The 288,358-nt window shown below is 42.4% G+C and overlaps 1 protein-coding gene and 2 long non-coding RNA genes across 3 annotated transcripts in view; 1 reads left to right on the forward strand and 2 right to left on the reverse strand.

Annotated features, from left to right (window-relative positions):
* Positions 1-7,535: 7,535 nt before the first annotated feature.
* Positions 7,536-179,373, reverse strand: LOC145875433 (neurexin-1a-like). Its single transcript, XM_082971483.1, has 4 exons — positions 177,937-179,373; positions 118,040-118,057; positions 115,027-115,132; positions 7,536-7,647 (listed from the first exon to the last, which is right to left on the reverse strand). The coding sequence occupies exons 1-4, from the start codon at positions 178,649-178,651 to the stop codon at positions 7,536-7,538; spliced, it is 951 nt and encodes a 316-aa protein (XP_082827609.1). The 5' UTR covers positions 178,652-179,373.
* Positions 179,374-235,957: 56,584 nt separating this feature from the next.
* LOC106611190 (uncharacterized) lies at positions 235,958-236,873 on the reverse strand. Its single transcript, XR_001330071.3, has 2 exons — positions 236,531-236,873; positions 235,958-236,260 (listed from the first exon to the last, which is right to left on the reverse strand). It is a non-coding gene; the product is annotated as an uncharacterized LOC106611190 (long non-coding RNA).
* Positions 236,874-264,615: 27,742 nt separating this feature from the next.
* LOC145881528 (uncharacterized) overlaps positions 264,616-288,358 on the forward strand; it is a 24,896-nt gene continuing 1,153 nt past the window's right edge. Inside the window, exons 1-3 of the long non-coding RNA XR_014393076.1 lie at positions 264,616-264,738; positions 275,599-275,675; positions 275,897-275,926. This is a non-coding gene — a long non-coding RNA (uncharacterized LOC145881528). The remainder of the gene's footprint in view (positions 264,739-275,598; positions 275,676-275,896; positions 275,927-288,358) is intronic.

Here is a 288,358-nt window from a genome sequence, read left to right on the forward strand (position 1 = left end):
TAAGGATAGGGAACAGACACACACACAGTAAGGATAGGGAACAGACACACACACTGTAAGGATAGGGGACAGACACACACTGTAAGGATAGGAAACAGACACAAACAGTAAGGATATGGAACAGACACACACAGTAAGGATAGGGAACAGACACACACAGTAAGGATAGGAACAGACACACACAGTAAGGATATGGAACAGACACACACACTGTAAGGATAGGGAACAGACACACACACTGTAAGGATATGGAACAGACACACACTGTAAGGATAGGGAACAGACACACACAGTAAGGATAGGGAACAGACACACACAGTAAGGATAGGAACAGACACACACAGTAAGGATATGGAACAGACACACACAGTAAGGATAGGGAACAGACACACACAGTAAGGATAGGAACAGACACACACAGTAAGGATATGGAACAGACACACACACTGTAAGGATAGGGAACAGACACACACACTGTAAGGATATGGAACAGACACACACTGTAAGGATAGGGAACAGACACACACAGTAAGGATAGGGAACAGACACACACACAGTAAGGATAGGGAACAGACACACACACAGTAAGGATAGGGAACAGAGACACACTGTAAGGATATGGAACAGACACACACAGTAAGGATAGGGAACAGACACACACAGTAAGGATAGGGAACAGACACACACAGTAAGGATAGGGAACAGACACACACAGTAAGGATAGGGAACATACACACACTGTAAGGATAGGGAACAGACACACACAGTTAGGATAGGGAACAGACACACACACTGTAAGGATAGGGAACAGACACACACTGTAAGGATAGGGAACAGACACACCCAGTAAGGATATGGAACAGACACACCCAGTAAGGATAGGGAACAGACACACACACTGTAAGGATATGGAACAGACACACACACTGTAAGGATAGGGAACAGACACACACACAGTAAGGATAGGGAACAGACACACACACAGTAAGGATAGGGAACAGACACACACACTGTAAGGATAGGGAACAGACACATACAGTAAGGATAGGGAACAGACACACACACTGTAAGGATAGGGAACAGACACACACAGTAAGGATAGGGAACAGACACACACACTGTAAGGATATGGAACAGACACACACACTGTAAGGATAGGGAACAGACACACACACTGTAAGGATAGGGAACAGACACACACACAGTAAGGATAGGGAACAGACACACACACAGTAAGGATAGGGAAAAGACACACACACTGTAAGGATAGGGAACAGACACATACAGTAAGGATAGGGAACAGACACACACACAGTAAGGATAGGGAAAAGACACACACACAGTAAGGATAGGGAACAGACACACACAGTAAGGATAGGGAACAGACACACACACTGTAAGGATATGGAACAGACACACACACTGTAAGGATAGGGAACAGACACACACACAGTAAGGATAGGGAACAGACACACACACAGTAAGGATAGGGAACAGACACACACACTGTAAGGATAGGGAACAGACACATACAGTAAGGATAGGGAACAGACACACACACTGTAAGGATAGGGAACAGAATCACACAGTAAGGATATGGAACAGACACACACTGTAAGGATAGGGAACAGACACACACACTGTAAGGATAGGGAACAGACACACACTATAAGGATAGGGAACAGACAAACACTGTCAGGATATGGAACATACACAAACTGTAAGGATAGGGAACAGACACACACAGTAAGGATAGGGAACAGACACACACACTGTAAGGATATGGAACAGACACACACAGTAAGGATATGGAACAGACACACACAGTAAGGATAGGGAACAGACACACACACTGTAAGGATATGGAACAGACACACACTGTAAGGATATGGAACAGACACACACACTGTAAGGATATGGAACAGACACACACACAGTAAGGATAGGGAACAGACACACCCTGTAAGGATATAGAACAGACACACACACTGTAAGGATAGGGAACAGTCACACACTATAAGGATAGGGAACAGACACACACTTTAAGGATATGGAACAGACACACACACTGTAAGGATAGGGAACAGTCACACACTATAAGGATATGGAACAGTCACACACTGTAAGGATAGGGAACAGACACACACCCTGTAAGGATAGGGAACAGACACACACTATAAGGATATGGAACAGTCACACACTGTAAGGATAGGGAACAGACACACACCCTGTAAGGATAGGGAACAGACACTCACAGTAAGGATATGGAACAGACACTCACAGTAAGGATATGGAACAGACAAACACACAGTAAGGATAGGGAACAGATACACACAGTAAGGATAGGGAACAGACACACACACAGTAAGGATAGGGAACAGACACACACACTGTAAGGATAGGGGACAGACACACACACAGTAAAGATAGGTAACAGACACACACTGTAAGGATAGGGAACAGACACACACAGTAAGGATAGGGAACAGACACACACTGTAAGGATATGGAACAGACACACACACACACACTGTAAGGATATGGTTCAGACACACACACACTGTAAGGATATGGAACAGACACACACTGTAAGGATATGGAACAGACACACTGTAAGGATAGGGAACAGACACACACTGTAAGGATAGGGAACAGACACACACTGTAAGGATAGGGAACAGACACACACTATAAGGATAGGGAACAGACAAACACTGTAAGGATATGGAACAGACACACTGTAAGGATATGGAACAGACACACACAGTAAGGATATGGAACAGACACACACTGTAAGGATAGGGAACAGACACACACACTGTAAGGATATGGAACAGACACACACACTGTAAGGATAGGGGACAGACACACACACAGTAAGGATAGGGAACAGACACACACTGTAAGGATATGGAACAGACACACACAGTAAGGATAGGGAACAGACACACACAGTAAGGATAGGAACAGACACACACAGTAAGGATATGGAACAGACACACACACTGTAAGGATAGGGAACAGACACACACACAGTAAGGATAGGGAACAGACACACACAGTAAGGATAGGGAACAGACACACACAGTAAGGATAGGAACAGACACACACAGTAAGTATATGGAACAGACACACACACTGTAAGGATAGGGAACAGACACACACACTGTAAGGATATGGAACAGACACACACTGTAAGGATAGGGAACAGACACACACAGTAAGGATAGGGAACAGAATCACACAGTAAGGATTGGGAACAGACACACACAGTAAGGATAGGGAACAGACACACACAGTAAGGATAGGGAACAGACAAACACACAGTAAGGATAGGGAACAGATACACACAGTAAGGATAGGGAACATACACACACTATAAGGATAGGGAACAGACACACACAGTAAGGATAGGGAACAGACACACACAGTAAGGATAGGGAACAGACAAACACTGTAAGGATGGGAACAGACACACACAGTAAGGATAGGGAACAGACAAACACACTGTAAGGATATGGAACAGACACACACAGTAAGGATATGGAACAGACACACACACTGTAAGGATAGGGAACAGATACACACAGTAAGGATAGGGAACATACACACACTATAAGGATAGGGAACAGACACACACAGTAAGGATAGGGAACAGATACACACAGTAAGGATAGGGAACATACACACACTATAAGGATAGGGAACATACACACACTATAAGGATAGGGAACAGACAAACACACTGTAAGGATATGGAACAGACACACACACAGTAAGGATAGGGAACAGACACACACAGTAAGGATAGGGAACAGACACACACAGTAAGGATATGGAACAGACACACACAGTAAGGATAGGGAACAGACACAGCAGTAAGGATAGGGAACAGACACACGCAGTAAGGATAGGGAACAGACACACACTTTAAGGATATGGAACAGACACACACACTGTAAGGATAGGGAACAGTCACACACTATCAGGATATGGAACAGTCACACACTATAAGGATAGGGAACAGACACACACCCTGTAAGGATAGGGAACAGACACTCACAGTAAGGATAGGGAACAGACACTCACAGTAAGGATATGGAACAGACAAACACACAGTAAGGATAGGGAACAGATACACACAGTAAGGATAGGGAACAGACACACACAGTAAGGATAGGGAACAGACACTCACAGTAAGGATATGGAACAGACAAACACACAGTAAGGATAGGGAACAGATACACACAGTAAGGATAGGGAACAGACACACACACAGTAAGGATAGGGAACAGACACACACACTGTAAGGATAGGGGACAGACACACACACAGTAAGGATAGGTAACAGACACACACTGTAAGGATAGGGAACAGACACACACAGTAAGGATAGGGAACAGACACACACTGTAAGGATATGGAACAGACACACACACACACTGTAAGGATATGGTTCAGACACACACACACTGTAAGGATATGGAACAGACACACACTGTAAGGATATGGAACAGACACACTGTAAGGATAGGGAACAGACACACACTGTAAGGATAGGGAACAGACACACACTGTAAGGATAGGGAACAGACACACACTATAAGGATAGGGAACAGACAAACACTGTAAGGATATGGAACAGACACACTGTAAGGATATGGAACAGACACACACAGTAAGGATATGGAACAGACACACACTGTAAGGATAGGGAACAGACACACACACTGTAAGGATATGGAACAGACACACACACTGTAAGGATAGGGGACAGACACACACACAGTAAGGATAGGGAACAGACACACACTGTAAGGATATGGAACAGACACACACAGTAAGGATAGGGAACAGACACACACAGTAAGGATAGGAACAGACACACACAGTAAGGATATGGAACAGACACACACACTGTAAGGATAGGGAACAGACACACACACAGTAAGGATAGGGAACAGACACACACAGTAAGGATAGGGAACAGACACACACAGTAAGGATAGGAACAGACACACACAGTAAGTATATGGAACAGACACACACACTGTAAGGATAGGGAACAGACACACACACTGTAAGGATATGGAACAGACACACAATGTAAGGATAGGGAACAGACACACACAGTAAGGATAGGGAACAGACACACACAGTAAGGATAGGGAACAGAATCACACAGTAAGGATTGGGAACAGACACACACAGTAAGGATAGGGAACAGACACACACAGTAAGGATAGGGAACAGACAAACACACAGTAAGGATAGGGAACAGATACACACAGTAAGGATAGGGAACATACACACACTGTAAGGATAGGGAACAGACACACACAGTTAGGATAGGGAACAGACACACACACAGTAAGGATAGGGAACAGACACACACTGTAAGGATAGGGAACAGACACACACAGTAAGGATAGGGAACAGACACACACTGTAAGGATAGGGAACAGACACACACTGTAAGGATAAGGAACAGACACACACAGTAAGGATATGGAACAGACACACACAGTAAGGATAGGGAACAGACACACACTGTAAGGATATGGAACAGACACACACTGTAAGGATATGGAACAGACACACACACTGTAAGGATAGGGAACAGACACACACAAGAAGGATAAGGAACAGACACACACAGTAAGGATATGGAACAGACACACACACTGTAAGGATAGGGAACAGACACACACTGTAAGGATAGGGAACAGACACACACAGTAAGTATAGGGAACATACACACACTGTAAGGATAGGGAACAGACACACAGTTAGGATAGGGAACAGACACACACACAGTAAGGATAGGGAACAGACACACACTGTAAGGATAGGGAACAGACACACACAGTAAGGATAGGGAACAGACACACACTGTAAGGATATGGAACAGACACAGACAGTAAGGATAGGGAACAGACACACACTGTAAGGATAGGGAACAGACACACACAGTAAGGATATGGAACAGACACACACTGTAAGGATATGGAACAGACACACACAGTAAGGATATGGAACAGACACACACTGTAAGGATATGGAACAGACACACACAGTAAGGATAGGGAACAGACATCTTGCCATGTGACTGTGTCGGTGGCTGAAAAATGGACAGAAGAAGTAGAGCTTCAGGGATGAAACTGAAGAGCTGTGCTGCCTTCCTGCCTTCTCTACCAGATGTTACCAGCCAGCTACCGTACAACCCACCACCACCACCCTCTGACATTCTGCCTCGCTCTCCTCTCCCTCTCTCTGTAGTTTATCCTATACTGATTTGTTTTTAGGCACAGTAATATGGTTTTAGCTTCCTACCTTTGTTTTATTCTCCCTTCCTCCCCCCTGCCCCTCTGTCAATCTGTACCCTATGCTGCAGTGTGAGGAGAGTTCAACCTGACTACACTTTAATCTGATATTCACTCAGACACCCCTTTTCAGTCAACCATCGACCCGGGGCCAGCCAGCCAGCAAGCCACTCAGAGCAGATCCAGTCGGTCACCCAGAGCAGAGTCAGTCAACCATCCACCCAGCCAGTCAGCCACCCAGAGCAGAGTAAACTAGTCAGTCAGCCAGTCAGTCACCCACCCAGAGCAGAACAAGTCAGCCAGAGCAGAGCCACCCAGCCATGCATCACACTGGCTTAACTCTGAAACCCTGGCACCATCTCAAAATGGGATTAACTCCCAAACCCTGGAACCATCTCAAAAAACTGGATTAACTCCCAAACCCTGGCACCATCTCAAAAAACTGGATTAACTCCCAAACCCTGGCACCATCTCAAAAAACGGGATTAACTCCCAAACCCTGGCACCATCTCAAAAAACGTGATTAACTTCCAAACCCTGGCACCATCTCAAAAAACGGGATTAACTTCCAAACCCTGGCACCATCTCAAAAAACGGGATTAACTCCCAAACCCTGGCACCATCTCAAAAAACGGGATTAACTCCCAAACCCTGGCACCATCTCAAAAAACGGGATTAACTCCCAAACCCTGGCACCATCTCAAAACACTGGATTAACTCCCAAACCCTGGCACCATCTGAAAACACTGGATTAACTCCCAAACCCTGGCACCATCTCAAAACACTGGATTAACTCCTAAACCGTGGCAACATCTCAAAGGACCAGAGCCCTGCTGACTGGCCCTGGAAGCTATATGTGGCTTTCCCTGGCTGGGCTGGGGATGGAACGGGAGCCCTACTAACTGCCCCTGGAGGCTCTCTGTGGCTTTCTCTGGTTGGGCTGGGGATGGAAGGGGAGCCCTACTGACTGGCCCTGGAGTTTCTCTATGGCTGAGCTGGGGATAGGCCCCATCTAGGCCCTGGAACCATCTCACATCAAAGCCCCACACAATCCCTGGCCCTCCAGGTCCTCCAGGATCTCCTGGACCTACAGTACAGGCTCACTCTGCCTTTTGCTTTTCCCTGACTAGACTGGTTATTGGAAGGGGAGCCCTGCTTGGAGCCCTTCTTTTAGCCCTGCCTGGAGCCCTTCTTGGTGCCCTACTTGCAGCCCTACTTGGATCCCTGCTTGCAGCCCTTCTTGGAGCCCTGCTTGGAGCCCTTCTTGGAGCCCTGCTTGCAGCCCTTCTTGGAGCCCTGCTTGGAGCCCTTCTTGGAGCCCTGCCTGGTTTGGTTCAGCTTAGGTACAACTCAGACTAAATGACATGAGAAGTAAAGGAGGAGCAATAATCATTTGACCCAGATAGAGGTCAGTGATCTGAATGATACTGTATTCAGTCTGTCCAGTCATCCACCTGCCTATCATAACATTCTGATCTCTATCTCTCTATCAATCTAGATCACGCTATCATGCTATCTCTTCCTCTCCCTCTTCCCCTCCCTCGCTCTCTCAGACTGAATTCAATGCCTGATAGTTATTGTATTTAGTGCCTGGAGAATAGAGGAGAGGAGAGGAAAGAAGGAGTTCTGAACAGCCATTGATCTATACTCAATTGTCAGTGAGAGATGGGATGTGACAAAATGGCATTCGATCAATACATCTAGCTATTCACTGAGCTAAATTTTCAGTATGGCACCCTATTCCTACATAGCGCACTACTTTGACCAGGGCCCATAGAGAATGTATAGGGAACAGTGTTCCATTTGGGACACAGCCACTACGTCTTAGACAAGCCTGCAGTTCTCAGGAAGAGAAATGCCAGGAGAGAAAAGATACAAAGAGAAGAAAACGTATTATATTTTTCTAGAACAATCCAGCAGGATGACACCTCTCTTTCTAGAACAATCCAGCAGGATAACGCCTATCTTTCTAGAACAATCCAGCAGGATGACTCCTCTCTTTCTAGAACAATCCAGCAGGAAGATGCCTATCTTTCTAGAACAATCCAGCAGGAAGATGCCTATCTTTCTAGAACAATCCAGCAGGATGACGCCTATCTTTCTAGAACAATCCAGCAGGAAGATGCCTATCTTTCTAGAACAATCCAGCAGGATGATGCTTATCTTTGCAAATGTATGACATTCACAGCTACCATGGTAGAGCTCAGTTTGTAGCTCCTCTATTACAATGTTATGTTGCAAGACAACACACCACAACACAACACAACATCACACCACAACACAACATCACATCACAACATTACATCACACCTCAACACACCACAACATCAAACCACACCACACCACACCACAACATCAAACCCTACCACACCACAACACCACACCACAACACAACATCACACCACAATATCACACCACAACATTACACCATTCCATAACACCACAACACAACATCACATCATACAACACCACAACACAACACAACATCACATCATACAACACCACAACACAACACACATCACATCACACAATACCACAACACAACACAACATGCCACACCACAACATTACAACACACCTCAACACACCACAGCATCACACCACAACACAACACACCACACCACAACACAACATCACATCATACAACACCACAACACAACACACCATCACAACACACCACACCACAACATTACAACACACCTCAACACACCACAACACAACACAATATCCCACCACAACATTACAACATTACATGACACCACACCACAACACAACATCACACCACAACACAACATCACACCACAACATCACACCACACCACACCACATCATACCACACCACACCACAACATCACACCACAACACTACAACATACCACTCCACAACACACCACAGCGGCAGGTAGCCTAGTGGTTAGAGCATTAGGCCAGTAACCAAAAGGTTGCTAGATTGAATCCCTGAGCTGACAAGGTAAAAATCTGTTGTTCTGCCGGGAGTTAACGGCAGTTAACCCACTGTTCCTAGGCCGTCATTGTAAAAAAATAAAACATCTTAACTGACTTGCCTAGTTAAATAAAGGTAAAAAAAGCACTACACGCTACTCATCACATCACAGCACCACAACATCACTACACAACACACCATAGCAGACCATAGCAACATAACACTACAACACTGTCTAACAATCTCAATGGGACTACCAAGTATCAATAAATATTCCATGAAAATAAATGTAAAATCTAGGCCCTGTTTTTTCTGCAATGCAGAGAGAATCACATAAACCAAAATGGCATCAAATGGAGTTAGCCTGCTACTAAAATTAGGGAGAAAACGATGCAATTTGAAAGCCTGTATTGTAGCATGCGGCACATTTCATCAAGTTGCTTGGGGCTGTTTTAATACAGTGCTAGTCAATATGGAGGCTTATCATTTAATATACTTTATATTCCATGTACTGCATAGTGAGTTAAGGTGTGTGAGTGAGTGAGTGAGTGAGTGTGTGTGTGTATGTGTGTGTGTGAATGCCTGCCTGCGTGCGTGCGTGTGTGTGTGCCTGCGGTTGTGCGTGTGTGTGTGTGTGACTGGGTTTGCGAGGTAATGGCAAATAGCATGTGGAAATCCTTGACAGATGTCACTAATGCAGCAGTAGCTGTAAACACAGAAGGGCTACAGCACAGGGCACAGGCACCACCAAGGGCATCAGTCATTCTACCCACACACACACACGGATGCATGCACACACACACGGATGCATACACACACACAGCCACCACTAACAGCCACAGAGAGAAGCACTCCTCTGAGAAACCCTCATTTAGTCTTATTATGCTAGGCTTTTCCTGCAAAGACCAATGTGTTAAAACAATATCTAAGCCATTCATAATGCCTTCATAGGGGCCCAGAGGTACTTAGCTGGAGGTACTGGACCATTTGGCTCAGAGAGTACTCTGAGAACACACACACACATTCACTCTCTTTAGAGGAATTTGTTCTGCAGTGTCCAAAAGTGTCCTTCCTTGGCGACCCCAGGGTGGCAGTCAGTCAGTGTGAGGGAGAGGAGTGACACCTAACCAATACGTAATGGCTCTTCAAGCCATAAATATGAGCCCTGAGACGACTGCACAGATCTATGGGGCCCATTAGCTTGATTCATTCCACTACAAAAGGAGGGCCTTCTGCTGGGTGAAGTCTGGGAGAGACAGAGAGGGGTTGAGAGGAGTTTGTCAGAGGGTTGGAGTTGTGCCCTCGTGTCCTGCAGACTGGCTGGCCTGAAACCATGTATTTGTGATTAACATACCTAGGTTCAAATACTATTTGAAAAATGTCCATTGGTTCTATTGCACTGGGCAAGTTCAATCAAAGCCGGCTGATATCTTTCTTATGATTTCAAAAAGTATTTGAAGACAGTTTTGGTGCCTCATGTCCAGCAGTATGGCAGACTTGCCCGACCCCTCTCTGTGATTAACTTGAACAGGTCTGGCCCAGAACAGGCCATTAAGACTGGGAGTGGTGCTGGCTACTCTTTAACATTGACCTAGCTAATTTAAAGTGCATTCCCGTACTTATCAAACATTCATAGCTGCTTCCCTTAAACACAGCTGTCCTGATTTTCTTTTCACGGAGAAGAGTATGTTCACCCTGAGGACACATGTCTGCAGGAGGAGAGTATGTTCACCCTGAGGAGACACGTCTGCAGGAGGAGAGTATGTTCACCCTGAGGAGACATGTCTGCAGGAGGAAGGTATGTTCACCCTGAGGACACACGTCTGCAGGAGAGTATGTTCACCCTGAGGACACACGTCTGCAGGAGGAGAGTATGTTCACCCTGAGGACACATGTCTGCAGGAGGAAGGTATGTTCACCCTGAGGACACACGTCTGCAGGAGAGTATGTTCACCCTGAGGACACACGTCTGCAGGAGGAGAGTATGTTCACCCTGAGGACACAAGTCTGCAGGAGGAGAGTATGTTCACCCTGAGGACACACGTCTGCAGGAGGAGAGTATGTTCACCCTGAGGACACAAGTCTGCAGGAGGAGAGTATGTTCACCCTGAGGACACACGTCTGCAGGAGGAGAATATGTTCACCCTGAGGACACACGTCTGCAGGAGGAAGGTATGTTAACCCTGAGGACACATGTCTGCAGGAGGAAGGTATGTTCACCCTGAGGACACATCTGCAGGAGGAAGGTATGTTCACCCTGAGGACACATCTGCAGGAGGAAGATATGTTCACCCTAAAGACACATGTCTGCAGGAGGAGAGTGTGTTCACCCTGAGGACACGTCTGCAGGAGGAAGGTATGTTCACCCTAACGACATACGTCAGCAGGAGGAGAGTATGTTCACCCTGAGGACACACATCTGCAGGAGGAAGGTATGTTCACCCTAAGGACACATGTCTGCAGGAGGAGAGTATGTTCACCCTGAGGACACATGTCTGCAGGAGGAAGGTATGTTCACCCTGAGGACACATCTGCAGGAGGAGGGTATGTTTACCCTAAGGACACATGTCTGCAGGAGGAGAGTCTGTTCACCCTGAGGACACGTCTGCAGGAGGAAGGTATGTTCACCCTAAGGACACACGTCTGCAGGAGGAGAGTATGTTCACCCTGAGGACACACGTCTGCAGGACAAGGGGACGAGAGCGGAGACAGTGAGGGCAATACACAGGTGCTGCTTGGTTAGGCTTGTGCAGAGGAAGAGGAGAGGAAGCTGATGTATCTTCGCTACATCACACATGCACACGGGGAGACACACACACCAATGGTGTGGCGGTCAATAAATATTTCACTGTCTCTCCCCAGACACTCACTCAAATAACACATTTTGGCAGTTACGGCATTAGGACACTCATACAGTGCAGTATGCAACTCTCTGCTCCCTATAGACAGTGCAGTATGTCCCTCTCTGCTCCCTGTAGACACAGTGCAGCATGTCCCTCTTTGCTCCCTGTAGACACAGTGCAGTATGTCCATCTCTGCTCCCTGTAGACACAGTGCAGCATGTCCCTCTCTGCTCCCTGTAGACACACTGCAGCATGTCCCTCTCTGCTCCCTGTAGACACAGTGCAGCATGTCCCTCTCTGCTCCCTGTAGACAAAGTGCAGTATGTCCCTCTCTGCTCCCTGTAGACAAAATGCAGTATGTTCCTCTCTGCTAACTGTGGACAGAGATGACCTAGCCTTATATTGAACCTCGACACCCCTCCTCACCTATCTGTCACGTGTGCTCCCTCTTCGGCCTCTAGGTCACCAGGCTGCTTGTTATGGAGCACACCTGTCACCAGCGTTATGCGCATAATGACAGTAACCTGGGCTCCATCACCTCCTTGATTACCTGCCCTTTATATGTCACTCCCTTTGGTTTCTTCCCCAGTCGTCATTGTTGCCTGTATCTGTTTCATGTCGGTGAGCTGTTCATGTTTCTCGTTTTGTTCATTTATTTATTAAATGTATTCACTCCCTGAACTTGCTTCCCGACTCTCAGCGTACATCGCTACACTATCATTCTATTGCCACCCTCATCCACCCCCCTTGATTCATTACCATGGTGATGTCATAGGTTTACACAATTGAACGTGCAAGAGCGTTTCCGAATTAATCTCTTCCATTGTTGGCTTTGCTTGTGAAACATGGATCCACTACTGCTGCGGCACTGCGGTCGGTTCTGTGGCACACAGACAGTAGCGGCCAATTACACTGTGGATCAATGTTGTTGACAGAGCACTCATTCATACAAAAGGTAGCAACTGCCCAAGCTCTCTTTCCGTAGGCCATCAGGAGAAGAGATGCTCTTTCTCTGATGGCGTGCCAAGGAAATACATAATGTCCATATACTGCAGGGAAAGAGGGAGAGTGATCACGGGTGTGAAAGAGAGTAGAGGAGTGAAAAAGAGAGAGAGGAGAAGAGAGGAAAGAGAGAGACAAGAGGAGGATGAGAGTTAGGAGAGAGAGAGAATAGAGAGTGAGGAGAGAGGACTAGAAGAGTGAGGACTAGAGGAGAGAGAGGACTAGAGGAGAGAGGACAAGAAGAGAGAGGACTAGAGGAGAGAGGACTAGAGGAGGGATTACTAGAGGAGAGAGGACTAGAGGAGGGATTACTAGAGGAGAGAGGACTAGAGGAGAGAGGACTAGAGGAGAGAGGACTAGAGGAGGGATTACTAGAGGAGAGAGGACTAGAGGAGAGAGGACTACGGGAGGGAGTCCAAACCAGTCCTTGTTAGTCTTCTACAGGCATAGTAAGCAATCTCTTCTCAGTGTTAAATATTGATACGTCATACAGGGCTGACAAAAGGGAGACAATGGTTTCAATACTCCTACCCCTTCTTTCGGCATGCTGTCTGTGTATTCCTCCATCCATTCCTCCCTACCTCCCACCCTTCCATTTCTACTTTTCTCCTTCCCTCCCTCCAGACCCAAGGTCACCCGCATCAGCCCCGGCCCTGGCTCCCTCCATCCCTCCCTCTATTCCTCTATGCCTTAACATGCAGCTCAAGCCAGCCTACCGGCCCCACGGACCACAGCTCACTGTCAGCACAGGGGATAGGGTAGAGAGGGGGAGGGAGAGAGGGAGAGGAGAAGGGGACAGAGAATGAAGGAAAGAGAGAGAAATGAGAGAGCGAGAGAGTCGGGGGAGACAATGATGGAGAGATAGAGATAATTACTTATCGGAAAGAATTTACAAAAAAACAGAGCAAACAAGAGTACACAGAGAGTACACAGTGGCAGAATACCTGACCTCTGTGACTGACTCAAAAATAAGGAAAGCTTTGATTATGTACAGACTCAGTGAGCACAGGCTTGATATTGAGAAAGACCGCCGTAGGCAGACCTGGCTCTGTGCACACTGCCCACAAAATGAAGTGGAAACTGAGCTGCACGTCCTAACCTCCTGCCATATGACCATATGAGAGACACATATTTCCCTTAGATTACACAGACCTACAAAGAATTCAAAAACAAAACTGACTTTGATAAACTCCCATATCAATTGGGTGAAATACCACAGTGTGCCATCACAGCAGCAAGATTTGTGATCTGTTTTCACAAGAAAAGGGCAACCAGTGAAGAACAACACCATTGTAAATACAACCCATATTTATGTTTATTTATTTTCCCTGTTGTACTTTAACTATTTGCACATAATATGACATTTGAAATCAAATCAAATCAAAATCGATATCCAATTGTATTGGTCACATACACATATTTATCAAATGTTATTGTGGGTGTAGTGAAATGCTTGTGTTCCTAGCTCAAACAGTGCAGAAGTATCTAACAATTCACAACGATACACAAATCTAAAAGTAAAAGAATGGAATTAATAAATATATAAATATTAGGATGAGCAATGTCGGAGTGGCAATGACTAAAATACAGTAGAATAGAATACAGTATATACATATTAAATGAGTTAAGCAGTACGTAAACATTATTAAAGTGACTAGAGTTCGTATTATTAAAGTGTCCAGTGATTGTCTATATACAGTACCAGTCAAAAGTTTGGACACACCAACGAATTCAAGGTTTTTTCTTTATTTTACTATTTTCTACATTGTAGAATAATAGTGAAGACATTCACACTATCAAATAACATATATAGAATCATGTAGTAACCAAAAAAGTATTAAACAAATCAAAACCCTTTGCCTTCATGACATCGTTGCACACTCTTGGCATTCTCTCAACCAGCTTCATGAGGTAGTCACCTGGAATGTATTTCAATTAACAGGTGTGCCTTGTTAAAAGTTAATTTGTGGAATTTCTTTCCTTCTTAATTTCTTTGGGATAGGGGACGGTATTTTGACATCCGGATGAAAAGCGTGCACAAAGTAAACTGCCTGCTACTCAGGCCCAGATGCATATAATTGGTAGATTTGGATAGAAAACACTCTAAAGTTTCTTAAACTGTTAAAATAATGTCTGTGAGTATAACATAACTGAAATGGCAGGCAAAACCCAGAGGACAATCCATCCCCAAAAATAAAAATGAATCCTACCACTGATTTCAATGGCTGGCACATTTATAATAGGGCAAAATCGTGCCCGATTGCAGTTCCTAGGGCTTCCACTAGATGTCAACAGTCTTTAGAAAGAGTTTCAGGCTGGTTTTTGGAAAAATGAGCCAGAAATTGTAGTTTTTCTAGGTGGCTCCCATTTTGGCTGTAGTGTTTCCAAGCTCGTGACTGAGAGCGCGTTCTTTGGTATTTTTCTCCGGTAAAGACAATAACGATTCTCTGTCTTCAATTTTATTGTTTATTTTATTGGGGTACCGATTGTTTGATTATAAACGTTGATTGACTTGTCTGGATAAGTTTATTGGTAACGTTTGGGATTCATTTTGTATGCATTTTCAAGGAGGGAAACCGAGTGGATTATTGACTGAAGCGTGCCAGCTAAACTGAGTTTTATTGGATATAAAGAAGGACATTATCGAACAAAAGGACAATTTGGACCATTTGTAATGTAACTGAGACCTTTTGGAGTGCCAACAGAAGAAGATCTTCAAAGGTAAGGCATTTTTTATATCGCTATTTCTGACTTTCGTGTCGCAACTCCCTGGTTGAAAATGATTTGTTATGCATTTGTGTGCTGGGTGCTGTCCTCAGATAATCGCATGGTTTGCTTTCGAAGTTTTGAAATCTGACACCTTGGCTGGATTAACAACAAGTTAAGCTTTATTTTGCACTTGTGATTTCATGAAAGTTTAATATTTATAGTAATTTAATTTGAATTTGGCACTCTGCTATTTCACCGGAAATTGTTGAAATGGGACAGTAGCATCCCACTAATCCACAAGAAGTTAATGGGTTTGAGCCAATCAGTTGTGTTGTGGCAAGGTAGGGTTGGTATACAGAAGATAGCCATATTTGGTAAAAGATCAAGTCCATATTATGGCAAGAACAGCTCAAATAACCAAAGAGAAATGACAATCCTTCATAAATTTAAGATATGAAGATCAGTTAATACGGAAAATTTCAAGAACTTTTAAAGGTTCTTCAAGTGCAGTCGCAAAAACCTTCAGGCGCTATGATGAAACTGGCTCTCACGAGGACCGCCACAGGAAAGGAAAACCCAGACTCACCTCTGCTGTAGAGGATAAGTTCATTAGTGTTACCAGTCCCAGAAATTGCAGACACCAATAATAAGAAGAGACTTGCTTGGGCCAAGAAACATGAGCAATGGACATTAGACTGGTGGAAATCTGTCCTTTGGTCTGATGAGACCAAATTTGAGATTCTTGGTTCCAAACAACATGTCTTTGTGAGACGCAGAGTAGGTGAACGGATGATCTCTGCGTGTGTGGTTCCTACCATGAGGCATGGAGGAAGAGGTGTGATGGTGTGGGGGTGCTTTGCTGGTGAGACTGCCAGTGATTTATTTATAATTCAAGGCAGACTTAACCAGCATGGCTACCGCAGCATTCTGCAGCGATACGCCATCCCATCATGTTTGCGCTTAGTGGGACTATCATTTGTTTTTCAATCAGACAATGACCCAACACACCTCCATGCTGTGCAAGTGCTATTTGGCCAATAAGGAGAGTGCTAGAGCGCTGCATCAGATGACCTGGCCTCCACAATCACCCGACCTCAACCCAATTGAGATGGTCTAGGATGAGTTGGACTGCAGAGTGAAGGTAAAGCAGCCAACAAGTGCTCAGCATATGTGGGAAGTCCTTCAAGACTGTTGGAAAAACATTCCAGTTGAAGCTGGTTGAGAGAATACCAAGAGTGTGCTAAGCTGTCATCAAGGCAAAGGGTAGCTACTTTGATAATCTAATTTAACAAATATATTTTGATTTGTTTAACACTTTTTTGGTTACTACATGATTCCATATGTGCTATTTCATAGCTTTGATGTCTTCACTAATGTTCTACAATGTAGAAAATAGTAAAAATAAAGAAAAACCCTTGAATGAGTAAGTGTGTCCACACTTTTGACTGGTACTGTATATAGGGCAGCAGCCTCTAAGGTGAAGGGTTGAGTAACCCGGTGGTAGCCGGCTAGTGATGGCAATTTAACAGTCTGATGGCCTTGAGATTGAAAAACAGCTTATGTCACTCGGTCCCAGCTTTGATGCACCTGTACTGACCTCACTTTCTGAATGATAGCAGGGTGAACAAGCCGTGGCTTGGGTTGTTGACATCCTTGATGATCTTTTTGGCCTTCCTGTGACATCGGGTGCTGTAGGTGTCCTGGAGGGAAAGCAGTGTGCCCCCGCTGATGCGTTGGGCAGACCGCCACACCCTCTGTGGAACCCTAAGGTTACGGATGGTGTAGTTGTCGTACCATGCGGTGATAAAGCCCGACAAGATGCTTTCAATTATGCATCTGTTAAAGTTCCTGAGGGTCTTAGGTTGAAGGAGCGCTGTTGCGCCTGATTCACCACACTGTCTGTGTGGGTGGACCATTTCAGTTTGTCAGTGAGGTTTATGCCAAGGAACTTGAAGCTTTCCACGTTCTCCACTGTGGTGGATATGATTCCTTAACTAGCCTCTCAAAGTACTTCATGATGACAGTTTCTTGGGTACAGGAACAATGGTGGACATCTTGAAGCAAGTGGGAACAGCAGACTGGGATAGGAAGAGATTCAATAAATATCTTAAATGTCTTACTCAAATCAGCCATGGAGAACGAGAGCCCACTGTCCTTGGGAGCGGGTGCGTCGGTGGCACTGTGTTATCTTCAAAGTGGGAGAAGAAGGTGTTTAACTTGTTTGGGAACAAGAAGTATGTGTCCGCGATGTGGCTGGTTTTCCCTTTGTAATCCGTGATTGTCTGTTGACCCTGCCACATATGTATTGTGTCTGAGCCGTTGAATTGCGACTCCACTTTGTCTCTGTACTGATGTTTTGCCTGTTTGATTGCCTTGTGGAGGGAATAACTACACTGTTTGTATTCAACCACATTCCCAGTCACCTTGACATGGTTAAATGCGGTGGTGGTTTTTGCTTTCAGTTTTGCGTGAACGCTGCCATCTATACACATTTTCTGATTTGAGTAGGTTTTAATAGTCCCTGTACGAACAACATCCCCTATGCACTTCCTGATGAACTCAGTCACCGTGTCCATGTAAACATCAATGTTATTCTCAGAGGCTAACCGGAACATATTCCAGTCTGCTTGATCAAAACAATCTTGATGCATGGATTCCGATTTGTCAGACCAGCGTTGAATAGACCTTAGCACAGGTACTTCCTGTTTGAGTTTCTGCCTATAGGAATGGAGGAGCAAAATTGAGTCGTGATCTGATTTGCTGAAGGGAGGGTGGGGGAGAGCCTTGTAGGCAGGAGAGTAGCAGTGGTGTAGTTTTTTTCCTAAGCGAGTACCGCAGTCAATGTGTTGATATAACTTTGGTAGTGTTTTCCTTAAATGTGCTTTGTTAAAATCCCCAGCTACAATAAATGTGGCCTCAGGATATGTGGTTTCAAGTTTGCATAAAGTGCAGTGTAAAGACTTGAGGGCCGTCGTGGTATCGGCTTGAGGGGGAATATACACGGCTGTGACTATAACTGGAGATAATTCTCTTGGGAGGTAGTAAGGTCGGCATTTGATTGTGAGGTATTCCAGGTCGGGTGAACAAAAGGACTTGAGTTTCTGTATGTTATCACAGTCACACCATGAGTAGTTAACTTCACTAGGGTAGGGGGCACTATTTTCACCTCCGGATGAAAAGCATGCTCAAAGTGTACTGCCTGCTACTCCGGCCCAGAAGCTAGGATATGCACATAATTGGTAGATTTGGATAGAACACACTCTAAATGTATGTGAGTATAACAGAGCTGATATGGCAGGCAAAAACCTGAGAAGTGGGATCCATCCAGGAAGTGGGATGTTTTTTATTTTGTTGTTTTCTATTGAATGCCATTATAGTATCCATTGATTTAGGACTCAAATTGCACTTCCTATGGCTTCCACTAGATGTCAACGGTCTTTAGAAATTGTTTCAGGCTTGTATTTGAAAAATGAGGGAGTAAGACCACTTTGAATAAGTGGACCATTCAGTGTCCCAGAGGTTTTTCATCCTCGTGACCGAGAGCACGCCTTTCTTGTTTTCCTTTTATATTGACAAAGCTTTTGTCCAGTTGAAATGTTATTGATTATTATGACTAAAAACAACCTGAGGATTGATTATAAATATCGTTTGACATGTTTCTACGAACTTTACTGATACTTTTCGGATTTTTCATCTGTCTGTTGTGACTGCCTTTGAGCCTGTGGATTACTGAACAAAATGTGCGAACAAAATTGAGGTTTTTGAATATAAAGAGGGACTTTATTGAACAAAACAAAGTCTTGTGAGTGTAACCATACAAAGATCATCAAAGGTAAGTGATTAATTTTATCACTATTTCTGACTTGTGTAACTCCTCTACATGGCTAGTAACTGTTTGTAATGATTTGTCTGCTGGGCGCTGTTCTCAGATAATCGCATGGTATGCTTTAGCCGTAAAGCCTTTTTGAAATCTGACACCGTGATTGGATTAACAAGACGTTAATCTTTAAACCGATGTATAATACTTGTATGTTTTATGAATTTTTATAATGAGTATTTCTGTTTTTGAATTTGGCGCTTTGCAATTTCACTGGATGTTGGCCAGGTCGGACGGTAGCGTCCCACACCCTCTAAAGAGGTTAATCATGAAACTTACACCTCCACCTTTCTTCTCCCCTATAGTTCTTTATTCCTGTCTGCATGATGAACTGAGAACCCAGCTGGCTTTATGGACGGGGACAGTATATCCCGAGAGAGCCATGATTCCGTGAAACAGAGTATGTTACAGTCCCTGATGTCTCTCTGGAAGGAGATCCTCGCCCTAAGCTTGTCTACTTTATTGTCCAGAGACTGAACATTAGCGAGTAATATCCTCACATGCAGTGGATGGTGTGCTCGCCTCCTGAGTCTGACTAGAAGTTCACTCAGAATACCTCTTCTCCGGGTACGAACAAAGGATCCAATTCGGGATAGTAATATTCCTGCTCATAATGCTATGAGTTACCGCCGCTCTGATATCCAAAAGTTAATTCCGTCTGTATGTAATAACACAAAAAATGTTCTGGGCTAATAATGTAAGAAATAACACAAAAAAATATATATACTAACAAGTTGCTTAGGAGCTAGAAGCAGAGCTGCCCTATCAGCTTCCCTATCAGCTGCCCTTTCAGCCTCCCTATCAGCTGCTCTTTCAACTTCCCTATCAGCAGCCCTTTCAGCTTCCCTATCAGCTTCCCTATCAGCTTCCATTTCAGCTACCCTATCAGCTGCCCTGTCAGCTGCCCTATCAGCCTTTCTATCAGCTGTCCTATCAGCTGCCCTATCAGCTTCCCTATCAGCTGCCCTATCTGAGCTTCGTTATCAGCTGGCCTATTTGAGCTGCCATATCTGAGCTGCCATATGTGAGCCTCCCTATCAGCCTGCCTATCAGCTGCCCTATCAGCTGTCCCATCCGCTTCCCTATCAGCTGCCGTCTGAGCCTCCCTATCAGCTGCCCTATCTGAGCTGCCCTATCTGAGCTGCCCTATCTGAGCTGCCCTATCTGAGCTGCCATGTCTGTCAGCGCCACTTTTATTATCTTTAATGTATTTAATGCCTTTATTATTTTGGAACTATTGTGAGTGTAATATTTACTGTCAGTTTTTGGATTGTTTATTTCACTTTGGTTTAATATCTATTTCACTGGCTTTGACAATGTGAACATACATTTCCCATGCCAATAAAGACATTAAATTGAAATTGAGAGAGAGAGAGGGAGGGAGAGAGAGAGAGAGAGAGACATGGACTGGTGCCAACAAGAGTGCAAAGTGAGTGCAAAGTGACAAACTGACATCAACAGACAACTCCAGAGAGAGGGCTGTGATAGGATAAAGATATATACCCTGTTGCCTGACAGGCTGTTGTCTGCCTGAGCCAAGGGTCTGGGCAACCCGCAGGCAGCTAAAACACTCCCTGTCCACTGAAATACTGATACAACACTCATAAATATGTCATTCCAGACACTCTAGACACAACTCTTTCTAAACACTCCAGACACAACTCATTCTAGACACTCCAGACACAACTCATTCTAGACACTCCAGACAGAACACATTCTAGACACTCCAGACAGAACACATTCTAGACACTCCAGACAGAACACATTCTAGGCACTCCAGACAGAACTCATTCTAGACACAACTCTGTAATATATACATTTTATTTTAATTCTGGAAGCCCCTTTTATCCCCCTACCTTCCCTCTCTCCCCATTCTGTAAATTTGTTAAAACCCATATTCTAATTCAGAAAGACTCTCTCTCTCTCTTTTTCTCCCTGCCTTACTCTGTCTCTCCCTCCCTGCCTACTAGCTGGAAAATTCTATCCAAAAGCTCATCTTGTCACGGCCCACAATTGCAGATATTTAGTGAAGATATACATAAGATGTAGGCCTATATACAGGACCTATAAATTGGCAGGTTGTTTCTCCCTCTGCTGTTGAATGATGATTGGGAGGCAAAGATGCTTTTACATTTGACTTGCAATTTGATATTTGCTTGAGCGTGCAAACACACACACACACACACACACACACACACACACACACACACACACACACGCACACACACACACACACACACTAACAGACAGACACACACGCACAGAGGCACAGACACACAGAGACACAGACAAACAGACAAACAGACACGTGCACATAGGGGAACACAGACATACATGCACAGAAACACACACACACACACTCAGATGGGAAGGAGGGAGATTCCTCTGCTGTATTTAGTAATCTATTTCCTCATATGTCATCTGTCGCTATCGCAAAAAAATGTATTGTATGAAATGTATGCATTCACTACTGTAAGTCACTCTGGATAAGAGCGTCTGCTAAATGACTAAAATGTAAAAATGTAAAATGATCTGCCCAAGACAGACAATATTTTTTGGAGAACGTACGTCATGAAAGGAGATGCAATCTGATATCTGATACTTGATCGGGCTTAAAATGTGTTGTGTTTTAGTCTGTGTTCGGTCAATGTATAAGGCTGTTTGTTTGTGTGTCGAATGGTGCTGTCAAGCTTCAGAGATGCTCGTAGATTGAACAAAATCATTCCAATTAATAAAAAGTGAATGGGATTTATAAGTAAGAGCAGATAGGCAGAATTTTATTTAATCAGGCAGAATTTTATTTAATCAGGCAAGTCAGTTAAGAACAAATTCTTCTTTTCTAGGACAGCCTACCACGGCCAAACCCCAACCCAGACGACGCTGGGCCAATTATGTTCCCTACGGGACTCCCAATGACAGCCGGTTGGAATACAGCCTGGAATCAAACCAGGTTCTGTAGTGACACCTCTAGCACTGAGATGCAGTGCCTTAGACTGCTGTGCCACTCGGGAGGGATAGAGAGTGGGATTGACAGAGGCACAGATAGAGGGATACACAGAGGGATAGAGCGATGGACAGATAGATGAAATCTCGCCAGAGGAAGACAGGGAGCTGATTTGCACTTTGAATCCCTTCAATCCCTTCTGTCTCTCTCTGTATGTCTGCTGCTTGGGGGAAAGCGCTTTGTCAGCATGATGATGGAGGGGAGGAGGAGGAGGAGGAGGAGGAGGAGGAGGAATATATGGCTGTTCACACTTAGTCTCTCTCTCCCCTTCTCCTCCACCCCCACTATATGCTCCTCTCTCTATCACTCTCTCTTTCACTCACTCTCCTCCTCTCTGTTTAACTCCATCTCTCTTTTGCTCCCTCTCCTACTCGGTGTTTATCTCTCTCTCTCTCTTTCCCTCCCTTTCCTCTACTCTCTTGTCTCTCAGTGACAAAGCAGCAACGAGCCAAACCATGCAGTTACTCAACAGGAGGAGTTAACAACCAACCCTAACACAGTCCCACTTTAACTAATAGCAGTAAACTAACTACAAACCCTAACACAGTCCCATTTTAACTCATAGCACTTCACGAACTACCAACCCTAACACAGACCCACTCTAACACCAAGCAATTAACTACCAACCCTAACACAGTCCCACTTTAACTCCTAGCAGTTAACTACCAACCCTAACACAGTAACACTCTAGCAGTTCACTAACTACCAACCCTTACAAAGTCCCACTCTAACTCCTAGCAGTTAACTACCAACCCTAACACAGTACCACTATAACTCCTAGCAGTAACTACCAACCCAAACACAGTCCCACTAACTCCTGGCAGTTAACTAACTACCAACTCTAACACAGTCCCACTCTAGTCTCTCACCGTTGCCGCCTGCTATAGACCACCCTCTGCCCCCAGCTGTGCTCTGGACACCATATGTGAACTGATTGCCCCCCATCTAACTTCAGAGCTCGTGCTACTAGGTGACCTAAACTGGGACATGCTTAAAACCCCAGCCATCCTACAATCTAAGCTTGATGCCCTCAATCTCACACAAATTATCAATGAACCTACCAGGTACCACCCCAAAGCCGTAAACACGGGCACCCTCATAGATATCATCCTAACCAACTTGCCCTCTAAATACACCTCTGCTGTTTTCAAACAAGATCTCAGAGATCACTGCCTCATTGCCTGCATCCGTAATAGGTCAGCGGTCAAACGACCTCCACTCATCACTGTCAAATGCTCCTTGAAACATTTCAGTGAGCAAGCCTTTCTAATCGACCTGGCCCGGGTATCCTGGAAGGATATTGACCTCATCTCGTCAGTAGAGGATGCCTGGTTATTTTTTTTTAAATGCCTTCCTCGCCATCTTAAATAAGCATGCCCCATTTAAGAAATTTAGAACCAGGAACAGATATAGCCCTTGGTTCTCTCCAGACCTGACTGCCCTTAACCAACACAAAAACATCCTGTGGTGTTCTGCATTAGCATCGAACAGCCCCTGTGATATGCAACTCTTCAGGGAAATTAGAAACCAATATACACAGGCAGTTAGAAAAGCCAAGGCTAGCTTTTTCAAGCAGAAATTTGCTTCCTGCAACACAAACTCAAAAAAGTTCTGGGACACTGTAAAATCCATGGAGAATAAGAAAACCTCCTCCCAGCTGTCCACTGCACTGAGGATAGGAAACTCTGTCACCTCTGATAAATCCACTATAATTGAGAATTTCAATAAGCATTTTTCTACGGCTTGCCACGCCTTCAACCTGGCTACCCCTACCGCGGTCAACAGCACTGCACCCCCCACAGCTACTCGCCCAAGCCTTCCCCATTTCTCCTTCTCCCAAATCCAGTCAGCTGATGTTCTGAAAGAGCTGCAAAATCTGGACCCCTACAAATCAGCCGGGCTGGACAATCTGGACCCTTTCTTTCTAAAATTATTTGCCGAAATTGTTGCAACCCCAATTACTAGCCTGTTCAACCTCTCTTTCGTGTCATCTGAGATTCCAAAAGATTGGAAAGCAGCTGCTGTCATCCCCCTCTTCAAAGGAAGGGACACTCTTGACCCAAACTGCTACAAACCTATATCTATCCTACCCTGCCTTTCTAAGGTCTTCGAAAGCCAAGTCAACAAACAGATTACCGATCATTTCGAATCCCACCGCACCTTCTCCGCTATGCAATCTGGTTTCAGAGCTGGTCGTGGGTGCACCTCAGCCACGCTCAAGGTCCTAAACGATATCGTAACCGCCATCGATAAGAAACAATACTGTGCTGCCATATTCATTGACCTGGCCAAGGCTTTCGACTCTGTCAATCATCACATCCTCATCGGCAGACTCAATAGCCTTGGTTTCTCAAATGATTGCCTCGCCTGCTTCACCAACTACTTCTCTGATAGATTTCAATGTGTCAAATCGGATGGCCTGTTGTCCGGGCCTCTGGCAGTCTCTATGGGGGTGCCACAGGGTTCAATTCTTGGGCCAACTCTTTTCTCTGTATACATCAATGATGTCGCTCTTGCTGCTGGTGAGTCTCTCATCCACCTCTATGCAGACGACACCATTCTGTATACTTCTGGCCCTTCTTTGGACACTGTGTTAACAACCCTCCAGACGAGCTTCAATGCCATACACCTCTCCTTCCGTGGCCTCCAACTGCTCTTAAATACAAGTAAAACTAAATGCATGCTCTTCAACCGATCGCTGCCTGCACCTGCCCGCCCGTCCAGCATCACTACTCTGGACGGTTCTGACTTAGAATATGTGGACAACTACAAATACCTAGGTGTCTGGTTAGACTGTAAGCTGTCCTTTCAGACTCACATCAAACATCTCCAATCCAAAGTTAAATCAAGAATTGGCTTCCTATTTCGCAACAAAGCATCCTTCACTCATGCTGCCAAACATACCCTCGTAAAACTGACCATGCTACTGATCCTCGACTTCGGCGATGTTATTTACAAAATAGCCTCCAATACCATACTCAATAAACTGGATGTAGTCTATCACAGTGCCATCCGTTTTGTCACCAAAGCCCCATATACTACCCAACACTGCGACATTTACGCTCTCGTTGGCTGGCCCTCTCTTCATACTCGTCGCCAAACCCACTGGCTCCAGGTCATCTACAAGACCCTGCTAGGTAAAGTCCCCCTTTATCTCCGCTCACTGGTCACCATAGCAGCACCCACCTGTAGCACGTGCTCCAGCAGGTATATCTCTCTGGTCACCCCCAAAGCCAATTCCTCCTTTGGCCGTCTCTCCTTCCAGTTCTCTGCTGCCAATGACTGGAACTAACTACAAACATCTCTGAAACTGGAAACGCATATCTCCCTCACTAAATTTAAGCACCAGCTGTCAGAGCAGCTCACAGATCACTGCACCTGTACATAGCCCATCTAAAATGTAGCCCATACAACTACCTCTTCCCCTACTGTATTTATTTATTTAGCTCCTTTTACCCCATTATTGCTATTTCTACTTTGCACTTTCTTCCACTGCAAATCTACCATTCCAGTGTCTTACTTGCTATATTGTATTTACTTTGCCACCATGGCCTTGTTTGCCTTTACCTACCTTATCTCACCTCATTTGCTCACATTGTATGTAGACTTATTTTTCTACTGTATTATTGACTGTATGTTTGTTTTACTCCATGTGTAACTCTGTGTTGTTGTATGTGTCGAACTGCTTTGCTTTATCTTGGCCAGGTCGCAATTGTAAATGAGAACTTGTTCTCAACTTGCCTACCTGGTTAAATAAAGGTGAAATAAATAAATAATATAACTCCTGGCGGTTAAATAACTACCAATGCTAACACAGTCCACTCTAGCAGTTAACTAACTACCAACCCTAACACAGTCCACTCTAGCAGTTAACTAACTACCATCCTGATCACAGACCGACTCTAACTCCTTGCGGTTAACTAACTACCAACCCTAACACAGTCCACTCTAACTCCTAGTTGTTAACTACCAAACCTAACACAGAACCAATATAACTCCTAGCAGTTAACTACCAATCCTAAAATAGTACCACTCTAACTCCTACCAATTTCATAACTACCAACCCTAAAACCGTCACACCATAACTCCTAGCAGTAAACGAAATACCAAACCTAACACAGTCCCACTATAACTCCTAGCAGTTTACCGAATACCAACCCTAACACAGACCCACCGCAACACCTAGGAGATTACTAACTACCAACCCTAAAACAGTCCAACCATAACTCCTAACAGTTTACTAACTACAAACCCTAACACAGTCCCACTATAACTCCTAGCAGTTTACCGAATACCAACCCTAACACAGACCCACCGCAACACCTAGGAGATTACTAACTACCAACCCTAAAACAGTCCAACCATAACTCCTAACAGTTTACTAACTACAAACCCTAACACAGTCCCACTATAACTCCTAGCAGTTGACTAACTACCAACCGTAACACAGTCCCACTCTAGCAGTTCACGAACTACAAACCCTAACACAGTACCAATACAACTCCTAGCAATTTCATAACTACCAACCCGAACAAAGTCCCATTTGAACTCCTAGCAGTTTACTATCTACCAACACTAACACAGTACCACTATAACTCCTAGCAGTTAACTACCAACCCTAACACAGTGCCACTCCAATCCTTAGCAATTAATGACCAACCCTAACACAGTCCCACTAACTCCTGGCTGTTAACTAACTACCAATCCTAACACATTCACACTCTAGTAGTTAACAAACTACCAACCCTAACACAGTACCACTCTAACTCCAGCTGTTAACTAACTACAAACCCTAACACAGTCCACTCTAACAGTTAACTAACTACCAACCAAAACACATACCCACTCCAACTTCTAACAGTTTAACTACCAACCCTAAAACAGACACGCTCTAACTCCTAGTAGTTAACTAACTACCAACCCTAACACAGTATGACTCCAACTCCTAGAAGTTTACTAACCAACAACCCTAACAGACTCCCACTCTAACTCCTACCAGTTCACTAACTACCAACCCTAATACAGTCCACTCTAAGTCCTAGCCGCTTACTAACTACCAACACTAACACAGTCCCACTATAACTCCTAGCAGTTTACTAACTACCAACCCTAAAACCGTCACACCATAACACCTAGCAGTAAACTAACCACCAAACCTAACGCAATCCCAATACAACTCCTAGCAATGTCTTAAATACCAACCCTAACACAGTCCCACTCTAACTCCTAGCAGTTAACTACCAACCCTAACACAGTACCACTCTAACTCATATCAGTTAACTACCAACCCTAAAACTTTACCACTCTAACTCCTAGCAGTTAACTACCAACCCTAACACAGTACCACTCTAACTCATATCAGTTAACTACCAACCCTAAAACTTTACCACTCTAACTCCTAGCAGTTAACTACCAACCCTAACACAGTAACACTTTAACTCCTATCAGTTAACTACCAACACTAACACAGTACAAATATAACTCCTAGCAGTTATCTACCAACCCTAACACAGCCCAACTAACTACCAATCCTAACACAGTCCACTGTAGCAGTTAACTAACTACCAACCCTAACACAGTACGACTCCAACTCCTAGAAGTTTACTAACTATCAACACTAACACAGTACCACTATAACTCCTAGCAGTAACTACCAACCCAAACACAGTCCCACTAACTCCTGGCAGTTAACTAACTACCAACTCTAACACAGTCCCACTCTAGTCTCTCACCGTTGCCGCCTGCTATAGACCACCCTCTGCCCCCAGCTGTGCTCTGGACACCATATGTGAACTGATTGCCCCCCATCTAACTTCAGAGCTCGTGCTACTAGGTGACCTAAACTGGGACATGCTTAAAACCCCAGCCATCCTACAATCTAAGCTTGATGCCCTCAATCTCACACAAATTATCAATGAACCTACCAGGTACCACCCCAAAGCCGTAAACACGGGCACCCTCATAGATATCATCCTAACCAACTTGCCCTCTAAATACACCTCTGCTGTTTTCAAACAAGATCTCAGAGATCACTGCCTCATTGCCTGCATCCGTAATAGGTCAGCGGTCAAACGACCTCCACTCATCACTGTCAAATGCTCCCTGAAACATTTCAGTGAGCAAGCCTTTCTAATCGACCTGGCCCGGGTATCCTGGAAGGATATTGACCTCATCTCGTCAGTAGAGGATGCCTGGTTATTTTTTTTTAAATGCCTTCCTCGCCATCTTAAATAAGCATGCCCCATTTAAGAAATTTAGAACCAGGAACAGATATAGCCCTTGGTTCTCTCCAGACCTGACTGCCCTTAACCAACACAAAAACATCCTGTGGTGTTCTGCATTAGCATCGAACAGCCCCTGTGATATGCAACTCTTCAGGGAAATTAGAAACCAATATACACAGGCAGTTAGAAAAGCCAAGGCTAGCTTTTTCAAGCAGAAATTTGCTTCCTGCAACACAAACTCAAAAAAGTTCTGGGACACTGTAAAATCCATGGAGAATAAGAAAACCTCCTCCCAGCTGTCCACTGCACTGAGGATAGGAAACTCTGTCACCTCTGATAAATCCACTATAATTGAGAATTTCAATAAGCATTTTTCTACGGCTTGCCACGCCTTCAACCTGGCTACCCCTACCGCGGTCAACAGCACTGCACCCCCCACAGCTACTCGCCCAAGCCTTCCCCATTTCTCCTTCTCCCAAATCCAGTCAGCTGATGTTCTGAAAGAGCTGCAAAATCTGGACCCCTACAAATCAGCCGGGCTAGACAATCTGGACCCTTTCTTTCTAAAATTATTTGCCGAAATTGTTGCAACCCCAATTACTAGCCTGTTCAACCTCTCTTTCGTGTCATCTGAGATTCCAAAAGATTGGAAAGCAGCTGCTGTCATCCCCCTCTTCAAAGGAAGGGACACTCTTGACCCAAACTGCTACAAACCTATATCTATCCTACCCTGCCTTTCTAAGGTCTTCGAAAGCCAAGTCAACAAACAGATTACCGATCATTTCGAATCCCACCGCACCTTCTCCGCTATGCAATCTGGTTTCAGAGCTGGTCGTGGGTGCACCTCAGCCACGCTCAAGGTCCTAAACGATATCGTAACCGCCATCGATAAGAAACAATACTGTGCTGCCATATTCATTGACCTGGCCAAGGCTTTCGACTCTGTCAATCATCACATCCTCATCGGCAGACTCAATAGCCTTGGTTTCTCAAATGATTGCCTCGCCTGCTTCACCAACTACTTCTCTGATAGATTTCAATGTGTCAAATCGGATGGCCTGTTGTCCGGGCCTCTGGCAGTCTCTATGGGGGTGCCACAGGGTTCAATTCTTGGGCCAACTCTTTTCTCTGTATACATCAATGATGTCGCTCTTGCTGCTGGTGAGTCTCTCATCCACCTCTATGCAGACGACACCATTCTGTATACTTCTGGCCCTTCTTTGGACACTGTGTTAACAACCCTCCAGACGAGCTTCAATGCCATACACCTCTCCTTCCGTGGCCTCCAACTGCTCTTAAATACAAGTAAAACTAAATGCATGCTCTTCAACCGATCGCTGCCTGCACCTGCCCGCCCGTCCAGCATCACTACTCTGGACGGTTCTGACTTAGAATATGTGGACAACTACAAATACCTAGGTGTCTGGTTAGACTGTAAGCTGTCCTTTCAGACTCACATCAAACATCTCCAATCCAAAGTTAAATCAAGAATTGGCTTCCTATTTCGCAACAAAGCATCCTTCACTCATGCTGCCAAACATACCCTCGTAAAACTGACCATGCTACTGATCCTCGACTTCGGCGATGTTATTTACAAAATAGCCTCCAATACCATACTCAATAAACTGGATGTAGTCTATCACAGTGCCATCCGTTTTGTCACCAAAGCCCCATATACTACCCAACACTGCGACATTTACGCTCTCGTTGGCTGGCCCTCTCTTCATACTCGTCGCCAAACCCACTGGCTCCAGGTCATCTACAAGACCCTGCTAGGTAAAGTCCCCCTTTATCTCCGCTCACTGGTCACCATAGCAGCACCCACCTGTAGCACGTGCTCCAGCAGGTATATCTCTCTGGTCACCCCCAAAGCCAATTCCTCCTTTGGCCGTCTCTCCTTCCAGTTCTCTGCTGCCAATGACTGGAACTAACTACAAACATCTCTGAAACTGGAAACGCATATCTCCCTCACTAAATTTAAGCACCAGCTGTCAGAGCAGCTCACAGATCACTGCACCTGTACATAGCCCATCTAAAATGTAGCCCATACAACTACCTCTTCCCCTACTGTATTTATTTATTTAGCTCCTTTTACCCCATTATTGCTATTTCTACTTTGCACTTTCTTCCACTGCAAATCTACCATTCCAGTGTCTTACTTGCTATATTGTATTTACTTTGCCACCATGGCCTTGTTTGCCTTTACCTACCTTATCTCACCTCATTTGCTCACATTGTATGTAGACTTATTTTTCTACTGTATTATTGACTGTATGTTTGTTTTACTCCATGTGTAACTCTGTGTTGTTGTATGTGTCGAACTGCTTTGCTTTATCTTGGCCAGGTCGCAATTGTAAATGAGAACTTGTTCTCAACTTGCCTACCTGGTTAAATAAAGGTGAAATAAATAAATAATATAACTCCTGGCGGTTAAATAACTACCAATGCTAACACAGTCCACTCTAGCAGTTAACTAACTACCAACCCTAACACAGTCCACTCTAGCAGTTAACTAACTACCATCCTGATCACAGACCGACTCTAACTCCTTGCGGTTAACTAACTACCAACCCTAACACAGTCCACTCTAACTCCTAGTTGTTAACTACCAAACCTAACACAGAACCAATATAACTCCTAGCAGTTAACTACCAATCCTAAAATAGTACCACTCTAACTCCTACCAATTTCATAACTACCAACCCTAAAACCGTCACACCATAACTCCTAGCAGTAAACGAAATACCAAACCTAACACAGTCCCACTATAACTCCTAGCAGTTTACCGAATACCAACCCTAACACAGACCCACCGCAACACCTAGGAGATTACTAACTACCAACCCTAAAACAGTCCAACCATAACTCCTAACAGTTTACTAACTACAAACCCTAACACAGTCCCACTATAACTCCTAGCAGTTGACTAACTACCAACCGTAACACAGTCCCACTCTAGCAGTTCACGAACTACAAACCCTAACACAGTACCAATACAACTCCTAGCAATTTCATAACTACCAACCCGAACAAAGTCCCATTTGAACTCCTAGCAGTTTACTATCTACCAACACTAACACAGTACCACTATAACTCCTAGCAGTTAACTACCAACCCTAACACAGTGCCACTCCAATCCTTAGCAATTAATGACCAACCCTAACACAGTCCCACTAACTCCTGGCTGTTAACTAACTACCAATCCTAACACATTCACACTCTAGTAGTTAACAAACTACCAACCCTAACACAGTACCACTCTAACTCCAGCTGTTAACTAACTACAAACCCTAACACAGTCCACTCTAACAGTTAACTAACTACCAACCAAAACACATACCCACTCCAACTTCTAACAGTTTAACTACCAACCCTAAAACAGACACGCTCTAACTCCTAGTAGTTAACTAACTACCAACCCTAACACAGTATGACTCCAACTCCTAGAAGTTTACTAACCAACAACCCTAACAGACTCCCACTCTAACTCCTACCAGTTCACTAACTACCAACCCTAATACAGTCCACTCTAAGTCCTAGCCGCTTACTAACTACCAACACTAACACAGTCCCACTATAACTCCTAGCAGTTTACTAACTACCAACCCTAAAACCGTCACACCATAACACCTAGCAGTAAACTAACCACCAAACCTAACGCAATCCCAATACAACTCCTAGCAATGTCTTAAATACCAACCCTAACACAGTACCACTCTAACTCATATCAGTTAACTACCAACCCTAAAACTTTACCACTCTAACTCCTAGCAGTTAACTACCAACCCTAACACAGTAACACTTTAACTCCTATCAGTTAACTACCAACACTAACACAGTACAAATATAACTCCTAGCAGTTATCTACCAACCCTAACACAGCCCAACTAACTACCAATCCTAACACAGTCCACTGTAGCAGTTAACTAACTACCAACCCTAACACAGTACGACTCCAACTCCTAGAAGTTTACTAACTATCAACACTAACACAGTCCCACTATAACTCCTAGCAGATTACTAACTACCAACCCTAACACAGTCTAACCATAACTCCTAGCAGTTTCCTAACTACCAACCCAAACACAGTACCAATACAATTCCTAGCAATTTTGTAACTACCAACCCTAACACAGTACCAATACAATTCCAAGCAATTTCGCAACTACCAACCCTAACACTGTCCCACTCTAACTCCTAGCAGTAACTACCAACCCTAACAAAGTCCCACTATAACTCCTAGCAGTTAACTACCAACCCTAACACAGTCCCACTATAACTCCTAGCAGTTAACTAACTACAAACCATAACACAGTCCCACGCTAGCAGTTAACTAACTACCAAACCTGACACATTCACACTCTACCACTTAACTAACTACCAACACTAACACTGTCCCACTCTATCAGTTAACTAACTAACCAACTACCAACCCTAACACAGTAACGACTCTAACTCCTAGCAGTTAACTAACTACCAACCCTAACACAGTACCACTCTAACTCCTAGCAGTTATCTACCAACCCAAACACAACTCCAAGCTAGCTCCTAATTGTAAATACCAAGCCTAACACAGTACTACTCTATCAACTAGCAGTTAACTACCAACCCTAACACAGTACCACTATAACTCCTAGCAGTTAAGTACCAACCCTAACACAGTACCACTATAACTCCTAGCAGTTAAGTACCAACCCTAACACAGTACCACTATAACTCCTAGCAGTTAAGTACCAACCCTAACACAGTCCCACTATAACTCCAAGCAGTTAACTACCAACCCTAACACAGTACCGACTCTAACTCCTAGCAGTAAACTAACTACCAACCCAAACACAGTCCCTCTATAACTCCCACCAGTTAACTAACTACAAACCCTAACACTGTCCCACTCTAGCAGTTAACTAACTACCAACCCAAACACAGTCCCTCAATAAATCCTACCAGTTAAGAAACTACCAACCCAAACACAGTCCCAATCTAACTCCTAATTGTAAATACCAACCCTAACACAGTACTACTCTATCAACTAGCAGTTAACTACCAACACTAACACAGAACCACTCTAACTCCTAGCAGTTAACTACCAACCCTAACACAGTACTACTCTATCAACTAGCAGTTAAGTACCAACACTAACACAGTACCACTCTAACTCCTAGCTGTGAACTACCAACCCTAACACATTCCCACTCTACCACTTAACTAACTACCAACCCTAACACTGTCCCACTCTACCATTTAACTAACTACCAACCCTAACACTGTCCCACTCTAGCAGTTTACTAACTACCAACCCAAACACAGTCCCTCAATAAATTCTACCAGTTAACTACCAACCCAAACACAGTCCCACTCTACCACTTAACTAACTACCAACCCAAACACAGTCCCACTCTACCATTTAACTAACTACCAACCCTAACACTGTCCCACTCTACCAGTTAACTACCAACCCAAACACAGTCCCACTCTACCACTTAACTAACTACCAACCCTAACACTGTCCCAGTCTACCATTTAACTAACTACCAACCCTAACACTGTCCCACTCTACCATTTAACTAACTACCAACCCTAACACTGTCCCACTCTACCATTTAACTAACTACCAACCCTAACACTGTCCCACTCTAGCAGTTAACTACCAACCCTAACACAGTCCCAATCTAGCAGTTAACTAACTACCAATCCTAACACAGTACCACTGACTATTACTGTAAATACTCTCTAACCCCCACCAACCCTAACACAATCACACTGATTATTGAACATATTCAGAGAGTGAAAGTAATTACAAAAGGTAATCCTACTGCAGTGCAGCTGGAGTGTCATCAGAGCACTGGGAGGCACAGGAAATGGTTAACTAATAGCAGAGGGTTCTGAAGCCACAAGGACAGCTAAATCAATTAATTACAGCCAGTAGGGCGCTGTGTTTAAAGGGAGTGTATGTGTGTGTGTGTATGTGTGTGTGTGTGTGTGCTGTGTTAAAGGGGAATGTGTGTTTGACAATTCTCTTAGCATAGACTATGCTCTAAGCACCACTCCTGTTGCCATAACTGCGTCAGCATCTCCTGGAGAACATCTCCTGGAGAACATCTCCTGGAGAACATCTCCCGAGTGGCGCAGTGGACTAAGGCACTGTGTGTCAGTGCTAGAGGTGTCAGTACAGACCCTGGTTCGATTCCAGGCTGTATCACAACTGGCCGGTGTTTGGACTCCCATAGGGCGGCGCACAATTAGCCCAGTGTCGTCCGGGTTAGGGTTTTGCCGGGGTAGGCCGTCATTGTAAATAACAATTAGTTCTTCACTAACAGGCCAAGTTAAATAAAGGTTAAATATAAAAAATACAAATATAATTATCTTCTCCACTCCGTATATACATAGCCACTTTCCCACACAGTCTCTCTTTAACCCTCACTCCGTCCCACCCTCCCTCCATCCCTTCATCCCTCTATCTATCATTTCTGCATTCTCATAGTGATGGAGAAAAAAAACAGACTTGGTAAGAAAGTTTGTTTACTGTATAATTGGTCCCAGTATCTTTTCTAAGACTTCTTCTGTTGGCTCCATATTTACTTTCCTAAATGCTCTCTATTCTCTTACCGGGGGTCATCCTGTCTCACCATCTTGTCTCACCATCCTGTCTCACCACCGAACCCCACAGAGGTAGTGAGTCCTGGGGATTATGCCATCCTGTCTCACTGCTGAACCCCACAGAGGTAGTGAGTCCTGGGGATTATGCCATCCTGTCTCAACACCGAACCAAACAGAGGAAGTGAGTACTGGGGATTATGCCATCCTGTCTCACCACCGAACCCCACAGAGGTAGTGAGTCCTGGGGATTATGCCATCCTGTCTCACCACTGAACCCCACAGAGGTAGTGAGTCCTGGGGATTATGCCATCCTGTCTCACCACCGAACCCCACAGAGGTAGTGAGTCCTGGGGATTATGCCATCCTGTCTCACCACAGAACCCCACAGAGGTAATGAGCCACTCTGTAGTTAGTCTAAAGAGACCAGGCAGAGAGAGTACAGAGGGAGTACAGTACAGTAGCCAGGATCACGGAAGGATCTGATCCTCTCAGGACATAGCTCTTCTGCCAAACAGTGAAGACAATTATACACTAGCTCTTCCAACCATCTTCTTTTTTCTATCGCTCTCACTTTTCCCTCGTCCTCCCTTGTTCTCACAGCTCCCAGGTAGGGAGATGTGGGGTGAAGATGATACTGCACACACACAAACACTCACACACTCACACACACTGCATTTGGGGAAATTAATTTGGGTCACCCTTCGAAGGAGCCTTGTTCCTATGGCAACCACATGCAATAATGAACGTAGGCTCATCGTTTTGATGAACGCAGTTAGTCCCTGTCGCAAGGGGAGTAGAAGAAGGAGGAGGAGGAAGAGGTCTCCAATATTTGAGAAACAACACAGTCCAACCACAGGTGCTTTTGTTACTCGACTGTGTTGAGTTAATTTCCGTTAACGCTCTCAGAGTGAAAAATACATGGGAGGGGCCTCATTATCACATTATCACACCAGCATACTATGTTGCAGGTTTATTTTTAGACTATTTTGCTTTCATATCTATATTTCATTGATTGTTTGATCTTATACTATACAAAGATAAATACATGACATTTTTCTAAATTAATCCAATCTGTAAGGGATTGGATTTATTGCACCTGTAACTGAGATGGTTGTTTCAGTTTAGATGGTTATTAAGGTAATATTGGTAATATTGTTTGTCTCCTTCACCATAGCAGTCATTCTGAGCGCAGGTTGTGGGTGATAAAATATTCCAAGTGTTGGATATCCTCCCTCTGGCTGGATTCTGATAGGAATTACTCATCACTTCACAAACCAGCATATTATGACTTGCAGGTCTGATGTGGCCCATGAGCCAGGATTTTCAGACAATAACTAGGCCCTAACTAAAGGATAACTAGGCCATAGCTAAAGACTGATGATAACTAGGGCATAACTAAAGGCTGACAATAACCAGGCCCTAACTAAAGGCTGAGAATAACTAGGCCATAGCTAAAGTCTGAAGATAACTAGGCCCTAACTAAAGGCTGAAAATAACTAGGCCATAGCTAAAGTCTGAAGATAACTAGGCCCTAACTAAAGGCTGAAAATAACTGGGCCATAACTAAAGGCCTTATGACATGTAAAAAAATGTGCTAATGAAGGATTAACTTTTAATTGAAACACATTTAGGCAGTCACTTCGTGAAGGTTTCAGGATTCGAAGTTATCGAATACAACAGCCATGTCTCTGTCACTAACAAACACAGGCATGATGGGTGGGTATATCTTACATTAACTCCAAAGCCATACTGGGAAATATGGTTTTACACCCTACAGTGTTAAAACAACACCCACAGTGTTTAGTGTTTAAAGCCTAAATTCCTTGTGCTGAATAAATGTGTTCATGTGTTCAAAAAGCGTTACAGCAAATAAACATGTTCTGGTGTTTACAATCTAAACCAGGGGTCTCTACCAGTAGCTCACAGCCCACGTATGAGTAGCTCGCCAAACAATTCTGAAAGTATATGCAATTTTAATGTGTTCCACCGCACACTGTCATAAACAAATCTCACCAATATCAGACACCACAAGCACCCAGCTACTATCTAATCAACACAACATTGACATTATCACATTGTGCCTAGTTCAATAAAGGTTCAATTAAACATACCAATAAATAAAATTATCCCACCCCTGGCTGGGCACTATTGGCTTAAAAAGCCAAACCTAACACAATATCTGCCAATTAATTTCCTGTAATGTTGCCCGTCTGTCTTTGTGGTGAGCGGTAGTCTATCACTCTGTGTTTAGCCAGTGATAACCATCTTGTAGGTTGACAGAAATACATTCCCCAAAACCTTCTCAATTAAATGTTAACTGCAAAGTACGCTTACCTGGCAGAAGTGTATCATGGGGAGGTATATAATTTGTATCTATTATTTGTTTTTTGCAAACTTTGCCATGAAATGAGCAGTAGCAGTACAGAACCATCACATTAGACAGCACATTAGATGGCACATCCCTCACTCGATAGATGTGCAATTAAAGGGCCAGATGTGTAATTAAAGGGTAATTACACAAACAATTAAAAATGTATTCATTTTCTTCCAGACCAAAACAAAATGGTGTTCAGATGTGATTTAAGCATTGACATGGACTCAGAACATCCTGTTTTGTTGTTTCTCTATGAACAACTGTAATTTTGAGAGTGAAAAACAAACAAAATCTAAAACCAGGATAAATAAAATGGCAAAAATATAATTTGGGAAAATATTTTAAAATATATATTTTATAGGGCCCCCTTTAGAGTTGTTTTTGCAAGCTAGAAAAAAATGTGTAGCTCACCATGTTTAATTTTTTAGAAAAGATTGGGGATCCATAATCTAAACACTATGACGCATTTTCATTGATATTCTAAATAGCGTGACGTGTTTAGAAAGTGTTACAGAAAGATATTTATTTATGTGTTTAGATCAGCGGTCTAAGGCACTGCATAGAGGTGTCACTACAGACATCCTGGTTCGATTCCAGGCTGTATCACAACCGGCAGTGATTGGGAGTCCCATTGGGCGGCGCACAATTGGCCCAGCGTCGTCCGGGTTTGGCCGGTGTAGGGCGTCATTGTAAATACGAATGTGTTCTTAACTGACTTGCCTTGGAGGAGGAGGTCCGGGCAGGGACCTTTGGATCCTCTCATCCAATTCGCTTTGAAAGCAGGAAATAAGGATTAAGGAAGAAAGCGAGTTTGACAGCTAGTAATGTTTTTAGACACAACCAGACAGCCAGACTGCCTGAGACATGGGACTCAGAGTGCTAATTGGGCTTGCTGACAACATACAATTCAAGCTGTGGCCAACAGAGAAGGAATGATAGTTTTGTGGATACTGTGGATCGATAAGGAACTACACACACACACACACACACACACACACACACACACACACACACACACACACACACACACACACACACACACACATAGGTATATACAAATACACACACAAGCACACACACACAGAGGTACATACAAATACACACACAAGCACACACATGCATTCAAGCACACCAACACACACACACACACACACACACACACATGCCACAGCAGGTTGGTGGCACCTTAAATTGTTTGATTTCATTCCATTTGCTTATTATTAACCATTATTATGAGATGTCCTCCCCTCAGCCGGCTCCACTGACAAACACACTTATGTATACCGTAGTACTCTGTGAGCTGGTTTTATTAGGTAGTAACCCCTGGAGTATACAGTGTAGTAACTGTACTGTAGTGCTCCGTGAGCTGGTTTTATTAGGTAATAACCCCTGGAGTATCCAGTGTAGTAACTGGATATACATTTTCCCCAGGGCTCTTATTAAAAAGCTGGCTGCCATGTTACTGACCAAATCCCCTGACACACACACCCAGAGAGAGAGAGAGAGAGAGAGAGAGAGAGAGAGAGAGAGAGAGAGAGAGAGAGAGAGAGAGAGAGAGAGAGAGAGAGAGAGAGAGAGAGAGAGAGAGAGAGAGAGAGAGAGAGAGAGAGAGAGAGAGAGAGAGAGAGAGAGAGAGAGAGAGAGAGAGAGAGAGAGAGAGAGAGAGAGAGAGAGAGAGAGAGAGAGAGAGAGAGAGAGAGAGAGAGAGAGAGAGAGAGAGATCTACTTCACTTGCTTTGGCAATGTTAACATACGTTTCCCATGTCAGTAAAGCCCTTAAATTGTAATTGAATTGTTAGAGAGAGAGAGAGCGATATGCATGTTCTGTACATTCCCCCAATGAAAACTAAATGTTTCTTTGACTGGTCTGATATTTGTAATACAGTAAGACAAAAATGAAAGAGTACAAAGTACTAATAGAGTACCCAAAGATGTGGGATGGAAGAGGGAGAGAGAGAGAGGGAGAGACAGAAAGGGAGAGAGAAAGAGAGAGGGAGGGAGAGCGGGAGAGACAGAGAGGGAGAGTGAGAGACAGAGAGGGAGAGACAGAGGTAGAGACAGAGAGGGAGAGACAGAGGTAGAGACAGAGGTAGAGACAGAGGGAGAGACAGACAGAGAGAGAGAGACAGACAGACAGACAGAGAGGGAGAGAGAGAGGGAGAGAGAGAGCGGGAGAGACAGAGAGGGAGAGTGAGAGACAGAGAGGGAGAGACAGAGGGAGAGACAGAGGGAGAGACAGAGGGAGAGACAGAGGGAGAGACAGAGGGAGAGAGAGAGAGAGAGAGAGAGAGAGGAGAGAGAGAGAGAGAGAGAGAGAGAGAGAGATATACTCTGCACAGATTCTGCCAGACCTGGGCCCTGACAGTAAATCACAGTAAGACCAAAATAATGGTGTTCCAAAAAAGGTCCAGTCGCCAGGACCACAAATACAAGTTCCATCTAGACACCGTTGCCCTAGAGCACACAAAATACTATACATAACTTGGCCTAAACATCAGCACCACAGGTAACTTCCACAAAAATATCCTCAGTGTACAATGTAGAACACCAATTAATGCGTGCAGAGCCGAATTAGGCCGATACCCGCTAATAATCAAAATCCAGAAAAGAGCCGTTAAATTCTACAACCACCTAAAAGGAAGCGATTCCCAAACCTTCCATGACAAAGCCATCACCTACAGAGAGATGAACCTGGAGAAGAGTCCCCTAAGCAAGCTAGTCTTGGGGCTCGGTTCACAAACACAAACCGACCCCACAGAGCCCCAGGATAGCAACACAATTAGACCCAACCAAATCATGAGAAAACAAAAAGATAATTACTTGACACATTGGAAAGAATTAACAAAAAACTGAGCAAACTAGAATGCTATTTGGCCCTAAACAGAGAGTACACAGTGGCAGAATACCTGACCACTGTGACTGACCCAAACTTATGGAAAGCTTTGACTATGTACAGACTCAGTGAGCATAGCCTTGCTATTGAGAAAGGCTGCCATAGGCAGACATGGCTCTCAAGAGAAGACAGGCTACAGTATGTGCACACTGCCCACAAAATGAGGTGGAAACTGAGTTGCACTTCCTAACCTCCTGCCCAATCTATGACCATATTAGAGACACATACTTCCCTCAGATTACACAGATCCACAAAGAATTCGATAACAAACCCGATTTTGATAAACTCCCATATCTACTGGGTGAAATACCACAGTGTGCCATCACCACAGCAAGATTTGTGACCTGTTGCCACAAGAAAAGGTCAACCAGTGAAGAACAAACACCATTGTAAATACAACCCATATTTATGCTTATTTATTTTCCCTTTTGTACATTAACCATTTGTACATCGTTACAACACTGTATATATACATAATATGACATTTGTAATGTCTTTATTCTTTTGAAACATCTGTACGTGTAATTTTTACTGTTCATTTTTATTGTTTATTTCACTTTTGTATATTATCTACCTCACTTGCTTTGGCAATGTTAACATATGTTTCCCATGCCAATAAAGTCCCTTGAATTGAATTGAATTGAATTGAGAGAGTGATAGGGAGAGACAGAGAGGGAGAGACCGAGGGAGAGAGAAAGGGAGAGGGAGTGGGAGAGAGAGAGAGAGAGAGGGAGAGAGAAAGGGAGAGGGAGTGGGAGAGAGGGAGAGAGAGACAGAAGAGAGAGAGAGAGACAGAGACAGAGAGAGAGGGAGAGACAGAGATAGGAAGAGGGAGTGGGAGAGAGGGAGAGACAGAGGGAGAGGGAGAGAGGGAGAGAGGGAGAGGGAGAGAGGGAGAGAGGGAGAGAGAAAGAGAAGGAGAGTGGGTGAGTGGGTTTGTGTGGAATAAGGACACAGATCTAAGACAAACTGACTCAATTGTGGAAACTGCTGCTCTCTTTCTTCTTCAATGATTAAGAAATGATCTCTGGACCGATTTGTTATTATATATTCCTACCAATGAAGAAATTAATGTCTCCTTGTGTAGGGAGTTGCCATGGAGCAGAATGCTCCTCCATTTCCTAGCCAAAGAACATTGATAGGACAACATGGTATCAAGTGAAACGTAAGCCAAGTTGACAGCCTCAACGGATCTTGTCTCATTCTTAGAGAAATACTTCAGAAAGACTAACCAAAACATTAGAACAACTTGAAAGCCTTCAAGATGTATGTGTCCATCTGAAATATCCATCCTCCAGGTAGAAATACTACATTGTAGTCAGACTGATCAGAATCACTCACTGTGATCAGGATTAGCTACACTGTGCCTCGTCTTGCTCAAACAAATCCCTTCAGACACTGAGAGCTGATTGACATTCGGATCAGTTGCATACCTCATACCTGTGCTGTCAGCAACACATGCCAGGAGTGCCCTTCCTTTTTGGGGTGGAATTGAACCATGAACCAAGGGTTATGAGTCAGAATTAGTCATTACTCCACAACAAGAGGCCATGCATCCCCTCGCTGCCCTGTGGTGCTGCTCTGGCAGCATCCTCAATGGCACCCTATTCCCTAGAGCACATAGGCCTCTGATCAAATGTAGTGTACTCTGTAGGGAATTGGGTGCAATTTTGGACGCAGCCTCTGTCCCACAGTAATGCATTCTAATCTGTCTGGTCAGTCTGTAGGGAGCCTAGACTACTTTACAGATAGTAGGATCGGCCTGAAAGATATCTGGTCGGTCTGTAGGGAGCCTAGACTACATTACAGATAGTAGGATCAGCAAGGACATCTGGCAACATATCAAATCGATCAGGCACTGAGCTGAGCTGCATGCTCTGTGCATCACACAGGGAAGTCAGGGGCTGTATCCCCAAATTGCGCTTTATTCCCCTAGATAGTGCACCACTTTTGAACAGTTCCCTATGGGCCACCCTATGGGCACTGGTCAAAAAGTAGTGCACTATAAAGGGAATAAAGTGCCATTTGGGATGTAGTCAAGGATCTTATGCTGTTAAGGTCAAACAACCACCCGTCCTAGCAGGCCTATGCTGGTAGAACTACTGAAGTACTGGTACTCCCTGAATATAGCTTCATTCTCTTGTACTTTATAGATGGGTTGGCTGACAATGTCATGAAAACAATGTGTGCGCGTCGATGGGGCAGAAGGCAGTGTGTTGTTGTGAATCTGGATGACCAGATAGCTAGCAACAATAACAAGACGCTGAAATGTGGGGAATCACAGCTGGCTCGTTTCAGCTACTTTCATGCCATCTGTTTTGCCCCATAGTCGTGCACACGTCAGATATGTTAATAAACAACCAACCTGTCTATTCCTCCTGTTACCATTTGTATTGTTATTTTTTAGCTCTGCATCATTGGGAAGGGCTTGTAAGAAAGAATTTCACACTAAAGTATACACCTGCTGTAATCTGCGCATGTAACAAATAATGAAATTTGATTTGATTTGAAATATTGTCATTACAACCAGATCACAACATGTTCTGGACCAGTTCAAGTCCAACCAGATCACAACATGTTCTGGACCAGTTCAAATCCAACCAGATCACAACATGTTCTGGACCAGTTCAAATCCAACCAGATCACAACATGTTCTGGACCAGTTCAAATCCAACCAGATCACAACAGGTTCTGGACCAGTTCAAATCTAACCAGACCACAACATGTTCTGGAACAGTTCAAATCCAACCAGATCACAACATGTTCTGGAGCAGTTCAAATCTAACCAGATCACAACATGTTCTGGACCAGTTCAAATCCAACCAGATCACAACAGGTTCTGGACCAGTTCAAATTCAAGCAGATCACAACAGGTTCTGGACCAGTTCAACTCCAACCAGATCACAGCATGTTCTAGAACACTTAAAATCCAACCAGATCACAACATGTTCTGGAGCAGTTCAAATTCAACCAGATCACAACATGTTCTGGACCAGTTCAAGTCCAACCAAATCACAACAGGTTTTGGACCAGTTCAAGTCCAACTAGATCACAACAGGTTTTGGACCAGTTCAAGTCCAAGTAGATCCCAACAGGTTCTGGACCAGTTCAAATCCAACCAGATCACAACAGGTTCTGGACCAGTTCAAATCCAACCAGATCACAACAGGTTCTGGACCAGTTCAAGTCCAACTAGATCACAACAGGTTCTGGACCAGTTCAAATCCAACCAGATCACAACATGTTCTGGACCAGTTCAAATCCAACCAGATCACAACATGTTCTGGACCAGTTCAAATCCAACCAGATCACAACAGGTTCTGGACCAGTTCAAGTCCAACCAGATCACAACAGGTTCTGGAAAAGTTCAAGTCCAAGCAGGTCACAACATGTTCTGGAGCAGTTCAAATCTAACCAGATCACATAATATTCTGGACCAGTTGATATCCAACCAGATCAAAACAGGTTCTGGACCAGTTCAAATTCAAGCAGATCACAACAGGTTCTGGACCAGTTCAAATCCAACCAGATCACAACATGTTCTGGACCAGTTCAAATCCAACCAGATCACAACAGGTTCTGGACCAGTTCAAATTCAAGCAGATCACAACAAGTTCTGGACCAGTTCAAGTCCAACCAGATCACAACATGTTCTAGACCAGTTCAAATCCAACCAGATCACAACATGTTCTAGACTATTTCAAATCCAACCAGATCACAACATGTTCTGGACCAGTTCAAATCCAACCAGATCACAACAGGTTCTGGACCAGTTCAAATTCAAGCAGATCACAACAGGTTCTGGACCAGTTCAAGTCCAACCAGATCACAACATGTTCTAGACCAGTTCAAATCCAACCAGATCACAACATGTTCTAGACCAGTTCAAATCCAACCAGATCACAACATGTTCTGGACCAGTTCAAATCCAACCAGATCACAACAGGTTCTGGACCAGTTCAAGTCCAAGCAGATCACAACATGTTCTGGACCAGTTCAAATCCAAGCAGATCACAACAGGTTCTGGACCAGTTCAAATCCAACCAGATCACAACATGTTCTGGACCAGTTCAAATCCAACCAGATCACAACATGTTCTGGACCAGTTCAAGTCCAAGCAGATCACAACATGTTCTGGACCAGTTCAATTCCAAGAAGATCACAACAGGTTCTGGACCAGTTCAAGTCCAAGCAGATCACAACATGTTCTGGACCAGTTCAAGCCCAAGCAGATCACAACAGGTTCTGGACCAGTTCAATTCCAAGAAGATCACAACAGCTTCTGGACCAGTTCAAGTCCAAGTAGATCACAACAAGTTCTGGACCAGTTCAAATCCAAGCAAATCACAACAGGTTGTGGACCAGTTCAAGTCCAAGCAGATCACAACAGGTTCTGGACCAGTTCAAGTCCAACCAGATCACAACAGGTTCTGGACCAGTTCAAGTCCAAGCAGGTCACAACAGGTTCTGGACCAGTTCAAGTCCAAGCAGATCAGAACAGGATCTGGACCAGTTCAAGTCCAAGCAGATCACAACAAGTTCAGGACCAGTTCAAGTCCAAGCAGATCACAACAGGGTCTGGACCAGCTCAAGTCCAAGCAGGGTGTCATGTCCAAATCTTCCCAACGAGAAGTAGTTCCCAATCATTCTAATTGAGGTATGATTGCTAAGTTATGTTGTAAAATTTCTCCCAGCGTGAAAATGTTCCCTGTTCAATAATTGTACATGCTTCTCTGTGTGTGGATGGCTGAGCTCGTGCAGATGTTTCTGTCACCCTCTCACCCTCCCGGATGTTTCCCTCACCCTTTGCAATCACAAAAACTTCCGTCACATCAACCCTCAGCACTTTGATGTGCGAGTCAGGGCGTTTATATGCTGACCTCAAGCCTCAACAAGCTTCTGATTGGTCAGTGTCAATACTCCTGGCCACCATTGTTTTTCGAGGTCGAGGGATGTTGTGAGAAACATCTGCACGAGCTCAGCCATTCACATAAAGAGATGTGTGTGCAATTATTGAACTGGGAACAATTTCATGCTGGGAAGATTATTACATGACACAGGGCACAACCTTGTGGAACGTTCAGATGGAAATATATTATGTTAAACAAGCATGCCTCTGACATTTAGAATAAGGAGTAATGTCAGCTCTACTCATTAAATTTATATCGGAAAGGTTCCACAACATTTGCCTAGTGAACGTTTATTTTGTTACGTAGTTCTAGTCCAGTGCTCTGTCCATCAATGTCTCCTTATATTGTCTTTCTTCTTGTTAACACTATGAACAACATTTCACGTGGGAAAGACATTTAAGCATGGCAACCCTAGCAAGACTGCCGGCCCAAACGGCATCCCTAGTTGCGTCCTCAGAGTATGTGCAGACATATTCAATCTCTCCCTATCTCAGCCCGTTGTTCCTATGCTTCAAGATGTCCACCATTGTTAATGTACCCAAAAAACTGAAAGTAACTGAACTGAATGACTATCGCCCCATAGCACTCTCTTCTGTCATCATGAAGTGCTTTGAGAGGCTAGGTAGCCCTTTCTTGAAGTCTAATTACCAACTCGCCCTCTAGTGGCCTCATGGGTGGAATGTTCTAACCTGTTAGGGCTAGGGGGCAGCATTTGCACGTCTGGATAAATTTTTTTTACCCGATTTAATCTGGTTACTAATCCTACCCAGTAACTAGAATATGCATATACTTATTATATATGGATAGAAAACACTCTAAAGTTTCTAAAACTGTTTGAATGGTGTCTGTGAGTATAACAGAACTCATTTGGCAGGCAAAACCCTGAGACATTTTCTGACAGGAAGTGGATACCTGATGTGTTGTATTACCTTTAAACCTATCCCATTGAAAAACACAGGGGCTGAGGAATATTTTGGCACTTCCTATTGCTTCCACTAGATGTCACCAGCCTTTACAAAGTGTTTTGAGTCTTCTGGAGGGAGATCTGACCGAACAAGAGCCATGGAACGATGATGTCCCATTAGACACCTGGCGCGCGAGTTCATGTTGGGTACCCTCGTTCCAATACGTTATAAAAGAGTATGCATTCGTCCACCTTGAATATTATTCATGTTCTGGTTAAAAAAGGCCCTAATGATTTATGCTATACAAAGTTTGACATGTTTGAACGAACGTAAATATATTTTTTCCCCTCGTTTATGACGAGAAGTCCGGCTGGCTTAGATCATGTGCTAACAAGACGGAGATTTTTGGACATAAATGATGAGCTTTTTTGAACAAAACTACATTCGTTATGGACCTGTGATACCTGGAAGTGACATCTGATGAAGAGAATCAAAGGTAATGGATTATTTACATAGTATTTTCGATTTTAGATCTCCCCAACATGACGTCTAGTCTGTATCGCAACGCGTATTTTTCTGGGCGCAGTGCTCAGATTTTTGCAAAGTGTGATTTCCCAGTAAGGTTATTTTTAAATCTGGCAAGTTGATTGCGTTCAAGAGATGTAAATCTATAATTCTTTAAATGACAATATAATATTTTACCAATGTTTTCTATTTTTAATTATTTAATTTCTGACGCTGACTTGACTGCCGGTTATTGGAGGGAAACGATTTCCTCAACATCAATGCCATAGTAAAACGCTGTTTTTGGATATAAATATGAACTTGATAGAACTAAAAATGCATGCATTGTCTAACATAATGTCCTAGGAGTGTCATCTGATGGAGATTGTAAAAGGTTAGTGCATCATTTTAGCTGGTTTTATGGTTTTGGTGACCCTGTCTTTGAATTGACAAAACATTACACACAACTCTTGTAAATGTACTGTCCTAACATACTCTAAATTTATGCTTTCGCCGTAAAACCTTTTTGAAATCGTAAAACATGGTTAGATTAAGGAGATGTTTATCTTTGAAAGGGTGTAAAATAGTTGTATGTTTGAAAAATTTGAATTTTGACATTTATTTGGATCCAAATTTGCCGCTCTTGAAATGCACCTGCTGTTGATGGAGTGCACCACGGTTGGCACGCTAGCGTCCCACCTAGCCCATAGAGGTTAATATTACCCGACACCCTAGACCCATTACAATTTGCATATCGCACAAACAGATCCACGATAACGCAATTGCCATTGCAATTGCGTTATCCCATCTGGACAAGAAGAATACCTGTATAACAATGTTGTTCATAGACTACACTTCAGCTTTCAATACGCTAGTACCCTCCAAGCTCATCACAAAGCTCGGAGCCCTGGTGCTGAACCCCACCCTGTCCAACTGGGTCCTGGACTTCCTGAAAGGCAACAACACCTCCGCTAAGCTGATCCTCAACACCTCCACAGGGTGCGTGCTCAGATCCCTGCTGTACTCCCTGTTCACCCATGACTGCGTGGCCACGTACGTCCCCAACGCAATCATCCATTTTCTAAACAGCTTCTACCCCCAAGCCATAAGACTCCGAAAGGTCTAACCAAATGGCTACTCAGACTATTTGCCCCCCCCCCCCCTTTTACACCGCTGCTACTCTCTGTTGTTATCATCAATGCGAAGTCACTTTAATAATTCTACCTACATACACATGTTACCTCGACTAACCGGTGACCCCGCACTTTGACTCTGTACAGTGCATAGTGCACCTGTGCATAGTCTCACTCATGTTATTTTACTGCTGCTCTTTAAGTACTTGCTACTTTTATTGTTATTTGTATTATTTATTTTAATTTTAACCTGTTAGGGCTAGGGGGCAGTATTGACACGGCCGGATAAAAAACGTACCCGATCTAATCTGGTTACTACTCCTGCCCAGTAACTAGAATATGCATATAATTATTGGCTTTGGATAGAAAGCACCCTAAAGTTTCTAAAACTGTTTGAATGGTGTCTGTGAGTATAACAGAACTCATATGGCAGGCCAAAACCTGAGAAGATTCTATGCAGGAAGTGGCCTGTCTGACAAGTTGTGTTTCATCTTGGCTCTTTTTATTGAAGACTGAGGAACTTTGCTATAACGTGACACTTCCTACGGCTCCCATAGGCTCTCAGAGCCCGGGAAAAAGCTGAACGATATCAAGGCAGCCTCTGGCTGAAACACTTTATCGCGTTTGGCAAGTGGCCGATCAGAGTACTATGGGCTTAGGCGCGTGCCCGAGTCGACCCCATGCTTTATTTTCTTTCGTCTGTTTACCTAAACGCAGATTCCCGGTCGGAATATTATCGCTTTTTTATGAGAAAAATGGCATAAAAATTGATTTTAAACAGCGGTTGACATGCTTCGAAGTACGGTAATGGAATATTTAGATTTTTTTTGTCATGAATTGCGCCATGCTCGTCACCCTTCTTTACCCTTTCAGATAGTGTCTTGAACGCACGAACAAAACGCCGCTATTTGGATATAACAATGGATTATTTTGAACCAAACCAACATTTGTTATTGAAGTAGAAGTCCTGGGAGTGCATTCTGACGAAGACAGCAAAGGTAATAACATTTTTCTTATAGTAAATATGACTTTGGTGAGTGCTAAACTTGCTGGGTGTCTAAATAGCTAGCCCTGTGATGCCGGGCTATATACTGAGAATATTGCAAAATGTGCTTTCACCGAAAAGCTATTTTAAAATCGGACATATCGAGTGCATAGAGGAGTTCTGTATCTATAATTCTTAAAATAATTGTTGTGCTTTTTGTGAACGTTTATCGTGAGTAATTTAGTAAATTCACCGGCAGTGTTCGGTGGGAATGCTAGTCACATGCTAGTCACATGCTAATGTAAAAAGCTGTTTTTTGATATAAATATGAACTTGATTGAACAAAACATGCATGTATTGTATAACATAATGTCCTAGGGTTGTCATCTGATGAAGATCATCAAAGGTTAGTGCTACATTTAGCTGTGGTTTGGGTTTATGTGACATTATATGCTAGCTTGAAAAATGGGTGTCTGATTATTTCTGGCTGGGTACTCTGCTGACATAATCTAATGTTTTGCTTTCGTTGTAAAGCCTTTTTGAAATCGGACAATGTGGTTAGATAAAGGAGAGTCTTGTCTTTAAAATGGTGTAAAATAGTCATATGTTTGAAAAATTGAAGTTTTTGCATTTTTGAGGAATTTGAATAACGCGCCACGGGATTACACTGGCTGTAGAGGTTAAACTGCATTGTTGGTTAGGGGCTCGTAAGTAAGCATTTCCCTGTAAGTACTGTTGTACTTGGCGCATGTGGCTAATATATATATATATATTTATATATATATATATATATATATTTGATTTGATTTGATTACCAACAATGACAAGATAGCCTACAGGGAGGAGGTAAAGGTCGTGGCAGAGTGGTGCCTGGAAAATAACCTATCCCTCAACGTCATCAATCGAAGGAGCTGGTCCACATCGACGGGGCCACAGGGGAGAGGGTGAAAAGCTTCAAGCTCCACTGACAACCTGAAAAGGTTCATCCACACAAATAGCGTGGTGAAGAAAGCACAAATCAAATCAAAGTTTATTTGTCACGTGCGCCGAATACAACAGTGAAATGCTTATTTACACGCTCCAACCAATAGTGCAAAAAAGGTATTAGGTGAACAATAGGAAATAAAACAACAGTAAAAAGAAAGGCTATATACAGTAGTGAGGCTATATAAGTAGCGAGGCTACATACAGACACCGCTTAGTCAGGTTGATTGAGGTAGTATGTACATGTAAATATGGTTAAAGTGTCTATGCATATATGATAAACAGAGAGTAGCAGTAGCGTAAAAGAGGGGTTGATGGGTGGTGGGTGGAGAGACACAATGCAGATAGCCCGGTTAGCCAATGTGCAGGAGCACTGGTTGGTCGGCCCAATTGAGGTAATATGTACATGAATGTATAGTTAAAGTGACTTTGCATATATGATAAAAAGAGAGTAGCAGCAGCATAAAAGAGGGGTTGGGGGGGCACACAATGCAAATAGTCCGGGTAGCCATTTGATTACCTGTTCAGGAGTCTTATGGCTTGGGGGTAAAAACTGTTGAGAAGCCTTTTTGTCAAAGACTTGGCACTCCGGTACCGCTTGCCATGTAGAGAGAACAGTCTATGACTGGGGTGGCTGGGGTTATTGACAATTTTTAGGGCCTTCCTCTGACACCGCCTGGTGCAGAGGTCCTGGATGGCAGGCACCTTAGCCCCAATGATGTACTGGGCCGTACACACTACCCTCTGAAATGCCTTGTGGTTGGAGGCCGAGCATTGCCGTACCAGGCAGTGATGCAACCAGTCAGGATGCTCTTGATGTTGCAGCTGTAGAACCTTTTGAGGATCTCAGGACCAATGCCAAATCTTTTTAGTTTCCTGAGAGGGAATAGGCTTTGTCGTGCCCTCTTCACGACTGTCTTGGTGTGTTTGAACCATTCTAGTTTGTTGTTGATGTGGACAGCAAGGAACTTGAAGCTCTCAACCTGCTCCACTACAGCCCCGTCGATGAGAATTGCAGCGTGCTCGGTCCTCCTTTTCGTGTAGTCCACAATCATCTCCTTAGTCTTGGTTACGTTGAGGGAAAGGTTGTTATTCTGACACCACCCGGCCAGGTCTCTGACGTCCTCCCTATAGGCTGTCGCGTCGTTGTCGGTGATCAGGCCTACCACTGTTGTGTCATCTGCAAATGTAATGATGGTGTTGGAGTGTGCCTGGCCATGCAGTCGTGGGTGAACAGGAAGTACAGGAGGTGACTGATTACGCACCCCTGGGGAGCTCCAGTGTTGAGGATCAGCGTGGCAGATGTGTTGCTACCTACCCTCACCACCTGGGGGCGGCCCGTCAGGAAGTCTAGGATCCAGTTGCAGAGGGAGGTGTTTAGTCCCAAGATCCTTAGCTTGGTAATGAGGTGTGAGGGTACTATGGTTTTGAATGTTGAGCTATAGTCAATGAATAGCATTCTCACATAAGTGTTCCTTTTGTCCAGGTGGGAAAGGGCAGTGTGGAGTGCAATAGGTATTGCATCATCTGTTGATCTGTTTGGGCGGTATGCAAATTGGAGTGGGTCTAGGGTTTCTGGGATAATGGTGTTGATGTGAACCATTACCAGCCTTTCAAAGCACTTCATTGCAACGGACATATGTGCTACGGGTCTGTAGTCATTTAGGCAGGTTGCCTTTGTGTTCTTGGGCGCAGGGACTATGGTGGTCTGCTTGAAACAGACTCAATCAGGGACATGTTGAAAATGAAGACACCTGCCAGTTGGTCAGCACATGCCAAAAGCACATGTCCTGGTAATCCGTCTGGCCCCGCAGCCTTGTGTATGTTGACCTGTTGAAAGGTCTTACTCACGTTGACTATGCAGAGCATGATCACACAGTCATCCGGAACAGCTGATGCTCTCATGCATGCCTCAGTGTTGCTTGCCTCAAAGCGAGCATAGAAGTGATTTAGCTCGTCTGGTAGGCTCGTGTCACTGGGCAGCTCACGGCTCTGCTTCCCTTTGTAGTCTGTAATCGTTTGCAAGCCCTGCCACATAAGACAAGCACCGGAGCCAGTGTAGTATGATTGAATCTTAGCCTTGTATTGACGCTTTGCCTGTTTGATGGTTATCGCAGGGCATAGCAGGATTTCTTGTAAGCTTCCGGGTTAGAGTCCCACACCTTGAAAACGGCAGCTCTACCCTTTAGCTCAATGCAAATGTTGCCTGTAATCCATGGCTTCTGGTTGGGGTATGTACGTACAGTCACTGCGGGGACGACATCCTCAATACACTTATTGATAAAGCCAGTGACTGATGTGGTGTACTCCTCAATGCCATCTGAAGAATCCCGGAACATGTTCCAGTCTGTGAGAGCAAAACAGTCCTGTAGTTTAGCATCTGCTTCATCTGACCACTTTTTATAGACCGAGTCACTGGTGCTTCCTACTTAAATTTTTGCATGTAAGCAGGAATTAGGAGGATAGAGTTGTGGTCGGATTTACCAAATGGAGGGAGAGGGAGAGCTTTGTACGCATCTCTGTGTGTGGAGTACAGGTGATCTTGAATGTTTTCCCCTCTGGTTGCACATATAACATGTTGATAGAAATTTGGTAGAACTGATTTAAGTTTCCCTGCATTAAAGTCTCCGGCCACTAGCAGCGCCGCCTCTGGGTGAGTGGTTTCCTGTTTGCTTATTTCCTTATACAGCTGACTGAGTGCGGTCTTAGTGCCAGCATCTGTCTGTGGTGGTAAATAAACAGCCACGAAAAATATAGGTGAAAGCTCTCTAGGCAAGTAGTGAGGCCTGCAATTTATCACAATATACTCTACTTCAGGTGTGCAAAATCTAGAGACTTCCTTAAATTTCGTGCACCAGCTGTTGTTTACAAATATGCACACATCATAACACCCTGGATTGGCTAGTGGATGAGGAGAGGAAGTGCCTGTGGTATTTTATTAAAACTAACAGTGTTGTACTGAAATTCCAGATTCAAATAAAAGAAGGTAGAGGGACAGGGGAGGAGGAGAAACGATGTGAGAGAGAAGGTTTATTTTGGTCTTCTATCCATTACATTATTCAGAGATCTCATAGCAGGACGTCAGAGAGATTTCAGTGTACAGCCACGTCCCTCTCTTCTCCTCTCCTCTCCTGTCCTCTTCCTCTCCTCCTCTCTCTTCTCCTCTCCACTCTCTCCTCCTCTCCTATCCTCTCCCCTCTCATCCCGCTCTCCTCTACTCCCCTCTCCTCTGTCATCCCTCTCTCACACTAAATACAGAAATATTACTGCACTTTAGGCGTAATTAAGTGTTGTGACCTTTGGCTATTAGTATAAATTTCAACATGAAAAAATCACAGTCTCAATGGGCATGACTGCTGACTGATGAAGGAATCGGCTGTGGACTCGAGACCCACCAATTCTTGCAACTCATTCACTCCCATTACAGAAAAAACACCTGATTTCACATGTGGAAAATGACATGATTTCTCATGAAATTTCACATAAAGTCATGTGATCACATCTCCACATGTGTAGTTTCCTGTTATCACAATTTTCTTTACATGTTGTCACCTGCCATCACATGAACTTCACAGACGATCACACGTGATCACATGAAACATTCGTTTTTTACTAACACTTTTCATGTATTGACGTGAAATTCATGTGGTTTTGCCGTAAGGGTCAACATTACAGTAAAAACATTTTTCAAACTGTGGTGTGCCGCATTCACCACACACACACACACACACACACAAAGTGTTTTCAGTGTCACTGCACTTGGTCCTCTCTGTTCAGTCGTTATAATCTCTGACAGGATATAGTCAGAATCTCCCTGGGACCCTAGCTAAAAGCCTCCACCTAGCATCTCCCTGTTAGCTTCCTAAGGAGCTAGATATCACACCTGGGGGTCTTCATCCTTCACTGAGTTTTGGTGTGTGTGTGTGTACAGAGGTCTTTATCCCAAGGTCTACATCCTGGCCTGAGTCTATGTGGGATATTAGTCTGCCTGTCTGTCTGAAGGGAGGTATCTGGTCGAGACCAGATAAGAGGTTCACACACTAGCACAACGCTACAGGAGAATATGGTGAGAATATACCATGCATGGTCTCAGGACAATGCAAACACACACACACACACTCAACGACTCTCCGTCAACAACTCTCTGTCAACAACTCTCCGTCAATAACTCTCTGTGAACAACTCTCCGTCAACAATTATCTGTGAACAACTCTCCATCAACAACTCTCCGTCAACAACTCTCCGTCAACAACTCTCCATCAACAACTCTCCATCAACAACTATTCGTCAACAACTCTCCAATAACTACTATCCGTCAACAACTCTCTGTGAACAACTCTCTGTGAACAACTCTACGTCAACAACTCTACGTCAACAACTCTACGTCAACAACTCTCCAACAACAACTCTCTGTCAACAACTCTCCATTAACAACTCTCCGTAAATAACTCTCAACAATTCTCCGTCAACAACTCTCCATCAACAACTCTCCGGCAACAACTCTCCGTCAACAACTCTCAGTCAACAACTGTCAGTCAACAACTCTCCGTCAACAACTCTCCGTCAACAACTCTCCGTCAACAACTCTCAGTCAACAACTGTCAGTCAAAAACTCTCAATCAACAACTCTCAGTCAAAAACTCTCCGTCAACAACTATCCGTCAACAACTCTCCATCAACAACTTTCCATCAACAACTATTCGTCAACAACTCTCCAATAACTACTATCCGTCAACAACTCTCTGTCAACAACTCTCTCTCTCAACTCTCTCTCTCTCTGTCAACAACTCTCCATTAACAACTCTCCGTAAATAACTCTCCATCAACAATTCTTCATCAACAACTCTCCATCAACAACTCTCCGGCAACACCCTCCGTCAACAACTCTCAGTCAACAACTGTCAGTCAACAACTCTCCATCAACAACTCTCCGTCAACAACTGTCAGTCAACAACTCTCAATCAACAACTCTGTCAACAACTCTCCGTCAACAAATCTCCATCAACAACCTTCCATCAACAACTATTCGTCAACAACTCTCCAATAACTACTATCCGTCAACAACCCTCTGTGAACAACTCTCCATCAACAACTCTCCGTCAACAACTCTCCGTCAACAACTCTCCGTCAACAACTCACTGTCAACAACACTCTGTCAACAACACTCTGTCAACAACTCTCCATCAACAACTCTCCATTAACAACTCTCCGTAAATAACTCTCTGTGAACAACTTTCCATCAACAATTCTCTGTCAACAACTCTCCATCAACAACTTTCAGTCAACAACTCTCAGTCAAGAACTGTCAGTCAACAACTCTCCGTCAACAACTCTCCATCAACAACTGTCAGTCAACAACTCTCAATCAACAAACTCAATCAACAACCCTCCATCAACAACTCACTGTCAAGAAATCTTTGTTAAACAACTCTCTGTTAATAACTCTCCATAAACATCTTTCCGTGAACAACTCTCCATCAACAACCCTCTGTGAACAACTCTCCATCAACAACTATCCATCAACAACACTCCATCAACAACTCTCCGTCAACAACTCTCTGTCAACAACTCTCTGTCAACAACTCTCAATAAACTGCTTTCTGTGAACAACTCTCCATCAACAACTCAACATCAAAAACTCTCCGTCAACAACTCTCTGTCAACAACTGCTGATTGCGTTTCCTGGTGGTGAGGGATAGTAAAATGTATTGCTTCTACAGTAGGTTGGGTAATGTACAACGCATTTCCTTCAGTAAGCAACAACAGTAGTCTGAGTGTCTCCAATCTCCTCTCCCTGAGACCAGGTACACCTGAAACAGCTGGAGCAGCAGTTTCTAGAGACGTGTAAAGAGAAACGGGAGTTGACAACACACTGTGCTCGGTACCTCACTGTGCTAACCTCACCTACCTCAGGCGAGCAGCATTTATCTCTCTGTGCTACCATACTCTACCTCAGACGTGCAGTATTCACCTCAATTATTCTTAAATAAGCCTGTGCTCTGTCAATAAAAATATTATTGAATAAGGCTGTGCTCTGTCATTAAAATTATAATTGAATAAGGCTGTGCTCTGTCATTAAAATTATAATTGAAGAAGGCTGTGCTCTGTCATTAAAATTCCACTGTAGTGTGAATGAAGCCTCTGTATGGAAGATATTCAACTTGTGCAGAAAGAAAATGAATGAGCAAAATAATAGTATTTCATATAATATTGGAACACTGAAAATTATAGCATTTGCTTTAAAATTGGAACACTGAAAATGATAGTATTTGCTATAATATTGGAACACTGAACCAAATTGTGCTCCGAAAGCTGGCTGCTATTAGTCTAGGAGACAATATATATGTTACCTACATGCTTCTACCAGCTATATCCACAAACAAAATCACCTTTATTCATCACGAGCATTTAGTCAGACTTTAACTTGGTGATATGGTGCTGCTAGTGATATTCAACAGTTAGACACAGAACACAGACAGCGGAGTTTAAACAAAGTTTACATACATGATATACAACTATAAGGAAATGTGTAAAGTTGAAGTCGGAAGTTTACATACACTTAGGTTGGAGTCATTATAACAAATTTTTTAACCACTCCACAAAATGTCTTCTTAACAAACTATAGTTTTGGCAAGTCAGTTAGGACATCTACTTTGTGCATGACACAAGTAATTTTTCCAACAATTGTTTACAGACAGATTATTTCACTTAGAATTCACTGTATCACAATTCCAGTGGGTCAGAAGTTTACATACACTAAGTTGACTGTGCCTTTAAACAGCTTGGAAAATCCAGAAAATTATGTCATGGCTTTAGGAGCTTCTGATAGACTAATTGACATCCTTTGAGTCAATTGGACGTGTACCTGTGGATGTATTTCAAGGCCAACCTTCAAACTCAGTGCCTCTTTGCTTGACATCAATAGAAGAAAAAAAATCTGCCAAGACCTCAGAAAAAAATTGTAGACCTCCACAAGTCTGGTTCATTCTTGGGAGCAATTTCCAAATGCCTGAAGGTACCACGTTCATCTGTACAAACAATAGTATGCCAGTATAAATACCATGGGGCCACGCAACCGTCATCCCGCTCAGGAAGGAGACACGTTCTGTCTCCTAGAGATGAACGTACTTTGGTGCGAAAAGTGCAAATCAATCCCGGAACAACTGCAAAGGACCCTGTGAAGATGCCGGAGGAAAAAGGTACAAAAGTATCTATATCCACAGTAAAACAAGTCCTAAATCGACATAACCTGAAAGGCCGCTCAGCAAGGAAGAAGCCACTGCCACAAAACCGCCATAAAAAAGCTAGACTACGGTTCGCAACTGCACATGTGGACAAAGATCATTAATTTTGGAGAAATGTCCTCTAGTCTGATGAAACAAAAATAGAACTGTTTGGCCATAATGACCATCGTTATGTTTGGAGGAAAAAGGGGGAGGCTTGCAAGCCGAAGAACACTATCCCAACCGTGAAGAACGGAGGTGGCAGCATCATGTTGTGGGAGTGCTTTGCTGCAGGAGGGAACAGTGCACTTCACAAAATAGATGGCATCATGAGGCAGGAAAATTATGTGGATATATTGAAGCAACATCTCAAGACATCAGTCAGGAAGTTATAGTTTGGTTGCAAATTCATCTTCCAAATGGACAATGACCCCAAGCATACTTCCAAAGTTGTGGCAAAATGGCTTAAGGACAACAAAGTCAAGGTATTGGAGTGGCCATCACAAAGCCCTGACCTCAATCCTATAGAAAATGTGTGGGCAGAACTGAAAAAGGATGTGCGAGCAAGGAAGCCTACTAACCTGACTCAGTTAAAAATTAACCCAACTCATTCTGGGAAGCTTTTGGAAGGCTACCCGAAATGTTTGACCCAAGTGAAACAATTTAAAGGCAATGTTACCAAATACTAATTGAGTGTATGTAAACTTCTGACCCACTGGGAATGTGATGAAAGAAGTAAAAGCTGAAATAAATCATTCTCTCTACTATTGTTCTGACATTTCACATTCTTAAAATAAAGTGGTGATCCTAACTGACCTAAGACAGGGCATATTTACGTGGAATAAATGTCAGGAATTGTGAAAAACTGAGTTTAAATGTATTTGGCTAAGGTGTATGTAAACTTCCGTCTTCAACTATATTTATAGAGGTCAATGTTCTACACTACATACAAGACATTGCCTCCTGGCCATATGAGCAGTATAGCCCCCACAGTATCCACACATGCATAATTCATTCTTGCTCTATACATGTCTAATAGTGGTAGGATGTTTGACAGTAATGCACATCAGCTGTAGATCCAATTCTGTAGTGTCCCTTAGGCACATGGTGTGTTGAGCTCGATGCATAATATATAATAAGGTAATATAAGGATGATTTTTATGTCTGAAAACAACAGTGATATGGTGTGTACTCTGAATGAACAGGAATTAGCTCCCAAATACACTCCTTGGCTCTGTTCTCTCTCTGTGCTCCCCTTCTCTCTCTGTGCTCCTCTCTCCTCAGTGGTTAAGACTATATGTAAAGAAAAAATGTGAACAGATTTAATTGTATAATAGTATAGTATAAAAATATCATGTAAAAAGTAAGGTTCAATGTGGAAATGAATATGTAATGAGAAACATGTAGCCTGTAGTGTTAATACTGACAACAGCTAAAAGTAAAACATCTGAAGTTGCTGTCTACATTCACTATAGTATCTGCAATATAATTAAATATATCTACAGTATAAAAATAAATATAGACCTTTCCGTTCTACTCTTGTGAGATATGTACCCATATGTATTTTTATTCTACATCATTTATCGTGTCATTATAGTGTTATATTTTCTAAGCCAGTCACTTTGCCACCCATTCACAGGTAATATCTCAGAAGGTTATTTCAGCAGCTGCCCTGCCGAAGTAAAACACAGTTTCTTCATTTCCCATGTAACATGTGTGAGGTACTTTTGGTCCACCAGCGAATTGGTTCGGTGAAAATCTAATTAAAAACTCTCCATGTTCTAATGTGATTTCCATAGCTAAAGAACAGATCTTTCAGAGTGTTTTTGTTGTTCTTCAAATCACTGTAGAAGTTCACTGTGTCTACCAGTGATATACAAACTTGATATACAACTCTACTCTATGTGAAGTCACTTGATTAATAGTTGAATGTCCAAATAATATACAGAAATTGCATCCACAATTTTCCTTAAAAATGTTAATTCACAATTTACATTCCATATCAATTCCAGTATTTTATATACATTTGAAATATATTTACCCAAAGTTCACGGCTCGCTATCTGGCAATATTTGGAAATATAAGATATTGATTACTTATGCTAATCAATACGATTAAAAATGAAAGCCACTTAAAAATCACACGTCCCTCCGCTGTGACTCGACCTCCATGACACTCCATGGCACATTAATACATTTCAGCCCTATTTTCAGCACTTACATTTTTCATGGCCTGCCTATCGATCCCCTGATTGATCACCCTGAACAGATACTGCATGAAAGAAAATGCAATGTGGCAAGGTGTGAAGAACACGAACACATACACACACGAACAACATACACACACACACACAACGCTTAATGGCAGCTAGAACTACTCAGGGTCAGCCTTTATTAAGACTTGGCCCACATAGATATCCACTCCATATGGATAACTCATTGTCAATGTACTCAAAAAGGCCTTAACTCAGACTGGTGTCAAGAGAGAGCGAGACACACAAGCAGATACACGCACACACACACACACACACACACACACACACACACATACTGGCGGGCATCATAGACAGACGTGGCTGTCGGAATTCAGAAGAGTGAGACGTTTTTAAAAAGAGGAAGAGGAAAGGAGGAGAATAAGAGCAGTGTCCAGCAAGGCTCTGAAATAACGAGAGAGCCAGGGATGTCTAAAATAACGAGAGAGCCAGGGATGCCTGAAATAACGAGTGTGGTCTTCAGCTTATCATGAGATACTCTATCTCAGGTGAGCAAAACCTTGAGACTTAGATATTGTGCACCAGCTGTTGTTTGCAAATATACAAAGACTGCCACCCCTTGTCTTACCAGAGGCTTCTGTTCTATCCTGCAACTACAGTATATAACCCTCCAGCTCTATATTATTAATGTCGTTGTTTAGCCACGACACGGTGAAAAATAAGATATTACAGTTTTAATGTCCCTTTGGTAGGATATACATTCATGTAGTTTGTCCATTTTATTATCCAATGATTACACGTTGGTTTATAGGGCCGATGGTAAAAGCAGATTCTCTACTCGCCACTGGATCCTTACAAGGCACCACGACATTCTTCCCTGAAATCTCTATCTTTGTCTCCTGCGAATGACGGGGATGAGGGCCTTGTCGGATGACTGGAGTAAATCCCTCACGTCCGACTTGTTAAAAAAAATGTGTCTTTCTATACGAGGTGAGTAATCACTGTCCTGATTTCTAGAAGCTCTTGTAGGTCATAAGAGACAGTGGCAGAAACATTATGTACAAAATAACGTAAAAAAACACACACAATAGCACAATTGGTTAGGAAACTGTAAAACGGCAGCCATTCTATCCGGCACCATCATAGATCCATCATAGGCAGCAACACTTCCTCTGTGATGTGGGATTCCAGGCAGCAAAACTTCCTCCGTTATGTGTGATTCCAGGCAGCAACACTTCCTCCATTATGTGGGATTCCAGGCAGCAACACTTCCTCTGTGATGTGGGATTCCAGGCAGCAACACTTCCTCTGTGATGTGGGATTCCAGGCAGCAACACTTCCTCTGTGATGTGGGTCAAAGTTCCTACCATGTTGACTGTCATACTAAGATCTAATGCTCACAGACATTTAGAAAAACATTTTACATTTTAGTCATTTAGCAGACGCTCTTATCCAGAGCGACTTACAGTAGTGAATGCATACTTTCATTTCATACATTTTTGTTTCTGTGCTGGCCCCCCGTGGGAATCGAACCCACAACCCTGGCATTGCAAACACCATGCGTTGCAAACACCATGCTCTACCAACTGAGCTACAGTTTAATGTATCTACAAGTTTAATGTATCTTAAAATAGACCACAATAGAGCAGAATCAATGTGGGTTTCTGTCACTGTGAAGGCCACATGATGGGTTACTGTCACTGTAAAAACACCTGATGGGTTACTGTCACTATTAAGACCACATGATACGTTATTGTCACTGTGAAGGCCACCTGATGGGTTACTGTCACTGTGAAGAACACATGATGGGTTACTGTCACTGTGAAAGCCACATGATGGGTTACTGTCACCGTGAATACTATACAAGCCACATGATGGGTTACTGTAACTGTGAATACTATACAAGCCACATGATGGGTTACTGTAACTGTGAATACTATACAATCCACATGATGGATTACTGTCACAGTGAATACTATAAAGTCCACATTATGGGTTACTGTAACTGTGAATACTATACAAGCCACATGATGGGTTACTGTCACAGTGAATACTATAAAGTCCACATGATGGGTTACTGTAACTGTGAATACTATACAAGCCACATGATAGGTTACTGTCACAGTGAAAACCACATGATGGGTTACTGTTACTGTGAAGGCCACCTGATGGGTTGCTGTAACTGTGAAAACCACATGATGGGTTACTGCCACTGTGAATACTATAAAGTCCACATGATGATTTAATGTAGTGTGAAAAAAACACAGACAATAACCAACACATTCTGAGAGGACATCGTGCTGGATGGGTACTTTCACCTGTTATGCCTGCTTCATAGCCTCTGGTAAAAAGAAGTGCACTATATAGGGAATATGGTGCCATTTGGGACACTTTCCCCCCATTTTCTATCTACATGACTGGAAAGGACCAGGTTTACGAGGTGAATCTGTTTTATAGTGGTAATACTTATCTGGGGTTGCTCGGGGTTATGAGAGTTCAGTGACCTCCCAATACCATATGGTGGTTTTTATGGGTCGTTGGTTGTGAATTACTACACATCAAGCACATACACATCAAGCACATGTCTGTGTCTGTGTGTGTGCCTTTTGTATATCTGTATATCTGTATATTTGTATATCTGTGTGTGTCTGTGTTTATGTGTCTGTGTTTGTGTCTGTTTGTTGGCATTTATCTGTGTATGGGTGTGTGTGTGTGTGTGTGTGTGTGTGTATATGTGTGTGTGCCTGTGTGTGTCTGTGCTTGTTTGTATGGGTGAGTGTGTGTTTGTGTGTGTGTGTGTGTATCTCTGCTTGCGTCTGTGCATGTGTCTGTGGGTTTGTCTGTGTGTGTGTGTATATGTGTGTGTGTCGGTGTGTGTGTGTGTGTGTGTCTGTGTGTGTGTGTGTGTGTGTATGTGTCTGTCTGTGTATGGCTGTGTGTGTCTGTGTATGTCGGTGTCTGTGTGTGTGCCTGTGTGTGTCTGTTTGTGTGTCTGTGGCTGTGTGTGTGGCTGTGTGTGTCTCTGTGTGTGTATGTGTGTGTCTCTGTGTGTGTGTCTTTTTGTGTCTGTGTCTGTGTGCATGCCTTTTGTATGTCTGTGTTTGTGTGTGTCTGTGTGTGGGCATGTGTCTGTGTATGTGTGTGTCTTTATGTGTGTCTGTGTATGTGTGTGTGTGTATGGGTCTGTGTCTGTGTGTGTGTGTGTGTGTGTGTGTGTGTGTGTGTGTGTGTGTGTGTGTGTGTGTGTGTGTGTGTGTGTGTGTGTATGTGTTTGTGTGTTTGTATGTGTGTGTGTGTGTCTGTCTGTGTCTGTTTGTGTGTCTGTTGCTGTGTGGGTCTGTGTATGTGTGTGTGGCTGTGTGTGTCTCTGTGTTTGTCTGTGTGTATCTCTGTGTGACTGTCTTTTTTGTGTCTGTGTCTGTGTGTGTGCCTTTTGTATGTCTTTGTGTGACTGTGTTTATGTGTCTGTGTTTGGGTGTGTGTGTGTGTGAGTGCCTGTGTCTGTGGGTGTGCCTCTTTGCGTGTCTGTGAATGTGTTTGTGTGTGTTTCTGTGTGTATGTATGTGTGTATTTCTGTGTGTGCGTGTGTGTGTATGTCTGTGTGTGTGTGTATGTGTCTGTCTTTGTGTGTCTTTGTGTGTGTTTATGTGTCTATGTTTGTGTCTGTGTGTGGGCATGTGTCAGTGTTGTGTGTGTGTGTGTGTGTGTCTGTGTCTTTGTGTGTCTGTGTATGTATCTGTGAGTGGGTGTGTGTATGTGTCTGTGTGTGTGTCTGTGTGTGTGTGTGTGTGTGTGTGTGTGTGTGTGTGTGTGTGTGTGTGTGTCTATGTGTGTCTATGTGTGTGTCTGTTTGTTTGTCTGTGGCTGTGTGTGTCTGTCTGTGTATGTATGTGTGGCTGTGTGTATGGCTGTGTGTGTCTCTGTGTGTGTGTCATTTTATGTCTGTGTCTGCGTGCGTGCCTTTTGTATGTTGTGTTTGTCTGTGTTTTTGTGTCTGTTTGTGTCTGTGTGTGGTTCATGTGTCTGTCTCTGTCTGTGTGTGTGTGTGTGTGTGTGTCTGTATCTTTATGTGTGTCTGTGTATGTGTCTGTTAGTGCGTGTGTGTCTGTGTCTGTGTGTGTCTGTGTATGTGCTTGTGCCTGTGTGTGTCTGTTTGTGTGTGTGTGTGTCTGTGTATGTGTCTCTGTGTGTGTGTACGTGTGTTTATGTCTGTCTGTCTGTCTGTCTGTCTGTCTGTCTGTCTGTCTGTCTGTCTGTCTGTCTGTCTGTCTGTCTGTCTGTCTGTCTGTCTGTCTGTCTGTCTGTCTGTCTGTCTGTCTGTCTGTCTGTCTGTGATAGCCTTCAGATCTCATATCACGGATGACATTTGAACGGCGTATCACAGTGAACGGGGAACCACAGATCAACTCCGACTTTATTTTTTTTTCTTTCGGAGCGGTTGCCATTTTGCTCCATTATGAAACATGAGATTGGCCCCTTGCTCAATGTAAGGTTATAAGATACAGTACATTACCAAATGTATGTGGACACCTGTCGTCGAACATCTCATTCCAAACTCATGGGCAATAATATAGAGTTGGCCCCCCTTTTGCTGCTATAACAGCCTCCACTCTTCTGGGAAGGCTTTCCACCAGAAGTTGAAACATTGCTGTGAGGACTTGCTTCCATTGATAAGAGCATTAGTGAGGTCGGGCACTGATGTTGGGTGATTAGGCCTGGCTCGCACTCGGCGTTCGTTTTCATCCCAAAGGTGTTCCATGGAGTTGAGGTCAAGGCTTTGTGCAGGCCAGTCAAGTTCTTCCATACTGATCTCGACAAGCCATTTCTATATGGACCTTGCTTTCTGCACAAGGGCATTGTCATGCTGAAACTGTTGCCACAAAGTTGGAAGCACATAACCATCTAGAATGTCATTGTATGCTGTAGTGTTATGATTTCCCTTCACTGGAACTAAGGGGCATGCCCGAACCATGAAAAACAGCCACAGACCAATATTCCTCCTCCAACAATGTTGGCACTATGAATTGGGGCAGGTAGCATTCTCCTGGCATCCGCCAAAGCCAGATTCGTCCTTAGGACTGCCAGATGGTAAAGCGTGATTCATCACCTCAGAGAACACATTTCCACTGCTCCAGAGTCGAATGGCGGTGAGCTTTACACTATTCCAGTCAACACTTGTCATTCAGCACGGTGATCGTAGGCTTGTTTACAGCAATTTTGCATCCAGAGGAAATTTGGAACTCGGTAGTGAATGTTGCAACTGAGGACAGACAATTTCCTCTGCAAAAAAGAAGTGGCAAATCAAACCCTTGTATTTATTCCCTCAACAGACAATTTTGCTCGACACCACCAGACTCACAGATTTACATTAGCCTGGTTAGTTTGGTTAGTCCACCAGACAATGACCATAGGAGTTGGCAAGACAGACTGGGTTTTACTGCTGAACTGACCCATGAATGCATCAATACATGGACTTCTGGGCCAATCAATAACCCACTATAGAATTAAAAAGTGCACTGAGTGTACAAATCATTAAGAACACCTGCTCTTTCCATGACATAGACTGACCAGGTGAATCCAGGTGAAAGCTATGATTCCTTATATATGTTAAATCCACTTCAATCAGTGTAGATGAAGGGGAGGAGACAGGTTAACCTGCTTACATCCCACCTAGTCAATAGCCAGTGGAATCGCGTGGCGCGAAATATAAATACCTCAAAAATGCTATAACTTCAATTTCTCAAACATATGACTATTTTACACCATTTTAAAGACAAGACTCTCGTTAATCTAACCACATTGTCCGATTTCAAAAAAGGCTTTACAGCGAAAGCAAAACATTAGATTATGTCAGGAGAGTACCCTGCCAAAAATAATCACACAGCCATTTTCAAAGCAAGCATATATGTCACAAAAACCAAAACCACAACTAAATGCAGCACTAACCTTTGATGATCTTCATCCGATGACACTCCTAGGACATTATGTTATACAATGCATGCATGTTTTGTTCAATCAAGTTCATATTTATATCAAAAACTAGCTTTTTACTTTAGCATGTGATGTTCAGAACTAGCATACCCACCGCAAACTTCAGGTGAATTTACTAAATTACTCATGATAAACGTTTACAAAATATATAACAATTATTTTAAGAATTATAGATACAGAACTCCTTTATGCAATCACGGTGTCAGATTTTAAAATAGCTTTTCGGCAAAAGCACATTTTGCAATATTCTGAGTACATAGCCCAGCCATCACGGCTAGCTATTTTGACACCCACCAAGTTTGGGGCTCACCAAACTCAGAATTACTATTAGAAAAATTGGATTACCTTTGCTGTTCTTCGTCAGAATGCACTCCCAGGACTTCTACTTCACAACAAATGTTGTTTTGGTTCCAAATATTCCATAGTTATATTCAAATAGCTCCATTTTGTTCGTGCGTTCAGGTCACTATCCGAAGGGTGACGCACGAGCGCATTTCGTGACAAAATATTTCAAAATATTCCATTACCGTACTTCGAAGCATGTCAAACGCTGTTTAAAATACATTTTTATGCTATTTTTCTCGTAAAATAGCGATAATATTCCAACCGGGCGACGTTGTATTTATTCAAAGGCTGAAAGAAAAAAATTGAGAATTCTCATGAACGCGCATCTCCAGTGTCACTGTCCCCAGGCTGACCACTCACAAATTCTCCTGCTGTTCTTCGCCCAGAGACAGCAGACACCCCATTCCACTTGCTGGCGCCTTCTGAGAGCCAATAGAAGCCTTAGAAAATGTCACGTTACAGCAGAGATGCTGTATTTTCGATAGAGATGCAACAGAAGGACAACAAATTGTCAGACAGGGTACTTCCTGTATGGAATCTTCTCAGGTTTTGGCCTGCCATATGAGTTCTGTTATACTCACAGACACCATTCAAACAGTTTTAGAAACTTTAGAGTGTTTTCTATCCAAATCTACTAATTACATGCATATTCTCGTTTCTGGGCAAGAGTAGTAACCAGTTTAAATCGGGTACGTTTTTTATCCGGCCGTGCAAATACTGGATTTTCAAGCCTTGAGACAATTGAGACATTGATTGTACGTATGCCACTCAGAGGCCTCTCCGCTTGTCTCGCTCCTCTTATCCCTGACCTCTTGTCCCTCTCATCATGTCTCCATTTCTCCTCTTGTCTCTCTCTTCTTGACTCTCTCTCTCCTCTTCTCCTTCTCCTCTTGTCTCTCTACTCTTGTCCCTCTCCTCTTGTCTCTCTCCTCTTGTCCCTTTCCTCTTATCCCTCTCCTCTTTTCCCTCTCCTCTTGTCTCTCTCTTTCCTCTTGTCTCTCTCTCTCCGCTTGTCGCTCCCCCATGTCCCTCTCCTCATGTCTCTCTCTCTTCTTGTCCCGCTCCTTTTGTCTCTCTCCTTTTGTCCCTCTCCTCTTGTCCCTCTCCTCATGTCTCTCTCTCTCTTCTTGACCCTCTCCGCTTGTCTCTCTCCTCTTGTCCCTCTCCTCTTGTCCCTCTCCTTATGTCTCTATTTCTCCCCTTGTCCCTCTTCTTGACTCTCTCTCTCTTCTTCTCCCTTTCCTATTGGCCTGCTCCTCTTGTCTATCTCCTCTTGTCCCTCTCCTCTTGTCTCTCCCCTCTTGTCTCTCCCCTCCTGTCCCTCTCCTCATGTCTCCCTCTCTCTTCTTCTCCCTCTCCTCTTGACCCTCTCTTCTTGTCCCTCTCTTTTTGGCCCTCTCCTCTTGTCTTTCTCCTCATGTCTCTATTTCTCCTCTTGTCCCTCTATTCTTGACTCTGTCTCTCCTCTTCTCATTTTCCTCTTGGCCTGCTAATCTTGTCACTCTACTCTTGTCTCTCTCCACTTTTCCCTTTCTTCTTTTCTCTCTCTCTCTCCTCTTGTCCCTCCCCTCTTGTCTCTCTCTTTTTGTCCCTCTCCTCTTGTCCCTCTCCTCTTGTCCCTCTCCTCATGTCTCTCTCTCTCTTCTTGACCCTCTCCGCTTGTCTCTCTCCTCTTGTCCCTCTCCTCTTATCCCTCTCCTCATGCCCCTCTTTCTCCTCTTGTACCTCTCTTCTTGACTCTCTCTCTCCTCTTCTCCCTTTCCTCTTGGCCTGCTCCTCTTGTCAATCTTCTCTTTTCCCTCTCCTCTTGTCTCTCTCTCTCTTCTTGTCCCTCTCCTCATGTCTCTCTTTCTCCTCTTGTCCCTCTCTTCTTGACTCTCTCTCTCCTCTTCTCCCTTTCATCTTGGCCTGCTCTACTTGTCCTTCTCCTCTTGTGTCTCTCCTCTTGTCTCTCCCCTCCTGTCCCTCTCCTCATCTCTCCCTCTCTCTTCTTCTCCCTCTCCTCTTGTCCCTCTCCTCTTGTCCCTCTCCTCTTGTCACTCCCCTCCTGTCCCTCTCCTCATGTCTCCCTCTCTCTCCTTCTCCCTCTCCTCTTGTCCCTCTCCTCATGTCTCTCTTTCTCCTCTTGTCCCTCTCTGCTTGACTCTCCCCTTCTCCTCTTCTCTATTGCCTCTTGGCCTGCTCCTCTTGTCTATCTATTCTTGCCCCTCTCCTCTTGTCACTCTCCTCTTATCCCTCTCCTCTTGTCTATCTCTCTCCTCTTGTCCCTCTCCAGTTGTCCCTCTCCTCTTGTCCCTCTCCTCTTGTCTCTCTCCTCTTGTCTCTCTCCTCTTGTCTCTCTCTCTCTCTTCTTGGCCCTCTCCTCTTGTATCTTTCCTCTTGTCTCTCTCCTCTTGTCCCTCCCCTCATGTCCCTCTCCTCATGTCTCTCTCTCTTCTTGTACCTCTCCTCTCGTCCCTCTCCTCTTGTCCCTCTCTCCTCTTTTCCCTCTCCTCTTGTCTCTCTCCTCTCCTATTGTCCCTCCCCGTATGTCCCTCTCCTCATGTCTCTCTCTCGCTCCTCTTGTCCCTGTCCTCTTGTCCCTCTCTTCTTGACTCTCTCTCTCCTCTTCTCCTTCTCCTCTTGTCTCTCTACTCTTGTCCCTCTCCTCTTGTCTCTCTACTCTTGTCCCTCTCCTCTTGTCTCTCTCCTCTTGTCCCTTCCTCTTATCCCTCTCCTCTTTTCCCTCTCCTCTTGTTTCTCTTTCCTCTTGTCTCTCTCTCTCCGCTTGTCCCTCCCCTCATGTCCCTCTCCTCATGTCTCTCTCTCTTCTTGTCCCTCTCCTTTTGTCTCTCTCCTTTTGTCCCTCTCCTCTTGTCTCTCTCCTTTTGTCCCTCTCCTCTTGTCCCTCTCCTCATGTCTCTCTCTCTCTTCTTGACCCTCTCCGCTTGTCTCTCTCCTCTTGTCCCTCTCCCCTTGTCCCTCTCTTCTTGACTCTCTCTCTTCTTCTCCCTTTCCTCTTGGCTTGCTCCTCTTGCCTATCTCCTCTTGTCCCTCTCCTCTTGTCTCTCCCCTCCTGTCCCTCTCCTCATGTCTCCCTCTCTCTTCTTCTCCCTCTCCTCTTGTCCCTCTCTTCTTGTCCCTCTCTTTTTGGCTCTCTTTCTCCTCATGTCTCTATTTCTCCTCTTGTCCCTCTATTCTTGACTGTCTCTCCTCTTCTCATTTTCGTCTTGGCCTGCTCATCTTGTCACTCTACTCTTGTCTCTCTCCACTTTTCCCTCTCTTCTTTTCTCTCTCTCTCCCCTCATGTCCCTCTTCTCATGTCTCTCTCTCTCTTCTTGTCCCTCTCCTCTTGTCCCTCTCCTCTTGTCCCTCTCCTCTTGTCCCTCTCCTCATGTCTCTCTCTCTCCGCTTGTCTCTCTCCTCTTGTCCCTCTCCTCTTATCCCTCTCCTCATGCCCCTCTTTCTACTCTTGTCCCTCTCTTCTTGACTCTCTCTCTCCTCTGCTACCTTTCCTCTTGGCCTGCTCCTCTTGTCTATCTTCTCTTTTCCCTCTCCTCTTGTCTCTCTCTCTCTTCTTGTCCCTCCCCTCATGTCCCTCTCCTCATCTCTCTCTCTCTCTCTCTCCTCTTGTCCCTCTCCTCTTGTCCCTCTCCTCTTGTCCCTCTCCTTTTGTCCCTAACCCTCTTGTACCTCTCCTCTTGTCCCTCTCCTCATGTCTCTCTTTCTCCTCTTGTCCCTCTGTTCTTGACTCTCTCTCTCCTCTTCTCCCTTTCATCTTGGCCTACTCCTCTTGTCCTTCTCCTCTTGTGTCTCTCCTCTTGTCTCTCCCCTCCTGTCCCTCTCCTCTTGTCCCTCTCCTCTTGTCTCTCTCCTCTTGTCTCTCTCCTCTTGTCTCTCTCCTCTTGTCCCTCTCCTCTTGTCTCTCTCCTCTTGTCTCTCTCTCTCTTCTTGGCCCTCTCCTCTTGTATCTTTCCTCTTGTCCCTCTCCTCTTGTCTCTCTCCTATTTTCCCTCTCCTCTTGTCTCTCTCCACTTGTCTCTCTCTCTCCTCTTGTCCCTCCCCTCATGTCCCTCTCCTCATGTCTCTCTCTCTCTTTTTGTCCCTCTCTTCTTGTCTCTCTCCTCTTGTCACTGTCCTCTTGCCCCTCTCCTTTTGTCCCTCTCCTATTGTCCCTCTCCTCTTGTCCCTCTCCTCTTGTCCCTCTCTCTCCTCTTGACCCTCTCCGCTTGTCCCTCTCCTCTTGTCCTTCTCCTCTTGTGCCTCTCCTCTTGTCCCTCTCCTCATGTTTCTCTTTCTCCTATTGTCCCTCTATTCTTGACTCTCTCTCTCCTCTTCTCCTTTTCCTCTTGGCCTGCTCCTCTTGTCCATCTCCTCTTGTCTCTTTCCTCTTGTCTCTCTCCTCTTGTCTCTCCACTCTTGTCTCTCTCCTCCTGTCCTCTCCTCTTGTCTCCCTCTCTCTTCTTCTCCCTCTCCTTTTGTCCCTCTCCTCTTGTCCCTCTCCTCTTGTCCCTCTCCTCTTATCCCTCTCCTCTTGTCACTCTCCTTTTATCCCTCTCCTCTTGTCTCTCCTTTCCTGTCTCTCCCCTCCTGTCCCTCTCCTCATGTGTCCCTATCTCTTCTTGTCCCTTCCTCTTGTCTCTCTCATCTTTTCTCTCTCTCTCTCTCCTCTTGTCTCTCTCCTCTTGTCTCTCCCCTCCTGTCCTCTCCTCTTGTCTCCCTCTCTCTTCTTCTCCCTCTCCTTTTGTCCCTCTCCTCTTGCCCCTCTCCTCTTGTCCCTCTCCTCTTGTCTCTCCTTTCCTGTCTCTCCCCTCCTGTCCCTCTCCTCATGTGTCCCTCTCTCTTCTTGTCCCTTTCCTCTTGTCTCTCTCCTCTTTTCTCTCTCTCTCTCTCTCTCCTCTTGTCTCTCTCCTCATGTCTCTCTCTCTCTTCTTGACCCTCTCTGCTTGACTCTCTCCTCTTCTCTCTCCCCTCCTGTCCCTCTCCTCATGTCTCCCTCTCTCTTCTACTCCCTCTCCTCTTGTGCCACTCCGCTTGTCCCTCTCTTCTTGTCCCGCTCCTCCTTTCCCTCTCCTCTTTTCCCTCACTTATCCCTCTCCTCTTGTCCCTCTCCTCTTGTCCCTCTCCTCATGTCTCTCTCTCTCTCTTCTTGTCCCTCTCCTCTTTTCCCTCTCCTCTTTTCCCTCTCCTCTTGTCCCTCTCTTCTTGACTCTCTCTCTCCTCTTCTCCCTTTCCTCTTGGCCTGCTCCTCTTGTTCATCTCCTCTTGTCTCTCTCCTCTTGTCTCTCTCCTCTTGTCTCTCTCCTCTTGTCTCTCCTCTTGTCTCTCCCCTCCTGTCCCTCTCCTCTTGTCTCCCTCTCTTCTTGTCCCTCTCCTCTTGTCCCTCTCCTCTTGTCACTCTCCTTTTATCCCTCTCCTCTTGTCTCTCCCCTCTTGTCCCTCTCCTCTTGTCCCTCTCCTCTTGTCCCTCTCCTCTTGTCCCTCTCCTCATGTCTCTCTCTCTCTTCTTGTCCCTCTTCTCTTTTCCCTCTCCTCTTTTCCCTCTCCTCTTGTCTCTCTCCTCTTGTCTCTCTCTCTCCTCTTGTCTCTCTCCTCTTGTCCCTCTCCTCTTGTCTCTCGCCTCTTGTCTCTCTCTCTCCTCTTGTCCCTCTCTCCTCTTGTCCCTCTCTCTTCTTGTCCCTCTCTCTTCTTGTCCCTCTCTCTTCTTGTCCTTCTCCTCTTGTCTCCCTCCTCTTGTCTCCCTCCTCTTGTCTCCCTCCTCTTGTCTCTCTCTATCCTCTTGTCCCTCTCTCTCCTCTTGTCCCTCTCCTCATGTCTCTCTCTCTTCTTTACCCTCTCTGCTTGTCTCTCTCCTCTTGTCCCTCTCCTCTTGTCCCTCTCCTCATGTCTCTCTCTCTCCTCTTGTCCCTCTCCTCTTGTCTCTCTCGCTCTTCTTGTCCCTCTCCTCATTTCTCTCTCTTCTTGTCCCTGGTCCCTGGTATTTTACCCAGTTAGATATGGGAGTTTATCAAATTTGGATTTGTTTTGGAATTCTTTGTATTTCTCTCTCTCTCTCTCTCTCTCTCTCTCTCTCTCTCTCTCTCTCTCCTCTCTCTCTCTCTCTCTCTCTCTCTCTCTCTCTCTCTCTCTCTCTCTCTCTCTCTCTCTCCTCTCTCTCTCTCTCCTCTCTCTCTCTCTCTCTCTCTCTCTCTCTCTCTCTCTCTCTCCTCTCTCTCTCTCTCTCTCTCTCTCTCTCTCTCTCTCTCTCTCTCTCTCTCTCTCTCTCTCAATGATTCAGAATGTGGAAAATAGATAGTAATGAATATTTTTAAATTGGTTCGTAGCATATTTAAGTAATTATAATATAATTTTTGTATGTTGTGTTCCCATCAGAAACACATGCAGTGTATTGTTCATCACAGCATAACTTCTGGGATAATGAAAATGGGTTATGTTATGGCCATGGTATGGACTATATTGAGGAATAGACAGGAAAGACAGCATTTAATTAAATACAACACTGATAATCCAATGTGTCTCTATGACAGACAGTCTGTGGGGGCGTAGTTTGGCTCTCTTTCTAACCTGGCAGGATCAGCAGGCGGAGTGATGCATTCCAACCTGGCCGGATCAGAAGGCGGAGTGATGCATTCCAACCTGGCAGGATCAGAAACCCCACCTCTTCAAGGAATACCTGGGATAGGATAAAGTAATCCTTCTAACCCCCCCTTAAAAGATTTAGATGCACTATTGTAAAGTGGTTGTCCCACTGGATATCATAAGGTGAATGCACCAATTTGTAAGTCGCTCTGGATAAGAGCGTCTGCTAAATGACTTAAATGTAAATGTAAATGTAAATGATACATTCCAACCTGGCCAGATCAGAAGGCGGAGTGATACATTCCAACCTGACCAGATCAGAAGGCGGAGTGATACATTCCAACCTGAAAGGATCAGCTGCCGGAGTGATACATTCCAACCTGACAGGATCAGCAGGCTAACTAATACATTCCAACCTGGCAGGATCAGCAGGGAGGGAGGAGGCAGGCAGGCGGAGTGATCTGACTGAAGGGGCTACTTCTCGGAGCTAATTACAGCACATGGTTGCCAGGCAACAGCAGTAATCTAGGCCCTAGAGGTCTAGAGGTGGCCAGAGTGAAAGAGTCCAGTCTGAGCCAGCCAGTCAGTCAGCCAGCCAGCCACTCAGTCAGTCGGTCGGTCAGCAAGCAACCCCCACACCCACCACCCACCACCTTCAATGTATCAGTCTGAAACTTTGCATACACAGTACTGTCATATTGTGGACATATAAATTACACCTAGAATCCTACATGACTTCCTGGCCTTTCTCTTGCATTTCAAAGATGATGCAACACAAACATACATTTAAAATGCATGTTTTTTTGTTTGTATTATCTTTTACCAGATCTAATGTGTTATATTCTCCTACATTGATTTCACATTTCCACAAACTTCAGTGTTTCCTTTCAAACAGTATGAAGAATATGCATATCATTGCTTCAGGTCTTGAGCTACAGGCAGTTAGATTTGGGTATGTCATTTTAGGCAGAAATTGAAAAAATGGTCTGATCCTTAAGAGTATATATATACATACACACACACACATATATATACAATGCATTTGTAAACTGAGTAAAGGGTCTGAATACTTCTGTGAACAAGGTATTTCTGTTTTTTTATTTTAATACATTTGCAACATTTTATAAAAACCTGTTTTCGTTTGGTCATTATGGGATATTGTGTGTAGATTCTTGAGGAAACATTTTTACTTAATCCATTTTAGAATAAGGCTGTAACGTAACAAAATGCGGAAAAAGTCAAGGGTTCTGAAAACTTTCCAAATGCACTGTAAATAGTGGGGTACGAAATGATTGACACCCTTGATAACGATGAACATAAATGACTAATGTGTAGAGCAGGGTACTGGGTGGAGGCCGGCTAGTGATGACTGTTTAACAGTCTGATGGCGATAGAAGCTGTTTTTCAGTCTCTTGGTCCCAGCTTTGATGCACCTGTACTCACTTCACCTTTTAGAGGGTAGTGAGAAATATAGGACCACCGTTCCGCCATCATGCTAAATATGTCTAGGGCCACAATCTATTTAAAATTGGACCAAGGTTATGTTATCATGCTAAATATGTCTAGGGCCACAATCTATTTAAAATCAGACCAAGGTTATGTTATCATGCTAAATATGTCTAGGGCCACAATCTATTTAAAATCAGACCAAGGTTATGTTATCACGCTAAGTATGTCTAGGGCCAAAATCAATTTAAAATCAGACCAAGGTTATGTTATCATGCTAAGTATGTCTAGGGCCAAAATCAATTTAAAATCAGACCAAGGTTATGTTATCATGCTAAGTATGTCTAGGGCCAAAATCAATTTAAAATCAGACCAAGGTTATGTTATCATGCTAAGTATGTCTATGGCAATGATCTATTTAGAATAAGACCAACAGTACGTCGTCATGATACCAAGATGGCACCAGAGAACAAGGCTGACGTTTAACGTGTTCTAAACCAATAGCGTTTTTTGGTTTGTTTCTTTGCATTGTTTGTAACGTATTTTTTTTCTCAATTTGTACTTAATGTTGCTGCTACCGTCTCTTATGACCGAAAATAACTTCAGGACATCAGGACTGCGATTCCTCACCACAGACTGGCAGAATCCTTTTTTTTCCTTTAACGAATGCGACGAGCCCGACGTGAATGATATACTGCTTACCCGGGAACCGGCCCAGATCCCTATGATTTGCGTGAAGAGAAGGCGGAGAAAAAGGGGGCGAAGGGTGGGTTGCCTTCTTGCGATCAAATAAACCGCCACTTCCTTCCATTCTGATAGCATACTTTGGAGAAAAAAAAATGTATGATCTACGCGGAAGATAAAACTACCACGGGACATTCAAAGCTGTAATATCTTCACAGAGTCGTGGCTGAACAACGAGATTATCAACATACAGCTGGCTGGTAACATGATGTATCGGCAGGACAGAACAGCAGCGTCTGGAAAGACAAGGGCGCCATCCCTTAATGTAATGATGTTTTTTGTAATGATGTATTTTTGTAAATAACAGCTGGTACACAATATCTAAGGAAGTCTGGAGGTTTTGCTCGCCTGAGGTAGAGTATCTCATGATAAGCTGTCAACCACACCATCTACCTAGAGAGTTTTCATCTGTATGTTTCGTAGCTGTCTACACACAACCACAGACTGATGATGGCACTAAGACCGCACACAATGAGCTGTATTCCGCCATAAGCAAACAGGAAAACACTCACCCAGAGGTGGCGCTCCTAATAGCCGGGTACTTTGATGCAGGGAAACTTAAATCTGTCTTACCAAATTTCTATCAGCATGTTAACCTCTATGGGCTAGGCGGGACGAATTCGTCCCACCTACGTAACAGCCACTTGCAGCCTGTGGCGCGATTTTCAAAACCTTAAAAATCCTATTACTTCAATTTCTCAAACATATGACTATTTTACAGCTATTTAAATATGCAACCAGAGGGGAAAAAACTCTGGACCACCTTTACTCCACACACGCTCACCCGCGCCCTCCATTAGGCAAATCTGACCATAATTATATCCTCCTGATTCCTGCTTACAAGCAAAACTTTAAGCAGTAAGCACCATTTACTCGATCAATAAAAAAGTGGTCAGATGAAGCAGATGCTAGCACAGACTGGAAAATATTCCGGGATTCCTCTGATGGCATTGAGGAGTACACCACATCAGTCATTGGCTTCATCAATAAGTGCATCGATGACATCCTCCCCACAGTGACTGTACGTACATACCCAAAACAGAAGCCATGAACTACAGGCAACATTCGCACTTAGCTAAAGGCTAGAGCTGCCGCTTTCAAGGAGTGGGACTCTAACCCGGAAGCTTTAAGAAATAAGATAAGATCGAATCATACTACACCAGTTCTGACGCTTGTCGGATGTGACAGGGCTTGCAAACCATTACAGACTACAAAGGGAAGCACAGCCGAGAGCTGCCCAGTGACATGAGCCTACCAGACGAGCTAAACTACTTCTATGCTTGCTTCGAGGCAAATAACACTGAAACATACATGAGAGCACCAGCTGTTCCGGAAGACTGTGTGATCACACTCACCGCAGCTGATGTGATTAAGACCTTTAAATAGGTCAACATTCACAGCTCCACAGGCCCAGACGGATTACCAGGACGTGTACTGCGAGCATGCGCTGACCAACTGGCAAGTGTCTTCACTGACATTTTCAACCTCTCCCTGTCTGAGTCTGTAATACAAGCATGTTTTAAGCAGACAACCAAGAACCAAGAACACTAAGGTAACCTGCCTAAATGACGATTGACCCATAGCACTCACGTCTGTAACCATTAAGTGCTTTGAAAGGCAGGTCATGATTCACATTAACACAATTATCCCAGAAACCCTAGACCCACTCCAATTGGCAAACCACCCTAACAGATACACAGATGATGCAATCTCTATTGCACTTCACACTGCCCTTTCCCACCTGGACAAAAGGAACCCCTATGTGAGAATGCTATTCATTGACTACAGCTCAGTGTTCAACACCAAAGTGCCCTCAAAGCTCATTAATAAGCTAAGGACCCTAGGACTAAACACCTCCCTCTGTAACTGGATCCTGGACTTCCTGACGGAGTCGTGCCTGGCCACTGTGACGGACCGCCCCCAGGTGGTAAGTGTAGGTAACAATACATCCGCCACGCTGATCCTCAACACAGTGGCCCCTCAGGGGTGAGTGCTCAATCCCCTCCTGTACTCCCTGTTCACTCATGACTGCATGGCCAGGCACAACTCCAACACCCTAAATAAGTTTGCTGATGACACAACAGTGGTAGGCCTCATCACCGACAATGATGATACAGCCTATAGGGAGGAGGTCAGAGTCCTGGCCATGTGATGCCAGGACAACCTCTCCCTCATTGTGATCAAGACAAAGGAGATGATTGTGGACTACAGGAAAAAGAGGACCGGGCACACCCCCAATCTCATCAACAGGGCTGTAGTGGAGCAGGTTGAGAGCTTCAAGTTCCTTGGTGTCCACATTCACCAACAAACTCACATTGTCTAAGCACACCAAGACAGTCGTGAAGCGGGCACGACTAAACCTATTCCCCCTCAGGAGACTGAAAATATTTGTCTCAATCCTCAAAAGGTTCTACAGCTGCACCATCGAGAGCATTCTCACTGGTTGCTCAAATAACTATATATAGCATCACTGCCTGGTATGACAACTGCTCGGCCTCCGACCGCAAGGCACTACAGAAGGTAGTGTGTATGGCCCAGTACATCACTGGGGCCAAGGTTCCTGCCATCCAGGACCACTAAACCAGGCGGTGTCAGAGGAAGGCCCTAAAAATTGTCAAAGACTCCAGCCACCCTAGTCGTAGACTGTTTTTTCTGCTACCGCACGGCAAGCAGTAAAGGTGCGCCAAGTCTAGGTCCAAGAGGGTTCTAAACAGCTTCTACCCCAACAAGCCATGAGACTCCTGAACATCTAATCAAATGGATATTTGCATTAAACCCCTGCCCCCCAACTCCCATTTAACCACTCTGCCACTCTCTGTTGTTATCATCTATGCATGGCCACTTTAATAACTCTCAACTAACCAGTGCCCCCGCACATTGACTCTGTACTTGTAACCCCATGTATAGTCTTGCTATTGTTATTTTACTGCTGCTCTTACTTGCTACTTTTATTTCTTATTCTTACACATATTATTTTAACTGCATTGTTGGTTAGGGGCTCGTAAATAAACATTTCACTGTATGGTCTACACATGTTGTATTCGGCACATGTAACTAACAAAATGTGATTTGATTTGATAAACATGTCTGTGGCCAGGATTTATATTAGGATCAGGCCAAGGTTATGTCATCATACTCAGTGTGTCTGGCTATGGGCAATTCACTTCTTGAATTCAAACTATGTTTGACAATGGGTCTTTCCTTGAACAAATAAAGACAAATAATACTGTTATCCTAACACAACTAGAGGACTGGATAAGATGATAAAGCTTACCTAACACAACTAGAGGACTAGATAAGATGATATAGCTTACCTAACACAACTAGAGGACTAGATAAGATCATATAGCTTACCTAACACAACTAGAGGACTAGATAAGATGATAAAGATTACCTAACACAACTAGAGGTCTAGATAAGATGATATAGCTTACCTAACACAACTAGATGACTAGACAAGATGATATAGCTTAACTAACAGATCACACTGTAAATTAGCAACAATCAACACAAAATGCTTTATAAAAAAATTATTAATGCCTCGGCAGCTAGGCTGACACAGATCTGTTTTTTACTTGTATTTACTGAAACCCGTGGGACAAAGGGCATTAAATCCCAGTTCATAAGAACCTGTGTAACAAATAAATACATGAATATACTACAGTATGCGTCATTAAAAACTAGCGGATGTCATATAACCCATAGATTAAAAACTATATGAATTTATTTGTTCTTAATCTGTGATAGAACCCTTATACAACTGTCAAGTCAGAGATGGAGCCTCTCTCTTGAAAACATTCAACATTGTAGACACCCACATGATATAATTGCCTGACGTGCTGATCGGTATTTCCTTATTAAACTGAACACTCCACTCTCCCAATGCCATCTCAAAGACACCCACCATCCGGGTGACAGGGGACGTAGAGGAGTGAGTGCTTCCTCAGTTTAATTCCACCTCACCTCGTCTCCATCTCCTTCTCTCTCTATCTCTATCTCTCCATCTCTCTCTCTCTCGCTCTCTCTTTTCTCTCTCTTTATCGCTTGTCTCTCTCTCTTTCTCTCTCTCCTCTCTCTCTTTCTCTCTCTCTCTCCATATCTCTCTGTGTATCTCGCTCTCTCTTTCCTTTGCTCCATCTCTCTCTCTCTCTCTCTTTGTCTCGTTTCAGATGCCTCTGAGTCCCTGCTGTTGTTTCTTCTTACGGACCCACCCAACATGTTTTCCTTCCTTTCCCCCACTATCCCTCCTTCCCTTGCTCCCTCTCTTTGCCCCCCCATCACGTTCACCCATAAACCCCCTCAACACACAAACATGAATGTATGCACACACACGCATACATGTAACCAGTGTGAAATGGCTAGCTAGTTAGCGGGGTGCACGCTAATAGCGTTTCAATCGGTGACATCACTCGCTCTGAGACTTTGAAGTAGTTGTTCCCCTTGCTCTGCAAGGGCCGCGGCTTTGTGGAGCGATGGGTAATGATGCTTCGTGGGAGGCAGTTGTTGATGTGTGCAGAGGGTACCTGGTTTGAGCCCAGGTAGGGGCAAGGAGAGGGAAGGAAGCTATACACACACACACAAATCAAATCATATGAAATGTTGGTCACATGCGCCGAATACAACAGGTGTAGAATTGATATCCCATGAAATGCTTACTTACGAGCCTATTCACAACAATGCAGAGTTAAAATGTAAGACAAATATTTGCTAAATAAAAAAGGAAATAGTAACACAAAAGCAATAACAAGGCTATGTTGAAGGAGTACCAGGACTGAGTCAATGTGCAGGGGTACAAGGTCATTGAGGTAATGCAGTATGTACATGTGGGTAAGGATAAAAGTGACTAGGCAATCAGGATAGATAATAAACAGACTTGCAGCAGCGTATGTGAAGTGTGAAAGTGTGTCTATGTGGGAGTGTTTTTGATGTGCCAATATGCATATGTCACACCCTGATCTGTTTTACCTGTCTTTGTGCTTGTTTCCACCCCCCTCCAGGTGTCGCCCATCTTCCCCATTATCCCCAGTGTATTTATACCTGTGTTTGTCTGTAGCCAGTTTGTTTTGTTTCGTCAAGCCTACCAGCGATTTACCCGTGCTCCTGCCTTTCTCTAGTTCCAGTTTTCTAGCTTTCCCGGTTTTTGACCATTCTGCCTGCCCTGAGCCTGCCTGCCATTCTGTACCTTGTCACACCACCCTGGATTACTGACCTCTGCCTGCCCTGACCCTGAGCCTGCCTAGCATTCTGTACCTTTTGGACTCTGCTCTGGACTACAGACCTCTGCCTGCCCTTGATCTGTCGTTTGCCTGCCCCCTGTTTCTGTAATAAACTTTTGTTACTACGAAACTGTCTGCATTGGGGTCTTCTGCTGTGCGTTGATAGCATGTGTGTGTGTGTGTTTTGTGTGTGTAAGCATATGTACTGCGTGTGTGTGTGTTGGAGAATCAGCGTAGTATGTGTGAGTGTGTGGGTAGAGTGTAGTGTGTGCATTGGGCCAGTGCAAAACAATTAAGATGATTACATAAATAAATAATAAAGGGGTCAATATAAATAGTCTGGGTAGCCATTTGATTAACCGTTCAGCAGTCTTATGGCCTAGGGGTATCAGCTGTTCAGGTGCCTTTAGGTCGCAGACTTGGCGCTCCGGTGCCGCTTGACGTGTGGTAGCAAAGAGAGCAGTCTATGAGTTTTTGACAACTTTTAGGGCCTTCTGGCACTGCCTGGTATAGAGGACCTGGATGGCGGGGAGTTCGGTCCCAGGGATGTACTGGGCCATACGCACTACCCTCTGCAGCTCCTTGTGTTCAGATGCCGAGCAGTTGCCATACCAAGTGGTGATGCAGCCAGTCCAGATGCTCTCAATGGTGCAGCTGTAGAACTTTTGGAGGATCTGAGAGCCTCATGAGGGGAAAGAGGCATTGTCGTGCTGTCTTCACAACTGTGTTAGTGTGTTTGGAACATGATAGGTCCTTAGTGGACACAGAGGAACTTGAAGCTCTCAACCCGCTCCACTACAGCCCCATCGACTTGAATGGGGGCGTGCTCTGCCCTTTGTTTCCTGTAGTCCACGATCAGCTCTTTTGTCTTGCTGACCTTGAGGGAGAGGTTGTTGTCCTGGCATCACACTGCCAGGTCTCTAACCTCCTCCCTATAGACTGTTCTCATCGTCGGCAGTGATCAGGCCTACCACTGGTGTGTCGTCGGTAAACTTAATGATGGTGTTGGGAGTCGTGCGTGGCCACACAGTCATGAGTGAACAGGGAGTACAGAAGGAGACTGATCAGGCACCCCTGAGGGGCCCCTATGTTGAGGGTAAGAATTGCGGATGTGTTGTTGCCTACCCTCACCACCTGGGGGTGGCCCGTCAGGAAGTCCAGGATCCAGTTGCATAAGGAGATGTTCAGGCCCAGGCTCCAATGCTTAGTGATGAGCTTTGAGGGCACTAAAGAAAAGGGACGTGTGGAGTGCAATTGAGATTGCGTCGTCTGTGGATCTGTTGGGGCTGTATGCGAATTTGAATGGGTCCAAGAATAGCCTTTCAAAGCATTTCATGGTGACAGATGTGCTATGGAGCGGTAGTCATTTAGATAGGTTACTTTGGCGTTCTTAGGCACAGGGACTTGGTTAGCTGGTCAGCGCTTTGTTGACTCTAGCTGCAAAGGTGACATGCTGGTAAAAATTAGGTAAAAATGAATTTAAGTTTCCCTGCATTAAAATCACCGGCCATGAGAAACGTTGCCTCTGCATGTGCATTTTCTTTTTGCAGTGTAGGATAATTCGATCTTAGTCCTGTATTGATGCTTTGCTAGTTTGATGGCTCGACGGAGGGCATAGCAGGATTTTGTCTGGGTTAGTGTCCCGCTCCTTGAAAGTGTCAGCTCTAGCCTTTAGCTCATTTTGGATGTTGCCTTTAATCCATGGCTTCTGGTTGGGATATGTACGTATGGTCACTTTGGGGACAACGTTGTTGATGCGCTTAATGAAGGCGGTGACTGATGTGGTAAACTCCTGAATGCCATTGGATAAATCCCAGAACATATTCCAGTCTGTTCTAGTGAAACAGTCCTGTGGCTTAGTATCCGCTTCATCAGATCACTTCCGTATTGAGCGCATCACTGGTACTTCCTGTTTTGAGTTTTTGCTTTTAAGCAGGAATCAGTAGGATAGAGTTTTGGTCCGATTTGCCAAATGGAGGGTGTCTCTGTATGTGGATTAAAGGTGATCTACAGTTTTTATCCTTCTCATTGCACAGGTGACATCCTGGTAGAAATGAAGTAAGACGGATTTCAGTTTTCCTGCATTAAAATCACCGCCACTAGGAGCACCGCCTCTGGATGAGCATTTTCTTGTTTGCTTATGGCCCTACACAGCTTATTGAGTGTGGTGTTGGTTTTTGTTGGTAAATAGAATGCTACGAAAAATACGGATGAAAACTTACTTGATAAATTATATGGTCTACAGCTTATCATGAGGTATTCTAACTCAGGCGAGCAGACCTCAAGACTTCCTTAATATTAGAAATTGTGCACCAGTTGTTGTTAATAAAGAGACACACACCACCACCCCTGATCTTCCCGGACTCAGCCATTCTGTCCTGCCGATGCATAGAAATACCAGCTAGATGTATATAATCCGTGTCCTTGTTCAGCCATGAAGTATAGTATATTACAGTTCTTAATGTTGATAGGATAGTCTCGAACGAAGCTCATCTAGATTGTTCTCCAGCGATGGCATATTCGCCAAGAAAACAGGGTGTAGAGGCGATTTATCCCTTCACCGCCGTAGTCTCATTAGGGTGCCCTTGCGCCGGCTAATCAATATGTCTTTCGCCTCCGACTCATTGAAGCAAAAGTTCTCCTCCAAATGTAACTTAGTGATAGCTGTTCTGATGTCCAGAAGCTCTTTTCGATCATAGGAAACGATGGCGGAAACATTATGTGCAAACAAAGTTAAGATGGAAAGAAAATACAATGAATTTCTTAATTGGTCAGAAGCCGTAAAACTGCTGCCATTCCCTCTGCCGTCATTCTCTCACTCACACATATTGTCTGGTCCCAGGGTGAATTATGTCCCTGGTAGAGCTGAAGAATTACATCCCCAGGCTTTCCCTCTTCATAATTACTGATAGACTCATGCGCACACACACACACACACACACACACACACACACACACACACACACACACACACACACACACACACACACACACACACACACACACACACACACACACACACACACACACACACACACACACACACACACACACACACACACACACACACACACACACGTCCTCTTCATAATTACCAGCCCTGTTGGTAACCGCAGGGACGCCATGGGGCTAATTACCCAGAAATAATCCCATGTTTGTCAAGCGCCCTGTAATTTTGAGTATGTAAACCAGCACCGCCTGTCACTGAGAGAGACTGTGTGTGTAAACCACCATCCTGTCACTGAGAGAGACTGTGTGTGTAAACCACCATCCTGTCACTGAGAGAGACTGTGTGTGTAAACCACCATCCGGTCACTGAGAGAAACTGTGTGTGTAAACCACCATCCTGTCACTGAGAGAGACTGTGTGTGTAAACCACCATCCTGTCACTGAGAGAGACTGTGTGTGTAAACCACCATCCTGTCACTGTCGAGCAGCAACACAATGCCCTCCTCACTCCCTATCTACCTACATGCATCAATCAACAGTGTGTTCTACAGCAGTGAAGAGGGAAAGGGTGGGGTGGTTGAGTAATGAGGAGAAAAGCAAAATCAATGACAGATCAAATACAGCAGACCTCATTCTATTTACCAGTGGTGTAAAGCACTTAAGTAAAAATACTTTAAAGCACTGCTTAAGTATTTTGGGGGGGTATCTGTACTTTACTTTACTATTTATATTTTTGACAACTTATACTTTTACTTCACTACATTCCTAAATAAAATAATGTACTTTTTAATCCATACATTTTCCCTGACAATCAAAAGAACTCGTTAGATTTCAAACTGTTGAGGTTCCGGGGGCATTTTGTTGAATGACTGTGAGAAGTTGACTTCTGGTGACGTTTTATAAAGGACATCAGACCTGGGATAACTTTGGTTTTAACTATGTGGAAAATAACATTTTTATATATATATATATATATTATTTTATTTTTGTTCACCTTTCTATAACCATGTAGGCCAGTTGACAACAAGTTCTAATTTACAACTGCGATTTGGCCAAGATAAAGCAAAGCAGTGTGACAAAAACAACACAGAGTTACACATGGGATAAACAAACGTACAGTCAATAACACAATAGAAAATCTGTATACAGTGTGCGCAAATGAAGTAAGGACGTAAGGCAATAAATAGGTCATAGTGGCGAAGTAATTACAATTAAGCAATTAACACTGGAGTGATAGATGTGCAGATGATGATGTGCAAGTAGAAATACTGGTGTGCAAAAGAGCAGCAAAAAACAAAAAACTAATATGGGAATGAGGTAGGTAGTTGGTTGGATGGGCTATTTACAGCTGCAGCGATCAGTAAGCTGCTCTGACAGCCGATGCTTGAAGTTAGTGAGGGAGATATAATTCTCCAACTTCAGTGATTTTTGCAATTCGTTCCAGTCATTGGCAGCAGAGAACTAAAAGGAAAGGTGGCCAAAGGGGGTGTTGGCTTTGGGGATGACCAGTGAGATATACCTACTGGAGCACGTGCTATGGGTGGGTGTTTCTATGGTGACCAGTGAGCTGAGATAAGGCGGAACTTTACCTTGCAAAGACTTATAGATGACCTGGAGCCAGTGGGTAGCGACAAATATGTAGCGAGGACCAGCCAACAAGAGCATACAGGTCGCAATGCTGGGTAGTATATGGGGCTTTGGTGACAGAACGGATGGCACTGTGATAGACTGCATCCAATATGCTGAGTAGTGTTGGAGTCTATTTTGTAAATGACATCGCCGAACTCAAGGATCGGTAGGATAGTCAGTTTTACGAGGGTATGTTTGGCGATATGAGTGAAGGAGGCTTTGTTGCGAAATAGGAAGCCGGTTCTAGATTTAATTTTGGATTGGAGATGCTTAATGTGAGTCTGCAAGGAGAGTTTAGAGTCTAGCCAGACACCTAGGTATTTATAGTTGTCCATGTATTCTAAGTCAGAACCGTCCAGAGTAGTGATGCTAGGCGAGCGAGCTGGTGCGGGCAGCGATCGTTATTTCTACAGGGGAACAAAAATTGTTTACTTTAAAAAACTATTTCAATACAGAAAGCAGCTACTTTTCAAATACTATTTGAATACAGATCTCAGGAAGTGACTACTTTTCAGAAACTATTGGATTGGCTGCCTTCAACTAACGGCTATATCTGGAACTGCATGTTGAAGAGAGAAACGGAATATATAGAGAACACACAAACTCCTGTACTATTTGAATCTGACAGTCATATTTGATCCACACAATGGTTTTCTATCTGAACGTTCGTTAAATATCCATTATCCTGAATGTCCATTGCCTCAGGTGTACATAATCAAGTTAAACACAAACCAATGATATTTTTTACAGATACATAGAAATACATTGTGATGCTCCACTACTGTATGACTCTTTCAACAAGCCACTGAGAAGGTTAAGTAACAGCTGAAAATACTGCAGAGAAATTCAAAGCCATTTGCAAACATTGCAAACAGCATATACTGTATATTACTTAGCAAAAACAACTCTTTGCTTATCTGAGGGCAAGTGTTCTTGTTTCAAACACACTATACCATCTTTAAAGGGATATTTTACTCAGAATATATGCTAACATGATTTTGCACCTACTTTGGTTGTAGTTGATTCAAGATGGCAGTCTTTCTACATTTAAAAGCAATATGTTGTTACTGTTAGCGTTCTCAGTAACACTTAACATTAAACTGTTCTTGTGCTTCTGTAATTAAACTGTAATTACTTTTGGAGTAACATTTTATTAGCATGTTATTACATAATACCTAGGCAGTTTCATATTAATTGCATAGCAATGAGCTGAGAGTGTTTGTAACTACTGTAACACGAGGAATAATCACTGTTCCTTATTTCTAGTTAAATAAAGGTTAAATTAAAAAAAGAAAAAAAATCCACTTAGGTAATAACTAGGCTATAGGCTATTTTAAGATTCATATCCGAGAGCCCTCCAAGCTATGTGCTAATGATCATATATTTAGACTAATTCAACTAACTGTTGTAGTTTTTGGTTCTTCATTTGGCAGCCATCAAACATTGTTATTATTATTTTTTTCCAAATGGACTCTATTCCACATCAAGTAACTCATGTAAGCAGTAAAATTTGATTTAAAAACAGATGAAACTACACCTTATGGAACAGCGGGGATTGTGAAGCAACACAAATATAGGCACAGGCACATGCATACAAGCACACGATAACATACGCTTTATACACACACGTACACATGAATTTTGTGTTGTAGATATGTGGTAGTACAGAAGTGGCCTGAGGGCACACACTTAATGTGTTGTGAAATCTGTTGTGAATGTATTGTAATGTTTTAAAATGGTATAACTGCCTTAATTTAGCTGGACCCCAGTAAGAGTAGCTGCTGCCTTGGCAGGAACTAATGGGGATTCATAATAAAAACAAATAACTTGCATATTTTCAAAAACCTTCAAATAGAAACTACAACCAAGGAGAGGTTGGAGGTAAGACAACCAAAACTGGAAACATTAGTTACCACCCTCAACTACTATCAGTTACCCAGTTCTTCCTCAGCATGTCACCATCTCTCTCTTCCTCTCTGTTAGCACCCTCCTCCCCTCCATCCCTCTCTCCTGACCTCATGCCCTCCTCCCCTCTCCTCCATCCCTCTCTCCTGACCTCATGCCCTCCTCCCCTCTCCTCCATCCCTCTCTCCTGACCTCATGCCCTCCTCCCCTCTCCTCCATCCCTCTCTCCTGAGCTCATGCCCTCCTCCCCTCTCCACCATCCCTCTCTCCTAACTCATGCCCTTCTCCTCCTCTCTTTTCCTCGTTGCCCTCCTTCCATCTTCCTCTGCTGTCCTCCCTCCCTCCCTCCCTCCCTCCCTCCCTCCCTCTGAGTGACTGTGGTCCTTGCGGTTCACCCGACTGGTCATTAATAACGCTTGCTGTTCTGTTTCACCGCTGTCACCTCGCCGCCCTGAGCATCGCCTCCTCTCCCTGTCACCCGCTGCAAATTAATTCTGCTTATTTATCTCTGGAACCAAGGCCGGTCAGTAGGAGGCACCACGCACCAGGCCTGCATCCTAAATTGCACTGTATTCCCTATGAAGTGCACTACTTTTGACCAGGGCCCATAGGGTTCTAGTTATAAGAAGTGCACTTTGTAAGCAATAGGGGTGCCATTTGGGACGTAGTACCAGACGTTGACTGGAATAACTGTTTATGGAAAAATATGGACGGAGGAGGAATTATGGATGGGGTTTCCCGTTGACAGGACTATTTGCTTCGCGGCGGCACGACTCGGGATAAAGTTCATAACAACATTTTGATAACAACAAAGGGGTTTGTCAACGTTTGTATGTTTTATTACATCCCTTCACGTTTATGTCCCTCGGTATCTTATGTTTCTTGTTTTCTTGTGTTTTGTAGAGAGAAAAGAGATAGTCCATGTGTCTTTAAGCATGACATAGACAAGGTAATAAAACAGGTACTTGGCATCAGATCTAAATCAGTGGCAGCAAGATGTTTTCAATGACCAAGTGTCTGCAATGGCAGCTAGGACTGGCATATAGGGACACACTCATGTCTCACCTCGCCACCCTGAGCTACCACTGGAATAAGGACACAGGAATACAAATATAGCAACATTATTCTTCCCAGACTTTACTACATAGTTTTTCTATTCTTCAGCCGTTTCAGTCAAAATAGCCAAATGTAGACATTATAATACACGATTCCACTCAAAGACAAGCCTGTCTCACTTCACTGTAGCACTTCAATCTATAACTGATTCCCCCAAAATATTATTTAACCAAATCTGCTTAACCACAAAACACAACATCTCGCATGATGTTACATAAATACGACCACGGGGAAGGACTTTAAAATCCCCAGCCACTCAACAAACAGAAGATGTAGAGCAACCCTACATCTTAAGGTCAATAACATGCTGTTAAAGCACAGGACCATCCAGTAGGACACAATATCTGGACCATACAATAGGACATGAGAACTGAACCATACAGTAGAACATGAGAACTGGACCATCCAGTAGGACATGATCATTTGTCCATACAGTAGGACATAAGAACTGGACCATACAGCTGAACATGACAACTGAACTATCCAATAGGACATGAGAACTGGACCATACAGTAGGACATGAGAAGCGAACTATTCAATAGGACATGAGAACTGGACCATATAGTAGAACATGACAACTGGACCATACAGTAGGACATGAGAATTGGACCATACAGTAGGAAATTAGAATGTAATAATACAGAAGAACATGATAATTTGACCATACAGTAGGCCATGAGAACTGGACCATACAGTAGAACATAAAACTGGACCATACAGTAGAACATGAGAATGTAACAATACAGTAAAAAATGAGAACTGAACCATAAAGTAGGACATGAGAACTGGGCCAAACAGTAGGACATGAGACCTGAACAATACAGTACAACATGAGAACTGGACCATACAGTAGAACATGAGAATGTAACAATACAGTAAAAAATGAGAACTGAACCATAAAGTAGGACATGAGAACTGGGCCAAACAGTAGGACATGAGACCTGAACAATACAGTACAACATGAGAACTGGACCATACAGTAGAACATGAGAACTGGGCCATAGAGTAGAACATGAGAATTGGACCATACAGTAGAACATGAGAACTGAACCATACAGTAGAACATGAGAACTGAACCATACAGTAGAACATGAGAACTGAACCATACAGTAGAACATGAGAACTGGACCATCCAGTAGGACATGAGAACTGAACCATACAGTAGAACATGAGAACTGAACCATACAGTAGAACATGAGAACTGAACCATACAGTAGAACATGAGAACTGAACCATACAGTAGAACATGAGAACTGAACCAAACAGTAGAACATGAGAACTGGACCATACAGTAGAACATGAGAACTGAACCATACAGTAGAACATGAGAACTGAACCATAGAGTAGAACATGAGAACTGGACCGTCCAGCAGGACATGAAGACCACTGAGAATAATGACACCCCATTTCTATACTACAGTATACATTACTGTGTAGCAGTATCTATGCGCTCTGTCTGTTCCTCCCCCAGCCAGAACAGACAAGACAAGTCCAGACCCTGTCTCTAGCGTGCTATACTTAATTAATAAGGCGTGAGGAGGTGTGGTATATGGCCAATTTACCACGGCTAAAGGCTCTTCTTATGCATTATGCAATGCGTGCCTGGTCACAGCTCTTAGCCATGGTATATTGGCCATATATACCATTGCTGTCAGCCAATCAGCATTCAGGGCTCAAACCACCCAGTTTATAATACAGTATAGATCACTGGGGGGCAGTACCTACACGCTCTGTCCCCCCAATTCAGACCAGTCCAGCCCTCCAGAATCCATCTCAGGTCCCAAAGCACCGCCGTCTCCGGAACACCAATCTAACCTCTACCGGATCCAGTGACAGTGAGAAATGGTTTTAATAGGAAGAGCGTGTCAGCACTCACAAAAACACCATGTTCAAAAGACAAAGACCTTTTTTCTTTCTCAATAGGATCCCCAGGGTTTTGCGAGTGAGGGGATGTCTGGGAAATCAGAATTGAAAATCCCTGTGTCAACATTTTATCTGCTGCTGGTTTTTAAACATATAAAGACTTCTTCATGATCTACTGTGTTTATTCTGATGTCTCTTCACAGAGAGAGATGTATGTGGGGCTGAGGTCTTAATGAGATGTAATGTCTTCCTAGACGTGTTAATACAGGCAGCAGGTCTTAATGAAATATCAATGTCTTCCTAGAAGTGTTAATACAGGCAGTAGGTTCTGCTCCAGCCTATATCATATGGAGATAGCAGAAATACTAAAGAAGAAAAACAAGAAAAAAGAAACAAAATAAATTGCATTTATACAATAAAGGCACTCTTGAATGTCTACTCTATACCATAGACATTCTACATCATTCATTATATATCAGACCATTTCTATCACATGACTTTTCTATAATACATCAGAGATCTATGCTTGTGCTTATACAGTACGCTGTTGATATTTCTATTCTACCTAAAAAACAATTAAACACAATTCATATATCATTATTATTACTAACCAGCTTCTCTTTGAAGCAACATTTAATTATGTTGTGAATATGACTAAGTGCTAAAATAAAACTACCTTGCCAAAAAGAAAAACTGACAGCCACAGATACAGTAGCTCACTCTGAAATGAGAATTGGTTCAGTCCCAAATGGGCCATGGTCAAAAGTAGTGCACTATATAGGGAATAGGGTGTTATTTTGGGAAGAAGCCATGCAATTTAACAAGACCAAAGCAATTTAGCAGTTCACGTAAATAGAGTAATCATCTATCACATACAGACAGCACGAGGCACACAGACACAGACACAGACACACACACACACACACACACACACACACACACACACACACACACACACACACACACACACACACACACACACACACACACACACACACACACACACACACACACACACACACACACACACACACACACACACCACTCCAATTGAGACAGAACACTTCAGATTGAAATTTACCCAGTCCTGTTGCAATATCTTCTTCTCTAGCTAATGGTTTGTTTATTTCATATTTCAGGGGCTTGTTTTGAGTGGCTTGTAATTGTTTTATCGATGTCCTGCCTACGCTACACAGCCAAGGCCCTCTCTGCCTGCACGTCTGTCTGTCTGTCTGGAAGGACCATTCTCCACAGTACCATAGCCACAGAAGCACCACAATAAGGAATAACCATTCTCCACACCGCCATACCTACAGTAGCACCATATTTGGAAAGGGCCATTCTCAACAGTACCATACCTACAGTAGCACCACGACTAGGAAGGATAATTCTCCACAGAACATACCTACAGTAGCACCACGATTAGGAAGGACCATTCTCCACAGTACCATACCTACAGTAGCACCACGATTAGGAAGAACCATTCTCCACAGTACCATACCTACAGTAGCACCACGACTAGGAAGGATAATTCTCCACTGAACATACCTACAGTAGCACCACGACTAGGAAGGATAATTCTCCACAGAACATACCTACAGTAGCACCACGATTAGGAAGAACCATTCTCCACAGTACCATACCTACAGTAGCACCATGATTAGGGAGAAACATTCTCCACAGTACCATACCTACAGTAGCACCATGATTAGGAAGAACCATTCTCACAGAACATACCTATAGTACCATAGCTAGACACACGACGAGGGAAGAAAGAACCATAATCCATCTCCAGCTTTTTTCACATTGAACACCAACTTCTTTAGTGTTCACCTCTTTTCAATCAAACCTATAATCATTCTGCAGCACATAGTGAAAGCAGAGTGTAGGAAGCAAAATACATCTATTACAGCCTGGATGATATCACTGACATTTCCCCCCCCCCGTCTGAGTCTGTAGGGACAGTGGGGTCTGTGACACAGCTGTGTAAATGACATTGGCTTTTCTAACAATATCTAATCATTTCTGGGTAAGAATTAAGTACTTTTCTGTAGTAGATTGCCATTTCCATTAGAAAAAGATTCTCAAGCAAGAATGTTGCTAGGACTGCCTGGGAGTGGTCTGAGTTGGGAGGGGAAACATTTACAATGTTAGTTACATCAGCTGTTGTAAAATTTGATACAAAATACAGGTGAAACTGAATTTTGACTACACTGGGCCTTTAAAAGGTATGACATGCTACACTCAGTCACACCGTGACATACTGTAGTGCTGCTACCATGTCGACCCTGTCTTTCGTGCGCTCCACAGGAGTGAAAGTAATGTGATTTGATTAGCATTAGCTAATGATTAGCATTAGCGAATTACAGCCGGAGACTATAGTGACACATTCATGTTGGAGAGCAGGCTAATACCAGTATGAGAGAAATAATTGGACTAAATTTGTAATGTAATTATCAACTATTGTCAGCTGGAGAGTGGAGACAAAATGAGTGACACATTCAGGTTGAAGATCAAACCAGAACAAATAGTCTACGATAAGGGACTAAGCCGGAACAAATAGTATACGATAAGGAATCAAGCCAGAACAAATAGTCTACGATAAGGGATCAAGCCAGATGAAATAGTCTACAATAAGGGATCAAGCCAGAACAAATAGTCTACAATAAGGAATCAAGCCAGAACAAATAGTCTACGATAAGGAATCAAGCCAGAACAAATAGTCTACGATAAGGAATCAAGCCAGAACAAATAGTCTACGATAAGGAATCAAGCCAGAACAAACAGTCTACGATAAGGGATCAAGCCAGAAGAAATAGTATATGATAAGGGATCAATCCAGAACAAATAGTCTACAATAAGGGACTAAGCCGGAACAAATAGTGTACGATAAGGGATCAAGCCAGAAGAAATAGTCTACAATTAGGGATCAAGCTAGAAGAAATAGTCTACAATAAGGGATCAAGCCAGAACAAATAGTCTACGATAAGGAATCAAGCCAGAACAAATAGTCTACGAAAAGGGATCAAGCCAGAACAAATAGTCTACGATAAGGGATCAAGCCGGAACAAATAGTCTACGATAAGGGACCAAGCCAGAAGAAATAGTCTACAATAAGGGATCAAGTCAGAACAAACAGTCTACGATAAGGAATCAAGCCAGAACAAAGTCTACGATAAGGGATCAAGCCAGAACAAATAGTCTATGATAAGGGAACAAGCCAGAACAAATAGTCTACGATAAGGGAACAAGCCAGAACAAATAGTCTACGATAAGGGATCAAGCCAGAACAAATGGTCAACGGTAAGGGATCAAGCTAGAACAAATAGTATACGATAAGGGATCAAACCAGAATAAATATTCTACAATAAGGGTTCAAAACAGGACAAAGGATGTACATAGGCCTGATGGAGACTTATAATGTCAATGTTTTAACATAAAAGCATTTATCAAGACCAGTCTCTGGTAAAACTGACTAGCCCTGAAGTCATTAGTACACATCAGTCTCTGTCACACTAATCAGGTTTAGTGGAAACCAGGGTTGATGGTTGTGACTGACTGCCTGTCTGCTCGAAGGACAGTGTGGCTGTGGCATGTCAGTCTATATCAGGGTCCTCTGAGCTTTGTCTGTTGATGTGACCTCCCTCCACACTGTAGTGTAGCAGACTGTAATCCACACTGGAAAAGGCAATATTCAGTGTGCATTTCATCTTAGTACTGTGGAGATACACATGAAAATGTATGAAAATATTTAATGAATTGTGTTCCAGATATGATTTGAAAGATGTCTAAAGCGTCTTCCAAATATCAGGGCATTGTATAAAGACGTCAATATGTGGTGAATGTTGCATCCTGTTTAATCGGCTTTAGATATTTACTGACTATGCCACAATATTTAGAAATCTAGATATCCTTATGGACATTACATATGCACCATAAATGGACTATAGCCTGCAGTTCCCATCTGAGGTACTGTACCCAAAGGAAACTATCCTCAGCTAGCAGATTATCCCCAGCGTCCACAGTCGTCCTCACCTCCATCGTCTACAGGTCATTAGCAGTGTCTCAGGAGGAAAAGCCTTGCTGGAGCAACCCCATTACATAAACTTAGGGCACAGAACCCACGGAACACAGTACAGGGACTATGGAACCCTCTTACAGTTCTGTTCTCTGACCTTCATCAGAGCTCTGGAATGCACCATGGGAGTTGTGGCCATTTGGAGGTAATATATTTACAGGTCTTAACTGGATTTTCCCGTAGGCAGAACAGGCAGAGGAGGATTTAAGGCTCCTAGCCTTGAACTCTTATAACGGACAAAAGGTTCATCTGTTTTATTCCAGGTATGGATGAACAACAGTGGTCATTATGAAAGGGATCTCTCCACTGGAGGGAAATACCAGGAGCCAAGCATAGTGTACTGTATCTAAGCACAGGTTAGAAAGCAGTGGTGGAAAAAGTACCCATTTGTCATACTTGAGTAAAAGTAAAGATACCTTAATACAAAACTACTCAAGTAAAAGTGAAAGTCACCCAGTAAAATACTACTTGATTAAATATATTTTTTTAAATATACTTAAGTATCAAAAGTAAATATAATTGCTAAATAGTACATTTCAAATTCCTTATATTAATCATAGCAGAAGGCCTTATTTTATTACAAAATAAGCATGTGTTTAGTGAGTCAGTCAGATCAGAGGCAGTAGTGATGACCAGGGATGTTCTCTTGATGAGTGTGTGAAATGGACCATGTTCCTGTCCTGCAAAGCATTCCAAATGTAATGAGTACTTTTGGGTGTCAGGGAAATGTATGGAGTAAAAAGTACTATATTTTGTTCAGGAATGTAGTGAATTAAAAGTTATAGTTGTCAAAAATATAAGTAGTAAAGTATAGTACAGATGCCCCCAAAAAATGACTTAAGTACTACTTTAAAATATTTTCACTTAAGTACTTTACACCACTGTTAGAAAGTGAGCTTTATGGACAAACGCAATGTTCCCTGTAACAAATAAAGTTGTATTGTTTTTAGCGTACTTTTCAATACAGACATTAAATCTCTTATTTCATCCACAGTGTACGATCCTTAGTCAGTGAGGACAAATCCACTTCAGGCCAACTTTACTTAAAAAATTTTCAAAAAGATAGCAACCATACATTCATTCTACAGCCAGGGATTTCAGTGAATGAGTCAGTGTGTCCGTGAATTAAGCATAATTAGACTTAATCCACAGACAAATACCATGGCAACAGACAGACATATTAATTCCTCTCCTTGCGTAGTTTTGGCCGAACAATGGGAAAGTATATCCTGTCTCATTATAACATTTGACAATAAAAACCGAGGGAATTATATTACATTAAAATTAAATAGATTGGAAAATGTCTTGATTATAATATTAACACCATATCATCATCATCTATATTTCTTAATCTCAGGTGACATTTATGGGCATGCATTCCAAATGGCACCCTATTCCCTACATAGTGCACTACGCCATAGAGCTCTGGTCAAAGTAGTGGACTATATAGGGAATATGGCATCATTTAGGACGCTCCCATGCACCTAGTCATAAATAAAATATGAAGATAATTCTCTATATTGTGTTTATTCCCCTGTGTTTTAACTCATTACCAGTTCTTTCACTCTTTTTCATCTGTATAATCTTATTAAGTATAATGAATTGTCTTGTTTACAAACCAACAACAAGATAATTAGGCTAGGTGAGAAGTTTAATCTTCAGTCTGTATTTCTATAACTCACCTCTATTAGCGAAGAGTCACTTCTATTGTTATGTTCTTTTCTTATTTTACAGAGTGGTTTCACTTCCGTTGTCATGTTCTTTAACTAGTACATATTACAGAATGATTTCACTTCTGTTATCATGTTCTTTAACTAGTACATATTACAGAATGATTTCACTTCTGTTGTCATGAATGTTGGGAACATGCCAACAGAAGTGAAACCACTCTGTAATATGTACTATGTAGGGAACATGACAACAGAAGTGAAACCACTCTGTAATATGTACTATGTAGGGAACATGACAACAGAAGTGAAACCACTCTGTAATATGTACTATGTAGGGAACATGCCAACAGAAGTGAAACCACTCTGCAATATGTACTATGTAGGGAACATGACAACAGAAGTGAAACCACTCTGTAATATGTACTATGTAGGGAACATGACAACAGAAGTGAAACCACTCTGTAATATGTACTATGTAGGGAACATGACAACAGAAGTGAAACCACTCTGTAATATGTACTATGTAGGGAACATGACAACAGAAGTGAAACCACTCTGTAATATGTACTATGTAGGGAACATGCCAACAGAAGTGAAACCACTCTGTAATATGTACTATGTAGGGAACATGCCAACAGAAGTGAAACCACTCTGTAATATGTACTATGTAGGGAACATGCCAACAGAAGTGAAACCACTCTGTAATATGTACTATGTAGGGAACATGCCAACAGAAGTGAAACCACTCTGTAATATGTACTATGTAGGGAACATGACAACAGAAGTGAAACCACTCTGTAATATGTACTATGTAGGGAACATGACAACAGAAGTGAAACCACTCTGTAATATGTACTATGTAGGGAACATGACAACAGAAGTGAAACCACTCTGTAATATGTACTATGTAGGGAACATGACAACAGAAGTGAAACCACTCTGTAATATGTACTATGTAGGGAACATGACAACAGAAGTGAAACCACTCTGTAATATGTACTATGTAGGGAACATGACAACAGAAGTGAAACCACTCTGTAATATGTACTATGTAGGGAACATGACAACAGAAGTGAAACCACTCTGTAATATGTACTATGTAGGGAACATGACAACAGAAGTGAAACCACTCTGTAATATGTACTATGTAGGGAACATGACAACAGAAGTGAAACCACTCTGTAATATGTACTATGTAGGGAACATGACAACAGAAGTGAAACCACTCTGTAATATGTACTATGTAGGGAACATGACAACAGAAGTGAAACCACTCTGTAATATGTACTATGTAGGGAACATGACAACAGAAGTGAAACCACTCTGTAATATGTACTATGTAGGGAACATGACAACAGAAGTGAAACCACTCTGTAATATGTACTATGTAGGGAACATGACAACAGAAGTGAAACCACTCTGTAATATGTACTATGTAGGGAACATGCCAACAGAAGTGAAACCACTCTGTAATATGTACTATGTAGGGAACATGCCAACAGAAGTGAAACCACTCTGTAATATGTACTATGTAGGGAACATGCCAACAGAAGTGAAACCACTCTGTAATATGTACTATGTAGGGAACATGACAACAGAAGTGAAACAAATCCGTAATATGGGGAGTCAAGTGAATCATTTGAAAAATATTTTTTATCATGATATTCATTACCTATATTCCTATAAACACTGTTACATGATGTCAGAATAGCCCTGCCAACATAGATAAATGTCCAGTTGGTTATCATGCTAAAATCCTGCAAGATGCCAGTCCTTTCCCGCAAAACACAGCCTCTCTATTTCAAGGTTATATTTACATCACATTAAATAAAATGCTAACAGTCTTGTTCATCAGCTCATAACAATGTCATTATGTTGATTCTCTATTAGCATGGAAACACGCAACTATGCTTGCCTGACTGACACAAAGCAACACAAATGATTCCACCAGTTTGTTATAGTTAACTACAGCACTTCCAGAGTCATTGCGGGCAAGGAAGGAGAATAGAGGTGTCTGCAGGCCTGTTTACACACACACACACACACACACACACACACACACACACACACAGTCTCCCTGTGACCTGTCAATTGCGGAATGGGCTAATGAGTGTCTCCATGCCTCCCAGCCAGCCGGACTGCCTCTCTCCATCTCTCCTACTACCCTCTCTCCATCTCTCCCTCTACCCTCTCTCCATCTCTCCCTCTACCCTCTCTCCCTCTACCCTCTCTCTCCATCTCTCCCTCTACCCCCTCCCTCTCTTTCCCCCTCCCTCTCACTCTCTTTCCCCCTCCCTCTCACTCTCTGTCTGACCAATGAGGTATTCGCTGTGGGCTCAAAGCCAAGCACCCTTGAAGCTAACCTTGTTTTTTTAATTCCCTTGTCTCCCTCCATGTCCAGTGTGTGTGTGTGCGTGTGTGTCCCCTTCCACCTCATTATAACTGGGAGGTTTTGTGAATTTATGTCAGAATGCAGTGTCCTCTGCCCCAACAGGGCTGCATGAAACCAGCAGGAAATCCTAGTACACTTCACCCCCAGAAGCTTAACACTCACTGGCGACTAATCTATCTCTTAATATCACATGTTGTTATTCAATGTTAGCGTGGCCCACTAGGTTCTCTGTGTGTTCTCCATCACGTACAAGCCCCAGTGGAACTGTAGGAGAGCTTGTCCTTATTCCTTTATTAACTGTCTTACAGAACATAACACTCTATTTGTGATGGTCAATGTGCTAGAATATTGTAAACGCTTGCAGAACATCTCTCTGTAAAACCCACACAAACACTGTAGCATTCTCCACATTAACCCACATGTGAAGCCTATGTTGAAGCCTGAGTTTCACAACTACTGTAAGGGCTGACTGACGCCGGACAGGAGAAGCAGGTACGGGAGTCAGACATTTATTCGGGAACAGACAAGGAAACAAGACAGGAACAGCATCAGAACACGGGTAACACGGCATGAGACAATTAATCCCGAAGCAGGGAACAGAGTTTAGGTAATGGTAGTTAAAGGGAAGGTAATGACACAAGTAATTGAGTCCATGTGAGTCCAATGATCGCTTATGCATGTGACAGGGGGAAGGCAGGTGTGCGTACTGATGGTGGCTTGAGTGCGTAATGCTGGGGATCCTGGCGTCTTCGAGCACCAGGGGGAGGATGAGCGGGAGCAGGCATGACATCTACATTGAATAATATAAACACAATATGCAACAAATTCAAAGATTTTACTGAGTTACAGTTCATATAAGGAAATCAGCCAATTGAAATGAATGAATTAGGCCCTAATCTATGGATTTCACATAACGGAGAATACAGATATGCATCCGTGGGTCACAGATACCTTTAAGAAAAAGTAGGGACGTGGATCAGAAAACCAGTCAGTATCTGGTGTGACCGCCATTTGCCTCATGCAACGTGACACATTTCCTTCTCATAGAGTTGATTAAGATGTTGATTGTGGCCTGTGGAATGTTGTCCCACTCCCCTTCAATTGCTAGTTGAAGTTGCTGGATATTGGCGGGAACTGGAACACGCTGTCGTACATGGCGATCCAGAGCATCCCACACATGTTCAATGGGTGACATGTCTGGTGAGTATGCAGGCCATGGAAGAACTGCTACATTTTCAGCTTCCAGGAATTGTGTACAGATCCTTGCGACATGGGGCCGTGCTTTGAGGTGATGGCAGCGGATGAATAGCACGACAACGGGCCTCAGGTTCCTCTCAGTATATCCGTGCATTCAAATTGCCAACAATAAAATGCAATTGTGTTTGTTGTCCATAGTTTATGCATGCCCATTGTCGTGGATGAATCAGAATTAGTTGGGTAACATAGATGATTAAGATGTTTTATTAGTATAATATGCTTATGTGAGATACTTGTCATTAGAAAGTGTCCTTTGGACTCTGGTATGTTTCAGTTGCACGTTTCCCTTAGCTGGGGCTCAGACACTTGGGGCCCAGAGAGGGGAGAGGTCAGACTTGTTTTTTACATGACTCTGTTGCTCTGCAGAATATCAGCAAGAGAGGACAGAATGAAATATTGTCTTCATGTGAATGTGTCTTTACCTATTCTTAAACCATGTGAAGGGATGGCGTGATTAAGGGGGAACCAATGACTTGTCTCCACAATGTCTGTGAGCAAGTCACTCTCTGCTTTTCTTTATTGTGGGGAGGCTTATGGCCGTGTCTGGACCATTCTATGTCCTCTGTTAGATCTCGCACTTATCCTGGGATAGTATATGGCCTAGAGGCTCACTCACCCCAGTGAGCCTGTCCAGGAGTGGGAACAAGAGGTGTTTTACTGAGGATGGGCCACTATGAGATAGCACTGCCAAAGGAGATTTATGGTGTATTTTGATAAGAACACTTAAAAAGCATTCCAGAGGACGTGAGCTAATGGTTTTGTTCTATACCGTACCAGGGAGGGACGGTTCAAGGGAGACCAGACACCGGTCTATATAATGAACCCTGTTGATATAGCAGTTACTGCCTGCTGTGTTTTATGGATATCTGTCATACAAAACTTAACCTTTGTGAACTGTTACTAAGATCTGTGGTTTGTCAATGTACGCTGAAGGGGGTGTATCTTTGCTATAAAATATCTCTGTAGCCATTGTGTAATCCTTCCTGGTTCATTCGAGAGAGTGCATTATTGAAGGTCAAAGAGGCTTTTGCAAAAGTATCTTAACCTCTTGGGGCTAGGTGGGACGCTAGCGTGCCACCCGTGGTGCACTCCATCAACAGCAGGTGCATTTCAAGAGCGGCAAATTTGAATCCAAATAAATGTCAAAATTCAAATTTTTCAAAAATACAACTATGTTACACCATTTGAAAGATAAACATCTCCTTAATCTAACCACGTTTTACGATTTCAAAAAGGTTTTACGGCGAAAGCATAAATTTAGAGTATGTTAGGACAGTACATTTACAAGAGTTGTGTGTAATGTTTTGTCAAGTCAAAGACAGGGTCACCAAAACCATAAAACCAGCTAAAATGATGCACTAACCTTTTACAATCTCCATCAGATGACACTCCTAGGACATTATGTTAGACAATGCATGCATTTTTAGTTCTATCAAGTTCATATTTATATCCAAAAACAGCGTTTTACTATGGCATTGATGTTGAGGAAATCGTTTCCCTCCAATAACCGGCAGTCAAGTCAGCGTCACAAATTAAATAATTAAAATTATAAAACATTGGTAAAATATTATATTGTCATTTAAAGAATTATAGATTTACATCTCTTGAACGCAATCAACTTGCCAGATTTAAAAATAACCTTACTGGGAAATCACACTTTGCAATAATCTGAGCACTGCGCCCAGAAAAATACGCGTTACGATACAGACTAGACGTCATGTTGGGGAGATCTAAAATCGAAAATACTATGTAAATAATCCATTACCTTTGATTCTCTTCATCAGATGTCACTTCCAGGTATCACAGGTCCATAACGAATGTAGTTTTGTTCAAAAAAGCTCATCATTTATGTCCAAAAATCTCTGTCTTGTTAGCACATGATCTAAGCCAGCCGGACTTCTCGTCATGAACGAGGGGAAAAAATATATTTCCGTTCGTTCAAACATGTCAAACGTTGTAAGTATACAGATATTGGAGAGGTGTGGGGGGCTGCCACACTGGGCACCTGGGAGCTGCTGTTACAGGTGTTTAAAAGCCTTGCACAAGGGCAAAACGGCAGGAAAAGGCATCTAGGATTTCATACCAGCAACCCTCCGGTTTCCAGCTCACTATAATCATACTGTACTATAACCATATTGTACTATATCCATACTGTACTATAACCATACTGAAATATAACCATACTGTACTTAATATAACCATACTGTAATACAACCATACTGTATTATAACCATACTGTACTATAACCAGACTGTACTATATCCATACTGTATTATAGCCATACTGGATTATAACCATACTGTACTATAACCAGACTGTACTGTAATACAACCATACTGTATTATAACCATACTGTACTATAACCAGACTGTACTGTAATACAACCATACTGTATTATAACCATACTGTACTATAACCAGACTGTACTATATCCATACTGTATTATAGCCATACTGGATTATAACCATACTGTACTATAACCAGACTGTACTATATCCATACTGTATTATATACATACTGTAGTATAACCATACTGTACTATAACCATGTACTATAACCATACCCTGAGTATGAAACCGTCCCTCACAGGGATTTATGGGATACAGCCCAAATTAAAATGGGAGGAAGTCATCGAGCAGATTTCACAATTTATCAGTCATCCCATTGGTCAGACTACCACAAACATCCTTCCAGGCTGAGGTCCGTCACTCAGAGGAAGATCAAATCGATTATTTGTTTGGATAGGCCAGAAAATGTGACAATTCACTCCCTATGCAAATGTGGGGTCTGAAACATTACACTTCAAGTCAGCTCTTCTGACAGAGTGGTAAGGAGTGCAGACAGCTTTCTGGTATTATAAAGCATGGGACCCTACGACGTTCACAGAGCACTTTGTCGAACAAAATGTTAGTGGGAACCGGTCAAATTTCCCCATATAGGGGACTTCACAACTAAGATGTTTAATTGTCTAGGTTGGGCTCTGCATCAAGAGGGGAGTGAGTGAGTGTGTGAGTGAGTGAGTGAGTGAGTGAGTGAGTGAGTGTGTAAACAGCATATGAAAATATGAATCGTGGCCTTCGGGTATTCAAATACTGTAGCGCTTTTGCTCAGTTCTGCAAGTCATGATTCAAGCAATATTCATAATTTCTTTAAGGTATTGAGAGTTTAGCTGAAAGAGGAAGTTGGAGAGAGGATGGTGGAACAACAGGGACAGAATGGAGGGGAAAATACAGAGGAGAGAGATAGAGAGGAAGAAAATGAGGGTCCCTTTAAAAGACTGGTTTTATCCCTCAGTTGCCTCAAGTTGGTAACAGATAGAGAAGATGCGTGGCTGGGTTGAAAGTCTCCCAGCTAAAGAATGGTTCTGTCACTCAGGAGATGTTGGTCTTCAGCGTAATGACTTTTGGTGCAGGCCTACTGTGTGTGTGTGTGTGTGTGTGTGTGTGTGTGTGTGTGTGTGTGTGTGTGTGTGTGTGTGTGTGTGTGTGTGTGTGTGTGTGTGTGTGTGTGTGTGGGTGTGTGTGTGTGTGTGTGTGTGTGTGTATATATACCTCTTGAGACAAATTGCTGCTGACCCAGGTGGATATTCCAGGGCAGGGAGACTCGATTGGAGATGGACTATTCAATTTTCTCACAGGGAGCCTTGCCATTTACCTGCATGCCTCATTGCAAACACATCCTTGGCCTCTACAAAACATTAAAAAAACCTGAGGAAATGGTTTCAACAGGGTACTGAACTCAAAATCAATGTCTAACTACTTTCCAAAGAACCATGTACACAATTGCGCTATTCAAATTCAAGTTCAAAATGAATTTGAAATAATAATGGATGGCAGGACAAACCTCCTTGAGATATCCTCGATTTCCAAGTCAACAGGTATAGGTTTGAATTGATTTACAGCATTGCACAGGCAAGAGGAAAGTGAGCAACAAAAATATAACTAAAAGATGATTTGCTGCCTTGAGACCACTCTTTCTTCTTTCTGCTCTGCCTGTCTCACATGGCACAGTGAAAAGCTCTACTGCCTGTCTCACATGGCACAGTGAACAGCCCTACTGCCTGTCTCACATGGCACAGTGAACAGCTCTACTGTCTGTCTCACATGGCACAGTGAACAGCCCTACTGTCTGTCTCACATGGCACAGTGAACAGCCCTACTGTCTGTCTCACATGGCACAGTGAACAGCCCTACTGTCTGTCTCACATGGCACAGTGAACAGCCCTACTGTCTGTCTCACATGGCACAGTGAACAGCCCTACTGCCTGTCTCACATGGCACAGTGAACAGCCCTACTGCCTGTCTCACATGGCACAGTGAACAGCCCTACTGCCTGTCTCACATGGCACAGTGAACAGCTCTACTGTCTGTCTCACATGGCACAGTGAACAGCCCTACTGCCGGTCTCACATGGCACAGTGAACAGCCCTACTGCCTGTCTCACATGGCACAGTGAACAGCTCTACTGTCTGTCTCACATGGCACAGTGAACAGCCCTACTGCCTGTCTCACATGGCACAGTGAACAGCCCTACTGCCTGTCTCACATGGCACAGTGAACAGCTCTACTGCCTGTCTCACATGGCACAGTGAACAGCCCTACTGTCTGTCTCACATGGCACAGTGAACAGTGACAAAATTAAATTGTATTTGTCACGTGCTGAATACAACAGGTGTAGACCTTATCGTGAAATGCTTACTTACAAGCTCTTAATCAACAATGTTCAAGAAAAAGAGATAAGAAAATATTTACTAAATAAAGTAAAGTAAAAAATAAAATAAGAAGTAACACAATAAAGTAACAATAACGAGGCTATATACAGGGGGTTCCGGTACCTATTCAACGTGAGGGGGTACAGGTAAATCGAGGGAATTTGTACAAGTAGGTAGGGGTAAAGTGATTGTGGTATCATTCCAGGCGCCGAAGGATAATACGATAAGATCTTGTAATGTGCATGATGGCAATTTTCCTTTACAGTCAAGGCACAAGGTCAACCATCGGAAAACCAGGAAGAAAAATGAAGAAAAAAAGGGAAGAAAGGAGAAAATAAAAGGAGGTTAGAGTCCTATCCAGATATACAGTAAGTGGAGGTTAGATTCCTATCCAGATATACAGTAAGTGGAGGTTAGATTCCTATCCAGATATACAGTAAGAGGAGGTTAGATTCCTATCCAGATATACAGTAAGTGGAGGTTCGATTCCTATCCAGATATACAGAAAATGAAGGATAGATTCCTCTCCAGATATACAGTAAGTGGAGGATAGATTCCTCTCCAGATATACAGAAAACGAAGGATAGATTCCTCTCCAGATATACAGTAAGTGGAGGATAGATTCCTCTCCTGGTATACAGTAAATGAAGGATAGATTCCTCTCCAGGTATACAGTAAGTGGAGGATAGATTCCTCTCCAGGTATACAGCAAGTGGAGGATAGATTATATCCAGATATACAGTAAGTGGAGGATTTTTATCCAGATATACAGTAAGTGGAGGATAGATTCTATCCAGATATACAGTAAGTGGAGGATTCCTATCCAGATATACAGAAAATGAAGGATAGGTTCCTCTCCAGATATAGAGTAAGTGAAGGATAGATTCATATCCAGATATACCGTAACTGGATGATAGATTCTTATCCAGATATACAGTAAGTGGAGGATAGATTCCTATCCAGATATACAGTAAGTGGAGGATTTTTATCCAGATATACAGTAAGTGGAGGATAGATTTTTATCCAGATATACTGTAAGTGGAGGCTCCATTTCTTTCAATTTTAGGTCAGATTATTCCTTTATTTTCAGGGCAGTGTCACAATGTGAGTCCCAAATGGCACCCTATTCATATAGGTCTCTCATCAAAAGTACTGCAATAAACAGTAAAGTGGATAGGGTGCCATTTGGGGTGCAAAAACAGGCATCGACCAGGAGTATTGATCCACACCAGATGTCCTTCCAGGCCAAGCTAGGAAGAGGCAGCCGAGCTGCTCTCAGAACGAGCCAACTCCAACATTATATTTATTTTGTACTACAACTCTTCTATTCTCTCTCTCTCTCTCTCTCTCTCTCTCAGGTTTAGGAGGAGAGGAATTTATATTATTGTCATCAATTTACACTACATATATTTTAACCCTTGTGCTTTGCTGTGTATAAAATAAGTATATTGTGGTATGGGTCAGATTGACCCGCACAGTTACACACTCAAGACAGACAAAGAATCAAGTAAAAACAGCCAAAACGTTATTTTGTCTTGTCAGACCTTTCAGAAAGAAGGAATACAAGAACATTTGATTTAAAAAAACTCTATATTTAAGTTTTTTTGTTAAAACATATTTCCTTTCTCACAAACAAGCATTTTCTGTTTGGAGCTCATTTTGGATTGTCTGTGTCAGAGATCTGCTGCTCACTGCGAAGGAGAAGCTTGGGAAAGCTCATTTTCACTCAAACATAATTATAAAAGTGCAACCAGAACCAGTCAAATCAAAATATTTCAAAGGCACTTTCTTATTTTGGACCAGTGCAAATATCTATACACATGAAAGCCTCCTGGTCAAAATGACCCACAACATCATGTTGTATACAAAATCTACACAGACATTCCACAACACATCAGTGTCTACATTTTGAAGTTAGGTTCATGACCCTAAATGAGGAAAAGTAATTTAATTTAATGGAGAAAAAGCGAGATTAAAACCTGTTGGGGATCTTATCCCGATATCGGGATTCATTGTCAAGAGACCACGGCGGGAAATTCAAAAACTGCAAGAATCTAATAATTTCAATTTCTCAAACAATCAACTATTTCTCACAATTTGAAAGATAAACATCTCCTAAATCCAACCACATTGTCCGATTTCAAAGAGGCTTTACGGCGAAAGCATAAAGTTAGGTTATGTTAGGAGAGTACATTGAAAATAGTTGTGTGTAATGTTTTGTCAATTCAAACACAGGCGTCACCATAAGCGGATAACCAGCTAGAATTATACACCAACCTTTGACAATCTTCCTCAGATGACACTCCTAAGACATTATGTTACACAATACATGCATTTTTTGTTCCATCAAGTTGATATTTATATCCAAAAACAGCATTTTACCGAAGCGGTGAAAATCAGATTTTTTTTTCTCTCAAATGCTTCCGGTGAACAACGTTACAAATCACAAAATTACTATTCGATAACATTGGTAAATTATATTATTGTCATTCAAATATTCATAGTTTAACATTTCGTAAATGCTACTGCAATGCCAGATTTCAAAATAACTTTACTGGGAAATCACAATTTGCAATAAACCGGGTGCTGTGCTAAGAACAATAGGCTAGGCTATACAGGTTAGTCACGGCGAAAAGTAAAAAAAAAAATCTATTTACATTGTTCAAACATGTCAAACGTTGTTTAGCATCAATCTTTAGAGCCATTTTTAACGTGAAACATCAGTAATGTTTCAACCCGACCTCTCCTGTGTCTTGAAAAACGTCTTTGAAAAATGTATCGCATCACATGATTGCGCAGGTGCAGCCAATAATGAAGTGACGACATCCCAGGGAGGTCAACTTCTCTTCATTGCCATCCGGTCTCTGTTCATCATAGACGCTTCAAACAACTTTATAAAGATCGTTGACATCTAGTGGAAGCCGTAGGAGTTGCGAAATGAATCCTTTCTCACTATGGTATCTATAAAACAATGACACTAAATAGTACAGTCACAAAATTCAAATTTTTTTTTATCTATTTTTCACAGGTTTTTGCCTGCAATATGAGTTTTGTTATACTTACAGACACCATTCAAACTGTTTTAGAAAATTCAGAGTGTTTTCTATCCGAATGTGTTAATAATATGCATATCCTAGCTTCTGAGTTGGTGTAGGAGGCAGTTAAAAATGGGCACATATTTTTTTCAAAATTTCTCAATACTGCCCCCGAGCCTCAACAGGTTATTAACTAGTATTTTAGACAACTCAAAAGTGGAAATGGGTCAAATTGACACGTAGCATAATAGGAGGGTTAAGAGGGGGGTCATTCAAAAATAATAATTGAAATTATGTGAAGTAAATTGTGTAGGGCTAATCCCACCCTGAGATTGGATGGCGTTAGAATGGAGCTAATGTAGCAGTTTTTAGCTTCACAAGGATGTGTGCAGGGCTAATCCCACCCTGAGATTGGATGGAGTTAGAATGGAGCTAATGTAGCAGTTTTTAGCTTCACGAGGATGTGTGCAGGGCTAATCCCACCCTGAGATTGGATGGAGTTAGAATGGAGCTAATGTAGCAGTCTTTAGCTTCACAAGGATGTGTGTAGGGCTAATCCCACCCTGAGATTGGATGGAATTAGAATGGAGTTAATGTAGCAGTCTTTAGCTTCAAGGATGTGTGCATGTGTGTGTGGCTAAATGATATATCGAGTATCCCAGTATCTCACACTCCATGGTGAAGTCCCTTTCCCTCTCAGCACCACTCAAGGAGTTAGTATCTCCTCAAGGAGTCAGTATCTCCTCCAGGAGTCAGTATCTCCTCCCTCTCCATTTCCCTCTCTTTATTTCTCTCTCTTTCTCAGCTTCAGTGTTTAACACCACCTCGGAATCTATCAAATCAAAGTACCTTGCTAGATAGAGCGAAACACTGCTCTGGTTATAGAGGGGGCCAGGTGCAGTAGGCACAGGAAGGTAGGAATGGTAAAACAGTGCAAGCATCAAATTGCTCAGACCTTCCTTTTCTTTCATTATCTCTGAATTGGCGGTTGACGATGTAATCAACATGGGACCCATGGGGTTCAGAAGCACTGAACGCATCACACATATCACACTTACAGTGGTAGGAAAAAGTTCTATAGTGAGAGACAGTTCCATAGTGAGAGACAGTTCTATAGTGAGAGACAGCTGGGAAGAAGCTGGTTGGCTTCCGTAGTTCAAATGCATCTCAAAAAAGGATTGTATTATATTAAACCACCCAACTATTCTGTATTAGAGTAACACCATGAAGACCACTGCTGTTTTCAGCCAGAGCACTAAAGACTAACTCCCACTTCAGAGGGAAACTCTCCAGGTTCCCTGTTATGCACGCTGTGTTCTCTTCGGCCTTACAAAGAAAATACAAAGAAAATACAAGCCAAGTAAAATATGAAGTGAGGTTTAAGGATTCTTCTGAGACCATACGGCTACTGCAACAAGGACCTTTAGGAAGAATAAGGGGATTTGAGTACATACTGTACTTAAGCAAAATCAAGCCATAGTCCATGATGACAACTGTAATCCCCATCAACAAGCAGCTATGCAGAATGATATCATTGACGCAAAGCTTTCTAAATTAATTTAACATTGTCTGCGTCCAAAATTAAACTATTTCCTATTCAGTGCTACATTACTTTTGACCATTTCCCATAGGGCTCTGGTCAAAAGTAGTGCACTATATAGGGAATAGGGTGTCATTTGGGATGAAAGCCAGTAAAAAGTTGTGAGGGTTTTAGTTTAATCATTCCGACGGGTTTGGACTCAAATGGACAGGCCGACTGAAAGGTCATAATCGCTAATCGTCTTTACTATGACAATGACGTCCTGAATATTTGGAAATATATAATCAGTTACAGTTTCTTCATTTCTTTATCCTTTTTTATGTGCTCATGTACTGCATCGAATATAAGAGCTCAGTCTCAAAAGACACCTAATATAGAGATTGGCAAAGTACACATTTCCTAGGTCCTCCAGTTAGGTTTTTGTTGAGAAGCCAGTTCAGATCCTAGTTCCTCCAGTTAGGTTTAAGTTTCTAGTTCCTACAGTTAGGTTTTGCTGAGAAGTGTGGCATTTTGGAGATTTAGAATGTCATGATTCATCCATCAGTCTACTACAGCAACATTCCACACCAGAGCTACACATGACATTACATACCAGCATTACATTTTTCTCCATAGCCACATATTGATTGATTGGAATGTTGAAAAAACTCCACCATAAGCATACACTCAATCTCCTCTTCTCTCTCACAACAGTCAAGGCTTTCTTTTCAAAACAAGTCGTGAGTCTTTAGAGTGATCTAAGAGCGGGAACATAAGAAATTTTAATTTATAAAAAAGCAATTTCAGATAAATAAATAAAATAGGTCAAGCAACATTTTCTGTAACAAAACCATCAGTAGAGTTGAAAATGCGATGGAAATCCATTTTTTTATATTCGCATGAAAATCTGTTGCCAACTGGATGGAAACCTAGCTAGTGACTAGAAAAAAAAGTATGCCTAATTGAACAGGATTCAATCGCATTCAAATCGCTCACAAATACTATAGATACCACTTGGATCTGACACATCCAGTTTGCATACAAACAAACAGACAAGCATGCAACATTTTAAAAGTGTTTCCCTAAATACAACCCAGTCATCCTTGGCACTGACAGACAAATCAATCTCTGAGGATTTACCTTCCATAATTAAAGATTTTCAAAAAAGAATATTATAAAAAAACATCATAACCATCAAAAGCAAATGAGACATTTTAAAAAAAAACTTTGTTTATTAGCAAAAGGCCAAGTAGTTCCTCTAAACCTGTTCTGTGTGCTAGCCTGGCCCTCCTGCCTGTAGGGCATGTTCTGTGTGCTAGCCTGGCATAGCCCTCCTGCCTATGGGGCCTGTTAGCCTGGCCTGCCTGTGTGTGCTAGCCTGGCCTGCCTGGCCTGTTCTGTGTGCTAGCCTGGCCTGGTCTGTGTGCTAGCCTGGCCTGCCTGGCCTGTTCTGTGTGCTAGCCTGGCCTGCCTGGCCTGTTCTGTGTGCTAGCCTGGCCTGCCTGGCATGGTCTATGTGCTAGCCTGACCTGCCTGGTCTGGTCTGTGTGCTAACCTGGCCTGCCTACCTGTTCTGTGTGTTAGCCTGGCTTGCCCTATATTGTAATACTTTTGACCAGGCTGTTATTTGGGACGAAGTCCATGGAAACTAGATTCTGAGACTCTAAGGGCAGCTTCACCAACACCGGAATCTGAATATATGTAAATGTTTACCTCACAAAGGACCTCCACATCTCAACAAACTAAAGTTAAACCGCACTACCAGAGCGTAAATGAGTTGGAGTAATAGGACATTCTCAGAAGTTGTAACTACACTATTACAATGAATGGATAATGTAGGGGCCTAGCTAAGGGCTGTGCAAACATGTTGTACTAGTGTTATCAGATTAGATAAAACCAGATGAAAGGCCTGGATCTTCACAGCCTCACAACCCTGAACTGTAGATGCGATCCTACGCCTGTTTGCACACTCTGTATGAGACAGAGGACACACTCCATGGTGAAGGCCCGAAATTAGACTCAGTGTGTTGTGTCAGTTTTCTGCTATGTCAACACTTCTCTCCATCTCGCATGGCTCGCCTTCTGCCACCTCCAGGCTAGTACTGTCTGCTTCCAGATGGCATCCTATTCCCTTTATAGTGCACTACTTTTGACCAGAGCCCTAGTCTGTAGACTATACAGTACGTCACAACCTGATAAGCTAGCCGTGCGTATAGTCTACGGTACGTCACAACCTGATGAGCTAGCCGTACGTATAGTCTACAGTACGTCACATCCTGATGAGCTAGCCGTGTGTATAGTCTACAGTACGTCACATCCTGATGAGCTAGCCGTGCGTATAGTCTACAGTACGTCACATCCTGATGAGCTAGCCGTGCGTATAGTCTACAGTACGTCACATCCTGATGAGCTAGCCGTACGTATAGTCTACAGTACGTCACATCCTGATGAGCTAGCCGTGCGTATAGTCTACAGTACGTCACATCCTGATGAGCTTGCCGTGCGTATAGTCTACAGTACGTCACATCCTGATGAGCTAGCCGTGCGTATAGTCTACAGTACGTCACATCCTGATGAGCTAGCCGTGCGTATAGTCTACAGTACGTCACATCCTGATGAGCTAGCCGTGCGTATAGTCTACAGTACGTCACATCCTGATGAGCTAGCCGTGCGTATAGTCTACAGTACGTCACATCCTGATGAGCTAGCCGTACGTATAGTCTACAGTACGTCACATCCTGATGAGCTAGCCGTGCGTATAGTCTACAGTACGTCACATCCTGATGAGCTAGCCGTGCGTATAGTCTATAGTACGTCACATCCTGATGAGCTAGCCGTGCGTATAGTCTACAGTACGTCACATCCTGATGAGCTAGCCGTGCGTATAGTCTACAGTACGTCACATCCTGATGAGCTTGCCGTGTGTATAGTCTACAGTACGTCACATCCTGATGAGCTAGCCGTGCGTATAGTCTACAGTACGTCACATCCTGATGAGCTAGCCGTGCGTATAGTCTACAGTACGTCACATCCTGATGAGCTAGCCGTGCGTATAGTCTACAGTACGTCACATCCTGATGAGCTAGCCATGTGTATAATCTACAGTACGTCACACCATGATGAGCTAGCCATGCGTATAGTCTACAGTACGTCACACCATGATGAGCTAGCCATGCGTATAGTCTACAGTACGTCACACCATGATGAGCTAGCCATGCGTATAGTCTACAGTACGTCACATCATGATGAGCTAGCCGTGCGTATAGTCTACAGTACATCACATCCTACAGTTCTGAAGCCATAGACCTACAGTACACCTCTTGACTCGTTGGTTTTGACTTGACATATCCTTAAAATATGTTATTTTTCTGCGTAAAATGTGGCAAGATGCCAAGGTGTTGGTCTTACAAACATGTCATGGTAGGTGTACCATTATCACAAAAACCCAACAAAAAACCTTCAACCTTCATCCAAGTGGCACAGCGGTCTAAGGCACTGCATCTCAGTGCTAGAGGCGTCACTACAGACACCCTGGTTTGAATCCAGGCTGTATCACAACCGGCCGTGATTGGAAGTTCCATAGGGCGGCGCACAATTAGCCTTGCGTCATCCGTGTTTGGCCGGTGTAGACCGTCATTGTAAATAAGAATCTGTTCTTAACTGACTTGCCTAGATGAATAAAGGTTCAATTAATTTAAAAAAAAGAATAGCTTGGTTCATGTAAGCAGCATTGTGCCATTACAACCAGATTTGAGCATTTTAAATCTCATCCCATTCCTAGTGCAGATACTCAGACTCTCTAAGCACCATTTCGTTCAGTTTTAGAGGCAACATCCCATTCCTAGTGCAGATCATCGGACTCTGAAAGCACCCTTTCATTCAGTTTTACAGGCAAGAGGGATTTCCTGCTAACAGCTTAGCATCCTCCACTGTCCGACTGCCCCATACTGGGCTCAAACCAGCGATCCTCTGCTTTGCAATACACGTGACCGCCCTCCTTGATAACGTTCCAATGGCTTGAGCCACCCAAAAGGTACGGATTGGATAGCTCCATCCGTGACATTTCAAGATAGCTGTGGAGCGATCATAATGTTCGTTCTTAACTCCGTTACACTTGCAGACCAAATAAAATGTTGAAAATAATGTGTACAAGCAATTTCAGAAAAAGCTAATTTGACCTCTTCAATATCCAGAGAAAAGATCAAAACAAGATGAATGAATGCGAAAAATTTTTATCATCCAATCTCTATGAATGGCCACATAACCTGAACCGCCATTACCAAATAAATAGCACTTACCTTAGTGAAGGGTAGTTGATCTTTGCACTGTTGCCCTGAGTGATTAAAGGAAAGTCCAAAATGTCTACTCTGTGTGTGTTTTAGATCCAAATCATGTTCAATCGTGTGTAATGTACCTAGATATAAAATCACAGTGAAAAATATTCATGTACTGCAGGCAATGGAAAGATAGATCCAAATCACAGATACCTGAAATGGTTCCTCATACATTTGATGAAATTATGGATATTGTGTCTATTTACCTATACAAACTCATTTGATTTGACTTTCAATATTCATTGTATCATGCTCATATTTTTTCATAAACACACCTCTTACCTGGCTTACTTAGACAGTAATGCTAGTGTTCAGCCAGGTCACCCGTGATACAAGTCAGTATTTGACGTCCATCCATGTCTGAAGTCGTTGGGAGATGTGTAAACAGGCCACTAGGGGCAACAGTGAGCTCTTTTACCTTCAAGTAGGTTTAGTAAGCATCTGCCTCTAGTGCGAAAGGTTGCATGTTCAAATCCAGCAATAGAAAGTCGTTTTTTATATTTTTGATTTAAGCCTATGCCAAAGTTAATGCCTGAACTTAACCTTAAAAATGTGGAACTACTATCTAAACTTTAACTTAAACACTTGATTTGATTAACATTTGATAAACATGGATGAACGTCTAATTCTGCCATGATAATGTGAGAGCTTGTTGACAATATTACAGGTGATTACAGGTGATAACATGAAAATAATTCATTTAGAATGGAAATAGAACACTGGAATGGATTTTCACACTCCCACAATTCCTATAGTGTCAAAGGTCATGCCTTCAAAGTCATTTATGCCTAAAACACACACATCCCTACAGATAATAATACCTTCGTGAATTATCATTCATATTTTCACCCACACAATCTACAAGCTGCTTCGATATCAACATTGTCTTTCATTGACGACTGTCAATCCAGCTCACGTGGCAGGACATGTCACATAACATAACTCCTATGGATGAAACAAACAAACCAAACGGTGACTTTCTCTTTAGACTTGCTTGTCTTGAATGATCCAACTGTTAAGGAATCAAATGAACAAAGCAAAGCTGTTTACCTGGAATGCTCAGTAGGGACCTTCGAAGCCAACCTTCTCTTTCCCTCAGCCCTGGGTAGGAGAGGCAAACGGGCAGAGATCAGATGTCCACTTACCCTCTGTGGAGAGCGGCACAGCAGCACAGCCAGCCAGGATAAGGTGCTTCCCAGCCCATGGGGAGCCCAGCCCATTGCCCGCTGCCCACAAAACTCAGGTTGGTCAGAAACTGGGGCCTGATATAGCCTTTAACTCATCACACCCCATTACCCATCAATACATTGAAAAAGATTAAGCATTACCGGTGGTCAGGGCTGCACTGGCATCAGGTACAAGCAGAGTGGAGAGGACATCACATATCCCCCCTTTGTGAATGTCTTTATGGTTTTAATGCATCAAGCAGAAATGAAACAATCCACTCCTCATCAAAAAATGTGAGCTGACCGCAAAGTAAAAGCAGCAACCTACCTTGGGTACCGTGACACACATACATTTTATATCGTAAAAGCGTAAAGCAATGTAATAATGCTCATGACTTTACATGCTTAATGAAATCACAAAAGGCCACAGACAGTGGATTTGAGACAGTCCTGACTACTATATAAGGCCACAGACAGCAGATTTGAGACAGTCATGTGACTACATGGAGTTTGAGGAAGTGAAGTGTGGAGAGTACCTTTACTACCTAGGATAGTTGATGGAATGTTCCATGGAAGAACGCAGTTTCCAGACAAGAGGAGGAAGAGAGGAAGGAAAGACAGACATAAGTGTCATGGTCATACTGGCAGACAGGGAAGAAGGACCGAAGAACACAGAGTGGGTGCATCCCAAATTGAACCCTTTTCACTATATAGGGTTCTGGTCAAAATAACTGCACTATATAGGGAATAAGGTGCCATTGGGGACACACAGAGAGAGGCACAATGGGATGAATATCATATCCAAGATGAGGTAAGAGATTGAAGAAAGGATGGCATGATGGAATGCTGGTGTGAGTGTCAGTATGGGGGGAGGGTACAAGTGAGCAATATTTCATTTCCGGCTCAGACTGAGTACTGCATGCTGGGAGATGAGCATCAACCAGACTGCTGTGGAGAAGACGAAGCAGAGGATGTTTCCTAAATGGCACCCTGGGCCTTGGTTAACAGTAGTGCACTACATAGGGAACATGGTGCCATTTGGGATGCAAAGAGAGACTGCCTTGGAAATGGAGAGAGGTTTTCAATCATCTAGCTCACTGTGGCTCACTGTCTGACTGCTAAAGCATTCCAGCAGCAAGGGTAATATAGAGGGGGTCTGATGTCCTATAGTAGCTACATCACAATCATGCATTATCTTCAGCATGTTTTGTTTTGGTTTTTATCATCACTTTGAAATGAATCACAGCATGATAGCATGATGAAAAAGCCAGCCAAATGAGACAGAAGGTGAGTTTGAAACATACTGGCAAGAAAAGTATGCGCATGTGCTGATTTGAGGCGATGATTCGAGAGAGGGGGGGGGGGGGGGGTCAAGACAAAAAGGTTGGATGAACAAACCAAACCAAGCCATTCACTGTTGCAAACAGATCTGAAAAGCAGTTTTAAAAGCCCTGAGTACCCCAGCCAGCAGCAAGAGAAGCAGCAAAAGAAGTCTTTGTATGGAGCACAAGGGGGGAGGGACCAAAGGAACATACCTTGGTCGCCCATCATCAAGTGTGCCAGACCTTAAAGGAAAACAAGAGCAAAGTCAGCAGAGAAACAGGGGATCACGGAGAGGCTAGGGCTGCCTCCCAAATAGCACCCTATTCTCTTTATAGACCACTACTGAGTGACCAGAGTCATATGAGCCCTTGCCAAAGTAGTGCACTATATAGGGAATAGGGTGTCATTTGGAACATATCCTACTGTAGGTCAAACTGACAGACAGGCATCTGTGTCTGGTAGATGCCTGTGGTATTTTGGGAGGTGTTGGGGAGTCAGGGTAGGGGCGAAGGGGGACGGAGAGTGAGGATGGGGTACAGTCAGACGAGGTTGGGTTAGGGTGATGAGCATGTTTCCAACCAAGAGAGGTTGCAATGCGTCATCAGTCAGACTTACTAGAGTTAAATTAACAGTAATAATTGTAGGTTAGTTGAGGTTCCATTTGTCTAAGATGGGCATCCTCTCAGAATGCTCAACCAGGTCCACCTGCTGTACCTACCTACCCCTAAAGCAATGGCCTGACTTTAACACGGTTTTGCGATGTGAATCTCTTACAATGTATCCACATTTTTCTACATTCACTTTCTAAGATCCAATCAGAGTATTTGCATAATAATATTATCAGTAATAGAAAGCTATTTGATTGGGCAGGGTCTGGTCATTTTCCCCTCCTTAATGCAAAGATGTAAGACACTATTGCAAATAAAGACAATATTTAGTGTTCAGTTCAGAGTTTGCTCTTTAAAGTTGTATTCAGTTGTTCACTATGACACTACTATCTCCTTGTAAATGGGAACAGGCTATTGCCTACTTCCCGCAGCTTGCAGAAACCATAAAATGTTTGTTCTATCCCTTCCAAACCATTAACTTATGTAATGTAGTGTATCAACAATAACCTGCAGAAAACGTATTTCAAACCAGTGGGAGATCCAAGGCATAGTTCGAACAGTGTAGTAGTAGCCTAAATACTTATCCACATCTTAACATCCATTGCCTTCAGAAAGTGTTCAGACCCCTTGCTTTTTTCCACATTTTGTTACAATACAGCCTTATTCTAAAATGTATTAAATCGTTTTTTCCCCTCATCAATCTTCACACAATGCTAATTTAGAATTAAAAAAACTGAAATGTACATAGGTATTCATTTACATAAGTATTCAGACCCTTTACTCAGTACTTTGTTGAAGCATCTTTGGCAGCGACTACAGCCTCGAGTCTTCTTGGGTATGAAGCTACAAGCTTGGCACACCTGTTTTTTATTTTACCTTTATTTAACTAGGCAAGTCAGTTAAGAACAAATTCTTATTTTCAATGACGGCCTAGGAAAAGTGGGTTAACTGCCTTGTTCAGGGGCAAAATGACAGATTTGTACCTTGTCAGCTCTGGGATTTGAGCTTGCAACCTTTTGGTTTACTAGTCCAACACTCTAACCACTAGGCTACGCTGCCACCCTTGTATTTGGGGAGTTTCTCCCATTCTTCTCTGCAGATCCTTTCAAGCTCTGTTAGGTTGAATGGGGAGCGTCGCTGCACAGCTATTTTCAGGTCTCTCCAGAGATGTTAGATCGGTTTCAAGTTCGGGGTCTGGCTTGGCCACTCAAGGACATTCATAAACTTGTCCCGAAGCCACTCCTGCTTTGTCTTGGCTGTGTGCGTTGGGTCGTTGTCCTGTTGGAAGGTTAACCTTCGCCCCAGTCTGAGGTCCTGAGAGCTCTGGAGCAGGTTTTTATCAAGGATCACTCTGTACTTTGCTCCGTTCATCTTTGCCTCCCAGTCCCTGCCGCTGAAAAACATCCCCACATCCCTCTACCATAACTCTAGAGCTCTGTCAGAGTGACCATCGGGTTCTTGGTCACCTCCCTGACCAAGGCTCTTCTCCCACGATTGTTCAGTTTGGCCGGGCGGCCAGCTCTCGGAAGAGTCTTAGAGATTCCAAACTTCTTCCATTTAAGAATGATGTAGGGCTCTGTGTTCTTGGAGACCTTCAATGCTGCAGAATTTTTTGGGTACTTTTCCCCATATCTGTTCCTCGACACAATCCTGTCTCAGAGCTCTACGGACATTTCCTTCAACCTCATGGCTTGGTTTTTTGCTGTGACTTGCACTGTCAACTGTGGGACCTTATAGACAGGTGTGTGCCTTTCCAAATGTTGTCCAATCAATTGGATTTACCACAGGTGGACTCCAATCAAGTTGTAGAATCATCTCTAGGATGATCAATGGAAACAGGATGAACCTGAGCTTAATTTCGAATCTCATATCAATGGGTATGAATACTTAATTAAATAGGTTATTTCTGTTTTCAAATGTTTATATATTTGGTACAATTTCTGAAAACCTGTTTTCACTTTGTCATTATGGGGTATTGTGTGTAGATTGCTCAGGATTTTTTTTTATTTAATCCATTTTAGAATAAGTCTGTAACGTAAAATTCTTGGGGAAAAGTCAAGGTGTCTGATTACTTTCCGAAGGCACTGTACTTACCTCAACTTTTGCCAAAACGTTCACTGATATTCATTAACATTAACATCTATGGGAGATTTCAAGAATAGTAACAACTACATCAACATAAGTGAATGTTCCACATTTTATCATCAGGATCATGATAAAGAGTGTAGTTAAGAACAGCTAACTTTTCCAAAGCATCATTTCATTATCCCAAACCACACGTTTCTCCTGAACCAATGACCGAGCACATTTCGCAACATCTACCCATTACCGCAAATGAGAAAAACATATGGAGCCGACTTACCATTTCAGTAGCACAATTTAACACCATTTAGGTAGCACATTTTAAAACCATTTCCCCATGACATAGAGTATGTTAGGAGTGATTTAAGCCATGAGAACCACAGCATGGTTTCAGTGAATAAATCACAGAGGAAAGATGATAAAAACCATGACAAAGAAAAGACAAAACAGAATACCCACCTTCAACACGGTTGTCTTCTGCAAGCGGACGGACGAATGGGCGGAAGGAGAAAGAGGAAAAGGAAGACATTCGTTAAGCAGCATGCAGACTGGTACAGGGCCATTGCATGTCGTAACCATGCAAGGCAACACACATCACATGCAAAGTGCCCTACTTTGTACTTCATTGACAACCCCTGCAGAGGGGAGGTCTCGGTGATTCAGAAGCCCTACTAACTGGCAGAGTTTCAATGCTGCAGAGGACTTTTGTCTGTTCAATGTCTGTTCAACTATATGATTTACTGCTCTTTGTAATCTAGTTATAGGCTATAAAAGTGGGTCTGTCTTCATCTCTGGATCCTGTTTTGTGAAATATGACATCATATGTCTTTGATCATATGCCTACCTGGGATACAAGACACAGCTATATTTGTAAAAACGATAAGCTTGTTTAGACCTTGAGTGGATTACTATGCCCCCTCTGGATGGCTTTATGTTTGCTTTGTTGTTAGCTTGTCTGCTAGCTTGCTGTTAGCTTGTCTGCTAGCTTGCTGTTAGCTTGTTTGCTAACTTGTTGTTAGCTTGTCTGCTAGCTTGTTGTCAGTGTGTCTGCTAGCTTGTTGTTAGCTTGTCTGCTAGCTTGTTGTTAGCTTGTCTGCAAGCTTGTTGTTAGCTAGTCTGCTACAGTAGCTTGTTCTAAGTTTGTCTGCTAGCTTGTTGTTAGCGTGTCTGTTGTTAGTTTGTTAGCACAGTGCTAACTGTGCATGTACTCTTTCAATCCCATTTACTAGCCTGTCTACTGTAACAAATGATTGGTTAGAGGATTACATTCAACTGGGAGAAAACAACATGAGTTAGCAATTATATTGGCGAAAGCTACAAGAGGATATGAAAAAAGGTGTGAAGTGGTTTTGAATAGAGAACATGCAGTATTCAATGACAGTGAAATGGGGAGATATGGTGCGGTGTTCGTCAGCAGAGAATGATATATATTTTGGAATATCAGTCTTTATTTTAAAGGCATAAACTTAAAATGCAATAATACATTTTTGTCTCAAGTGTAATAACTGTTTATGGTGGGGACTGCTGAAAGAGAGGGAGAGTGTGTCTGGACTTTCATAAATGGGCAGAGAGAGGGTTGAGTGGCATCATTTAAGTGACCTCATGTTCTAATAACTCCTAAATAATCAGTAGTGAGCAGAGATTAGGTCCTTGAGGGGAGAATCACCTCGCAGTGAAAGTGAGATTTGTGACATGGTGATAAGGAATAAGGAACATACCCATTCATGTGTGGTCTAAAAACAATACCAGGACCGAAAAAGTTGTCACATCTGTTGCCAAAATGATGGCAAACTAGGTGCCCAAAATGTCATGACATTGCCTCTAGTGAGGAACATTATATTACAATAAAGCATTACATTTGGATAAAGTATGTGTTAGAATAAAACATGCAATAAATATTGAACAGAGAGGATGTAGAATCATGTGAGCCACCTAAAACAGAACAACATGTCAGTCAACATTTCTCATCAACATGGCATATAAGTGTTAGAAGTTTAAATGAGTAAATAAGTGAAACTACTGCCTGTTAGAGATAACTACTGCCTGTTAGAGATAACTAATGCCTGTTAGAGACAACTACTGCCTGTTAGAGATAACTACTGCCTGTTAGAGATAACTACTACCTGTTAGAGATAACTACTGCCTGTTAGAGATAACTACTGCCTGTTAGAGATAACTAATGCCTGTTAGAGACAACTACTGCCTGTTAGAGATAACTAATGCCTGTTAGAGAGAACTGATGTATAACAAATCAATTCAGAAGGATGACTTTGTAGAAATATCGATAAATACAACTTTTACAAAAAGTGAATACTATTGGTTTTAACACCAGTGGTGGCCATTTACATTACATTTATGTCCATTTACATTACATTTAAGCCCATTTACATTACATTTAAGTCCTTTTACATTACATTTAAGTCCATTTACATTACATCTGTAATATGAACCAAACATGGATGAACCAAACATGAATTTGAAGGCGACATTTGTTATTAGAATGCAAAGTTTTAAGATTAGATCAATATGGCATGCACTCTGATTCTACAGCTTTAGAAGTATATAAGTGATGTAAGATATTAGTAATATAAGATATGGTTTTATGTTTTTATCAACAAAAATATAAATCTAATATACAATATATAAGTAATATAAGATATACTGTAAGTAATATAAGATATCAGTAATATAACATATAAGTAATATCAGATGTAACACATAAGTAATATAAGATATAAAATATAAGTAATATAAGATATAAGTAATATAGGATTTAACATATTGGTAATATAAGATATAAAATATAAGTAAAATAAGATATAAGTAATATAAGATTTAACATATAGGTAATATAAGATATAAGTAATATAAGATATCAGTAATATAACATATAAGTAATATAAGATGTAACATATACGTAATATAAGATATAAAATATAAGTAATTTAAGATTTAACATATAGGTAATATAAGATATAAGTAATATAAGATATAAAATGTAAGTAATATAAGATGTAAAATATAATTAATAAGATATCATTAATATAAGATTTAACATATAAGTAATATAAGATATTAGTAATAGCAGATTTAACATATAAGTAATATAAGATATAAGTAATATAAGATATAAAATATAAGAAATATAAGATATAAGTAATATAAGATATAGTAATATTAGATTTAACATATAAGTAATATATGATATAAGTAATGTAAGATACAATATATAAGTAATATAAGACATAAGTAATATGTAGTATCATTTTTTTTTTTTTTTTATCTAGGCAACCCAGAGCCAATTGCGCACCACCCTATAGTACTCGTAATCACTGCCAGATGTGATGCAGACTGGATTCGAACCAGGAACTGAAATGACACCTCTTGCACTGAGCTGCAGTGCATTAGACCACTGTTCAACTCGGGAGCTCAAAGTAATATAAGATATAGGTAATTTAAGATATATTCTATTTTGTAATATAAGTAATATGATTTAAGATATGTCATATAATAAACTCAGCAAAAAAAGGAAACTATCTCTCATTGTCAACTGCGTTTATATTGTCAGCAAACTTAACATGTGTAAATATTTGTATGAACATAAGATTCAACAACTGAGACATGAACTGAACAAGTTCCACAGACATGTGACTAACAGAAATTTAATAATGTGTCCCTAAACAAAGGGGGGGTCAAAGTAACAGTCAGTATCTGGTGTGGCCACCAGCTGCATTAAGTACTGCAGTGCATCGCCTCCTCATGGACTGCACCAGATTTGCCAGTTCTTGCTATGAGACATTACCCCACTCTTCCACCAAGGAACCTGCAAGTTCCCAGACATTTCTGGGGGGAATGGCCCTATCCCTCACCCTCCGATCCAACAGGTCCCAAACGTGCTCAATGGGATTGAGATCCGGGCTCTTTGCTGACCATGGCATAACACTGACATTCCTGTCTTGCAGGAAATCATGCACAGAACGAGCAGTATGGCTGGTGGCATTGTCATGCTGGAGGGTCATGTCAGGATGAGCCTGCAGAAAGGGTACCACATGAGAGAGGAGGATGTCTTCCCTGTAACGCACAGCTTTGAGAATGCCTGCAAAGACCACAAGCTCAGTCCGATGATGCTGTGACACACCGCCCCAGACCATGACAGACCCTCCACATCCAAAGCGATCCCGTTCCAGAGTACAGACCTCGGTGTAACGCTCATTCTTTCTACGATAAACGCAAATCCGACCATCACCCCTGGTGAGACAAAACCGCGACTCGTCAGTGAAGAGCACTTTTTGAAAGTCCTGTCTGGTCCAGCGACGGTGGGTTTGTGCCCATATGCAACATTGTTGCCGGTGATATCTGGTGAGGACCTGCCTTACAACAGGCCTACAAGCCCTCAGTCCAGCCTCTCTTAGCCTATTGCGGACAGTCTGAGCACTGATGGAGGGATTGTGCGTTCCTGGTGTAACTCGGGCAGTTGTTGTTTCCATCCTGTACCTGTCCGCAGGTGTGATGTTCGGATGTACCGATCCAGTGCAGGTGTTGTTACACGTGATCTGCCACTGCGATGACGGTCAGCTGTCCGTCCTGTCTCCCTGTATTGCTGTCTTAGGCGTCTCACGATTGCAATTTATTGCCCTGGCCACATCTGCAGTCCTCATGCCTCCTTGCAGCATGCCTAAGGCACGTTCACACAGATGAGCAGGGACCCTGGGCATCTTTCTTTTGGTGTTTTTCAGAGTCAGAAGAAAGGCCTTTTTTGTGTCCTAAGTTTTCATAACTGTGACCTTATCCTGTTGGGTCTAGGGGGCAGCATTTGCACGTCTGGATAAAAAAAATGTACCCGATTTAATCTGGTTACTAATCCTACCCAGTAACTAGAATATGCATATACTTATTATATATGGATAGAAAACACTCTAAAGTTTCTAAAACTGTTTGAATGGTGTCTGTGAGTATAACAGAACTCATTTGGCAGGCAAAACCCTGAGACATTTTCTGACAGGAAGTGGATACCTGATGTGTTGTATTGACTTTAAACCTATCCCATTGAAAAACACAGGGGCTTAGGAATATTTTGGCACTTCCTATTGCTTCCACTAGATGTCACCAGCCTTTACAAAGTGTTTTGAGTCTTCTGGAGGGAGATCTGACCGAACAAGAGCCATGGAACGATGATGTCCCATTAGAAACCTGGCGCGCGAGTTCATGTTGGGTACCCTCGTTCCAATACGTTATAAAAGAGTATGCATTCGTCCACCTTGAATATTATTCATGTTCTGGTTAAAAAAGGCCCTAATGATTTATGCTATACAACGTTTGACATGTTTGAACGAACGGAAATATATTTTTTCCCCTCGTTCATGACGAGAAGTCCGGCTGGCTTACATCATGTGCTAACGAGACGGAGATTTTTGGACATAAATGATGAGCTTTTTTGAACAAAACTACATTCGTTATGGACCTGTGATACCTGGAAGTGACATCTGATGAAGAGAATCAAAGGTAATGGATTATTTACATAGTATTTTCGATTTTAGATCTCCCAACATGACGTCTAGTCTGTATCGCAACGCGTATTTTTCTGGGCGCAGTGCTCAGATTATTGCAAAGTGTGATTTCCCAGTAAGGTTATTTTTAAATCTGGCAAGTTGATTGCGTTCAAGAGATGTAAATCTATAATTCTTTAAATGACAATATAATATTTTACCAATGTTTTCTAATTTTAATTATTTAATTTGTGGTGTTGACTTGACTGCCGGTTATTGGAGGGAAACGATTTCCTCAACATCAATGCCATAGTAAAACGCTGTTTTTGGATATAAATATGAACTTGATAGAACTAAAAATGCATGCATTGTCTAACATAATGTCCTAGGAGTGTCATCTGATGGAGATTGTAAAAGGTTAGTGCATCATTTTAGCTGGTTTTATGGTTTTGGTGACCCTGTCTTTGACTTGACAAAACATTACACACAACTCTTGTAAATGTACTGTCCTAACATACTCTAAATTTATGCTTTCGCCGTAAAACCTTTTTGAAATCGTAAAACGTGGTTAGATTAAGGAGATGTTTATCTTTCAAATGGTGTAAAATAGTTGTATTTTTGAAAAATTTGAATTTTGACATTTATTTGGATTCAAATTTGCCGCTCTTGAAATGCACCTGCTGTTGATGGAGTGCACCACGGGTGGCACGCTAGCGTCCCACCTAGCCCCAAGAGGTTAATTGCCTACCGTCTGTAAGCTGTTAGTGTCTTAACGACCGTTCCACAGGTGCATGTTCATTAATTGTTCCTGGTTCATTGAACAAGCATGGGAAACAGTGTTTAAACGCTTTACAATGAAGATCTGTGAAGTTATTTGGATTTTTACAAATTATCTTTGAAAGACAGGGTTTCTTTTTTTGCTGAGTTTTTATAAGTAGTATACGATTTATTACATTTACATTTACGTCATTTAGCAGACGCTCTTATCCAGAGCGACTTACAAGTTGGTGCATTCACCTTATGATATCCAGTGGAACAACCACTTTACAATAGTATATCTATATATATATTTTTTTGGGGGGGTAGAAGGATTACTTTATCCTATCCCAGGTATTCCTTAAAGAGGTGAGGCTGTCAGGTGTCTCCGGAAGGTGGTGATTGACTCCGCTGTCCTGGCGTCGTGAGGGAGCTTGTTCCACCATTGGGGTGCCAGAGCAGCGAACAGTTTTGACTGGGCTGAGCGGGAACTGTGCTTCCGCAGAGGTAGGGAGGCGAGCAGGCCAGAGGTGGATGAACGCAGTGCCCTTCTTTGGGTGTAGGGACTGATCAGAGCCTGAAGGTACGGAGGTGCCGTTCCCCTCACAGCTCCGTAGGCAAGCAGCATGGTCTTGTAGCAGATTTATGATATAAGCCATATAATATATAAGATATAATATAAAATATAATATTAGATATAAGTAAAATAAGATATAATATATAAGATAAAAGTAATAAGATATGTAATATTATATATAAGTAATTCAAGATACATGATATAAGTAATATAAGATATAAGTTACAGTATAAGTGATAACTATAGTAGCTCAGTTGGTAGAGCATGGTGTTTGCAACGCCAGGGTTGTGGGTTCGGATTCCCACGGGGGGCCAGCACAGAAAAAAAAAAAATGTATGAAATGAAATGTATGCATTCACTACTGTAAGTTGCTCTGGATAAGAGCGTCTGATAAATGACTAAAATGTAAAAATGTATGAGTCCTTTCATCGTCTGAAAGTACGGTGTCGTGCAAGTTGGGCATAAGGCCACATAGCCTAGCTCCTAGCTCCCATCAGATGAAACAAGTATCCTACCTCTCAATTTCAGGCCCCAATTCAAGCGATTTGTTGACCAAGAAACTTACCAGCACATCAGCTCTCCTTCCAAATCAGACACCATGCAACACAACCAACCAAAGTGTGAGAGCAGCAGCATTTTGTGAACAAAATAGGACGCAAGTGATAATCATAGTGTAATAATGAGGAGAATCACAGTTATGTGATTTGTGATTTTGTTATGATAAGAAGAAATGTTGGAAATGTGTGTCTGTCATTTCTTCAAGTGTCTGTACTCAGTGGACGTACAGTGAGTGTAGGCTATATATACAGCTCTGTCTGAGTTGTTAGAATGCGCATGTAAGGAAATATTGGGAACTTTGTTCACAAAAGGATAGCTTGATGATGAGAAGCAGCTGCCTATTCAAAAAGCATTCTGGGGTGGCAACAGGCATTGAACTGGAATGGTGATGTGACATCAGTAGCGATGAGAGGAGAAAAGTAAAAAAAGCAGGGTCTGTTTGCTGATATACCTCTATAGCTGTGTCTTAGTTATTATTCCACAGGAACACCTTAGCATTGAAAACATTTCACCGGGGTGAGAGAGTGTTCTTTGGATTGTTAGAATGTGACTGTATTTTGACAAGGATAATAGATATCTTTGTAATGAACGTGTCATTCTAATAAAATGGTTTTCTATCCACAATCTGTCCAATGATTTTATCACAGTTTTATTACTATGTTTCTAGTGTTACCCTTCCTCTTATTTTAGTCATTTTAAAACACACTTTACTTTTTGAAATAAGAATCACATCCAAAGGAATCTGCTTTACTGTAATTTAACTTTGATAAAAATGAATTCATCCAGTCCTGTAGTTCAATGCGCTCTTAAAAATCTACACATCCAAAGAAATAGAAAAGTAGGGTCAAGGAATCTCTATGGCAACCTAGGACAATGTCTAGGAACAGCCAATAAGTACAAACCAAGACAGATAATCCAGACAATGACTAAAGCTGACAGTAGTTCAAATCATGTTTCTATACTGCCAAGCTATGTACGTTCAAATCATGTTTCTATACTGCCAAGCTATGTACGTTCAAATCATGTTTCTATACTGCCAAGCTATGTACGTTCAAATCATGTTTCTATACTGCCAAGCTATGTACGTTCAAATCATGTTTCTATACTGCCAAGCTATGTACGTTCAAATCATGTTTCTATACTGTCACGAACCGGCTCGAAGCCCGTAACAAAAAGGGAGACAACGCGGAGATAAAGAATAACAAAATATATTTATTAACTGAAGTAAAGTAAATACAATTAACAATGGTGTGTTTAGTCAGTAGTCATTAGTGTAAGTGAGTGGTCGCCTGTATTCATGTGATAATGAGGGGTGTTAAAAGGTGCCAACGCAAACAAACCAAATAGCCACAAAAATGCCACAAGCAAAATCTGTCTGTGTCTACATGAGAGAGTCTCCTCAATGAATGGGGAAGAGGTGCATTTATCCTGGGACACACCTGAGCCCAGGTGTGTCTCATTTCACTGACGACCCTCTCGGCTCCGCCCACCGACATCCTATTAAGGAAAACACGAGCAAAGAGAAAGAGTTCGGCAGACAGAGTGGGAGGGTCGTCACAATACTGCCAAGCTATGTATGTTCAAATCATGTTTCTATACTGCCAAGCTATGTACGTTCAAATCATGTTTCTTTACTGCCAAGGTATGTACTTTCAAATCATGTTTCTTTACTGCCAAGATATGTACGTTCAAATCATGTTTCTATACTGCCAAGCTATGTACGTTCAAATCATGCTTCTATACTGCCAAGCTATGTACGTTCAAATCATGTTTCTATACTGCCAAGCTATGTATGTTCAAACCATAGTTTCAGTCAATTCCATACTGAACTTAAATTTAACTGAAAATTCTTAATTCATACCAGTAGTTTCATTTTCTGACCCAAACTGTTGAACATGACCTTTATACTGTATTCCATGTTAACTATACTAGCTGAATAAGCCATATGAAGGTCTCTATTCAGTCTGGATCGCTGAAGCATTACAGACTACTTGATATAAATGTAAAGGTAATTCCCGATTGAGCCGACAGCGTTTACCGTGAATGCAGTCGGAGCTAACGCGGGAACGTTGTCTTTAAATTTCAGTCACGTTGTAACGCTGAACCTCCGCAATATGGAATTGAATAGAGCCCGAAGACTCAGCTTTAGTGTTTAGCCAAGTGCCTTTCATCTAACAACCTCTTGTCAAACTAGGGTTCATGAGAGATATCACCATACTACTACCCCCCATCACACACGACATGACACTACCCTTCCCAAATCTACACAGACTACTATCGTATGGGTGTTCTTTTAGTGCAGTACCTTTCAACTAACAACGATTCAAACTAGGGTTGATGTTATGACAGATACCATTTACACCAACCCCCCCACCCGTTCATCACACACACACACACAAAACTGCCCATTCCAAATCTATGCAGCTGGCTGTCTAATAATCCAGGCAGGGGAATAAACCTCCCTAATCCCTTTGATGAAGCAACGATACCACTGCCATTGTACTGTTAATACCACACAACAATACACTCTACCCAGCTCCCAGTCCTGAGCAAACAACATCTTATACATGTGCTGCATGACATAGTGACATGTGGAGCCCATGATTATAGTCAAACTGCTAGCTAGTACACGCATACAGTACAGATCTCTACCCGGAGCATAACATTACCTCTCCACTTCTTCAACTACTTCAAATCACATGGCCAATTCCCTTGCATAGAACATCTGTATTTAGTCAACAACAATATTGCTTTTCTTAAGCCTGTACACTGAATTTAGGACAAATCATTTGGGACAAATCATTCACTAAACCCTAAACCTCAACTACATCTTGTAATAAATAATGTGGATATTGACCTTGAGGTGACTAAACTGCTTGGAGTAACCCTGGATTGTAAACTGTCATGGTCCAAACATATTGATACAACAGTAGCTAGGATGGGGAGAAGTCTGTCCATAATAAATTGTTACTCTACCTTCTTAACAGCACTATAAACAAGGCAGATCCTACAGGCCCTAGTTTTGTCGCACCTGGACTACTGTTCAGTCATGTGGTCAGGTGCCACAAAAAAGGACTTAGGAAAATTGCAATTGGTTCAGAACAGGTCAGCACGGCTGGCCCTTGGATGTACACAGAGAGCCAATATTAATAATATGCATGTCATTCTCTCCTGGCTGAAAGTGAAGGAGAGATTGACTTCATCACTACTTGTATTTATGAGAGGTATTGACATGTTGAATGCACTGAGCTGTCTGTTTGAACTACTGGCACACAGCTCAGACACCCATGCAAACCCCACAAGACATGCTACAAGAGGTCTCTTCATATTCCCCAAGATCAGAACAGACTATGAAAGGAGCACAGTACTACATAGAGCCATGACTACATGGAACTCTATTCCACATCAAGTAACTCATGCAAACAGTACAATTTGATTTGAAAAACAGATAAAAAATGGAACAGCGTGGACTGTGGAACAGCAGAACAGTGGGGACTGTGAAGCAACACAAACATAGGCACAGACACATGCATATATACACACACACGCGATAACATACACACTATACACACGTTCACAGATTTTGTTCTGTAGATATGTGGTAGAAGTGGAGTAGGGGCCAGAGGACACACAGTGTGTTGTGAAATCTGTGAATGTATTGTAATGTTTTTAAAATTGTATAAACTGCCTTAATTTTGCTGGACCCCAGGAAGAGTAGCTGCTGCCATGGCAGCAGCTAATGGGGATCCATAATAAATAAAAATAAAAATATATTTCCACACACAGACTGCGTTCATAAACATATGTATTCAATCAGTAGCAATGTGGAAATTGGTTAGAAATCAAGCCATTGCGCATTTCATCTAACCAGCTCCCATACAGTCAACACATATAGTTTAACACTGAACCTCCCACCTTACCATTGCCAAATCAGTGGAGAAATTGAACCTGATCGAACATCTCTGGAGAAACCTGAAAATAGTTGTGCAGCGACGCTCTCCATTCAGCCAGACAGAGCTTGAGAGGATCTGCAGAGAGGAATGGGAGAAACTCCCCATATACAGGTGTGCCAAGCTTGTAGCGTCATACCCAAGACTCAAGGCTGTAATCGCTGCCAAAGGTGCTTCAACAAAGTACTTAAAAGGGTCTGAATACTTATGTACATGTGATATTTCAATTTTTTTATTTTTTATTTCCGTTTGCAAACTTTTCTAAAAACCTGTTTTTGCTTTGTCATTACAGGGCATTGTGTGTAGATTGATAAGGGGGGAAAAAAACTATTTAATCCATTTTAGAATGAGGCTGTAACGTAAAAACAAAATGTAGAAAAAGTCAAGGGGTCTGAATACTTTTCCCGAATGCAATCTATACCTGGTCTACCTGATACATACCTGGTCTACCTGATACATACCTGGTCTACCTGATACATACCTGGTCTACCTGATACATACCTGGTCTACCTGATACATACCTGGTCTACCTGATATATACCTGGTCTACCTGATATATACCTGCTCCACCTGATATAGACCTGCTCTACCTGATATGTACCTGGTCTAACTGATATATATATACCTGGTACGCCTACCAAAATGGCGCCGGAAGAAATGGCAGCAGTTTTACGGGCGCATAACCAATTGTGCTATTATGGTTTTTTTTCGCATTATTTGTACCTTATTTTGTACATAATGTTTCTGCAACCGTATTTTACAGCGTCTGTGCATATTTGTTAACAACATCTGGTGCATGAAATCTAAGGAAGTCTCTAGATTTTGCTCACCTGAAGTAGAGTATATTGTGATAAATTGTAGGCCACACTACTTGCCTAGAGAGTTTTCAGCTATACTTTTCGTGGCTGTTTATTTACCACCACAGACAGATGCTGGCACCAAGACCGCACTCAGTCAGCTGTATAAGGAAATAAGCAAACAGGAAACCACTCACTCAGAGGCGGCGCTCCTAGTGGCCGGAGACTTTAATGCAGGGAAACTTAAATCAGTTCTACCAAATTTCCATCAACATGTTAAATGTGCAACCAGAGGGGAAAACATTCTAGATCACCTGTATTCCACACACAGACATGTACAAAGCTCTCCCTCGCCCTCCATTTAGTAAATCCGACCGCAACTCTATCCTCCTGATTCCTGATTACAAGCAAAAATTATGGCAGGAAGCACCAGTGACTCAGTCTATAAAAAGGTGGTCAGATGAAGCAGATACTAAACTACAGGACTGTTTTGCTATCACAGACTGGAACATGTTCCGGGATTCTTCCGATGGCATTGAGGAGTACACCACATCAGTCACTGGCTTTATCAATAAGTGCATCGAGGACATCGTCCCACAGTGACTGTACGTACATACCCCAACCAGAAACCATGTATTACAGGCAACATTTGCACTGAGCTAAAGGGTAGAGCGCACCCCTTTCAAGGTGCTGGACTCTAAACCGGAAGCTTACAAGAAATCCTGCTATTCCTTAAGACGAACCATCAAACAGGCAAAGCTTCAGTACAGGGATAAGATTGAATCATACTACACCGGCTCCGACGCTCGTCTTATGTGGCAGGGATTGCAAACTATTACAGACTACTAAGGGAAGCACAGCCGCGAGCTGCCCAGTGACACGAGCCTACCAGACGAGCTAAATCGCTTCTCTGCTCGCTTCGAGGAAAGCAACACTGAGGCATGCATGAGAGCATCAGCTGTTCCGGACGACTGTGTAATCATGCTCTCCATAGCCGATGTGAGTAAGACCTTTAAACAGGTCAACATACACAAGGCTGCAGGGCCAGACGGATTACCAGGACGTGTGCTCCGGTAATCCGGTGCTGACCAACTGGTAGGTGTCTTCACTGACATTTTCAACATGTCCCTGATTGAGTCTGTAATACTAACATGTTTCAAGCAGACCACCATAGTCCCTGTGCCCAAGAACACAAAGGCATCCTGCCTAAATGACTACCGTAGCCCCGTAGACCCGTAGCACTAACATCCGTAGCCATGAAGTGCTTTGAAAGGCTGGTAATGGCTCACATCAACACCATTATCCCAGAAACCCTAGACTCACTCCAATTTGCATACCGCCCAAACAGATCCACAGATGATGCAATCTCTATTGCACCCCACACTGCCCTTTCGCACCTGGACAAAAGGAACACTTTTGTGAGAATGCTATTCATTGACTACAGCTCAGTATTCAACACCATAGTGCCCTCAAAGCTCAACACTAAGCTAAGGATCCTGGGACTAAACACCTCCCTCTGCAACTGGATCCTGGACTTCCTGACGGGCCGCCCCCAGGTGGTGAGGGTAGGTAGCAACACATCTGCAACACTGATCGTCAACACTGGAGCTCCCCAGTGGTGCGTGCTCAGTCCCCTCCTGTACTCCCTGTTCACCCACGACTGCATGGCCAGGTACAACTCCTACACCATCATTAAGTTTGCAGATGACACAACAGTGGTAGGCCTGATCACCGACAACGACGAGACAGTTTATAGGGAGGATGTCCGAGACATAAGTAAGACTAAGGAGATGATTGTGGACTACAGGGAAAGGAGGACCGAGCACGCCCCAATTCTCATTGACGGGGCTGGAGTGGAGCAGGTTGAGAGCTTCAAGTTTCTTGGTGTCCACATCAACAACAAACTAGAATGGTCCAAACACACCAAGACAGTCGTGAAGAGGGCACGACAAAGCCTATTCCCCCTCAGGAAACTAAAAAGACTTGGCATGGGTCCTGAGATCCTCAAAAGGTTCTACAGCTGCAACATCGAGCGCATCCTGACTGGTTGCATCACTGCCTGGTACGGCAATTGCTCGGCCTCTGACCGCAAGGCACTACAGAGGGTAGTAAGTATGGCCCAGTACATCACTGGGGCTAAGCTGCCTGCCATCCAGGACCTCTACACCAGGCGGTGTCAGAGGAAGGCCCTAAAAATGCCAAGGGCCAAGTCTAGGACAAAAATGCTTCTCAACAGTTTTTACTCCCAAGCCATAAGACTCCTGAACAGGTAATCAAATGGCTACCTGGACTATTTGCATTGTGTGCCCCCCCCCCCAACCCCTCTTTTTACACTGCTGCTACTCTCTGTTTATCATATATGCATAGTCACTTTAACTATACATTCATGTACATACTACCTTAATTGGCCGACCAACCAGTGCTCCTGCCATTGGCTAACCGGGCTATCTGCATTGTGCCCCACCCACCACCCGCCAACCCCTCTTTTACACTACTGCTACTCTCTGTTCATCATGTATGCATAGTCACTTTAACCATATCTACATGTACATACTACCTCATTCAGCCTGACTAACCAGTGTCTGTATGTAGCCTCACTACTTTTATAGCCTCGGTACTGTATATAGCTTGTCTTTTTACAGTTGTTTTATTTCTTTACCTACCTATTGTTCACCTAATACCTTTTTTGCAATATTGGTTAGAGCCTGTAAGTAAGCATTTCACTGTAAGGTCTACACCTGTTGTATTTGGCGCATGTGACAAATACACTTTGATTTGATTTGATATATACCTGCTCTACCTGATATATACCTGGTCTACCTGACATATGTATATATATATATATCTGCTCTACCTGATGTATATATATGCTCTACCTGATACATATACCTGGTACACCTGATATATATACCTGGTCTACCTGCTTAGGTCTGTTGACTTTCTTTGCTATTTATTTTGTCATTGTTTGTTTTGTCTGTTTTATTTCAATTACTAAAGAGTTTGCCAACCTTAATTGCATTGCAGCTTCTGGCAGCGTCAAGCTGGTATCACAGTCTGATAATCCCTTCCTAGACAACTGCTAAACAAACAAAGAAGCAGTAAACCAGAAAGAAACCACAAAAGCCTTAAGGGGGAAAAATAGAAGTGACTTAGCAGCCTCAAAGATCAATGCCACAAATTATATTGATTCGGAAAAATGTATCAATTTGTTGTTACAATTTAGGCCAAATCAACAGTAATGAGAGTGTGTGGCCATCCCTCAGCTGTGCAGTCTGGTTTTATCTAAACACACACACACACACACACACACACACACACACACACACACACACACACACACACACACACACACACACACACACACACACACACACATCCTAATGTATCCCAACAGACCAAAGGAGGGTTATAGTTGCATCTCTTATTCTCCACAGACCACTGTTAGTCGTGAGAAAGAAAGAAAGGGATATGGATGGGGGAGAGGGCGGGTGGAGAGAAAGCGAGATGGGAGAGAGGGGTGTGGAGAGAAAGTGAGATGGGGAGAGAAAGGGGAAGGGGTAGTGGAATGATAAAGAGAAAAGGAGAGAGGGAGAGAAGAAAATTATAGGGGCCAAGTGACAAGTCACTCTTGATGGAAATCGATAAAACCTGCAGCTGGAAGCTTGAGGTACGGTGCAGGATTTCAGGGTTACATCCCAAATGCCACCCCATCCCCATAGAGCTCTGGTGAAAAGTGGTGCCCTATATAGGGAGGAGGTCTACACAGTAACTATCTATTAGGGAGGAGGTCTATACACTATTAGGGAGGAGGTCTATACAGTAACTATCTATTAGGGAAGAGGTCTATACAGTAACTATCTGTTAGGGAGGAGGTCTATACAGTAACTATCTGTTAGGGAGGAGGTCTATACAGTAACTACCAATTAGGGAGGAGGTCTATGCACTATTAAGGAGGAGGTCTATACAGTAATGATCTATTAGGGAGGAGGTCTATACAGTAATGATCTATTAGGGAGGAGGTCGATATGTAGTAGAGTGATGTTGTTCCCCTAGATTATGCACCAAGTTGCACACAAGGACAGTTCAAGTAGGCCAGGTCAAGAGGGGATGTTAATAAGTTAATAACAATAATAATAATTCAATGTGTTTTCTTTATTTAATTACAGCAGCATAGTTCATGTTATTTTTCGGTGTACAAACATTTTTTGATATCTATATTGTAAACACACCTAATTGTAAAAGTTTGTATATTTTGGTTTGGTCCATCGTGGGTTATCCGTACTTACGTACCCTCTTATTGTTCTCTTTTGCCTGACCTTCAACTAGCAAGGTGCCCGAGAGCTGTGACTGCACCGAGGGCTAACATATTGTGTGTTGTCTCTTCGTGTGCAGGTCGAATAAAAATGATTCAACCATCAGAATTCCAGTTGTGGCAGTGTCCTAAATAAAAGTACCCAACGCAGAACGAACCACGCTACAAACTGGTGCCGTGACCTGCCGACTGGTCAGCTCAAGCCGACCCCCGGAGCTGTGCATGTGGCTGAGGCGCACGACCTGCGCATGCGCATTTGTTGATGGTTTGCTGTAAGCTAATATATACTGTAAACAGTGAATGTGAGTGTAGCATATTCTTTAGATACAGGTATTCGTGCTTATTTGTATGTTTTTGATGAATTTGTTTATTGCAATTTTTTTTTGTATTTGAATGCAGTAAATTACATTGTATTTTAGTGCTCTGTTGAGCCATGGAAGATTCTCAAGTCCATAAATGTAGTTATGCTGGGGATTTTAGTGTGGGTAGAGGGAGGGGTGTCCTTGCATTTACGCCAATTGTACAGTCAGCTCCTGGGAGTAGAGCGTTTGCTAGTCCTGAGTTTGCAAGCGCTGGGAGGGGTAGGCTGTTTGTTCCACCTGACCAGGGTATCCCACCTCTGTCTTTTGATGTACCATCATCCACAGTCCTCAGTGATAATGGGACGCCTCCGAGTCAGCTTATTGACATTATTAAGCAGATTGGTTCAGAGATAGGTGAATCTATTAGAGTGAGTTTACTGCAGTCTGGGGTTTCAAGTCTTTCTCCTGCCCGTCCCCCTCACCAACCCCAGCAGTTTCCCCTGCCTGAGAAATGTGGGTCAACCTTTATTGATGCGTCCAAGCTGAATCTGGTTGTGAAGTCCGAGGTTAGTGCTCCACCTTTCTTTAGGGGTGATGACTCAGATAAGTACTCTGTCCTGGAGTGGGAGGAGTTAATGGGAGACTACCAAGAGAAGAGGGGTTACACTGGGTCTGAGAATGTTGGGGAGGTGATGTCTAGGCTCATGGGGAGGGCACGGGATGTGACCAAAGTCTGGATGCGTAACAACCCTGTTGTCACAGATGTTAAGGCGGTGTTCAGTGTTCTCAAGCAACACTTTGGGGATCCTGTCTGCTCAGGTATGCCATTAGCTGATTTCTATTCAATCAAACCATATGCTAATGAGGGTCCAATAGATTTCTGGATTAGGCTTAACAAAGCTGCAGAGGCAGCCAAACAGTACCTTGTGAGTGAGGGCAGGACCCTACCCAATGAGTGCTCAGAGTTGGCAGTCATGTTTGTACGCAACTGTCCTGATAAAGAGTTGGCCCAAGTGTTCAAGAGCAAAGCCCTTCGTGACTGGACAGCCAGTGAGGTACAGGATCAGTTGGATGAACTGTTAAGGGAACGTAAAGCATGTAGAACACAACTTTCACAGCAGGTGGCTGCCGTCTTTGACTCCCCCCAGGAGGGAGTGGGTCCTGTGAACAGACCTAAGGTGTCATCCTTTTCTCAATGTGGCCGTGAACCAGATCAGGCACCATCTATATCTGAGGGTGGGACATTAGAGAAAGTTTTGACTTTGTTAGAGAAGGCTCTGGTCAGCAATACTCAGTCTGTGAACAGAGGGCCCCGTAAACAGTTCCACAAACGTCAGCGTGAGTGCGCTGTCTGTGGAAGCACTAATCACTGGACCAAAGCTCACTGTCAGATGCACCAGCTGTGCTTCAAGTGCTTCTCTCCGGGCCACATGAGCTTTGACTGTACTGAGGCTGGGCAGCCGTGCTAGTACAGGATAAAGTTGAGCTGAAGGGGATGTTAGATAGTGGGTCCATGGCTACTACTCTGCGCGCAGATATTGTACCTCAGTTGAGGGAGGCAGGAGTGGTAGAGGGGAACTTTCTAGCTCCTTCAGATATCATCCTGGTGGGTTGTGGTGGGAAGCAAACTAGCCCAGTGGGCATGTGTGATTTAAAAATGCAGCTTTATGGCTTCAGCTATGTAGTCCCAGTGCTTATTGTAGATGGGCAGGTTGATGAACTCATTGTGGGCACTAATGTGTTGAAGTCTTTGATTAGACAGTTGAAATCAAATGACAGCTACTGGCGGGTGGTGGGTACACCAGGTTCCTCTAGCCAGTGAGATGACAGCCACTTCCTGCGTCTCCTGTCAAATCTGGAGAGATGGAGAGGAGACTCCATCCCAGATAAAGTAGGCACCATTAAGTTGAAGAGAGCAGTAACGCTCCAACCCATGAGTGAGCATCTGCTGTGGGGCCGCCTACCCCCAAAGACAAAACTCTCTGTGGGCAGTACTGTTGTTGTCGAGCCCAGCACGTCTCGTTGTGTGAATCGACACATACTAGTGGGGAGAGTAGTTACGCCTCTGTGGGGGGATGGATGGCTCCCTGTGAAGATAGTGAATCCAACAACATCACCAGTTACCCTGAGACGAAATGCTAAAGTGGCGGATGTGTATCCTTGCATTGCATTAGAGGATTTTGATGATGTCAAGCAGCAAGCAGCTTACCAGAACGTGGCTAAAGTTCAATGTGACAGCTCACACGGCAGTCTGACAGCTAAGAGTTCAGTTGGTGGCAGTGTAGTTCATGGCAACAGTACACTGAGCAATCTTGGACTTCAAGGCCTGTCTGTTGAGGAGTGTCCAGTTTCACAGTTCTGGAAAGATAAACTTGTCAATTTAATTGGGAAGTATGACACAGTGTTCTCTAGACATAGCCTAGATTGTGGTGAGGCAAAGGGGTTCTGCCATCGCATACGGCTGACTGATGACCGCCCATTTCGATTACCTTATCGTAGGCTTTCTCCAGCTCATTACCAAAAACTCAGGGAAACACTGGATGATATGGAGGAAAAGGAAATCATCAGAAAATCCAGCAGTGAGTATGCCTCACCATTGGTGCTGGAATGGAAAAAGAATGGGGACTTGCGCCTATGTACTGACTTTAGGTGGTTAAATGCCCGCACTGTAAAGGACACTCATCCCCTGCATCATCAGGCTGATGTACTGACCGCGCTGGGAGGTAATGCCTTCTTCAGCACAATGGACTTGACGTCAGGGTATTATAACGTGCCACTGCATGAAGAGGATAAGAAATACACTGCCTTTTCCTCTCCTTTAGGTCTGCACGAGTACAATCGGTTACCTCAGGGCCTCTGCAACAGCCCGGCTACGTTTATGAGAATGATGCTGGCCATCTTTGGTGACCAAAACTTTCTAAGTCTCCTTTGTTATTTGGATGATCTGATGGTTTTTGCTAAGACTGAGGAAGAGAGTCTGCAGAGACTTGAGATGGTTTTTCAGCGGTTGCAGGAGCACAATCTTAAACTGTCTCCGTCTAAGTGCAAGTTTTTGAGGAGGTCTGTTAAGTTTTTGGGCCACATCATTTCTCAGGAGGGTGTAGCCACTGACCCTGCTAAAGTTCAAACTATTTTGAATGTGACTGAGAGCGAGATGATGGAAGCTGATGGTGTCACTCCGTCTCCTAGCAAAATCCGTTATTTTCTTGGTATGGTAGTATACTATCAGCACTACATTGAGAATTGTTCCATGGTTGCTAGGCCATTGTTTCAGCTAACTACAGGTCAGAAGAAGCCTAGGAGAGGCAAGGGTAGGAGGAGGCCTGGTTCCTCTCGCAGGCTCACTGCTGCAGACTGGACTGCCGAATGTCAACTCGCTTTTGAAGCTTTGAAATCAGCACTAGTTCACCAGGCACTGCTGGCTCATCCAGATTTTTCTCAGCCATTTTTACTTTCTGTGGATGCATCTACTAGTGGTTTGGGAGCTGTACTATCCCAAGTGCAAGATGGGACGGCAATAGCCAGGCCAATAGCTTTTGCTAGTAAATCTCTTAATCATGCACAATCCAAGTATCCTGCTCACCAGCTGGAATTTCTAGCCATGAAATGGGCCATTCATGATAAATTCAGCCATTGGCTGCGAGGGCATAAGTTTACTGTGTGGACCGACAACAATCCACTCAAATATATTCTTACAAAGCCGAGACTTGATGCATGCGAGCAGAGATGGGTTGCAAAGCTGGCACCCTTTGACTTTGATATCCAGTACATACCAGGTCCCAAGAATGTCGTTGCTGATGCTTTGAGCAGAGAGCCATTTGTCCGCTCCACAGTTCTGCACCGACTGACAAGAATTCCATATGATGTCCTGCTGGAGGAAGCCAGAGGTCTTCGAGTGGATGATGTTCAAGACATGTTCCGCCTCTCCTGTGAACAGCCTGAGGCTGGCTGTGGAACGTCTATGGCTCCTGGGAGTGAGTTGAGTAGAGCTGGAGACGATGTCAGTGGGTTGGTTTCCTGTGAAGAGGTGTCTGCTGTCCTCCATGCTCACCGCCGATGGGATGATGGTGCCACAGTGAGGGCCATTTCCCTCATTAACCTCTTGGGGCTAGGTGGGACGCTAGCGTGCCACCTGTGGTGCACTCCATCAACAGCAGGTGCATTTCAAGAGCGGCAAATTTGAATCCAAATAAATGTCAAAATTCAAATTTTTCAAAAATACAACTATGTTACACCATTTGAAAGATAAACATCTCCTTAATCTAACCACGTTTTACGATTTCAAAAAGGTTTTACGGCGAAAGCATAAATTTAGAGTATGTTAGGACAGTACATTTACAAGAGTTGTGTGTAATGTTTTGTCAAGTCAAAGACAGGGTCACCAAAACCATAAAACCAGCTAAAATGATACACTAACCTTTTACAATCTCCATCAGATGACACTCCTAGGACATTATGTTAGACAATGCATGCATTTTTAGTTCTATCAAGTTCATATTTATATACAAAAACAGCGTTTTACTATGGCATTGATGTTGAGGAAATCGTTTCCCTCCAATAACCGGCAGTCAAGTCAGCGTCAGAAATTAAATAATTAAAATTAGAAAACATTGGTAAAATATTATATTGTCATTTAAAGAATTATAGATTTACATCTTTTGAACGCAATCAACTTGCCAGATTTAAAAATAACCTTACTGGGAAATCACACTTTGCAATAATCTGAGCACTGTGCCCAGAAAAATACGCGTTGCGATACAGACTAGACGTCATGTTGGGGAGATCTAAAATCGAAAATACTATGTAAATAATCCATTACCTTTGATTCTCTTCATCAGATGTCACTTCCAGGTATCACAGGTCCATAACGAATGTAGTTTTGTTCAAAAAAGCTCATCATTTATGTCCAAAAATCTCCGTCTCGTTAGCACATGATGTAAGCCAGCCGGACTTCTCGTCATGAACGAGGGGAAAAAATATATTTCCGTTCGTTCAAACATGTCAAACGTTGTATAGCATAAATCATTAGGGCCTTTTTTAACCAGAACATGAATAATATTCAAGGTGGACGAATGCATAGCCTTTTATAACGTATTGGAACGAGGGTACCCAACATGAAGTAGCGCGCCAGGTGTCTAATGGGACATCACCGTTCCATGGCTCTTGTTCGGTCAGATCTCCCTCCAGAAGACTCAAAACACTTTGTAAAGGCTGGTGACATCTAGTGGAAGCAATAGGAAGTGCCAAAATATTCCTAAACCCCTGTGTTTTTCAATGGGAGAGGTTTAAAGTCAATACAACACATCAGGTATCCACTTCCTGTCAGAAAATGTCTCAGGGTTTTGCCTGCCAAATGAGTTCTGTTATACTCACAGACACCATTCAAACAGTTTTGGAAACTTTAGAGTGTTTTCTATCCATATATAATAAGTATATGCATATTCTAGTTACTGGGTAGGATTAGTAACCAGATTAAATCGGGTACATTTTTTTTATCCAGACGTGCAAATGCTGCCCCCTAGACCCAACAGGTTAAAATGCTAATCAATTTATAACATTTTTGACATGCGTTTTTCTGGATTTTTTGTTGTTATTCTGTCTCTCACTGTTCAAATAAACCTACCATTAAAATTATAGACTGATCATTTCTTTGTCAGTGGGCAAACATACAAAATCAGCAGGGGATCAAATACTTTTTTCCCTCACTGTATACAGTAACTATCTATTAGAGAGGAGGTCTATACAGTAATGATCTATTAGGGAGGAGGTCTATACAGTAGTGATCTTTTAGGGAGGAGGTCTATACAGTAACTATCTATTAGGGAGAGGGTTCTATACAGTAACTATCTATTTGGGACGAGGTCTATACACTATTAGGGAGGAGGACTATACAGTAACTATCTATTAAGGAGGAGGTCTATACATTATTAGGGAGGAGGTCTATACAGTAACTATCTATTAGGGAGGAGGTCTATACACTATTATGGAGGAGGTCTATACAGTAATGATCTATTAGGGAGGAGGTCTATACAGTAATTCTCTATTAGGGAGGAGGTCTATACACTATTAGGGAGGAGGTCTATACAGTAACTGTCCAGTTATCTATTCTTCGTTTGTTCATTTTGTTACATTGAAAAATGTTGAGGTGATTTCATGGCATTCCTTTGGCTAAAACAAGAGATTGAAGGGCTTAACATATTGTGAAAACGTAGGCCCATGGTATATTATTGTTCTGTAGAATACACTAAAGCAATCTGAAACGGAAAAACCTCAGTGGAAATAGCAACATTAGTTCTGCCAATACTTTACAACAATAATATACTATCAATACCCCATGATACATTTCCTGGTTAAAGCTTCTCCACTCCCTATTGAATACCTCCGGTATGTATGTAGCCAACAAACTTGCTCTGGTGTGAATCTATGCACTGCTACAGTAGCTACGCCAGTATATTTTCTCAGTCCCAATCCACAATACACTGTTATTATACACTGTATAGTTCACTGCTAGACTAGCTATGCCAGTACCAGGCTTTCAATTTCCAATACACTGTGCTACTTTAATACAGTTGATGTGTGGACAATGAGAGTCCATCCGGCTGTTCGGCTTTTTCCACAGTCATCCTTTACTCCTTTATCTACTCTGGTCCAGACAGAGGGGATTGTGGGAAGGAACAGATGCACTGAAGACCTTTTCTATTCTTTGACATCTTGTGGGTCGTCCGACTGCCTGCCTGATCCAATGGGATAATCATAAACAGACTAGTTTATAGTTCTAATAAACTTAATCCGAGGGATTGACAATAATGGGGATAGTATTACAGTTGTGGATTTAAATCTTTATTTTTGGCATGCCATAGATTATAGTCTCAACAGTGATGTGATGTTGCCTTGAATTAAGGAGACAATACGACATAGAGGATACAAAATTTGGCTATTTCAGCATAACAATACAACCTAGACGATCATACGTTTGGCTATTTCAGCATATTTCAGAGACATCATAAAACACAAGCTATAAATAATTTGCAGCAAGCTGCTCATGAAATTAGAGCAACTAGCTTTTCTCTTTTTAAACCACTCACAATAATTCACAAAATATTATCTTACTATGTGAGGTTCTTCTTCATATTAGCCTTTAATACCACTAGCATACATAGCTATTCAAACATTACTGCAATATGCAATTGGACTCCAAGACTATGGGAAAGATTTAATTTCATCATGGACATATTAAGGGCAGTGTAAATTATTACTGCACGTGCTGTAAAAATGACAGACTCAGTTTGAGTCCTGTCCTTCCTCCTTCCTCTAGCATTACAACTACTGATAGTGGGCCTGCTGAGTCTGCTATAAAATGCTGTTTTAACTCCCCCACACACACACTGGGATCTAAGGATCTATCCTTCCTTCTCCTCTGTGTGGAGAATCTCTTTCCTCAGTATCTCAATCCAATCAGATTCAGATTTCCAAAGCAAACACCCAACAAACAGGCAGCTAAATGAGATTGGTTTAGCATATAAACAAAGCTACGTTTCTGCAGCTAAGTGCTACATGGAAACATAGTTACACTGGCTAGGCTAACAATGCTAAGTGCTACACTACACTAGCTGGGCTAACAGTGAAAAGTGCTATACTACACTAGCATGGCTAACAGAGCAAAATGAGTATACTTTTCTAAACCAATGGCTACAAACTAAAGCATATTTGAAAGGTTCTGTCCAAGATGTATTCATTTGTTTACATCGACAGATCAAGTCATACTTTAAAATTGTGATTTGCTGCTACAGCCATCTATGCTGCCAATGGTGCTGAAACTCATGTAGTGGCTAACTAGACTACATTTGCAATGTGCAATACGTTTTAAATTTAACACATTTATATGTTGCAAAATATAATTTGGTTGAATAATTTGTTTTTGTATTTTATTATTTAATTTGGGGGGGGGGGGGGGGGGGTAGATCAGCTTTAATATTGCAGATAGATTCTGGGTTCTATCTGTCACGTCCTGACCAGTAAGGGGTCATTTTGTTATTGTAGTATGGTCAGGAGGTGGCAGGGGTGTGTTTGATTTATGTGTCTCGGGTTTTTGGGTAGTGTTCTATGTTGTCTATTTCTATGTTGGAATGTCTATTTAGACAATTTCTATGTTCAGGTTTTGGTTTGGCCTTCAATTGGAAGCAGCTGTTCTTTGTTGCTTCTAATTGGAGGCCATATTTAAGTAGGTTATTTTTGTCACTGTTTTTGTGGGTAGTTATTTTCTGTATAGTTGGTAAGCCTTATAGAACTGTTTCGTCATTGTTTGTTATTTTTGTTAAGTGTTCACGTTTATCCAAATAAAATAAGGAAGATGAGCACGATACCCGCTGCGCCTTGGTCCACTTTTTACGACGCACCTGACAGAACTACCCACCAAACCAGGACCAAGCAGCGGGGATTGGAGCACCAGGGAGAGGGATGGACTTGGAGTGATGAACGACGATTCTGGGAGGACAAACTAAGGGAGCTAGAGGAGACCAGGAGGCATCCCCCAAAAATGTTTTGAGAGTCAGGATGCAGACCTGAGCCAACTCCCCGTGCTTATTACAAGGAGCGACGGATCAAGAAGGCACCGAGCTATGCGGAAATGCGCACTATATTGCCCAGAAGCATTCAAAGGCCGGTGCGATTGGTTAAAGCTCCTCAACATGGCCAGACTACATGGAGCACTCAGCCAGGAAGGGTTGTGCAGGCTGTACGCTCCAGACCTCCATTGAGTCTCCAGGGTCCAGTTTACTCTGTTCCTGCTCCTAGCACTAGCTTTGAGGTGCGTGTCACCTGTCTGGCACCTCCAAAGCCAGCCCCATGCATCAGGCCTCTAGTGCGTCAGCCCAGTCCAGTACGTCCTGTTCCTGCTCCTCGCACTAGCCTTGCGGTGCGTGTTACGAGTCTGGCGCCTCCAAAGCCAGCCTCACGCACCAGGCCTTTAGTGCGCTTGCCCAATCCAGTACGTCCTGTTCCTGCTCCTCGCACTAGCCCTGTGGTGCGCGTCCTTAGTCTGGCGCCTCCAAAGCCAGCCCCACGCACCAGGCCTTTAGTGCGCCTGCCCAGTCCGGTACATCCTGTTCCTGTTCCTCGCACTAGCCCTGTGGTGCACGTCCCTAGTCTGGCGCCTCCAAAGCCAGCCCCACGTACCAGGCCTTTAGTGCGCAGTCCCCGTCTAGAGCTTCCGGAGCTTTCGTTGTCTATTTCTATGTTTGAATGTCTATTTAGTCCATTTCTATGTTCAGGTTTTGGTTTGGCCTTCAATTGGAAGCAGCTGTTCTTCGTTGCTTCTAATTGGAGGCCATATATAAGTAGGGGGGTTTTGTCACTGTGTTTGTGGGTAGTTATTTTCTGTATAGTTGGTAAGCCTTATAGAACTGTTTCGTCGTTGTTTGTTATTTTTGTTAAGTGTTCACGTTTATCCAAATAAAATAAGGGAGATGAGCACGATACTCGCTGCGCCTTGGTCCACTTTTTACGACGCATCTGACACTATCAATGTAATTGTCTGCATTATTTCCAATCCCCATATTTGCAAAGCAATATACTGAACAAACATATACATGCAACGATTTCAAATATTTTTCTGAGTTACAGTTCAAGGAATTCAGTCAATTGAAATAAATTATTTAGGCCCTAATATATTTATTTCACATGACTGGGCAGGGGCTCAGCCATGGGATGGGTGGGCCTTGGAGGGCATAGGTTCACCCACTTGAGAGCTAGGCCCACCCACTGGGGAGCCAGACCCAGCCAATCAGAATACATTTTTCCCCACAAAAGAGGCTTTATTACAGACAGAACAGCTCCGGTGGAAATTCCTGCAGTCAGCAAGCCCATTGCACGCTCATTCAAAACTTGAGACATCTTTGGCATTGGGTTGTGTCAAAACTGCCCATTTTAGAGTGGCCTTTTATTGTCCCCAGCACAAGGTGCACCTGTGTAACGATCAGGTTCTTGATATGCCACACCTGTCATGTGGATGGATAGTCTTGACAAAGGATAAAATGCTCACTAACAGGGATGTAAACACATTTCTGAAGAAAATTGCAGAGAAATAAAATGTGCGTATGGGATCTTTTATTTCAACTCATGAAACATGGGACCAACACTTTACATGCTGTGTTTATATTTTTGTTCAGTGTATATATGCCTTCTTTATTATTTTCTCCTAACCCTACCACCTCTCCCTTAGTTGGAGTAAACTAATGTAAAACAATACTTAGGCTACTACTTCTACTACCAGCTTATACATACTATATCCATTTTACAGACACAGTATATTTTACATTAGTTATATTTTGTTTGTTTTTAGTCCCATCCTTCAGCTACCCTCAACCCCTCCCATCTATCTCTGAAGACCATCCAGTTTTGATTTCTAATTGGCAGTTTTGAGTTCAACTGTGCTGAAATGTTTCACTAAAGTTCTGAACCTTCCTATTCTAATAGTTTCTACCGATTCTACATTAAAGATGAACCTTTTTACTAAGAGTATTATTATGCTATTGTTCAATTGACCTTTCAAGTCACCTAGCAGTGCTATTTGCAGAGTTAGCGCCAGGTAAATATTGCAATTCATCAGCCATTCCTGAACCTAAGACCAAAATAAGCTACATACGGGCAGTACCAAAACAAGTGATCTAATGATGCTGTCTCTTCACAGCAGAGCTGGGATGGTTGTATCCCCATGTATACAGTACCTTCAGAAAGTAGTCACACCCCTTGACTTTTTCACATTTTGTTGAGTTACAGCCTGAATTTAAAATTGATCAAATTGAGAATGTCAAAATGGAATTATGTAAAAAATAAAAAGATAAAAAAATATGAAAAGCTGAAATGTCTTGAGTCAATAAGTATTCAACCCCTTTGTTGAGTCAAGCCTAAATACTGTAAGATCAGGAGTAAGCATTTGCTTAACACTTCACGTAATAAGTTGCATGGACTCACTCTGTGTGGAATAATAGTGTTTAACATAATTGTTGAATGATCACCTCATATCTGTACCCCACACATACAATTATCTATAAGGTCCCTCAGTCGAGCAGTGAATTTTAAACACAGATTCAACCACAAAGACCAGGGAGGTTTTCCAATGCCTCACAAAGACGGGTACCTATTGGTAGATGGGTAAAAATAAAAAAGCAGACATTGAATATCTCTTTGAGCATGGTGAAGTAATTCATTACACCCAGTCACTACAAAGATACAGACGTCCTTCCTATCTCAGTGGCCAGAGAGGAAGGAAACCGCTCAGGGATTTTTACCATGAGGCCAATGGTGACTTTAAAACAGTTACAGAGTTTAATGTCAGGTTGGATCAACAACATTGTAGTTACTCCACAATACTAACATCATTTACAGAGTAAAATGAAGGAAGCCTTTGCAACAATGAACTAAAGTTATACTGCAATACATGTGGGAAAGCAATTCACTTTTTGTCCTGAATACAAAGTGTTATGTTTGGGGCAAATCCAACAAAACACATTTTTGAGTACCAGTCTTCACATTTTCAAGCATAGTGGTGGCTGCATCATGATATGGGTATACTTGTAATCGTTAAAGACTGGGGAGTTTTTCATGATAAAAAATAAATGGAATGGAGCAATACCTAGAGGAAAACATGATTCAGTCTGCTTTCTATCAGACACTGGGAGTTAATAGATTACATTTCGATGGCAATAATAAATAGATATGCCGATATTGGACAGCCTTGTTTCACTCTTCTTCACAGTTCAATACTTTCTGAGTAGCCATTATTTACTATTTTTTACCTGGGGTTACTATAGATAACTTTAACCCTTTGTATAAGAGATAGCCTTTAATTAAAATAGTCCATGCATTTATATGTCAATTCTAGTCGTACTTTATCAAAGGCCTTTTCAGCTATGAATACCAGGCCCTGTTTCCCAGATGTTTCATAGTGTTCTATTGTTTCCACTACTTATCTTATATTATCTCCAATGTATCATCCATGTAAAAAAAACTGTCTGATTATGATGAATAATATCTGACAAAACGTATTAATTTTATCTGTTATGTATTTACCTAAAATGTTTTGCATTACTACACTGAAGTGTAAGGGGCCTCCAGTTTTTTAGGTGGACTAGATCATTATCTTTACCACCTAAATCCCATTTAACTAATAGTGAAATTAGACCTTATTTTAAAGGAATGGTTAAAACATGCTTAAAACATGCTAAAAAGGTTTGATATGCCTTAACTGGTATGCCATCCAGCCCTGGAGTTTTCCCAGACTTAAAGGCTTTAATTGCGTAAAGAAGTTCCTCCTCTGTAATTTGGCCTTCACATGAGTCTTTCTGTACAGCTGTTCATTTTACACAATTAATAGAAAAACAATCCTTACAATTAACTTCAGATAGTGGAGATGGAGGAGACTGACACGAAAACATATGCTTAAAGTACTTTGCTTCCTCTTTCAAAATATTGTTTCGTGAATCGTGGATGACTCCGTCATTTGTAGCAAGTTTCTGTCAATTATTTTTGGTAGCATTTCTATGTTGAAGACAAAAAAAATTATTTGGTGCATTTTTACCCATATTCCATCCAGTTCACTTTATTTAAAAAAAATATTAGACTTGATCTTTCTTGAATAAGTTCCTACAGTTCGTTTTGTTTTTCCTCTAACTTATTTTGTGCCTCTATGGTACAGTTTTTATTGGTCTACCTGTTCTGTTAGTTCCTCTATTTCCTTTGTTAATATGAACTATTTTGAAATTGTTTTTGTTTTAAAAAATAATATTGCATGGCCCCTAAATGCACATTTGAAATTGCCCCATACAATAAAGGGATCTGCTGTACCTAAGGAAATGTATGTTGTCTTGGTTAAAAACAAGTTGTCATCCAGTACGCTTGTTAAAATTTCCAACACCCTTTCCCACGTGGAAATTCTGGAAGAGTAATGTGTATGCCAATTATTTCATGGGGCGACCGCATTTTGTCCCCAATTGTCACGACATCCGCCGAAGTCGGTCCCTCTCCTTCTTCGGGCAGCGTTTGGCGGTTGACGTCACCGGCCTTCTAGCCACCGCCGATCCACTTCTCATTTTCGATTTGTTTTGTCTTAGTCTTACACACCTTGTTTCACTCACCCAATTACCTGTTTATTATTTAACCCTCTGTTCCACCATGTTTGTTTGTGAGTGATTGTTTATTGTATTTTCGGTCCGTTATGGTGTGCTCGTGATGTTACTTTGTACATTTGTCATTCTGAGTAAAAGTACGTTGATTACTCATATTTGCTGTCTTGCGCCTGACTCTCTACACCAGCTACACACAGGACCCTTACACCTATCAACACTTTTTAAAACTTTTGATGGCAGTGAGAAAGACACAAGAAAGTAGTCAAGACGACTAGCTTGACTGAGCCTCCGCCATGTATATCTCACTAGGTCAGGATATTTAGGCCTCCATATACCCACTAGTTCCAATATACAGTGCCTTACGATAGTATTCGGCCCCCTTGAACTTTTTGACCTTTTGCCACATTTCAGGCTTCAAACATAAAGATATAAAACTGTAATTTTTTGTGAAGAATCAACAACAAGTGGGACACAATCATGAAGTGGAACGAAATTTATTGGATATTTCAAACTTTTTTAACAAATAAAAAACTGAAGAATTGGGCGTGCAAAATTATTCAGCCCCCTTAAGTTAATACTTTCTAGAGCCACCTTTTGCTGCGATTACAGCTGTAAGTCGCTTGGGGTATGTCTGTATCAGTTTTGCACATCGAGAGACTGAAATTTTTGCCCATTCCTCCCTGCAAAACAGCTCGAGCTCAGTGAGGTTGGATGGATGGATGGAGAGCGTTTGTGAACAGCAGTTTTCAGTTCTTTCCACAGATTCTCGATTGGATTCAGGTCTGGACTTTGACTTGGCCATTCTAACACCTGGATATGTTTATTTGTGAACCATTCCATTGTAGATTTTGCTTTATGTTTTGGATCATTGTCTTGTTGGAAGACAAATCTCCGTCCCAGTCTTAGGTCTTTTGCAGACTCCATCAGGTTTTCTTCCAGAATGGTCCTGTATTTGGCTCCATCCATCTTCCCATCAATTTTAACCATCTTCCCTGCCCCTGCTGAAGAAAAGCAGGCCCAAACCATGATGCTGCCACCACCATGTTTGACAGTGGGGATGGTGTGTTCAGGGTGATGAGCTGTGTTGCTTTTACGCCAAACATAAAGTTTTGCATTGTTGCCAAAAAGTTCGATTTTGGTTTCATCTGACCAGAGCACCTTCTTCCACATGTTTGGTGGTGTGTCTCCCAGGTGGCTAGTGGCAAACTTTAAACAACACTTTTTATGGATATCTTTAAGAAATGGCTTTCTTCTTGCCACTCTTCCATAAAGGCCAGATTTATGCAGTCTACGACTGATTGTTGTCCTATGGACAGAGTCTCCCACCTCAGCTGTAGATATCTGCAGTTCATCCAGAGTGATCATGGGCCTCTTGGCTGCATCTCTGATCAGTCTTCTCCTTGTATGAGCTGAAAGTTTAGAGGGACGGCCGGGTCTTCGTAGATTTGCAATGGTCTGATACTCCTTCCATTTCTATATTATCGCTTGCACAGTGCTCCTTGGGATGTTTAAAGCTTGGGAAATCTTTTTGTATCCAAATCCGGCTTTAAACTTCTCCACAACAGTATCTCGGACCTGCCTGGTGTGTTCCTTGTTCTTCATGATGCTCTCTGCGCTTTAAACGGACCTCTGAGACTATCACAGAGCAGGTGCATTTATAGAGACTTGATTACACACAGGTGGATTCTATTTATCATCATTAGTCATTTAGGTCAACATTGGATCATTCAGAGATCCTCACTGAACTTCTGGAGAGAGTTTGCTGCACTGAAAATAAAGGGGCTGAATAATTTTGCACGGCCAATTTTTCAGTTTTTTATTTGTTAAAAAAGTTTGAAATATCCAATAAATTTCGTTCCACTTCATAATTGTGTCCCACTTGTTGTTGATTCTTCACAAAAAATTACAGTTTTATATCTTTATGTTTGAAGCCTGAAATGTGGCAAAAGGTCGAAAAGTTCAAGGGGGCCGAATACTTTCGCAAGGCACTGTATTCATGATATTTGTGATTTCCTTAAGTGCATGAGGGTGATAGTTTGTAATGTTACTTCTTTTACAGTCCATTGAGGTGATTAAAACCATACTATAACCTCCCACCTTAATAATAGAGTTGTGTATTGCTTGTAAGCTTGATCAATTATTATATATATTTTTGAAGAAGCGTGGATCATCATTGTTTGGACCATATAGATTATTGAGCCAAATCTGCTTATGGTCCAATAGCATTTTTAAAATTAACCACCCTCCTGTGGACCTGTTTGGACAGTTTTCACATTCAGATTGAAATTATTGTTAATTAATATCATCCCCCCTTTCGAGTTTCTTTACCCATGGGAGAAGTATATTTCCCCCAGTCCTTTTTCCACATAACTTCATCTAAAGATGAGTTTCCTGTAAACAGTAGATATTCTATCTCTTTTCTTATTATCTGCAATTATCTGCAATTATAACTGGCTATACTTATTTCACTATTTACCATAATGAGAAACAAGTTTCAATTCTATTCACTCAAAATATACTGTATGTTTGCAAATTTACCATTAAAGTGCCATGATGAGTTTCCATATAGCTGTACCATGATAGTTGCACTGTTACTGAGTAAACCCCCAATGGTTCTCCACTATTCCACCCGCTAAAACCTACCCCCATCCCAAGTTGGGTTGTCGTCCCAATGACTGGCAGACCACCCGTGTCCACCTGGAGTCCTTTGAAAGATTGCGACCCATCCAATGAAAAGAGCACATAGTGCCATCTACAGTAAAGAAGCAGATTAGCAACCAACAGCATTTTTAATGCTTTCGCCTCAGTTGTATTGTAGTTGTTGTTATTATTATTATTCTTTATTTCTCTCTCTCTCTCTCTCTCTCTCTCTCTCTCTCGCAATCTCTCTCTCTTCAATTTAAGGGGCTTTGTTGGCATGGGAAACATATGTTTACATTGCTAAAGCAAGTTTTAAGAACTAATTCTTATTTACAATGACAGCCTACCCAACCCTAACTCGGACAATGCTGGGACAATTGTGCGCCGCCCTATGGGACTCCCAAACACAACCAGTTGTGATACAATCTGGAAGCAAACCAGGGTCTGTAGTGACACCTCTAGCACTGAGATGCAGTGCCTTAGACCGGCTGTGCAACTCGGAAGCCCAAAAGCAAGTGAAATAGATAATAAACAAAAGTGAAATAAACAATACAAAATTTACAGTAAACATGACACTCACAAAAGCTAAAAAAAAATTAAGACATTTCAAAGGTCATATAATGTCTATATACAGTGTTGTAATGATGTGCAAATAGTTAAAAGTACAAAAGACAAAATAAATAAACATAAATATAGTCTCTCTCTCTCTGACAGTCAAGAGCAGTTGTATTTAATAAAACAAGTGGGGGAAACCCTCAGGGAAAATCCCTCTAATCATTTGAATCCAATATCCTGTAGTCTGTGGGATGGATACACTGTATATCTCCCAGAGAGAAAGACAGAGAATGTAAGAGAAAGGATGATGAGAGATGATAGAGCAGGTGGGAGGGAGACAGAGAGGGGGAGGGAGGGAGAGAGAGAGAGAAGATGAACAGAAAGAGATAAAGAGAGAGAGAGGGTGAAAGGCAGTATAGTGGTAAAGTGATAATCTGGTCGTGTTTGAGTGGAGGGACCAGCAGGAAGCAGCTTCTAGACAGACATAATGACACTTTCAGATCCACAGGGACAGACTGACACAATATCTATCAGCTCATTTAGCATCACTTAATGATTGGATACATCTCCACCCTGTTAGGCTGAACTATAGAGAAAATTAACCAGATTTCTAAATGTTAAATTTGATAGTGAAGATAAAATCTTGCTCAATCACAGAGCTATGGCTAATTTAGGCTCCAGCCAGAGCTTGAACTCGATCAAACATCTCTGGAAAGACCTGAAAATAGCTGTGCAGCAATGCTCCCCATCCAACCTGACAGAGTTTGAGAGGATCTGCAGAGAAGAATGTGAGAAACTCTCCAAATACAAGTGTGCCAAGCTTTTAGTGTCATACCAAAGAAGAATTGAGGCTGTAATTGCTGCCAAAGGTGCTTCAACAAAGTACAGAGTAAAGGATCTGAATACTTATGTAAATGTGATATTTCATTTTTTTTATATATATACATTTGCAGACATTTCTAAAAACCAGTTTTTGCTTTTGCATTATGCGGTATTGTGTGTATATTGATAATGGGAAAAAAACTATTGAATCATTTTTAGAATCAGGCTGAAACGTAACAAAATGTGGAAAAAGACAAATGGTCTGAATACTTTCCGAATGCACTATATATATATATATATATATATATATATATATATATATATATATATATATATATATATATATATATACGTATAAATACATTTTTGTCTCCAAAAGGTCCAAAAGGCACCAAATAGTAGGAATGACCCAGTGGCACACTGACAATACATCCCAAATGGCACCCTAATCCCAATATAGTGCACTACTTTTAACCAGAGTCCTATTATCCCTGGTCAAAAGTAGTGCACTATGAAGGGAATAAGGTGCTATTAGAGATGCAGAAACAATACAATAGTGCAATGTTGTTTGATGTTGATGTTGTTGTTGTTGATCTTGTTGTGTCCTACGTTCATCTGTTTAATGACTTGAAAAAGTACAATGTGAAACACAACGATTCTGCTTCATTATGATGGAATATGGATTTGTGCAGTTCTAGGATCCATCCCAAATGGCACCCTATTCCCTACAAAGTGCACTACTTTTGACCAGATACCCTATGGGCCCAGGTCAAAATCAGGGCGCTATGAAGGGAATAGTAGTGTGCCATTTTGGACGTAGATATAGTCCATTCATGTGATTTCTCTAATAAACAATGAAAGGGCTAAATTTGAGAACTTATCGTTCGGGAAGGATACAGACCAGTGCATTTAAATAATTGTTTCGTTGACCGACTAAACAAAAGGGATTTGTGTGTGTGTGTGTGTGTGTGTGTGTGTGTGTGTGTGTGTGTGTGTGTGTGTGTGTGTGTGTGTGTGTGTGTGTGTGTGTGTGTGTGTGTGTGTGTGTGTGTGTGTGTGTGTGTGTGTGTGTGTGTTTGTGTGAAGCAGTTTAGCTAGATCCTGTAATCGTTTCCTCTGATCAAAATAATAGAAAAACAGAAAAGGTTTTAAAGTATTTAACCAAAAGGTAGGGAGAGTGGGTTAAGTTGAGCCATGTTTTACTTTCAGCATCACTCCGTCAAGTGAAGTATAGTTGTCACGCCCTGGCCATAGAGAGGGTTTTAGGCCAGGGTGTGACTAGGGTGGGCATTCTATGTCCTTTTTCTATGTTTTGTATTTCTTTGTTTTGGCCGGGTATGGTTCTCAATCAGCGACAGCTGTATTTCGTTGTCTCTGATTGGGAGCCATACTTAGGCAGCCTGTTTTCCTTTGGGTTTTGTGGGTGGTTACTTTCTGTTTAGTTCATGTTCCTGACAGAACTGTTTAGCTGTTGTTCGTTTTCTTGTTTTGTTGAAAGTGTTCTATTAAAAGTTAATGATTAGCACTCACCACGCTGCGCCTTGGTCTACTCCTTTCGACGGCCGTTTCAATAGCATTATTTCTAACAAAGATATTTACGTATATTTCAGAATATTGTGTATCTCTGAAATAATCAGATTTACTGTAAACATAGCTTGTCCAATGTATTTATTTATTTATTTTTAGGGGGTAGATCAGCTTTAATATTACGGATAGATACTTTCCGAATGCACTGTATATATATTTTTTTCTTTTATATATTTTCCCTAATTATTTTCCCCTGACCATACCATCCCTCCCCTAATTGGATTAAACTAATGGACAACAACACTTAGGCTTCTACTTCCAGCATATACATACTTTGTACGTTTTACTGACAGTATATGTTACAATAGTTATCTTTTGTTTGTTTCTAGTCCCATCCTTCACCTACCCTCAATCCCTTCCATCTATCTCTGAACCCTATCTAGTTTCTATTTGCCATATATTTTTCAACTGTGCTGTGTTTCACAAAAAATCTGAACCTTTCTATTCTCATAGATTCTACTGATTGTACATTAAAGATAAACATTTTTGCTAAGACCATTATTTTATTATTGATCGATTGTCTATGACCCTTGGCACAACTTACACCGGTTATGGAACAGGGTAAGGTAAATATTACTACTACAGTATCTTTATTTTCCAAACACAATTCAACACAATTAGTATTGGTTTTTGTCTTTTAATAATTTTAAGCATCTTTTAACACAGGCTTAACACCTAACAAACATGTTGTACTTTAAAAAAAAAACATTTTTAACATAGGCCAAGCCCTGTTGTTACCTCATATCCCAGCAAAACAAATACATTAGCTCAACCTGCCATTGGCTCAACTTACCCCAAGGCAAACATTTTTACTATATTAGCCCAAACTGTCATGATAGATTTAGGACCTCATATTGAAGCTTATAGAGACCCAACCTGATGTATATAAACCATCTTAAAATTATACACTTTGGTTTAGATACAAGCATCATAAAACCTCACAAAATAAATGAATTTGACTTGGTAAAAATCAGTTTTTTGGACATAACTTGCTTACCTCTTTTTCCGTGCAGTTTCTTCTTTCAGAGACTACAGGGAATGATGACTTCTTCCTAAATATTTGCTCAAATACATTTTGTTTTTGGTTTCCTAGAAATAAAGGGTGTCCAAACTTACCCCACTCTTCCCTACAAATGTGTGTTTTCTAAATACAAACCAATTGTGGAGACAATGTTTTTTTCTGTACTGTTAACATACAAGGAAGAGATCTCCAGTGTACTCTTGTTAGAAGCATAAAGTACAGCAGAAGGCAGACTTCACTGTTAGTCAGTATATTCCGTTAACCTGGAATTCAAACTGATCCATTCTACAGCTGTAGCATCGAGAGCATCCTGACTGGTAGCATAACTGCCTGGTATTGCAACTGCTCGGCCTCCGACCTCAAGGCACTACAGAGGAAGGCCCTAAAAATGTTCAAAGACTCCAGCCATCCCAGTCATAGACTGTTCTGCCAAGTCTAGGTATACAATGGGGCTACCCCTGGAGGCTGCGGCTCAATCCCCCGTTCCGCCACACACTTTCTCTCCTGTATCCCTCTCCTTTATATCCCCATCTCATATTCTGATCTATATCTGTCAATACAGAACTTTTAAATATCCTAAAAGGTTTATTTACAGTGAAACAATGGTGTAACGCAGCTTATCAGTTCAGAATCCAGGATAAAATTCCTTTGCCCTCAGTCATAGTTCTACCTATAAATAAAAGTGATTTAAAGCCTCATTCTGTAATAAATGGCGAGAACATTCTGCCCGAAAAAAAAACCCATTATCATATTACGGCTTAACTTGGATTGGATTCTTTGATGATAGCTAGCAGCGTAATGAATGATAATAGTCTCTGTGTGGCCAAGAAACATTTGTCCAGACAGTCTATCCCTCCTTTTTACTCTCCTTTTCAGCCCCAACTGGCTAATAAAATAGATTGAATCCATCTATGCAAGAGGTTTGGATGAAAACCAAGTCTAAATTTAAATCAGTACATTTAGATGTATTTTTCAGTTCACAGTGCACATTGAGAACCCCCATTTGCCAACAGGTCTCTTCAGCTTACAGTATCATCTCTCTATAGCTAACAGTATCATCTCTCTATAGCTAACAGTGTCATCTCTCTATAGCTAACAGTATCATCTCTCTATAGCTAGCAGTATCATCTCTCTATAGCTAACAGTATCATCTCTCTATAGCTAACAGTATCATCTCACTATAGCTAACACTATCATCTATCTATAGCTAACAGTATAATCTCTCTATAGCTAACAGTATGATCTCTCTATAGATAACAGGATCATCTGTCTATAGCTAACAGTCTCATATCTCTATTAGAGGTTGACCGATTATGATTTTTCAACACCGATACCGATTATTGGAGAATCCAAAAAAGCCGATACTGATTAATTGGACGATTTTTATATATACACTGCTCAAAAAAAGAAAGGGAACACTTAAACAACACAATGTAACTCCAAGTCAATCACACTTCTGTGAAATCAAACTGTCCACTTAGGAAGCAACACTGATTGAAAATAAATTTCACATGCTGTTGTGCAAATGGAATAGACAACAGGTGGAAATTATAGGCAATTAGCAAGACACCCCCAATAAAGGAGTGGTTCTGCAGGTGGGGACCACAGACCACTTCTCAGTTCCTATGCTTCCTGGCTGATGTTTTGGTCACTTTTGAATGCTGGCAGTGCTTTCACTCTAGTGGTAGCATGAGACGGAGTCTACAACCCACACAAGTGGCTCAGGTAGTGCAGCTCATCCAGGATGGCACATCAATGCGAGCTGTGGCAAGAAGGTTTGCTGTGTCTGTCAGCGTAGTGTCCAGAGCATGGAGGCGCTACCAGGAGACAGGCCAGTATATCAAGAGACGTGGAGGAGGCCGTAGGAGGGCAACAACCCAGCAGCAGGACCGCTACCTCCGCCTTTGTGCAAGGAGGAGCAGGAGAAGCACTGCCAGAGCCCTGTAAAATGACCTCCAGCAGGCATTTCTTTGGGGGGCCGCACAGCCCTCCATGTGCTCGCCAGAGGTAGCCTGACTGACATTAGGTACCGAGATGAGATCCTCAGACCCCTTGTGAGACCATATGCTGGTGCGGTTGGCCCTGGGTTCCTCCTAATGCAAGACAATGCTAGACCTCATGTGGCTGGAGTGTGTCAGCAGTTCCTGCAAGAGGAAGGCATTGATGCTATGGACTGGCCCGCCCGTTCCCCAGACCTGAATCAAATTGAGCACATCTGGGACATCATGCCTCGCTCCATCCACCAATGCCACGTTGCACCACAGACTGTCCAGGAGTTGGCAGATGCTTTAGTCCAGGTCTGGGAGGAGGTCCCTTAGGAGACCATCCGCCACCTCATCAGGAGCATGCCCAGGCTTTGTAGGGAGGTCATACAGGCACGTGGAGGCCACACACACTACTGAGCCTCATTGACTTATTTTAAGGACATTACATCAAAGTTGGCTCAGCCTGTAGTGTGGTTTTCCACTTTAATTTTGAGTGTGACTCCAAATTCAGACCTCCATGGGTTGATCAATTGGATTTCCATTGATTATTTTGGTGTGATGTTGTTGTCAGCACATTCTACTATGTAAAGAAAAAAGTATTTAATAAGATTATTTATTTCATTCAGATCTAGGATGTGTTGTTTAAGTGTTCCCTTTATTTTTTTGAGCAGTATATATTTGTAATAATGACAATTACAACAATACTGAAGGAACAATGAACACTTTTATTTTACCTTAATATAATACATAAATAAAATCAATTTAGTCTCAAATAAATAATGAAACATGTTCAATTTGGTTTAAATATGCAAAAACACAGTGTTGGAGAAGAAAGTAAAAGTGCAATATGTGCCATGTAAAAAAGCTAACGTTTAAGTTCCTTAATCAGAGCATGAGAACTTATGAAAGCTGTTGGTTCCTTTTTACATGAGTCTTCAATATTCCCAGTTAAGAAGTTTTAGGTTGTAGTTATTATAGGACTTAACTTTTTAGTGACAGGGGGCAGTATTCGGAAATTTGGATGAATGACGTGCCCAAAATAAACTGCCTACTACTCGGGCTTAGAACGTAGGATATGCATATTATTAGTAGATTTGGATAGAAAACAGTCTGAGGTTTCTAAAACTGTTTGAATGATGTCTGTGAGTATAACAGAACTCATATAGCAGGCAAAAACCTGAGAAATAATCCAACGAGGAAGTGGTTTGTAGTATTTCAAAACTGGGCCTATTCAGTATACAGTGACTTAGGGTTCATTTTGCACTTCCTAAGGCTTCCACTAGATGTCAACAGTCTTTAGAAAGTTGTTTGAGGCTTCTATGGTGAACAGAGAGCGAACAAAGAAAGTTGGCCTCAATTGCGCGCCTTCACGTGAGAGGTAGCTGTGTTCAATTACATTTTTGAAGACATTTGAATCGTCCGGTTGGAATATTATTGAACTTCTATGTTAAAAAGGCCCTAAAGATTGATGCTATACATCATTTGACATGTTTCTACGAACATAAATATAACTCATTTTGACTTTTCTTTGTGAAATTTTCGGCGCGCTTCCTACATTTGGAGTAGCTTACTGAACGCGCTAACAAAGAGGACATAAATGATGGACTTTATCGAACAAAACAACATTTATTGAGGACCTGGGATTCCTAGGAGTGCATTCTGATGAAGATCATCAAAGGTAAGTGAATATTTATAATGCTATTTATGATTTTAGATGACTCCAAAATGGCGGGTATCTGTATTGCATGCTGTTGTTTTCTGAGCGCAGTACTCAGATTATTGCAAAGTGTGCTTTCACCGTAAAGCTTTTTTTAAATCTGTCACAGCGGTTGCATTAAGGAGATGTTTATCTATAATTCTTTGAATAACAGTTTAATATTTTATCAACGTTTATGATGAGTATTTCTATAAATTGATGTGCTCGTTCACCGGAAGTTTTCGGAGGAAAAGCATTTCTGAACATTAACGGGCCAATGTAAAATGGGGTTTTTGGATATAAATATGAACTTTATCGAGCAAAACATACATGTATTGTGTAACATGAAGTCCTATGAGTGCCATCTGATGAAGATCATCAAAGGTTAGTGCTTAATTTTAGCTGTATTTCTGTTTTTTGTGACGCCTGTCCTTGCTTGGAAAATGGCTGTGTGGCTTTAATTTTTTAGGCACTGTCCTAACATAGTCTAATATTTTGCTTTGCCGTAAAGCCTTTTTGAAATCGGACAATGTGGTTCGATTAAGGAGAAGTGTATCTTTAAAATGGTGTAAAATAGTAGTGTGTTTGAGAAATTTCAATTATGAGATTTTTGCTGTTTTGAATTTGACCACCCTGCTATTTAAGTGTCTGTGTCCCGCAGGTGGGACGGTAGCGTCCCACATAGCCCAGAGAGGCTACAGGACTATTTCTCTTTGTACCATTTGTATTTTATATACCTTTGACTATTGGATGTTTTTATAGGCACTTTAGTATTGCCAGCCTAATCTCGGGAGTTGATAGGCTTGAAGTCATAAACAGCGCTGTGCTTCAAGCATTGCTAAGAGCTGCTGGCAAACGCAGTAAAGTGCTCTTTGAATGAATGCTTACGAGCCTGCTGCTGCCAACCACCGTTCAGTCAGACTGCTCTGTCAAATATCAAATCATATACTGTAAATAATTATAACATAATAAACACACAGAAATACGAGCCTTTGGTCATTAACATGGTCATATCCGGAAACTATCATTTCAAAAACAAAATGTTTATTCTTTCAGTGAAATACGGAACCGTTCCGTATTTTATCGTACGGGTGGCAACCCTAAGTCTAAATATTGCTGTTACATTCCACAACCTTCAATGGTACGTCATACTTATCTAAATTCTGGCAAATTAATTACGGTCTTTGTTAGGAAGAAATGGTCTTCACACAGTTCGCAATGAGCCAGGCGGCCCAAACTGCTGCATATACCCTGACTCTGCTTGCACTGAACGCAAGAGAAGTGACACAATTTCCCAAGTTAATATTGCCTGCTAACATGAATTTCTTTTAACTACATATGCAGGTTTAAAAAAGATATACTTGTGTATCAATTTTAAGAAAAGCATTGATGTTTATTGTTAGGTACATTTATGCAACGATTGTGCTTTTTCCACAAATGCGCTTTTGTTCAATCATCACTCGTTTGGCTAAGTTGAAATAGGCTGTGATTCGATGATAAATTAACAGGCACCGCATTGATTATATGCAACGCAGAACAAGCTAGTTAACCTAGTAATATCATCAACCATGTGTAGTTAACTAGTGATTATGTGAAGACTGATTGGTTTTTTATAAGATAAGTTTAATGCTAGCTAGCAACTTACCTTGGCTCCTTGCAGACACAAGGTCCTTTTGAAGCTGCACTTGTGTAACAGGTGGTCAGGCTGCCACATAGTCTCCTTGTGGATTGCAATGTAATCGGCCATGATCGGCATCCAAAAAGGCCGATTGTTATTACCGATTGTTATGAAAACTTGAAATTGGCCCTAATTGTTCAGACATGCCGATTAATCGCTCGACCTCTAATCTCTATAGCTAACAGTATCATCTCTTATAGCTAACATTATCATCTCCCTATAGCTAACTGTATCATCTCTATTTAGCTCAAAGTATCATCTCTATTTAGCTAACAATATCATCTATGTTTAGCTAACAATATAATTTCTCTATAGCTAACAGTATCATATATGTTTAGCTAACAGTATCAACTCTGTTTATGTAACAGTATTATATCTCTATAGCTAATAGTATGATCTCTATTTAGCTAACAGTATCATCTCTCTATAGCTAATAATTTAGCTAATAGTACCATCTATGTTTAGCTAATAATATAATTTGTCTATAGCTAACAGTTTAATTTATGTTTAGCTAAAAGTAAAATCTCTGTTTAGCAAACAGTGCCATTTCAAAAGGCAGGATGTCAAAAGTCAGTCAACAACACCTTTGCAATACAATTCTAATGCATCACTAAATCACTAAACATTTCCCACCTCATCTTCCAAAAAGGCATCTCTAAACCAACAAGAAGCGTAATAATAACCCGAGCTAGGCTGCTGTACATCACCTAATACCACGATGTACCATTAGGCTGACATTGTCTCTGTTACATTACATGATACAGATTGCGGGGAAGCAGGGGTATGTGTATACACAGTATCTCTAGTTCCTTATAACGCAATCCACTACAATAATACATGCATATCAGGAGAAGGTTTCCCTTGAAAAAGAGGTCTGTTTAAATAAAAGCTATATAAACATATGACAGTGTGATGTATGGAGTATAAAAGGAAATTACAGTTACTCACCGAGCATTTTCGCACATATAGCTTTAAATGTCAAGTTAGCATATATAGTACCAGTCAAAAGTTTGGACACCCCTACTGATTTTACATTGTAGAATAATAGTGAAGACATCGAAACTATGAAATAACAGATATGGAATCATGTTGTGACCAAAAAAGTGTTAAACAAATAAAACTATATTTTATGTTTGAGATTCTTCAAAGTAGCCACCATTTTCCTTAATTACAGCTTTGCACACTCTTGGCATTCTCTCAGCCAGCTTCATGAGGTAGTCACCCGGAATACATTTCAATTAACAGATGTGCATTGTTAAAAGTTAATTTGTGGAATTTCTGTCCTTAATGCATTTGAGCCAATTAGTTGTGTTGTGATAAGGTATGGGTGGTATACAGAAGATAGTGCCATTTGGTAAAAGACCAAGTCCGTATTATGCCAAGAACAGCTCAAATAAGCAAAGAGAAAGGACACACCATCATTACTTTAAGACAGGAAGGTCAGTCAATGCAGAACAATTCAAGAACTTTGAAAGTTTTCTCATGTGCTGTCGCAAAAACCATCAAGCTCAATGATGAAACTGGCTGTCATGAGGACAGCCACAAGAAAGGAAGACCCAGAGTTACCTCTGCTGCAGACACTACATCAGAGTTACCAGCCTCAGAAATTGCAGCCCAAATAAATGCTCCAGAGTTCAAGTAACAGACACATTTCAACATCAACTGTTCAGAGGAGACTGCGTGAATCAGGCCTCCGTGGTCGATTTTCTGCAAAGAAACCACTACTAAAGGACACCAATGAGAAAAAGACACTTTCTTGGGACAAGAAACACGAGCAATGGACAATTGACCGGTGGAAATCTGTCCTTTGATCTGATGAATCCAAATTTGAGATTTTTGTTTCCAACCGCCAAGTCTTTATGAGACGCAGGGTAGGTGAACAGATGATCACGGCATGTGTGGTTCCTACCGTGAAGCATGGAGGAGGAGGTGTGATGGTGTTTTGGTGGTGACATTGTCTGTGATTTATTTAGAATTCAAGGCACACTTAACCAACATGTTTACAGTGCCTAGCAAAAGTATTCACCCCCTTGGAGTTTTTCCTATTTTTAACTTGTTATGGATAGGGGGCAGTATTTTCACGGCCGGATAAAAAACGTACCCGATTTAATCTGGTTATTACTCCTGCCCAGAGACTAGAATATGCATATAATTAGTAGCTTTGAATAGAAAACACTCCAAAGTTTCTAAAACTGTTTGAATGGTGTCTGTGAGTATAACAGAACTCAAATGGCAGGCCAAAACCTGAGAAGATTCTGTACAGGAAGTACCCTGTCTGACCATTTCTTGGCCTTCTTTGTCATCTCTATCCAAAACAAAGGATCTCTGCTGTAACGTGACAATTTCTAAGGCTCCCATAGGCTCTCAGAAGGCGCCAGAACGTTGAATGATGACTTTGCAGCCCATGGCTGAAAAAAAGTAGCGCATTTGGTAAGTGGTCGATCTGAGAACAATGAGACGGGTGCGCGCGTGCACGTGAAGAGTCCATTTTACTTTTTCAGTCTTTGAACGAAAACAACTACTTCCGGTCGGTATATTATCGCTATTTTACGAGAAAAATCGCATAAAAATTGATTTTAAACAGCTTTTGACATGCTTCGAAGTACGGTAATGGAATATTTTGAATTTTTTTTGTCACGATACGTGTCCGCGCGTCACCCTTCGTTACCCTTCGGATAGTGTCTTGAACGCACAAACAAAACGCCGCTATTTGGATATAACTATGGATTATTTGGAACCAAACCAACATTTGTTGTTGAAGTAGAAATCCTGGGAGTGCATTCTGACAAAGAACAGCAAAGGTAATAACATTTTTCTTATAGTAAATCTGACTTTGGTGAGGGCTAAACTTGGTGGGTGTCTAAATAGCTAGCCCTGTGATGCCGGGCTATCTACTTAGAATATTGCAAAATGTGCTTTCACCGAAAAGCTATTTTAAAATCGGACATAGCGAGTGCATAGAGGAGTTCTGTATCTATAATTCTTAAAATAATTGTTATGTTTTTTTTGTGAACGTTTATTGTGAGTTATTTAGTAAATTCACCGGAAGTTTGCTAGTTCTGAACGTCACATGCTAATGTAAAAAGCTGGTTTTTGATATAAATATGAACTTGATTGAAGAAAACATGCATGTATTGTATAACATAATGTCCTAGGCGTGTCATCTGATGAAGATCATCAAAGGTTAGTGCTGCATTTAGCTGTGGTTTGGGTTTATGTGACATTATATGCTAGCTTGAAAAATGGGTGTCTGATTATTTCTGGCTGGGTACTCTGCTGACATAATCTAATGTTTTGCTTTCGTTGTAAAGCCTTTTTGAAATCGGACAGTGTGGTTAGATAAAGGAGAGTCTTGTCTTTAAAATGGTGTAAAATAGTCATATGTTTGAAAAACTGAAGTTTTCGGATTTTCGAGGAGTTTGTATTTCGCGCCACTCCCAATCATTGGATATTGGAGTGGTGTTCCGCTAGCGGAACATCTAGATGTAAGAGGTTAAAACCTGTAATTTAAATTGATTTAATTTGGATTTTATGTAATGGACATACACGAAATAGTCCAAATTTGTGAAGTGGAATGAAAAAAATAACATGTTTAAAATTATTCTTATTTTATTCAAAACGGAAATGTGGTGTGTACATATGCATTCACCCCCTATGCTATGAAGCCCCTAAATAAGATCTGGTGCAACCAATTACCTTCAGAAGTCACATAATTTGTTAAATAAAGTCCACCTGTGTGCAATCTAAGTGTCACATGATCTCAGTATATATACACCTGTTCCGAAAGGCAACACCACTAAGCAAGGTGCACGACCAAGCAAGCGGCACTATGAAGACCAAGGAGCTCTCCAACAGGTCAGGGACAAAGTTGTGGAGAAGTACAGATCAGGATTGGGTTATAAAAAAATATCTGAAACTTTGAACATCCCACGGAGTATTATTAAATCCATTATTAAAAAATGGAAAGAATATGGCACCACAAAAAACCTGCCAAGAGAGGGCCGCCCACCAAAACTCACAGACCAGGCAAGGAGGTCATTAATCAGCGAGGCAACAAAGAGACCAAAGATAACCCTGAAGAAGCTGCAAAGCTCCTCAGCGGAGATTGGAGTATCTGTCCATAGGACCACTTTAAGCCGTGTTCACTCCACAGAGCTGGGCTTTAAGCAAGAGTGGTCAGAAAAAAATAAGCAAACATGTTTGGTGTTCGCCAAAAGGCATGTGGGAAACTCCCCAAACATATGGAAGAAGGTACTCTGGTCAGATGAGACAAAAATGTAGCTTTTTGGCCATCAAGGAAAACACTATGTCTTGTGCAAACCCAACACCTCTCATCACCGCGAGAACACCATCCACACAGTGAAGCATGGTGTTGGAATGATGGATGTCGCTAAATACAGGGAAATTCTTGAGGGAAACCTGTTTCAGTCTTCCAGAGAATTGAGACTGGGACGGCGGTTCACCTTCCAGCAGGACAATGACCCTAGGCATACTGCTAAAGCAACACTTGAGTGGTTTAAGGGGAAACATTTACATGTCTTGGAATGGCCTAGTCAAAGCCCAGACCTCAATCCAATTGAGAATCTGTGGTATAACTTAAAGATTGCTGTACACAAGCAGAACCCATACAACTTGAAGGAGCTGGAGCAGTTTTACTTTGAAGAATCGGCAAAACTCCCAGTGGCTAGACGTGCCAAGCTTATAGAGACATACCCCAAGAGACTTGCAGCTGTAATTGCTGCAAAAGGTGGCTCTACAAAGTATTGACTTGGAGGGAGGGTGAATAGTTACACAGGCTCAGGTTTTCTGTTTGTTTTGTCTTATTTCTTGTTTGTTTCACAAGAAAAAATATTTTGCATCTTCAAAGTGGTAGGCATGTTGTGTAAATCAAATGATACAAACCCCTCAAAAATCCATTTTAATTCCAGGTTGTAAGGCAACAAAATAGGAAAAATGCCAAGGGGGGTGAATAGCAAGCGACTGTACCACAGCAATCTGCAGCGAAATGCCATCTCATATGGTTTGCGCTTAGTGGGACAATAATTTGTTTTTCAACAGGACAATGACCTAACACTTCCGGGCTGTGTAAGTGCTATTTGACGAAGAAGGAGAGTGATGGAATGCTGCATCAGATGACCTGGGCTCCACAATCATCCGACCTCAACCCAATTGAGATGGTTTGTTATGAGTTGGACCGCAGAGAGAAGGAAAAGCAGCCAACAAGTTCTCAGCATATTTTGGAACTCCTTCAAGACTTTTGGAAAAGCATTCCAGGTGAGGCTGGTTTAGAGAATACCAAGTGTGCAAAGCTGTCATAAAGGCAAAGGGTGGCTACTTTGAAGAATCTAACATTTTAAATATATTTTGATTTGTTTAACACTTTTTTGCTTACTACACGATTCCATATGTGTTATTTCATAGTTTTGATGTCTTCACTATTATTCTGCGATGTAGTTATGTCTAAACTGTTGACTGGTACTGTACATTTCCCGCCACCATAATTATCTTGACAGGTGTTTTGCTCTTTGACATCTTGTTTACCACATACACCTTTGTTAATTACAGTATTTTTATAGCGTTATTCATTTTGACAATTTGTTGAAAGCCAACTACTTTTCTGCCAAAGTCACATGGACTAAATATAGTTCCAGACAGCTTCTTTGAGATGTCACTCCCCCCTCCCCTTCCAACTTATTTTTACTATTCCCTCTCTCCTCTCCTCCCTTTTTTCTTTCTCCTATCCCTGTGCTTCTCCTCTCCTCTATTCCCTCTCATTGCCTTCTCTCCTCACTACTGTCTCCAACTCCTCTCTTCACTGTAGGGAAGTACATCACCACACCTAGGTTGGACAGAATTGGGTTACCACATTCGCCGCCATGATGCTCAAAACATAAAATCCAAACCACAGCATTCTATCAGAATGAATCACTTCAGAGAAAATACTTAATTGTGGCGCAACATGTTGGAGGCCTCCGTTGGAGCTAGGGGGCAGTATTGAGAAATTTGAAAAAAATATGTGCCCATTTTTAACTGCCTCCTACACCAACTCAGAAGCTAGAATATGCATATTATTGTTCAGGTTTGGATAGAAAACACTCTGAATTTTCTAAAACTGTTTGAATGGTGTCTGTAAGTATAACAGAACTCATATGGCAGTCAAAACCCTGAGACAAATTCTGACAGGAAGTGGATACCTGATGTGTTGAAGTACCTTTAAGCCTATGCCATTGAAACACACAGGGGCTTATTAATTGTTGAGCACTTCCTATGGCTTCCACTAGATGTCACCAGTCTTTAGAAAGTGTTTTGAGTCTTATACTGTGAGAACTGAATGAACAAGAGCCTTGGAACGGTGGTGTCCGATTAGACTCTGGCGCGCGAGTTCATGTTGGGTACTCTCGTTCCAAAACGTTTTAAAAGAGAATGCAAACGTCCGCCTTGAATATTATTCATGTTCTGGTTAAAAAAGGCACTAATGATTTATGCTATACAACGTTTGACATGTTTGAACGAACTTAAATATTTTTTTTCCCCTCCTTCATGACGAGAAGTCCGGCTGGCATAGATCATGTGCTAACAACACGGAGCTTTTTGGACATAAATTATGAGCTTTTTTGAACAAAACTACATTCGTTATGGACCTGGGATTCCTGGAAGTGACATCTGATGAAGAGAATCAAAGGTAATGGATTATTTACATAGTATTTTCGATTTTAGATCTCTCCAACATGGCGGTTAGTCTGTATCGCAAAGCGTATTTTTCTGGGCGCAGTGCTCAGATTATTGCAAAGTGTGATTTCCCAGTAAGGTTATTTTTAAATCTGGCAATCCGGTTGCATTCAAGAGATGTAAATCTATAATTCTTTGAATGACAATATAATACTTTACCAATGTTTTCTAATAGTAATTATTTAATTTGTTGTGCTGCTTGACTGGCGGTTATTGGAGGGAAACGATTTCCTCAACATCAACGCCATAGTAAAACGCTGTTTTTGGATATAAATATGAACTTGATAGAACAAAAAATGCATGCATTGTCTAACATAATGTCCTAGGAGTGTCATCTGATGGAGATTGTCAAAGGTTAGTGCATCATTTTAGCTGGTTTTCTGCTTTTGGTGACGCCTGTCTTTGAATTGACAAAACATTACACACAGCTATTGTCAATGTACTCTCCTAACATAATCTAACTTTATGCTTTTGCCGTAAAGCCTTTTTGAAATCGGACAACATGGTTAGATTAAGGAGATGTTTATCTTTCAAAGGGTGTAAGATAGTTGTATGTTTGAGAAATTTGAATTATGACATTTAATTGTTTTCAAATTTGGCGCTCTTGATATTTCACCTGTTGTTGATTGGGTGTACCAGGGGTGGGACGCTTGCGTCCCACATAGCCCATAGAGGTTAAAACAGGTTGCATTATGTTAACATGACATGGCAGATTATCAGTATTTCTCCTATGAAATGTCAATGGTTTGTGCACGATTGCAAAAAGTCACGAAATCTGTGAATTTTTTTCAGCCAGTCAGAGTAGTATTGGCTTGTGCTATCCTTGAAATGTCAATACAATGAAGTATCTGCCTATAGTATACAATGAAGTATCACATACCATCACCACCATCACCACTGATTCCATATGTTATTTTGTAGTTTTGATGTCTTCACTATTATTGTACAATGTAGAAAATAGTAAAAATAAAGAAATACCCTTGAATGAGTAGGTGTGTCCAAACTTTTGACAGGTACTGTATGTCAGACAAACCTATCAAATGTTATTTAACCTTTAATTAGCCAGGGAGACATTTGGAAGTCATTTGTAAAAGGAAATACCACTATATCAGATAAGACCACATCAAACATCCATTGATCTTCTTATGGTGATGTTCTTACCAGATCTCCTCTGCTACTCAACTGTCATGTCTAGTTGCCTCTGCTACTGTAGCACTGGAAGGCCAGTCTGTACTATAGGTCGACCGATTAATCGGAATGGCCGATTAATTAGGGCTGATTTCAAGTTTTCATAACAATCGGTAATCGGTATTTGTGGCCACCGATTTGCCGATTTGGTTTTTTTTGTTTGTTTTTTCTAACTAGGCAAGTCAGTTAAGGATGGCCTAGGAATGGTGGGTTAACTGCCTTGTTCAGGGGCAGAACGAGACATTTTTACCTTGTCAGCTTGGGGATTCAATCTTGCAACCTTACGGTTAACTAGTCCAACGCTCTAACCACCTGCTTTACATTGCACTCCACGAGGAGCCTGCCTGTTACGCGAATGCAGTAAGAAGCCAGGGTAAGTTGCTAGCTAGCATTAAACTTATCTTATCAAAAACAATCAATCAATCAATCATAATCACAAGTTAACTACACAAGGTTGATGATATTACTAGTTTATCTAGCCTGTCGTGCGTTGCATATAATCGATGCGGTGCACATTCGCGAAAAAGAACTGTCGTTGCTCCAACTTGAACCTAACCATAAACATCAATGTCTTTCTTAAAATCAATACACAAGTATATATTTTTAAACCTGCATATTTAGATAATATTGCCTGCTAACATGAATTTCTTTTAACCTCTATGGGCTAGGTGGGACGCTAGTGTGCCACCCGTGGTGCACTCCATCAACAGCAGGTGCATTTCAAGAGCGGCAAATTTGAATCCGAATAAATGTCAAAATTCAAATTTTTCAAACATACAACTATTTTACACCCTTTGAAAGATAAACATCTCCTTAATCTAACCACGTTTTACGATTTCAAAAAGGTTTTACGGCGAAAGCATAAATTTAGAGTATGTTAGGACAGTACATTTACAAGAGTTGTGTGTAATGTTTTGTCAATTCAAAGACAGGGTCACCAAAACCATAAAACCAGCTAAAATGATGCACTAACCTTTTACAATCTCCATCAGATGACACTCCTAGGACATTATGTTAGACAATGCATGCATTTTTAGTTCTATCAAGTTCATATTTATATCCAAAAACAGCGTTTTACTATGGCATTGATGTTGAGGAAATCGTTTCCCTCCAATAACCGGCAGTCAAGTCAGCGTCACAAATTAAATAATTAAAATTAGAAAACATTGGTAAAATATTATATTGTCATTTAAAGAATTATAGATTTACATCTCTTGAACGCAATCAACTTGCCAGATTTAAAAATAACCTTACTGGGAAATCACACTTTGCAATAATCTGAGCACTGCGCCCAGAAAAATACGCGTTGCGATACAGACTAGACGTCATGTTGGGGAGATCTAAAATCGAAAATACTATGTAAATAATCCATTACCTTTGATTCTCTTCATCAGATGTCACTTCCAGGTATCACAGGTCCATAACGAATGTAGTTTTGTTCAAAAAAGCTCATCATTTATGTCCAAAAATCTCCGTCTTGTTAGCACATGATCTAAGCCAGCCGGACTTCTCGTCATGAACGAGGGGAAAAAATATATTTCCGTTCGTTCAAACATGTCAAACGTTGTATAGCATAAATCATTAGGGCCTTTTTTAACCAGAACATGAATAATATTCAAGGTGGACGAATGCATACTCTTTTATAACGTATTGGAACGAGGGTACCCAACATGAACTCGCGCGCCAGGTGTCTAATGGGACATCATCGTTCCATGGCTCTTGTTCGGTCAGATCTCCCTCCAGAAGACTCAAAACACTTTGTAAAGGCTGGTGACATCTAGTGGAAGCAATAGGAAGTGCCAAAATATTCCTCAGCCCCTGTGTTTTTCAATGGGATAGGTTTAAAGGTAATACAACACATCAGGTATCCACTTCCTGTCAGAAAATGTCTCAGGGTTTTGCCTGCCAAATGAGTTCTGTTATACTCACAGACACCATTCAAACAGTTTTAGAAAATGTAGGGTGTTTTCTATCCATATGTAATAAGTATATGCATATTCTAGTTACTGGGTAGGAGTGGTAACCAGATTAAATCGGGTATGTTTTTTTATCCAGCCGTGTCAATACTGCCCCCTAGCCCTAACAGGTTAACTAGGGAAAATGTGTCACCTCTGCAACAGAGTCAGGGTATATACAGCAGTTTGGGCCGCCTGGCTCGTTGCGAACTGTGAATACTATTTCTTCCTAACAAAGACAGCCAACTATGCCAAACGGGGGATGATTTAACAAAAGCGCATTTGCGAAAAAAGCACAATCGTTGCACGACTGTACCTAACCATAAACATCAATGACCTTCTTAAAATTAATACACAGGAGTATATATTTTTAAACCTGCATATTTAGCTAAAAGAAATCCAGGTTAGCAGGCAATATTAACCAGGTGAAATTGTGTCACTTTTCTTCCGTTCATTGCACGCAGAGTCAGGGTATATGCAACAGTTTGGGCCGCCTGGCTCGTTGCGAACTAATTTGCCAGAATTTTACGTAATTATGACACAACATTGAAGGTTGTGCAATGTTACAGGAATATTTAGACTTATGGATGCCACCCGTTAGATAAAATACGGAACTGTTCCATTTTTCACTGAAAGAATAAACGTGATAGTTTCCGGATTCGACCATATTAATGACCTAAGGCTCGTGTTTCTGTGTGTGCGTGCTAATAGCGTTTCGGATGTGCGCTAATAGCGTTTCAAACGTCACTCGCTCTGAGACTTGGGAGTGTTTGTTCCCCTTGCTCTGCATGGGTAACGATGCTTCGAGGGTGGCTGTTGTCGATGTGTTCCTGGTTTGAGCCCAGCTAGGAGCGAGGAGAGGGACGGAAGCTATACTGTTACACTGGCAATACTAAAGTGCCTATAAGAACATCCAATAGTCAAAGGTATATGAAATACAAATCGTATAGAGAGAAATAGTCCTATAATTCCTATAATAACTACAACCTAAAACTTCTTACCTGGGAATATTGAAGACTCATTTTAAAAGGAACCACCAGCTTTCATATGTTCTCATGTTCTGAGCAAGGAACTTAAACGTTAGCTTTCTTACATGGCACATAATGCACTTTTACTTTCTTTTCCAACACTTTGTTTTTGCATTATGTAAACCAAATTGAACATGTTTCATTATTTATTTGAGGCTAAATTGATTTTATTGATGTATTATATTAAGTTAAAATAAGTGTTAATTCAGTATTGTTGTAATTGTCATTATTACAAATAAAATAAAATAAAAATCGGCTGATTAATCGGTATCGGCTTCTTGGGCCCCCAATAATCGGTATCGGCGGTGAAAAATCATAATCGGTCGACCTCTAGTCTGTACCATACCTAATGAAATGTCTGAGAACATCAACAAAGTTGCAGTGGATGGTTTGTTGATAGTTTTCTCTTTTGAGCATTTGTAGACCATTTGTAAGGGGACTCACCAAATAATGTGCAACCAAATGTAGACAGCAAGACAGCTGAGTCTGTCTGGGACACTGTCATATGGGGACGTTCCCTCAGTCTTAGTCATAAAGATGGTTGACTTTCTTTAGTGGAGTTCATCAGGATTGGAAATAAGGCCCGCCAAGGTAAATGGCTAGCATATCTCTGCCACAGGTTAATCATATGATTTGTGTGTGAGTCTGTGTGTGTGCGTGTGTGTGTGTGTGTGTGTGTGTGTGTGTGTGTGTGTGTGTGTGTGTGTGTGTGTGTGTGTGTGTGTGTGTGTGTATGCGTGGTGTGCAGTTATTTTTGTGTGTGTGTGTGTGCATGTACGTTTTTGGTGTGTGTGTGGTGCTATGGTTTCCTGGCATCCTGCATGTCAGATCTTGGGCAAATAATAATCCTGGCGAGGGGATATGAATCATGAGAATACAGAATACAGTGAGAACACAGTGAATATCAGTGAGAACACAGTAATAATACAGTGAGAATGCAGTGAGAATCAGTAAGAACACAGTGAGAATGGATCACTGCTGCCTCTCTCCCTGCTCTACATAAGAACATAGAGCCAAACAAAGTGGTGTAATGTGTTCACACTCAAAAATATGACACCTAAAGCTTCCTTCATTATTCAATGTTGTAATGTTTTTACTGCATCAGGGATAATGTATACAGACGTTTTGGCTTTACAGCCTTCTTCTTTGTGTAGGTACAACTTTATTTCATTCAAAACAGCATTTGCAAAGAACTACAGATGAGCTGCAGGTGGTTCTAATCAGGGTTGCCATTCATCTGCCAATCAGGGATGTGGCTTTTCTGGTCTACCTGTATACAAATTAGCGACAAAGAGATACAGAATTCCAGTATAGGCTATGGGAGCGGTCACGAAGGACAACCCAGGTGTTCGCTCACCTAAATACATCACATCAATTCATGAGATAGCCCACCACAAAGGACATCAGGCAAAGCCACTCATAAAAATGTGCGGCCAACTCATAAACGACATGCAAATTCTGATATGGACAGTGCTCTTGTATAACAGTCTAAACGTGGCTTAAAACTTCTTAAGGCTAGGGGGCAGTATTCGGACGTTTGGATGAATGAGGTGCCCAAAGTAAACTGCCTCTTACTCAGGCCCAGAAGCTGGGATATGCAAAAAATAGTAGTATTGGATATAAAACACTAAAGTTTTCAAAACTGTTAAAATAATGTCTGTGAGTATAACAGAACTGATATAGCAGGCAAAAACCTGAGGAGAATCCATCGGAATATTTTTTGTTGTTGAGGTGACACCATTTAAAATGCCTGTCTATGGGAAAATCAAAGAAATACCTCCCAGATTGCAGTTCCTAGGGCTTCCAGTAGATGCCAACAGTCTTTAGAAAGAGATTCAGGCTTGTTTTTTGAAAAATGAGATGGAATTTGTAGTTTTTCTAGGAGGCTCCCATTTTGGCTGTAGTATTGTGTAGCGTGTGGATGAGAGCACGCACTTCGTTATTTATCTCCGGTAATGAACATACTATTCTCCGTCTTAAATGTTATTGTTTATTTACATATTAGGGTACCTGAGGATTGATTAGAATTGTTGTTTTACTTGTTTGGACGAAGTTTATTGGTAACTTTTGGGATTCATTTGTATGCATTTTGAACGAGGGAAACCGGTGGATTACTGAGTGAAGCGCGCCAACTAAACTGACTTTTTTGGGATATAAAGAAGGACTTTATCGAACAAAGGGACCATTTGTTATGTTGCTGGGACCCTTGGGATTGCAAACAGAGGAAGATCTTCAAAGGTAAGTGATTTATTTTATCGCTATTTCTGACTTTCGTGACGCCTCTGCTTGTTTGGAAAATGTTTGTAATGCCTTTGTACGCGGGGGCGCTGTCCTCAGATAATCGCATGGTATGTTTTCGCCATAAAGCCTTTTTGAAATCTGACACAGCGGCTGGATTAACAAGAAGTTAAGCTATTAAACGATGTAAGACACTTGTATTTTCATGAATGTTTAATATTACGAATTTGTATTTTGAATTTTGCGCTCTGCAATTTCACCGGATGTTGGCCAGGTGGGACGCTAGCCCAAAGAGGAAGGAGGTGAAATCGAATTCTTCGTTTAAACCATGCGGATATACAGAACTGAAGGTATATATCCTCATGGCTTCTCTATGGAGTAATTGTTGTCATAGTCATAGGGCCACCAGCCATCCAAATGTCATGATGGACCATGAGAGGTATGAAACCAAGGAAATAGAACGTATCATTCATCATCTGTCACCTTGAGACTATTGCCCCATTTATATAGGTATTGAACGCTGGTCACCTCATATTGTATTCATATACTGTTGTTAACTTACTGTCTATGTCTCTACTGTATTCTCCACATAGCTCATCCTAATATACCTACTACTGTACATACCATTTTCTTTTCCAGATTCTTTACTGTCTATACACACCATGTATTTATATTCTGGATTCTGACACATTCTATACTGTCTATACACACCATGTATTTATATTCTGGATTCTGACACATTCTATACTGTCTATACACACCATGTATTTATATTCTGGAATCTGACACATTCTATTCTGTCTATACACACCATGTATTTATATTCTGGATTCTGACACATTCTATAAACACCATGTATTCATATTCTGGATTATGACACATGCTCAATCTAATATACCTACATTGGATTGTTATTTTTTTTATATTTTGCTTATGTGTGTATTTTCATTGTATTTGTGAGACATTCAACTGCCCTGTTGGAGCTGGAAATACAATATATTCTACTGCCCTGTTGGAGCTGGAAAAACAAGATATTCTACTGCCCTGCTGGAGCTGGTAACATAAGACATTCTACTGCGCTGTTGGCGCTAGTAACATAAGACATTCTACTGCCCTGTTGGAGCTAGTAACACAAGATATTCTACTGCCCTGTTGGAGCTAGTAACACAAGACATTCTACTGCCCTGTTGGAGCTAGTAACACAAGACATTCTACTGCCCTGTTGGAGCTGGTAACATAAGATTCTACTGCTTTGTTGGAGCTGGTAACACAAGACATTCTACTGCCCTGTTGGAGCTGGTAACATAAGACATTCTACTGCACTGTTGGAGCTAGTAACATAAGACATTCTACTGCCCTGTTGGAGCTAGTAACACAAGACATTCTACTGCCCTGTTGGAGCTGGTAACATAAGACATTCTACTGCCCTGTTGGAGCTAGTAACATAAGACATTCTACTGCCCTGTTGAAGTTGGAAATACAAGATATTCCACTGCCCTGCAGGAGCTGGTAACATAAGACATTCTACTGCCCTGTTGGAGCAAGTTACACAAGACATTCTACTGCCCTGTTGGAGCTGGAAACATAAGACATTCTACTGCCCTGTTGGAGCTAGTAACACAAGACATTCTACTGCCCTGTTGGAGCTAGTAACATAAGACATTCTACTGCCCTGTTGGAGCTGGTAACATAAGACATTCTACTGCCCTGTTGGAGCTGGTAACATAAGACATTCTACTGCCCTGTTGGAGCTGGTAACATAAGACATTCTACTGCCCTGTTGGAGCTGGTAACATAAGACATTCTACTGCCCTGTTGGAGCTAGTAACACAAGACATTCTACTGCCCTGTTGGAGCTAGTAACACAAGACATTCTACTGCCCTGTTGGAGCTGGTAACATAAGACATTCTACTGCCCTGTTGGAGCTAGTAACATACGTATTTCACTGCACCTGCTACAACACCTGCAAATCTGTTTACACGACCAATGAACTTTAATTAGATTATTGTAATATATATATATATGAAACTGTCTACTGTAGGCTACATCACCATCATGGGTGTATCAGTATAAACCATCCCCCAAAACCAATGGAGGAGTGTTCCTAAGTAGCACCTGAGAGCGGGTTCCTATTTGGGTTCCCAACTTGTGACTGCTATTCCAGACATATTCTAATGAGATCATGTTGGTTAAGCTGGAGCTAAATGCACTAGACAATGAAATGTACTAAATTGTCTATATCAAATTGGGTGCATAAACTGCCCCCACACCCCAAACCAAGGGAGCCCATGAGAGATGGTTCCTATTTGAGTTTCCACCCTGTAAGAGACTGCTCTCATCTGGGGTGATTTTCCTCTCAGGCTGCACTCCTTCACTCCTCCAGGAGTCAGTTTTATATTTCAGTTCAAGCACCCAGAATAAGTACCACCAATTGAACATAGTATCTGCTGTGAGAAGAATTTTAGAGGTGTGGCCTTAAAAATGTGTGACAATTTCAAGCAGCGCTACTTCTGATATTTAAGGCTCACAATTGATTATGGCAGCGATTTTGCCAGCGGAGGCGCACAGTAGTCTAATCAGTAGCCTATAACCAATGTTTTATTAAAATCTAACGAACAGTAAAACAGTCAACAGACATTCCTGTTTTTTCTTTATTTTGGACATAATTTTTTTCCATGCAGCTTGAATGAAAGGTGTCAGTGACTGTAGGAAGTATGTTTAGGAACATCAAGTTATTACAACAGACTGCTTATTGTTTTTACTTTATCATTTTGTAAAAAATTGGTATCTTCCACTTTCATCTGTTGGACCCAACTGTCAAACCAATTGCTGTCCTTGGATACTGAATCTGCTTGTAGCTTAGGCTATTTGCCTGCTCGTTTGTTTACCTTTCACGTGGCAAAGTCACTTATTATAACGGTTAGGCAAGGTCCAATTGTCCATGGCTCCAAGATGCAGATGTCCATGGCTCCAAGATGCAGGTGTTCATGGCTCCAAGATGCAGATGTCCATCACTCCAAGATGCAGGTGTTCATGGCCCCAAGATGCAGATGTCCATCACTCCAAGATGCAGGTGTTCATGGCTCCAAGATGCAGGTGTTCATGACTCCAAGATGCAGTGCATATTCGAAATACAAATTCAATTTGTGTAGACTAATATATCCATGTTGAAGCCAACAACAAAAAACTAGAAAGGCTAAATGTTTGTTGTAACTAGGCCTATTGTAGGGTTAATGTATACTATTTAATAAACTATCTTCAGTGAATAGGACAACCAACCTTGCCTCCTGCCATAGAGCCCTTAGGCCTACGTGTGCACATAGTGCCTTAGGCTCATGGAATTAGAGGTGCGATTTATGACATCATGCTTCTGACCGGATCCTATTTAGAACTATTGGTGTTGGTTGAAAAAACAGATTGATTGTTTTTTGTTTAATTTGATTAAAAAATAAACTTGTTAGAAAGATTCACCATCATGAAAACATATATGGCTCAAATGCAATTTTGGCTGTTATTTCTGGAGAAGTGCAACTATGATCTGTAAGATGGTTCCAAGATATTTATAAAACATTACATATGTGAGCAGTATAATGGTGAGTGGACATTACCCCTTTCTCTGTACCATGGATCTTTATCCAGCTCCTGTGAAAAGTTTGAATATGTGTAAAACCCTCCATAGTCTGTTGCCTTGTCTGTATTATACGACCATGGAGTGCAATTATGGTGCCTGGAACTGTATTTAAACATTACCTTTTTAAAACAAGTTGTTTCATTTTAATTAGAAATTGATTAGCCTATTGATTAGCCTATAGCCTACCAATTTAATCTTGCTCATTGACTATCTTTGTCATGTCCATGTACCGACTACAATTTAGATTAGGCCTAGCCCCTATATCACTGTAAATGCTATAGCATATGTTTAACAATGTATTTCCATATTAAAGCAATGCAATTAGAGTGATGTTGACTGTAAACATGTTCAACATATTAGGACATATGAGGCAGGCTATTTAACAAACTAGGCTATGATGGACTGACATTCGAATTGGAGTTGATGACAACACAATACATGACCGTAAATACACAACTTGAAGCTATCACATATTTAGCAATGGCGCATGTTCTGATTGGCCATATAGGAGCCAAGCCTTGACACACCCACAACTTGTTTATTCATCAAAACCCAGCCTTTTTGCTCCACTGCCAGCTACTACGCCCATAATTTTGGTGGTGAAAATAGCTGACACACCCCTGAACCTATAACGCTACCGCCAGCGCTAACATTTACAATTGTGTTAGAGTTGTTAAAATAAAGCCCTAAGTGTGTATCCCTATGGGCCGTGGTCATAAGTAGTGCACTATGTAGGGAATAGGGTGCCATTTGGGATGTATCTTAAAGCTAATATGGTCTATATACTTAATCAACAAAGCTAACAAAGTGTAAGAAGGAAATGACAATAGAAAAATAGAGCAGTTCCAAACAGTAAAACTATTCACATTTCCAATGTCTGCCTTCAAATCACAGGACAATCTGGTCCAGCATTGCACCAACATCTATAGGCCAAGATTCAGCCACAAAAGCAACTGAACAATGTATGAAGTCCACTTTCTTCTCTGAAATTCTAACCTTAAAATCAAGCAAAATGTCACCAAGAAAAGGTTTCTTGTATATTTCATATTTCATAAAACTACTTAATTTATAATGCTTAGATAATGCTATTGTAATCACTCATCAACAAACAGTAGATCAAGTACAGGCAGCATACTTAGCAAGGTCTGAAGTCTTGGCTACATTATATTATGCAATGCACAGTGTACTGCATATAGGTACTGCATATATTATTCATATATGTGCATTTCATGTCCTTCATCTTCTTCTGAATGCATATTACTGTTTATGACTTGAAACATTCAGAAGGCGCTAAAGTCATTGGAGATGAAGCAACTTCATAGGTCAACCATTCCCCTGGTGACCTTTTCCAGGTAGAGGCAAGACACCTTAGAGAATGAGGAACACCTGCATGCTGGGCTAATGAGCCCTTGCAGGAGCACAACCACTCATTAACAACCTTAGAAACAACTATGACGACATATGTTAAAAAAGAGTTGTATAATGATGAACGTATTTTGCACTGTGAATTATTGAATTATTAGTTAGGGCCTACAGCCGTATAGGTCTGTCGGCCTAGTATAGAGGAAGGGATGACGTGCAATTGCTGTAAACTGTAAGATTATTATTAGCCAACCTCTCTAACTGTTGGAAAACTATCAAAGATCATGTTGTGTTGTTGTTTAGATAAAGGGGAACTGTAGAGTATTGTTAGTAGGCCTAAGCCAGGCAACGGTCCAAAAGGGAATCCAGATATCTTACCGTCACTGCAGTCCTTGCCCTGGTATCCAGTCTGCGAGCAGTCGCACTTGGGTTCGTGGTTAATGACATTACAGACCCCTCCGTTTAAACACATGTTGGCCGCCGCACTGCAGAGGTCGTTAATGACCCCCGCGCTGTTTAGGAGAGCCGACTCTGTCTTGTTGACCTTTACGTCCGTTATCCATCCGGTAAAAGGCACCTGGTCCTTGACAGCAGCCAGCGTTAACCGTAAAGCCACAGAGCGTAATTCCGGCGGTATTCCCCCAAGGAACAGGTAGCTGAAGACAGTCATATCCTTTCTTTTCGACTTCACTTCGACCCATTTCACTTCTTTGTCCACCATTAGCGTCGTGTTTTTAAAGTTTCTCTTTATTGTCACCGTGTGCCACTGGCTGTCGTTCACCGTGGTGTTGGTTAGAACCATTGCAGGCTCAGCGCAGAAGATGGAGAATCGAAGACTGAGTTTACCGTTGTGTATTAGGAGTTCTAAAAAGTCACAGAATCCCTCGTCATCGAAGTACACTAACAGCCCATGGGAACTCTTGGTTTTCATGTTGAAGCTCATTTCACTCTCGCAACATGCATTCCACATTGGAAACCTGGCCCACTGGCCCTCTGCACCTGTAAACTCCATAGAGGCCCCCATGTCTACCATACAGCAGACGAGAAGGCATACCCATATTAGATGGGCTCCATGCCGCATTGCAATAACCATGATGTGGCCAAATTGTTCTTGAGGTCTAGATAAGCTACAATACCGCTAAATCAGATTTCAGGCGGGATTTTATTTTATCAAGCTAGAAGTTAGGGCTGAGTATGATGTAATACACGGACTGACCACTAAGAATTGTGAATATGAAATGACACATTGTAAACCTTAACCAATTATGTCGTTGTCATAGCCTACCAGCAAGCTACAATAGTCTGCCGGGAAAAAAATATAATCGTTGTGTATTAGTCCACTTCTCTGTCGCCCCTAAATCCGAACTCCTCAGTCTTAATTATTTTTTTAGTCGGGTCAGACGATTTCCTTTCTTTTATGATCCAGAATTTCTTCCAAAAACAGTTGATGGTGATTCAGAAATCAAATAACCATTTGTTATTCTATATCTCTTAGTTTTGTAACATGTATAAAGGCTACTTTCGGTCGATGAGAGGCAGCTAGAGCGCACCAGCCAGTTCTACTCCTGTTGAAATGCCATCGATAACCCTCCTATTCACCCAAAGAAGATGTAGCCAGCATCCGGAATCATTGCTTTTGGCTTCTCACCCTGCATCCTCCAAAACGTGTGCTGAAAAGACCCCTCCAAAACAGAATGGTTGTAATTGGCTGATTGATAAGCGTTGGGCACCAAACAAGCCAATTGTCCCCCCTCCCCCCTCCCCCCAAGGCCAGTCTCTGATCCAGAAAGCTTCGGCTTATAACATAATGAGAAGATGATCTGTAAAAAAGAAAAGAAAAATAAGAATGGACAGTTCATTGTGTTTAGTCATCTTTCCCTTTATCAACCCTAATATGTCTTCACAGGTGAGGGTAGCCTATTTTATGCCTCACAAAATGTTCCCCATCAAAAGCAGCATCATCCACAATCCGCTGGTAGTAACCAGCTCTCACAGTTTTACGTCAGAATTAGACAGAGCACTTTCCATGAACTCTGTCATTCCATAAGTGGATCGGAATTGTAAAGGTTGTGTAGAGAAGTATTTCTGCATTTCCAGAGAATCATGTATATCAATTAACTGCTAGAATCTTGTTTGTCGGTTTCCTCATTATTTCATCTACCTTTTAACTCGGACTCCAACAGAACTATGACAAGCGCATAATTGAATATTGAAATGATTTTGGAAATGTATTGGCATGTATTTGAATATGCCGAAATATACAGACAAGTGTATTTTCAAATATAAATATTTAAATACTCCATGTATTTGAACCTACGTCTGTTTAGTAATATGGGTATTTGAAATGTAATTGGAACAAGCAGGCTATCTGAAAATAGTTTCAAATAGCCTAGTATTATGAGAAATTATTTGAAAACCGATCAAATACTTCAAATATAAGTAATTGAATTCGGACACATTATTTTAAAATACTCAAATACAAAGAAAATAAGTAGGTCTATTTAAGATACAAATACTTAAATACGCATGCATTTGAACCCAGGTCTAGACGGGCCAGACAGAAAGTGGCCTTTCATTCAAACCTAAAAGAAAACCATCCAAATAAGCTACCCCGTTTGTTAGACAAGCCATAATAGACGGAGGACTGAAAATAGTTACAGAGGTTCAAACCATATCAAGCCAAATGTACCATAATAGAATTCTAGAATGCCATGAAGATCAACATGAGATTCCAACGGGTCCCATTCCACTGTCTATCTCAACACATTAGATACTTTTCTATAAATTCGCACCTTCTAAAGCAAACAAAATGAGCATGTAAACCTGTTTGTATTAAGCACTTGCCAACATCCCCACAATCTTTCTAACAATTAAATACAATCTATTGATGACACAGTTCAAAACGACTGAAGTGCATTTGGCTAAGTTTTCAACAGCTGTTCCGTTGCCCGTCTAGCAGCTCAGCATATCAGAGAGAAATTAAATCATACATCAAACTAGGTATCGTTAACCTGCATCTAGAATCCGATCATGCATGTCCAGGACCTTCCCAAATCATCACCTAAATCATATTTTTCCTTACCGAAGTATTGGATTCTAATCTCTTGTTAAGTACAGCACATTCAATATAGCAAATAGCATCACCATGCAGTGTTCTTCGACTCAAACTACCCCAACAGATCATCCACACTAAAACCCCTCAACCTCACACTATTTTAGCAAACTCTGAATCACTGCATCACTGATCATCAGAGACCGAGAAAAGAGTTGGCTTCACTCTCTTCTCTTCTATGTTCTAAAACTCAGCAACACGTTCATAACGATGGAAAATAAGTCAATGCATGGTCCTGTACCTTGGCTCTTCCCCCTATTCGATCCTCAGATAACGAAACAAAGTAAGATAAAACAGAGTAGAGGTAAAATCCTGTGATTATGGTGAGGGAGACACTGCAAACGTTGCAATCTTCCTCCCTGCAGCGCTCTGCCACAGACGGTCAGAAGGCAGAGACAGCGAGCGGGTCACGTGTCTCTCTCTGTGTAGCTGCCTGGCTGCCGTCTACTGGGGAGGGGAGGGGCCGAATGCTGCAGCCCTTTGGACAGCACCGCGCGCCGCTGCTGCCGGACGAATAGAATACATATCAACAACCGACACCAGCTGTCTCCTTGACAGACCTAGGTGATGTCACATTTCGCTATAGAACATACACGAATTGCATATTGATGAATTAGTGAAACGCACAGAGGTGGAAAAAAGATGGGGTTGGAGCAGGGAACATTTGTTTTATGTCGGCAACAAGGGTGGCAAACGAAGGAGAGAGAGGAGAGAGAGAAGCGATGCAATTCAACAACTTCTTAGTATCACGTCTGCAGCAACGGGATGTGGCGACGTTTGAGGCTGGCAGGGAGTTCTCTTGATAATGGGATTTTTCTTACCATGAACACCTTCTGTTAATTGAAGTATTTTAGGCTAAACGACATAATTGATTCCCTCGGGTTAATATAACACAGAGGATTATAGTGGACACTGTCGTTCAGCAAGTTTCACAGCCTACCAAGCAAGCGTATTCTGCAGCCTAAAATGTTCAGATCTTGCTTCATAACCTACATCAATACTACACTGTATGGATATTGTGTATCATAATATAATAACCTACTTTGGGAGTGATGATACTTGAATATGTTTGATATGCTCTCGGCTAATTAAAAATATAAAACATGAAACAACCTAAGATTTCCATTTCTCTGTTCGTTGTAGTTTGGCAAACTACTCCAACTACACATTTAATCATGTCATTCCATCCCTAATTCAGAACAAGGAAAAATATATTGCCGAAAACAAATTAGTGAATCCTGTATTCCATGGCATAAATAAAAGCATAATAGTGGTCCTCATGGAAACATTTGACCCACCGCGGAACACCCACGAGGACTATTTTACATTGATGTCTGAAGGCATCGAGGTCCAATCGATCTTCCGATTCAGCAGGAAGCGAGGAACCGAACGTTTTAGAATTGCCCGAGAGGGGTATTTAGGGTCCTCTCTTCACAGTGTTTCTTTTCCCAATTCAAGACTACTGGAACATTGTGCTATTGCTGCGTGCGTGTGTGTGTGTGTGTGTGTGTGTGCGGGTGTGTATGTCTGTCTGTGTGTGCTATAATGACATGGTCATGGGTAATGTTAGGCTACAGACACAGCCAGTGGGAACATTCATGATCAAAGTATTTCCATTATTCTACAGGGCAAACCAAACCATGTGCTCCAGAATCTAAACAGGCATCCTGTTTTTCTTTGGTGTGTGTGTGTGTGTGGGGGGGGGGGGGGGGGGGGGGGTAGTAGATGACACAGACTTCTAAAATCATCATGGGAAAAAGTTAAGAATTATTTATGGAACCCCCTCCAGTTCTTTCTCACATATCATTTGTCATGGGACATACCTTTTAAGTATTTGCAGTTCATCTATTCTGGTTCCAAATGTAGTACACTACTTTCAGGGCCCATGGGGAAAGGGTGGGATTTGGGCTGCGGCCATATTTCTTATGAATACAGTTCTGCCTCAGAAAGGGTGTCACAATAATGGAAAAAGTGAGTATAGGGCTTGCGCTCAGGCAAGAATGGTGCCTTGCTTGTGTGTGAGAGAATAAATATCTGTAGAAAAAGTGTGTCAAAACGAAAGGAAAAGGTATTTTCACAATAATATAATATTTTTCTCACTATGACGAGAGTGCAGTGAGTAGGTTAAACAGAGATAATGCACTTTATCTTAATGTGGGGCTTGAGATTTCCTCTCGTTAGGTTCATACAATGATAAGGCAGCTGTGCTGGTCTATGTCAGAGAAGCTGATTGCTGCCAGTTGCTTGCATTCTAATTGTTATATGAATGTTTTTTTAATTTATTTTAAATTTATTCATATTTTAACCTTTATTTAACTAGGCAAGTCAGTTAAGAACAAATTATTATTTACAATGACGGCCTAGGAACAGTGGGTTAACTGCCTTGTTCAGGGGCAGAACGACAGATTTTTACCTTGTCAGCTCAGGGATTTAATCTTGCAACCTTTCGGTTACTCGTTCAACGCTCTAACCATTAGGCTACCTGCCGCCCCAGGCAAGTCAGAATTAACTGTGCTATTCATGCCTACATACTCCTACTATATGCATACATATTGTATAGCTACTCATCTTTCAATACAAAGACGTTTGATTTTGTGCACTTCATTTGTCAATAGTCTAGTGCACTGGAACTCAGTGCAGCAACACAGCGCAACTGCGGTTGCGGTTCCTTCAGCACCACCAACTCTTGTGCAGTATTCAAAGCGCACATGGCATTCTATTCACACACAACTCTATCATGATCAAGGACCATGGACAGCGCACATGGTAGTACTGTTCTTTCAGCACCAGCAGTACCTCCAGTGAACTTTTCAGGCCCATGGACAGGGCACCAGCAGTCACTCAGAAAAGCACACCAGAGCTCAAATACTACGAATCAGGTTTGAGAAGTTAGCAAGGTAACTTTGATCAACTCTTGTGTTCAACTTGGCATAACCGGTCATACAAATGTGGCTCGCCTTTTAGCCACGTAAATTTCCATGGCAACGAGACCTTCAGAACTAACCTGCTCTGGTGCAGGCTAACTCAGGGCTAACTCAACTTGTCTTGAATGAAGAGTTAGAGCTGCGAGATGAGGACCAATCAAATTAGATTCTCTCCCTCTCCCAAACAGTGCATTCTCCGGACCATATTTGAGGAAGAAGACTAATTAAATATATTTTTTATAAAATGTTATTTTGGGTTAAATACAATAATAATAATAACAATAATAATAAAACATTTCAACACAAATTACACTACACAATTAGTAAAGACAGGATGCATTTGAAACTTCAAGCACAGTAAAACCTTCGTAGGACTTTTATTGATGAGTGGGGAAAAATGGGCTCATGCAATGAAAAGCAAACCAAAGCACACCCAAACAAATAGGCGAAGAAGATGGCACTTGTAAAAGCACATTTCCCAACATAGCCTGCTGAATTTGCAGGATATATTTTCTTTCATTTTGATTTCAGCATTAAAATGTGTCACTGACTCGGCATTCGACTAGCCAGATGTGACATGCACACCAGGGCACCAGCAGTAACTCTGAACAGCATCACAGCACTACAGGACCATGGAGAGGGCACTGGCAGCATCACAGCAGTACAGGACCATGGACAGTTAACCAGCAGTAACTCAGAACAGCATCACAGCAGTACATGGCCATGGACAGTGCACTTTCAGCATCACAGCAGTACAGGACCATGGACAGGGCACTGGCAGCATCACAGCAGTAGAGGACCATGGACAGGGAACCAGCAGTAACTCAGAACAGCATCACAGCAGTACAGGACCATGGACAGGGCACTGGCAGCATCACAGCAGTACAGGACCATGGACAGGGCCCCAGTAGTTCAGGACCATGGACAGGGCCCCAGCAGTACAGGACCATGGACAGGGTCCCAGTAGTTCAGAACCATGGACAGGGCCCCAGCAGTACAGTTTCCATGGACAGGGTCCCAGGAGTACAGGACCATGGACAGAGCCCCAGTAGTGCAGGTCCATGGACAAGGCCAAACACTTAAAAGACACACCATCGTCCACTTACCCGTACCTTATGCCCTTGGGGAAATCCTCATCGCCATCTTGGAGGGTGGTCCAAATGATTAGCCAAGCAAGGGAAGTTTGCAAGGTAAGCCCCTCAGCCCTCGTTTTTAGTCAGCTTTGCGAGTGTACAATTATGTTCACTCCGGGGCCTGAAACTCCCCGTAATTCAATTTGCGACGATTGTACATCCGCTAAGAAAAGTTTGTGAAAACATAAAAACAACTTCAATGGAGAAGTCAACATACAAGTGTAAGTAAAATCTAATGCAAATAAGTTAGACATTTTGCTACTACGTAAAAAGTAAATATATTTTTGTTTGGTTATCTTTTGTAAATTGTGGAAATAAAACATTTCTCTTCTTCAGAAGTTCCAGCTAGGCAGGCTAACGTTAGTTAGCTAATTCATTTGCTAGTTTCAAATTCATCCAGCACCACCTCAACATCAACATATGTTTACATTTGACATTTCAGTCGTTTAGCAGACGCTCTTATCCAGAGCGACTTACAGTAGTGAATGCATACATTTCATACATTTTTTTTTTCTCTCTGTACGTGAACATGGTACGTTTCTGTGTTTTATAGTAAAACCATAGAGATAGATCAGGGTTTCCAATGACATCATCGACCAATTTGTAGACAATATGGAGGCAATAAGTATGCAATGCCTACTCATAATTGGTTACAATCACACATTGCACACCAATGACGTCATTGGAAACACTTATCTTCCTCTGTTTTACTTCAAAACATGGAAACACTCCATTTTAATATATGTCGATGTTGGGGTGGTGCTGTAGGTGATGAATATGCAGTTGAACAATGGTGAAGTTTCCATTTTAGATGATTTGGACATGAAGTGCTAATATTGGGGGTATTGACTTGCATTTGGAGAGAGTGGCCCGGTAAACAAAACCTAAGCATGGAATGCTGTCTTGCCATGTCCATAGACTGCTTAAATGGTAAGGAAAACAAAATGTAGTTTAATCTTCAATCTAGCCTAGCACCAGGAAGTGCACATCGGTCACGCAGGAAACAATTCATGAATGAGCTGGCCGTTAACATTTCAAAGTTGAGTAATAATATACTTTTAATGCTATTAAAATGCATAATATTTAGCAAACCTTTATTAGGTTCAGATTTTTCAGAGTAAATAACTAACGGACACTAGAGAAGCTTTAACCAAGTTTAATTATTCCCAAAGGTTCTGTACAGCTGTGACTCAGCGTAGCCTAGTGGTTAGTGCGTTGGCCTAGTAACCGAAAGGTTGCAAGATCGAATCCCTGAGCTGGCAAGGTACAAATCTGTTGTTCTGCCCCTGAACAAGGCAGTTAACCCACTGTTCCTAGTCCATCATTGAAAATAATAATGTGTTCTTAACTGACTTGCCTAATTAAATAAACATCTGTAATCAGACAGCAAAACATTTCTCACATCACAGTTATATACCTCCTACTTAAGACACTCCCTCTCTCCAATCCTTAGTTTATGGTTTAACAGGAAAAGAGTAACAAGATACCAAACCCTTATTACTCCCTTCAGGTGACCTGTCCTCACCTCCTGACCTTAACCCCTCCATCTAATCCACAGATGTCCATCTGTCTTTCCTGTATCAACACGGTGCTCTGCTCCCGTCCCCCAACACATTCCACAGCTATCTGTCCTTCTTCAGATACATAAAACCCAGTCTCTTTCATTTCCTATCATTCATTTACTATCTCAATGATCAAAGTTTAGCCAATTCCAACACCTTGTAAACTAAGAACTGAAAAAGTTGAGTAAACCAAATGCTTGTGTGAGAGCAAAAAGAAAGACAAATCCATCAAGAAGCAAGCTGGTGAATGAAGCTCTGCAGTAGTCCATCTGCCATTGTAGCAACTATATTAGTTAGGAAATGCTTTGGTATAAATCTAGAGTATTCTAGAGCCTAATAGCTGGAGAATGAAGCTCTGCAATACTCCGTCCTCCATAGTAGGAACTATATTAGTTATGAAATGACCTTGCTATAAATCTAGAGTATCCCAGAGCCTAATAGGTAAAACGTTTAAAGCTTAATTGAAACAATAACAAAATGGTTGCCCTGCCTCTGTCTTCCTAAAAAGTGCAGAGGTGGGTCTGGAGGAATGTAACCACCCTCAAATTCCTATAAAAAGCTATGGATAAAAGGGCTGGTCATCCATAAAATCAATTGTATAGTTTTAACCTTGTTTGAGGCTATATAGTGTTTGTTAATATTTACGTTGTTTTCAAACATTGGGAGTAAAACAAGCTTATATTTGGGGTTCTGATGGCGTATGACAGTTGAACTAAGCTCTTCGAGAATCAATGGGTATATGACCTTAATTAATAAGTCGAAAATATGATGTAGCATCTAAGGATTCTAGGTTTAAGCATAAACCTGGCAACAGGTGGACAGTCAAATGAATGCAAACAGTAAAAGGGAATGAGACAATGTCAAGAGCAGTGTTCGGGTTTTTCTTTCATTGAATTTTTCCCACACACCTGCAACAAACACATTCTGATGTGTGAATGCTTTTTCAACTTTGGAACAGGAATTCATCAAATGTTCACAAATGTATAAAATGTAAAGTGCAGAATTCTGTGAAGGTCATTATGTTATAGCTGCTTATATTAGAGATGCAGGCAGTACAAGACCAGCTGGCTTCAAGGTTACTAGTTAGCTAGACCCAGATACACACTGGATGAATTCTGAAGCCTTAAAGTAAGTGTTTCCAGATTTTATGAAATGTGACCTATAATAAATTACAATATGAGTGAAATTGTTTTCCTTCCAAGAAATGGTTACTAAGTATGTTAAAAGCAGCTTTTCTGTGTTGAATGGTGTTGGTGTTACCCCAACAACAGAATGGTGTGGGCATGTACCGGTTGTTAAAAATATTAATTACAAGTTAACAGCTGATTGGCCTGCTGAGCTGATGAGCCAACATGACCTCACATGAGAAAATAGCAATCCTTTTTTAAACAGTTTGTTCGAAATACACGTTTGAGGTGGGTTTTTAAAGTTTTTTTTCTCAAATTTATGAATTGGCAACAAATATGAGTCTACTATCAGTCAACGACATATGTGTATTAACAGAATTTAGGTTTTCACTGGACATTTACTTTAATGGCAGAATAGGGACAACAGGAAAGTTGATAGGAGATAACTTGGTAAAATGATCAACAGCTAAAAAAAGCTCAATATGAGTGTGTATTAAATGTTCTTGGTTTGATTCTGAACCAACGATCAATACACTTGAATGCAATAGTTACATTACAAAGCCTTTGTGTTGAATGACTTTGGAGCAGCGAATACTAAGTAATTTATATTGTTTAAATCTCTCATTGACATCAATGCGTGATTTCATCCGGAATCCAAGTTATTATGCCAGCCAGCATATATTTCACCCTGAAAGAGTAATTTATCATCTCAGACAAACGATGCATATCTTCAACCTGGTGTGTGTGTGTGTGTGTGTGTGTGTGTGCGTGCTTACTTGTGGAGACAACTCACAATGCCTGTATAAAAGGCCTGGCTGGGGACGATCTATTGACATGATTGCATTGTGTCTGCTGAAAAACAAGCAGCATAGCATCTTATCAACTCTCCCATATTGTTGGTTTCTATAAATGGTGACAGGATGAGCGATGCACTACTCAGATAGGGCTGAGATCCCTCATATAGCTAACTAACACACGCACACATGGATACACACACACACACATGAATACACACACACACACACATGGATACACACACACACGGATATACACACACACGCACACACGCACAGACATAGACACGGATACACACACACACACACAGACACTTAAACACACACGGATGCACGCATACAATGTACGCATGAATATACGTAATGTTTCTATGTGTGTGTGTGTGTGTGTGTGTGTGTGTGTGTGTGTGTGTGTGTGTGTGTGTGTGTGTGTGTGTGGTGTGTGTGTGTGTGTGTGTTTATTCTTCAGTTCACCTGCATGGTTGTGTGTTTGTGTGTGCGTGTACACTACCGTTCAAAAATTTGGGGTCACTTAGAAATGTCCTTGTTTTGAAAGAAAAGCACATTTTTTGTCCATTAACCTCTCTAGGGAAGGTGGGACGAAATCGTCCCACCTACGTAACAGCCAGTGGAACCTGTGGCGCGTTATTCAAATACCTTAGAAATGCTATTACTTCAATTTCTCAAACATATGACTATTTTACACCATTTTAAAGACAAGACTCTCGTTAATCTAACCACACTCTCCGATTTCAAAAAGGCTTAACAACGAAAGCAAAACATTAGATTATGTCCGCAGAGTACCCAGCCAGAAATAATCAGACACCCATTTTTCAAGCTAGCATATAATGTCACATAAACCCAAACCACAGCTAAATGCAGCACTAACCTTTGATGATCTTCATCAGATGACACGCCTAGGACATTATGTTATACAATACATGCATGTTTTCTTCAATCAAGTTCATATTTATATCAAAAACCAGCTTTTTACATTAGCATGTGACGTTCAGAACTAGCATACCCCCCGCAAACTTCCGGTGAATTTACTAAATAACTCACGATAAACGTTCACAAAAAAAACATAACAATTATTTTAAGAATTATAGATACAGAACTCCTCTATGCACTCGCTATGTCCGATTTTAAAATAGCTTTTCTGTGAAAGCACATTTTGCAATATTCTAAGTAGATAGCCCGGCATCACAGGGCTAGCTATTTAGACACCCACCAAGTTTAGCCCTCACCAAAGTCAGATTTACTATAAGAAAAATTTTATTACCTTTGCTGTTCTTCGTCAGAATGCACTCCCAGGACATCTACTTCAATAACAAATGTTGGTTTGGTTCAAAATAATCCTTCGTTATGTTCAAATATCCTCTGTTTTGTTCGTGCGTTCAAGACACTATCCGAAGTGTAAAGAAGGGTGACGCGCCCTCGAAATATTCCATTACCGTACTTCGAAGCATGTCAACCGCTGTTTAAAATCCATTTTTATGCCATTTTTCTCGTAAAAAAGTGATAATATTCCGACCGGGAATCTGTGTTTTAGTACAAAGAGAGAGAAAATAAAAACATGGGGTCGCCTTGTGCACACGCCTCAGTCTCATTGTCCTTTGATAGACCACTTACCAAAGGCGCTAATGTTTTTCAGCCAGGGGCTGCCTCGACATCATTCAGCTTTTTCCCGGGTTCTGAGAGCCTATGGGAGCCGTAGGAAGCGTCACGTTACAGCAAAGATCCTAAGTTTTCAATAAAAAGAGTCAAGAAGCCCAAGGAATGGTCAGAGAGGGCACTTCCTGTACAGAATCTTCTCAGGTTTTTGCCTGCCATATGAGTTCTGTTATACTCACAGACACCATTCAAACAGTTTTAGAAACTTTAGGGTGTTTTCTATCCAAAGCCAATAATTATATGCATATTCTAGTTTCTGGGCAGTAGTAATAACCAGATTAAATCGGGTACGTTTTTTATCCGGCCGTGTAAATACTGCCCCCTAGCCCTAACAGATTAAAATAACATCAAATTTATCAGAAATACAGTGTATACATTGTTAATGTTGTAAATGACTATTGTAGCTGGAAACGGCAGATTTTTTATGGAATATCTACATAGGCGCGCAGAGGCCCATTATCAGCAACCATCACTCCTGTGTTCCAATGGCACGTTGTGTTAGCTAATCCAAGTTGATCATTTTAAAAGGCTAATTGATCATTAGATAACCCTTTTGCAATTATGTTAGAACAGCTGAAACTGTTGTCCTGATTAAAGAAGCAAATAAACTGGCCTTCTTTAGACTAGTTGAATATCTGGAGCATCGGCATTTGTGGGTTCGATTATAGGCTCAAAATGGCCAGAAACAAAGAACTTTCTTCTGAAACTCGTCAGTCTATTCTTGTTCTGAGAAATGAAGGCTATTCCATGCGAGAAATTGTCAAGAAACTGAAGATCTCGTACAACGCTGTATACTACTCCCTTCACAGAACAGCGCAAACTGGCTCTAACCAGAATAGAAAGAGGAGTGGGTGGCCCTGTTGCACAACTGAGCAAGAGGACAAGTACATTAGAGCATCTAGTTTGAGAAACAGACGCCTCACAAGTCCTCAACTTGCAGCTTTATTAAATAGGACTTCCAACTGTCACTGTCCAGCTGTCACTATCATCTAAAAAAGCAGCAGCTTACTCACTGTGTGGGCGCAGGACGTGGTCCTTGAGTAGCAAAAAGGTCGCTGGGGCCCCGCCGAGCCTGAAAGGATGAACCCGGTAGTGGTATAGCCCTCCCGGGGGCAGAAGGCCATCTTCTCCCTGGAGGCCCTGCCAGTGGTACCTGCATGTACAGGTACAAGGTGCTGACGTATCTCACCATCCAGCACTATAGGGCTAGACCACTCACTGTGGGACTCCTCCAGTACCCCCATCTCTAGCACTGTCATCACTTCCCGCTGGACCGCCACCCTCAGGGCTTCTGGTATCCGGTATAGCCGTTTAAACACTTTTTCTCCAGGACATGTTTGGACATGATGTTCCACGAGATCTGTGTGCCCCAGCACCCTGGCGAACACAGCCGTATTCTGCTGGACCAACTCTCTGAGCTCTTGTTGTTGGGTCGGGCTGAGGTCTTCCCCCATGGCAACTTCGACAGAGGGTGGATTCTGCTGTGTTCGGGTCCAAGTTACGCACATTTTTGTCATCCTCTCCCTCATCTCCTCCACATGTTCCACCACCTGCGAAGGGGGATTGGTTGCTCCTCCCAGACCTCCTTGGCTAGGTCCAGCAGTATGCGAGGCCTACGGCCATACAGGAACTCAAAGGGGAAGAACCCAGTGGACGCTTGGGGTACCTCGCACACTGACAACATCAGGTGGGGCAGCAACTGGTCCCAGTTCTTCCCGTCTCTCTCTCGATGACCTTCAGTATCTGCTTTAGGGTCTATTTGAAGCGTTCGACTAGACCATCCATTTGTGGAAGGTACACACTGGTCCTAACCTGTTTGATTTGTAATAGATTGCAGACATCTTTCATCACACGAGAGATGAATGTGGTGGACTGGTCCATCAGGATTTCCTGCAGAATACCCACCCAGCTGAATAAATGGAAGAGCTCCCGTGCGATACCTTTCGCTACCGCCGTGCATAACGGGATGCACTTGACTCCGGGCCAGTGGAACCAATTCCCGATCCGCTCCCTGGTTCTCTCCATCCCCAGGTGTGCCCCAAGCAGGTGGGTGTGGGCAAGCTGCAAAACAGTCCTAACATACTGGCTGGTTATGAGCAACAAGTCCTTCGTCTCCGCATTGTGCTTTACTACCTGACACAATAAATTATGCTTGATGGTGAAGTGGGGGTAGCGTCACTCACTTAGCCCAGGAAACAGCACGCCATCTACGGCAATCACCTGGCTCCTTGTGTTCTGGAGATTGGGGTCTTCTAACTGGGCCATCCCGAACAGACCCGTGAGGATTCCCGTGTTGGGAGGTCCGTCTGGAGCCTGAGGCCTTCCTCGAACCATGGCTCGCTTCCCGGAGCGGGGTTGTCTTCCTCCTGCGGGTCTGACTCGGGCCCAGTGGACACCTCTTGTGGCAGGGTGTGGGTTGCGCAGGTAACCACCCTTTTTCCTGTCCTTCTTACCTCGAATGTGCGCCTCCCCAACTCGCTCCTCCTCAGTGCCTGGAAGAGACGGAAATCTCTACCGAGGAGAATGGACACGGGCAGGTTAGGAATAGCCCCCACATGCATCTGGCACTCCCCCCTTGGGGTGGTTACCCGCACCGGCACGGTTGGGTAACTCTTAATGTCCCCTTGTACACAGGACACTGTCACCTCCTCGTCCCCCGGTTCATCTTTCTCCTCTCGTGTGAGACACTGCGGGTGGGCCAGGGTCACCATGCTGCTGGAGTCCAGGAGAGCGCTGGTGTTGACGCCATCGATTCGAACAGGAACCATCGGTAGGGCCGTCTCAGTGTGCGCCCAACAGGAGATGACAACTCACCATCCGGGTTACCCAAGAGCGGGGGGATGAGGAGGATATGGCCTCCTCCTGGCCGGGACAGCTCCATGCGAGGTGTCCCAGTTCGCTGCACTAATAGCAGCGCCTTTGCTCTAGGTCCAGCAGCGGACATCGTCATCGGTTTGTGTCGCCCTCCCACTTCACGGCCTTGGCTGGTTCCATCCGGGTCCCCATCAGCCCCTCACCTCTCTCTGTGCTTTTCTTCCCCCTTCCCACGTCCACTCTCTCCGCCCGGGCCTCTTTCAGCAGATCCTGGGTGTCCTGGTGAGTTTCCATAGCGGTCAGCAATTTCTCCAGGCTCTGGGGGTTCTGCATGCTCGCCATCTTCTTCATCTCGTATGGCAGGGCCTGAAGTTATCAATCCAGGACGACCTTATCGATTATCGGGAAGGACGGTACGTCGGTCAGTAGTCAGCTCTTGTTCAGGCACACCAGGTCGCTCATCTGAGCACGGGGGAAGAGGGTGGAGTCAAACGCCCAGACGTGGATCAGTTGTGCACAGCCTGTGAAGCTGAATCCATAATGGCTCAGGATCTCACATTTGAGTCCCTCATAATTCGCGACCTGTTTGACGTTGAAGTCGAAGTTGGTCTTCTGGGCCTTCCTGGAGAGATAGGGTGCTAACAGGCTGGCACAATTGGGCTTGGGCCATCCTTCCCTCTGTGCCGTTCTCTGGAAGGTGCACAAATACGTTTCCACATCATCTTCATCCATTAACTTAACCAGGAACTGATTCAGGCCAGACTCCTGAGCCCTCCCAGCCTTCAACTGGGCTACCTCTGCTACCTCCGCTACCAGTCTGAGGTTTTGTTGGTGCTGCTCCTCCAGTATTTGCTCCTGGAGAGCCGTGCTTCTGCTGGCTGAGGATATACGGAGCCACCAGTTTCTCCATGGTAATCTTCGTACGCTCGACCACACGGCACCCAAAGCTACCAAGATGCCCACATTCTCCATCATATGTGGTAAACCGTGGGGTGTTGGGTTGAGCATGCAGAGATTAGCACAGGGAGGTTCTAGTCAGCAAACACAACTTTACTAGGCAATAAAATAAACTTAACATCGAAATCACGTAGGTTTGGCTCAGTCCTTATTCTCAGCTTCTGCTCTGTTGGTCTCTCTCTGTTCTCCCTTGCGGTGTGCCACAGTGCTCCTTTTATATGGCCTCCACGGCTGGTTGGCACTTTCCCTTTATTACCTCTACTTGGAGCCATCCGTGTTGGGGTGCCCAGCCCATGTATTCCGAGCAGAGGGAGCCAACGTCGCAGCACGTACCTCCCCACTATTATCAACCCCCGGGGTAGACCTCCCAGGATACCACATGATTAAGCACAGATCACAATCCTGCAATAAAGACAGAAACGGAATCTGTCTCTAATTCATCTGTATTCCTGTGCTGTATTTTCAAATGAACATGACCTTTTTGTTCAGTCATAAGCTCTACAATTAGTTATATTTGATTGCCACTATTTCTCAGGATATCAACCATGTGAACCCATTTTGCAGCTGATAATGGCATGCAACACCAATGCAGCCATAGGCCTACAGCAGTGGTTCGCAACTCCAGTTCCCCCAACAGCCCAATTAAGAAACAAGGTCCATGAAGTCAAGAACTTGCTTGCAACAGATGACATTCATATTCTGACTGTATCTGAAACTCACTTAGATAATACCTTTGATGATACAGTGGTAGCAATACATGGTTATAACATCTACCGAAAAGACAGAAATGCCAACGGAGGCAGTGTTGCGGTCTACATTCAGAACCACATTCCTGTAAATCTTAGAGACCATCTAATGTTAAATACTTTTGACGTAATATGGCTACAGGTTATTCTGCCTCACCTAAAGCCCATTCTTGTGGGAAGCTGCAATAGACCACCAAGTGCTAACAGTCAGTATCTGGATAATATGTGTGAAATGCTTAATAATGTATGTGATATCAACAGAGAAGTATATTTTCTGGGTGATTTAAACATTGACTGGCTATCATCAAACTGCCCACTCAGGAAAAAACTTCAAACTGTAACCAGTGCCTGCAACCTGAATCAGGTTGTCAGTCAACCTATCAGCGTAGTTACAAAAAGCACAGGAATTAAATCATCAACATGTATAAATCCCATTTTTACTAATACTGCAGATCTTTGCTTTAAAGTAGTATCCAGATCCATATGATGTAGTGATCACAATATAATAGCCATATCTAGGAAAACCAAGTTCCAAAGGCTGGGCCTAAAATGTTGTATTAGAGGTCATACAAGAAGTTTTGTAGTGATATATACGTTGATGTCTGTGGTGTTTAACCTCTCTCGGGGAGGTGGGACGAAATCGGCCCACACTATTCAACAGCCAGTGAAAAATCAGAGCGCCAAATTTAAAACCACAAAATGTCATAATTCAAAGTTCTCAAACATAGGACTATTTTACACCATTTTATATATACACTTTTCCTGAATCAAACCACGTTGTCCGATTTCCAAAAGGCTTTACAGCGAAAGCAAAACAGATTATGTTAGGAGAGTACATAGACACAAATAATCACACAGCCATTTTCCAAGCAAGCATATATGTCACATAAACCCAAACCACAGCTAAATGCAGCACTAACCTTTGATGATCTTCATCAGATGACACTCCTAGGACATTATGTTATACAATACATGCATGTTTTGTTCAATCAAGTATTTATATAAAAAAACAGCTTTTTACATTAGCATGTGATGTTCAGAACTAGCATACCCACCGAAAACGTCTGGTGAATTTACTAAATTACTCTTGATAAACGTTGACAAATACATAACTATTATTTTAAGAATTATAGATACAGAACTCCTTTATGCAATCACTATGTCCAATTTTAAAATAGCTTTTCGGCGAAAGCACATTTTGCAATATTCTGAGTACATAGCTCGGCCATCATGGCTAGCTATTTTAACATCCGCCAACTTCGGCGTAACCTAAACTCAGAATTACCATTAGAAAAATTGGATTACCTTTGCTGTTCTTCGTCAGAATGCACTCCCAGGACTTCTACTACAACAACAAATGTTGTTTTGGTTCCAAATAATCCATAGTTTTATCCAAATACCTCTGTTTTGTTCGTACGTTCAGGTCACTATCCGAAGGGAAACGCGCGAGCGCATTTCGTGACAAAAAAAATCTAAATATTCCATTACCGTACTTAGAAGCATGTCAAACGCTGTTTAAAATCAATTTCTATGCTATTTTTCTCGTAAAATAGCGATAATATTCCAACCGGGCAATGTTGTATTCATTCAAAGACTGAAAGAAAAAATGGAGAAGTCTCGTGAATGTGCATCTCCTGTCTCACTGTCCCCAGGCTGACCACTTACAAACTCTGCCCCTATACTTTGCCCAGAGACAGCAGACACCCCATTCCCCTTTCTGGCGGCTTTAGAGAGCCAATGGAAGCCTTAGAAAGTGTCACGTTACAGCACAGATGCTGTAATGTCGATAGAGATGCAACAGAAGGACAACAAATTGTCAGACAGGGCACTTCCTGCATGGAATTTACTCAGGTTTTGGCCTGCCATATGAGTTCTGTTATACTCACAGACACCATTCAAACAGTTTTAGAAACTTTAGAGTGTTTTCCTATCCAAATCTACTAATTATATGCATATTCTAGTTTCTAGTTTTTTAACCAGATTAAATCGGGTACATTTTTTATCCGGCCGTGAAAATACTGCCCCCTATCCCAAAGAAGATAATGAGGAGCAACCAGACGCTGCACTTGACGCATTTATGAAACTACTTATTCCAGTTGCTAATAAGCATGCACCCATTAAATTACTGTAAAAACTGTTAAATCCCCTTAAAATTGTATGGTTGAGAGGGATGAGGCAAAAAGTATTGCAATTAAGTCTGGCAGCCCAACTGATTGGCAAACGTACTGCAAATTAAGAAATAATGTGACTAAACTAAATAAAAATAAAAAGAAACTACACTATGAAACAGAAATTATATAAAGAATGATAGTAAAAATCTTTGGGGCACCTTAAATGAAATTTTGGGAATCAAAGCAAACTCTGCTCCTTCATATATTGAATCAGATGGCTCATTCATCACAATGTCAACTGATATTGCAAACTACTTTAATGACTTTTTCATTGGCAAGATAAGAAAACTTAAGAATGTCATGCCAGCAACAATCGAAGACACTACATCCAAGTATATCGGACAAAATTATGAAAGACAAGAATTGTACTTTTGAATTCCGTAAAGTCAGTGTGGAAGAGGTGAAGAAATTATTGTTGTCTATCATCAATGACAAGCCACCAGGGTCTGACAATCTAGATGGAAAATTACTGAGGCTAATAGCAGACGATATTGCCACTCCTGTTTGCCACATATTCAATTTTAAGCCTACTAGAGAGCGTGTGCCCTCAGGCCATGAGGGAAGCTAAAGTCATTCCGCTACCCAAGAATAGTAGAGCCCCCTTTACTGGCTCAAATAGCCGACTGATCAACCAACCCTTAGTAAACTTCTGGAAAAAAATTGTGTTTGACCAGATACAATGCTATTTTATAGTAAACAAATTGACAACAGAATTTCAGCATGCTTATAGGGAAGGACACTCAACAAGCACAGCACTTACACAAATGACTGATGATTGGCTGAGATAAATTGATGATACAATGATTGTGGGGGCTGTCTTTGTTAGATTTCCGTTCAACTTTTGACATTATTGATCATAGTCTAATGCTGGAAAAACTTACTGTATGTGTTATGGCTTTACACCCACTGCTATAATCTGGATAAAGAGTTACTTTTCTAACAGAACACAGAGGGTGTTCTTTAACCTGTTTAGGATAGGGGGCAGTATTTTCACGGCCGGATAAAAAACGTACCCGATTTAATCTGGTTATTACTCCTGCCCAGAAACTAGAATATGCATATCATTGTTTGATTTGGATAGAAAACACCCTAAAGTTTCTAAAACTGTTTGAATGGTGTCTGTGAGTATAACAGAACTCATATGGCAGGCCAAAACCTGAGAAGATTCTATACAGGAAGTGCCCTCTCTGACCATTTCTTGGCCTTCTATAGCCTCTTTATCGAAAACAGAGGATCTCTGCTGTAACGTGACATTTTCTAAGGCTTCCATAGGCTCTCAGAAGGCGCTAGAATGGGGAATGATGATAGTGGTCGATCTGAGAACAATGAAACGGGCGCACGCGTGCACGTGAAGAGTCCATTTTACATTTTCAGTCTTTGAACGAAAACAACGTCTCCTGGTCGGAATATTATCGCTATTTTACGAGAAAAAATGATTTTAAACAGCATTTGACATGCTTCGAAGTACGGTAATAGAATATTTTGAATTTTTTTGTCATGATACGCGCCAGAAGTCCTGGGAGTGCATTCTGACGAAGAACAGCAAAGGTAATCCAATTTTTCTTATAGTAAATCTGAGTTTGGTGAGTGCCAAACTTGGTGGGTGTCAAAATAGCTAGCCATGATGGCCGGGCTATGTACTCAGAATATTGTAAAATGTGCTTTCACCGAAAAGCTATTTTAAAATCTGACATAGCGATTGCATGAGTTCTGTATCTATAATTCTTAAAATAATTGTTATGTTTTTTGTGAACGTTTATCGTGAGTAATTTAGTAAATTCACCGGAAGTTTCGGTGGGTATGCTAGTTCTGAACGTCACATGCTAATGTAAAAAGCTGGTTTTTGATATAAATATGAACTTGATTGAACAAAACATGCATGAAAACATAATGTCCCAGGAGTTTCATCTGATGAAGATCATCAAAGGAATAGTGCTGCATTTAGCTGTGGTTTGGTTTTTGTGACATTATATGCTAGCTTGAAAAATGGGTGTGTGATTATTTCTGGCTGGGTACTCTCCTGACATAATCTAATGTTTTGCTTTCGCTGTAAAGCCTTTTTGAAATCAGACAATGTGGTTAGATAAAGGAGAGTCTTGTCCTTAAAATGGTGTAAAATAGTCATATGTTTGAAAAATTGAAGTTTTGGGATTTTTGAGGAGTTTGTAATTCGCGCCACGCCCTATCATTGGATATTGGAGCGGTGTTCCGCTAGCGGAACATCTAGATGTAAGAGGTTAATGGAAGCCTATTAAATATAATCCAGTTAGAATTAGGAATTCCCCAGGGTAGCTGTTTAGGCCCATTGCTTTTTTAAATGTTACTAACGACATGCCACTGACTTTGAGTAAAGCCAGAGTTTCTATGTATGCAGATGACTCAACACTAAACACGTCAGCTACTACAGCAACTGAAATGACCACAACACTCAACAAAGAGCTGCAGTTCGTTTCAGAGTGTGAGGCATTTAGCCTTAAATATTTTTAAAACTAAAAGCATTATATTTGGAACAAAACACTCACTAAACCATACACTGTCAACTAAATATTGTAATAAATAATGTAGAAATTGTTGCGATGAAAAAACTTATTGGAGCAACACTAGACTGTAACTGTCATGGTCAGAAGATATTGATGCAGTAGTAGCTAAGATGGGGAGAAGTCTGTCTATAAGAAAGTGATGCTCTGCCTTCTTAACACTATCAACAAGGCAGGTCCTACAGGCCCTAGTTTTGTCGCACCTTGACTACTGTTCAGTCATGTGGTCAGGTGCCACAAAAAAGGACTTAGGAAATTGCATTTGGCTCAGAACAGGGCAGCACGGATGGCCCTTGGATGTATACAGAGAGCTAATAATAACAATATGCATGTCAATCTCTCCTGGCTGAAAGTGGAGGAGAGATTGACTTCATCACTACTTTTATTTATGAGAGGTATTGACATGTTGAATGCACCGAGCTGTCTGTCTAAACTACTGGCACACAGCTCGGACACCCATGCATACCCTACAAGACATACCATAAGAGGTCTCTTCACAGTCCCCAAGTCCAGAACAGACTATGGGAGGCACACAGTACTACATAGAGCCATGACTACATGGAACTCTATTCCACATCAAGTAACTGACGCAAAGAGTAAAATTAGATAAAAAAGAACAGATAAAAAACATCTTATGGAACAGCGGGGACTGTGAAGCAACACAAACATTGCTTTAGACACATGCATACACACTCTCTCTCTCTCTCTCTCTCTCTCACACACACACACACACACACACACACACACACACACACACACACACACACACACACACGTATACGATAACATATGCACTATACATAGACATGGATTTAGTAATGTTGATATGACAACAACTTTAACATATTCTGAGTGTACAAAATATTAGGAACACCTACCTAATACTGAGTTGCACAACAGCCTAAATTTGTCAGGACATGGATTCTACAAGGTCTCGAAAGCATTCCACAGGGATGCTGGCCCATGTTGACTGCAAAGCTTCCCACCATTGTGTCAAGTTGGCTGAATGTCCTTTGGGTGGTGGACCATTCTTGATACACATGGGAAGCTATTGAGGTTGAAAAACCCAACAGCGTTGTAGTTCTTGACACACTCAAACCAGTGCGCCTGGCACCTACTACTATACCTCGTTCAAAGGCACCGGCACACATATACAATCCATGTCTCAGTTGTCTCAAGGCTTAAAAATTATTCTTTATCCTGTATCCTCCCCTTCATCTACACTGATTGAAGTGGATTTAATAGGTGACATCCATCATAGCTTTCACCTGGATTCAGCAGGTCAGTCTATTTTATGTACACTCAGTGTATATTCAATATGACCTTACAGTAGTGCATATATACTAACAGCATTATAACTGGTTATAAACTGGTGGAATTGTCGTTTAAGATGTGGTGAATCAGACATCATAGGGCGTGTTTGTACTCCTGTTGTCATAGAGATAACTATAATCATTAATCATTGTTAGGGATAGTTAAGGTTTGATGAAGTGGTCATCATAGGGTTTATATGTCTACTTGTGCTCTTGTTGTCATAAATTAAAACATAATATTTAAATGTTGGTGATGGACATTAAAGGGCCAATCTGGGATTGCTTTGTTGTTGTCTGATTCTCAGATTTCCCCTTTAAGCTGTGTTGAAGTGTAGGTCGTCTAGATTGTCAGACTGTTCAATGACTAATCTTTGCATTACAGTTGATGTCCTCTCCGTTCTGTCTCTCTGCAGTGAACAGATGGTGGTGGGAAGAATAAGCAGATGCTGGAAGATCCTGCCTGCAGTGTCTGTACCCAACACAGGTGACCCTGGGATAGGAGGGAGGGGAATACGTAGGTGACCCATTGCATCAAAGTGATAATGCCCTCGAAGCCGGTGTTTGGAGGACAAATTGGTACGGTTTGCCGGCCCTCGGTGAACTAATAACCCCCGTGACAGTATTATTTCTTAAATACATGTATGTATGTATGTATGTATGTATGTATGTATGTATGTATGTATGTATGTATGTATGTATGTATGTATGTATGTATGTACGTACAGTGGGGAGAACAAGTATTTGATACACTGCCGATTTTGCAGGTTTTCCTACTTACAAAGCATGTAGAGGTCTGTAATTTTTATCATAGGTACACTTCAACTGTGAGAGACGGAATCTAAAACAAAAATCCAGAAAATCACATTGTATGATTTTTAAGGAATTAATTTGCATTTTATTTCATGACATAAGTATTTGATACATCAGAAAAGCAAAACTGAATATTTGGTACAGAAACCTTTGTTTGCAATGACAGAGATCATACATTTCCTGTAGTTCTTGACCAGGTTTGCACACACTGCCCATCCCAGCCTTGTGTAGGTCTACCATTTTATCCCTGATGTCTTTAAACAGCTCTCTGGTCTTGGCTATTGTGGAGAGGTTGGAGTCTGTTTGATTGAGTGTGTGGACAGGTGTCTTTTATACAGTTAACGAGTTCAAACAGGTGCAGTTAATACAGGTAATGAGTGGAGAACAGGAGGGCTTCTTAAAGAAAAATGAACATGTCTGTGAGAGCTGGAATTCTTACTGGTTGGTAGGTGATCAAATATATATGTCATGCAATAAAATGCAAATTAATTCCTTAAAAATCATACAATGTGATTTTCTGGATTTTTGTTTTAGATTCCGTCTCTCACAGTTGAAGTGTACCTATGATAAAAATGACAGACCTCTACATGCTTTGTAAGTAGGAAAACCTGCAAAATCAGCAGTGTATCAAATACGTGTTCTCCCCACTGTATGTATGTATGTATGTATGTATGTATGTATGTATGTATGTATGTATGTATGTATGTATGTATGTATGTATGCACAGCACATTCGGAAAGTATTCAGGCCCCTTGACTTTTTCCATATTTTGTTATGTTACAGCCCTATTCTAAAATGGATTAACTTAATTTTTCCCTCATCAATCTATACACAATAAGCCATAATGACAAATGTATAAAAAAAAACAGAAACACTTTCTTGACATATGTTTTCAGACCCTTTGCTATGAGACTCACAATTGTGCTCAGGTCCATCCTGTTTCCATTGATCATTCTTAAGATATTTCGACAACTTGATTGTAGTCCACCTGTGGTAAATTCAATTGATTGAAGATGATTTGGAAAGTCACACACCTGTTTAGATAAGGTCCCACAGTTGACAGTGCATGTCAGAGCAAAAACCAAGACATGAGGTAGAAGGAATTGTCCGTAGAGTTCTGAGACAGGATTGTGTCGAGTCACAGATCTGGGGAAGGGAACCAAAACATGTCTGCAGCATTGAAGGTCCCCAAGAACACAGTGGCCTCCATCATTCTTAAATGGAAGAAGTTTGGATCCATCAACACTCTTCTTAGAGCTGGACGCCTGGCCAAACTGAGCAATCAGGGGAGAAGGAACTTAGTCAGGGAGGTGACCAAGAACCCGATGGTCACTCTGAAAGAGCTCCAGAGTTTCTCTGTGGAGATGGGAGAACCTTCCAGAAGGACAATCATCTCTGCAGCGCTTCACAAATCAGGCCTTTATTGCCAAAAAGCACCGAAAGGACTCTCCGACCATGAGTAACAAGATTCTCTGGACTTATGAATCCAATATTGAACTCTTTGGCCTGAATGCCAAGAGATATTTCTGGAGGAAACCTGGCACCATCCCTACAGTGAAGCATGGTGATGGCAGCATCATGCTGTGTGGATGTTTTTCAGCGGCAGGTACTGGGAGACTAGTCAGGATCAAGGGAAAGATGAACAGAGCAAGTACAGAGAGATCATTGATGAAAACCTGCTTCAGAGCACTCAGGACCTCAGACTGGGGCGAAGGTTCACCTTCCAACAGGACAACAAACCTAAGCCCATAGCCAAGGCAACGCAGGAGTGGCTTAGGGACAAGTCTCTGAATGTCCTTGAGTGGCCCAGCCAGAGCCTGGACTTAAACCCGATCTAACATCTCTGGAGAGACCTGAAAATAGCTGTTTAGCGATAAAACTCGAGGCCGTAATCGCTGGCAAAAGTGCTTCAACAAAGTACTGACTAAAGGGTCTGAATACTTATGTAAAAGTGATATATCTGTTTTTAATTGGTTAGAAAAAAATGTAAAAAATATGTTTCTGCTTTGTCATTTTAAGGTACAACATTCTGTCTGATACAGGGATAGATACAAAATTCCGTCTGATCCAGGTTAAATACTATATATACCTATCTGCTGCCTTTGATACTGTGAACCATCAGATCCTCCTCTCCACCCTCTCCGAGTTGGGCATCTCCGGCGCGGCCCACGCTTGGATTGCGTCCTACCTGACAGGTCGCTCCTACCAGGTGGCGTGGCGAGAATCTGTCTCCGCACCATGCGCTCTCACCACTGGTGTCCCCCAGGGCTCTGTTCTAGGCCCTCTCCTATTCTCGCTATACACCAAGTCACTTGGCTCTGTCATATCCTCACATGGTCTCTCCTATCATTGCTATGCAGACGACACACAATTAATCTTCTCCTTTCCCCCTTCTGATAACCAGGCGGCGAATCGCATCTCTGCATGTCTGTCAGACATATCAGTGTGGATGACGGATCACCAGCTCAAGCTGAACCTCGGCAAGACGGAGCTGCTCTTCCTCCCGGGGAAGGACTGCCCGTTCTATGATCTCGCCATCACGGTTGACAACTCCCTTGTGTCCTCCTCCCAGAGTGCTAAGAACCTTGGCGTGATCCTGGACAACACCCTGTCGTTCTCCACTAACATCAAGGCGGTGACCCGATCCTGTAGGTTCATGCTCTACAACATTCGCAGAGTACGACCCTGCCTCACACAGGAAGCGGCGCAGGTCCTAATCCAGGCACTTGTCATCTCCCGTCCGGATTACTGCAACTCGCTGTTGGCTGGGCTCCCTGCGTGTGCCATTAAACCCCTACAACTCATCCAGAACGCCGCAGCCCGTCTGGTGTTCAACCTTCCCAAGTTCTCTCACGTCACCCCGCTCCTCCGCTCTCTCCACTGGCTTCCAGTTGAAGCTCGCATCCGCTACAAGACCATGGTGATTGCCTACGGAGCTGTGAAGGGAACGGCACCTCCATACCTTCAGGCTCTGATCAGGCCCTACACCCAAACAAGGGCACTGCGTTCATCCACCACTGGCCTGCTGGCCCCCCTACCTCTGAGGAAGCACAGTTCCCGCTCAGCCCAGTCAAAACTGTTCGCTGCTCTGGCACCCCAATGGTGGAACAAGCTCCCTCACGACGCCAGGACAGCGGAGTCAATCACCACCTTCCGGAGACACCTGAAACCCCACCTCTTTAAGGAATACCTAGGATAGGATAAAGTAATCCTTCTAACCCCCCCCCCCCCCCCCCCTTAAAAGATTTAGATGCACTATTGTAAAGTGGTTGTTCCACTGGATATCATAAGGTGAATGCACCATTTTGTAAGTCGCTCTGGATAAGAGCGTCTGCTAAATGACTTAAATGTAAATGTAAATGTAAATGTATATTCTGTCTGATACAGGGGTAGGTACTACATTCTGTCTGATACAGGGTTAGATACTACATTCTGTCTGATACAGGGGTAGGTACTACATTCTGTCTGATACAGGGGTAGGTACTACATTCTGTCTGATACAGGGGTAGGTACTACATTCTGTCTGATACAGGGGTAGATACTACATTCTGTCTGATACAGGGTTAGATACTACATTTTGTCTGATACAGGGGTAGGTACTACATTCTGTCTGATACAGGGTTAGACACTACACTCTGTCTGACACAGGGGTAGACACTACATTCTGTCTGATACAGGGGTAGATACTACACTCTGTCTGACACAGGGGTAGACACTACATTCTGTCTAATCCAGGGGTAGATACTACATTCTGTCTCTGTGATACAGGGGTACATACTACATTCTGTCTAGCACAGGGGTAGACACTACATTCTGTCTCATACAGGGGAAGGTACTTCATTCTGTCTTAAACAGTGGAAGGTACAACGTGCTGTCTGATACGGTGGTAGGTACTACATTCTTTCTGATCCAGTGGTAGACAGTACATTCTGTCTGATCCAGGGGTGGAACCTACATTCTGTCTGATCCAGGTGTAGGAACTATATTCTGTCTCTGTGATACAGAGGTAGGTACTACATTCTGTCTGATACAGGGATAGGTACTACTGCACATTATGTCTGATACAGGAGTAGGTACTACATTATGTCTGATACAGGAGTAGGTACTACAATATGTCTGATACAGGGAGGTTGGTACTCCATTCTGTCTGATACAGGGGTAGAAACTACATTCTGTCTGATATAGTTTTTTTTACTACATTCTGAAGGATGCAGGGGTAGGTACTACATTCAGTCTGATACTGTGGTAGAGAATCCATTCTGTCTCTGTGATACAGGCATAGATAATACATTCTGTCTGATACAGGGGTAGATACAACATTCTGTGAGACACAGGGGTAGGTAGTACAATCTGTCTGATACAGGGATAGATAGTCGTTTCTGTCTGATACAGGGGTAGATACTACATTCTGTCAGATACAGCGGTAGATACTACATTGTGTCTGATACAGGGGTAGATACTTCATTCTGTCTGATACATTGGTAGATACTACATTCTGTCTAATCCAGGGGTAGATACAATATTCTGTCTGATATGTAGGTAGAATCTACATTCTGTCTGATACAGGGGTAGGTACAACATTATGTCTGATACAGGGGTAGATACTACATTCTGTCTCATACAGGGCTAGGTACTACATTCTGTCTAACACAGGGGTAGACACTACATTCTGTCTGATACAGGGCTAGGTACTACACTCTGTCTGACACAGGGGTAGACACTACATTCTGTCTAATCAAGGGGTAGATACTACATTTTGTCTCTGTGATACAGGGGTATATACTTCTATCTGTCTAATACAGGGGTAGATAATACATTCTGTCTCTGTGATACAGGGATAGATACTTAATTCTGTCTTAAACAGTGAAAGGTACAACGTGCTGTCTGATACAGGGGTAGGTACTACATTCTGTCTGATACAGGGGTAGGTAATATATTCTGTCTGATAGAGGCGTAGATACTACATTCTGTCTCTGTGATACAGGTGTAGGTACTGCATTCTGTCTTATACCGACATAAATACTACATTCTGTCTCTGTGATACAAGGGCATGTACTACATTCTGTCTGATACAGGTGTAGGTACTACAATCTGCCTGATACAGGTGTATGTACAGCATTCTGGAAAGGTAGGAAGCGGAAAGGAAGTAATTGTTGACTTTGGGGATGACCAATGAAATTTCCCTGCTGGAGCGCATGCTACGGGTGGGTGTTGCTATGGTGACCAGTGAGCTGAGATAAGGTGGAGCTGTACCTAGCAAAGACTTATAGATGACATGTTTCCAGTGTGTTTGGCGACAAATATGTAGCGAGGGCCAGCCAACGAGAGCATACAAGTTGCAGTGGTGGGTAGTATATGGGGCTTTGGTGACAAAACAGATGGCACTGTGATAGACTACATCCAATTTGCTGAGTAGAGTGTTGGAGGCTATTCTGTAAATGACATCACCAAAGTCATGGATCGGTAGGATGGTCAGTTTTACGAGGGTATGTTTGGCAGCATGAGTGAAGGTGGCTTTGTTGCAAAATAGGAAGCAGATTCTACATTTTATTTTGGATTGAAGATGCTTAATATGAGTCTGGAAGGAGAGTTTACAGTCTAACCAGACACCTAGGTATCTGTAGTTGTCCTCATATTCTAGCTCAGAACAGTCCAGAGTAGTGATGCTAGTCAGGCGGGCGGGTACAGGCAGAAATTGGTTAAAGAGCATGCATTTAGTTTTACTAGCATTTAAAAGCAGTTGGAGGCCACGGAAGGAGTGTTATATGGCATTGAAGCTTGTTTGGTGTTTTGTTAACACAGTGTCTAAAGAAGGGCCAGATGTATACAAAATGGTGTTGTCTGCGTAGAGGTGGATCAGGGAATCACCAGCAGCAAGAGCGACATCATTGATATACACAGAGAAAAGAGTCGGCCCGAGAATTGAACCCTGTGCTATCCCCATAGAGACTGCCAGAGGTCTGGACAACAGACCATCCGATTTGACACACTGAACTTTATCAGAGATGTAGTTGGTGAACCAGGTGAGGCAGTCATTTGAGAAACCAAGGCTGTTGAGTCTGAAGATAAGAATATGGTGATTGACAGAGTCGAAAGCCTTGGCCAGGTCAATGAAGGTGGCCGCACAATACTGTCTTTTATTGACGGTGATTATGATATCGTTTAGGACCTTGAGCGTGGCTGAGGTGCACCCATGACCAGCTCGGAAACCAGATTGCATGGTGGAGAAGGTACAGTGGGATTCGAAATGGTCGGTGATCTGTTTGTTAACTTGGCTTTCGAAGATTTTAGAAAGGTAGGGCAGGATGGATATAGGTCCATAACAGTTTGGGTCTAGTGTCTCCCCCTTTGAAGAGGGGGATGACCGCGGCAGCTTTCCAATCTTTGAAGATCTCAGACGATACGAAAGAGAGGTTAAACAGACTATCAAAAGAGGTTGCAACAATTTCGGCAGATCATTTTAGAAAGAGAGAAACCAGATTGTCTAGCCCAGCTGATTTGTAGGGATCCAGATTTTGCAGCTCTTTCAGAACATCAGCTGTCTGGATTTGGGTGAAGGAGAAGCAGGGGGGGGGGGGGGGCTTGGGCAAATTGCTGCTGAGGTTGCAGAACTGTTGTCCGGTGTAGGGGTAGCCAGGTGGATAGCATGGCTAGCCGTAGAAAAATGCTTATTGAAATGATCGATTATCGTAGCTTTTTCAGGGGTGATAGTGTTTCCTAGCCTCATTGCAGTGGGCAGCTTGGATTAGATGCTCTTCTTCTCCATGGACTTAACAGTGTCCCAAAACCTTTTGGAATTTGTGCTACAGGATGCAAGTTTCTGTTTGAAAAAGCTAACCTTAGCTTTCCTAACTGACTGTCTATGTTGGTTCCTGACTTCCTGACTTCCAAACATTAGATTATGTTAGGAGAGTACCCTGCCAAAAAAAATCACACTGCCATTTTCAAAGCAACTAGCATGCATCACAAATACCAAAAACACAGCTAAATGCAGCACTAACCTTTGACAATCTTCATCAGATGACACTCCTAGGACATCATGTTACACAATACATGAATTTTTTGTTCGATAAAGTTCATATTTATATATAAAAACAGCATTTTACATCGGCGCGTGACGTTCAGAAAATATTTTCCCTCAAATGCTTCCGGTGAATCAGCGCTACAATTTACAAAATTACTATTCAAAAACATTGTTAAAATGTAATATTGTCATTCAAAGAATTATAGATAACATCTCGTGAATGCAACCGCATTGCCAGATTTAAAAATAACTTTACTGGGAAATCACACTTTGCAATAAACGATGTGGTATGCTCAGAAAAATAGGCTAGGCGATACATGTTAGCGCCATCTTGGAACCATCTAAAATCAAATATACTATTGTAAATATTCCCTTACCTTTGATTATCTTCATCAGAAGGCACTTCCAGGAATTCCCAGGTCCACAACAAATGTAGTTTTGTTCGAAAAAATGAATAATTTATGTCCCAATAGTTCCTTCTTGTTAGCGCGTTCCGAAGGCTACTCATAATGTACTGAAGTGCGCGGGACTTGTATATATTTAAATATATATTTACGTTCGTTCAAACATGTCAAACGTTGTATAACATAAATCTTTAGGGCCTTTTTCAACCAGAGCTTCAATAATATTCAAGGGGGACGGTTGCATTGTCTTTCTAAACGTTTTGAAAGGGGAGGGTAGCCAGGGGCACCCGCGTCATAATGGTAATGGCCCTCCCCCTATGACCAAGATCCACAGCCTCTCTTTCGGTCAGTTTGTACTGTTGAAGACTCAAACCACCTTGTAAAGACTGGGGACATCCAGTGGAAGCCTTAGGAAGTGCTCAATGAATCCTAACTCACGGTTTGTTTTATTGGCAAAGTGCTGAAGGTGAGTCCGCAAATCAGATTTCCACTTCCTGTTAGGATCTGTCTCAGGGTTTTGACTGCCATATGAGTTCTGTTATACTCACAGACACCATTCAAACAGTTTTAGAAACTTTAGGGTGTTTTCTATCCACATCTACTAATTATCTGCATATCCTAGCTTCTGAGTTTGAGTAGGAGGTCATTTAAAATGGGCACGTATATTTTTTTCAAAATTCGCTGTAGCGCCCCCTATCCTTGGTGTGCATTAAACGGTTAAAGTGGCATTATTAACCTCACTTTTATGTTTGTAGTTTTCTGTTGAATGCCATTACAGTATCCATTGACTTAGGACTCAAATTGCACTTCTTATGGCTTCCACTAGATGTCAACAGTCTTTAGAAATTGTTTCAGGCTTGTATTCTGAAAAATTAGGGAGTAAGACCACTTTGAATGAGTGTACACTGCAGTGTCCCAGAGGTTTTTCATGCGCACAACCGAGAGCACGTCTTTCTTGTTTTCCTTTTATATTGACGAAGCTATTGTCCAGTTGAAATGTTATTGATTATTATGACTAAAAACAACCTGAGGATTCATTATAAACATAGTTTGACATGTTTCTACGAACTTTACTGATACTTTTCAGATTTTTTGTCTGTCTGTTGCGACTGCCTTTGAGCCTGCCTTTGAGCCTACTGAACAAAACGGAGGTTTTTGGATATAAGATGGACTTTATCGAACAAAACATACATTTATTGAGTAAATGGGCGTCTTGTGAGTGCAACCATATGAAGATCATCAAAGGTAAGTGATTCATTTTATCACTATTTCTGACTTGTGTAACTCCTCTACTTGGCTGGTAACTGTTTGTGATGATTTGTCTGCTGGGCGCTGTTCTCAGATAATCGCATGGTATGCTTTCGCCATAAAGCCTTTTTGAAATCTGACACCGTGGTTGGATTACCAAGAAGTTCATCTTTAAACCAATGTGTAACACTTGTATGTTTAAGAATTTTTATAATGAGTATTTCTGTTTTTGAATTTGGCACGCTGCAATTTCACTGGATGTTGGCCAGGTGGGACGGTAGCGTCCCACACCCCCTAGAGAGGTTAAAGTGACTAGTGTTACATTTATTAAAGTGGCCAATGATATCACGTCTGTAGGTAGGCAGCCACCTCTCTGTGCTAGTGATGGCTGTTTAACAATCTGTTGGCCTTGATATAGAGGGGTGGCAGAGTAGCCTAGTGGTTAGATCGTTGGACTAGTAACTGAAAGGTTGGATGATCGAATCTGAGCTGACAAGGTAAAAATCTGTCGTTCTGCTCCTGAACAAGGCAGTTAACCCACTGTCATTGAAAAAAATGATTTTGTTCTTTACTGACTTGCCTGGTAAAATAAAAAAAATAGAGGTTGTTTTTCAATCTCTCTGTACCAGCTGTGATGCACCTGTACTGACCTCACCTGCATGGAAGAATGGGTGAACAGGCATTGGCTCAGGTGGTTAAAACCTCTTGAGGATACCGTAGGATAGGGGGCGCCACAGCGCATTTTGAAAAAAAATCGTTCCCATTTTCAACGGCCTACTAATCAAACTCAGAAGATAGGGCATGCATATACTTATTATATATGGATAGAAAACACTCTAAAGTTTCTAAAACTGTTTGAATGGTGTCTGTGAGTATAACAGAACTCAAATGGCAGTCAAAACCCCGAGACCGATTGAAACAGGAAGTGGAATTCTGAATTGTGGACTCGACTTCTCATCTTTCCTTATTAATCACACCGTTAACCATGGTTCAGTGAGCACTTCCTATTGCTTCCACTAGATGTCGCCAGTCCTTTCACAGTGGTTTGAGCCTTATAGAGTCAAAACTCAGTGAATGACACGAGTTTGAAATTGGTCACAGGGGATGGGCCATCACCATTATGACGCCGGCGGCCATGTCTGCCCCCACCTTTGGATACGGTTTTAAAGGCCATGACATCATCCCCCTCGAATCTTATTGGCTCTCTTGGTGTTAGAGGCCCTGAAGATTTATTTTATACAACGTTTGACATATTTGAACGAACCTACATGCGCGAGCATTGCATTTATTCTGAACTTCAGAGCTGCGCTTGGAGAGAGCCATAGGACGCGCTACCAACATCAGGCTAATGGAACGTGAAGTATGGACTTTTTGACCGAAAATACATCTGTTGTGGACCTGGGATGCTTTCTGATGAAGACAACTAAAGGTAGGCGATTATTGACAATATTATACAAGATGAGATGTGACATGCGATTCTTTCCAAGATGGCGCCGAGCTCTGTATATTAGCTAATTTTCTGAGTATCGCATCTCCTTTTATCGCAAAGTGTGATTACCCAGTAAAGTTAATTTAAAATCTGGTATGACGGGTGTTCTCAAGAGATATTCATCTATAAATGTTAGATTGACAATATACATTTAAAAAATCGTTATAGGATAGTAATTTAGGGAAATGTAGCATTGTTTACCGGGACGCTTTTGAGGGGAAATTATGTAGTCAACCTCAGACAGAGATGTAAAATGCTGTTTTTATATATAAATATGACCTTTATTGAACAAAAGAATGCATGCATTGTATAACATGATGTCCTAGGGGTGCCATCTGATGAAGTTTGTAAAAGGTTAGTGCTGCATTTAGCTGTTTTTTGATTATATGTGATGCAAGTGGTTGGTCCGAAAATGGCTATGAAGCTGCTTTTTACGATGGACTCATCTAATATAATCTAATGATTTGCTTTTCCTGTAAAACCTTTTTGAAATCGGACGACGTGGGTCGATTCAGGAGAGGTGTATCTATAAAAAAAATAAAAAATAAATGTTTTTTTTTTTTTTAATTATGATTTTTTTTAATGCTAATTGGCGATATGATTTTTCGCTGGATTTTGATCCCGCTAACGGGATCAGACGCTGAAGAGGTTTTAATGTCCTTGATTATCTTTTTGCCTTCCTGTGACATCAGGTGTTGTAGGTGTCCTGTAGGGCAGGTAGTTTGCCCCTGGTGATGCGTTGTGCAGACCGCACCACCCTCTGGAGAGCTCTGCGGTTGTGGGCTGTGCAGTTGCCGTACCAGGTGGTGATACAGCCTGACAGGATGCTCTTGATTGTGCACCTGTTAAAATTTGTGACGGTTTTCTGTGACAAGCCACATTTTTTCAGCCTCCTAAGGTTGAAGAGGTGCTGTTACGCCTTCTTCACCACACTGTCTGTGTGGGTGGACCATTTCAGTTTGTCAGTGATATGTACACCGAGGAACTTAAAACTTTCCACCTTCTCCACTGTTGTCCTGTCGATTTGGATATGTGGGTGCTCCCTTTGCAGTTTCCTAAAGTCCACAATCATCTCTTTTGTTTCGCTGACATTGAGTGAGAGGTTATTTTCCTGACACCACACTCCGAGTGCCCTCAGCTCCTCCCTGTAGGCTGTCTCGTCGTTGTTGGTAATCAAGCCTACCACTGTTGTGTCGTCTGCAAATTTGATGATTGAGTTGGAGTCGTGGGTGAACAGGGAGTACAGGAGGGGGCTGAGAACGCACCCTTGTGGGGCCCCAGTGTTGAGGATCAGTGGAGTGGAGATGTTGTTTCCTACCTTCACCACTTGGGGGTGGCCTTTCAGGAAGTCCAGGACACACTTGCACAGGGCGGGGTCAAGACCCTGGGACTCAAGCTTAATGATGAGTTTGTAGGGTAGTATGGTGTTGAATGCTGAGCTGTAGCCAATGAACATCATTCTTACATAGGTATTCTTCTTGTCCAGATGGGATAGGGCAGTGTGCAGTGTGATGGCGAATGGATCGTCTGTGGACCTATTGTGGCGGTAAGCAAATTGAAGTGGGTCTAGGGTGACAGGTAGGGTGGAGGTGATATGATCCTTGACTAGTCTCTCAAAGCACTTCACGATGACAGAAGTGAGTGCTACGGGGAAATAGTAATTTAGTTCAGTTACCTTGGCTTTGTTGGGAAGAGGAACAATGGTGGACATCTTGAAGCATGTGGGGACAGCAGACTGGGATAGGGTTTGATTGAATATATCAGTAAACACACCAGCCAGCTGGTCTGCGCATGCTCTGAGGACGTGGCTAAGGATGCCGTCTGGGCCGGTAGCCTTAACACGTTAACACGTTGAAATATTTTACTCACGTTGGCCACAGAGAAGGAGCGCCCACAGTCTTTGGTAGAGGGCCGCATCGGTGGCACTGTATTGTCCTCAAAGCGCGCAAAGAAGTTGTTTAATTTGTCTGGAAGCAAGAGGTCGATGTCCGCAACGGGGCTGGTTTTCTTTTTGTAATCCTTGATTGTCTGTAGACCCTGCTACATACTTCTCGTGTTTGAGCCATTGAATTGTGACTCCACTTTGTCTCTATACTGCAACTTTGCTTCTTTGAATGCCTTACGGAGGGAATAACTACACTGTTTGCATTCGGCCATATTCTCACAAGTGAAGACAGAGACACACACACACACACAAGCATACACGCGCACACACACACGCACGCACGCACATACACACACACACACACACACACGCACAGGCACACGCACACGCACACACACACACACACATACACATACACATACACATACACATACACATACACATACACATACACAAACACACACACTGGGTAGATCAGGGGAGATCATGTCAGGGAATACAATAGGCTCACTTTATTTTCCTACCAAGGTACCCCATCTCCTCCCCTCCCCCTCACCACGCCATCTTCTCTCCTCCCCATCTCCTCACCATCTCCTCTCCTCTCCTCAAGTTCTCCTCTCCTCCCCATCTCCTCCCCCTCTCCTCTCCTCACCTTCTCCTCTCCTCCCCCTCTCCTCTCCTCTCTTCACCTTCTCCTCCTCTCCTCTGCCTCTCCTCCCCGTCTCCTCACCTCCCCCTCTTTTCCCCAGGTACTCCTCATCTCCTCTCCTCCCCCTCTCCTTCCCCACCTCCTCTCCTCCCCCTCTCCTCTCATTCCCCTCTCCTCTACTCTACTCCCCATCTCCTCTCCATCTCCTCTCCTCTCCTTCCCCTCTCCTCCCCCTCTCCTCTTTCCCCTCTCCTCTCCTCTACTCCCCATCTCCTCTCCTCCCCATCTCCTCCCTTCTCCTTCCCCATCTCCTCTCCTCTACTCTCCTCTCCACCCCATCCCATCCCCTCTCCTCTCCTCCCCCTCTCCTCTCCTCCCCCTCTCCTCTCCTCTCCTCTCCTCTCCTCTCCGTTTTGGACAGAATCTTTGATATCAGTTGTTGACTTGAGGGACTCACACCACTGTTTAAATAAACTAGCAAATGTCTGTCTGATTGCATGCTTGTGTGTGTTAGTATGTGCATGTTTGTGTGTGATGGAATGTGCATGCTTGTCTGTGTTGGTATGTGCATGATGGCTTATGTGGGTGAGTGTTTGTGAGTATCGGTGCGTGCATGTATGTGTGTGTTTGTGGGTGTGTAATTGAGCTCCTCAGTCTTAATGAATAATGTATTTTGAACAGGAATCCTGTGTGGTATTAAGTCTGACCTTGACCTTGGTAATGTCATGCAGGAAACACACATTAGAAGTCCATTAGGATCCCCACGTTGCTGAAGCAGCAGCTACTCTTCCTGGGGTCCACACCATGGGTTGGAATCAGAACAGGAGCGAAAGTGATCTATACTGTTCCAGAACTGAACCGTTATTTTAAAAGCATGGGAACAGGTGAATAACGTTCTTTTGCATTCCGGGCCTTTTTTTCCAGTCCCATTACAAAGCGGCTCTGCAAGCCCTCACTTAGAAATGTATTCCAGTGTCTGCCTGCTAGCTGGAAATTTGTTCCAGTGTGTGCCTGCCATCTGGAAATCTGTTCCAGTGTGTGCCTGCCAGCTGGAAATCTGTTCCAGTGTCTGCCTGCTAGCTGGAAATCTGTTCCAGTGTCTGCCTGCCAGCTAGAAATCTGTTCAGGTGTGTGTCTGCCAGCTGGAAATCTGTTCCAGTGTCTGCCTGCCAGCTGGAAATCTGTTCAGGTGTGTGTCTGCCAGCTGGAAATCTGTTCCAGTGTCTGCCTGCCAGCTGGAAATCTGTTCCAGCTGAATGTGTGTTTGTTTTCCACATGCACTTCCCCTCTAAAGCATGGGTTACTGTAGCCTACTGACCACTTTACAAACATGATTCAGAAATTAGGGAAAGAGATTTTTAATTTGAGAAAAATTAACTTTTTAAATGCTTGTTAAGGATACTATAGTTAACACGTTTCACATTGGATTCATTAACTACAAAAAGGTAAGACTTGTGCTTAATTCTAGTGCTGCTCTGCACTAACATTAATAACTTCTACAGGACTGGTGTCGTCGTCGTCGTCGTCGTCGTCGTCCCCCCCCCCCCCCCCCCCGCGGGACGGTTGAGCTACCGTAGGCTAATGTGATTAGCATGAGGTTGTAAGTAACAAGAACATTTCCCACGACATAGACATATCTGATATGGGCAGAAAGCTTAAAACCTTGTTAATCTAACTGCTAATTTACAGTAGCTATTACAGTGAAATAATACCATGCAATTGTTTGAGGAGAGTGCAGAGTTATGAACTCGAAAATGTATCAATTAGGCACATTTGGGCAGACTTGATACAACATTTTGAACAGAAATGCAATGGTTCATTGGAACAGTCTAACACTTTGCACATACACTGCTGCCATCTAGTGGCCAAAATAGGAAGAGTGCCTAACCTGGAATAATACACTGATGTTTCTCTTGCATTTCAAAGATTATAAAAGAAATGCATTCTATTTTCTTTGTATTATCTTTTACCAGATCTAATGTGTTATATTCTCCTACATTAATTTAAAATTTCCACACACTTCAAAGTTTTTCTTTTCAAATGGTATCAATAATAGGCATATTCTTGCTTCAGGTATCGAGCTAAAGGCAGTTAGATTTGGGTACTTCATTTTAGGTGAAAATTTGAAAGAAAGTGTCCGACCCTTAAGAGGTTTTAAGCCAACTATCAGAAGTTCAAAGACATTAAAAGTTACTTCATAGAATCAAGTCTTCCATCTAATTCTGTGGCCCTAACTCCGTAGGTTTAATTTTGTGGGTCTAACTCCATAGGTTTTATTCTATTGGTCTAACTCCGTAGCTTTTATTCTGTGGGCCTAACTCCGTAGGTTTTATTCTATGGCCCTAACGCCGTAGGGATTATTCTGTGGGTCTAACTCCGTAGGTTTAATTCTGTGGGCCTAACTCCGTAGGTTTAATTCAATGGGTCTAGCTCCACAGGGATAATTCTGTGGCCCTAACTCCGTAGGGATAATTCTGTGGCCCTAACTCCGTAGGGATAATTCTGTGGGTCTAACTCCGTAGGTTTTATTCTGTGGGTCTAACTCCTTAGGGATAATTCTGTGGGCCTAATTCAGCCGCTCCTCGGTAGGTATTATTCTGTAGTCCTAATTCAGCCACTCCTCGGTAGTTTTTATTCTGTGGGCCTAACTCCGTAGGTTTTATTCTATGGCCCTAACGCCGTAGGGATTATTCTGTGGGTCTAACTCCGTAGGTTTAATTCTGTGGGCCTAACTCCGTAGGTTTAATTCAATGGGTCTAGCTCCGCAGGGATAATTCTGTGGCCCTAACTCCGTAGGGATAATTCTGTGGCCCTAACTCCGTAGGGATAATTCTGTGGGTCTAACTCCGTAGGTTTTATTCTGTGGGTCTAACTCCTTAGGGATAATTCTGTGGGCCTAATTCAGCCGCTCCTCGGTAGGTATTATTCTGTAGTCCTAATTCAGCCACTCCTCGGTAGGGATTATTCTGTAGTCCTAATTCAGACACTCCTCGGTGGGTATTATTCTGTAGTCCTAATTCAGCCGCTCCTCGGTAGGTATTATTCTGTAGTCCTAATTAAGCCGCTCCTCCGTAGGTATTAATCTGTGGGCCTTATTCAGATAATGCATGTCATAACAACAAGATGCCCAGTGCTTTGTTTATCCTCCTACTCCACCCTCTCTTGCTATCTCCCAACATGCAAAAGTTTAGTTGCATCTCGCAACCTACACTTTTCTGTCCATATTTGACTGGCAGCACAGTGTGTTTGTCTTTCATTATGATTAAACCATGCTGTTACAGCAAAAGACAATTTGCTCTTAAAACCTCTTAGGGATAGGGGGCAGTATTTTCACGGCCGGATGAAAAACGTACCCAAATTAAACTGCCTGCTACTCGGGCCCAGGAGGTAGGACATGCATATATGCATTATTAGTAGATTTGGATAGAAAACACTCTGAAGTTTCTAAAACTGTTTGAATGATCTCTGTGAGTATAACAGAAGTCATATGGCAGGCAAAAGCCTGAGAAAAATCCAACCAGGAAGTGGGAAATCTGAGGTTGTAGTTTTTTCAAGGGATTGCCTTTACAGTATACAATGACTTAGGGTTCATGTTGCACTCCCTAAAGCCTCCACTAGATGTCAACAGTCTTTAGAACCTTGTTTGGGGATTCTATGTTGAATTTGAAGGGAATAACAGCCCAAGGAAGTAGGTGTCCCATTATAAGGCATGGGTTCAGTCACGCGCAGGGACTTGGGAGCGAGCTGAGTTCACATTCATTCCTAAAGAGAACGGATAGGTCCGGTTGGAATTTTATTGAAGATATGTGTTAAAAACAACCTAAAGATTGATTCTATACATCGTTTGACGTTTCTACAAACTGTAGTAGAACTTTTTTGACTTTTCATCTGGACTAAGTAAGCACGCGCCTTGTGGATTTGGATAGTGAACCTAACGTGTGAACAAAATGTATGTATTTGGACATAAAGATAAACTTTATCAAACATTTATTGTGGAGCTGAGATTCCTGGGAGTGCATTCTGATGAAGATAATCAAAGGTAAGTGAACATTTATAATGTAATTTCTTAGCTTTATTGACTCCAAGATGGCGGGTTTCTGTTTGCTTGTTGTTGGTGTCTTCTGGGCTGTACTCAGATTATTGCAAATTGTGCTTTCGCCGTGAACCTTTTTTGAAATCTAATAAAGCGGTTGCATTTAGGAGAAGTGTATCTATTATTCTGTGCATAACACTTGTATATTGATCAAAGTTTATGATGGGTATTTCTGTAATATGTGTGCTCATTGTGCACATTCACCGGAAGGTTTGGAGGGAAAATATTTCTGAACATTACGCGCCAATGAAAAATGAGGTTTTTGGATATAAATATGAACTTTATCGAGCAAAACATACATGTATTGTGTAACATGAAGTCCTATGAGTGCCATCAGATGAAGATCATCAATGGTTAGTGATTATTTTTGCTATATTTCTGGTTTTTGCGATGCATCTTGTTACTTGGAAAATGGCTGTGTGGTTTTTCTTGTGAAGTTTATGTCCTAACATAATCTAATTTTATGCTTTCGCCGAAAAGCCTTTTTGAAATCAGGCAATGTGGTTGGATTAACGAGAGTCTTATCTTTAAAATGGTGTAAAATAGTTGATTGTTTGAGAAAATGGAATTATGAGATTTTAGCTGTTTTGAATTTGGCGCTCTGATTTTTCACTGGCTGTTGTCAAAATCAATCCCGTTAATGGGATCCGAGCGCAAAGGGGTCTCTAAGAGGTTAACCTGTTAGGGCTAGGGGGCAGTATTTGCACGGCTGGATAAAAAAAATGTACCCGATTTAATCTGGTTACTAATCCTACCCAGTAACTAGAATATGCATATACTTATTATATATGGATAGAAAACACTCTAAAGTTTCTAAAACTGTTTGAATGGTGTCTGTGAGTATAACAGAACTCATTTGGCAGGCAAAACCCTGAGACATTTTCTGACAGGAAGTGGATACCTGATGTGTTGTATTACCTTTAAACCTATCCCATTGAAAAACACAGGGGCTGAGGAATATTTTGGCACTTCCTATTGCTTCCACTAGATGTCACCAGCCTTTACAAAGTGTTTTGAGTCTTCTGGAGGGAGATCTGACCGAACAAGAGTCATGGAACGATGATGGCCCATTAGACACCTGGCGCGCGAGTTCATGTTGGGTACCCTCGTTCCAATACGTTATAAAAGAGTATGCATTCGTCCACCTTGAATATTATTCATGTTCTGGTTAAAAAAGGCCCTAATGATTTATGCTATACAACGTTTAACATGTTTGAACGAACGTAAATATATTTTTTCCCCTCGTTCATGACGAGAAGTCCGGCTGGCTTAGATCATGTGCTAACAAGACGGAGATTTTTGGACATAAATGATGAGCTTTTTTGAACAAAACTACATTCGTTATGGACCTGTGATACCTGGAAGTGACATCTGATGAAGAGAATCAAAGGTAATGGATTATTTACATAGTATTTTCGATTTTAGATCTCCCCAACATGACGTCTAGTCTGTATCGCAACGCGTATTTTTCTGGGTGCAGTGCTCAGATTATTGCAAAGTGTGATTTCCCAGTAAGGTTATTTTTAAATCTGGCAAGTTGATTGCGTTCAAGAGATGTAAATCTATAATTCTTTAAATGACAATATAATATTTTACCAATGTTTTCTAATTTTAATTATTTAATTTGTGGTGTTGACTTGACTGCCGGTTATTGGAGGGAAACGATTTCCTCAACATCAATGCCATAGTAAAACGCTGTTTTTGGATATAAATATGAACTTGATAGAACTAAAAATGCATGCATTGTCTAACATAATGTCCTAGGAGTGTCATCTGATGGAGATTGTAAAAGGTTAGTGCATCATTTTAGCTGGTTTTATGGTTTTGGTGACCCTGTCTTTGAATTGACAAAACATTACACACAACTCTTGTAAATGTACTGTCCTAACATACTCTAAATTTATGCTTTCGCCGTAAAACCTTTTTGAAATCGTAAAACGTGGTTAGATTAAGGAGATGTTTATCTTTCAAAGGGTGTAAAATAGTTGTATGTTTGAAAAATTTGAATTTTGACATTTATTTGGATTCAAATTTGCCGCTCTTGAAATGCATCTGCTGTTGATGGAGTGCACCACGGGTGGGACGCTAGCGTCCCACCTAGCCCATAGAGGTTAAAGGGAGTATAAAAGACACCTGTCCACAGAAGCAATCAATCAATCAGATTCCAAACTCTCCACCATGGCCAAGACCAAAGAGCTCTCCAAGGATGTCAGGGACAAGATTCTAGACCTACACAAGGCTGGAATGGGCTACAAGACCATTGCCAAGCAGCTTCGTGAGAAGGTGACAACAGTTGGTGAGATTATTCGCAAATGGAAGAAACACAAAAGAACTGTCAATCTCCCTCGGTCTGGGGCTCCATGCAAGATCTCAACTCGTGGAATTGCAATGATCATGAGAACGGTGAGGAATCAGCCCAGAACTACACGGGAGGATCTTGTCAATGATCTCAAGGCAGCTGGGAACATAGTCACCAAAAAAACAATTGGTAACACACTACGCCATGAAGGACTGAAATCCTGCAGCGCCCGCAAGGTCCCCCTGCTCAAGAAAGCACATATACATGCCCGTCTGAAGTTTGCCAATGAACATCTGAATGATTCAGAGGACAACTGGGTGAAAGTGTTGTGGTCAGATGAGACCAAAATGGAGCTCTTTGGCATCAACTCAACTTGTGGTGTTTGGAGGAGGAGGAATGCTGCCTATGACCCCAAGAACATCATCCCCACCGTCAAACATGGAGGTGGAAACATTATGCTTTGTGGGTGTATTTAAATTGTTTAACTTGGGTCAAACGTTACGGGTAGCCTTCCACAAGCTTCCCACAGTGCACCTGACAGTGCATGTGTAACTGAGTCAGGTTTGTAGGCCTCCTTGCTCGCACATGCTTTTTCAGTTCTGCCCACAAATTTTCTATAGGATTGAGGTCATGGCTTTGTGATGGCCACTCCAATACCTTGGCTTTGCTGTCCTTAAGCCATTTTGCCACAACTTTAGAAGTATGCTTGGGGTCATTGTCCATTTAGAAGACCCATTTGCGACCAAGCTTTAACTTCCTGACTGATGTCTTGAGATGTTGCTTCAATATATCCACATCATTTTCCTGCCTCATGATGACATCTATTTTGTGAAGTGCACCAGTCCCTCCTGCAGCAAAGCACCCCCACAACATGATGCTGCCACCCCCGTGCTTCACGGTTGGGATGGTGATATTCGGTTTGCAAGCCTCCCACTTTTTCCTCAAAACATAACGAAGGTAATTATGGCCAAACAGTTTTATTTTTGTTTCATCAGACCAGAGGACATTTCTCCAAAAAGTATGATCTTTGTCCCCATGTGCAGTTGCAAACCGTAGTCTTATGGCGGTTTTGGAGCAGTGGCGACTTCCTTGCTGAGCGGCCTTTCAGGTTATGTCGATATAGGACTCGTTTTGCTGTGGATATAGATACTTTTGTACCTGTTTCCTCCAGCATCTTCATAAGGTCCTTTGCAAACTATAGTTTGTTAACAAGAAATCTGAGGTTGAAAAACAAGTTTTAATGACTGCAGCATAAGTGTATGTAAACTTCCGACTTCAACTGTACATTGTAATCACACAAATGCGCACACACACACACACACACACACACACACACACACACACACACACACACACACACACACACACACACACACACACACACACACACACACGCACACACATGCTCACACACACACAGACATACACACTCACACAAACACACTGGCTGACCCACGGAGCACCTGCATTGTGAAGAGGAAGTTTCATGCACATTCAAAGTTACAAGAGGAGCTTGTCAACAAACATATTTCATTAGATCTGCTTGACCTTTCCCTCTCATAAGCATGGCAGAGGCTAACCATTTCCAGGTCACCACACCTTACCCTGCTTGTGTTCTCTTCAACTCATTGTTAGTCTGATTCCTGGTCTGTCTGACGACCGATGATAAGCACAACTAGATCTGGTGCCAGGCTAGCTGTTTGTAGCAATGTCAAACATTGTGTGACATACAGTACATATTTAGCATCCAGTTTCTTGTGAATATTCAGATGTTGCTCTTTTATTTTCCTAGTTATACAACAGATTGGCCTCTATTTGGAATAATAAGGCTTAGCCTATATACGTAGACAATCTTGATGTCGAGCTCCTGTGAAGGCTAGTTAGATGGAGAGGCAGATAGATGCAGAGATGCAGAGAGGCAGATAGATACAGATAGATGCAGAGAGAGGCAGAATATAGAGATAGAGGCTGAGAGAAGCAGATGCTAGAGATAGATGCTAGAGATAGAGAAGCAGAAGAAAGAGGCAGAGAAGTAGCGGATAGAGATAAAGACAGAAAGGTAGTTGATAGAGATAGTGGCAGAGAGCTGGCAGAGAGATATAGCAGGTAGAGGCAGAGAGATGTAGCAGATAGAAGTAGAGGCAGAGAGAGGTAGCAGATAGAAGTAGAGACAGAGGGATGTAGTGATAGAGGTAGAGGCAGAGAGAGAAAGTAAAGAGAGGCAGAGAGAGGCATCATATAGAGTCTATATGATGCCTCTCTCTGCCTCTCTTTACTTTCTCTCTCTGCCTCTATCACTACATCCCTCTGTCTCTACTTCTATCTGCTACCTCTCTCTGCCTCTACTTCTATCTGCTACAACTGCAGAGAGAGGCAGTAAAGAGAGGCAAAGAGAGGCAGCATATAGCGGTAGTGTCACGGTTGTCGTAGGAAGGAGCGGACCAAAGTGCAGCGTGTGTGTCGTTCCACATTTTATTTTCACTGTGAAAATATGCAATACATATAAATAAACTGAATAACAAAACAACAAACCGTGACGCAGAGGTGAAACATACACTAACTCAAAGACAATCTCCCACAAACCCAGGTGTAAAAAAAAACCTACTTAAGTATGATCTCCAATTAGAGACAACGAGGAGCAGCTGCCTCTAATTGGAGATCATCCCCCAAAAAAACAACATAGAAATACCAAACTAGGACCTGACAACATAGAAATAGAAAACGTAGAATAGAACAAAGAACTACAAATCTCGAATGCCCACCCAAATTACACCCTGACCTAACTAAAATAGAGAAACAAAACGTCTCTCTCAGGTCAGAGAGTGACAGTACCCCCCCCCCCCCCCCCAAAAGGTGCAGACTCCCGGCCACAAACCTGAACCTATAGGGGAGGGTCCGGGTGGGCATCTACCTATGGTGGCGGCTCCGGTTGCTGATCCCTCTGCTTTTGTGTCGCCAGAGGAACCAGGCCGTGGATCATCGCCGGAAGCTCTGAACTGTGGATCGTCGCTGGATGAACCGGGCCGTAGATCATTGCCGGTGGTTCTGGACTGCAGACCGCCGCCGAAGGCTCCGAGCTGCAGACCACCGCCGGAGGCTCCGGGCTGTGGCCCGTCTCAGGAGGCTCCAGGCTGTGGCCCGTCTGAGGAGGTTCCGGGCTGCGGCCCGTCTGAGGAGGTTCCGGACTGTGGCCCGTCTCAGGAGGTTCCGGACTGCGGCCCGTCTCAGGAGGTTCCGGACTGCGGCCCGTCTCAGGAGGTTCCGGACTGCGGCCCGTCTCAGGAGGTTCCGGACTGCGGCCCGTCTCAGGAGGTTCCGGACTGCGGCCCGTCTCAGGAGGTTCCGGACTGTGTCCCATCTCAGGAGGTTCCGGACTGCAGGCCGTCTCAGGAGGTTCCGGACTGCAGGCCGTCTCAGGAGGTTCCGGAGGCAGAGAGAGGCATCATATAGACGTAGTGGCAAAGAAAGGTAGTCAATAGCGGCAGAGAGGTAGTTGATAGAGGTAACGGCAGAGAGAGGCAGTATAGAGAGGCAAAGAGAGGCAGCATATAGTGGTAGTGTCACGGTTGTCGTAGGAAGGAGCGGACCAAAGTGCAGCGTGTGTGTCGTTCCACATTTTATTTTCACTGTGAAACTATGCAATACATAAACTGAATAACAAAACAACAGACCATGACGCAGAGGTGAAATATACACTAACTCAAAGACAATCTCCCACAAACCCAGGTGGAAAAAAACCCTACTTAAGTATGATCTCCAATTAGAGACAACGAGGAGCAGCTGCCTCTAATTGGAGATCATCCCCCAAAAAAACAACATAGAAATACCAAACTAGAACCTGACAACATAGAAATAGAAAACATAGAATAGAACAAAGAACTACAAATCTCGAATGCCCACCCAACTCACACCCTGACCTAACCAAAATAGAGAAACAAAACATCTCTCTCAGGTCAGGGCATGACAGGTAGAGGCAGAGAGAGGTAGCAGATAGAGGTAGTGGCAGAGAGAGGTAGTTGATAGAGGTAGAGGCAGAGAGTTGGCAGAGCGAGGCAGAGAGATATTGCAGATAGAAAACGAGGCAGAGAGATGTAGCAGATAGAAAAAGAGGCAGAGAGATGTAGCATAGAGAGATATAGCAGATAGAAGATTTAGCAGATAGAAGTAGAGGCAGAGAGATGTAGCAGATAGAAGTAGAGGCAGAGAGATGTAGCAGATGTAAGTAGAGGCAGAGAGATAGAGCAGATGTAAGTAGAGGCAGAGAGAGGTAGCAGATAGAAGTAGAGGCAGAGAGAGGTAGTTTATAGAAGTAGAGGCAGATAGTGAAAGTAGAGACAGGTAGAGGCAGAGAGAGGTAGCAGATAGAAGTAGAGGCAGTGAGAGGTAGCAGATAGAAGTAGAGGTAGAGAGAGGTAGTTTATAGAAGTAGAGGCAGAGAGTGACAGTAGAGAGAGGTAGAGGCAGAGAGATAAAGTAGAGAGAGGTAGAGGCAGAGAGAGTAAGTAGAGAGAGGCAGAGAGAGTAAGTAGAGAGAGGCAGTGGCAGAGAGTGGTAGTTGATAGAGGTAGTGGCAGAGAGAGGTAGTGATGGTGAGAGAGAGAGGTAGTGATGGTGACAGAGAGAGGTAGTGATGGTGACAGAGAGAGGTAGTGATGGTGGCAGAGAGAGGTAGTGTCAGAGAGAGGTAGTGATAGAGGCAGAGAGAGGCAGTAGATAGAGGCAGAGGTCCTCTGTAGCTCAATAGAGCATGGTGTTTGCAGCGCCAGGATTTTGGGTTAGGTTCTCGGGATCACACAAATGTAAAAAAAGGATGGCATATATGACTATTATAATTAGCGGTATTTTAATATATTATAGGAGAACAGAGAGTGGCAAAGAAACAGAGAGACTTGAAGACGAAGCAGAGAGAGGTAGCTGATAGAGGTGGACTATAGGGGAAGACAGAGGAATGAAATAGAGCCATAGAAAGGCCAATTAATAAAGGTAGAGACAGAGAGAATAGAGCAATAGAAAGGCAAATGAATAGAGGTAGAGACAGAGAGAATAGAGCAATAGGAAGGCAGATTAATAAAGGTAGAGACGGAGAGAATATAGACCATAGAAAGGCAGATTAATAAAGGTAGAGACAGAGAATATAGACCATAGAAAGGCAGATGAATAGAGGTATAGACACAGAGATTATGGCCATAGAAAGGCAGATGGATGGAGGTAGAGACAGAGATTAGAGCCATAGAAAGGCAGATGGATAGAGGTAGAGACAGAGAGATTAGAGACATAAAGGCAGATGGATAGAGGTAGGGACAGAGAGATTAGACCCACAGAAAGGCAGATGAATAGAGGTAGCAACAGAGAGATTAGAGCCATAGAAAGGCAGATGGATAGAGGTAGAGACAGGGAGATTAGAGACATAGAAAGGCAAATGGATAGAGGTAGAGAGAGAGATTATAGACCATAGAAAGGCAGATTAATAAAGGTAGAGACAGAGAGAATATAGACCATAGAAAGGCAGATTAATAAAGGTAGAAACAGAGAATATAGACCATAGAATGGCAGATGAATAGAGGTATAGATACAGAGATTATAGCCATAGAAAGGCAGATGGATAGAGGTAGAGACAGAGACAGTAGGCAGAGGATGGTGCCTATACACCAGTTCCTGGAACCATATACTTTAGGAGAGGCCTCTTAGTGAAGGGAAGGTGGTGGGCCATTCCATTCCTGGAAAACCCCAAGAGGACCATGCTAATGAGGAAAATGTGGCCCAAGGCATGTCGCTGCCTGCCTGCCTGCCTGCCTGCTTTCAAAAGCTTCCCTGCAGAGACCGAAGACTATTTCTAGCAACAGCACTGCTTCTTAGAAGAACACTATCTCGAACACTTGATGGGGATTTAGGCGGGAAGGGAACCTTCGATATACAGTAAATAGCACTTAACGGATTCAACATGGGATCATTTGAAGACTTTAGTTCCAAAACGCAATGTCCGCCAATTTTTCACATTTGTGTTTTTTAATCAAAAATCATTGCTTATGTGTACCTTCATGTGGATTCAGTGTTGGGGCGGTAATCAAAAGGTTGCTGGTTTGAATACCTGAACCGACAAGTTGAAAAATCCTCCCAGAAGATGTGTGTGTAAAAAATTACTGTTGTCAGATTTTTTTATTCATAGATTTTAAAATGTTTTTTTTTTGCAAAACGCTATATATCCATTATTTAGCTGAAATGGAATGTCCGTATGATTTGAAAGTAGTCAGGTTACACTGAAGGGTTCCCTGATAACTTCCATATAAAAAGCAGCAGAGTAGAGAGCCTGTCTTGTAACTACACTGAACATCCATATAATATGCTCCAGAGTAGAGATCCTGTCTAGTAACTACTCTGAACTTCCACATAATAAGCCCCGGAGTAGAGATCCTGTCTAGTAACTACACTGAACAAAATGAGAAACTCAACAATTTCAAAGACTTCACTGAGCTACAGTTCATATAAGGAAAAAAGTAAATTAAGATAAATTCATGAGGCCTTAATCTATGGATATCATATGACTGGGAATACAGATATGTGTCTGTTGGTCACAGATACCTTTAAAAAAAGTTAGGGGCATGGATCAGAAAATCAGTCAGTATTTGGTGTGACCACCACTTCCCTCATGCAGCGTGACACATCTTCTTTGTATAGAGTTGATCAGACTGATTGTGGCCTGTGGAATGTTGTCCCACTCCTCTTCAATAGCTGTGTAAAAATGCTGGATATTGGCAGAAACTGGAACATGCCGTCGGACACGTCAATCCAGAGCATCCCAGACATGCCCAAGCCCAAGAAGTGACATGTCTGTTGAGTATGCAGGCCATGGAAGAACTGGGACATTTTCAGCTTACAGGTATTGTGTACAGATCCAGCAACATGGGGCCGTGCATTATCATGCTGAAACATGAGGTGATGGCAGCGGATGAATGGAACAGCAACGGATCTCGTCATGGTATCTCTGTGCATTGAAATTGACATCGAAAAAATGCAATTGTGTTTGTTGTCCGTAGCTTATGCCTTCCTGCCATACCAGAACCCCACTGCCACCATTGGGCACTCTGTTCACAACGTTGATATCAGCAAACCACTAGCCCACATGTCTGCCATCTGCCTGGTGCAGTTAAAACCGGGTTTCATCCGTGAAGAGCACTTTTTTCCAGCGTGCCAGTGGCCATCGAAGGTGAGCATTTTCCCACTGAAGTCAGCTACAATGCCAAACTGCAGTCAGGTCAAGACTTTTGTGAGGATGATGAGCACGGTTGGTTTCTGACAGTATGTGCAGAAATTCTTTGGTTGTGCAAACCCACAGTTTCATTAGCTGTCCGGGTGGCTGGTCTCAGACGATCCTGCAGGTGAAGAAGCCAGATGTATATATATATATATATAGATACCGGGCTGACATGGTTACACATAACGTGGTTTGCAGTTGTGAGGCTGGTTTGACATAATGCCAAATTCTCTAAAACGACGTTGGAGGCGGCTTGGTAGAGAGAATTAACATTAAATTATTTGTCAACAGTTCTGGTGGACATTCTTGCAGTTAGCATGCTCCCTAAAATCTTGATACATCAGTGGCATTGTGTTGTGTGACAAAACTACACATTTTAGAGTGGCCTTTTATGGGCCCCAGCACAAGGTATACATGTGTAAGGATCATGCTGTTTAATTATCGTCTTGATATGCCACACCTTACAGGTGGAGGGATTATCTTGGCAAAGGAGAAATGCTCACTAAAAGGGATGTAAACAAATTTGTGCACAGTATTTGAGAGAAATACGCTTTTTGTGCATATGGAACATTTCTGGGATCTTTCATTTCAACTCATGAACAATGGGACCAACACTTTACATGTTGCGCTTACATTTTTGTTCAGTATATATCTGTGTCCCAAATGACACCATATTCCCCAAATAATTCACTACTTTTGACCAGGGCCCATACTTGGTAGCGAATAGTATGCCGTTTGGAACACAGCCTATAACTGTCTTTCAATGTTCAATTACAATCCATTAGATCTGTTAGTGGTCAAAATTGATTAGAACTCAACAGGATCGACTATATTGTATAGAAGAGGTTTTCACTATCCTGTTAACTTATTCATGGTTTCTGAATGGTGGTTTCAAAAGGGTTTCAGTAGTACACTGGTCCATGGAACAACTTGGCATGTTCTGTGTATCATACTGTGTATAGTACTGTCCAGTATATCCTTGTGTATATAGTACTGACAAGTGTAACCTACTGTATATTGTACTGCCCAGGGTATCCTACTGTACATAGTACTGTCCACTATATACTAAGTTGTATAATACTGTCCAGTATATCCTAGTGTGTATAGTACTGCCCAGTATATCCTTGTGTCTATTGTACTGTCCAGTATATCCTAGTGTGTATAGTACTGCCCAGTATATCCTGGTGTGTATAGTACTGTCCAGTATATCCTAGTGTGTATAGTACGGTCCAGTATATCCTACTGTCTATAGTACTGTCCAGTATATCCTTGTGTATATAGTACTGTCCAGTATATCCTACTGTATATAGTACTGTCCAGTATATCCTAGGGTGTATAGTACTGTCCAGTATATTCTTGTGTATATAGTACTGACAAGTGTAACCTACTGTATATTGTACTGCCCAGGGTATCCTACTGTACATAGTACTGTCCACTATATACTAAGTTGTATAATACTGTCCAGTATATCCTACTGTATATAGTACTGTCCAGTATATCCTAGTGTCTATTGTACTGCCCAGTATATCCTAGTGTCTATAGTACTGCCCAGTATATCCTAGTGTCTATAGTACTGCCCAGTATATCCTAGTGTGTATAGTACTCTCCAGTGTATCCTAGTGTGTATAGTACTGTCCAGTATATTCTAGTGTGTATAGTACTGTCCAGTATATCCTAGCGTGTATAGTACTGTCCGGTATATCCTAGTGTGTATAGTACTGTCCAGTATATCCTAGTGTGTATAGTACTGTCCAGTATATCCTAGTGTGTATAGTACTGTCCAGTGTATCATACTGTGTGTAATTCTGTCCAGTATATCTTAGTGTGTATAGTACTGTCCAGTATATGCTACTGTCTATAGTACTGTCCAGTATATCCTACTGTATAAAGTTCTGTCTAGTATATGCTACTGTCTATAGTACTGGCCAGTATATCCTAGTGTGTATAGTACTGTCCAGTATATTCTAGTGTGTATAGTACTGTCCAGTATATCCTAGTGTGTATAGTACTGTGCAGTATATCCTTGTGTGTATAGTACTGCCCAGTATATCCTAGTGTGTATAGTACTGTCCAGTATATGCTAGTGTGTATAGTACTGTCCAGTATATCCTAATGTGTATAGTACTGTCCAGAATATGCTAGTGTGTATTGTACTGTTCAGTATATCCTAGTGTGAATGGTAATGAATGTGTTCATGCTTGAATGATGTTTGTGTTGTCATGATTTTGGAATGTACTGTAGGTTTCAGCTGGCTTTCTCAACAAGCTGACCCACGTGACTAAATCACAACAACCTGACCCACATTATTCAATCTCACAAGCTGACCCACATGACTAAACCTCAACAAGCTGAGCCACAATATTAAACAACCACAAGCTGACCCACATTAGTACATCACAACAAGCTGACCCACATTAGTACATCACAACAAGTTGACCCCCACATTATTAAATCCCAACAAGCTGACCCCCCCCACGTTAATAAATCACAATAAGTTGACCCCCACATTATTAAATCTCAACAAGCTGACCCACATTATTAAATCTGAGCCAGTTGACCAACATTATTAAATCTCAACAAGCTGACCCACATTAGTACATCACAACAAGTTGACCCCCACATTATTACATCTCAACAAGCTGACCCACATAGGTAAATCACAACAAGCTGACCCACATTATTAAATCTCAACAATCTGACCCACATAGGTAAATCACAACAAGCTGACCCCCCACGTTATTAAATCACAAGCTGACCCTCATTATTAAATTTCAACAAGCTGACCCTCATTATTACATTTCAACAAACTGACCCACATTATTAAATCACAACAAGCTGACCCTCATTATTACATTTCAACAAGCTGACCCACATTATTAAATCACAACATGCTGACCCTCATTATTACATTTCATCAAGCTGACCCACATTATTCAATCACAACAAGCTGACCCTCATTATTACATTTCAACAAGCTGACCCTCATTATTACATTTCAACAAGCTGACCCACATTATTAAATCACAACAAGCTGACCCTCATTATTACATTTCAACAAACTGACCCACATTATTAAATCACAACAAGTTGACCCTCATTATTACATCTCAACAAGGAAAGGCTCATTCTCAGATTTTTGCTGATGCTTCAGTTTGTGTCCAGTATCACTACAGTACACCATCAACCGACAACAGATATGAACTCTATCCCAACTTTGGGCTGCCATGCCTGTGTGTGTGTGTGTGTGTGTGTGTGTGTGTGTGTGTACAGTAAGTCTGCGTCTCCATGTGTGTGAATTATATTACTGTAAGAGAAAAGGACACAAATGCATGAGAAAATAAGATTATACCTGCAGATCTGAGAAAACGTTGCTCCTCACATGATCCCGTTATGTTCTCAGCCTATGGAGGATGACATCTCTCAACACATTTTACATTTACATTTTAGTCATTTAGCAGACGCTCTTATACAGTCAACTACGGTAGGATAAAACAAGCTGTATCTGTAAGTAAGAATTTCAGGAGGAATGAAGCAAAGTCACATTGCCTAGTTACTGCCCACACACACACACACACACACACACACACACACACACACACACACACACACTATCCTTCACACAAAATGAACCGTTAATGTGTGTGACATGGGGAGTTGATTGGGAGCACTTGTCAGGTTCACAAAATGGGAAAAGCAATTTCCGTCTCAGGTCAGGGGATTGTTTGGGCCTTAAAGGAACAGTTCAGGGAATCACAGCATCTCAAATGACATCCTATTTCCTCTATAGTGCACTACTTTTGACCCAAGCCCTGGTCAAAAGTAGTGCTTGATATAAAGAATAAGGTGCCATTTGTGACTCAGCCAGAGTTGAAATGGATTAAACTTCCCAGAGGCCAGGCTAGTCAGGTAGTCTACACTGCATTCATCTTTGCCCAGCTGTTCTCAGTACAGTTATATAGTCCAGTAACTAGAAGGGGAAGAGCAGCAGGGAGAAATTAGGAGGAGAAATAAGACTTGAGAATTGTAGCTGTTTCATTACTCTGACAAATAAAATAAATCAGAATGCAATGTGTGCTTGCGCCCATACAGTCATGCATGACTCTGTGAGATATTTATGAACATACAGTTGAAGTCGGAAGTTATAATACACTTAGGTTGGAGTCATTAAAACTTGTTTTTCAACCACTCCACAAATGTCTTGTAAACAACCTATAGTTTTGGCAAGTCGGTTAGGACATCTACTTTGTGCATGACACAAGTAATTTTTCCAACAATTGCTTACAGACAGATTGTTTCACTTATAATTCGCTGTATCACAACTCCAGTGGGTCAGAAGTTTTCTGTACATACACTAAGTTGACTGTGCCTTTAAACAGCATGGAAAATTCCAGAAAAATATGTCATGGATTTAGAAGATTCTGAAAGGCAAATTCACATAATTTGAGTCAAATGGAGGTGTAACTGTGGATGTATTTCAAAGCCTACCTTCGAACTCAGTTCCTCTTTGCTTAACATCATGGGAAAATCAAAAGAAATCAGCCAAGACCTCAGAAAATAAATTGTAGACCTCCACAAGTCTGGTTCATCCTTGGGAGCAATGTCCAAATGCCTGAAGGTACCACGTTCATCTGTACAAACAATAGTACGCAAGTATAAACACCATGGGACCAGGCAGACGTCATACCGCTCAGGAAGGAGACACGTTCTGTCTCCTAGAGATGAATGTACTTTGGTGCGAAAAGTGCAAATCAATCTCAGAACAACAACAAAGAGCCTTGTGAAGATGCTGGAGGAAACAGGTACAAAAGTATCTATATCCACAGTAAAACGAGTCCTATATCAACATAACCTGAAAGGCCGCTCAGCAAGGAAGAAGCCACTGCTCCAAAACCGCCATAAAAAAGCCAGACTACGGTTCGCAACTGCACATGGAGACAAAGATCGTACTTTTTGGAGAAATGTTCTCTGGTCTGATGCAAAAAAATTGAAATGTTTGGCCATAATGACCATCGTTATGTTTGGAGGAAAAAGGGGGACGCTTGCAAGCCGAAGAACACCATCCCAACCGTGAAGGACGGGGGTGGCAGCATCATGTTGTGGGGGTGCTTTTCTGCAGGAGGGACTGGTGCACTTCACAAAATAGATGGCATATGAGGTAGAAAAATGATGTGGATTTATTGAACATCTCAAGACATCAGTCACGAAGTTAAAGCTTGGTCGCAAATGGGTCTTCCAAATGGACAATGACCCCAAGCATACTTCCGAAGTTGTGGCAAAATGGCTTAAGGACAACAAAGTCAAGGTATTGGAGTGGTCTCACAAACCCAGACCTCAAGCCTACAGAAAATTGGTGGGCAGAACAGAAAAAGCATGTGCGAGCAACGAGGCCTAAAAACCTGACTCAGTTACAGCTGCACTGTCAGGAGGAATGGGCCAAAATTCACCCAACTTATTGTGGGAAGCTTGTGGAAGGCTACCCGTAACGTTTGACCCAAGTTAAACAATTTAAAGGCAATGCTACCAAATACTAATTGAGAGTATGTAAACTTCTGACCGACTGGGAATGTGATGAAAGAAATAAAAGCTGAAATAAATAATTCTCTCTACTATTATTCTGACATTTCACATTCTTAAAATAAAGTGGTGATCCTAACTGACCTAAAACAGGGAATTTTTACTAGGATTATATATCAGAAATTGTGAAAAACTGAGTTTAAATGTATTTGGCTAAGGTGTATGTAAACTTCCGACTTCAACTGTATGTGCTTCTGTTTCATCAGTGTTTCTTTATTTCTGTAGCTCAAATAAATATATTTCCTTTCCGTAACCATTATAACACAGTTCTCCACTGATGCATTTCTCCACTATGGCTCCGCACTCAAGCTCTCAGGCTGATATGCAATTATTAATTGATTTGGTGATGGTGGCCTGACAAATTAAAAATAATTGTTAGAATTAGATCACCAGAAGAGGAGAGAGAGGAAATCCAAACATATTGTCTTGTATCCCAAATGGCACCCTCAAATAGCACCCTATGATCTACTACTGTATATAGCGCACTACTTTTGACCAGAGTCCTATGGGCCGTGGTCAAATGTACTGCTCTGTATAGGGGCTCCTGTGTGGCGCAGCTGTCTAAGGCACAGCATCTCAGTGCTAGAGGCATCACTACAGACCCTGGTTCAATTCCAGGCTGTATCACAACAGGACATTATTGGGAGTCCCATAGCTTGTCACACAATTGGCCCAGTGTTGTTCGGGTTAGGGTTTGGCTGGGGTAGGCAGTCATTGTAAATAAAGATTTGTTCTTAACTGATTTGCCTAATTAAATAAAGGTTAATATGAATAGGGAATGGGGTACTATTTGGAATACAAACATCATCTGGTCTGTAGTATTAGATGGTTGCTATTTGATTGGATTAAATTCATCCAATTGAGATGATTCATCTAGTATTCACTGTTTGGGGTGTATGAGAAATGCATATTATGGCTACTTGGCTGACCTTTGTATCTCAGTATCTCACATTCTTAAAATAAAGTGGTGATCCTAACAGACCTAAAACAGTGGAATTTTACTAGGATTAAATGTCAGAAATTGTGTTTAAATGTTTAAGATTAAATGTATTTGGCTAAGGTGTATGTAAACTTCTGACATCAACTGTAGGTGCTCCCTCAGTCAGACGGGCAGCCTCTAACACAGATTCGACTAAAGAAATGTCACTGTGTCCTGGGGACTGTGTGTGTGTGTGTGTGTGTGTGTGTGTGTGTGTGTGTGTGTGTGTGTGTGTGTGTGTAAGATGGAGTGAGTGTTGACTTTGTTTTGTAACGGTTACTCCTATTAGAGACTTGTGGTTTGATGACTGTTACCATATCCCACCACATGTCCGCTCTTCACCTCTCTACTTCATCCCACCTTGGATCCCTGGAACTTCCTCTGGGTAAACTCACTCTCACCTTGGGATGATGATGAACACGATAAAACTACGACACCTATATGCAGGCCCACACACACACACACACACAAACACATGCGCACACACACACACACACACACACACACACACACACACACACACACACACACATACGTATACGCACGCACACACACACACACACCCAACCCTACACTGAACACTAATAGGGTTACATGACTGTTTATTCCAAGTAACACAAAGCTGTGTCTGAAGACACAGGATGCATCCCAAATGGCACTCTATCTTTATATGGTGGGATACTTTTCACCATGGTCCATAGGGCTCTGCTCAAGTGTAGTGCACGATATAGGGAACATGGTGCTCTTTAGGATGAAGCCAATTTCCTGTTACAAAGGGCCCTTTGGCAACAGTGTTGTTGTGACCGACCCTTTCTCTCTCCTTTCTTAATATCCTGCATTTATCCTCTGTTCATTTGAAACTGGCCCAAATGTTCACTGGCTCACTCGCTTCCAGCCAGAGACACAATTACAATGAGATGATGATGTCTGTGTTATCTGAATACTAATATATTGTGTTATCAATAGGATATTAATTAATCTAGTGTGTTATGTTAGGATATTAATTGAATCCTACAGACGAAGAACCATATATGTGACAATTTTTCCATTTTAAGATAATCAGTTATTTTTATATTATTCATTGTGTGTACCACATTGGGTGTTTTATGGTTGACAAATATTTCACCATACTCATATCTTCCAACAACAATTGATATTTTTTTGTTATTTCAAAAAATACTTTTTTTATTGCCGTTTTAATTTTTAGAATGTGGAAGAACAGTATATCTCCAGTGATGATTTCAGTTTGTGGAAGAACACTATATGTGACATTTTGCATGACACTTGTAAGATGTCCTTTTTTAATACCTGATATGATGTTTTAAGTACTTTCAAGTACAGATGCCCTTCATGTAAATAACTTAAATGCAATATGTAGTTAATTCATTTAATGGAGGTTCATTTAAAGGTGCTCTATCAACTTTAGCACCGATGACTTTTCTTAAAAGTTGAGTCATGAAATCTTAGTCTCATTTAAAATGAAGCCCTCAATGTGAACATACCATAGAATAACTACAAAAATAGAATACAATTAAATTCAATCAAAAGAAGTACAACTTGTACATATCAAATATGGATCAATGTGATGTGCCAATATGCATGTCCATTATGCAGGTCCCTAAGGTCAATATTACAAAACGTTCAGAAAACCATTCTCTTTGCGTTTAACACTATGATCTGCAATTAAGTTTTGAATTGCGTTAAACCCATGCTAAAGGCAAGAAACGTCCTTCTGTACTGAGGTGACAGCAGTAAATAAGTATTAACTGCTTAGAGTTGATGCTAAATGTGGTGACAGAGATGTATATTGTAATGAATAAAAAAAAGGAATCATTAGGATATTTTATTGTTAGAACAACATGTTGCATGTTGATGGGATGTTAGTAAACTATTCTCTGTGCAATACATGTGACTTTTAACCACCTCACTGAAGTGATCTGTAGTCCAGCTGGTCGCTTGAGAACAGAATCTGGGAGGTGACTGAAGTCTTCACATTGCATCCTCATCACCTTGAATGGTTTTGCTGGTTGTTTCTCGTATGGGACAGTGTAGAAACTGTTGAACAGATGCAGCTTGCGCTCATCAATCAACTTTCCACAATCCTTTCTGCACGTCGTGGAACACGCTCTTCCCTGCAGGATACAGTGTAACGTTACATATAACTAGCTAGCTACTGTAGCCATGTCGAATCATCCGGTGGATGGACAAAAAGTAGCTAGCTATGTTTCTTCTATAATCTAGCAATAACATTTGTAACGATAATGTATAAGTTAGTAGCCAACGAACTTTAGCTAATATGTTTTCTCTATAGTTACAAATTAGACAACCCAGAACATACATGTTAGTTACTGTACTCTATAGCTAGCTAGCTTGATTGTTTGATATACGGTTCTTCCACATACCTCTTTTGGACAGCTTTTCCCATTTTTTTCTTGACCCTTACGATTTGTATAGGGTTTTCCCGCATCCCGTAAGATCTTCCTTTGCCTGTCTTTCCATTCTTTTAGTTTTGTTTTACGTTTCTTTCCCACATTTCGGTGATTTTCATCAGCAACAGAAAAGTTGTGCGCTTGTCCGTCCATTCTGAGTGGTGCACATAAACGGTTATTCCACGAGAGCCTATCTTTAAATTTAAACATATTGTTAATTAGCGCGTGGAAAGCTTGTGAAACCGGTTCACTATAGAAAAAGGGTGTCCAATAATGATTTTTCATGTATATCTCGTTTTTTTGAAAAATGTCACATATACGGTTCTTCGTCTGTAGGATTCAATTAATGGATTGTACTATCAATAGGATATTTATGTATTGTATTATCAATCTGATATTATCTAAGGCAGTTTGTTTTCCATGTCCACTGTTCCAGCATTATATATTAATAGGCTTTAGAGGGGAAACATCAAGCACACTCAGTTCCCCCATTTTGAAGTCATGATCCAAACAACTTTCCCACTCTTGCCCGGCCATTTAGTTTGTTGGGGAATAATGCTAGATTTTTTGTGTAAAGCTGTTGATTGGTTTCTACAATGCACTTGCGAAACCAACATTCCAGCCAGGCATTCGTAGCATTTAAATGACTTCTCAGATGTTTTGTTTCTCAAATCAGGTAAAACACTTGAACATGGGTGGGGGCTTGTATCCGCTTGTATTCCAATGGCTCTATCTGCATCTCTTATCAGAAATCAAACCATCCCCCTGGCCTCGTTCTGCTGACAGGCTACAAAGGAGCACCAAATCCCCTTAGAACACTGCTTTATCACTTCACTTCCATTGATTAGATGGGTCTTTTTCAATTAGTTTTCCTTCAGACTGAGCCAACAGCAAGAGAGGAAGGATGTAGTGTCTGTCATCTCAGAAGGACAAGTAATACAGTACAATCTTCAACATGACGGCCGCAACACAACAGTGCAGCCCATCTTCAACTCTAATAACCCAGGTCTACAGAAGGAATAAAGTAATGAAGACCAATGATGATAGCTAGAGTACGAAGTATTATTGGAACCACATTGTCACTTTTGGAGGCATGAACCAATGTTTCCTGCCTCTGTAGCGGCTCCAGTAACACTGTTTCCTGCCTCTGTAGTGGCTCCAGTAACACTGTTTCCTGCCTCTGTAGTGGCTCCAGTAACACTGTTTCCTGCCTCTGTAGTGGCTCCAGTAACAGTGTCTCCTGCCTCTGTAGTGGCTCCAGTAACACTGCCTCTGTAGTGGCTCCAGTAACACTGTTTCCTGCCTCTGTAGTGGCTCCAGTAACACTGTTTCCTGCGTCTGTAGTAGCTCCAGTTTCACTGTTTCCTGCCTCTGTAGCGGTTCCAGTAAATGTGTTTTTAACCTGTTAGGGCTAGGGGGCAGTATTGATACAGCCGGATAAAAAACGTACCCGATTTAATCTGGTTACTACTCCTGCCCAGTAACTAGAATATGCATATAATTATTGGCTTTGGATAGAAAACACCCTAAAGTTTCTAAAACTGTTTGAATGGTGTCTGTGAGTATAACAGAACTCATATGGCAGGCCAAAACCTGAGAAGATTTCATGCAGGAAGTGGCCTGTCTGAGAAGTAGTGTTTCATCTTGGCTCTTTTTATTGAAGACTCAGGATCTGTGCAATAACGTGACACTTCCTACGGCTCCCATAGGCTCTCAGAGCCCGGGAAAAAGCTGAACGATATCGAGGCAGGCTCTGGCTGAAACACTTTATCGCTTTTGGCAAGTGGCCGCTCAGAGTACTATGGGCTTAGGCGCGTGCCCGAGTCGACCGAATGCTTTCTTTTCTTTTGTCTGTTTACCTAAACGCAGATTCCCGGTCGGAATATTATCGCTTTTTTATGAGAAAAATGGCATAAAAATAGATTTTAAACAGCGGTTGACATGCTTCGAAGTACGGTAATGGAATATTTAGAATTTTTTTGTCACTTATTGCGCCATGCTCGCCACCCTTATTTACCCTTTCGGATAGTGTCTTGAACGCACGAACAAAACGCCGCTGTTTGGATATAACGATGGATTATTTTGGACCAAACCAACATTTGTTATTGAAGTAGAAGTCCTGGGAGTGCATTCTGACGAAGACAGCAAAGGTAATAACATTTTTCTTATAGTAAATCTGACTTTGATGAGTGCTAAACTTGCTGGGTGTCTAAATAGCTAGCCCTGTGATGCCGGGCTATCTACAGAGAATATTGCAAAATGTGCTTTCACCGAAAAGCTATTTTAAAATCGGACATATCGAGTGCATAGAGGAGTTCTGTATCTATAATTCTTAAAATAATTGTTATGCTTTTTGTGAACGTTTATCGTGAGTAATTTAGTAAATTCACCGGCAGTGTTCGGTGGGAATGCTAGTCACATGCTAGTCACATGCTAATGTAAAAAGCTGGTTTTTGATATAAATATGAACTTGATTGAACAAAACATGCATGTATTGTATAACATAATGTCCTAGGGTTGTCATCTGATGAAGATCATCAAAGGTTAGTGCTACATTTAGCTGTGGTTTGGGTTTATGTGACATTATATGCTAGCTTGAAAAATGGGTGTCTGATTATTTCTGGCTTGGTACTCTGCTGACATAATCTAATGTTTTGCTTTCGTTGTAAAGCCTTTTTGAAATCGGACAGTGTGGTTAGATTAACAAGAGTCTTATCTTTAAAATGGTGTAAAATAGTCATATTTTTGAAAAATTGAAGGTTTTGCATTTCTAAGGTATTTGAATAACGCGCCACGGGATTACACTGGCTGTTGAGTAGGTGGGATGCAAGCGTCCCACCTAGCCCATAGAGGTTAACATTTCCACTTTCCAAGCTTACTGGCAGAGAATTTACTGTTCAGTTATTCATTATTTCGACCCCTTTGGTTTAAGTTCATGTACTCCCCTAATAATTTATCTAGTTTTGTGTCATCTCATAGACCCCTGGTGTAGAGGAGATGCAAGGACCTTCTGTCCAAGGTCAACCAAGTTGGGCCATCCCCAGAGACTGTGCCGTGTGCCTTGCAAAAGTATTCATCCCCCTTGGCGTTTTTCCTGTTTTGTTGCATTACAACCGGTCATGTAAATGGATTTCTTTTTGGATTTAAATTTAATGGACATACACAAAATAGTCCAAATTGGTGAGTTGAAATGAAAAAAAATTACTGAAAAGTGGTGCATTCACATATATTCACCCCCTTTGCTTTGAAGCCCCTAAATAAGATCTGGTGAAACCAATTACCTTCAGAAGTCAAATAATTTATTAAATAAAAGTCCACCTGTGTGCATGATCTGTCACATGATCTCAGTCTATATACACCTGTTCTGAAAGGCCCCAGAGTCTGCAACACCACTAAGCATGAGGCATCACTAAGCAAGCGGCACCATGAAGACCAAGGAGCTCTACAAACAGGTCAGGGACAAAGTTGTGGAGAAGTACATATCAGGGTTGGGTTATAAAAAAATATGACATTTTTAACATCCGACAGAGCACCATTAAATTCATTGTAAAAAAATTCAAAGAATATGGCACAACAAAAAACCTGTCACGAGAGGGCCGCCCACCAAAACTCACCGATCAGGTAAGGAGGGCATTAACCTCTTATGGCTAGGGGGCAGTATTTTCACGGCTGGATAAAAAACGTACCCGATTTAATCTGGTTACTAATCCTACCCAGTAACTAGAATATGCATATACTTATTATATATGGATAGAAAACACCCTAAAGTTTCTAAAACTGTTTGAATGGTGTCTGTGAGTATAACAGAACTCAAATGGCAGGTCAAAACCTGAGAGATTCCTTTACAGGAAGTGGCCTGTCTGACCATTTCTGGAACTTCTTTGCCATCTCTATCTTTTACAAAGGATCTCTGCTCTAACGTGACACTTCCTACGTCGTCCATGGGTGCTCAGAGCCCGGGAAAAACCTGAATGTCGTCATCCCAGCCCCAGGCTGAAACACATTATCGCCTTTCTCAAGTGGCCGATCAAGGGACTGTGGGCTTAGGCGCGTGACCTGGCCACCCCTGTCTTTGTGATTTTTTCCTCTGTTTGCCGAAAAGGAGATTCCCGGTCGGAATATTATCGCTTTTCTATGAGAAAAATGGCATAAAAATTGATTTTAAACAGCGGTTGACATGCTTCGAAGTACGGTAATGGAATATTTAGAATTTTCTTGTCACGAATTGCGCCATGCGCGCGACCCTTCTTTACCATTTCGGATAGTTTCTGGGACGCACGAACAAAACGTCGCTATTCGGATATAACGATGGATTATTTTGGACCAAACCAACATTTGTTATTGAAGTGGCAGTCCTGGGAGTGCATTCTGACGAAGACAACAAAAGGTAATCAAACTTTTATAATAGTAAATCTGATATTGGTGAGTGCTAAACTTGCCGGGTGTCTAAATAGCTAGCCCGTGATGGCTGGGCTATGTACTTAGAATATTGCAAAATGTGCTTTCACCAAAAAGCTATTTTAAAATCGGACATATCGAGTGCATAGAGGAGTTCTGTATCTAATTCTTAAAATAATTGTTATGCTTTTTGTGAACGTTTATCGTGAGTAATTTAGTAAATTGTTAGCAAATTCCTCCGGAAGTTTGCGGGGGGTATGCTAGTTCTGAACATCACATGCTAATGTAAAAAGCTGTTTTTTGATATAAATATGAACTTGATTGAACAAAACATGCATGTATTGTATAACATAATGTCCTAGGTGTGTCATCTGATGAAGATCATCAAAGGTTAGTGCTGCATTTAGCTGTCTTCTGGGTTTTTGTGACATTATATGCTAGCTTGAAAAATGGGTGTCTGATTATTTCTGGCTTGGTACTCTGCTGACATAATCTAATGTTTTGCTTTCGCTGTAAAGCCTTTTTGAAATCGGACAGTGTGGTTAGATAAAGGAGAGTCTTGTCTTTAAAATGCTGTGAAATAGTCATATGTTTGAAAAATTGAAGTTTTTGTATTTTTGAGGAATTTGTAATTCGCGCCACGCCTATCATTGGATATTGGAGCAGGTGTTCTGCTAGCGGAACGTCTAGATGTAAGAGGTTAATCAGAGAGGCAACATAGAGACCAAAGACAACCTTGAAGGAGCTGCAAACCTCTACTGCGGAGATTGGAGTTTCTGTCCATAAGACCACTTTAAGATGTATACTCCACATAGCTAGGCTTTATGGAAGAGTGGCCAGAAAAAAAGCCACTGCTTCAAGAAAAAAAAATAAGCAAACACGTTTGGTGTTCGCCAAAAGGCATGTGGGAGACTCCCCAAACATATGGAAGAATACACTCTGGTCAGATTTGACTAAAATTGAGCTTTTTGGCCATTAAGGAAAACGCTATGTCTAGGGCAAACCCAACACCTCTCATCACCCTGAGAATACCATCCACACAGTGAAGCATGGTGGTGGCAGCATCATGCTGTGGAGATGTTTTTCATTGGCAGAGACTGGGAAACTGGTCAGAATTGCGGGAATGATGGATGGCGCTAAATACAGGGAAATTCTTGAGGGAAACCTGTTTCAGTCTTCCAGAGATTTGAGACTGGGACAGAGGTTCACCTTCCAGCAGGACAATGACCCTAGGCATACTGCTAAAGCAACACTTGAGTGGTTTAAGGGGAAACATTTACATGTCTTGGAATGGCCTAGTCAAAGTCCAGACCTCAATCCAATTGAGAATCTGTGGTATGACGTAAAGATTGCTGTACACCAGCGGAACCCATCCAACTTGAAGGAGCTGGAGCAGTTTTGCCTTGAAGAATGGGCAAAAATCCCAGTGGCTAGATGTGCCCAGCTTATAGAGACATACCCCAAGAGACTTGCAGCTGTAATTGCTACAAAAGTTGTCTCTATCTCCCCCCCCCCCCCCCAAAGTATTGACTTTGGGGGGGGGGGGGGGAGAATAGTTATGCACGCTAAAGTTTTTTTTGTTGTGATATTTCTTGTTTGTTTCACCCCCAAAAATATTTTGCATCAACAAAGTGGTAGGCATGTTGTGTAAATCAAATGATACAACCCCCCCCCCAAAAAAAAAACATTTTATTTCCCGGTTGTAAGGGAAAACTTTGAAAAAATGCCAAGGGGGGTGAATACTTTTGCAAGCTGCTGTACTGTGAGTATACCTCTATAGCAGCATTTCCCAAACTCAGTCCTCATGACCCCAATGGGCACATGTTTTGGTTTTTGCCATAACACTACAGTGCTGATTCAACTAAATGTGCACGCCTTTGGGAAACCCTGCCCTAAATAGAGGACATTCAGAGGCCATTCAATTGGAATAATAGGCTTGACAACACGCTAGAAATGGCCAAAAGAACAGGAAAGGAAAAAACAACAACCTTGTAATGTATTCTCGCATTTCTCTGAACTTCGTCTCCATCTAAAAATAGATTGAGAGAGCGGGTGAACCAGAGAGCCAGAGTGAGCCTCCTGGAAGTTTTTGTCATAACATTAAAATAGGATGACAATTTACACTCTAATATGAAAGAAGAGTAGTTCAATGGTGGGCTATGTGCTAGAGTTAACTAGAGTTCAGAAGAGAAGGGGAGAGATGGAGGATGGCTACAATTAAAAGCGCGATACAGCTTGGAGTGTAAGGCTGGCTGACTTCGCCCTTCTGCTCTGACAGGAGAGAGGGATCGGGAAGAGACAAAGTCATCTCCCTCCCTATACTTTCTTGTGCATGTTGGGAAGTGGAAGGGAGGAGGGGTATGCCCCAGCTGCAACCCTGCTCCTTGGCTTCGTCAAACTGACAACCAGGGCAAAGGCATACAGGAAGGGAGCAAATTACATTAACCAATCCGATGGCAGAGGATGGTGGCTTTTCCTTTTCACAGACGCCAGGCAGGGAATTTTCCTCAAAGCGCAAAAATGCACACAAGTAAGCATGGAGACACATAAACCACACACACACACGCCACTCCAAACCCCACACCACACCACACACCACACCCTACACCACTGCTATTATTGTAGAGTGGAAACGTATAGGAGAAACAGTGGCTCAGCCGCGAAGTGGTAGGCCACACAAGCTCACAGAACGGGAGCGCCGAGTGCTGAAGCACGTCGCAAGTTAAAATCGTTTGTTATTGGTTACAAACCTTACTACCATCAGCACATGAACTGTCCATCAGGGGCTTAACGGAATGGGTTTCCATGGCTTATTAGCAGCGCAGAAGCCTAAGATCACCATGGGCAATGCCAAGCATCGGCTGGAGTGGTGTAAAGCTTGCCGCAATTGGACCCTGGAGCAGTGGAAACACATTCTCTGGAGTGCCGAATTACTCTTTACCATCTGGCAGTCCAATGGATGAATCTGTGTTTGGTGGATGCTAGGAGGAAGCTACCTGCCTGATTCCATAGTGCCAACTGTAAAGTTTGGTGGAGGAGGAATAATGGTCTGGGGCTGTTTTTCATGGTTTAGGTAGGCCCCTTAGTTCCAGTGAAGGGAAAAGTTAATGCTACAGCATTCAATGACATTCAAGACAATTCTGTGATTGCAACTTTGTGTCAACAGTTTGGGGAAGGCCCTTTCATGTTTCAGCATGACAATGCCCCCGTGCACAAAGTGAGGTCCATACAGAAATGGTTTGTTGAGATCGGTGTGGAACTTGACTGCCCTGCACAAAGCCCTTACGTCAACCCCACCTTTGGGATTAATTGGAACACCGACTGCGATGCAAGCCTAATCGCCAAACATCAGTGCCCGACCTCATTAATGCTCTTGTGGCTGAATGGAACCAAATCCCTGCAGCAATATTCCAACATCTAGTGGAAAGCCTTCCCAGGTTATAGCACTAAAGGGGGGACCAATTGTATATTAATGCCCATGATTTTGGAATGAGATGTTTGATGAACACGTGTCCACATACTTTTGGTCTTGCTATATACACTGCTCAAAAAAATAAAGGGAACACTTAAACAACACAATGTAACTCCAAGTCAATCACACTTCTGTGAAATCAAACTGTCCACTTAGGAAGCAACACTGATTGACAATACATTTCACATGCTGTTGTGCAAATGGAATAGACAACAGGTGGAAATTATAGGCAATTAGCAAGACACCCCCAATAAAGGAGTGGTTCTGCAAGTGGGGACCACAGACCACTTCTCAGTTCCTATGCTTACTGGCTGATGTTTTGGTCACTTTTGAATGCTGGCGGTGCTTTCACTCTAGTGGTAGCATGAGACGGAGTCTACAACCCACACAAGTGGCTCAGGTAGTGCAGCTCATCCAGGACGGCACATCAATGCGAGCTGTGGCAAGAAGGTTTGCTGTGTCTGTCAGCGTAGTGTCCAGAGCATGGAGGCGCTACCAGGAGACAGGCCAGCACATCAGGAGACGTGGAGGAGGTCGTAGGAGGGCAACAACCCAGCAGCAGGACCGCTACCTCCGCCTTTGTGCAAGGAGGAGCAGGAGGAGCACTGCCAGAGCCCTGCAAAATGACCTCCAGCAGGCCACAAATGTGCATGTGTCTGCTCAAACGGTCAGAAACAGACTCCATGAGGGTGGTATGAGGGCCCGACGTCCACAGGTGGGGGTTGTGCTTACAGCCCAACACCGTGCAGGACGTTTGGCATTTGCCAGAGAACACCAAGATTGGCAAATTCGCCACTGGCGCCCTGTGCTCTTCACAGATGAAAGCAGGTTCACACTGAGCACGTGACAGACGTGACAGAGTCTGGAGACGCCGTGGAGAACGTTCTGCTCCCTGCAACATCCTCCAGCATGACCGGTTTGGCGGTGGGTCAGTCATGGTGTGGGGTGGCATTTCTTTGGGGGGCCGCACAGCCCTCCATGTGCTCGCCAGAGGTAGCCTGACTGCCATTAGGTACCGAGATGAGATCCTCAGACCCCTTGTGAGACCATATGCTGGTGCGGTTGGCCCTGGGTTCCTCCTAATGCAAGACAATGCTAGACCTCATGTGGCTGGAGTGTGTCAGCAGTTCCTGCAAGAGGAAGGCATTGATGCTATGGACTGGCCCGCCCGTTCCCCAGACCTGAATCCAATTGAGCACATCTGGGACATCATGTCTCGCTCCATCCACCAACGCCACGTTGCACCACAGACTGTCCAGGAGTTGGCGGATGCTTTAGTCCAGGTATGGGAGGAGATCCCTCAGGAGACCATCCGCCACCTCATCAAGAGCATGCCCAGGCGTTGTAGGGAGGTCATACAGGCACGTGGAGGCCACACACACTACTGAGCCTCATTTTGACTTGTTTTAAGGACATTACATCAAAGTTGGATTAGCCTGTAGTGTAGTTTTCCACTTTAATTTTGAGTGTGACTCCAAATCCAGACCTCCATGGGTTGATAAATTGGATTTCCATTGATTATTTTTGTGTGATTTTGTTGTCAGCACATTCAACTATGTAGAGAAAAAAGTATTTAATAAGATTATTTCTTTCATTCAGATCTAGGATGTGTTGTTTAGGTGTTACCTTTATTTTTTTGAGCAGTATATATATATATATATATATATATATATATATATATATATATATATATATATATATATATATATATATATACACATACAGTGCCTTCGGAAAGTATTCAGACACCTTGATTTTTCCACATTTTGTTATGTTACAGCCTTATTCTAAAATGGATTCAAATGTTTTTTCCCCTCATCAATCTGCACACAATGCCCCATAATGACAAAGAAAAACAATTATTTATTTTTTTGCAAATTTATTACAAATAAAAAACTAAAATCTATCATTTACATAATATTCAGACCCTTTACTCAGTACTTTATCGAAGCACCTTTGGCAGAGATTGCAGTCTTCTTGGGTATGATGCTACAAGTTTGGGAAACCTGTATTTGGGGAGTTTCTCCCATTCTTCTCTGCAGATCCTCTCAAGCTCTGTCAGGTTGGATGGGAAGCTTGCTGCACAGCTATTTTCAGGTTTTCATCAATGATATCTCTGTACTTTCATCTTTCCCTCGATCCTGACTGGTCTCCCAGCATGTTGCTGCCATCACCGTAGGGATGATGAGCGGTGCCAGCTTTCCTCCAGACATGACGCTTGGCATTCAGGCCGAAGAGTTCAATCTTGGTTTCTTCAGACCAGAAAATCTTGTTTCTCATGGTCTGAGAGTCCTTTAGGTGCCTTTTGGCAAACTCCAAGCTGGCTGTTATGTGCCTTTAACTGAGGAGTGGCTTCTTTCTGGCCACTCTACCATAAAGGCCTGATTTGTGGGGTGCTGCAGAGATGGTTGTCCGTCTGGAAGGTACTCCCATCTCCACATGGGAACTATGGAGCTCTGTCAGAGTGACCATCATGTTCTTGGTCACCTCCCTGACCAAGGCCCTTCTCCCCTACTCAGTTTGGCAGGCAGGAAGCTCTAGGAAGACTCTTGGTGGTTCCAAACTTCTTCCATTTAAGAATGATGGAGGCCACTGTTTTCTTGTGGACCTTCAACGCTAGAGACAGTTTAAGGTATCCTTCCCCAGTGCCGTGACACAGTCCTGTCTCTAAGCTTTATGGACAATTCCTTCGACCTCATGGCTTGATTTTTGCTCTGACATGCACTGTCAACTGCGGGACCATATATAGACAGGTGTGTGCCTTTCCAAATCATGTCCAATCAATTGACTCTACCACAGGTGAACTCCAATAAAGTTGTAAAAACATCTCAAAGATGATCAATGGAAACAGGATGCACCTGAGTTCAATTTCGAGGATAATAGCAAAGGATCTGAATAGTTCTGATTTTTATCTTTGGTTTGTCATTATGCGGTATTGTGTGTAGACTAATGAGGATTTAAAAAAAAAATCAATTTTAGAATAAGACTGTAACGTAACAAAATATGGAGAAAGGGAAGGGGTCGGAATACTTTCCGAATCCAAAATATAAAATTTAACCTCTATGGGCTAGGTTGCGTCCCACCTACTCAACAGCCAGTTGAATCCTGTGGCGCGTTATTCAAATCCTTAGATATGCTATTACTTCAATTTTTCAAAAATATGACTATTTTACACCATTTTAAAGACAAGACTCTCGTTAATCTAACCACACTGTCCGATTTCAAAAAGGCTTTACAACGAAAGCAAAACATTAGATTGTCAGCAGAGTACCGAGCCACAAATAATCAGACACCCATTTATCAAGCTAGCATATAATGTCACATAAACCCAAACCACAGCTAAATGTAGCACTAACCTTTGATGATCTTCATCAGATGACAACCCTAGGACATTATGTTATACAATACATGCATGTTTTGTTCAATCAAGTTCATATTTATATCAAAAACCAGCTTTTTACATTAGCATGTGACTAGCATGTGACTAGCATTCCCACCGAACACTGCCGGTGAATTTACTAAATTACTCACGATAAACGTTCACAAAAAGCATAACAATTATTTTAAGAATTATAGATACAGAACTCCTCTATGCACTCGATATGTCCGATTTTAAAATAGCTTTTCGGTGAAAGCACATTTTGCAATATTCTCAGTAGATAGCCCGGCATCATAGGGCTAGCTATTTAGACACCCAGCAGGTTTAGCAGTCACCAAAGTCAGATTTACTATAAGAAAAATGTTCTTACCTTTGTTGTCTTCGTCAGAATGCACTCCCAGGACTTCTACTTCAATAACAAATGTTGGTTTGGTCCAAAATAATCCATCGTTATATCCAAACAGCGGCGTTTTGTTCGTGCATTCTAGACGCTATCCTAAAGGCTAAATAAGGGTGACGAGCATGGCGCAATTTGTGACAAAGAATTCTAAATATTCCATTACCGTACTTCGAAGCATGTCAACCGCTGTTTAAAATCAATTTTTATGCCATTTTTCTCATAAAAAAACGATAATATTGCGACCGGGAATCTGCGTTTAGATAAACAGACAAAGGAAAACAAAGCATTCGGTCGAAGCGGACACGCGCCTAAGCCCATAGTACTCTGAGTGGCCACTTGCCAAAAGCGATAAAGTGTTTCAGCCAGAGCCTGCCTCGATATCGTTCAACGTTTTCCCGGGCTCTGAGACCCTATGGAAGACGTAGGAAGTGTCACGTTATTGCACAGATCCTGAGTCTTCAATAAAAAGAGCCAAGATGAAACACTACTTCTCAGACAGGCCACTTCCTGCTTGAAATCTTCTCAGGTTTTGGCCTGCCATAGGAGTTCTGTTATACTCACAGACACCATTCAAACAGTTTTAGAAACTTTAGGGTGTTTTCTATCCAAATCCAATAATTATATGCAGATTCTAGTTACTGGGCAGGAGTAGTAACCAGATTAAATTGGGTATGTTTTTTATCCAGCCGTGTCAATACTGCCCCCTAGCCCTAACAGGTTAACCGCAACATGGAATGATTTCAAAGATTTTACTGAGTTACAGTTCATATAAGGAAATCAGTCAATTGAAATAAATTCATTAGGCTCTAATCTAGGAATTCAACATGACTGGGTGGGGGCTCAGCCATGGGTGGGCCTGGGAGGGCATAGGCCCATCCTCTTGGGAGCCAGGCCTACCCACTGGGGAGCCAGGCCCAGCCAATCAGAATGGGTTTTTCCCCACAAAAGGTATTTATTACAGACAGAAACACTCCTCAGTTTCATCAGCTGTCTGGGTGGCTGGTTTCAGACGATCCCACAGGTAAGAAGCTGGATGTGGAGGTCCTGGGCTGGTGTGGTTACACGTGGTCTGCGGTTGTGAGGTGAGTTGGACGTACTGACAAATTATCTAAAACGATGTTGGAGTAGGCTTATGGTAGAGAAATGAACATCACATTTTCTGGCAACAGTTCTGGTGGACATTCATGCAGCCAGCATGCCAACTGCACTCTCCCTCAAAACGTAAGACCTCTGTGGCATTGTGTTTTATGACAAAACTGCACATTTTAGGCACATCACAAGGTACGCCTGTGTAATGATCATATTATTTAATCAGCTTCATGATATGCCAAAGGAGAAATGCTCACTAATAGGGATGTAAACAAAGTATTGCACAACATTTTAGAGAAAAAAGCTTTTTGTGCATCTGGAACATTTCTGGAATCTTTTATTTCAGCTCATGAAACATGGGACCAACACTTTACATATTGCATACCTCAGACTGGTGCGAAGGATCATCTTCCAATAGGACAACGACACTAAGCACACAGCCAAGACAATGCAGGAGCGGCTTCTGGACAAGTCGCTGAATGTCTGAGTGGCCCAGCCAGAGCCCGGACTTGAACCCGACCGAACATCTCTGGAGAGACCTGAAAATAGCTTTGCAGCGATTCTCCCCATCCAATCTGACATAGCTTGAGAGGATCTGCAGAGAAGAATGGGAGAAACTCCCCAAATGCAGGCGTGCCAAGCTTGTAGTGTCATACCCAAGAAGACTCAATGCTTTAATCGTTGCCAAAGTTGCTTCAACAAAGGACTGAGGTAAGAGTCTGAAAACTTTTGTTCATCTAAAAACCTGTTTTTGCTTAGTCATTATGGGTTATTGTGTGTAGATTGATGAGGGGGAAAACAAGGGGTGTATATATATATATATATACACACATATGTGTGTATGATGGGATGGGATGTATAGACAATATGGACAGTATATGGATAGAATATATAGTGTATCTGAAGAATAGTATATTAACCCTTGGTTAAACAGTTTGAGCTGAAACAATTCAACAATCAAAGAGCTCATGTGCCTGATATTCTTTCCTTCCAAAAATATGTACATATTTTAACGTTCTGTTTCATCATTCAAGCCTACACTCTTAGAAAAAGGGTCCTAAAAGGTTTCTTTGTCTGTCCCCATAGGATAATCGTTCATGCTTACAGGTATAACCCTTTGTGGAAGGGGTTCTACATGCATCCCAAAAAAGTCCTACCCGGACCCAAAAAGTGTTCTTCAAACGGTTCCCCTATAGGGACAACCAAAGAACCATTTCAGGTTATATATAGCACCTTTCTAAGAGTGTACACAACCAGCATCCTCAGTTCAGGTTAATTTTTTTTCTTCAGCCAAACATAGTCTTTATGTAATTAACGTGTATTATCCTTCTGACACGATTCTGTAATTAGAATTCTGCTGCAGGAGAAGAGAGAAGACAAATGAGGAATGTTAATTTTAGCCCCTCTGTCCATTCCCTCCATTCTCTCTCTCTCCACCTCCCTCTATGTCTGCCCACTGATTATTTTAATCAAGACTTACTGTGGTGTTAATGAGTGTGTCAGACAGTGGGCAGACAGAGAGCAAGAGAGTGAGAGAGTGAGGGAGAGAGGGAGAGGCGGAGGTGGAGAGAGAGGAGAGTTGTCAAATAGTGGGCAGAGAGGATACTCCTGTGATGGACAGATCTGGAGGAGGACAGGAAAAATACTGATATCACTTCATTTAAAGTCTGGAGGTAAAATAATGAATGAATTATACCAGCAGGCTTTAAGTAACCCAGCAGGCTTTAAGTAAACTGCCCTGGCCAAACCTGACACACACCAACACACAGGGGGAAAAATACATATAAAATGGATGTCAGACAGACAGATGTACCAACCGCCCATAGACTGATCAGACAGATATGTGATTCTATGACCAAACACACAAACATACCTATTTTTTCAGCATAGATGGAGAGAGGAAATGAGAGGAGAGAGAAGAAAGGAGAGAGAAGAGGAGAGAAGAAAGAGGATAGAATAGAGAAAATAGTATAGAGGAGAGAAAGGAGGATAGAGAATATATGATAGAGGAGAGAAGAGAATATATGATAGAGGATAAGAGAAAGGATAGAGGAAAGAGGATAGAAGAGAGATGATAGAGGAGAGGAGAATAGAGAGAGAAGAGGATGAGAGAGAGAGAGAGAGAGCAAGCGCGCTCATGGGATCTTCTGCAAAAAAATTGAATTAGAGTTGATTAAATGCAGATCAAATTAGATTTTTTTTCACATTGCCTTGTACAGGATATTGCCCACAACATCAAAACATTCAATCCAAATCATAATTCGATGCCTAAAACCTTGATTTTGGACAAAATTACATGAATGGATAATTACTACAAACTATCAAGAAAAACTTCTAACAAACCTATTATGTCAGCGTATATAGATGAGAGGATAGAGGAAAGGGTAGAGGAGAGGCTAGAGTATAGAAACTAGTATAGAAGAGAGAAGAAGATAGAGGCTAGAGAAGAGAGCATAATACAGAGGAGAGAAGAGGATAGAGGGGAGAGAAAAGAGGATAGTATAGCTGAGAGCAAAGAGGATAGCAAAGAGGATAGAGGAGAGCAAAGAGGATAGAGAGGGAACAGATTATAGAGGAGAGAGTATAGAGGAGAGTAAAGAGGATAGAGGAGAGTAAAGAGGATAGAGGAGAGTAAAGAGGATAGAGGAGAGTAAAGAGGATAGAGGAGAGTAAAGAGGATAGAGGAGAGAGCATAGAGGAGAGAGCATATTACCTGAATGGATTATTACTACAAAGAACTATCAAAAAAACTTCTAACAAACCAAAAGATACAGGAGAAAGACAGCAAAAACCTAGAAATACCATCTAACACAAAACTAAAACTAATGTTCAGTCTAACACTGCTTCTGAAGCCAAAAAAGTAAAAGACAATCTCTAGGTAATGTTGTTATATAAAGCACAGTAAATAAGGCTACTAAACTACCAAGCTGATGGGACAAAACAGACCTGGCTGCACTTCGATTGAGATGAGGGAGAACTCTTGAGCCTGACAAGGGCAGGATATTTTCACATCCTCCCCCACCCAAATGCAGAAGCCTTTGAAGCCCCCTCCCTCTGTGCAGAGGTCATTACACTACAGTACCCCTTGGATGTTAAAAATAACACTGCATGGAATAAATACAAAAATAAGCTATTCAAGGACAATCCAGAGACATTATTTGCTGACTGCTACAAAGAGGGGAATGTAAGAAACTTAATTTTCCACACAGACCCCTGGCATGGCACAGTGCCAAATGAGCACAATGTCAAGAGAGAGGGTATTGACCCAGGGTGGAAACTCAGAATACTAGACATTGAGGAAATTGAAACAACATCTGTCAATGTGTACAAGCTTGGGACAGTAATGGTGCAGGGCATCCTCAAGCAGTTCCAGCAGGACTTTAACGGAATCAAAGAGCGAGCACAGCAGGAAAAGCTCTCTCTCGGTGACGACACCCCCATCCTGAGTGAGTCTGGTCACACCTCTTCAAACTCTCTTGCAGATGAGGATAGTCACCAACCCCAGCACTGAACACACCCAGGTCCCACAACTGCACAGCTCCTCCATCATTGAGAGGGATAAATTCACTGAGCTGGAGAGAGACATGGTGGAGCTCAGAGAGCTAGTCCACACAATCCAGACAGACCAGATCCACAAAACAGACTAGCACAACAACACCCTCCAACAAGATCTGGAGGGCGGAAGGTAGAGATGGATGGCTGTCTGAGAGAGCTGGCTACACCCCGGACTGAGGTGAGAGAACTTGAGGAGAGAGACAAACACATGGCACAGCTAACAGCACTGAAGGAGTTGAGAAAGCTGAGGTGTGACAGAGCAGGACACTAGCCAGCAGAACTTCCCACCTCAGACCAGGACCACAACACCACCATGGGACAGACAACACAGGACCCACCAATCAAGCAGACCCCCCCCCCCCTAAAAGTTCCCATGTCAGCTTCCCCAATAGCCCTCCTGACAACACCCACACATCCACTGAGGGCACACAAAAGCCAGAAATTGTGCCCCTCATTTACTAATGTCAAATACGTTCAAGAGAATAAACTTTTTCACAAACACAAAGTGGCTAAACTCTGGTGGCCAAACGCTAGGCATGCCCTGGAACTGTTGTCAGAGGACAGACTAGGGTCCCCCAGCCACATCATATTTCATAAGGGCTCAAATGACCCGAGGGCCCAGCAGGAAAGGGTGGCCACAGCACTCAAGGGAGTGAATGAAAAAGCTTCTTCCACCCATGTACAAGTGGTTATCTCCACCCTGTTTTCACGAAAATACAGTCACCTTGCCACCATAATGCAGGTGAGTGCAAGCATTTTCCGGGACTGTGCCTCAAATGTCTACCTGGCCCACGACTCTACCCTGGACTTGAATATCCTTTACGACCAGGTCCACCTCTACAAGGCTGCAATCCTAACTTTTGCCAGGACCCTGAAGGACGTCAACCTCAACCGCAGCCCCAGCACCTCACACAGGAGCAATAGAGCAACAAACACCCCGCCCCGACCAGCGAGACACCCTCCCAGACCTGCAAGACCCCCTCCCAAAGGACCTGCACTGAGAGAACCCACACCAAGAGGACCTACACCCAGACCACAGCTTCACCAGCCACACCCCAAACAAACAATGGCCACATCCTGTATAGGCCCCCAGATCAGACCTATGCCCCTTTTGCCCCCCCCCCCACAGCAAGGACCTCAAAATGACAGGCGCACATATGCCCAGGCCGTGAGTAGAGCAACAGGCCCAACGCCCACTTTTACACTTGCCCAAGCCCCATCCTGTGACCTAAGAAGTATGTATCAGATGCTCAACATGCTCTGCTCACAACTACTGTAATAGTCCGGGCCTAAACCACACAAAAAAACAACACAAGACAATTTGGAACACAAAGCTTTTACTATCTCATCCTGGAATATGCAAGGTCTGAGGTCATCTGCCTTTGGCCTAAAGAGCAGGAACCCAGAATTCATCAAAGACATTGGAAATACAGACATTAATCATCCTACAAGAAACATGGTATAGAGGAGACGGACCCACTGGTTGCCCACTAGCTTATGGAGAGCTGTAAGTCCCATCCACCAAACTACCAGGTGTGAAACAGGAAAGAGACTCAGGGGGTACGCTAATTTGGTGTAGAGCAGACTTAACCCTCTATGAAATTAGTTAAAACAGGAAAAATGTACATCTGGCTAGAAATTAATAAGGAAATTACCTCAACAGAGACAATTGTCCACATGTGTGCTACCTAGATCCCCCCCAGTATAATCCCCATACTTTAACGAGGACAGCGTCTCAATCCAAGAGGAGGAGATCAACCATTTCCAGGCCCAGGGACATGTACAGTGGCTTGCGAAAGTCTTCACCCCTTTGGCATTTTTCCTATTTTGTTGCCTTATAACCTGGAATTAAAATAGATTTTTTAGGGGGTTTGTAACATTTGATTTACACAACATGCCTACCCCTTTGAAGATGCACAATGTTTTTTATTGTGAAACAAAAAAAGAAATAACACATCAAAACATACAACTTGAGTGTGGATAACTATTCACCCCCCTCCCCAAAGTCAATACTTTGTAGAGCCACCATTTGCGGCAACTACAGCTGGAAGTCTCTTGGAGTAAGTCTCTATAAGCTTGGCACATCTAGCCACTGGGATTTTTGCCCATTCTTCAAGGCAAAACTGCTCCAGCTCCTTCAAGTTGGATGGATTCCGCTGGTGTACAGCAATCTTTAAGTCACCACAGATTGTCAATTGGATTGAGGTCTGGGCTTTGACTAGGCCATTCCAAGATATTAAATGTTTCCCCTTAAACCACTCAAGTGTTGCTTTTGCAGTATAATTATGGTCATTGTCCTGCGGGAATGTGAACCTCCATCCCAATCTCAAATCTCTGGAAGACTGAAACAGGTTTCCCTCAAGAATTTCCCTGTATTTAGCGCCATCCATAATTCTTCAATTCTGACCAGTTTCCCAGTCTCTACCGATGAAAAACATCCAAAGCATGATGCTGCCACCACCATGCTTTGCGCAAGACGTAGCGTTTTCCTTGATTTCCAAAAAGCAAAATTTTAGTCGAATCTGACCTGAGCACCTTCTTCCATATCTTCTTCCTTATGTCTTTTGGCGAACACCAAACGTTTTTGCTTATTTTTTTCTTTAAGCAATGCCTTTTTTTGGGCCACTCTTCAGTAAAGCCCAGCTCGGTGGAGTGTACGGCTTAAAGTCGTCCTATGGACAGATTCTCCAATCTCCACTGTGGAGCTTTGCAGCTCCTTCAGAATTATCTTTGGTCTCTTTGTTGCCTCTCTGATTAATGCCTTCCTTGCCTGGTCTGTGAGTTTTGGTGGGCGATCCTCTCTTGGCAGGTTTGTTGTTGTGCCATATTCTTTCAATTTTTTACAATGGATTTAATGGTGCTCCGTGGGATGTTCAAAGTTTCTGATATTTTTTTTGAACCCAACCCTGACATGTACTTCCCCACAACTTTGTCCCTGACCTGTTTGTAGAGCTCCTTGGTCTTCATGGTGCCGCTTGCTTGGTGGTGGTGCCACTTGCTTAGTGGTGGTGCCACTTGCTTAGTGGTGGTGCCACTTGCTTAGTGGTGGTGCCACTTGCTTAGTGGTGTTGCAGACTCTGGGGCCTTTCAAAACAGGTGTGTATATATACTGAAATCATGTGACATTTAGATTGCACACAGGTGGACTTTATTTAAGTAATTATTTGACTTCTGAAGGTAATTGGTTGCACCAGATCTTATTTAGGGGCTTCATAGCAAAGGGGGTGAAAACATATGCATGCACCACTTTTCCGTAGGTTAATTGTTTTTAAGTTTTTGAAACAAGTTTTTTTTTTCTTCATTTCACTTCACCAATTTGGACTATTTTGTGTACGTCCAATACATGAAATCCAAATAAAAATAAATGTACATTACAGGTTGTAATGCAACAAAATAGGAAAAATTCCAAGGGGGATGAATACATTTGCAAGGCACTGTACTAGTCTGTGGCGATCTAAATGCCATAACTGGGCAAGAACCCGACACTCTCAGCACACACGTGACAATATTCCCCCCCAAATTTGCCCCCATAGACACAACTATGACAAAACAACCAACAAAAATGGGTCACAACTCCTGTAGGTCTGTCACACGCTGGGTCTGTACATAGTCAATAGTAGACTTAGAGAAGACTCCTATGGTAGGTACACCTACAGCTCATCCCTTTGCAGTATTACTGTAGATTACTTTATCACTGACCTCAACCCAGACTCTCTCAGAGTGTTGACAGTCAGCCCACTAATACCCCTATCAGATCACAGCAAAACCACAGTCAGGAACATAGCAATACTCAATCATGAGGCATCAAATCCAAAGGAACTGCACAATATTAAGAAATGCTGTAGATGGAAGGAAAGTAGTGTAGAAACCTACCAAAAAACAATTAGGCAAAAAGCCTAAACATCACATTTGACCTTTCAGCTTCCCTATCAAATCAAACATCTTCAAGCAGACAACCAAAGAAAAATGGTTTGATGGAGAATGCAAAAACCTAAGAAAGAAATTGAAAAACGTATCCAACCAAAAACATAGAGACCCAGAAAATCTGAGTCTGTCACACCCTGATCTTTGCAGAGGACACAACAGTGGTAGGCCTGATCACCGACAACAACGAGACAGCCCATAGGGAGGAGGTCAGAGACCTGGCCATATGGTGCCAGGACAACAACCTCTCCCTTAACGTGATCAAGACGAAGGAGATGATTGTGGACTACAGGAAAAAGAGGACCTAGCACGCCCCGATTCTCAACAACGGGGCTGCAGTGGAGCAGGTTGAGAGCTTCAAGTTCCTTGGTGTCCACATCACCAACAAAGTAACATGGTCCAAACACAACAAGACAGTCGTGAAGAGGGCACAACAAAATCTATTTCCCCTCAGGAGACTGAAAATATTTGGAATGGGTCCTCAGATCCTCAAAAGGTTCTACAGCTCTATCATCGAGAGCATCCTGAGTGGTTGCATCACTGCCTGGTATGGTAACTGCTCGGCCTCCGACCTCAAGGCACTACAGAAGGTAGTGCGAACGGCCCAGTATATCGCTGGGGCCAAGCTTCCTGCCATCCAGGACCTCTGTACCAGGTGGTGTCAGAGGAAGGCCCTAAAAATTGTCGAAGACTCCAGCCACCCAAGTCATAGACTGTTCTCTCTGCTACCGCATGGCAAGCGGTACCAGGGCGCCAAGTCTAGGTCCGTGAGGCTTCTAAACAACGTCTACCTCCAAGCCATAAGACTCCTGAACATCAAGTCAAATGGCTACCCAGACTATTTGCCGTGACCCCCTCACCCCCTCTTAACATCACTGCTACTCTCTGTTGTCATCTATGCATGGTCACCTTAATAACTCTACCTACATGTACATACTACCTCAGATAACCGGTGCCCGCACACATTGACTCTGTATCGGTACCCCCTTGTATATAGTCTCGCTGTTGTTATTTGACTGCTGCTCTTTAATTACTTGTTACTTTTATTCTTATTCTTAACTGTCGTTTTTGAAACTGCATTGTTGGTCAGGGGCTCGTCAGTAAGCATTTCACTATAAGGTCTACACCTGTTGTATTCGGAGCATGTGACTAATAAAATGTGATTTGATTTGATCTGTTTCACCTGTCTTTGTGCTTGTCTCCACCCCCGCCAGGTTTCGCCCATCTTCCCCATTATCCCCTGTGCATTTATAACTGTGTTCTCTGTTTGTCTGTTGCCAGTTCGTCTTGTCAAGCCTAGCAGGGTGGTTTTCTTAGTCCTGTTTCATTGAGCCCCTGTTTTCTAGATGTATGGATAAACCACTTCTCCAATCTTTTTGGCCCTAAAACAAATAACAAACGGCAAAAACATGTACATGATCAAATACAAATCTTAGAATCTACTACTAAAGAATACCAGAACCCACTGGATTCTCCAATTACATTGAATGAACCACAGAACAAAATACAAACCCTCCAACCCCAAAATACCTATGGGTGTTGATGGTATCCTAAATGAAATTATAAAATATACAGACCACAAATTCCAATTGGCTATACTTGAAATCTTTAACACCATCCTTAGCTCTGGCATCTTCCCCAAATATTTGGCACCAAGGACTGATCACCCCAATACACAAAATTGGAAACACATTTGACCCCAATAACTACCATGGGATATGCAACCTTGGGAAAATCCTCTACACTATCATTAACAGCAGATTTGTACATTTCCTAAGCGAAAACAATGTACAGAGCACTGATTTTTAACAAAATTACTGTATGACAGACCACATATTCACCCTGCACACTCTAATTGACAAACAAACAAACCAAAACAAAGGCAATGCAACAGGGGTCGTCTAAAGGAGACCAGGGCGCAGCGTGTATAGTGCTCATATTTGACTTTTAATGAAGACACTTGAACAAAACAACAAAACGACCGACAACAGTTCTGTAAGGTACACTGACAAAATGGAAAACAACTACCCACACCCACACATGAAAAACAGGCTGCCTAAGTATGGCTTCCAATCAGAGACAACGATAGACAGCTGCCTCTGATTGGAAACCATACCTGGCCAAAACATAGAAAACAAAACCTAGGAATAGAAATCTAGAAAACCCACAATGAATCAGAAAACAAAAAAAACACCCAAAATACCCCCCTGTCACGCCCTGACCACTCTACTATGGAAAATGACATCTGACAAGGGTCAGGACGTGACAGGCAAAGTCTTCTCATGCTTTGTTGATTACAAAAAAAAAGCTTCTTACTCATTTTGGCATTAGGGTCTGCTACACAAATTGATGGAAAGTGGTGTTGGGGGAAAAACATACGACATTATGAAATCCATGTACACAAACAACAAGTGTGTGGTTAAACTTGGCAATATACAGAGACATTTATTTATACAGGGCGGTGGGGTGAGACAGGGATGCAGTTTACGCCCCACCCTATTTAACATGTACATCAACGTATTGGTGAGGGCACTAAAACAGTCTGCAGCACCCGGCTTCACCCTACTAGAATTTGAAGTCAAATGTCTATTGTTTGCTGATGATCTGGTGCTTCTGTACCAAACAAATGGGGGACCTACAGCAACACCTATGTCTTATGCACAGATTCTGTCAGACCTGGGCCATGACAGAAATCTCAGTAATCTCAGTAAATCTCAGTAGACAAAAATAATCGTGTTCCAAAAAAGGTCCAGTTGTCATGACTCCTGCCGAGGGTGACTCCTCTCCCTGTTCGGGTGGCGCTCGGCGGTCGTCGTCACCGGCCTACTAGCTGCCACCGATCCCTTTTACCTTTTCTGTTGGTTTTGTCTTTATTGCTTTCACCTGTGTCTCATTAGTGTTTAGTTGGGTATTTAAGCCCGTTTCCCCACCTGTTCTGTGTGCGGGCTTATTTCTGTTGTTCACTGTGTTTCGTGTAGTGGTACGTGTTTTTGGATCCTTGTGTTTTTTGATATCACCCTGTTGTTGTTCTTGGGTGTATATTATTTTGACGGTGCATTCATTAAAGCACGATAGCAAACACTCTTGTTTCCTGCGCCTGACTCCACACCCACTACATCTAGCGTTACAGAAGCCCGCACCTTCAAGTATGGAATCAGCAGGAGCAGCCGCCACCCCTCTCCCCTCTATGGAGGAACGGGTCCTCCACCACACCACCGTACTCCATCGAATCGGGTCAGCGATGGACCAAATGATGGAGAGGATGGACCGATGGGAGAGGAGTGGTCTCCTCTCTTCGCCTCCGACTCACCAGATGAGTCCACCTACTCCGCTCCCTCCTACGTCTGGTTCTGGAGCATTACGTCTTACGCTCCCGAGGGAGTATGATGAAGCAGCGGGGTGCCAGGGGTTTCTGCTGTAGATTGACTTATACCTGGCTACCTTGAGACCGACTCCCTCGGGAGAGGAGAGTGTCAGCCTCCTCGTCTCCTGCCTGATGGGGCGAGCATTGGAATGGGCCAACGCTGTCTGGAACAGCCCCAACTCAGCGAGAGAGAACTACCCTGAGTTCACCCGCCGTTTCCGGGCCGTATTCGATCACCCTCCAGAATGCCGGGCGGCGTGTGAGCGACTGTTTCATCTCAGGCAGGAGACGAGGAGCGCGCAAGACTTCGCTCTGGAGTTCCGGACCTTGGCTGCGGGGGCCGGGTGGAATGACAGGGCCCTAATGGATCATTACCGGTGAATCCTCCGGGAGGACGTCCGCAGGGAGCTAGCGTGTCGGGACACTACACTCTCCCTGGATGAACTGATTGACATGTCAATCCGACTGGACATCCGACTGGACAATCTGCTGGCTGCCCGCGGGCGTTCAGAAAGGGTCCTGTCAGTTCCACCTCCTAGCCCTCCCGCGCCCATTCCCATGGAGCTGGGAGGGGCTGCATCTAAGGGAACCGGAGGAGGGCGCTCCTCCTGCACCAATTGTGGTCGCCAAGGACACATGGTCGACCGGTGCTGGGGGGGGGGGGGTCCCTCTGGGAGTCGAGAAGGCAGGCAGAACACTCCTCGTTCACCCCAGGTGAGTCAGCACCAAACTCACCCAGAACCCTCTGTTGGTCATATGTTTGTTTTTATTTTTTTTCTTGATTTTTTCCCTTGTTCCCAGCATAAGGCACTAGTCGATTCAGGCGCAGTGAGGAACTTTATGGATCGCGGACTCGCCTTTAAGCTGGGAGTTCCACTAGCACCGTTAGATTCCCCCTTCCCCGTGCACTCCTTAGATAGCTGGCCATTAGGGTCAGTGCTGGTCAGGGAGACTACGGTGCCACTGGACATGGTAACACAGGGGAATCATAAGGAGCGAATTAGTTTCTTCCTTATCGATTCGCCTGCGTTTCCAGTGGTGCTGGGGGTGCCTTGGCTGGCCAGTCACAATCCCAAGATTTTGTGGAAACAGGGGGTTCTCCAGGGGTGGTCAGAGGAGTGTTCGGGTAGGTGTCTGGGAGTTTCCATCGGTGCCACATCGGTGGAGAGTCCAGACCAGGTTTCCACTGTGCGCATTCCCCCTGAGTATGCCGATTTGGCTCTCGCCATCTGTAAGAAGAAGGCGACTAAATTACCACCCCATCGACAGGGGGATTGTGTGATAAACCTCCAGGTAAACGCTGCGCTTCCCAAGAGTCACGTGTACCCCTTGTCCCAGGAGGAGACGTTGGCTATGGAGACATATGTCATGGAATCTCTGAGACAGGGGTTCATTCGGCCCTCCATCTCACCCGTCTCCTCGAGTTTCTTTTTCGTGAAGAAAAAGGGGGAAGGTCTGCGTCCGTGCATTGATTATCCTGTTAGGGATAGGGGGCAGTATTTACACGGCCGGATAAAAAAACGTACCCGATTTAATCTGGTTATTACTACTGCCCAGAAACTAGAATATGCATATAATTATTGGCTTTGGATAGAAAACACCCTAAAGTTTCTAAAACTGTTTGAATGGTGTCTGTGAGTATAACAGAACTCATATGGCAGGCAAAAACCTGAGAAGATTTCATGCAGGAAGTGGCCTGTACTGTGTTTCGTGTAGTGGTACGTGTTTTTGGATCCTTGTGTTTTTTGATATCACCCTGTTGTTGTTCTTGGGTGTATATTCTTTTGACGGTGCATTCATTAAAGCCCGATAGCAAACATTCTTGTTTCCTGCGCCTGACTCCACACCCACTACATCAAGCGTTCCACCAGTTGCCAGGATCACAAATACAAAAGAGATCTAGACACTGTTAACCTAGATCACACAAAAAAGTATACATACCTCATCCATACCTCAGCGTCACAGGTAATTTCCACAAAGCTGTGAACGATCTGAGAGATAAGGCAAGAAGGGCCTTCTATGACATCAAAAGGAATATAAAATTCAACATACAAATTAGGATCTGACAAAAAATTCTTGAATCAGTTATTGCCCTTCATGGTTGTGAGGTCTGGGGTCCACTCACCAACCAGGAATTCACAAAATTTTAAAAACACTGAATTGAGACTCTGCATGCAGAATTCTGCAAAAATATCCTCTGTGTACAACGTCAAACACCAAATAATGCACGCAGAGCAGAATTAGACTATACCCACTAATTATCAGAACACATAAATGAGACGTTGAATTCTACAACCACCTAAAAGGAAGCTATTTCCAAACCTTCCTTAGGTTGAACCTGTAGAAGAGTCCCTCAAGCAAGCTGGTTCTGGAGCTCGATTCACAAACACAAACAGACCCCACAGAGCACCAGGACAGCAACACAATTAGACCCAACCAAATCATGAGTAAACAAAAAGATAATTACTTGACACATTGGAAAGAATAAAAGAACTGAGCAAACTAGAAAGCTATTTGGCCCTAAACAGAGAGTACACAGTGGCAAAATACCTGACCACTGTGACTGACCCAAAATTAAGGAAAGCTTTCACTATGTACTGTTTCAGTGAGCATAGCCTTGCTATTGAGAAAGATTGCCGTAGGCAGACCTGGCTCTCAAGAGAAGACAGGCTATGTGCACACTGCCCACAAAATGAGGTGGAAACTGAGCTGCACTTCCTAACCTATTAGAGACACATATTTGTCTCAGATTACACAGACCCACAAAGAATTAGAAAACAAATCAAATTTTGATAAACTCCCATATCTATTGGGTGAAATACCACAGTGTGCCATCACAGCAGCAACATGTGTTAGCTGTTGCCACAAGAAAAGGGCAACCAGTGTAGAACAAACACCATTGTAAATACAACCCATAATAGTGAATGAAATTAATGAAATTGTATTTCCTTGTCAAATCGCCAGTTGGCAACCCATCCCTTATGGGATTAATTGACACATAAACACATATTACAATAATTCACTGTGATAATTAATTGATAAATCTTCTTATTTATTTACCCCCTCCCCCTGCATTTTTGTAGATTCACTATTTGCACATCGTTACAACACTGTATATAGCCATAATATGACATTTGAAAAGTCTTTATTCTTTTTGGAACTATGTAATATTTGCTGTTTACGTTTTTTATTGTTTATTTCACTTTTGTTTATTATCTATTTCACTTGCTTTGGCAATGTTAACATATGTTTCCCATGCCAATAAAGCCCCTTGAATTGAATTGAATTGAGAGAGAGAAAACGGGATGACTCCTTTGACTTACAGAAAAGGTCAAATTCACAGATTACATTACCACCTTTCAGATCATACAACACCTTCCAGATCACATGACCACCTTCCAGATCACATGACCATCTTCTAGATTTCTCGTTGGATGAAGATTGAATGGAACAATACAGTTTTCTCCATGTGAAAAGATTCCTACATCTCACATTGATTCATCACACATCAGATGAGGTTCTTTGAAACTTTATTTCATTTTCTTTTATAATTATTAGTAAATTCCACATTTTGTTGCTATGACAGTTTGTTGATGGTTTCCTTTTTCATCACCAATTTCAACGGTATGAATTACCCTTGGGGGACACTATCTTTCTAGTCATGTTTCTTTCCCAACTCTCTGCTATTTCAGTGTGAATATAAAGGCAGCGCTGACATGGTCCTATTCTTCATGACCCAAGAGATAACACGGCTACAAATGCTGTGTCTGTTTACAATAGAGATACGAAGGATTATGAGATAACAGTAGAGAAAAAAGCATGAAGTCTTTAACCTGTGAAGGTTGAATCACAAGAGACAGCTATGCGTTTCACATACCGTACCGTGGCATATTGCTGTCATCTACAAAAACAACAACTCAAAACTCAACTTGCTGATGTTTCAAAGATGCCACCGGATAGAGAACTCTTATGAGACACTTTACTGGATTACCAATGGTATTGCTAGAGTGCTTTACTTTGTATGATTTGTCATATGTCTGTAAAACAGCACATATAAGATGTCTTCCTGCTTCACCTTCTCAGACCGAATTAGTGCTTTGCAAGAAGACGGAGACATGTGTCCTGGAAGACATTTGTTCACCCTCCTACAAGGCACACACTTTCATTGAATGCCTTTTAACATCGATGGCACCATCTTTAGTCTTCACTTGTACAGTCAGTGTGAGGGAAGCAACCAGCAGTTATTTTCAGCATTGAAATTTACATAATTCTTTAAAAAAGAAAGGAGAAAAGAAGGAAAGAGAGGAGAGAAGAGGGCTGGGGCAGATGGGATAGAGGGATGTGGACTCCTATAGGGTTGAGGCAGATGAGAAAGAGGGATATGGATTACTATAGGGCTGGGGCAGATGGGATAGAAGGATGTGGATTTCTATTGATCCTCTGTTTCATTGATTTCCTCTGTCTTGTTTGTCGGTCAGGGACCAGAAAAGAAGGGAAGCGAGGCGGAGGAGTGGCTGTGGTGGACATCTATCACTGAATGTGAATTGGCGAGCTCTGGGCACTGGGGTGCTAAGGCAAGGTACTGCATGGACAATTACTGGTGAGTGCTTCAGCTGCTGTGGATTGTGTTGTGGTGGGTTCAGACTCTAGACACATATCTAGACACATACTCACACACATCCATGCACAAACATGCACACACATGCACTCTCTCTCGCTCCCTCTCTTTCTCTGTCTTTCTCTCTCTCTGACTCTCTCTCCCCTCTCTCTGTCTCCCCCCTCTCTCTTTCTCTCTTTTCTCTGTCTTTCTCTCTCTCTCTCTCTCTCTCTCTCTCTCTCTCTCTCTCTCTCTCTCAGCTGATGTGTGCTGGCAGGTTACAGGGGTAAATGTAATTCCTGTCCGCTTCACATACGGCTTTGGTCAAAAGTAGTGTCCTATGTATGGAATGGGGTGCCATTTGTGACGCACACACGGAGACAGAGATGTTGGCTCGGTCTAAAAGCTTACTTAAAAGCTTCCTGAATTCCCATCTATATGTATTTAATGTAGACAGATAGCACCCATTCTCTCGACAGAAGGATCCATTTCTATCCCACAACTCGTACATTGCATTTGCACATTTATTCTGTGTTTATCAGGAAATCTGACTGCATTAACTAAATCCTATCTGCATTAGAGATGCAGCAGCTGAAGGCGTCACACAGTCCTTACGGTCTTAATACCTGTTGGCCTCACAAAATACAGAGTCTGGAGGTAAACAGAGGGATGTGGTCTGGAACTTCAAATCCGAGTCTAACAGTCCACTCCTCTTTTGGTTACTGGCTGGATTCTTTAAGCAGTACATCACCGGTGCTCAATTTATCCAGGCATACTAAACAGTTGTTGCACTGTGACCATGCTATAGGAACAACACATGATACAGATAGAGCTGAAACCAGGAACACACTGGAGCAACCAATGTGCATTTTGCTCTACAGTTTTTTCAATTTAATCATAGCTTGGCTTTGAATAAAAAGTGTAAAAATGCATATTTGACAAGGAAGTCTTGATTAAAGGAAAGGCTCAGAGGAGACTATTGACATTCACTATCATCACTGATTTAACAGGAAAATCAATGATTGTCTTTGAACGACTCTGTGCACTCCATCTCACTAAGATGTAAATAGGACAATGCAGCAGTGAAAAATGCATTACATTTCACGCCTCTGGCTGGAGGAAGAAATCCATGCACGTGTACACACACACCATCAAGGAGAATATGTGGGGAGAAGTAAAGAAGGGTATATATAGAATCAGATAGTTTATTAAGACACATTCACTGTTCACAAACTCACAATACAGGTGAATTAATTTAGACTGCAGTACTCATGCACACACACACACACACACACACACACACACACACACACAAACATGAAAACATGCACACACACATGCACAAGCACACGCACACGCACACACACACTAAGGCTGCAGTACAGGCTCAGTACAGGCAGCAGTACAGGCTCAGTACAGGTTCAATACAGGCTGCAGTACAGGCTCAATGCAGGCTCAGTACGGGCTACAGGTCAGGCTCAATACAGGCTGCAGTACAGGCTCGATGTAGGCCCACTACAGGCTGCAGTACAGGCTCAATACAGGCTCAGTACAGGCTGCAGTACAGGCTCAGTGCAGGCTCAATACAGGCTGCAGTACAGGCTCAATACAGGCTCTGTACAGGCTGCAGTACAGGCTCAGTACAAGCTCAGTACAAGCTCAGTCCAGGCTCAGTACAGGCTGCAGTACAGGCTCAGTTCAGGCTGCAGTACCGGCTGCAGTATAGGCTCAATACAGGCTGCAGTACAGGCGCAGTATAGTCTCCATATAGGCTCGGTACAGGCTGCATAACTGGCTCAGTATGGAGCAATGCAGTGGGACTACAGATGATGGAGCCCAACAGCTAGCTGATGTGTGTGTGTGTCTGACTGCCCAACTAGAAAGGCAGTGAAGAGTTTCTTTCCAAAATGCTATATATCCACTTTCAGTAATGTTGGTAAATTAACTTTTAACTAAATTAACTGCTGGGTTTTACACAATGAAATTATGTACATCTTTTTAAAATATAATTATACATTTGTGACATCATTATTTAAAACAATGTTTGAAAAATGAATCAATGCAGTAATATGAGATCTGTAAGTAAAACGTTGACATATGACATTTTAGTCATTTAGCAGATGATCTTATCCAGAGCAACTTACAGTTAGTGCATTCATCTTAACATACGTGAGACAACCACACATCACTGTCAAATATACAGGATTTGAACATTCCATTCCAGCTTAATAGTGTTTAAATATATAAATAATAAAGAGTATCTACCTTTAAAAATACATATTCATGGGATTTTCCAGCACAAATCAAAGGTAGCATCCCAAATGACACCCTATACCCTGTGTAGTGCACCAGTTTTGACCAGGGTCCATAGAGTAGTGGTGCACTACATAAGAAAAATGATACTATTTGGGACAAATCCTTAATCCACCCTTAATAACCAGAAATAATTTAGAAAATGTTTCAGGTCTGATCTTATTTGAATAAAATACCCATAAATCCCTATAAAAGAGCAGTGACTGATGTGTTATTGTACAGTAGATTTAGTAAATGGCCTTTGATTCCATAGGGTGTAATCAACTACCTATTATATAAGCATGCTTATCAAAATCATAACTCCAGAAGAAAATTAGTAAGGTCGGGAGGGGAAATGAAAGGGGGAATGGGGGAGAAGAGAAGGGAAGAGGGGAAAGGGGGAGGAGAAGGGAAGAGGGGAAAGGGGACAAGAGAACGGAGGAGGGGAAGGGGGAGAAGAGAAGGGAAGAGGGGAAAAGGGGAGAAGAGAACAGAGGAATGGGAAAGGGCGAAAAGAGAAGGGAAGAGGGGAAAGGGGGAGAATAGAACGTAAGGGGGGAAAGGGGGGAGGATAAGGGAAGATGGAAAAGGGAGAGAAGAGAACAGAGGATGGGAAAGGGGGAGAAGAGAAGGGAAGAGGAGAAAGGGGGAGAAGAGAACGGAAGAGGGGAAAAGGGGAGAAGAGAAAGACAGAGGGGAAAGGGGGAGGAAAAGGGGAACGGGGGAGGATAAGGGAAGAGGGGAAAGGGGGAGAAGTTAATGGAGGAGGGGAAAGGGGGGAGGATAAGGGAAAAGGGGAAAGGGGAGAAGAGAAGGGGAATGAGGGAAGAGAAGGGAAGAGGGGAAAGGAGTAACTGACCCCATTTGCTTGGCTGTGTTCTTATATCATTACAGATGCCAAAGTAAAAGTAAGAAAAGGAGGGAAAATGACAAGAGGAAGAAAAAAGAGCAAAGAGAGGGGAAACTGAGAGACTTCCAGTCCAAAAGCTTCCACCTCGTTGGTGTGGTATACGTTTCTGCGTGTGACAGCAGAGAATGATTCATATCCTGTGATGCGTATGGTTTTGACAGTATGAGTTATTCCCCTCCCTTTGGCTAGATAGTCTTTTGTGTTGTGTTGGGCTGGCTGAGGAAGGGGAGGTCAGTAGGATGAAATGGAAGCTTTTCTATCACTGCTCCACTGGTCTGAGTCGGCTTGCCAGGAGGAGGAAACAGGCGGGACGACCTCAATGGTCTCTCTGTACTCTCTGTACTGTACCTCACGCACACACACACACACACACACACACACACACACACACACACACACACACACACACACACACACACACACACACACACACACACACACACAGAGAAACAGTCATCATTTACCACTTCCTGTTTCTACCAGCTCTGACAGTCAAACGTCAAATTTAGAAGTTGTTCAAAAAGTCAAATTTACAAGTATTTAAAGTTAAGTTTAGGCATTAACACAAAAATCTTTAATTTAGGGTTACGTTTATGCATTAACTGCACATTTTTAAGGTATAAGTTAACCTCAATTTCTCATTCTTATTATATTAATTCTCATTCTTATTATATTAATTCTTATTATATTCATTCTCATTATAGTAATTTTCATTTTTATTATATTAATTATCATTCTTATATTAATTCTCATTCTTATTATATGAATTACCTTTCTTGTTATATTAATTCTCATTCTTATTAAATTAATTCTCATTCTTATTATATTAATTCTCATTCTTATTACATGAATTTACCATTGTTATTATATTCATTCCCATTCTTATTATATTCATTCTCATTCTTATTGTCACGGTTGTTGTATGATGAAGGAGCGGATCAAAGTGCAGCGTGTGTATCGTTCCACATTTTCTTTATTAAACTGTGAAACTATGCAATACATACAAATAAACTGAAGAACAAAAAACAACAAACCGTGACGAAGAGGTGAAACTCACACTAACTCAAAAACAATCTCCCACAAACCCAGGTGGAAAAAACAACTACTTAAGTATGATCTCCAATTAGAGACAACGATGACCAGCTGCCTCTAATTGGAGATCATCCCAAAAAAACAACATAGAATTACAAAAACTAGAACATAACAACATAGAAAATCTAAACTAGAAAACCCCCCTGTCATGCCCTGACCTACTCTACCATAGAAAAATTTGTAAGTCGCTCTGGATAAGAGCGTCTGCTAAATGACTTAAATGTAAATGTAAATGTAAAATAACAGCTTTCTATGGTCAGGACGTGACACATATTTTATTAATTCGCATTCTTATTATAATAATTCTCATTGTTATTATATTCATTCTTAGTATATTCTTAGTATATTCATAAATAAAAAGTTACATGCAACTGAAAAATTGGAGGAGCAGAAGAGGTGGGTCTGGCGCATGTGCACCAAAAACAAAAGGTATTTTTCCGGTTGCATGTAACTTTTTATTGAGATCTTTTTGAAGTGCATACCGGCCGTAGAGACAGTAATGACGATAGTTTCACTCCATTCTTTGGTAAGTAAAGAACAAATTTGTACATTATTAAACTTTAAATACTGGTGAATGGCATGTTGAAAGGCTGTTTTCTGGGCTTAAAGGAGAATCACCCACATTCAATGTCTCCTGTAAACCCAGATTCTAGTTCATATTTACTGTATGTTTTGACCTGCACAATCTCAAACAAACGTCGGGCTTTTCAGTGTTTGAAAAGAAGGATAAGGAGCATTCCAGTAAAACAGTTGATGTACTGTCCTATATGTGTTCTGGGACAAGATAGGGACCCAACATTTCTGTCAATGTCCTCAAGTATTTATGATCAACATGTCCTGAGTGAAATGATCAACGATGCATCGACAGTTCCATAATTTCTTTACAACTTCCCAGTAGATTAGGATTGGCCTTTGACCACCGACGACAAACCACCTTTAGGATTAGGATAGGTCTTCGACCACCGACGACCAACCAACCTTAGGAGCCGAGGAGATGACTCTACTGTTCTTTAGACACTCTCCCCTACTCTCCACTCCTCTCCCCCGCCCTCCATTCATCTCCCCAGCTCTCCCCTCCTCTCCACAGCTCTCCCCAGCTCTCCCCAGCTCTCAATAGCTCTCCCCTCCTCTCCCCTCCTCCCCCCTCCTCTCCCAGGCTCTCCCCTCCCCTCCTCTCCTCAGCTCTCCCTAGCTCTCCCCAGCTCTCCCATCCTCTCCCCAGCTCTCCTTTCCTCTCCCCTCCTCCCCCAAGCTCCACACTCCTCTCCCCTCCTCTCCCCAGCTCTCCCCTCCTCACCCCTCCTCCCCCAAGCTCCACACTCCTCTTCCCTCCTCTCCCCAGCTCTCCCCTCCTCTCCCCTCTGCTCCCCCAAGCTCCCCACTCCTCTCCCCAGCTCTCCCCTCCTCTACCATCCTCTCCCCTCCTCTCCCCAGCTCTCCCCTCCTCTCCCCTCCTCTCCCCAGCTCTCCCCAGCTCTCTCATCCTCTCCCCAGCTCTCCCCTCCTCTCCCATCCTCTCCCATCCTTTCTCCAGCTCTTCCCCCTCTCTGCAATTCTCCCAAGCTTTTCACTCCTGTCCGTCCTCTCTCAGCTCTCCCCAGCTCTCCGCTCCTCTCCCTCCTCTCCTGTCCTCTCTCCTCCTCTCCCCTCCTCTCCCCTCCTCTCCCCAGCTCTTCCCCCCTCTCCACTTCTCCCAAGCTTTTCACTCCTCTCCTGTCCTCTCCCCAGCTCTCTGCTCCTCTCCCCTCCTCTCACCTCTCTACTCTTCTCTCCCCCTCCCTTCTTCCCCCTCCCCTCCAATTCCCTCCCCTTCCCTCTCCTCTTCCCTCTCCTCTCCTCCCCTCTTCCCTCCCCTCTTCCCTCCCCTCTCCCCTTTCCCTTCCCCTTCCCTATCCCCCTCCCATCTCCCTCCTCCCTTCCCCTTTCCCTCTCCTCTCCCCTCCTCTCTACTTTCCCCTCCTCTCTACTCTCCCCTTTCACCTCCCCTCCCCCCTCCCCTATCCCCTCTCTTCTCCCTTCCCCTCTTTCCTCGCCTCTCCCCTCTCTGCTGCTCTCCGTTCCCCACCTCTCCTCTCCTCTCCTCTCCTCTCTGCTTTACTCCCCTCTCCTCTCCTCTCCCCTCTCCACTCATCTCCTCTCCTCTCCTCTCCCCTCCTCTCCTCTCCTCCCCTCTCCCCTCTCCCATCTCTCCTCTAAGCTTTCCCCTCCTCTCCCCTCTCCTTCCCTCCCCTCTCCATTCCTCTCCTCTCTCCTCCCCTCCCCTCTCTTTCCTGGTACGAAATGTATTTCTATAACTATGCTGATAACACTGCACTATGTCTGTGCATGATGAAGTCTCCATATTAGCTCATATTAGCTACAGTACAATCCAGCACTTTACCAATTAAAATCAAATAAGGATCTTCAAGCTCCAAGTCCTTTGTCAGCCCCAACAGGCCCGCTGCACAGATACTGTATCTGAAGTCTAACTGATAGCTGCAGATTAATATATTCAACTATTTATTTATACTTTGCTAAAGCAGATTTGATTATCTAATTTGAATTGATTAGCTTCCATTCTGTGGTGTAATGGTTTAACATGGTGACAGCTATCCTAGATTCATATAATGGTCCAGCAGAATCGCTTTGCTAAATGAATGAACCAGTTTATTAGAACATCAAATGTATTCATTATCTCTTTTTCTAAGTATGTGTGATTACAAATACTGCAGCTCATTCAGTGTGCCATAATACACTATACATTTAGATTGTTGTAAAAATACAATGATGTATTTTAGATTTGCCTTTCAATATAAGACATTGTTTATTCTGATCAACCTAATATCTCCCATCCCTTCATACATTCAGTAACACTACTAAATATCCTTTTATGTGAAATAAAGATGTTCGGTGATGCAACTCTTGACGTCATTCGAGTGGCATTTTAGTGCCGTGAGAATTTGCATTATTCACAGTAACCATGGAAATGCCTAAGAGCTCCAGTGAGTAAACTCAGAAGTGTAGCTATGAATCTTTAATATTGAGATCAGGAAGGAAACAAAATGTTGTGAATGAAATGTGAGGCGGTCAAAATTGAAATAGAGATGTGTGAGGTGCATTGGACAGGGTCTCCCTCTATTTCCCACTGGTGCCGACCAAGGTCCTGAAAGTTACCAAGACTGTAAGCCTATGTCCCAATTATCCGTCCTTTTCCAGAAGTGTGTACTTTTAGACTCCCTATCTTTGGATTGGTGTAGTTATTGGCTGGAGGGAGTTTCCAACTGTGTTAAATCAATGCAAAAGAAAGTACACACTTCGTGAGAAGGCTGGAGAAACGGGATTGTGTATTTCAGGAACATGCAACTTTCAGGACCATGTAGATTTCAGGACCATGCAGCTTTCAGGACCATACGGCTTTCAGGATCATGCAGCTTTCAGGGCCATGCAGCTTTCAGGGCCATGCAGCTTTCAGGGCCATGCAGCTTTCAGGGCCATGCAGCTTTCAGGGCCATGCAGCTTTCAGGGCCATGCAACTTTTAAGACCATGCAACTTTTAGGACCATGCAGCTTTCAGGGCCATGCAGCTTTCAGGGCCATGCAGCTTTCAGGTAAACATGCCTTCTCTTCACCATAATCATCAGCTCATGCTCAACAAAAAGTGAAAGTGCAGGTCTCCCTTGACCTCAATGGGACTATCCAGTCTATCTTGTAATTTGACTTGTGTCAAATCGTTGTGGCATCATCTGCAGTTTGTTAACTATCCAGCAGTAGCAGTGAGGCCGAGGGATCATGGTAACAATGAGACCTTTTATGCATCCCAAATGGGACCCTATTCCCTACATAGTTCACTACGTTTGACCAGGGACTACCCAGCAAACAGGGGATGTCCTGAGGATATTCGGCAAAGTTCTCATTATGTCCCTTGATGATTTTGGTGCTTTGTTATCCAACAGACATTCTGAGAACGTTCTAAGAACATCCCATGATTGTTCAAAGGGAACGTTCTCTGTGGAGCTTTGTCTAGTTCCCTGTAAGTTACCAGGACATCACTGAGGACCATGTCAGGTTTTTTCAGGACATTTTTGAGACTTTTATTTTAATTGTCCTGTTGGTGTGGCGTGATGGTCCCTTGGGAACGTGCTCTGGGAGGACCTTTTTATATTTCCCCATGGAGGTTTGTGTCACGTGATTGTCCTACGTGTCCAAAACCATTACAAGTAAAATTATGAAATGGTGTTGTAATGTAATTGGTACACTGTTCAGATAAAATAGTGTACACATCTTTAATCAATAGCCCCGTTTATACCTGGCTCGAATATGTGTCTGTTTTCCTGATATTGTCCACATTCTGATTGAACCCATATTTGTGGACAGGTGTGGATAATCAAAATACGCATTCCGACCTGATTGTGATTATATCTTCCTGACCACCTCGAAGATTCATCTTGTACGGATAGCCTTGAAGTTTAAATTAATCCTGACAACAAAATTTGGCCAATGTCACAGTGTTCCTGCCCTCTCAAAAAAATCACACTGGCCAGTTGAGGTAGTAATTATGAACAACAATACCTCTACAATTTCTCCAGAACTAAGACAACGGTCATCATTAGAAACCAACTGCCTACTGACACTGTAGTCAGATGCCTCAGTTCAATTGAAATTAGATCACACATATAGGAATATTGTCCCGAATAAGAGAAAATGGTTCCCACGTCCAGTGCCAGCGCAAGATCTAATATTTTGTAAACATTGTACAGAAAGACCAAGGACTGTTATAGCAGGAGTGGGAACGGGATAACCCAATGCCCATTTAATTCAGAGCAGGAGTTGGAACCGGAGAACCCAATGCCCAATTTATTCAGATCTGGAATGAGAACGGGAGATCCAATGCCAAGTTTATTCAGAGCTGAAGTGGAATGGGAAAAACCAATGGCCATTTTATTCAGAGCTGGAGTGGGAACGGGAGAAACCCAATTCCCATTTTATTCAGGGCTGCAGTGGGAACGGGAGAAACTCAATGCAAATTTTATTCAAAGCTGGATGTTGTATTGGGTGACCATCCCACCCCCCGCCCATCGTCCATTCTGGACTGCGCTGTGGCAATATTGAGAGAAAGCTGCTGAGCACTTTATTAACTTTCTTGGTAATGTGAACAGTCTAATTCAGTTGAAATATCAGATAGGAAAATTATAAACTTCTATGGAAATGTTCTAAAACCCTCTGGCTAAATCTAAATGTACAGGGGGAACATTAGGCCTACATTTGTCATGCATTGCACTCTTCTACTGCGACTCCCTCATAATCCGTTCCGTCAACCCTCGATGAGTGAAAGAGCCTCCGTTACTGAATTATCACTAATCAATGATTTGGAGGAAACTAAACCACAGTCTTTTCCCACCTTTTACTGTTTAGGCCTATACTAAATAAGAATCGGACTCATGGAATATAATGCAATCTATTCTATGAATCTTTGAGCATTTTCCAGAGAAATTGCTAGCACTAAAGTGCAGAATATGTCCAAACTGATGTGTAATGGCGCATAGCTTCTGAAAGCTTTCTGAAAGCATAACAAGGCCACTGTCCAATACGAAGAACTCATTAGACTACTTTCATATTGACACTTTATTATTTTATAGAGCCATAGTATTTGTTATTTTATAAAGCCATAGTATTTATTCCTTTATAAAGCCATAGTATTTATTAATTTACAAAGCCATGGTATTTGTTCCTTTATAAAGCCATAGTATTTATTCATTTATAAAGCTATGGTATTTATTCCTTTATAAAGCCATAGTATGTATTCCTTTATAAAGCCATAGTATTTATAGTATACTACTTATTTGTACGACTGTGGAAAGGTCAAGGATATCGGGACAGTAGCCTATTACGCGCAGTTGTGGTAAAACAAATATAGGTTGTAATGATGAGAGTAAAATACTGACTATAAAAGTGTGCTGTTTTCTGTCAATTTCTACAGTTTATGTCATAAGGGAGGTCCAAGGTAGGTTAGATTAATTTGCATACAGGAAGAGACCAGGGAATCTGGTTACAATACGGACGCAGTGGGCAAACATATTACCATGTGTAGACGAAACAAATTTAATCAGATCCTGATCTTATTATCTTAACTGGTTGACTACAACCACATGTTAATGCAAAGTGTAACCACGGCTAATGACAATATGAATACATTAGACATGATAACTTAGTAATGACTTTTGAATGACCCCACCTTGGAATTGTAATCCCAATTTCTGGATTTGGGGTATGCTGATCTTTCTGCCGCGCCACAAAGTCTGTAGTATTCTCAGAAGTCCCCTTCACATTCATTATCTATAATACATCTCTGCACTTAGCAACAGAGTGCGTTCTGACTGTTATTTTAGTTATCAGTTAATCTGACTATTATCTCATTGATTTTAATTCAACAATTTGAGTTTGGGTTTTCAGTATAGTCTAATGTTGTTGGTATTATTCTCTTTTAATGTCACTCCTGAATCTCTATGATAAATGTAACAAATTGTCTTCAGTGTATTTTTTACAGAGCTGAGATTTACTTTGAAGTGTAAAGTGTAGGAATACGCCTGCAGGTGAAATCAGTTGTTTATACAGACATGGTGGTACAACAGGAAGATTGGAACCAAGAAGTTGTGACTTCAAATCCCAGGTGAGAACATGATAAATAATAATTACTGTATGAATAAACATACACAATGTAGTCATGTATGTCAAAGTATTTGAAACATGTACAGTATGTTGAAAGCACTGTGTGTATCCCTAGCATTGCCTTAAGACAAATAGTTGTGACTGGATCAGTGGTTTACCAATCAGGGGCTTGATGGGCTTGGCAACAGTAACAAGAGGATAATGTTTCTTTGTGACCATCAGGTGATGTCTCCAGGGGAACAAGACAAACAGGTAAGTAGCCAAAACCTCCAAGGGGCCATGACACTACATCTTGATGAATTTAGGTGACATCTCATCCTGGGGATGTCCTGACAAATCATTATTGTTGCAGGGTATAGGGCTCTGGTCAAAAGTAGTGCGCTATGTAGGGAATAGGGTGGCATTTGGGATGCAATCTTTTAGTCTGACGTCAACGAGTGTCATTCAGCGTGATTGAGAAACACAGCTCTGGCCCATAACACTCTACCCCTCCTCTCTACCTCCTGCTAATGAAAACAGGCTAGGTTGTACAAGACATTTCACCAGTCTGGTGTATGTGACAATAAAACATTGTCATCTTAATACGACTTTGTTCATCCCCAAAAGGGCAGTGACAAAGGGATTGTCAATGAGTAGAATTAACAATAACATGTAATAGACAGCCAGTAGGAACAACAATAACATGTAATAGACAGTCAGTAGGGATAACAATACCATGTAATAGACAGTTAGTAGGGATAACAATAACATGTAATAGACAGTCAGTAGGGATAACAATAACATGTAATAGACAGTCAGTAGGGATAACAATACCATGTAATAGACAGTTAGTAGGGATAACAATAACATGTAATAGACAGTCAGTAGGGATAACAATAACATGAAATAGACAGTTTGTAGGGATAACAATAACATGTAATAGACAGTCAGTAGGGATAACAATAACATGTAATAGACAGTTTGTAGGGATAACAATAACATGTAATAGCCAGTCAGTAGGGATAACAATAACATGTAATAGACAGTTTGTAGGGATAACAATAACATGTAATAGACAGTCAGTAGGGATAACAATAACATGTAATAGACAGTTTGTAGGGATAACAATAACATGTAATAGACATGAAAATATACAGATAACACACAGTCATCCACATACAGAATACAGAATATGGAATACAGAATACAGAATATAGAATGTGGAAAGCAGAATAAAGAATACAGAATGTACAATATTGAATACAGCATACAGAATATATAATACAGAATACATAATACAGAATATAGAATATTGAATACAGAATACAGAATACTGAAAACCGAATACAGAATATAAAATACTGAATACACTAATACAACCAATCCAGCATTAGGTTACATTTCACATTTGACATAGTCCAGAGACTCTGAAATTGAAGCAAGGCCTGTTGTAAAACGCAAACTGCAAAATGTCTGTGTGTCACGAAAAAACATGGCTATCGTTACATTCTCAATGTATTGTGGTACACAGTCTGGACACAGCAGCCACTGTAGTACGCATTGATTTGTTCTAAATGCCTTAGAAAGACAGACTGTGTATGAAATATGAGAATAATAGCCAGTCCTCTTTATCCAACGATGGCCGCCAAGCACCAGATTCATTGCCAGAGCTAGTCGAAGTCCCAAATGGCACCCTATTCCCTATATACTACACTTCTTTTGACCAGCGCCCATAGTAGTGCACTATATAAGGAATAGGGTGCCATTTGGGACGCAGGCATTGTCTATGTTCTCCTCTGTTCGTCCAGCGTAACTACTGGAGACTGTTATTTTATTTTAAGCAATGGGCAACACTAGCTCAAAAAGAATGGATTTTGTGTTTGTTAGTTACAGCACCCACGGGGGGGGTCAAAGCCTCACTACAGCCTCTGTAGCTATTTGGCTAATCCCTGTTCACATTAATTTCTCAGGCCTGTAAAGTTCATTTCAGTCAGTGTGCTGTAGTGTGGAAAATAGAAAAATGGATTATTAATCCTATTCCACTGCGTCCAGGGCAACACCCAGCCAACCGATGGCAGCATCATCTGACAGTATGTGGATGCCATGGGAAGACTAAGTGAATAGGGGTCAGATAACAACAGTCAGGTCAGGAGCCTATGGGGTAGAGAACGCAGGTCAGGATAGGTAACAGGTCTGGGTGGTGGTGGGAGTGATGGAGATCAGGGATGGGGTCAATTTCATTTCAATTCAGGAAGTTAAAAGAAAATTCCACCCCAAAACTATCTTTTGATATTTGTTTCATTAGTCCATTGTTGGCATAGTCACAAAATGTGTTGCTTGTCAGTACTCAATTAATCATACTCGTATGAGGCATTTTGCATCATATGGGGATGATATCTGTATTTTGAAAGTTACATATCTTGAAAACTTGAGTGCTGACAAGCAAAATATTTTGGGACTATGTCAACAATGAACTAATGAAACACATACCATCCGGATCCTCCCCTTTTTTTATATTTTCGCCTAAAATGACATACCTAAATCTAACTGCCTGTAGCTCAGGACCACACACACGCACACGCACACGCACACGCACACGCCCGCACACAATCAGAGTCACACTTGCATGCTTCCAGAGGGTTGTTGTTGCCTTGGGAGGAGCGGTAGTGGTCAGAAATACAAGCATGGCTCAGAGTAAAAGGAAGTCACAGTGTCAGACGTCTCGCCCGACTTGCCTGACACATGGCGTTTCCATCCGTCAACCAATCCACAATGGCATCAGGTCAGAAATAAAGGTCAGTGTGTTCATCCAAGCCTGGCTCTATCTCTCACACAGACGCCAGTCAGTCACACACACACAGACACTAGTCAGTCAGTCAGTCACACATGCATGCATGCTTCGAGAGGGTTGTTGTTGGGAGGAGCAGTGTTGTTGGGTGGGTGATACAAGCATGGCTCTGAGGGAAAGGAAGACAGAGAGCTCAGAGGAAAGAGAGAGATAGCCACATGAAAGTAGCGTAACTCATGGCTATGATCTGAATACAGGAGTGTAGCTGCTGTATCAGGCACATCAGCCTTACACTAAGCTACGTTCAGTGAAGAGCAACTTAGTGTATTTTATTTTGGAGAATAACGTATTTAGGCTCCCGAGTGGCACAGAGGTCTAAGGCACATCTCAGTGCAAGAGGCATCACTATAGTCCCTGGTTCCGATCCAGGCTGTATCACATTCGGCTGTGATTGGGAGTCCCATAGGGCGACGCACAATTGGCCCAGCGTCGTTCAGGTTTGGCTGAGGTAGGCCGTCATTGTAAATAAGAATTTGTTCTAAACTGACTTGCCTAGCTAAAAAAGGTTAAATTAAAATGTAATAGACTTCTTGTTGTAAGCCTCCATGTTGTAAGCTTCCATTAGGTCTTCCCTGTGGCTCAGTGGTAGAGCATGGTGTTTGCAACGCCAGCATGGTGTGTGCAATGCCAGGGTTGTGGGTTTGATTCCCACGGGGGGCCAGTACAAAAATATATATATATATAATAATAAATGTATGAAATGTATGCATTCACTACTGTAAGTTGCTCTGGATAAGAGTGTCTGCTAAATTACTAAAATGTAAATGACATGAGGCTGGCAGTTAACTACAGTTGAGGTCAGTTAATGTGCTACAGTATGGATGTGTCCCAAAAGGCACCATATTCCCTATATGGTGCACTACTTTAAGGCTATATATGATCAAAAGTAGAGCACTATATAAGAAATTGAGTGCCATTTGGGATGCATCCATAGGTTACTGTATATGTCCATTTACTTACCATCCTGCCCTCTTTCATACCTACTGTATCTGGTTAAGGTGTTATTACTCCTGTAACTGGCATCAATGGGGAAATTGATAAATCTTTCTCATGTTTGACTGTGTTGGCTATTTTCGAGGCTGCAATGTCTTGGCTGCTATACTGTAAAGGATTTATGAAAAATACAAAACAGTATTAGAAAACTAAAAACAGTTTACAAAACATTAAGAACACCTGCTCTTTCATGACATCGACTGACCAGGTGAATCCAAGTGAAATCTATTAGTGTCACTTGTTAAATCTACTTCAATCATTGTAAATGAAGGGGAGAAGTCAAGGTAAAAAATATTTTTAAGCCTTGAGACCTTTTATTTAACCGTTACTTTACCAGGTAAATTGACTGAGAACACATTCTAACTTACAGCAACAACCTGGAAAATAGTCACAGGGTAGAGGAGGGGGGATGAATGAGCTAATTTGGAAGCTGGTGATGATTAGGTGGCCATGATGGTACGAGGGCCAGCATGGGGATTTAGCCTGGACACCGGGGTTAACACCCCTACTCTTACCGTAAGTGCTGTGGGATCTTTAGTGACCCCCAGAGCGTTGGGACACTGGTTAAACATCCCATCTGAAAGCCAGCACCCTACACAGGGCAATTTCCCCAATCACTGCCCTGGGATATTTTATTTTAGATCAGAGGAAAGGCTGCCTTCTACTGGCCCTCCAACACCACTTCCAGCAGCATCTGGTCTCCCATCCAGGGACCGACTAGGACCAACCCTGCTTAGCTTTTCATTTATTTATTTAACCTTTTTTTAATTAGGCAAGTCACTTAAGAACAAATTCTTATTTACAATGATGGCCTTGTGATACAGCCTGGAATAGAACCAGGGTATGTAAGGATGCCTCTAACACTGAGATGCAGAGCCTTAGACTACTGCACCACTCAGGAGCCCAAAAAAGCTTCAGAGGCAAGCCAAGAATGGGATGCAGGGTGGTAAGGTGCTGGAGACATGGATAGTGTATATCTGTCACGCCCTGTTCTTTTTCACCTGTCCTTGTGCTTTTCTCCACCCCCCTCCAGGAGTCGCCCATCTTCCCATTATCCCCTGTGTATTTACACCTGTGTTCTCTGTCTTGTTCGTTCAAGCTAACCAGCGGTTTTCCTGTCAGCTTCTATCGTTTCCCAGCCTCCTTTTCCTTGTCCTTCTGGATTTTGAACTCTGCCTGTCCCTGAACCTGAGTCTGCCTGCTGTCCTGTACCTTTGCTCCACCTCTGGATTTCTGAACTCTGCCTGTCCCTGACCCTGAATCTGTCTGCCATCTTTTACCATTGCCTTACCCGGGATTTTCGACTCCTTCCTGCCTGGACCTGTCTTTGCCTGCCCCTGTTGCTACAATAAACATTGTTACTTCGACAGTCTGTATATGGATCTTACCTTGATTCCTGATAGTACAAACTCACCATGACTGACTCAGCAGACTTGATCCAGCTCCGCTACACCATCTCCTCCCAAGGAGCCATCACTGGTAGGCACGAGGAGTTGCTTCGCGATATGATGCAGGGGTTCCAGGCCACGGCCGAACGTAACAACCAAGCATTGGACATTTTGCGGGAGCAAGTCCGTGGGTTGCCTACTAGGCAGCCAACCATGACAGTAACCTCCCAGCCCCTTTGTAACCCGGCTGGTAGCAGTGCCGTCACCCCGGTTTTCCTGGAACCCCGCATACCAACCCCGTAGCGCTAAACCCACTGGCTCCAGGTCATCTATAAGCCTTTGCTAGGTAAAGCCCCACCTTATCTCAGCTCACTGGTCACTATAGCAACACCCACCTGTAGCACGTGCTCCAGCAGGTATAGTTCACTGGTGATCCCTAAAGGTATTGGACCTCCTTTGGCCACCTTTCCTTCCAGTTCTCTGCTGCCAAAGACTGTAATGAATTTGCAAAAATCACTGGAGCTGGAGACTATTATCTCCCTCTCTAACTTTAAACATCAGCTGTCAGAGCAGCATATGGATCACTGTACCTGTACACAGCCCATCTGTAAATAGCACACCCAACTACCTCATCCCCATATCCCCCATATCCCACATCCCACTGCTGGCTTGCTTCTGGAAGTGGTGTTGGAGGGCCAGTAGGAGGCACTCTTTCCTCTGGTCTAAAAAATATCCCAATGCCCCCAGGGCAGTGATTGGGAGTGATTGGGGACACTGCCCTGTGTAGGGTACACTGCCCTGTGTAGCGTCCCATCTTTCGAATGGGACGTTAAACGGGTGTCCTGACTCTCTGAGGTCATTAAAGATCCCATTGCACTTATCGTAAGAGTATGGGTGTTAACCCCGGTGTCCTGGCTAAATTCCCAATCTGACCCTCATACCATCACGGCCATCTAATGATCCCCAGCTTACAATTGGCTCATTCATCCCCCTCCTCTCCCCTGAAACTATACCCCAGGTCGTTGCTGTAAATGAGAATGTGTTCTCAGTCAACTTACCTGGTAAAATAACAGTAAAATAATATAAAAATATAGTTTTTTTTGTTGCTCTTTTGCACCCAAGTATCTCTACTTGCACACCATCATCTGCACATCTATCACTCCAGTGTTAATGCTAAATTGTAATTATTTTGCCTCTTTGGCCCATTTATTGCCTTACCTCCCTGATCTTACTACATTTGCACACACTGTACATAGACTTTTTCTACTGTGGTTCTGACTGTACATTTGTTCGCCCCATTTGGAACTCTGTGTTGTTGTTTTTGTCGAACTGCTTTGCTTTATCTTGGCCAGGTCGCAGTTGTAAATGAGAACTTGCTCTCAACTGGTCTACCTGGTTAAATAAAGGTGAAATAAATAAAAAATATATAAAAAAATTATGGAGATTCCAGAACCTGCCGGGCTTTCTCTCCCAGTGCTCTCTCATTTTTGAGCTGCAGCCTTCTTTGTTCCCCTCGGACCGCTTGAAGATAGCTTATCATATTACGCGGATGTCCGGGAGGGCACTCGCCTGGGCCACGGCGATGTGGGAGCAACAATCTGCCGTCTGCCTCAGTCTGGAGGTATTCATGGCGGAGGTAAGAAAGGTGTTTGAGGCTCTGGTGTCCTGGAGAGAGGCTGCCCGGAAGTTACTCCAGCTTCGGCAGGACACCCTCAGTGTGGTAGACTATGCGGTGGAATTCCGCACACTAGCCTCAGAGGGTACCTGGAACCTGGATTTATAATACTATTACCTGGAACCAGATTTATAATACTATTTCTGAGTTTTGTTGACTCCAGAACTTGGCGGGTAACTGTATAGCTTGCTTTGATGGCTGAGCTCTGTACTCAGAATATTGAACAATGGGCGTTTCGCCGTAAAGCTATTTTGAAATCTGACCCCCTGTTGCATTAAGGAGAAGTGTATCTATAATTATTTCAATAACTGTTGTAAATTTTATCAACGTTTATGATGAGTATTTCTGTAAAATGATGTGCTCATTCACCGTAAGTTTTGGGATACAAAACATTTCTGAACATCACGAGCCAATGTAAAATGGGGTTTTTGGATATAAATATGAACTTTATCGAACAAAACATACATGTATTGTGTAACATTGAGTCCTGGGAGTGTCATCTGATGAAGATCATCAAAGGTTAGTGATTAATTGTAGCTGTATTTCTGGTTTTTCTGACGCCTCTACTTGCTTGGAAAATGGCTGTGTGGTTTTTCTTGTCTCGGCTTCCGTCTGGCCACTCTGGGACATGCTTAACACCCCGGCCATCCTACAATCTAAGCTTGATGCCCTCAATCTCACACAAATTATTAATGAACCTACCAGGTTCAACCCCAAATCCGTAAACACGGGCACCCTCATACAGTGAGGGAATAAAAGTATTTGATCCCCTGCTGATTTTGTACGTTTGCCCACTGACAAAGAAATGATCAGTCTATAATTTTAATGGTAGGTTTATTTGAACAGTGAGAGACAGAATATCAACAAAAAAATCTAGAAAACACATGTCAAAAATGTTATAAAATGATTTGCATTTTAATGAGGGAAATAAGTATTTGACCCCTCTGCAAAACATGACTTAGTACTTGGCGGCAAAACCCTTGATGGCAATCACAGAGGTCAGACGTTTCTTGTAGTTGGCCACCAGGTTGCACACATCTCAGGAGGGATTTTGTCCCACTCCTCTTTGCAGATCTTCTCCAAGTCATTAAGGTTTCGAGGCTGACGTTTGGCAACTCAAACCTAGAGCTCCCTCCACAGACTTTCTATGGGATTAAGGTCTGGAGACTCGCTAGGCCACTCCAGGACCTTAATGTGCTTCTTCTTCAGCCACTCCTTTGTTCCCTTGGCCGTGTGTTTTGGGTCATTGTCATGCTGGAATACCCATCCATGACCCATTTTCAATGCCCTGGCTGAGGGAAGGAGGTTCTCACCCAAGATTTGATGGCACATGGCCCCGTCCATCGTCCCTTTGATGAGGTGAAGTTGTCCTGTCCACTTAGCAGAAATACACCCCCAAAGCATAATGTTTCCACCTCCATGTTTGACGGTGGGGTTGGTGTTCTTGGGGTCATAGGCAGCATTCCTCCTCCTCCAAACATGGCTGAGTTGATGCCAAATAGCTCCTTTTTGGTCTTATCTGACCACAACACTTTCACCCAGTTGTCCTCTGAATCATTCAGATGTTCATTGGCAAATTTCAGACGGGCATGTATATGTGCTTTCTTGAGCAGTGGGACCTTGCGGGCACTGCAGGATTTCAGTCCTTCACGGCGTAATGTGTTACCGATTGTTTTCTTGGTGACTATGTTCCCAGCTGCCTTGAGATCATTGACAATATCCTCCCGTGTAGTTCTGGGCTAGTCTTTCCTGTGGCTCAGTTGTTAGAGCATGGTGTGTGCAACACCAGAGTTGTGGGTTCGATTCCCACAGGGGTCCAGTACAAAAAATAAAAAAAATGCATGAAATGAAATGTATGCATTCACTACTGTAAGTCGCTCTGGATAAGAGCATCTGCTAAATGACTAAAATGTAAATGTAATTCCTCACTGTTTTCATGATCATTGCAACTCCACGAGGTGAGATCTTTCAAGGATCCCCAGGCCGAGGGAGATTGACAGTTCATTTGTGTTTCTTCCATTTGCGAATAATCGCACCAACTGTTGTCACCATCTCACCAAGCTACTTGGCGATGGACTTGTAGCCCATTCCAGCCTTGTGTAGGTCTGCAATCTTGTCCCTGACATCCTTGGAGAGCTCTTTGGTCTTGGCCATGGTGGAGAGTTTGGAATCTGATTGATTGATTGTTTCTGTGGACAGGTGTCTTTTATACAGGTAACAAATTGAGATTAGGAGCACTCCCTTTAAGAGTGTGCTCCTAATCTCTGTTCGTTACCTGTATAAAAGACACCTGGGAGCCAGAAATCTTTCTGATTGAGGGGGTCAAATAGTTATTTCCCTGATTAAAATGCAAATCAATTTATAACATTTTTGACATGCGTTCTTCTGGATTTTTTTGTTGTTATTCTGTCTCTCACTGTTCAACTAAACCTACCACTTCGGTGGACAGGTGTCTTTTATACAGGTAACAAGGTGAGATTAGAAGCACTCCCTTTAACTTCTATGGGCTAGGTGGGACGTTAGTGTCCCACTCTGTTCAACAGCCAGTGGAATCGCGTGGCGCAAAATACAAATTCCTCAAAAAGGCTATAACTTCAAATTCTCAAACATATGACTATTTTACACCATTTGAAAGATAAGACTCTCGTTAATCCAACCACGATGTCCGATTTCAAAAAGGCTTTACAAAACTCTGGCCCAGAAACTAGAATATGCATATAATTAGTAGATTTGGATAGGAAACACTCTGACGTTTCTAAAACTGTTTGAATGGTGTCTGTGAGTATAACAGAACTCATATAGCAGGCAAAAACCTGAGAAAAAGTTATCCAGGAAGTGGAGGATCTGCGAATTGTAGTTCTTCTTTCTAGTCCCTTTCGAAACTACAGTATCTGTGGGGTTACGATGCACTTCCTAAGGCTTCCATTTGCTGTCAACAGCCTTCAGAAAGTGGCTTGAACATCCTCCTGTCACTGGGCAGATAATAGGAGCTCAGTTACTGAGTGGAATGCCTGGCAACAAAGGGATTGGATATGCTCGATCCCGCGAGCGTGCTGTTCCTTCTTTTTCTCCTTGAATGAATACGCTATTGTCCGGGTTGGAATATTAGCGCAATTTTACCTTAAAAATACCATAAAGATTGATTTTAAACAGCGTTTGACATGCTTCTAAGTACGGTAATGGAACATTTTGACTTTTCGTCTCTGGTACCGCGCTCGCGCGTTATGCCTTTGGATAGTGCTCTGAAGGCACGAACAAAACGGACATAAATATGGAGTATTTCGAACAAAAACAAAATTTCTTGTGGATGTAGCAGTCCTGGGAGTGCATTCTGACGAATATCAGCAAACGTAAGAGAATATTTCTAATACCAATTCTGAGTTTAGGTTGCCCCGAACTTGGCAGGTGTCTGTATAGCTTTCTGTGATGGCGAGCTATGTACTCAGAATATTGAAAAATGTGCTTTCTCCGTAAAGCTATTTTAAAATCTGACACAGCGGTTGCATCCAAGAGTAGTCTATCTATAATTCTTTAAATAATTGTTATATATTTTGTCCACGTTTCTGATGAGTATTTTTGTAAATTACATCCCAGGTGGCATCCCGGAAGTTTTGGTGGGAATACATTTTCTGAACATCACGCGCCAATGTAAAATGCTGTTTTTGGAAATAAATATGAACTTTATCGAACAAAACATACATGTATTGTGTAACATAATGTCCTAGGAGTGTCATCTGATGAAGATTGTCAAAGGTTAGTGCTTCATTTAGCTCTGTTTTGGGTTTTATTGACACGTCCTTGCTTGGAAAATGGCTGTGTGATTATTTTTGTCTATGCACTCTCCTAACATAATCTAAAGTTTTGCTTTCGCTGTAAAGCCTTTTTGAAATCGGACAATGTGGTTACATCAAGAAGAAGTGTATCTTTAAAATGGTGTAAAATAGTTGTATGTTTGAGAAAGTTGAATTATGACATTTGGTTGTTTTTGAATTTGCCGCCCTGATATTTCACTGGCAGTGTCCCGTAGCTAGCATCCCACGTAGCCCATAGAAGTTAAGCCATTTTGCCACAACTTTGGAAGTATGCTTGCGGTCATTTTCCATTTGGAAGACCCATTTGCGACCAACTTCCTGACTGATGTCTTGCGATGTTGCTTCAATATATCCACACAATTTTCCTGCCTCATTATGCCATCTATTGTGTGAAGTGAACCAGTCCCTCCTGCAGCAAAGCCCCCCCCCCCCGTGCTTCATGGTTGGGATGGTGTCCTTCGGCTTGCAAGCCTCCCCCCTTTTTCCTCCAAACCCAACAATGGTTATTATGGCCAAACAGTTCTATTTTTGTTTCATCAGACCAGAGGACATTTCTCCAAAAAGTACGATCTTTGTCCCCATGCGCAAGCGTCCCACCTAGCCCAGAGAGGTTAAGAGTGTGCTCCTAATCTCAGCTTGTTACCTGTATAAAAGACACCTGGGAGCCAGAAATCTTTCTGATTGAGATACTTATTTCCCTGATTAAAATGTAAATCAAGTTATAACATTTTTTGACATGCGTTTTTCTGGATTTCTTTGTTGTTATTCTGTCTCTCACTGTTCAAATAAACCTAGCATTAAAATTATAGACTGATCATTTCTTTGTCAGTGGGCAAACGTACAAAATCAGCAGGGGATCAAATACTTTTTTCCCTCACTGTAAAGGATGAGCTGGTAGCCTGAGAACTACCGATGGATCTCAACTCACTCATCACTTTAGCCATTCAGATCGATGGTTGGCAACGGGAACATAGGAGGGAGAAGAGGTTCGATTGCTGTCCAAATCGCTCACTCAGGGATCCCACCTTGCAGCTGATAAACTCCGTAAGTCCCTGAAAGGATCCGTGCTTACCCGAGTCCCTCCAAGAGCCTCAGGAGACTGCCGATTCACCTCTTCCCGAGCCGATGGAGCTCGGCAGGGCTAGGCTGTCTCCAGCCGAATGCTTATGCAAACTTGAGACCCAGAGTTGTCTGTATTGCAGTACTGCCGGTCATTTTCTGTGTACTTGTCCCTTCAAGAGAGCTATCTTATTCGTTGGAGTGAGTACCCTGTTGGGTCTGAAAGATAATTGTTCCTCTCCCCTTACTCGCCCCCCTCTCTGTGCCACCCTGCTGTGGGGCAACCAGTCCAAGCCTCTCCATGTACTCATTGACTCAGGGGCTGATGTATTTCTCATGGACTCTACCCTGGCGTCCGAGCTGGGCATCCCCACTCAACCCCTCTCCATTCCCATGGGTGTTAGAGCGCTGGACGGGCGCTCTATAGGCCGGGTCACCCACCAGACCACCCCCGTCAGCCTACGAGTGTCAGGGAACCACAGCGAGGATATCCAATTCCTGCTGGTTGAGTCTCCACAGGTTCCCGTGGTATTGGGATTCTCTTGGCTCCAGCGACACAATCCCTCCATTGACTGGGCAACTGGTGCCATTGTGAGCTGGAGCCCATCCTGCCACACTCATTGCCTCAAGTCAACTCTGCCTGCCCTGGGACGTTTTCCTGGGGGCTTGGAAATTTCCCTGGACCTCTCCGTCAGTTCCGCAGAGTACCAGGACCTTCGGGAAGGGTTCAGTAAGACCCGGGCCACTTCGCTTCTGCAGCACCATCCGGTATCCAAGAAGGTCAAGTCGGAGGCACGGGCACGTCGCTATAGGGCCGCGGCTACACCCCCGGAGGCCAAGACCTGCCCCCCCACTCCAAGATCATTAGCCCCTCTGCTATTCTTCCTCTGTTGCCCTGTACCCTCCGTATTTTTCCTACCTTTCTGTGTC

The sequence above is a fragment of the Salmo salar genome, chromosome 01 (genome assembly GCF_965601325.2).
Source record: "Salmo salar chromosome 01, fSalSal1, whole genome shotgun sequence".
NCBI classification, from domain to species: domain Eukaryota; kingdom Metazoa; phylum Chordata; class Actinopteri; order Salmoniformes; family Salmonidae; genus Salmo; species Salmo salar.

What these genes read in the sequence shown, in the direction of transcription:
- LOC145875433 (XM_082971483.1), bottom strand. Translation starts at nt 178,651, where the DNA reads ATGGTTATTGCAATGCGGCATGGAGCCCATCTAATATGGGTATGCCTT. An exon ending in TTCTCTTGCTGCTGGCTGGG is followed by an intron (nt 7,648 to 115,026) that starts GTACTCAGGGCT and finishes GAACCAAACCAG; the next exon opens with GCAGGGCTCCAAGAAGGGCT.